This window comes from Trichosurus vulpecula, chromosome 9, assembly GCF_011100635.1.
Source record: "Trichosurus vulpecula isolate mTriVul1 chromosome 9, mTriVul1.pri, whole genome shotgun sequence".
Classification (NCBI taxonomy): domain Eukaryota; kingdom Metazoa; phylum Chordata; class Mammalia; order Diprotodontia; family Phalangeridae; genus Trichosurus; species Trichosurus vulpecula.
Genome location: NC_050581.1, coordinates 65,792,421 through 66,080,778, shown reverse-complemented (window position 1 = coordinate 66,080,778; position 288,358 = coordinate 65,792,421). Strand labels below are relative to the sequence as shown.

Genomic DNA, 288,358 nt, shown 5'->3' with positions numbered 1-288,358 from the left:
ACAAAGGTCAAAAATCATCTCCCACTTAATTAAGTAGCTTTGAGAGTCAATAAGGTCAAAGCATTCATTGTCCATCAGCCCATTTGGTGACAAGCCTCTCCAAAACTTAGCAAAGCTGAACCTCCAATACCAACCATGCAGCTCATCAATGGGCCCTGACTTGAAGCCTGTCTAACTTGATTGGAGCCATGAAGCATCATATTCTACCAGTCTAGCCTTCCAAAACACAGTATCAATCCCATGCCATGAAGAAACATTGGAATAGAACTATATGGCATGTCCACAAAAATAACCCTGATTCACTAAAGCTAAAACAATGAATGATAGCAGAGATAAGGGAAGAACCAAGCAATCACAGATAGACAGATATATACATGCGTGTGTGTGTGTGTGTGTGTGTGCTCTGCCTTGAGTATTTCTAATAAGGAAAATGGAAAACAATGGAATATCTTTCAGTCTGTGTCTAAACACATATACTCTTTTGATTGGATTCTGTTTGAAAACAAGAACAAAAAAAGTTAGGATGGCGGTCAACCATCCTTAGTTTGTGTTCTTGACTGTTAAGCAGAGGAAACAGGTTTGTTACTTTGCATTCTCCCTTCCTCCCCATTGAATAGTTTATCTCTACATTTGTTTGTGTTTGATCAAAGAACTATAGAATTTTAGAGCTAAAAAGGCCTTGTTGAAAAAAATCTAGTCCAACTAATCTCAACAATTTGTCTTATAGGTAAAAAAAAACCAGACCCAAAAAGCAGCAGTAACCATCCAAAATCCCATAGTTAGCCATACTCAGGATCTGTGGTGTGCTGGTAAATTTTAACAACCGGCTCTTTTAAAAAATGTACACATGACACTCTTTTAAGTTGAATCTGAGTTACTGACATTTTCCCATGACCTTATTAAGTTTACTTGATCAAAATAAATCATATCCTGATTTTTAGCATTTGATTTCTGTCACAATGAAAATTTATACTATCAGCTTGAACAAACAAGTTCAATCTGGCTCCAGCATACTCCTACCTGGGATCCAAGTTTCCCATGTTGTATCCAGGTCTGTGCCCTTATCAGTATATTATGTCTGTTCCTGGGAATCTCTAAGTGTCTACATGGATTTAGAACTGGCATAATTGATGCAATACATTCATCTCCTGAGATAAAATACAATTCAAACAATTTGTTGAAAAAAAATAAAGCTGTATAATGTTGAATTAGTAGCAATTGAACAAAAGTTGAATTACTTTTTTTTTTTAATTTTCCAACTTTTGGACATATATCTCCTCCCTTTCCATTATTAGTAATAGTAATAGCAATCATAGGAGATTCCCACTTTTATGGTACTTCAAGGTTTACAAAGAGCTCTGCAAATTTCCTCTTCTTTTATCGCTGCAACAATCCTGGGAGGCAGGTTTTATCATTATCCCCATTTTATAAGTAAGAAAGTTGAGGCAGAAAGTGATTAAGTGATTTGGCCAGGGTCACACAGCTACTTAGTGTCTGAGGCCAAATTTTAACCAAGGTCTTCCTGACTTCAGGTCAAGCGTTCTATGGGCTGTTCCACCTAGCATAGTAATTTAATAATAACTTCAAAAAGCTGTGGTAATTAAACCACTTTGAGGTTTCATCTACCACCATTCAAATTAGCAAAGAACATTTTTAAAATGGCAGGAATCAATGTTGGAGAGTTACGGAAAAATCGGTAGAAAGATGCACGTCCAATGTTGCGGATCCCAATTTGAAATTACCCATGAATCAACAAGCATTTATTAAGTGCCTACTGTGTGCTGGCATTATGCTAAACACTGAAATACAAATAATGAAAGAATTAGGAAAAAGTGGCCAAGTTGTACATAGCATTTGATCTAGGAATCTCATGCCCTCGCTCACCCGGTCCCCTTGATGAGGATTCTTATCTAAGATTTCTTTTCCCCACAGTCCAAATGTTCTAATAGCTGTGATCTTTCTTTACCCACTATTTTTCATTATCAAATGCTTTTCTTGCTTAAATTTTGAGAACACATGTGACCGTCCGGTAATTAAATTTGGAAAACAAATTGTATATAATCCCTATGACAATCACCCTTTAGTAAACCAATAAAAGAGTGAGCTCATTGAGGGGAAGAATAATTAATACTTATGATAGTAGTCATTACATTTTCCATTTGGTTATGTCATCAATTCACATGAACTCAGTCTCACTCATTCTTCATACTGTCCCTAAGACAACAGAGTAAGTTAGCTCACCAACAGACATGAACTAATTTTATTTTTTTCTTAATGATTTAATTTTCTAAAGCACTTTGAGTTTCTCAAACGTACAAATAATTTTTCTTCCTTAATAAAAACTTTTAGAATAATATAGTTTTAAATCAATCAGATGAGCCAGAAAAATGACTTTCCTAATATAATTTATACCCCGTAGGGTCTTAGACATAGAACTAGAAGGGAACTTGGAAATCAATAGTTACGGATAGAGTTAAGGGTCTGACAGAAAAAGGAGAAGAGAATGAGAGATTTTTATCTTTATTTTTTTTTACTTCTACTCTGATATTCACTTTGTTTTATGAATAAGGAAAGGGAGGCTCAGAGACAATCTGCTACAGCAGGTTCAGATTTACACAGGTTAGGGACAGCTAGGTGGTACAGGGGTTAGAACACCAGCCCTGGAGTCAGGGGGACCCAAGTTCAACTGCAGCCTCAGATACTTACTAGCTGTGTGACCCTGAGCAAGTCACTTAACCCCGATTACCTCAAGTGAAAAAAAATTTATACAGGTTGTATGTAGCAGAGTTGGGATTGGAGTCCAGTTCTCATTTCAAATCTACAGCTCTTTCCACTCCTATAGGGTATGGTTTATTTATGAAGCAAACTTTTAAAACAAAAATGATCTTTTAAATTTTCCTAACCTGGCAAGGGCATGTTGAATTGGTACACTAGGAAAAGATCATCAAATCAGAGAATGGTAGATTTGGAAAGTAATACAGGGTTAGGTGACTTGTCCAGGCTTACTAGTAAATGACTGAGGCCAGATTTGAACTTAGGAAGATGAGTCTTCCTCACTCCAGGTCCAGTACTCTATCCACTGTGCTACTTAGGTACCCCAGCTGGTTATTTAACTCATAACTAAAACAATTAGGTAAATATTCTCATACAGGCCTATGACCAGGGAGTGGAACATTTTCCTTCCTCTTCTCCCTTTTTCTTAATGCTCCATGACTCCATTCAATTTATCTAAACTAACTCTTCCCTAAGAAGTTGCATCACTCTGGTTCTCACTGATTGGCCATCAGGTCCCACTCCAAGCCTCACGTGCTCATTGTTTGTGTTTTGGTGGCTCAGAGTGAGTGTAAATAGCCATTGTTTCCATTCTGGCCAGAAACCCTGAGCATCTTCCCAGCCAGGATTGATTCTCTTAAGTAGGCAAACTAAGCCTTCTTTTGCCTCAATCCTTATCTAGCCTTAAATCACTGAAGTGGCGTTGTCTCTGACAAACTGAGACCTGGGAAAGACCTTAGCTTAAAAAGGCCGAGTTCTCCAATTACTTCTGGGGCCAACTCTACTTGTCCTGACCTATGTCTCACCACCGGGCTCAGATGACTCTGGAGGAAAGACTGAGGCTGATGACTTTGCTCAGCTCTGCCTCACTTAAATCTAATTCACTTGCAAGTCGAGACATTAACTTCCAGGTGTCATTGGTCCCCTTCGAGAATGAAGGACAGACAAAAACAATAAGGGTAAGGTCACACATACACAATTCTATATTTCTTCAGATTTCTTGCTCAGACGATAAAATTAAAACCATACTTTGAGATTTCCATAGACATTTACCCTCGGATGAACTTGACCTCTATTGGGAGAGCCTATGTTAGCAACTCTGGTACTCAGGGGCAAGCACCATAATATGCACTCGAGGGGAAAACAAGAAAAAGAATTCATGTGAAGCAAGGTGAGAGGAAAGATGTCAGATATTAGGACACAAGGCCCAAAGTGGGAGGGGAGAGGGCAGGGAGAGCAGCTGGATACTCCAAGATATTATAAAGTCATTGCTGGAGGGCAGGGAAAGGTGGGGCAGACTGGGAAGGAGTTCACTTGTGTCTACAGTTATCCCTTCCGAAATGAAATTTTCCCCAACACAGTTTCAATATATCACAGGTCCACATAAGAAATTAAATGGGAATTTGGGGGGAATTTTGTGGAAGCCACAGACTACATACAAAGCCCAGAAAATGACACAAGAAAATGTTTAGAAACTCATAAATGCATAAAATATGTGTATAGTATTGTGTGATATCGACATATTTTATCTTTTAATACCATATTAATTCAGACTTTTTCTCTGGTACGAAGGAGAGCCAAAGGTTTTTACAAGGACTTTCCAGATCATGGGGGCACCGTGCCCCTAATCCTGGCAATGTGGAGGGGGATAAATGTATTTATATTCTTATTAACTAGGTGTTAAGCTCAATTGATTCAATTTACTGAGAGAGTAGAAATGCTCTACATTTCAGCAGTCTGAGGAACTTGACCTCTTCATTGTCATAGTTAAGAGTGTATCTCTGGGCCTCAGTTTCCAACTCAGTGAAATGAGGAAATAAGACTAGATGCTTTTGAAGGTTTCTTTCAGCACAAAACTTTTATGATTCCATGTTGTTTGATGTCAATTAACTTGAAGCATAGAACAGTTCCAAGAGCCATACCAATGTTTTAAAATAGTTGGTTGGCCTAAAGGAAGGTCATATTTGAATTCATATCAGGAAAAGACACCTATAGTTATGAAAAATCACAGTAAAACCATCTCTTCTATTAATAGGCCAACAGCTTTCACTAGTTCCTGTCCATAATCTTTTCATTAAGATTCAATTAGTCAATGCCTGGGTTAACACATTATGTTTTCTAACTTCACAATTTATTTTTGAGTGTATAAAATCACATCTTATCTCACTACACAAGGAAAAGCAAAGAGTGAGAAATTGAGATAATTATCTGAATCAGGAGGTATTTTCAAATGATAAAAGAAGACATGTGGATTGTTTCATTTTTCAAAATATGAAGACAATGGTCTAAACTCTTCACTCCCTTTATACAAATATATGCAGCCTAATTCTTAGAAATTATTATTTCAAACACAAAGAAGATATCCTCATCCCTGCTTTGTTCCCTACTCCTTCTGGCTGTGTCAATGAGGAAACGGACTTCCAGAAATCAATATTTGTACCTGCCTCCTCTGGCAGAACCTCTTCTAATACAGGCAATTAGTGTGAATAATGAATCAACTGAAGTGGTCACATGTATACAAAGCCACACTATATGAAGTTATAACTACGTAAAATATGCTGTATGAGTTCAAATAATACAACCACTTCAAGGCTTCATTGTGCATACTGAATGTCATGCAGTTGTTCACCGTGTCTGACTCTTCATGACCCCATATGGTTTTGGTTTGGGTTTTTTTTTGGTAGAGATAACTATAGGATCTCCAACTCACTCTATAGTTGAGGAAACTGAAGCAAACAGGGTTAAGTGACTTGTCCAGGGTGACTCAGCTAGTAAGTGTCTGAGGCCAGATTTGAACTCACAAAGATGAGACTTCCTGACTCCAGGCCCTGAGTTCTATCCACGGACCTACTTAGCTGCCGCAAATACTAATTAGGACCCAGCTAAAATCTAAACCACCCTACTTGCCACCCTCCCCTCCCTAGCTACACATATACCTAAGAGATGTATCCCCTTTCTGTCTCATTATCTCCCTTCTGAAAACAACATATGACCCAAAAATACCAATACATTTATATAATTTAGGAACTCTGGGCCCATTTTTGCCTTATTTAGAGTCATAGAATATGAAAGCTGGGAGGAATGGGAGAGCCATCTATTCCAAACAGTAGCTCAAAAGAAACTCCTTCCCCAATGCCAAACCTATGCCTGACAAGTGGCCATCCAGCATTGCTTAAAGACTTCCAATTTTAGCAGAGAAAAAGGATGGACTTAGCCTTTTCTAAAGGAGCCAATTTCTCATTGGGGTAGCTATAGTGGTTAGAAGGTTATTTCTTAGACTTAGGCTGAATCTACTTCTCTGCTACTTCCAACCATTCTTCCTCATAAAAATTGCCCTAAGTCAGTAAAAACTTTGAAGCAATAGAAATAAGACAAAGATTAACTTGCTGTGGGCAGCTAGGTGGTAGAGTGGATAGAGTGCCAGGCCTGGAGTCAGGAAGACTCCCCTTCCTGAGTTTGAATCTAGCCTCACACACTTACTAGCTGTGTGACCCTGAGCCAGTCACTTCACTCTGTTTGCCTCAGTTTCCTCATCTGTAAAATGAGCTAGAGAAGGAAATGGTAAACCACTCCAGTTTCTTTGTCAAGAATACCCCAAATAGGGTCACAAAGTGTTGGGCATGACTGAAATGAATGAACAACAACCACTTGCTGTAAAGAAGCTGGGCCAGTCTGAGGAGAAGGTCATAGGAGTTGCTGACTCTATTTCTAGGAAAATTCATAGAACCTCTGGGATAGAACAATCTATAGCAAAGGAAAGAAAATGAGGAAAGATCTAGTAACTTTAAGTAGAAGGAATGAAGGATTGAAAGAGAATTCCATTGAAATAGTAATGGGGAATGAGGGATGCGAGGGAAGTCTCCTGCCATTGGCCATCAGAAGTGATCCATAACCCTTCCTTCTTGAAGGCCTTGAGGGTTTGCCTGCTTGGCAGACATAAAGTCACAAATGCTTTCATTCACACAGCTGCTTCCTTAGTGGATTTTTCCTTTTATTTATTTCCTTTCTTCCTTGCTTTCACAAACTACTCACAAGCTCCAAACCTGTACTTTTTCTAAAGTCTATAAGTAGCACTTTCTGGCGCCCTAGGTTTTTCTTTCTTAGCCTTACTCTTGACCATTTCTCCTTACTCCGGATAATATCCCCTGATCCTCACATTTTTGCCATCAGCAAAGGACTTTCGAATTTACTCTCTTAAATAAAAGCAGAGATTGCTTTCTTCTACAAACGAGGACTCATCCATTTAACACACCATAGGACATTTCTTTGGAAAAATCAGATGCCATGGGCCTTTTCATGGAAATACATGCTTTAGGCAACATGTATCACACAGTATGACAATCAATTTTTTAGTTATTCTATCTAGAAATCAAAGAAACCAAAACTATTCCCATCATTATCTTCTCATTTTTCACGGGCACAAATTTCTGTCTTCACTAACACCACATCTACCTTATTTTTCTGCATTCTTACTAAAAGGAGATCGCAAAGGTTGAAAAGTCAGAAGGGTAAATTTCTGCCTGAGAGTCTACGATTCTTACAAGAAATGGGGTATCAGGATACAACTGAAAGGTAGGAATGTCTTGTCATTTAAGCATAGAACTAAGGGGTCTTAGAATCTAATCCTAGCTTTTGACTTCCCATCTAATTGGTCCAAATACTTTAAACTTTCCAGTATTTCTGCTCAAGGAAATTTAAAGAGTATCTGAAACATGTAAAAATAAACTTTAAAAAATACTACCACCACAGCATCTAAAACAAATATTCTCCAAAAGGAGCAGCAAGGTAGGTGTGCAGCTTCTGGATCAGGAATCTACAGAAACCAGGGAGACACAGTGTTTACTTAGTGTCTCTTCCTTGCTTCTATTAGGAGTATAAATCCTAAAGTTTTCAGATCCTTTTTTCACATCATTCCCTCAAATTCCCATATAAGAGTCTCTGTCTTATGTTCAGTGCTCATATGATATGAGTGCACATTTCAAGGTCCATTTCATCTTTAAGGCCTTTCCTAACAATATTAGCCCATAGCTCTGTCTTTTCCATGAGTACAGCAAATACCTAACTGCAGAGTGGATTGTTCGGTCCTATACATTACCCATCCAGAGAGTCTTGTAAGGATCTAGGGCAGCCACTGAATGATGACACAGTCCAGCAGAAAATGGGCCCAGCTAGCCAAGACACTGCACCTTAGATTGGCTAAGCCAAACTGAGCCACCAGTTCTGTAGATAGCCCATGCCCTGTGAAGATCTAGCCCAGTTGAAGAGTGAAGGGACTGAAGGTAAACTTTGTGAAGACCCTCTGGAGAGAAGAATATTGACACCCTGAAATTCCAGAATTGTGTGGTTCCTTGGATGTGTGCTCCCTATACTACCTCACTAACATTGTTCTTGAATTTTGTGCCCACTGTTCTTTCATCCTGGATTCTGTATATATTTATGGGAAATTGTTGGGGGAAATAATTTTTAATGATTCTTCTTATTATACCATAAGTAAATGCCTTTGCTAAAGAACTTAGTCTACTAGCTGATTGTTAAGGGAAAACACACCAATGGGGGCTCATGAACTAATAAATGTTTTGTAGGATAGCCACCAATATGGTTACCTCTAAAACTCTGGGAATAGTAACTCTGTGGATCTCACTGGTGAAATAAACTGAATAATCCCCGAATGGAGGTTTACAGTACTATATTAGGGTCTATTATTTTTTGGTCTTGATCTGTGATTTTTTTCAGCATAAAGAGCTTTATGAGAAAAAATCTCTCCAGTAATATAAATTAGCATCTGTTCTGTTCTGCAGTTGTCTTGTGTAGTTGTCTGGGGTACTAAAAGGTTAAGTGACTCGGGGAGGATCACACAACCAGTATAAATTAGAGACTTGACCAAAGGCCACCCTGACTCTGAGGTCAGCTGTCTATCCATTAAGCCATAGTTGTCACTCCATGCTCACCATATGACTCTCAATTATCCTCTGGATGACCCGGACCATCAATTCTTGGAAGATCTTCGGATTTCATGACTCACATCCACACCATCACTTGGAGAATATTCATGACAAAAAGATGCTTTAAAAGAAAAACTTAAAATCATTAAAACATTAAAAACACTGTACATTTTCTCCAGTGAAATTCCCATTTGAATAGTTCAATTAAATAACTGCCTTTTTAAAAAAACCTAAATACTATACTTGACACTGGATATACAAAGACAAAAAAAAGAAATAATTTCTGCCTTCTAGGAGCTTATGTTCTACTGAGGGTAATAACACATATGCAGATATTTAAATACGAATAATTTTTGGGCAGGATCTATACAGTGATACAATTACAAATTCTTGACGTTCATATTGTATTACTGGTACACATAAGAAGCATTTGAGAGGGAGAGATCACTTTGGAAGGAAGTGAAGGCATGTTTCATGGAAGAGGAAACATCTAGCTTAGCCTTAACGGCTAGGTACCATTTTTAGAGGCAAGGATTAGGATAGGCATTCCAGACAGAGGGGGGAAAATTCATAAATGGGAAGCATAAAATGTTTGAGAGATGGTGAGTAGATCACTTTGACCAAAGTAACAGATATAATAATATAACTATAACTATGATTAAAAATAGCCAACATTTATACGGTATTTTAAAGTTTGCCAAGTGGTTTACAAATGTTTTCTCATTTGATTCTCACTTGCGAGGTAGATACTATTATTTCCCTCATTTTACAAATGAGGAAACCGAGGCTAAGAAAAGTTAAGTTACTTGTGCAGTCATATAGTCAGTAAGTATCTGAGGAAGGATTCAAACTCATGTCTTCCTAACCAGTCCAGTACTCTATCTACTGTTCCAACCAACTACCTTCATATAATGATGATAGTCATAATAATAGCTAACATATATACACATGCATACATGTAGATATAGATAGCGCTTACTCTGTGACAATGCTAAGCACTTTACAATTACTACCTCCTTCGATCATCACAACAACCCTGGGAGGCAGTTGCTATTACAATCCTCATTTCACAAAGGAGGACAAATAGAGGCTAAATGATTTGCCCAGGCTCATGTAGCTAATAAATATCTGAGGCTGGATTTGAACTCGGGTTTTCCTGACTCCAGGCACAGTGCTCTATCCACTTCACCACGTAGCTGCCTCACATAAGGAAATAATATGTCCAAAAAGTTAAAGTGGGGCCAGATTATAAAGGAACTTGAATGTAAGACTTGAGAGTTTGGGCCTCATTCTGTAGGCAGTGGGGGGGGTTCAATCTGGAGTAGGTGAGCTGCGTGATCATTAATTAGGTAGCCCTCTGAATCCACGATGTAGGCTGAGTCTGCAAGGATCTTGGATTTTCTCCCACAAAACAGGAATGTGCTACATGAATCTTCTGGCTAGTTTCCCTGCTCTTAGGGAGTGTAGAAGGAGCTGATCTTTTAAAACGAGAAGGAAAAACTATTATCTGGCACAAGGTGAAGAGCCCTGTGACACCACTTGAGGTGAATTGTAGTAGCATTCAGCAGGAACATGATCGAACTCTCTCCTGAGAAGAGCCCCATGCTCTAGGGAATAGAGACAACTGTACAGTTGTGTGGATGAACTTGTTCCTTTTATTTAGTGGCAAAACTTCAACTGCTCCTTCTCGGAAGATACAAGCAAAATCCTTAGCTCAGAATTACCCAGCTACTGGGGAGGCTAATGCCTTGTTTGGTACTTAGCCCTGGAAAGAGGAACAGGTGTCAGTTTTCCACAACTTTGGGCCAATGCCTTATTAACTTTGTACACATGCCTATGTTAGTCTCAGACAGAAGCCTCTTCCAGACAGGGTCTATAGAGTTCTATTTACATTATAGCAGCCATGGTAGCATATGAGATCAAATGGTAAAGTCTTAGTTACATCACCTGGGATCATGTAGAGAAAAAAATAATTAAAGCAAAACAAAACAGTATGGAATGTGAAACCTGCCTGGTTTCAAAAACTTAGGGGAAAAAAGAAGACAATAAAAGGCAGGGTTTTTTAAGAGAGAAAAAAAATGGTATACAAATAATCACTGGACAGAAAGCAAATGCAAGATTCTTAGCAAATAAATGGTCAATCTCAAACACTAAGCCAAAGTTTCCTCTATTGTGTATTGACTTCAATTTGATTAAAATATTTTAAATCTTTCTATTGATGCATTTCATTTTTACATGCTTATATCTAGATATATTCCCCTTCCTATACACACAGAGACCCACCCTTTGTAACAAAGGATATTAAAAAAGGAAGAGGGGAAAAAATTAACAAAAAGCAGTTCAGAAAAACTAATCAACATTATCTTCCAATTTTGATATCAATGTAATATTCTACCTATTGTCTCCTGGTACCCCCAAACTCAGCAAAGAAGGGAAGGAGGTATATCATCATATGTCTTCCTCAGAGCCAAGCTCGGTAATTATAATTTCGTAGCATTCAATTTCATTGGCTTTGTTGTTTTTAATTCTTTTCATTTACATTATTTTAGTCATTGTATATATCATTTTCATTTTTCTTTTTACATCATGCTGCATCAGTTTATAATGATCTCATACTTCTCTGTATTCAGCATATTCATTATTTCTCATAGCTCAGTAATATTCCTTTCATTCATGTTCCAAAACTTATTTAGTCATTCCCAAATGGTTGGTCATCCATTTTATTTCCAATTTTTCTCTACTACAAAAAAATGCTGTTAGAAATATTTCATAAACTATCTTTTTTATATTTTTGGCTATATCTTATTATCATTAACCTCCCTATCATCTGTGACTATCTGATGGCTCTCTGGATCACAGGATATGAATGTTTAGAATAGTTGGACAAGTTCCGAGTTCTACAATGCATTAGGTATATTTGTTTTTCCTCAACCCCTCCAACATGGACTACTCCGATCTTTTATCATCTTTGCCAATTTCTTGGGTTTGAAGGGAAATCTCAATGTTCTTTTTGTTTACATCTTTTACTATTAGTGCTTTGGAGTATTCTTTCATATAATTGAAAATAGTTTGATGTTCTTCTTTTGAGAACCATTTGTTCATATCCTTTGACCACTTATCTATTAGATAATAGCCTTTGATCTTCTATATTTATATTCACTTCCTCTTTATTCTTTATTTCAGATCATTGTGAGAGTTATTTGATAGGGAATATTTCTCAGTCAACCATTTCTCTTGTCAAATATGGCAAGCATGTTAATGTCACATGAAGAAAAGAAAACTTATTAGTTTAAAACAAATAGGAAATGACTTGGTACTGATATGACAATTATTCCTGAGTCAGCTATCTATGCCTTGTCAACCATCCACTTAGAGTAAAGATGAAAATGAATACAAAGCTAGAAGAATAAATATGATGAAAAGATATGGCATACAATGAAAGTAACTTCAATGTGACCCATTTAAACAAGTCAGTTATGCACCTCCCCCCCCAAAAATGGGAAATGGACAGACATAAGGGCATCAATACTGATGATAATAATTTTATAATAAAGTTTAATGAATGAAAATCAATTGTTATAGTGAGACCAAAAGAACCTAAAAATTACTTTATCTGACTAAAAAGGTGACTTAATTATAAAGCAAAGATGGTTTCCAAGGAGAACATTGGTTTAGAATGTAAATTCACTTTTAAATCTTTCAGTAAATGATGGTGAAAGATTATAAACAATATTGCCAAATAAAACAGTGAGAAGTGGAGGACAAAGATAGGTTCAAGAAAGTTTGGCCCAAGACCCAATTGAGCAAAGTCGTACCAAGGATATTTAAGGATGAAGCTGGAAAAGTGGCAAAAAAGACAAATAATGGGGGAAAAAATCTGCAAAAATGTTTATAATAAACCCCTTTAACCATGAAGGGCAGTGGAGTCATAGCACTCAGTCTCCAACATCTTGTCGAGGAGGTATAAATATACAGAGGTATAAACACTGAATGCAAGAAAGATGGGAAAAGAAACTGGACAAGATCGAGTGTATACAGACTAGGACCATCCTAGAGATGACTTGACTGGTGGCAGAATTGTCAAGCAATCTGAAGGAAGAAGAGAAAACATGGGGGTGGGGAGGAGAATCTCATACAGTACTGTTATAAAGAAAGTAGACTAAAATAATTTTAATTATGGAAATGTGTGTATTCTTATACCTTATTCCACTCTACATACTTTGAGATCAGCACTTCCCCTCCTAACTCAATGATCCGCCCTCCCCCAGCTGTCCCTCATGCTTGGAACTCTCTCCCTCTTCATCTCTACCCTTGCATTTCCTGGCTTCCCTCAAGTCTCAGCTAAAGTTCTACCCTCTGTAAAAAGCCATTCCTAGTTTCTCTTAATCCTAACACCTTCCCCCTAAGTTCATCTTCAATTTATCTTGTTTGTAAATAGTTGTTTGTATGTTATCTCTTCCATTAGACTATGAGACCCTTGAGAACCAGGAATTTTTTCACCTTTTCTTGTATCTCCAGAGTTTGGCATAGTACCTGGTACACAGTAGGTCCTTAATCTTAGTTGACTGACAGATGGGACTGAATATCCCCATCTATATAAAAAATTTATGTAAATAATTGGCCCATACATTGAGGGTATCCTTAATGAGCATATTAGAAGGAAACAAGTAGAATTTCATAAGCAGTGTTCTATAGTGGTGATATCTTTACCATAGAATGAATGCTACATCTCATTTTGATAAATTTTTGTTGACTATAAAATGAATTTGATTTGGAAGAGAAAAATGGTGTCAAAATATCTCCTCCAATATAAATGTCAGAATTACACAAGGTTCCATGAAAAACATAATAATAGAAATAACATTGTTCACTGACAAATTGATCATCCATGTCATATGAGAAATGAAATGGCATGTATATTTATCAAAGGTGCTTATCATGTTCATGGAGGAAACCTGGCATAAAGTTAAAGTTCATGAGGTTCTCCTTCTAGGTGGTAAGGTCTTCCAAATGCTCTTCTTTACAAATCTGCTTTATAGCAGACTGCATTAAGCACTGGAATATTATTGAATCTCCTCATAAGTGAGATCCATAAGTTCTGAGTTTGTATTAACTATACATTCAGAAAAAATAAGTGGATGAAAAATGCCTAATATCTGGAATACGATACACAGTTTGGATAAACAACTTCTACAGGTCATCCATCGATATCTATAAATTATATGATAGCCAAAATAGATAAGATCCAGTGAGTTGAGCCCAAAATAGAATAAGAGAAGGGAGATGAACTACATTGAATCAGAGAAATAGCAAAGCTTTTTTAATGATCTCAAACTTCTCTGAAATCAATAAATAACCATCTATTATTTGCCTTCTGTGTCAGACACAGTCCTAGGCCCTGAAGAAACAAAGGCAATTTTTAAAGTCTCTGTACATGCTTACATTTTATCAGATGAGATAAACTGGTCAAAATATCTACCAATTAAAGACTTCGGAAGGCAAGCACAAATGGAGAGATAAGGGAAATATCATGTAAAAGGTATCTGAGCAGAGTTGTGAAAGATAGGAAGATCTTAGGAAACAGGGGTAAGGTGGCAGAGGCTTCCAGGTAGGTAGCACAGAAACTACAAAGGCCCAGAGATGGGAGATAGAAAGTCCTGTGTGAGGAATGTCAAGATGACCAGGTTAGCCATAGCATAGAGTACTGGATGAAGAGCAAAGCACAAAGAGGTTGGAAAGGTAGGTTGAGGTTAAGTTGTGTGGGTTGTCAAAACTAGAGAGGAGCTTATATTTGGCCCTAAAGGCAAGAGGTAGCCATTGGAATGTATTTACCAAGGGGATAGAAACTTATAGGAAAATCACCTTGATAGCCGTGTCAAAAGTTGGGTTGGAATGGGGAGCTACTTGAGGCAGGGAGACCAATTAAGAGACTCTTGAACTAGTCTAAGAGAGAAATGGTGGCAGATGCCTATGTGAGTAGAGAGAAGGGAGAAGTACAGAACTGGGAGAACTCCCATCTTTTAATATCAATATTCTTCCGAGTGTTGGGTGGTTTCGACACATTGAACACTAAGGTTTCTGAAGAATTGAAAATGAGGATCACCAAGATGGCAATGAAAAGTTATATCATGAGCGTAAGCTGTGGAATGTTATAAAGAGAACAAGGAAACTAAAAGAAACAGCTAGGTGGTGCAGTGTACAGAGCACCAGACCTGGGGTTAAGAAGAGCAAGTTCAAATCTGACCTTTGACAATGACTAGTGGTATGTCCCTGGGCAAGGCACTTAGCCTATCTGCCTCAGTTTCCTCAACTGTAAAACAGGGCTCAATACTGCACTTACCACACAGGGTTGCTGTGAGTATCAAATGAGACATTGTATGTAAAATGTGTAGCCCTGTGCCTGACACATAAGAGATATTCAATCAATATTTCCTTCCTTCTAAGATGTCACCAAAGAAACATATGAGCAAAAATAAGATGGGCCCGTCACATGGTAAGAGCATGAGAGAACTGATGGAGAATCCATAGGCTCTATAAATATCTGAGATATCAAGAAGAAATGAGGAAGGCCCCAGTACATTGGGTGGATCCTTTACAGTGAATTTGTGGATGGACATGGAAAAGAGAAGGAAATGCTAGGCAAGCATGAACATATTTCAACATCATTTGAGGGCATTCCTACATGGATGAAATCACAGATACATCTGAATATCATTAAGTAGGGGTTTAGAGAGGCAGCACTGTATGTATCTTAGAGCCTGGAAGAGCTGCATTCAAGTCCCACATCTGACACACTGATTTCGGGACACTAGTCGAGTCACCTAACCCCTTCCTGCCACCGTTTCTTCATTTGTAACATAGAGACAATAATAACACCTACCTTCACGGGGTTCTTATGAGGTAACTTGTAAAGTGATTCATAACCCTAAATTTTATATGTATATATGTATACACATATATGTATACACATATATATATACATGTATATATATATGAATGCTAGTTATTGTTAATAATCACAATAATAAACAAAAGAATAGGAGAAAAGAGAAAGATGAAAATGAGTGTTACTTTTCTTCCAAAAGATTCAGCAACTGTCCATTACAGAAAAAGTTCAACCTTCTGCTTGGCATTCAAAGTCCTCCACAGTCTGTTACCTCCCTACCTTTTCAGCCTTATCTCATGCAATTCCCCTGTATGATCTCTGTTGTCCAGGCTAGCCCATCTACTCACTACTTCCATTTCCTATACCCCAAAAAGACCTGTACTTTCCCATTTCTGTGCCTTCGCTTTTGTTATTCTCTGTATCTGAAACTATAATAGTATAAATAATCATAAAAATCAATGTAGAATACTAAACAGAGAGCTGGCCTCTGAGGCAGGAAGATTTGGTTTCAAATTCGGCCTCTGACACATACTGGCTGTATGACTCTGGGCAAGTTATTTAACCTCTCAGTACACAGGGCAGCTAGAAGGCACAGCATACAGAGTGCCAAGTCTAGAGTCAGAAAGATTCATCTTCCCGAGTTCAGATCTGGCCTCAGACATTAAAACTAGCTGTATGTCCCTGGGCAAGGGACTTAACTCCGTTTGCCTCTGTTTCCTCATCTGTAAAATGAGCTGGAGAAGGAAATGGCAAGACACTCTAGTACCTTTGCCAAGAAAACCCCAAATGGAGTCACAAAGAGTCAGGCATAACTGAACTACAACACTCTAGGAAACTCTCTGAGACTATAAGTTGGAAGAGGGAGTTCCACATCTGAAAGTTTCCTGTACCAATGAAATCATAGGTCTAAGCCCTATGCCTTTCTCTAATAATAATAGTTATATACACTGCCCCACCCTATTTACCTGCTCAGTTCCAGATGCTACCTTCTCCATGAGGCCTCTACCCATCCCTACTCCCTAGGCTTCACATAGCACATTATTTTGTAACTTCCTAATACACTGACTTTGCCCTCTTGGGGGTATTACAGTTACATAGGTGTACTATAGTTATCTGTGCATTCATTCAACTCCCTTATTAGGGAAAAGATTGTGCCTTATATCAACCTTGTACCTTTCCCAGGACCTTACATCATATTCTCTCCATAGTACGTTCTTAATAAGTAGGGAAAGGATGAATTATAGTCCTCATTTTATAGACAAAAAAATAGACTGAGTCACCAGAGTGATGAAAGCCCATGTCCAATGCCTATGAGTACCGCAGTGATAGGGCTGAGATGAGGCTCTGGGTCTCCCTCCTCCTGGTCTTAGATACTGACTCAGAAACCACAGCAGCCCCCTCAGCCAGTTGTGGGGTATGTGAGGAGGTGCCAGCTTCTAAGGCCAAACCTCTATTATGCGCGCCTCATTACACAAGCACACAAAGGAGAAATCATGAGGAGAAGCCGTTCTCTAATGAAGTGAAAAGCTGTTGGGAGGAAGGGAGCCTCTAGAAGGGCAGCAGCAATAGCTCTGGGTTTCCCTAAAGAGATAGGCTTTATGTGCTCTTGGACTGCCTCAAGCCCTGCTGGAAAAAAGGACAAATCAACAGTCTCAAAGAGGTGCCTCCCATTTCCCAGTAAATCAAATTCCTCTTCCATCCTCTGCGCTCTGAAAAAAAGCTACACCAGGCCTGTTTATGTCTGTCTCCAGCATTTCCCAAATATTTGGCTAGATGCTGAGAGAAGTAAGTGCTGTGTATTGACCACTTAACTGCTTTAATTCCTACTCTGTTAAAATAACAGCGCTCTGGGGGACAGCCCACAAAGGCACTCCCTTCCTCCATTAGCCTCGGCAGCCAGACAAGGATGCTCCCAGGTAGCCAGATTTTAAACCTTTACCTCAGAATAATACAACGTGACTTTTCTGCACCGTGCACCTCCCAAACTCTTAATTTTCTTTCTCCCCCCCCCATTAAATCATATTATAAAAACATTGTTCGAGTTTAGTCAGATTTTTCCCTCTCTGCTTCATTAGGCAGCAGTTTTTTTTTTCCCTCCCCTCCCCCATTTCTGCAATGAGCACATACCGCCTCCCTTCCAGTCTCTCTCTGCTTTTAGCAATAATTTGCACATAATGGAACAGCCAGAGGGGGGTTTGATCAATGACCTCTGTCTCGGAGATGCTGTTCCAAGGGAAACACATCTGCCAACATAAAGTATTGAAGCAATCATAGCTCAGTGAGCGCCGTAATAAGCAACTGTTACACTGGAACCATCAGTCATGTTCAGTTACAGACCTGAAAGGATATGGCACCTCGGGGAGCAATGTCCTTCCATAAATTTGGGCAGCAATGAAGAATGATTTGCAATCAAGTAATAAAAGGCCTAAAAAAGGTCCACCATGCATACTAACACCCAGTACAGCTGACAAAGGAAATAAAAAACCTTGGCATTGTTTGCTCGTTATGTAAACTACACAGCTGTCCAAGCAATTAAGATATGATTTTGGGAATTCTCTCGTAAAAATTTGCTAACAGTGCTTCCACTTGTGAAAGTGACATTCTTCTTTATCAGTAAAGTGCATTTCATTAAGGTAATGCAATTTCATCTAGCTTAATAGTAGGAATTGCTTAACCTTATGGCAAGAGTACGTAAACAACATAAAATTAATGTCACTCCCTGCACTGTGGGAATAGATTTGCATTAGTGACAGGGTTGCTCAAGGAATAAAGAAAGCCCGACACCTTCAATCCTGGGTGCTGCTCTCGAAAGCAAATGTTATGGATTTTGTTCCAGAAATATAACAGTTAAATGTTAACATCCATGGAAAACATTGCAACCACCAAGTCCTGAGGAAATAACAAATCTAGCCAAAAGACAATAGCTATGGAAATGACAAGGTCTTATTCTTTGAGGGGGGGGGGTAGAAGTTGGCTTAATGGTCAGAAGAAAGGAAAATGACCCAATCCTATCATGGATAGACCTGACCCACAGAGAAAAATGGAATTTGGACAAAAGAGTCAACCCCCTCCCCTTCCTAACATGGCCAAGGAAGATGCTCCTTTCTGTAGGGAACAATGACGCATGTATGTAGTCTCTACAAGGAAAAACCTTGTAGCCATATTTCTCCCAGCAGCCTTTTCCCACATTAAGACAAGCTAGGTTATCCTTCAAAATTGAAACAATCTATCCCTAAACCTAAAAGCCACATAATTAGCATGTTTATCCTTTAATTATTTAAGCCATAGGAAAATTTGGACCTTTTGACTAAAGGAAATTTTTTCATGATTCACAGAATGTGTTATCAATGAAAGCTTCCCTTTATCCCCAACTTATATTTGCATCAACTTTTTCTTCCTCTAACCTTCATCTTTTGGGGAAGGGGCCAATCTGTAACATCGAACAAGCATTTTGTAAGCACCATTCATACATAAGTAAAGTACTAAATATTGTAGGGGTCTTACCCTTTCTGATCCAATTTTGAGAATAGGGAATGACTTGGTTGGTAGATGCAATCATAGACACAACTACTGCTGACCTTCTAGCCCAGACTCACCACCACCAAATGTTGTCTGTGTGTAATGGTAAAACCTGGTGCCTGACACTCCTTTGAACACATTGCATAGGGGACCATGCTCACAATGATATACACAGAAAGAATCCCACCCAAATCTCACATCTGCCCTGGAACCCAAGTCCTACTTGTCTCCTTCCTGGCTACTCCAACAATCTTAACTTTCTGCCCAAGCAGTATCATGAGGGATAGTCTCACAAACACCAGAAATGTTTAAAAGCCTGCTTCTCCCTAGTTTTATGTGCTGGCTACAAGGCAGCTCCAGAGGGAGACAAGTAGATGAACTCCTCAGGGCTATTGACTGCAACTGCTGCCTTGTTGCCCACACAGTTCAGCTGACCCATCTTGCTGGCTGTGCTTGTTGTGGAAGCAGATAAAATCAGCTCCCTCATCTCAAGATCAAGAAGTTGAAAAAAACAAAACAATTTAAACCCAACTAGCATTTTCCCCACAGTCAGGCTCTCTCCCTCCTCCCCTTCCTCTTCTCTCCCTCCCTTCCCCTTCTTTCTGCCTCTCTGTCCCTGTCTCTTTTCTCTCTCTCTCTCTTTCTTTCGAGAGAGAGAGAGAGAGAGAGAGAGAGGGAGGGAGGGAGGGAGGAGGGGAAAAGAGAAGAGGACAGAGTGTCCAGATGCATTTCATCAACATGGTGAACTCTGAGTCTGGATGAAGTTTAGATTACAGAATAGGGCATGAAGATTGATAGCTTGCATATAACTTATAGCCTTAGAGAGTTGCTGAAGACACTGTAAGATATTATGTGGCAAAAGCAGTACCTGTACAAATGTATTCTCAAGCACTATGGTTCCATGGTCTCTATTTAACTGTCTTCTCCATTTCATAAGGGAATTGACCCAGTAGGTTTCACTGAACCATTTTCCTCAAGTGGTACCCAGGCCAAATTGATTTTCTTTGTACTGAGCATGACCTAAAATGAGTACAGACTTCTCAGGTTCACTTCTTCAGATCAGACCTTCAATTCCACAAAGGGGAGATGTGTAGAACTTTTTATTTCACTGTTCTGATTCTCAACATTCAGCATTCAGTTGTCTTGTAGCAGTCATATATGATATACATTCTCTTGGAAAAAAGGTCTTCCTCCTAAAGAGAAATTAATAACTTCTAGTTGACTATTTCACAAGCTAACATCTATCCACACCAAATCTTCATGAATTTCAGAGGAAGAATAAAGCAATATAGCGACTTGAACTCAGGTCCCCTCTGTCAGGATGTTTATCAAGTGCTATGCTATATATTTTTTCTTCTCCTTAATTTGGGTGCAGATCTCAGATTTGCTAGACTTTGCTAAACTAGAACATGAAGTAACTGGACCAGCCACTTCCATTTGGTCAGAGGTATGTGTTGGATATCAGTAGATTATGAATGATTACAGACAAGGGATCACATAGGAGAAGTGTTGTAAGAATACTCTAAAATAAGGAAGGAGGAGGAAGAGGAAGAGAAGGAGGAGGAGGAAAAGGAAGGAAGAAAGGCAGGTGAGATGGTGGGAATGAGCATCCACCAACTGATTGCCCATGCATTCCACTGGTATCCTCACAATGACATAACCAAAGGAAGTCCCCTCTCCCATATATTACGTTACCCTTTCTCTGCCATTGTTAATTTATGAAAGGATATATGGACAAGGGTCACATAGGATAGGCAGCCATGGATGGAATGTAACCACATCATTGGTAGGAATGCCCACAACTATTAGAACACAGATGTACTTGATGCATCACAGATACCTCATTCTCCCCATCCAATTCCCATCTACTGCCAAGTATTGTCAATTTTACCATCATAACATATCTCACATATGCCCCCTTTTCTCCTCTAAAACTAAAATCACCCTGGTGCAGGCTCTCAATCTGGAGTATTGCAATAGCTTTATGGTTGGCCTCCCTGCCCCAAGTCTCTCCTTACTGAAAACCATCCTCCATTTAGTTGCCAAATTGATCTTCCTAAAGTGTAGGTCTGATCATGTCACACACAAACGCACTCAATAAACTTCAGTATCTCCCTTCTCCCTCCGAGATCAAATATGAAATCCTCTGTTTGGCTTTTAAAGTATTTCAAAATCTTCCTACCTTTCCAGCTTCTCATCTTGCTCCTCCCAATGTATTCGACCACCCAGTGAAACTGACCTCCTTGTTCCTCACAAAAGACACTCCATTTCCCTACTCAATACATATTCACTGGCTGCTCTCCATCCATATAGCCATCTCCTGGATTCCTTCAAGTTTCATCTAAAACCCTAATTTCTGCAGAAAGCCTTTACAGATCCTCCTCATGGAAGTGCCTTCCCTCTGAGATTATCTCCAATTTATCTAATATATCTTGTTTGTACATAACTGTTTACATGTGCTCTTGTCTATTAGACTATGTTGAAAGATGGACTACTTGTGTCTTTCTCTGTATCCTGAGTGTTTAACAAAGTTCCTGATACATAGTAGACACTTAACTGTTTGGTGACTTGCTTGTTGACTTCAACTTTCCAACCCGAGAATGTTGCTCAGGACTCTCAGAACATTCTGGAGACTCAGTAAATGATCAGTCATAATATAAGTGTTGAACAGGATGCTTTGCTAGCCTAACCTCAATTGCCAAGTTCTCTAGACTGTGGCCATCTGCAACAAGTCTCAAGGAGGAACCATATATTGCTATATATAAATCAAAATATTACTGAATCTAATGAACTTTCTTAACAGCACCTGGAATGTGCTGTGATTCAAAATTCAAATGTATTATATGTATGCATATATACACATATATACACACATACATATGCATATTTACATGTGTATGTATTCTCTGTCTATATGTGTATATGCATATATAAATACATGCATACATACATACATACATGCATGCATACACACACATATAAATCTTTGGTTTCCTAGGATTCATTAAGTTTTCTTACACCATCCTTGATAATTCATTCTTCCACTATTTCTGAAGGAGTGAAGGAGAACTAGGAGATGAAAATGTATTTCTTCCCAGATCCTTGGCTTAATCCACTGTTCTCAGGTTAGAAATCTTTAAATCTTCTCATGGCTTTTAAGAACAATTGTGAAAAACTCTTTCACTTAATCCATCAGAAGAAAGAGTCAGGGGACTGGATTAGAGTCCCAGCTGTGCTATTAACTAGTTTAGTTGGTTGTGCACAATTCACTTCACCTCCCTGCACTAGAAATTTTCACATGGAAAATTCAATAACACCCACTCCTCCCACTACAGACAGAAGTTGTGAGGATGAATGAGATCACAGAAACAGATCTTCCGGGTCTTGGGGCACAATGAATGATTTTGATTCTCTTTGTAGTAAATGGGGGAAATCTCTCACTGCTGCTACCAGATGAGGCAGGTTCATGCTGCGTAGCATCAAACTGCTCATACATTTCCTGAAGCCATGATTTTTGGGAAGGGAGAGAATCATATGATCACAAATTTAGACAACGAAGAGTACTTAGAAATCATCTAGCCCAACTTTTGCATTTTACAAAGGGGGAAACTGGAGCACAGAAAGGTTAAGTCGCTTACAAAAAACCACACAGGGAGTAAGGGATAGAGCTGTTGTCTGAACACAAGTATTCTGAATCCAAATCCAGCATTCTCTCCCCTACACCAGTGGTGTCAAACTCAAATAGAAGTGAGGGCCATTAAACCATACGTAAGAATCCCCGATATCTGTGTATTGACTTGGAAAACCATGGATGTGTGTGTATATAAAAATGTCACATATACGCACAATCTGTGTATGTATATATAAATATATGCCACATATACATACACATGTATACATACATGTGTATGTACATTTTATGTATATATACATATGTATATGTATTCATAATTTTATCAATACATCAGCACATTAAAATCAGATAGGAACTACATTTTATTCTGGTTCATGGGATACATGGTATACATGGGATGTATACTTGATACCTCTGCCCACAGAGTTTGTTTGAATGGAGCAAGGAGGTATAGCAAAGCATGAACCAAGGGAAATTTTAGAAGTTTTACAGTGAGGCTCTCTCCATTCATTCTCTCTCTCTCTCTCTCTCTCTCTCTCTCTCTCTCTCTCTCTCTCTCTCTCTCTCTCTCTCTCTTCAAAAGCTAAGCAATTTGGGCTCTTAGAACTAGATTTAAGTAGAACCTTCACCTGAGATATGCTTTCTATGAAGGAGGCAACATACATAGAAAACCATAACTGCACTGTTGATAAGAAACCTGGTAGCTAGAACTAGAAGGAGGCAAAGTAGACAGCTGTACATTGTAATACTTTGCCCAGGAGAAATATGTGATGATGGACACTTTTTAACAAATTTTCAAATAAATGCACATATCTTTAATACTAGAAAGTTGCTCTCACCATGGCACATATTTATTATGTGATAAATTGTTACATGTTTTACAGGGAAGACCTAGACTCTCTGATTGACAGTAAAGCATCAGGAGAGCAATTTTCAGACCTTATTTAGGGTATTAAAATGCCTTCTCTTGTCTCTCTAAACAGATAAAAACAAAATCCATCAGAATATGGGTAAACACAAGAGCCCAAGTTATTCTGTTCAGTCTGGAGGGTAGGAAACAAAAAGTGTCTTATCTAGCTCAGAAGAAAATTTCAGGTCCCACTGTCATCCCCGTCCTCGCTGCCACCCAGATATTTCCTAGGATCTTAGTTCACTAGCTCCCAAGCTGCATGTACAAACCTCTTTTGGAAAGTTTTTTTTTAAAGAGGTCCAAGAATTCATAAATAATCACATATACCTTCTCTAGACTGAATAAATGATATCTAATAATACGTATTTTTCCAAACATATCATGATGTTTTGTGATTAATAAAAGGCAAATTCATTTCAAAATCACACTGAATTTTTCACGTCAAATAACTTAAATCTAGCATGGTGTAAATGGATAGAATCCTGGATTTGGTGTTAGCAATACCTGAATTCAAATACTGACTCAGATATTTAATAACTGTGTCATCCTGAGCAAGCCACTTAACCTTCTCAGCTTCCAAGCTCGGGAAACACTCTCTGAAACCTCACATTTAAACTGGCAAGCTGAGTTCCCAGAGCAACAGCCTCTCCTGTCAGGGTTTCAATGGACCCAAAGAAGTTGGAGGATATCTTTCTAATGCTGTAGCTCATGAGCCCACCTCATGTGTTTCCCTCATGACTATCAGTTGATGTCAATTAGCCAATCAGAGTTAATTAGTTCTACCTATTAGCATCTACTGTTCTAACTAGGACAAAATTAGAAAAAGCAGTAATGTCATCAACAGAATTGTTTTAACTTGTGGCTCTATTTTGTTGGTTCATTTGGTATAACAATGCTCCCCTAATTAAAATCTAATTTTGAAAAGAAATCTCAAATTATTTAGATGAAAATTTTAAATCATATAATGGAATGTGATTGAGAAGAAAATCATAAAATTATAGGATTAGAAGTAGCCTTAGAGTTCATGTACTCCAATTCCCTCATTTTATCACTAAGGATACCGAGGCCATTGGAGAAATATAAAGTTAGGTTATGAACTACTAGAGATGTCCATTAAAACAATATTGGGAAATGCTGTTTAGTTTTTTTTCCCACCTTGGTTTATACTAGGAAGTCATATTGGGGATACCTATTTTCCCATAACATTTCTTAGGAAAGGAGAGAAGGATCACATGTCTAAGGGCATTTTTAAAGAGAAAGCTTCCTCCCTGGTCTCATCCATACTCTTAATCACCTGTATAGAGTAATCTAGATTTCTGTTTCTGTTGGCTATAAACTTGGATGAGAAAAAAATTACATCTTTATTTTTATTAAACACTGATATTAAGCATTTCTTTCCTTTCTAACTTTAAAAATGTTATTCTGAGAAGGGGTCCATAGGCTTCACCTGATTTCCAAAGGTGTCCATGCTACACACACAAAAGAAGAGCCCTTTAGCTATAGGAACATATAGATAATGCCCCCCAAAAGTAAGAAAGGGGCAAAGAAATCCAGCAAAGAAGGCAAAGGAAAGATGTAACTTTGCAGCTGGTTTTCTGTTAAGCAAATGTAGCCCAAAAGTTCTAGGAAAAAATGATAATGCCAAGCACAAGACTTTATATACTCTAATTAACTTAAAATTTGGGATTCATTTAAAAATTAATTAAAATTAAGCTCATTTTAAAGACAAATGAGTGAGATGTACATGGCACTTTAAAGTTTACAAAGCGATATATATATACATACGTATATGTTATATATATAATTTCATTAGAACCTCAAGACAACACTTTGAGGAAGATGTTACAGTTACTATCATTCCCTTTTTGTAGATAAGGGAACTGAGGATTAGAGAGGTTAAGTGATTGACCCAAGGTTGCATAACTAATTAAGATAGGGATCAAGTCTTCAAACCTAGGTATTCCAGACTCCAAGTCCAACCTTCTATTCAATGCAGCCTAAAGTCTCAGAATAACGATTTTTTTTAGAGGCAATGTAGAAATGAATGAGGAGTTTGTGTCACGACGAAGACCAGCATTCAATACTTGCCTTTGATAAATACTAGCTGTGCCACTCGAGGTCAGTCAGTTTCTCAAAAAGCATTTATTTATTAAGTACCTACTTTATATACATTAAGCTAATCACTAGAGATACAAAGAAAGGCAAAAACAGTCCCTGCTCTCACAAGGCCCACAGTCTTAAGGGGCCGACAAAACACATAAATAACGAGAGAGAGAGAGAGAGAGGGGGGGGGGGGGAAGTAATCTCAGAGTGGAAGACACTAGCAGTGACAAGTCACAGAAGAACCTCCTGCAGAAGAGGGGATTTGAGCTGAGGCTTAAAGAGAACCTAAGAGGGAAAAGGGAAACTAAGGCGAAAAAGAGCATTCCAGGAAGGGAGGATAGTTGAGGTAAAGTTGAAGACACAGTGGGTGGAGTATAGTGTGCAAGGAGCATCAGGGAAGCCATTGTAGCCAGATCATAGAGGGTCAAATGCTGCAGAGATTAAGAATGATGGTCTTCTCTGGTCCTCAGTTCTCTCATCTAAAAAGAAGAGGGTTGGACTCACTGATCTCTTAGGTTCCTTTTGTTGTTGTTGTTCAGACATGTCCAACTCTTCATGACGCCTTTTGGGGTTTCCTTGGAAAGACACTGGAGCGGTTTGCCATTTCCCTCTCCAGCTCATTTTAGAAATGAAGAAACCAAGGGAAACCGAGTTAAATGACTTGCCCAAGGTCACACAGCTAGTAAGTGTCTGAGGCCAGATTTGAACTCAGGAAGATGAGTCTTTCTCACTCCAGGCCTGGTGCTCTATACATTGCACCATCTAGCTGTCCTCTTATGTTCCTACTATCTCTAAATCTACAATCATAGAATCATTTAACTATTGACTACCGCCTCTTGGATAGTCTCTCCTCTCTAAGTTTCCATGACAATGCTCCCTCCTGGTTATCTTTTCTGTCTGACCCCACTTTTTCAGTCTCCCTTCCTGGTTCTGCATCCACGTCATGTCCACTAACTATGGGCTCTGTCCTGGGCTTTCTTCTCTTTTCACTATATACTCTCTTACTCGGTGATCTCATCAGCTCCCATGGGGTTGGTAATAATCTCTTTGCATATACATTATCAGAGCTACATATCCAACCCTAGTCTCCTATCACCATTTGCCTTCTGGACATCTTAAACTGTATAAGAGCAGCTAGGAAGAGTAATAGATAAAGTGCTGAGCCTGGAGTCAGGAAGACCTGCATTCAAATCTAGTCTCAGACACTTACTGGCTGCACAAATCACTTAACCCTGTTTGCCTCAGTTTCCTCATCTGTAAAATGAGCTGGAAAAGGAAATGGCAAAACACTCCAGTGTCTGCCAAGAAAACCCCAAGTGGGGTCACAAAGATTTGGACATGAATGAACAATAAAATGTCTTTTACGCATTTCAAACAAAGCATAACTTTTTTTTCAAAGTAATCTTACCCTTTTCTGGTTCTCCCTTTTACTGTTGAGAGCACTACCATCCTCCCAGTCACCCAGTCTTACAATTTTAGTGTCATCTTTGACTCTTACTCTCACCCCACAAATTCAATCCACTGTCAAATTTTGTTCTTTCTACTTTCACAGAATGTCTTGTATATAAACCTTCTCTCCAGTCACATAGCCAGGTACAGGTTTTTTAGGTTTATTACCTTATAAAAGTGATTTTTTGATCCAGATTTATCATTTCATTTGAGTAGGGAATTGAGTATGGAAACTACTTCCATCAACGGAGATTGGCAATTAGCAGGGGAGAGAAAAGTGACTTTTTCAGAAATCATCCTTCATCAGAAAGTTATATTTTGCTGGTTTTTAAAGTATTCAACCCTTCTGAAACTACCCAAAATACTTTATTATTATAATCTCATGTTTAGGATCCACCATCATCGTAAAGACTACACAACTTCTTAAAAGGCTAAGTAAATTCTGAATCATGGTACAATCTAACTTCTCAGCTCTTTTTCACACATGACACCAAAAGATAAAATGTGTGTGTGTGTGGGTGAAATCACACACATGAATACATGTTTAAGAAATTATGGCTAAATGTGTGTACGTACAAGTCATCATGAGTTCTACCAAGCGGTTAGATTTTTTCCCCAGTATTATAAACACTTTTTCATTCTCAAAACCTTTTACTACAGAATTAAGATAAGCTTCTAAGTCACCTGACCTGTTCATAATGTACATTTGGATCGTAAGTAATAATTCTCCAAAGGCCTTTCCTTTGTGCTTCTGCTTGTGGTCTTTCTAACTAATTTGGCAATAAAAGAAATTGTAGCAGGGTTCCAGGGCTATTTTATCTGAAGCAAAACAGCCACAGTTTAAATAGGAAAGCTCTTCGGTTGTGACCACACTGTTCATTTCAGGTTTGCTGGAGCTCTGAATATATCCTATGAGCTGCCATTAGTTGCTCTTCCTGAGTGCAGACGGACCTCCAAGGAAGCATAAACACTCTTGAAATTCGATTCTTTTAAACCATTCAGAGGCTGCTACAAAATATGACCACCACCTATGTCCATAAACAAGAGAATTTGACCTATCATGAAGGGAATCTAAAGAAAATGGAATGGGAAAGTTTGGAAGAATGGGCTTTGGGGGCCCTCAAATTGTGAGGTTAAGAAAAAAACCCCACAATTAATACATCAGAGATTTCTGCCTGGCTTTTATAGCATTACAGGATTTCTCAGCTATAAAGAAACATATTGAAGCTTTAGAGTACAGCCCATCCTTCACTGCTTCAGTTGTCTCCTTTTGTTTACAAGTCTCTGCCATCCTTCTTTGTGAATTGAATGCTAAACTATCTCTGGAGAGATGTTATATTGCTTACAGAATGCTTCGGCAGATGGTGTTTCCTGTTGCAACAGAAGGCTGTGATTATACCTGAATTCTTCAAGAACTCGAAAACACAGAAAACAAGATCAATGAAAGTCTTAAAAAGTTTTTCTCTCTTTTCTTTCCCAATCATTTTTTTCTCCCAACTACCTCTTGCTGCCTTCTCCCCACCCCCAACTCTAATCTTATCCCCTCCTTTCTTTTTTTTTCCACAACAGATAGAACAATAAAAACAAGCAGGGGGTGGAAATCATCCTCCACCAAACTAAAGAAACCCTTTTTGGAAATGACTGAGGTATCCCATCAGCAGAGTTTGCTTAGGAATTATTGAGAACTGTGCTGCTACTGATACCTGGTCACTGCACATTCTTCCTATCCCACTACCTACTGTAAACAATGAAGGAAAGAGAACAGATCTTCATCAGGACGTGTCTATAAAAACAAATTGAACCATGGAGAAGGCACCTGGTGCCCAAAGTTCAAAGCTATAAAGAACTTCGCTTCTAAACAACTTTCAGAGAAATTGTGCTTTTCAAAAGACTCTTATATGCAACCTCAGCAGGATTTGGTTCATCTTTAACACTGAATAGCCCTTATCCCTAAATCTAGAGGATCTCGACCTTATCTATGAAGCTCTTTTCTACTTTTATCTCCCTAAATGTCTGTCATGAATTTCTTGCCACAATTCCATTTAGTTTCCTGCCCTATTCACCCTCTCTATGGATAGAAATGAAGTATATACACACCCAAGCAGAATGTTACCACGGGGGATAAAGTTTTGAAATTGGCTTTTTTTGTTTTCTAGATTCTTCAACCCACACCCCTTTTCCCTTAACCTCTATTAAGTGTCCTGGAGGCCAAGGGTCCCAATGTAGGGTCAGGACCCCAAATTATCAACTTAAATATCTTCATTCAAAACTAACCCAATCTATGTTCTGTTCCCTCAGAAACCCAGGTGTCCTACTATACTAATTAGATAAATTATTTCCTATTATTCTGTTCATTTGCCTGTATTTTATAAGATTGTATTAGGAAATCTCTACTTTTATTTTCACTCCCTGCCTAAAGAATTGAAATCATTATTTTTGAGAATTTATAGCTTTTGTTTGTGAATCACCTTCATTTCCATACTCTTCTCCACCCTCCCAAACCAAGAATTATCTCATCTAACAAAGAAATAGACAGAGAGACATAGAGAGAGGGAAAGGGAGACAGAGAGAGAGAGGGGGGGGGAGAGGGAGAGAGAGAGAGAGAGGGAGAGAGAGAGAGAGAGAGAGAGAGAGAGAGAGAGAGAGAGAGAGAGAGAGAGAGAGAGAGAGAGAGAGGGAAAGGGGGAGAGAGAAGCTGTTGAGCAAAACTGATACATCAGCCAAGTCCAACATTATATGCAAAGTCTACCCCTGCAGTCTTGTTCTCCCCTCAAACACACACATGGAAGAAATACTACGAAAGGAGGGAAGTATATTTTCTCTCTTCTTCAGAGCCAGGCTCAATCATTACAACAGAAGTCTTCCTAAAAGGTATAAAAAACATTATAGGTCGACTTTTGTTTCATAAAGCCACAGTGTGTTTCTACATGGAAAAGAGCTCAGTGATCATTTTGCCCAACCCTCCCTCATCTTATAAATGAGCACTGCCTTATTAATTGCTTGACTGATCAATTTACTTGTTGATCCAAATTTGTGATTTCGTAAGTAGAGGGAACCAGTTTACAACACCGAGAGGCAAGCTGTTAAACATACTATTGTCTTCATTTTACAGAGGAGGAAAATTGACACTGGACATGGTCATTCAAATAGGAAAAGCTACCTGATCACCCCCATTTTACAGCTGAGGGAAATAAGGCAGAGAGAGGTCAAGTGATTTGACCATAGGAAACTAGTTAGCAAAGAAACAACAGAGGCAGAATCGAACCCAGGTTGTTCCGACACCAGTTCCAACGTACTATCCACTGTTCCATGCTGCCTCTCTTGCCTAAGGACCCAAAGTTAATTAGTGGAAGAGCTGGGTCACCTCCTTCTACTATACAATGAAGCTTTGATTTCATCTTATTTCAAGATTTCCCCAGCCCTTTTGGTACTGGGAAAGCATTAGTGGTTTGGACAAATGAGGCTAGAACAACATTTTCCAAATTGTGTTCCAAGAAACCATGATGTCATTCCAATTGGCAGGAAGAGATTTTTCATGAGAAAATGTCAGTGCTTATGATATTTCCACTTTAAAATATTAAATATGAAATAGAATATCAAAAATAGTTATTTCATGCAATTTTTTTTTCAATCTAAGAGACTCAATTTCCTCTATCTTTCTCTCAATTTTTCCCTACCTCCCCATATCTAGAAGTATCCCACATCCCCAGATCTCAGAGGCCTACTACCACCAAGAGAATATTTGAGTTCTTCCAAAATATTTCAAACTCAGGCATTCTCCATGGTCAACTTAATTCAAGAAAACACCGAGATAAACTATTTTAAAGCCCTACCAACAGCATAATTATAAGCAACACTATGTGAAAGCTAGTGAAAATAGTATTTATTGTTTAAGATTTCTTATCCTGATAGGACCACAGCTTTACATCTAAAATGAACCTCCAGTGGTCGCTAAGGCCAATTCTCTCATTTTATATATGAGGAAACTGAGCCCCAGAAGGGTTAGTATGCATGGCCACATAGCTAGTAAATAGTGCCACAGGTGTGATTTGAACTCAAGTCTTCTTGACCACAAGTGCAACAATTACACCATACTGCTTTTAAAAATATAAAGGAGTCTCTCTACCTATCAGCCAAAGACCCTCTGGGTTGAATACATCAATATCTTCACTTTGCAGTGTCAGAAACAGAGTCTCTTGCAGAGGTCTAGAAGTCTTTTCTAAAAAGATTCTTTCTTGGGACCTTTCATACCATCATAGTTCCAAGTGCAATGGGAGACAGGAAAAGCAGGAGCCACCCAGGGTGACGGCCAATAGAAGCCATTAAAACAGTGAAAGAGTCATCTTTCACAGTTGACGTAAAGAAAAGCAATGAGCGTCTCTTTGAAACCCCAGTTGGTCACCCGCCCCCACCCTTTTTGAGTCCACAATAGGCTGAGGGTAGTGCCATGCCCATTCCCACAAATAAAACTCTAAGTGAATTCAAATTAGGGACAAAAGGATTGTGGGTGGTGGTTGGTGGGGGAGGGAGGTATCTTGGACACTGACAGTCAGTCCTGCTCTACTTTACAGAGTGCCTACATGGAAAGAATGAGAGAAGGGGGGCAGGGAGGGTTGGAGGGAAGTAGAAAGAGGCAGAAAGATATGTGAGAAATAGAAGTGATTTGCAAGGAGATTTGTAAATGGAAAATGTTAAGATCACCTTAGGTGATAATAAATCACAGTTCCAGTGACACAAGCTAGATGATCTAAAGGATAGATTGGAATGAGGGAGGACAATTTCAAAGTATTCTTTGGTTAATCTACTCCATGAGCACAAAACCAAAGAAGGCTCCTCCTAAAATTCAATCCAACATCGGAGATATTAACTCACAGTAAAATTTGAGAGCCAATAATAACTCTTTTTAATGTACCTTTAATTAATAACAATTTTATTGTTCTTTATGATTCTACAGATTTTAGTTATCCGTTTTGGTTTTTTCAAGACTGGTATTATTATAGTGTGTATATAATAATGATAATTAATATAATTATAATATAGTATGCTATTAATATAACATAGGTAATATATATGATATACTATCCTGATTGTGTTCAGGAATTCAATCATTTATCAGTATTCAAAAAAATAGAATCATCACTTCTACTGTTTCCAAAGATTGGAAAGTCTTTTGACATTTTCACTGTTGTTCAGTCATTCAGTTGTGTCTGACTCTTCATGACCCTGGGGACCACAACACACTAGTCCCTTCTGTCCTCCATTATCTCTTGAAGTCTGTCCAAGTTCATGTTCATTGTTTCCATGATATTTATCTATCCATCTCTTCTTCTGCCATCCCTTTTGCCTTCAATCTTTCCCAACATCAGGGTCTTTTCCAATGAGTCCTCATCATATGGCCAAAGTATTCAAGCTTCAGTATTTGACCTTCTAGTGAATCGCCTAAAATAGTTTCTCTAAGTATTAACTAATTTGACCTCCTTGCTGTCCAAGGGACTCTCAAAAGCCTTCTCCAGCACCACAATTAGAAAGCATCAAATCTGTGGCTCTCAGCTTTCTTTAGAGGCCAACTTTCACAGCCATACATTGCTACTGGAAAAAACATAGCTTTGACTATATACACCTTTGTTGGCAAGGTGATGTCTCTGGTTTTTATAATGCTGTCCAGATTTGCCATCGCTTTCCTTCCAAGAAACAAATGTAAATGGATTATAACACAAATTAATTGACAGGATCAGAGACCTAGAACTGAAAGATGCTTTGAAGGACAAGTAATTCAACCTCCCCATTTTACAGATGAGGATAAATGATTTGTTCAAGGTCCAATAGGGAGTAAGTGGCATAGCTGAGATTCAGATCCTTTAGGTTCCTTTGATTCAAAATCCTACACATGCTCCACTGTGCCATATGAACTCTTAAAAGTCCTAAAATTTAGGCCTCTCCTCCTTGTAAACACATTCTGTGCCAATACAACAGAACACCAGGAGAAAGTGAATTTTATTCATAGCAAAAGGCCCTACCTAATATGGGTGTAACATGTAGAAAGCAGGGAGCATTTTTGCAGGTCAGTTGGAAGAATGCCTCCATGTGTCCACAAGTTTGTCATCTTTAGTTGACAAAGAAAGTTAACTATTTCTATCTGTTATTCACACATTAAAAACGAGGTAAAGAATCAAAAGCAAAACTATCTGGATTCACCAAATCTGTTGTACTCCAGCTGTTAATGTCGAGACGAGTGAGTGAGTAAGGTCAAAGGGCCGAGATTTTGAAAATGAAAGTCAGAGAGATGTAAAGAAACAGGAGGGACGGAAAAATCCATGACTCTGGGATGAAAAAAAAAAGCCTAAGGATAAGTTTAGAAGGAGCACCAGGCCTGTCTCACTTGATCTATTCAATCCAATCTGTCAGTGAGCAGCTGAAAACATAGTAGGTTGGTAGTTTTCAGTAGGGAATTTCTTCCTTATTCTCTGTCTCCATCTCTGGCTGTGTGTGTCTCTGTCTCTGTCTCTCTCTCTCTCTCTGTCTCTCTCTCTCTCTCTCTCTCTCTCTCTCTCTCTCTCTTCTTTCCCACTTACCATCATTTTTGTTCATATAAGACTTATGATAAATAGAAGTATATATAGAATCATTTTACATACACACACATATATACATATATGTATGTATACCTACCCATTTTCATCTACTGGTAGCCATCTCAAGGTGGAAGGGGAGAAGGGAAGAAAATAAAAAAGAAATTTACACAATAAATATTATATATTTAAAAGGAAATTGTGCATGGTGAATTTGTGGTTTCCTGTGCAATCATCTTTTTTGTTGTACTATCTTTTGAAAGTGCTTGTTCCATGAATTAGGAATAAAATACGTTTTTTTAAAAAAAGAAAAAATCTTACAATGCTTTAGGTTTATCACTATGAACCTCAATGATCATTAGGGAAGTGAGGAAGTGCCAGTTGAGATTTCCAGTTGATATAATGCAGGAAAAACTCCTTTGTGTTTTTTTTAACTGTATTTAAAAATAAAAAAGGAGAACATAAAGACCTATATTCCAGCATTAAAAGAACATGACATTTAGCAACTAACTGGGGTGGGGGGACACTTTTTTCTATTTTAACTTCACTGAACGACATAGGAGGTGGGTTATAGGAACTTAGATCTAGAAATAAAAGACTAGAGAAACTATCTTACAAATGAAGCCATTATACTGATGAAGAATGAGGCCCAAGGAAGTTAAGGGACTGTCTTAAGACCACACAGGTAGTGTATCAGATGTGGGAGTATAAACCCAACTCATCTGCTGCTGGAGCTAGTGAGGGTTCTTTCTGCTTTAACACAGTGGAGAATATCCTTCACTACTCTATGTCTGGACCAGACACCATCACTATAACTTCTGCAGAAAGGCCTAGGAAATCATATAAGCATTAGCTGTTGAGTGAGGTTGCATTTGTGAGCCTGAAATCAGAATAATCACAGAGCCAGACGTATACAGACGTATGCAATCACAGCCACCAACATAACTCCAAGGTTACATTCCAGATGAGAGTGGAGAGGAAGAAGGCCAGTTAGGAGTCTGGAAGGCACGCCTGTGGCAGCTACTTAAGAGACTCAGAAAGAATAAGCTACACAAATCACACCAGGGAACTTTTAAAGTACTTTCTTTTCTTGGTGTGTCATTTTGGACTTTGGGATACAGAGCTAATCAAAAAGAAACCAAGGAGATTTTGTGATTTGAGCACATCGAGTCCGAAGCCTTTTTCTTTCTTTCTTTTTTTTCACATTTTTGAAAAATTTATCCAAGCAATTGCTTTCTTGATGGAGACATGAATTATGCCCCTTGAATAGTGATGAGAATATGTGAAAGGGTTTTGGGTTGAATGGTTGAATACTTAGAAGTTCAGTTTCTTCTCCCTATCTATTCCACATAATTCTAACCTCCCAAACCATTAAAATCAGTCTGGGGAGCCTGCAGAAAAAAAGAGTCACATAAAATATATTCATTTCTCCGGCACAATTCTGGTTAGACTAGAGATGTTACAAAAGGAATATCCACTACTGGGTAATACAATCTCATTCATTCAAATACGAAAGGGTCAAAGAGCTAGAGATAAAGGGAAACGATTACAAATGAGCCAAATTTAGATAATCCGTATTTGTTCATTTTTAAAAATATATTTAGTCTGCTAAAAATAAGAAATATTTAGACTTCACTTCCATAATAACATTGAGAATAAACTAACAATATTTGCTTTGCTTGATACACCTTACAATATACTGTGTATGCACTTTGTTATTCAGATACAACCAAGAGACACAGAGAGCAAAGAAAATGAAAAAGGAAAATAAAATTTTGACATCAGTTGAATCATTTAGCCCAGTGGACATGCACTTCTAACCTTCCATGCCTATGACATACAAGGACTTGACTGTTGCCTACAGCCAGCCTCAGGAGGAAAAAAAAGCATACTTTGATCTCCTTTGACGTGTCTTTTGTTCTGCCAGTGTGCATCTATATCTATTTTGCATCTGTCCTATTCCCAATTAGACTGCAGTCTCCATAAAGGTAGGGGCCTAGTTTATTTGAGTAAGGATACTATACAAATTCAATTTCTTCTATTTATACCTATAAGCATTATTACATCCATTTATCCCATCCTCCCAGGATTCTAACATGGTTTAGGTTCCATCTAAATTAAAAGGCTGGTTCAGAGAATGTGGTCAAGTGAATGTTATTTTGTACATTACAGGCCTGACTCTAGTCATGAAAAAAGAGAAATACATGATTTAGAGAATAGGGACCAAATTAAATAGACATTACACACTTCATGGGGTTTATTTAGTTTCATTATGCAGTATCTACAGTTAGTCTCACAGAGAGAAAGAAATAAAAGGGAGAGGTCTGCAAGTGTGAGTTAGGTGTTCACATTTTAAGTATTGTAGTAATGAGTTCTACAATTGAAAAAAAGGACACTAAAATACTGTACTGATAGCCCTGCAAGCCCGATATTAGTCATTGTGGGAAAAGTAGAGGGCTTTAATTCCTTCCAGCCATCAAGAAAGCAAATAGGAAGGAAACTGCTGAGGAGCATATTGGTCAAAGATAAGATTTAATGACAAGATAATTCAATTAGTTAACATTTATTAAATGTTTCCTGTATACCTTGCTGTGTGAGAGACAAAATTTAGGGTATCCTCAGAGGGATACCTTCTAGTAGGAGGGAAAGTAGGGGTGGGGCAACATGACCTAGAGACGGGTAACGTTAATGCAATGTAATGCAATACACGCTAAGTACTTTAGGGGCCTGAGATGGAGGAAAACATCTTTACTCACAGGAAAGAACTGGGAAGGCTTTGTAGATGCAGAGGCACCTGATTTGGGCTGCCTAACAGATGGAGAAGAATTCAACAGGTGGAGAAGGGGAGGAAGGATATTACAGGCATTGTTAGACCAACAGTTGAAAATTCCATCCTTACGGGCAGCTAGGTGGTGCAGTGAGCAGAGCACCAGCCCTGGAGTCAGGAGGACCTGAGTTCAAATGTGGCCTCAGACACTTGACACGCTTACTAGCTGTGTGACCTTGGGCGAGTCACTTAACCCCGGTTGCCCTGCCTTCCCCCCTCCAAAAAAAAATTCCATCCTTCTCTAGCTATCAACTAGCTATCACTCTTTCCTTTCCCTACTCAGTTCCTTTAATAATTTGTCAGTGGACCTTGCTTTTACTTCTTTATCACCCACCCATCCCTAAATTCCCTGTAATTTGACAGGTTCACTCAACTATTGGAACACATTCCCTCAGGTGACTCACAACCCAAATCCAAGTCACCCAATCCAATGGTCTCTTCTTAGTCCTCATTCCCTAAATCTGGGTGACACCATTGACAAACTCTGTCTCTGAAAAGCTCTCACAGAGGCAGATGGAGGCGAAGTGGATGGAGCGTTGGGCCTAGAGTTAGGAAGAAGTGATTTCAAATATGGCCCCAGACACTTACCCCTGTTTGCCTCAGTTTCCTCAACTGTAAAATGAAATTATAATAGCAAAGACCGTTCAGGGTTGTTGTGAGGATCAAATAAAATTATATTAATATAAGCATAGCACGGTGCCTGGCACACAGTAGGTTCTATAGAAATGTTGATTCCCTTCCTCCTTCATACACTGGCCTCAATGACATTGTGCCTTTTTCACCATTCTTCCTGACTTCCCTTTTGCTGTCTCCTCTCTCTCTCCTATCATTCCCTAAGGATGGGTTCAGTCCTCTGTCCTTTCCTCTTCTCTTTGTACGCTTTCTTGTTCTGAGATGTCATCCTCTCCCGAAGCTTCAACGATTACTCCTACAACTATTCAACCTCCACTAAATTCCACCTCCCATGACTCATCACAGAATCACGCTGGGGTTTTTAAGCAGCGCCGCAAATGGTAAACTGCCAGGTTCCACTGAGCTGGAAAAGCTTTGAGTCTAGGCACAGTGACAGGATGTGTGTTTATTTCACCAAGGCCAACCAGTTACGTGGAGAGAGACTCATTACCAGAAAGCTGACCGCCGAGGGATAAAATTTGTTGGCCACAGGAACCTATGAAAAAGGAAAAAAGGTCTAAAATACCGTCAGATCCCTGAGTCAACTTTTGTCCTTCCAGTGATGGCAGCAAAGTGTCAGAAGAGATGACAGAGTGTTAGGAAGCACAGCCTTCTTAGCACATCTTTAAACACTCATTTAATAGCTGGCCCTTTCAATTGCATAGGCTTTGTTCGTCAAGCAGCTGAGTGATGCAGGGGACAGGGATCCTGAGGTGGAATCAGGAGTTTAGACCTGAGTTTAAATCCTGCCTCAGACACTTTGTGTGTGACTCTTGGAATGTTGTTTCATCATTCTCAGCCTCAATTTTTTCATCTGTAAAACGGGAGATAATAATAGTACCCAATTTCCAGGGTTGCTATGAGGATCGAATAACGTAACATACATAAAGCACTTCGCAAACCTTAAGGTGCTATGTAAATGTGATTGCTTTTATTATTATCATCAGCTAACAGATCACACGCTAAAAAATAATGAACCACACCCATATTACCACACGAAACCAGGAGACATAAAAAGTAGAGCTAAATCGAAAGATACAAATTATCTTCAGAGAAAAAATAAAGGAGTTGGCAGTTAGCTGCTTCATGCACCCAAAGGCAAGAAGAAAAAAAGTTCATGGGCCACCCGGTCATCTCATCTTGGAGTGCATACGGTGAGCAAAGGAAAGATATCACCAAAATGATGACCGCCATTTACTGACTAAAATCCACTGTAGAAGACAAAAAACAAGAGGAATTCTATGAAGAACTTGCCAAGATACCCCAAACCAAGTGGATATAAGCCTTAACATTCAGAGATCACAACATAAAACTGGGCACAGAGGAGGAAAGTGAAAAATATGTTAGAAAAATATGGCTTAAGGTTAAGAAATGAGAGAAGCCAAAACTTTAGAGGCTACTCGGAAGTCTCATGTGTACACAAGGCAGGTGCTGCAGATGGACAATAGAGGTGAAACCAGAATTGAGTAGGATCATAGACTTAGAGATGAAAAGGAACTTATAGGTTACCTCATCCAAGTTCCTCCTCTTTCAGAGGGAAAAATGAGAACGAGAGAGAATATAAGGGACTTACATTCCTTTATCTCAATACTTCTCACATGGAAGAGCACCTTCTAGATTTGACCTCCAAAAGTCATGCCCCTAGTGCCTGGGGATTTTAATTCACTCAATTTAAGGACTCCCACCCTGTCTTGATTGGTGAGTAATTGAATGCCAATTTGCCTAGCTCATTATATATGCCATTCCTAGACTACAACATGCTACACAATTCATCCAATCAACCCCAGGGGTTATCTAGCTATATTACTATCAGCCCTGGAATTACTATCAGCCCTCCCCTCCTCACTTCCCACCTTTTGTTCCAGACACAGTAATTAAATCAATAATACCATTGATTCTGAAAAGATCATGTCAATCAACTGTCCTATGGATCAACTTACCATCCCTGGAATTCCCCAGAACAAAAATCCCTTCCTTGGTTACCATTCTAACGTATGTGTTATCTTCCCCAATCAGAATATAAGCTCCTTGAGCATAGGGACTATCTCATTTTTGTGTTTGTACATGCATCCCAAGTACTGGAAATAGAATGCTTAAAAAGTCCTCATTGATTGACTATGTTAAAACAGAATTTATCAAGGTTTTACAATGGTAAATGGGCAAAAGTAAAGACATTGCCTCTCAATATTTATATAAGGTTAACAGATACAAGAGCCACAACATGAAGAGGCTCATAAAGTCCAGAAAACACCCCAGACAAAAAAGGTAATCTGCCTTCTCTTATTGGAGCAGCTAGGTGGGGCTGTGGATAGAGTGCTGGGCCTTCAATATGGAAGACTCATCTTCCTGAGTTCAAATCTGACCTCAGACACTTACCAGCTGTGTGACCCTGAGCAAGTCACTTAACCCTGCTTGCTTCAGTTTCCTCAGCTATAAAGCAACCTGGAGAAGGAAATGGCAAACCACTCCAGTATCTCTGCCAAGAAAACCTCAAATGGAGTCACAGAGTTGGACACTACTAAACAACAGTCTTCTTAATGATACTTTATGGTGACAAACCATTGAATAAAGGTACAAAGCCTAATTAATAATAATAGTAAAGTCTCTACCCCTAACCCTGACTTCTCTCACAGCATCATAAAACTTTTAAGAGCTAGAAGGGACCTGACATCTCACCAAACACCTTAATTTTATAATTGAGGAAATTGGCGAAAGTGACTTGAGTAAGGTCACATAACTATCAGCTGAATTAGGACTTACACATTGTGCTGCCTCTCTCTCATTCCACCTCTATTTTCCCCATTGCTTGTTGCATATTTCCATTTGAATATGGCCCCATCGTTTCGAATTAGGCTACAAAGCAACACCTCACCACCCTCCAGCTCCTGTCTATACACATATGTATGTCAACACATATAAATGTCAACTCCTACTTCCAATTTCTCTTTCTTCCAGTTGCACCATCATTTCCCAGTAACAGAGCCTAAAAAATCTTATAGTAATCTGTGGTGCCTTCTTGCTCTGCAGTTGCCTTCTGTAATTGGTCAAAGGTCGATTTTTTAAAAAATAATTCCTTATTCCCTTATAATTTCTTTCCTATATCTCTCTTCCTTTCTATACTCTCTACAGCCCTTAGTGCATGTCCCCAGTGTGCCTGGATTATCCCAAGAAAATACTATTATCCCTATCTCCCATCTCTTCCTTTTTGGAATCCGTCTAACATATTCATTGCTGTTAGGGTTAGTTTTTTGTTTCATTTTGTTTTAACTAGACCTGTGAGGCCATCTGTGTAAAAGCTCCCAGACAAGGATACTTCCTCTACCAATGCAATTTAGCACCTACTCTGAAATATATAATTTTAGAGTGTTGTCTGAGGGACTGAATGGTTAAAGATTACACAGTGTCACACAACCAGTGTTTCAAGAGAGACTTGAACTGAGTTCTTCCCAACTCTGAGGCAAGCTTCTCTATCTACTTCAAGATGCTTCTGATGCTAGAGTAATATTCCTACTCAAAAATCTTCAATACCCTCTCCCCCTTCTCTGTTTAAAATTTTAAAGAATCCTGACATTCAAGACTTTCTTTAAGATTTCTGCCCCAAATGAACCCTCTAGTCTAGAAATAATGAAAAAGTCACTGTGTCTTACAAATATTCTTTGCTCATTCACACTCATACTGGATTTCTCCCAAACAAAATAGCCTCTCCATACTCCCGACTATCCAAACCCTACCCACTCTGCAAATGCTGATTCAGTTTCTACCTCCTTTAGGTGGCAAATCAGTCATCAGGTTAATTCCTATAACACTTATTATCTGCATCTCTCATTTGGCACTTATAAATACTGCCTTGTGTTATTTTAAATTTTAATGTATGTATATCTTTTCTCCAACTAGATTGCATCTCCTCTAGAGTATAGAACATATGTTTTACAAAGTGCTTTCCTCACCACAATCCTCTGAGGTGGGTAGTGAAAATATGATTATCTCCATTTTATGGATGAGGAAACAGGCTTGGAGTGATTGACTCTCCTAAGATCACACCACTTGTATGTGACAGAGATATGACTCAAGCCCAGATCTCCTGATTCCAAATTGTTTGAATTTTAATTTCTACTAGTGAGATTCATTAAAAGTCTTTTGGTAGCCAGCCAAGGGTTCCAAAACAGGATCAAAAACTGATGCAATAGGTACTGTGGCTTTTCTTCTGGGCACTTCTAATATGATCCTGTGGAGCCTCTCCAGTCCCTAGCACAGTACTGTCCATAGGATAATGCTCAGTAGATGTCTTGATTAATTGAATCAATGAGAGAGTGATTACAAAGAGCCTATAAATTTCCTTCACTAAATATTTTAAGGCAACTAAAGTAGTTCCTTGTTCAAAGAAAGAGAAGCTGTTTAAGTTTTAGAGATACAAAGACTAGTATTTATAGTGTAATACATGACAAAGCACATAATTACACATGTGGATATATCTAGATATCTCTATACATATTTCTACATAGATAGAGTTGAGAAATTCAATCAAGTTACCCTACTCTACTTAAAATAAATGTTAACATGCCCTGATGCTGCAACAATTCTCCATCAACCAATCCCATAATTTAGATTGGGCAAAATGCCCTTTGCTGAAATAGAGTGACATTGGCAAGAATGTTCGGATTAAAAACCTTAGTCAAGCCCTGTGGGTCATCAATAAAACAGAAGATCATTTTAGAATGATTTAAACATCTGGCAGAAAGATTCTGGCAAAAAGAAAGCATCCCAACTCAAGCCCCAGAGAATTTGTTTGGATGGACGGGGGACTTCCAGCTTCAATCTTGGTCTCCTCCTCCTCACACTCAGGAGGTGAAGGACCTTGTATCTTCAGAGGGTCAAGAGGATTTTGGACTTCTAATCTTATCATCTGTCTCCAAGCATCTTCTCTGGGATGATAACAGCTGCTGCCAGTATCTACATCAAAAGCCAAGGTTAGACTAGATGCACACTCACAGTTCTACAAAGAACATGGCAAAGAACCGACATTATACCGAAGGAAGTCTGCCAGTAACCAGGAGCTTTGCTACTTGTGCTTTTTAAGCTTGAATCCGCTTTCCCCTGGATTGTAAATTTGTACTGGTTGGAAAATGTTTCACAGACTTTTGGGGAGACTTTTTCATATACCAACTGTTCTCACTGCACAACCTTTAGTAAATACCCCTTTCTAACAACTACTTAAGGCTGTGTGATTAAATTGATGATCTGACAGTTGTGGCAGGAAACAGACCACTGGAAGCTCATTGGGTTTGAAAAGACATCCCGAAGACCTCAGAGTTGTGACTTGATCCTAGGAGAAGTATGAAAATAATTCACCTGCCTTTTCAGTCTTCTCAGACTATCTGAACCCTTGCGATTTACATAAAGTAGGGAATATGATAGTGGTTGGTTAAAAGCAATTTCTTTTTCTTTAATTTAAATTTATTTATTTAACAAATTTAGTTTTCAGCATTGATTTTCACAAGAGTTTGAATTACAAATTTTCTCCCCATTTCTAACCTCCCCCCCACTCCAAGATGGCATATATTCTGGTTGCCCTGTTCCCCTGTCTGCCCTCCCTTCTATCACCCCACTCCCCTCCCATCCCCTTTTCCCTTCCTTTCTTGTAGGGCAAGATAAATTTCTACTCCCCCTTGCCTGTGTATCTTATTTTCTAGTTGCATGCAAAAACTTATTTTTGTTTTTGAACATCTGTTTTTAAAACTTTGAGTTCCAAATTCTCTCCCCTCTTCCCTTACCACCCACCCCACCCCAAGAAGTCAAGCAATTCAATATAGGCCACATGTGTATCATTATGTATAACCCTTCCACAACACTCATGTTGTGAAAGACTATATTTTGCTCCCTCCCAACCCATCCCCCTTTATTGAATTTTCTCCCTTGACCCTGTCCCCTTTCCAAAGTGTTTGTTTTTGATTACCTCCACCCCCATCTGCCCTCCCCTCCATCATCCCCCCCCTTTTTATGTTCTTCCCTCTTCTTTCCTGTGGGGTAAGATATCCAATTGAGTATGTATGGTATTCCCTCCTCAGGCGAAATTTGATGAGAGCAAGATTCACTCATTCCCCCTTCACCTGCCCTCTCCCCTCCTCCCACAGAACTGCTTCTTCTTCCCACCTTTATTCAAGATAATCCACCCCATTCTATCACTCCCTATCTCCCTCTCTCAATATATTCCCCTCTCATCACTTAATTTGATTTTATTTCTTTTAGAAATCTTCCCTTTATCTTCAAGTCACCATATGTCCCCTCTCTCTCTCTCTCTCTCTTTATATGTATGTGTATATATAATATATATATATATATATTATATATACACACACATACATATATACATACATACACATTCACTTACATATATATATATATACACACATATATATATATATATATATATATATGCATATTCCCTTCAACTACCCTAATACTGAGGTCTCATGAATCATACCCATCATCTTTCTGTGTAGGAATGTAAACAAAACAGTTCAACTTTAGTAAGTCCCTTGCAATTTCTTTTTCTTGTTCTTTTTCTTGATTGCCTTTTCGTGCTTCTCTTGATTCTTGTGTTTGAAAGTCAAATTTCTATTCAGCTCTGGTCCTTTCACTGAGAAAGCTTGAAAGTCCTCTATTTTATTGAAAGTCCATATTTTGCCTTGAAGCATGATACTCAGTTTTGCTGGGTAGGTGATTCTTGGTTTTAATCCTAGCTCCATTGACCTCCGGAATATCGTATTCCAAGCCCTTTGATCTCTTAATGTAGAAGCTGCCAGATCTTGGATTATTCTGATTATGTTTTCACAATACTCAAATTGTTTCTTTCTGGCTGCTTGCAGTATTTTCTCCTTGATCTGGGAGCTCTGGAATTTGGTGACAATATGCCTAGGAGATTTCTTTTTGGGATCTATTTGAGAAGGCAATCAATGGATTCTTTCAATTTCTATTTTGCCCTGTGGCTCTAGAATATCAGGGCAGTTCTCCTTGATAATTTCTTGAAAGATGCTATCTAGGCTCTTTTGTTGATCATGGCTTTCAGGTGGTCCAATAATTTTTAAATGATCTCTCCTGGATCTCTTTTCCAGGTCAGTGGTTTTTCCAATGAGATATTTCACATTGTCTTCCATTTTTTCATTCATTTGGTTCTGTTTTATAATATCTTGATTTCTCATAAAGTCACTAACTTCCACTTGCTCCAATCTAATTTTCAAGGTAGTATTTTCTTCAGTGGTCTGTTGGACCTCCTTTTCCACTTGACTAATTCTGCCTTTCAAGCCATTCTTCTCCTCATTGGCTTTTTGGAGCTCTTTTGCCATTTGAGTTAGTCTATTTTTTAAGGTGTTGTTTACGTCAGTGTATTTTTCAGTATTTTTTTGGGTCTCCTTTAGCAAGCCATTGACTTGTTTTTCATGGTTTTCTTGCATCCTTCTCATTTCTCTTCCCAATTTTTCCTGTACTTCTCTAACTTGCTTTTCCAAATCCTTTTTGAGCTCTTCCATGGCCTGGGACCAGTTCATGTTTTTCTGGGAGGCTTTTGGTGTAGGCTCTTGCACTTTGTTGACTTCTTTAGGCTGTATGTTTTGGTCTTCTTTGTCACCAAAGAAAGAATCCAAAGTCTGAGACTGAATCTGGGTGTGTTTTCGCTGCCTGGCCATATTCCCAGCCAACTAACTTGACCCTTGAGTTTTTCAGTGGAGTATGACTGCTTGTAGACTAAAGAGTTCTATGTTCCACGTTGGGGGGGGGGGGGTGTGCCAGCTCTGCCACACCAGCACTCCTCCTTCCCCAAGAACCCCCAACCCAGACTGGGCTTAGATCTTCAGCAGGCTCTTCACTCCTGCTCTGATCCTCCACTTAATTCCTCCCACCAGGTGGGCCTGGGGCCAGAAGCAACAGCAGCTGTAGCTGCCCCACATCCGCTACCCCGGGGGTGGTGGCTGAACCTCGAACTCCTTCCACTGCCGCAGCTTTTCCCACTAACCTTCTCTGCTGTCTTTGGTGTTTGTGGGTTGAGAAGTCTGGTAACTGCTGCAGCTCACTGCTTCAGGGCGCTAGGGCCCACTCTGCCTGGCTCCTAGTCTGGTTGGTCCACACTGCTCACGCTGGGCTCTGTTCTGCTCCGCTCCGCTCCCAGCTCCCAGCTCCCAGCTCCCAGCTCCATGTGGGATAGTCCTCACCCAGAGACCATCCAGGCTGTCCTGGGCTGGAGCCCTGCTTCCCTGTGCTGTTTTGTGGGTTCTGCAGTTCTAGAATTGGTTCAGAGCCATTTTTTATAGGTTTTTGGAGGGACTCAGCAGGGAGCTCAGGCTAGTCCCTGCTTTTCAGCTGCCATCTTGGCTCCCCCCACACTAGTCTAAAAGCAATTTCTTAACCAGTTTCACACAGATTTCCTGTTTGAGCAAGTAGAGTCTTAATATTACTTGCTCTAGTAAAAGGGTAAGGAAAAAAAACACCTAAAATTGTTTTATTTAAGTCTGAAAACTATAACCCTCCAAAAGACTGTTATAGAACACAAATAATAGGCATGATCATAGTCTGGCCATCTACTACTTTCTAAGGCCCGCATGTTGTGGTTGTTCAATCATGTCCAATTCTTTGTGACCTGATGTGGGGTTTTCTTGGCAAAGATTCTAGAATGGTTTGCCATTACCTTCTCCAGCTTATTTTACAGTTGAGGAAACTGAGGTTAACAGGATTAAGTGACTTGGCCAGGGTCACAGAGCTAGTAAGTGCTTGAGGCCAAATTTTAACTCAGGAAGAAAAGTATTCCTGACTCCAGGTCCAGCACTCTATCTACTACAACACCTAGCTGCCCATAACCAGCAGAGATGAGGGGAAAATAGTTATGTTTAAAACAATATTCACTGGATGAAGGACCTACAAAACCTCTCATACCCAGGAAAAAACAAAATAAACACAGTACTTTTCAATAGATTATAAAGAGAGTCTAAGTTATCCCTGAAATTATCAGCCAGAAGTCCATAACTAAGGTTCCGCAAGAGGACAAAAGGCTGACTGAAAATAACTGCAGACCTCCCCCCACAAGGGAGAGGCTTACTAATCTTAACATACCCCAGTGGATGGTAGACAGAATATTAAGTAGCCTTGAAGATAGCTGAATACCTCAAGAACAAATGAGAAAAAAATGAACAACCCAGTGACTAGCAACATATGATGACCAGGAGGAGATCAGGAGAGACTTAGTGCCTAGGGGAAAGCAGCAGAATGCAACATGACGATATAACCAGAAAATGTCAATAGTTCTATGTGGGAGGCAGGAGTTGCCCTTTCCACATAGGTATCCTGGCCAAATATTTCCTGGTGTGCATTCCTCCACCTGGGTGTCCTGAACACACATAGTCCTCGCATTCCATATGAGAGAATGTAACTTCATAACATAAGGGTTTTATCCATATTATACCAAATACTCAGATAAAACCAAAAAAAGATCCCTCAAAAAGCTAGGTGTTTGGCCTGTGTGAATGATATGGGAGATAACTGAGCTTAGAAGATAGATAAAAATTCTTTTAAAAAGCATAAAGATTACATAGGATACAGTGAGCAGAAAATAAAGTTATATTTCTTGCTTTGTCTGATAAAAGGATCCATTATGTATGAAATGGTATAGTATGTAGGAAGCACATAACTGTTATAAAATATTTACTGAGCACTACAGCATGCTGCAGGTATTATATAGAACCTAGAGGAACAATCTTTCCAGGTCCTAATTGATTAAGAAACATAATTTTTAGGAGAAGGTGCTTCAGTGTCATGTGGGACGAAATCTTCAGATGGGAAAATAACATTATAATTCAATTCTACAAAGAGTTTTTCTTTGGCATGGTCCTTGGTTTTTCCAGGGCACCTCTTTCAGTAGCTATGGTATTCCCATTAAGCCAGGGCTCTGCTTTTCAGAGTCTTTCTACCGAGGCAGGAGAGAACTGATTTAAATACATAGACGTAAGCATGTTTATAAGGTTATTACATAGCATAAGTAACTGTTTCTCCTGTTATAAGTCACACATGGAGATAATCAACTGCACTACAAGTTATGTATGCCAAGCTGTGACCAGGGGGATGGTGATAGTATAGGATCAAGGTTTATTGTCTTAGCATGGAATGTGGAAGTTAGGACTGTTTTAGGGGTAGAGGGGAGAAAGAATGCATTTGAAATTATAACACAATTGGAAATTAACTAGGCATTTTCGATATTTTAACAATATGAATCATTTCAAAATTGTATCTTTATTAACAGTGGTATGTGCAATATCTTCTCTAAAAGCCAGGAATATCCTCAGGAAAGAAATTTAACCAGGCAATGTAATGTTTCAGTACAGAAAGCCATTCAAGCTTTACATTTTTAAAAATACTATTCCATGTCATTTGATATCAAGTCCATATGCATAAGAGTGCAACTGTAAGCTCTTTTCTTTAAGCTGCATTGAAATAAAAATTCCAAACCCCTAAAACCAGAAGTAAACAAAAGGAAGGAACCTTAGGTCTGGATGTCCTATTTATTAGTCATTGAGCATATGAATATATTCAATGACAGTGCAATTGAATGAGGCCAAAGAGAGATAAATGGAAGAAAGTGGGGGGAGAGAAGACTGAATATGTAAACACAATATTGGAGGTTTGAAACACTCTTCTTTTCATCCCCTTGTTATAAAGGCTTTCATTCAGTAGAAATTCACACAGTGACACCTAGTGCAATTGACATGGTTATGACATCCTGGCAAACTAAGACAGCCCTTCCTTGAAAATGCCATTTTAATTTCAGCTAAAATAAGCTAATTCAATCGTGGTGAAAGGCTCCCATTTCATTTCAGACCCCAATCTGCATGCATATTCTAATTATCATTTGAATCTATTTAAAAATGTATCATGCTTGTGGATCATAATTTTAGTACAGTTCATCTCCTAACAGTGAGAATTGTTGGATCATTAATATCCATAATGAGGTAGAACTGCAGTTAAAGGTCTCAATGAAATATTCCTTTTCTTTTCAGCAACTTGCTAGGATGGGCCAACACAGTGTCATTTCCCGTCCTTCCTCTTGGCTCCCAAGTCCTAAAAGCTCCTATTTAAAATAAGTTCTAACTCAGCTTTAACAACTGCAAGCTGAATTTTTAAGTTCCTTTCACAAAATGTTCCCCGTCTCATTGATTTACCCTTCTCTTTATTTTCCACAGTGAACTCCTCCAACTAGATAACAACCTTATAGAATCCATGAGCTATATTCTATATGAAGTGATGGCTCTGGCTTCCCTCTTTCACAGAGCAAATCTAGCTATAGTACCCCCTCAGGGGAACCCTGGGAGATATGAAGTAGTTTTTTTTTTCCTACTGCTATTGGGTGGAAACTCCTTTCTGGTATGTTCCCCTCACTGTTAATGATCCCTATCATGATTAGCATCCCAGGTCTATTTAACCAATTAAAATCCATCAGCCTTGACAAAGGGATATTTACTATGAAATATTAGCAAGAACTTAAGTACAAATATTAATTTCCTAACACCTGGGAGTTGCACCCTTTCCCATACTATAGTGGTCCTTGGGAAGGGTCAGCTTTGGCTTAACATAGTTTGTACATAGAGTTTACCCCACCAAGTTCACTTCCAAATGTGATGACTGATAGATTGATGAGCCATCATCACTGCTACTGCTGGGGGTGGGGAGAAGGGGACTATATTGAACAAGGAACTGGGGAACACATTTTTCAACATCTAGCTTTTAAATCCTCCAGTTTCAGACACTAGTGCCTTGCTCTCCTGACCTTCAAAGCTTCTAAGGTTACATCAGACTCTGTCTCCTGCGCCTAAAACTAAAAAGAATAAATGCAAAGAAGCAAATTACAATGACCTCTATCACCAGTCCGTGTTAGTCTTAGATAAGGAGAACCTGATGCTTCTCCTTTTTCAATGTTATTTCTCACTATGAAAAATACCACTTCGCCCCTGCTTCATATAAAGAGGTAGCCTTTCTCCCTGTCTTCATGCAGGAGTGATACCAATGCATCCTTTCTCCAGCCAATCACCCTCTCTATCATCCCCAATCTGTTACTAATCTTCAGTCTCTCCCTATCTACTGGCCCGTTTCCACTGTCTCCAAATGTCCCCATGACTCCCCTGGCCTCAAAAGACCTTCACTTGCTCCATCCATCCCCATTATTGTCCTTTTGCGGCTAACCTCATTGAGAAGGTAAGTCTATGAGAGGTCTCTCTCTCCATTTCCTTTCCTCTCACTCTCTTTTTAACTCTTTGCGACCTGGCATGCAACCTAATCATTTAGCTGGAAATACCTTGTAGAGTTAAAAAAAACTATTTCTTAATGGCCAAGTATAATGGTTTTTACTCCAACCTCACCCTTCTTGGTCTCTTTGAAGTCTTAGCTACTGTAAATCACTCTCTCCTCCTTACTATTCTCTTCTTTCAAGGTTTTCATGAAACTACTCACTCTGAATTCTCCTCCTATCTATCTGACCACTCCTACTCTGTCTTCTTTTCTGGATCCATATGATGCCTAACAGAGCATATCATGGCGTACATATCTTTTTTTTTTAATATGCTCTGCTCCTCCCAATACCGACCCCCTCCTAGATGAACAAATGAAACTAAAATAAAAAAAATAACTAAATGGCTGGGTCTTTTCCTGAAATAGCATTCTGGAACAGGCAGCCATGAATTAGGGGAACAGTAATCAAGGGCAGATAAGGAATCAGGGGTGACTGGGTTTGATATCACTGTGAACATCTGCTTATAGTTACCACTAGCCCTTCAGTCAGGTTAAAAACAAAACATTTGAGAACCACCTTGCATTCTCACACCTTAGCTCTCCTTTCTGCTGAAGTCAACTGCAGAGTGTTACTTAGCAATGGCTAGGTAGCACCATAGTGGACACAGCACTGGGCCTGGAGTCAGGAAGACCTGAGTTCTAACGAGGACTCATTACACATACTAACTGTATGACCTTGGGTAAGTCACTTAACCTGTCTGCCTCCCTTTACACAACTGTAAAGTAAGGATAATAATGGCTCCTAATTCCCAGAGTTGTTGCAAGAATCAAACAAGATGTTTGCAAAGCAATTGGCACACTGCATGGCTCATAGTAGGGGATTAATAAATATCTATTTCCTTACTACAGTTTTATGAAACTTGTGAAGGGAAATAAGAATAAGTTATATGAATTGTGCTTCCTTGATTCTCCCCTTGAGTTAGATCTTTTCTGGAAACCTTTTTCTGTTCTGGCCAGAAACTTTGAGGGTCTTTCCCGTCCAGATTGCTATTTTGTGATGGTCAATTAGGCCCTCTGGTTGTCTCAATTCTTACTTAGTCTTCAGCTACTGAATGAGTGTTACCTCAGCCAAACTGAGGCCTAGGAAAGACCTTTTTAGAAATGACAAGGTCACCTGCTGCATCCTGGGCCATTCATTGTCAGGCACCTTGACTTTTTGTCTTGCCACTGAACTTCAGTGACTCTGGAGGAGACAGTGAGGCTGATGACTCTGTGCCTCACTTAAATCCAATTAATGCACAAATCAAAACATTACTCTCATGATGTTATTGGGCCTCTTTGAGAACACAGGACAAAAACCTATTTATGAAGTTTGAAACAAGCCATCTTGTTTCTTCTTTTTCCTCAGATATTTTCAAGGCTTGGTCTTTGTATAATATTTATAAGGAGAAATAAATTCACTTATGCCCAAGTTTATCTCAAACCATACACAAACTAGACTTTTACTGTATCTCATTTGGCCTCAAACTAGCCAGAACCAGGTCCCTTGGAAGTCACATTCACTGTTGAATAAAGCAGATGTTTTGATTTTAGGTATTCAAACTAAAGACTAGCCATGTAGACACAGAAATTTCCTCCACAGCCCTCTTGTAGGAAGAAAGTGCTCATATGTAATTCACACAGACATTTCCCTTCCCATTTAATAAGGATGTATGCTTACTGAATATGTTGACAATAGCTAGGCTAGAACGCAGTGTGGTATAGTGGATAAAGGATTAGACATGGAATCAGAAAAATTCAAATCTTTCTGGTTCAAACCCTGAAGCATATTTTCTTTTAATTTCACTTTCCACATGTCAATCAATAAACATGTGTTTTAAGCGCTGTACTAGGTTCAGAGAATGAAACAATCTCTACTTTTTCCATATATACATATATATATACAAACTTCTAATGGAGAAACAATATATACCTACATATATACACATGTATGTATATACTAACATATATGAATACAGTGTATGCTATATATTCATTTGGACATTTATATATTCACTCATATAGTATATATACTGCATATATTATACTTATAAATACAGCATACATACACACATGTATATCTATACACATACATACACATATGGTACATATATACATGTCATTTCTCCCATTAGAATGTAAATTAGTTGACAGTATGGGTTGTCTCATTTTTGTATTTGTAACCTCAGAATCTAATGCAGTATTTAAAATTAAGATTTGTTGATTGATATTTGGAATGTGAAATGAAAAAATAATAACATACTTCAGGATTAGAACCAAGTCTCTCTGGTTCCATATCTAATACTCTATCTACTGTACTATACTTCCTAGCTATCGTGAAAGTGTCCAGTGAGCATACATCCTTATTAAGAAGAAAAATAGCTATATAAATTACATATGAGTACTTTCTTCATGCTAGGGAGTCATGGGGAAGAAATTTCTGTATCTTTGTCTTCTCTCTCTCCACATATACATATATATTCATGTAAATGCACATATATATGTCTCTACGTATATATACAAGCATATGGGCATACATGCATACATATATCTGTGTATACCAACCTAAATCCAGTTTTTTCCCATTCTTTATAGTTCAAGATACATTTTATATTTTATTTTTCTATGTATGCATGTATGCATGCATGTATACATGTATGCATATATTTGTATATATGCGAGCACATGCATATATATGTGTGTATATAATCTGACAGATGGTACTGAAATATATATGTACACATATATACACAAATGTATATGTGTTCTATATATGCATGTATGCATTATACATACAGATATATCTACTCTACTAAAAATGCCTTTGGTGCAAGCACGTTATGAACAAATGTGATAATACATCATCACCATCATCATATTTTTGCTACCCTTTCAAAACTCATCCACAGAATTTGCACCTATCGTGGCATCATCCCTACCAGTCTGCTGATGTAGCCAGGGCAGCTTATTTCTAAAGTCACTCCTGCTGAGAATTAAAAGATAGCAGGAATGAAAGGAGAAAGGAGTCTTCCTAAGGCATAGCCCTCTTTTGGAAATGAACTCTTAATTCAAGCCATGACATCGATGCTTAATCTAAGTCTCCACTCTGAATTTGAATGTACCTCTCCACATCCGCTATCTCCCCTCCTTACACTTTCATGACATAGTCAAAATACTTTCTCTCTCATTTGTAATTAACTCCACTGTACTAGCAATGAGTTACAGTGCTGGCTGACAGAAATTCCACAGTAAGGTGCCAAGGGGGGAAAATCCCTTCCTTTTCAATCAAAAGGAATATCATAACATTCGCTTATCAGGCTTACTCAGGCCTAATTTTTTTTTGTTTATAATTAATGCCATTCCTGCCCTTTAACTTCCTGCTGTCTGCCACAAGTCATCTGACTCAAAAAGGTCAACGGTGTTGAGCATCACTCTGTCGCCAAGGGGGAGCTTGGACTCCAAAGCTTCCTTTCTGCCGGTTTCCATTCCTCCACCAACATCATACAGCAGTAAAAATCACTGTCAATGTCAGAGAATCTAGTATCAGCAATTAGAAAGAGACAAAGCTCAACAGTGACTTTGGTTTGGTATAGGAAAAGCTTCCAAATTCTTGAGGCCTTTATTTTTCAACAAAAGCCCACTAAATCCAGTATGTATCTTTACTGAGTAGTAATGATAACAGCCACAACAACAGCTATCATTTGCATAGAGCCTCAAGGTTTCCAACAGGTTTTTCATGTATTTGCATGTGACCTTGGAAGTATGTGCTATTATGATCCCTATTTTAGCAATGAATAAACAGGCAGGGGTTAAGTGACTTGCCCAGAGTCATACAGCTAGTAAGTGTCCAAGGTATATTTTGAACTTGGGTATTCCTGACTCCAAGTTTAGCACTCTATCCATTGTGCCACCTAGCTGCTCATATTTTAATTGTATTTATATGTAATACATAATATGCAATAATCTATTATGTAATGCATAATTACTATACAAGTATTATATAATTATATATTATATACAATATGTTATAATATATAATGTAATATAAATAATACAATATGTAACATGTAATAATATTACATAATAACATGTAATGATAATATGCAAACTACCAGTTTACAACTATAGGAAACTTCAACTTTGAATTTCTAAGTTAACAATTAATTTTTAATAATCAATGACCTGAAGTTTTCATTCTAAATACAATTATTTTTCTTGCCTTATTTATATATGTTTTTTACATCTCACTTATTCCTAGGTATAGTCATTCTACCCACCAACAAATGAGTCATCCCATGTAGACAAGGAAAAAAAAAAGGTAGGCAAAATCAACAGTAACAGTGTCTCTCAGCAGATCTAATAATGGTCAGTAATTCCCTACCTCTCTACCAAAGGGAGGGAAGGGCTTCCTCATCTTTTCTCTGGAACCAAGGTTGGCATTAAGATGATTGGACATTTGGCTTCATTTGCTGTTCTTTGTCATTCTGTATATTGTTCTCCTGGTTCTGTTTATTTTCGCTCAGCCAGTTCATATAATCCTTCTCATAATTTCTGAGACATTTCAAAGGATTCTCAAGGACTAATGGTTGTAGCCAATGCTGAACACAACAGTTTCTTTCCAAAAGGAAAACCATATCTAGTTCTCTTTATGTTCTTTCCTTCTGCTATTTTTGTCATCACTGTCAACAGTGTTGAAAATTAGGTGTGACAATTCTTCATGCCCAAATTTCCCTAGAGTATCTCAGTTATTTAATTTTTAGAGAGTGTGCTATCCATGACACACTCATTTCATCTCTGAAAAAAAAGTAGGGATGGGAATTGGACCTGTGACTTTCTTGCTGTAACAAATTCTTAGAAGAGGAAATTCCCTCTATGAATTTAGGTCACCATCTTTTCTGCATTGTATAGTCTTAGAGGACAGCTTTCAACATCTAAAGGTTAAGTGACATTTCCAGGGGCACACAACCACTATATATTTAGAGGCAGTAGTTGAACCCAAATCTTTCTCATTTTGAGGTCAGCTCTTTATCTACCATGCCATGCTGGCTCAATTTTCCAGATGGATGCTGGCATTAAAACAATGCTTACGTCTGTTGGGAAGCAGGCAGCAATAACAGAAAGCATTGTGTAAGTCTCCAAATATAATCTAACATGTTACCTTCATCCTATCCAATGCTAGGTCCAATTCATTCTTCAAATGAGATAATATACATAGATCACTTTGCAAACCTTAAACCACCATACAAATGTGGCCTGCTATGATCATCTACATGAGATAAATGCACCAGCTCTACAGGCTGTCCATCCAACTCAGTGTCAGAATTGGGATAATAGGAAATCTTCATCCATTTGTATTTTCTCAAACGCATAGTTAGGATGTTCTCTTTTAAGTCTTCCAGGATCTCATTGACAAGAATATACATCTTCTCCAAAGGGAAATCTAGAGACATATTGTGGATTTAAGTAGGTTGCTACATATTACCCATGAAGAATTACAAACAAATATCATAAAAAGACATCATCAAGAAAATAATGATTGAAAAAAAGAAATAGGGTGACCATATAATGATCAGGTCATGGCAGTCATACAAAGGGGGAACCAGAAGTTCTGTCATCCTGATTTGTTACTAGCTGACAGGTGCTTGGGCCAGCAACAGTCTCCTGGAATTCAAACAAACGATAAGATTATAGCTGCATCACAGAGACTTAAACTAGAATCAAGAGCTTTCAGATCTGAGACCAAGAGGACAACGACCTGGTTTCACCTGAGATCAAAATGCTTTGGATGCATGGAAAGGTTACAGGTTCCTGTCCTGAGTTGCCCTTGAGATCTTTGAAGAGTACAGCCCTCAGTACCCAATAAAAGCAGCTGCAGGACTCAGACAACACAAAGCTGGACTAAACAAGGGTCAGACATTCTCTCCAAAAGAAAATCTCCATTCAGGAAGAAAAGCTGGAAAGATGAGTAAATTTTAAAAGGGACTACCCTCATGAAGAGTTGTTATAGTGACACGTGCCCAAGACACAAACCCAGAAGAAGAGAATGCTCTAAAACATTCTAACAAGGAAATGCCTCATTGAAAAAACACAGTTTAGATGCAAAGTCAAGTAATATTCCTAAAAGAAATGAAGCAAGAGATTTTAAAGAACTTTTAAAGTGACTATATAAACAAAATGAGAGTTCTAGAGAAAAAAAAATAGAAAAATAAATGAGAGCTTTAGAAGAAAGATTTTCATAAGGTACAAAACTTTACCTAAGCAACAGACTCCTTGCAAATTAGAACAGGTCAAGTATAAGTTAATGACTCCACAAGATAACAATAAATACTAAAACAAAGTCAAAAGATTAATATAATAGCAGAAAATACAAGCTATCTCATTTTTTTTAAGAAAACTGACCTGAAAAACAGGTCAGATTGAGGAGAGATAATGTCAAGCATTTTGCTTTAAAGAGACAATTGATGGTACTGTAGATAAAATGCTAGGTCTAGCATCAGAAGACCTGAGTTCAAATCCAGCCTCAGTCACATACTGACTGTAGAACCCTTGGGAAATCACTTGTTTGCCTCAGTTTCCTTAACTGTAACATGGGGATAATAATAGCCCCTACCTCAAAGGATTGCTGTGAGGATCAAAACAGATAACATTTGCTAAACTGCTTAGCACAGCGCCTGGCACATAGTAAGTGCTATGTATAAATGCTTATCACTTTCCTCCCTTTTGCAAACCTTAAAGCACTAGATATTCGTTAGTGTTAATGTTTTTATTAAAATATTATCTAACTCTCAGAGTTGTTGGAATCCAATGAAACAATGGAGACTTATCTGTTTTCCAACAAGTGAAAAACTACATAAATGTAATTAAGATTTTCCCTTTTGTATCTTAACCATGCCTTCCCTTTGGTTCTTTCTTCTTCCTGAGAGACACCTTGCAGCTATTTTACTGATCTTTAATCTCCCCTGTAAAGATAAAGAACCCAAACTCAACTGGCCAAATCCCACTTGCCTTAACTACTCTGTTAGGAGACTTAAGGTTCTGGAGGAAGAGAGAAGAAAAAAGCTGAAGGAACTGGCAATACTCGGGATTTCAATTATCCATGCCCTTCATTAACTCAGATAATTGGGTATTTGTGGTATGGATAGCAGCACTAATTCTCCACTGACGCTATATTTAACATCCCATCAAAAGGCAGACTAGGGAACCCAAAGGTGATGCCACCATATTTACACTTCAGAAAGTGGCCTCTTGCCTTAGAAAACTTCAGCTATCACTTAGAAGTCAGTGTAGCCTCTCCTAACAGGCAGGTCTTCACCCCTTTGTCACAGCTACTGCAGAGCTCAGACTAAGCCTCCTTTCTTTTAAGCATCCTCCTTTCTCCCTTCCTGTTGAAGGAAGTGGGGGCAGGGGAAGGAGGGGAGAGGGAGGGTGTTATATTTAATTCTTGGTCTTTTCTGCAACTCAGCCCACATTCAAACAAAAAGATTCCTTCCCATTTTTTTCCCCTCCTCTGAGCTCCCTGTACCCATCATTTGACCTGCAGGCAAATGAAGCCATTCAAATATTTGCTTATCATGTCATCTGTTCTCATCAGACCTTGCAATTCCTGTCATGCCCCACATGTCAGTTTAAAACATAACGTCATTAATACCTCCAGTGCACTAATGGATGCTTCACACATGAACGCATTAATGAAATGTGTTATTGTTTTCCCTCACAGGACATTAACAATCTCGCTCACGCTGAGCCCCCGCAGCCCTGCGGTGCTGCTGAAAACCACTAGCTATCAAATGAACCCTCAGTTCCGCCTCAGTGACTTTTAAGTTCAAGTTTATCACTGAAGCGTCACTCATGTGAGAAGAAGATACAAGCCTCTAAGGTCTTTTGGGCCCAACTTCAATTACCATAAAGAGTAACAGGAAGCAAAAGCTGCAAGTTGGGGGGTGGGGGGGAATGGGGGGTGGTGAGAAAAGAAAGCACAGAAGCTGGAAACCAAGTCCTGTCAAGATGAAATAGGAAAGATCTGGGTGTCACCGGAGTGATCTGCTTCCTCCTTCTCCCCTTTGTCTATGGGCTGCTGGTTTGAATAATGAAGACAGGATTGGTTTTCTCCTCCAGTATACAAGCCCGGGTGGTCTAGTTTTCTGATAGAGCAGCTGACATATTAAGAGGGATTAAAGTTTCTGTACACAAGCAATGTTTAAATTAGCTTCCTTGAGCCTAAGAGAAATCTTTCCAGCTGATATGCAAAATGAACCACTGCTGAGTTTTGCAGCCATCCTGCCCAGGTTGCCTAAACAGAGCTGAATTGTCTTATTTGGGCAGCTGCTTTTTAATTTTTTGTTTTGTTTTTTAAAGACAAGGCTTTGGCAAAAGGGAAGGAAAGGTTATTCCCTTTCACCACAGACTCCGGCCAACATTTCTTCTGTAATTAAATCTGAAAGCTTTCCCCAACAGGTTCTCAGAGGGTCTCCTGGAGAAACATATTTATCTCTCCCTGCATAATTAAGCACAAATTGCAAGGTGTACAGCTTTACCATACAAGAGTGATGAATGGTGAAAAGGTGTTCTCTGTCCCAGGCTGGGGAGAGCTTTATTCTGTTTTCTTGTGTTCTTTTCACTGTTAGGAAACACTAATTGCTATTCTCTTTCCACCGGTCCCTAATCCCCACAGTGCTGGAAATTTGTAGGGATGGGGTCTGAAAGGTTAAAGGAGAAATACAAGAAAAAGAAGCATTCTCACCATCAGCTCCAGGGTGAAAAGGAGAAGGCCATTTCCACAGTGCAAGCAGAACATCACTTCAACAATGCTTATATTCTCATCTTTGAAATGTCAAATACCTTGAAAGTAATCAACAAATAAACATCTCATATGCAGAACAAAAATTTCCAGTCTCAATTAAGCATCTCATTTTTAAAACCCTTAGGAGCGTATATAATAGCTGGATTTTTTTTCTGAGCACTTCACAATGTGCATCGCCTTTTCTTCCCTAGCACCCTCAAACCTATATTCACATACAGAGACGTAACTAGGAATTTTTGTGCATGAATCAAGTACCAAACATTCACCTAGAATTGCTCTTAATTGTGGAAGCAAGCAGGATATTTCTCCATTAGAAAAGGGGAAACAGAAAAATCCTGGAACTAAGGCTGTAGAGAAAAGTGGAAGGGGAAGAAGAAAAATTCATGCCAGCTTCCCAGTTTTACTAATTATTCTTGTTAACTAGGTGCTAATCTTTGTTCTTCCTACTTTCCTAAAGAGAGGCAATGTAGTGTAGTATCAATAATACTTGATTTTGGGTTAAAGGACCCAAGTTCAAACCTCAGATCTACCACATACTGACCATGTGTCCTTAGGCAAGTCATTTAACTTTTCAATTTAATTATAGGTAAGAGGAGGGAATAAATGACCTCTAAAGTTCCTTATAATTCTAGATCTATGATCCTATGTTGACTTTAAGTACTGATAGGTCCTCTGCTCTCAGTGCTCTGGGCTGTACCCTAGTTATAGCTTTGTTTATGTGCCTCTAAAGCATCTCTGTGTTTGAAATGACGGGCTTTATGATGGCAGTATCTGATAACTATTAGACTTAACAATGAAAAAAATGACAAAAAATCTAGCAACAAATTCACTCATCTTTGCACCAAAACCTATGTAAAAGCCTTTTTTTAAGATTGCCATGAAAATACTATTCTATCAAAGAGCATTTTAACAGGGCTATTAGAGCAGGGATATGATGTTTTAGGGGAACTTTTAAAATGACCACATCCTATATAACACTTCTACCTTGGGTATTCTGGTTCCCAGCAGGGAATATCCTCTACTTTGGCTCTCTTCACCTTGAGACAGACAGAGCTGGGCTGAATTCCTAGCCACTGGTGAGAATTTTTCTTCTCCTTTATCCCATCACTAAGTATTAGATTCTTTTCTTCCCTCTGTTTCATCTCTCTCTCTCATCAGTAACATCTTTTTATTATTAGCTAATCAATATGCTCCATAAACCTATCACCCCCCTCTGCCTACAGTGCATATTATTGGATTCAACTGGCTAACATGTTCAGTCAATCATTTTCATTATCTCTTCAAATTCTCTTGTTTATCACAGGACCAGCATGCGTGACAAAGAGAGGCTGTGAAGGGGCTGGAGGCTGCATTTGACAACGCCTTATGCACATTGGATCCAGCACAAGTACCTCAGTGTTTTAAATCTATTCTACCTTATTCAGCAGAGCTTTCTATGGAATACAGTATGCTGCTGAAAAACACTTGCTCAAATAAAGGAATGAAAGAACATTTTATCCCAATTTGTGTTATGTTTCTTGCTCAGACAACTTCAAGCCCATAAACTTCTCAGACAGAGTGCTGAACAAATAGATTTTGCAGTTCATTTTTTCTTCTTTAGAAATAAGCTCCAAGGTGATAGAAAGAAGAAAAGTTCTTTGATTGAATGAGAAAAATAAGAGAAAGAAAAGAGACAGGAAAACGAAGACTTAAGATTTGGTATTTAGAAATTAGAACATGAGAACCTTGGATAGATAGGCTCATATTCCAGCCAATAGAATTGTCACACTAATACTGACCAATACCATTTTTTGACATTGATATCGTTAATATCTTTTGAAAGCTGCCTATTTTCAAAGTGTTTTCCAATCACCCATGCATCATTTTAAATTACCTTAGGAGTTAGATGAACAGCTTCCATCCTCCAAAGATGTTACATGATTTTGAGTCATAGAATATTAGTCTCGAAAGAATTAACATTTGAGGGATACCCAAAGAACAATAGAGCAGTAAATGGTGTGGAAGGGGAGAGGGAGGGGGGGGAGGGAGGGAGGGGGACAGAGAGGTGAGAGAGAGGGAGATGAGATGAGCAGACTGCAACACATCCCCAAGGAAGAAAATTGTAGAAGGGAAGCCATAATGGATGATGTCAGAAACATGAGTAGTCTTTTAGCAAGAGAAAGGGATGAATAATGACTGGTCCCTTTATTCTGTGGGTATACAAGTAATATCAAGGGATCTAGAGGAAAGTATGCAGTATATTGGGCAGGCAACATATATAGAATTTGGGGGAGGGCAGAGGCAAAAGGATAGGATGAGAAGGCATCGATGGCTGCAAGATGAATCACTATGGGGAATGCCCACTTTAATGGAACTTGGATCTCAAAGTATCAAACATAGTCCTATACACACAATAGGTACTTATTAAATGTTGAGATTTGGAAACTCAAGAATCTGTCTATTTGAGAAAAAAAAAATGACATTTGATATTTGACAAAAATTTTTAAGAAGATTATTTTAAAAAATTTATATGTAATTGGGAAATAGTTAACAAAATAAATAAAAATATGTTCTTTAAAAAATTGAAGAAAAAAATCCTATATGGCAAGAATTCTTAACCTTTTTACTGTGTGGTATTGGTCACTTTGGAAGTCCAATAAAATTTGTGGACCCCTTCCCAAAATAAAATTTTTAAATGCACAAATTAAGTTACATAGGAGTACAAATTAAGTAAATTATACTGAAATAGTTACCAAAATATTTTTGAAACAAGTTCAAGTACTCCAGGTTCCTGTATTGTTTGTATCTTATTCTCTTGTATTCTTTCATTTTAATACTTAAACTACTTAATATTAAACTACTCATACTGTAAACCTACTCCCTCTGAAGGATTAGAGGCTGTATACTGGGTATTTCATTACTTTAACCCTTGGTTTCCCCATCAAAGAAATGGAAAAACTACTAACCATATGTAAGTTACCCATCCATCTTACTGGAAGGTTAGTAGGTAGCTTTATTTAAGCAATGCCGGTAGTGTGCTTTGAAGTCCTCAGGGTAAAACACTATAAATGAAGGACATCCATATTCCAGGTAGAAGCATTATTATGAGGGACTTTTTAATATACCTAACTGTATATATAAAATGTTGATCAATAGCCTGAGACATGCCACTTGGAAAATGGCCATTTGCATTTGGATTGCCTTTTTTCTCTCAAGTTCATGTGAACTTGACACCTCCAACCTATATTCCTCTTTCCCAAGGACACACAGCTGGTCTAGCAGGGAAGCAATTGGAAAAGTGAATGGGAGTGGTTCATTTTATCCCGTACTGACTGATTGCAGTTAAACAGTTTCCAATATTATTTTCCAAGGAAGCATCCAGCCAACATTTTTATTGGACCCATGCCCAGATGTGCTCCATTAATTCAGGAAACTACCTTTGTTGGAGAGCTTCAGGCATTATTACCCATGAACCCTGCAGAGCACAAATCTATATCCAGAAACTGAGATTTTTTTTTACTAGATATGACTTTAAAGAACCATGATATGTAATTTCTTCAAAAGAAAGTAGACAACATGAGATCTCTTTAGCTGTTTTAGCCCTCTAAATTTGAATGAGGATATTATTTTTCTTCTATATAATATGTACATATAATATTCTTCTACATATAATATTCAAAAGTACCTGGTTCATTGGTCACATTAACACAGTAATAAAGAATTGAAAATGACATATGCTATTTAAATCTATAAAGAACATCTTTGTAATAATGCAGTTGACATTAGTTCATTTTTTCTTCCAATTTCATCTTACTCTGCTACAAGAGTTTATGCTCAAATTTATAAATGATTTTTGTCTTTGTGTGCATTGTGTGAAGTTACATAATAATAACAGTCTAGTTCAAAACTAACACATAATAACTGTCCATTATGATAAGCGTCAACATTGTAAATAAAGCTTTTGTCATAGTCAAATCCATTTGTCTTTTTCCAACAAACCATCAACAACTTGAAATGCTGGTTACGCACTATAGCACATTTTGTTTTTGGTATAGTTGCCATCAAACACCAAATCACTTACTTAGATGATATCTTTCATATTCAACTGATTATTTTGAGCTTACACCAACTTCCCTGAGAATCATTTAGAAATAATTTTCATTCTAGAGTAAGATGTACAGGTAGACATACTCCAAAGCACGAATGTCTTAAATACTATTTTGAACTGAGACACATGAACTCAACATACCTTCAATATATCCTCAAATTCTGCTTAAAAAACTATGACACATCAATCTATCCTTAGTTATTTATACTGGTTCGCCAAACCCAATGTTCTAATTTCATTGCCTTAATTGTAGGTAACGTGCCCATAACTACCTCCTTCTATACCCTCTTCCCTAAACTAATTAATCCTACTCCTCCCTCGATCCACTCCCAATGAAGTTCGCCTTATCTCCTAGTACATTTCACTGTACCCTTTATAATTAGCAGCTTATCATACTATAAAAATGATAAGAGTAGGAATCATGTCTTTTTAAAATTTTGTGTTTTTCCCAGAACTTATCACAGGGTTTTACACAGTGTAGGCATTTGATAACTGTTGAATATATGTAATATGAGATTAAATTAATAAAGTAAGATTGATGAAAGGGAAATAAGCCTTTTTTAAGAAGGAAAGGAGAACCCCAATGTATTATGAGACCTAGTAGAGAAACAAAGGCTCAGGATTCTGAAGGGTAGGAATCTGTAGGATTCTTGTGCAAGGGAAAATTCAGCTGAGTAGAATGTTGGATTAACACACTTAGACTGGAAGAGTGGTCTGGACTGCAAGACAAGGTGCAGGAAGGATGGTTATCATAAGGGGAAACTGCCATATCAGCTCTCTGGAGCAAAGCCTACATTGTCCTAATTGTCCTGGGTTAGAACTTTGTCTTATCTCTAGTTCTGCTTCTAAGTTTGAAATTTGAATAAGCCCCCGTTACCTCATATATGTGTATATGTGTGTGTGTATATATATATATATATATATATATATATATATATATATATATATATATATATATTCTCTCTCTCTCTGTCCCCCTCCTTCCCTCCCTCCCTCCCTCCACCCCCCCCCTTTCTCTTTCAGAAAGGTTTTACCCACATCACAGATATCCGGAAAGAATTAATCAGGTCAATCACCTGGTTTTTAAAGGAAATCAAACTAATAATAATCATATTATCTAATGTAGTACTTTAAGGTGGGCAAAGTTCTTTATACATCCATTCTCATTTGATCTTTACAATGATCTTCTAAAATGGGTACTATCATTATCCACATTTTACCAATGCTGAAACTTCGGTAGAGAAAGATGAAGTGATTTGCCCATGGTCAGACAGGTAGTAAGCATTGAGGCATAATTTGAACCCAGGTCTTCCTAACTCCAGGTGAGACCTTTAATGCATTTATTACCTAGCTGCAATATGAATACAAAAATCACCAGATTCATTGTCCTCTCTGCACAACAGTAACAGTTGGGCTTGAAGGCAGCTGAGCAAGAAGTCATTTAGAACTCTTGCAGAAAGATTTGTCCCAAGGTGGGATCAAGGCTGGTGTTTTTCTATAAATGGTTTACCTCTATGAACTGGCAAACACCTCCAACTAGTGGGGATGGATAATTTCACTCAAAAAGAAGTATTCATAAGGAGCAGAGAATTCTAGGTCTCAAGAGGGCATCTAGTCCATTTTCCTTCCTTCATGCCAGCTGTACTTATACCACCTTAGAGAGAGGAGAAAGTAGCATTCAGCAAAAAGGCATTTCAACCTCTTTAGGAAATGCATTCTGACATTTAACAACACTTCTTGTGTATGACTTTTTCCTTCTATCTTAAATCTCTCACACTGCAATTTAAACACATTTCCCACTCTTATAGCTTGAGCAATGATGGAGAGCTGCTCTGTATATATGGAAATGCCCCCTGCCTCTTCTTCACTGCATGGGAAGAGCAGTAGACAAGCTTTCTGCTGGCATGGGTTCTCATATGTGACTTTATTAATTTTTGTATAATGATCACACAGTCAGGTAGCAAATACACTAAAGGTCTCACCTGGTTAGGAGGACTTGAGGTCAAATCCTACCTTGATTCTTACTACCTGTGTGATCCTGAGCAAGGCACTTCATCTTTCTCTACCACAGTCTCCTCATTGGTAAAATGGGAATAAAAATGGGGATCACAAAGGGAAAAAATCCACCAAATGATTTTTTTATCCACCTTTTATGGCACAGTATCACAGATTTAGAACTTAAAGTTACCTTTAAGGCCATCTACACCGGCCTCATCATTTTACAGTAGAGGAAATTAAGACCCAGAGAGAGTCAATGACTTACTGACCCAATGTAGAAGGTGACAGAGGGAAGATTCAAACCCAGGTCCTCTGATGCCACATCCAATGCTCTTTCCATGACAACTAACTGCTGTGCCCTATTGACTGCATGGTGTTTTTGTTCACTCTTCCTTTACTGTATTTGGTTTTCATGGAGTGGACTATGGCTCCATGAGGACAGGGATAATATTTTATTTATTTCTATATTCTATATACAGTAGATTCTAGAACCATGCACTCATTCAATAAATGTGCATTCAAATTCAGCCTGATAAATGTTAAACATTTATTAAGTGCCTACTATGTGCTAGGCATTGTGCTAAGTCCTTGTTTGCTGTGCGTTGTTTGTCCTAGAAGACGACCCATGACATCAGGAGGGTGACATCTTGACTTGCAAATGTATTGGATTAAAGTGAGGCAGAGCTGTACAGTCATCATCCGAATGCTCTCTTCCAGAATCATTGGAGTCCAACGGCAAAACGTAGGTCAGGATGACTGGCAATGACCGTGGATGCAATGGGAGACCTTGGTCTTTTTAAGCCAAGGTAACACCCATTTAGTAATTAAAATCTAGGGAAGAATTGAGGCAAAAAATGGCCTAGTTTGCCTTCATCAAAGAATCAATCTGAGAGGAGAAGACCTTCAGAATTTCTGTCCAGAACAGAAACAATTGCTATTTACTGTTAAGTCCTGGGGAGACAAAAAGAGTCAAAAGACAATCTCTGTCCTCAAGGAGCTCACAATCTGATGGAAGATGATAGAATAACTGAATATAAAAAATGATAAAGGTTTAAGTACATAAAGTATACAGTGGGCAGGCTTTGTTTCTGATAAAACCATGTTAGAATATTGCTCAAATGAGATGATTTTTTTCTGAGTATAGCACAATCTTTGCTATTTTCACTAAAATGAAAAAGCTATAAGTTAACTTTGAAATTTTTGCATGGAAACTTGCATGTACAAATCCTGACTAGGTCTTCTTTTTTTGTGATTTTAAAATAAATTTTATGCTTTTTTACATCTCCAAAATTCAATATCTTCTAACAGTACAAAAACAAGCTTAGATAAGTGAATTCAAGATGTTTTGGGGTCATAATTACTGCCTTTGGTTTTTATATATTTAAAAGGAATAGCAAGTTGTACATAATAGATTTGCGGTTTTATGTGCAATCATTTTTTATTATACGTTATGGAAATGCTTGTTTTATTCCACAAATTAAATATAATTTTTAAAAGATGGTTTGAAAGAGAACATTGAACACAGTGGCAGCAATGTTGTGCAATGATCAACTGTAATAGACTTAGCTCTTCTCAGCAATACAATGATCCAAGACAGTTCCAAAAGACTCGTGATGGAAGATGCTATCCACATCCTGAGAAAGAACTGTGGAGTCTGAAAGCAGATCAAATCATACTATTTTCACTTTTTTGCTTTTTTTCCTTTCTTGTGGTTTTTCCCTTTTCTTCTGATTCTTCTTTCACAACATGATTGTACATGTATAACCTATATCCAATTGCTTGCTGTCTTTGGGAGGAGGGAGGGAAGGGAAGGAGGAAGAAAAACTTGGAACTCAAAATATTGTAAAAATGGATATTGAAAACTATCTTTACATATAACTGGGAAAAAATAAAACAGAATTAAGTGAAAAAAGATGCTGCCGTAAACAGACATTCCAGTGGCTAAAGATAGGTCATATATGTCTAAATGATACATATAAGTGTAGATGACTTGGTACATGTTTTTAACTAAATTCTTCCCTTAAATGGATATTGTTTTCGTATGTTGTAATGAATTATTACTGCTGGAATTATGTCTTCAAGAGCACATCAGGATTTACTTAGATGATAATGATACCATAATGATATATTTAAAACTTTGGAGGGAGGCCACTCTTTCTAGTAGCTAGCTAGCATAAAACAAACTCTTCTGTCTGGTTTTAAGTCCTTCATGACCTCCCTTCTCCTCCCCTTCCCTCACTCTACAATCCAACCAAACTATCTCTGTCTCTGTTCCTCACATAGAGGACTTAATTTCCCACCTCTTGCATTTGATGTCCCCTCATGCCTAGAACATGCTTTCTCCTCACTTCTGCCTCACAGAACTCCTGACTTCCTTCAATACTCTGCCCAAGCACCATCTTCCACCTGATTATGAAATCTACCATGACATGGCATATGGTTTTGAGGGTTTCTTATGATCAGAAAGTTCGTCACTTTGCAATCGACTTGCTGGCAAACTTTGTACAGTGACTTTAGATATTCCTAAGGGGTATTTATGAGGTTTGTGACTGACCAGAATATCATACAAAATTCCAAATTCTTATCATTGGTCCTTCATAGTTATGGAAAGAATATGGAACTGAGAGCAGGTCAACGATCCTGCAGGCTTCATTCAGACCTTTTGTTATTGTTCCTGGGTTTATTTTCTTGCTAATCAGAGAGCATTTGGGGAACTGAAAGACCACATGAGGCTCTGAAAGTGTGTTTTGAGGATATAGACTAACAAGTGATTTAACAAGAGTTAAAAGGATTTTTATAACCATAAGTCATAGAGTTGGTGAGGGCAAAGGAACTTGGATCTAGACCAGAAATGAAGAGATTTTAAAAAAAGACCATTTAGTCAAGATTATTCTGTTCACTTTTGTTGGTTACCTGACTGGTGTTGCTTCAAAACATTTGATTATAAATTAAAAGTGCTTCAGCCTCCTCTCACCAGGGAAAGGTTTGTAAGACAATGAAGGACCATGCTGGCAGATAGTAGCAAAGAGCTGTATGTGATCCTGAAGATTGGCTTGTGGCAACAGAAGAAATCCTAGTGAACAGAAACCAGTGGAGATATACTACACTCATCTGAGATTTCATGGCACCCATCAGAAAGCAGCAGAGTACTGGAATTAATGACATTACCAGAGGATGCTGGTGCATCTACAAAGTCAGAAGTACTCTATGAGTGGACCCAGTTACATATGTACACTGGCCCTAAGGGTACCTATGTGTGTGGTCTGGCCACGTATGTGACCTTCCCTTTGAAGTGTAAAAACCTATGGGAGAATGTACCCCAAGGGTACACATAGGATCAGTTTTGGTTTTGGAAGGTTTTTTTGGTCACAATTTGCTGTATTGTTGAATTAAATATATTTTACTTTGAATTAATGTGAGTTCTGGCCTTGTAAAAATAGACATGTCAGTGAGTATTCGAAAGTTATGGTTCCAGTGGGTGCTGTTCCTCAAAGTATCTTGCCCTTGGGGTAGTTTTCTAGGTCCCATGTGTGAGGAAGACCCCAGGTCTGCCTGCATATCTCTGTATACATGTAGGAAAAAAACACACAAAATATATAAAACGCTGATTTGACTGTCTGTGCTGTTTGAAAAGAACTAATTCTGTGATTAATAAACACTTCTAGAGGCTTATTTGGCTGTCTTTTCTGATGCCGAAATGATGCTTTGTGTGTCAGGAGGGGCAGATGGAGAATGCAGTTTGCTTTCTGAGTCTATGATCACACAAGAATATGGGGGGAGCAGAAAGGGGAGTGGGGAGAGAGATAAAAGAAGTAATTACAAATGTACTGGTAAGCAAAGATTTAAAAATACACCTTTTGATTACAACCTTCAAAATGATAAGAATCATAATACATTTTAAAGGAATTGTTCAATTTTTCTTCTACCTTTCTTATTTGACTTTTAAAATCCTTCTCGAGCTCTTCCAAGAAGGCTTTGTGGGCTTGAGTCCAGTTCACATTCCCCTTTGAGGTTTCAGATGTGGGTATATTGACAATGCTGTACTCTCCTGAATTTGTATTTTGATCTTCCCTCTCACCATAATAATTCTCTATGGTCATTGTTTTTCTTTGTTCCTTTTTGCTCATGGTGTTTGCCTTTTTCCTGGCTTTTAAAGTTGGTCTCTGCTTCTGGAGCATGAGGGGTACTGTCCCATGTTTCTTATGCTGGGGAGTAGGGGCCTGGTTACTGGTTTTGTGTGCTGGGGCCTCAGGTGCTGGCAGCTGGAGGCTGTAGGGGTCAGGTAGCTTACCTGGTGCTGAGCTGGAACTGATGGTGGTGATGGCTGGAGTGTGCCAAGACAAGATGAGTTTTTTCATTTCTCTGGGGCTACTGAAGCTCTCAGGGTGGGGGTGGGGGTGATCTGGCCAGTGTAGGTCACCTCCTCACTAGGGGCTGTGCTACAGCATGGGTAGGTTCAGCCACTGGTGGATACCCATCTACTGGTGCACATGGTGGTTCTCCACACTGGCATCCTCCAGTTTCCCTGGCTATGCCAAGACACGAGGAGGTCCTGGTGTTGGTGCTTGCCTGATGCATCGCCCTGAGGGTCAGGATCTCCAACTAGTTTGCTGAGGTGGGGTTTGCCAGGATGCCTCCTGTCCTATACTAGTCCCCTTCAGCCATAGCAAGAGAGAACTTTCCTGTTAATCCCACTAGCTTCCCAACCTAAAAGACTGATGTACCCCATCTTTCTGCTGGCTCCACCATTCCAGCATTTTTCCTGAGGCAATATTTTCTGGGTTTTTCAAGATCAATAAGGGAAAGTGAGAGCAACTTCCTGCTTACTCCGCCAACTATATAAAAAGTGCTGGCATGCTATCAAAAGGTCCATTCACTCCTGTCTATATCTGAACTATGGAACTACCCAGACATTGACTCAGAAAGATGATTTATGTGATTTAAAAAGGAAAACAACTAGTCAAGTGAAAAAGATGCCCAAGAAAATAAATTTAATATTAATTTATATTTTCACTACATAACTTTAAGACTACATATTTAACCAGCAGTTTTCTTAAAATATCCAAATGTTTTACTTCTAATAGTTACCACTTATATAGTGCTTTAAGATCTGCAAAGGACTTTACATACATTATTTCACTTGATCCTCACAACAACCCTAGCAGCTAGGTGCTGTTAGTTATTGTTCTCGTTTAACAAATGAGGAAACAGAGGCAGAGGTTAAGTTCCTTTCTCAGGGTCACACAGCTATAATAAGTTTCTCAAGTCATTTTTGAACTCAGGTCTTATTAATCTTAATCTCAGTTCTATATCCACTGTATCACCTAGCCTGTGAAAATGCAAACAATTTTAGGTATGTTTCATTAGGGAGAGGAAGGGAGAAGGAAAGAGGGGGATATGCATTTATACAGCATCGACTATATTTCAGGCACTGTCTTCCTTTACAAATATTGTCTCATTTGATTCTCATAGCAACCCTTCATGGAAGACTTATGATTATCCCCATTTTGCAGGTAAGGAAACTGAGGCAAACAAAAGTGACTTGCCCAGGGTCACACAGCTAGTATGTGTGAGAGACCAGTTTTGAACTTGGGTTTTCCTAACTCCAGACTTAGGGCTATATTCACTGCACCACTAGCTGCCTCATTAACTTTGAAGGGTTCCTTATGTCATAGAACTGGAGGACTAGATGAAATCTCAAAAAAAATCACATCTAACTTCTTGCTTCTAGGAAAGATTATGTTCAAATCATCACAGAAAACTAGCTCCCTATCCCAGGATTAATAATCTCCCTCAAAAGAGAATTGTCCAGCCTTCCTTAGAAATGTATTCTATCACCTAATAACTCACAATCAGGAAGGTCGTTCTGATATTTAACCTTATTCTTAGAAAAACACATACCTTTATGGTTCATAAAGGCAACCTTGTAATTATTATAAAGGTATGCATATATATATATATATATATGTATATAAAAGTCTCATTCATACACATACCATTAACCAGAATATCCCTACTCCCCAACCAAATTGGATAAATCAATTTTACTGGGCAATATTTTCCCAATTGCTTCCTATTCATCTTTGTGTCTCAATATAACCTAATTATGGGGGCAAATGTTGTGCTACTGCAGTGATTTCCATTTAGTTGTTCAGGAACCCCTTGGGGGTTCCCAAAGGTGCTCCAAGGGGTCTAAGCTAAAAATTCTTTACTAGCACCTTAAGTAGTAAATGATTGCAGAATATAATGAGTAGTATATTAAATTTCCCTAGGGGTCCACAATAACTTTTTGTTCTTGTTGAAAATGGTTCACAGAACAACAATTTTTTAAAAAGGTGGGAACCACCATGCTCCTGAGCCTCAGCACATTGCTATTATCATATTATCACCTTGTTATTATCATATAGACTGACATGTGTTGTCAGACTATATCTAGTATGGAATTATACCATTTTCCATTCTTTCAGATGGTACCTTTATGGCTTTATGAGGAATCATGATAGCAGAATTTAATCTTATTATGAAAACAATCAAGGAAACTACAAAAACTATGAGAAAAAAAATCAAAACACTCTCGACACTTCTACTATATCCATATTGATCAAGATGATGGTAATGGGGCAGAGCCAAGATGGCAGCTAGAAAGCAGTGAGCTCCCTGCCGAGTCCCTCCAAAAACCTATAAAAAATGGCTCTGAACCAATTCTAGAACTGCAGAACCCACAAAACAGCAGAGGGAAGCAGGGCTCCAGCCCTGGACAGGTTGGAAGGTCTCTGGGTGAGGTCTATCCCACACGGAGCTGGGAGCTGGGAGCTGGGAGCGGAGCAGAGCGGAGCGGAGCAGAGCAGAGCCCAGCATGAGCTGCTCGGACCAACCAGGCCAGGAGCCAGGCGGAGCGGGCCCTAGAACCCTGAATCAGTGAGCTGCAGCAGTTACCAGACTTCTCAACCCACAAACACCAAAGACAGCAGAGAAGGTTACTGGGAAAAGCTGCGGCAGTGGAAGGAGTTCACAGTTTGGCCACCGCCCCCAGGACAGCGGATGTGGGGCAGCTACAGCTGCTGTTGCTTCTGGCCCCTGGCCCACCTGGTGGGAGGAATTAAGTAGCAGATCAGAGCAGTTGTGCACAGCCTGCTGAAGATCTAAGCCCAGTCTGGGTTGGGGGTTCTTGGGGAAGGAGGAGTGCTGGTGTGGCAGAGCTGGCACATCCCCCCCAAATGTGGAACATAGAACTCTTTAGTCTACAAGCAGTCATACCCCGATGAAAAACTCAAGGGTCAAGTTAGCTGGTTGGGAATATGGCCAGGCAGCAAAAACACACCCAGATTCAGTCTCAGACTCTGCATTCTTTCTTTGCTGACAAAGAAGACCAAAACATACAGCCTAAAGAAGTCAACAAAGTGCAAGAGCCTATACCAAAAGCCTCCAAGAAAAACATGAACTGGTCCCAGGCCATGCAAGAGCTCAAAAAGGATTTGGAAAAGCAAGTTAGAGAAGTAGAGGAAAAATTGGGAAGAGAAATGAGAAGGATGTGAGAAAACCATGAAAAACAAGTCAATGACTTGATAAAGGAGACCCAAAAAAATACTGAAAATATATACTGAAGAAAACAACACCTTAAAAAATAGACTAACTCAAATGGCAAAAGAGCTCCAAAAAGCCAACGAGGAGAAGAATGCCTTGAAAGGCAGAATTAGCCAAATGAAAAAGGAGGTCCAACAGACCACTGAAGAAAATACTACCTTAAAAGTTAAATTGGAGCAAGTGGAAGCTAGTGACTTTATGAGAAATCAAGATATTATAAAACAGAACCAAAGGAATGAAAAAATGGAAGACAATGTGAAATATCTCATTGGAAAAACCACTGAATTGGAAAATAGATCCAGAAGAGATAATTTAAAAATTATTGGACTACCTGAAAGCCATGATCAAAAAAAGAGCCTAGATATCATCTTTCAAGAAATTATCAAGGAGAACAGCCCTGATATTCTAGAGCCACAGGGCAAAATAGAAATTGAAAGAATCCATCGATAGCCTCCTCAAATAGATCCCAAAAAGAAATCTCCTAGGAATATTGTCGCCAAATTCCAGAGTTTCCAGGTCAAGGAGAAAATACTGCAAGCAGCCAGAAAGAAACAATTTTAGTATTGTGGAAACCCAATCAGAATAACCCAAAATCTGGCAGTTTCTACATTAAGAGATTGAAGGGCTTGGAATACGATATTCCAGCAAAACTGAGTATCATGCTCCAAGGCAGAATATGGATTTTCAATAAAATAGAGGACTTTCAAGCTTTCTCAGTGAAAAGACCAGAACCGAATAGAAAATTTGACTTTCGAACACAAGAATCAAGAGAAGCATGAAAAGGTAAACAAGAAAGAGAAATCATAAGGGACCTACTAAAGTTGAACTGTTTTGTTTACATTCTTACATGGAAAGATGATGTGTATGATTCATGAGACCTCAGTATTAGGGTAGCTGAAGGGAATTTTCATATATATATATATATATATATATATATATATATATATAATATATATATGTATGTATGTATGTTTATGTATGTATATGTACATGTGTGTATGTATGTGTGTATGTATATATGTATGTGTATATATAGAGAGAGAGAGAGAGGACACAGGATGAGGTGAAGATGAAGGGAAGAAATCTAAAAGAAATAAAATCAAATTAAGGGATGAGAGAGGAATATATTGAGAGAGGGAGATAGGGAGAGATAGACTTGGGTGGATTATCTCCCATAAAGGTGGCAAGAGGAAGCATTTCTGTGGGAGGAGGGGAGAGGGCAGGTGAGGGGGGAATGAGTGAATTTTGCTATCATCAAATTTGGCCTGAGGAGGGAATACTATACATACTCAATTGGGTATCTTACCCCACAGGATAGAAGAGAGAAGAAGATAAAAAAGGGGGTTGAGGATGGAGGGGAGGGCAGATGGGGGTGGAGGTAATCAAAAACAAACACTTTGGAAAGGGGGCAGGGTCAAGGGAGAAAATTCAATAAAGGGGGATGGGTTGGGAAGGAGCAAAATATAGTCTTTCACAACATGAGTATTGTGGAAGGGTTATACATAATGATATACATATGGCCTATGTTGAATTGCTTGATTTCATAGGGAGGGTGGCTGGTAAGGGAAGAGGGGAGAGAATTTGGAACTCAAAGTTTTAAAAACAGATGTTCAAAAACAAAAAAAAAAGTTTTTGCATGCAACTAGAAAATAAGATACACAGGCAATGGGGCATAGAAATTTATCTTGCCCTACAAGAAAGGAAGGGAAAAGGGGATGGGAGGGGAGTGGGGTGACAGAAGGGAGGGTTGACTCGGAACAGGGCAACCAGAATATACTTCATCTTGGAGTAGGGGGGGAGGGTAGAAATGGGGAGAAAATTTGTAATTCAAACTCTTGTGAAAATCAATGCTTAAAACTAAACATGTTAAATAAATAAATTTTAAAAAATAAAAAAATAAAAATAGAATAAAAAATAAAAAAAAGATGATGGTAATCAGTTCAGTGATTTCAGATCCTCCGTGACTCCTACTTGGTCCTCAGCCCCATATTGGATAAGAAAATAAGTTGGAGAAAATTGATTGGTCATAGGCCATTTTGGTGTGGATGTTAATTCTATGAAATAATATTGATTGAACACAGTATATATGCATATCCCTTTGAAGACCTAGTATATTTATTGAGTACAGATACTCAAAAATATCTGTTGACTCATTGGCAAGAAGGAAAAGTAGCAAGTTGTCTAGAGGAGCAAAAGAAAATGAAATTGGAGCAAAAGGTAGCAAATTGTCCATTGATGGAGGCAGGAAGATCTTGGTTCAGGTCTTGCTTCTAACACAACAAACTAGCTGTGGGATCTCAAGGACGAGTCTTTTAACCCTAGTTCCTAGAACATATTATATAAGGAACTTAATAAATGTTTGCTAAATTATACTCCCTTCATATTCTGGGAATCTTTTCTACTGCTCTCTAAGGGAGACTTTGTTTTGTTTTGTTTTCCCAAGGGAGACTTGGATAATTGCCTAGAAGAGAGCAGAAGGGGCCACAAGGGTAGTCATTCTGTTCTCTTTAGAGATATTGCACTGGACTAGATTACACCAAGAGGAGAAACTTGGAATGTTGTGGATCAGTTCACTTAGCTTGGCAGTATACTTTCCAGGGATTCACACACAGATGATGAGACTGACGCATGCATCGCCAGAGCTAACTCAGTGTTTGGGAAGCTCCTTAAGAAAGCGTGGGAGAGACGAGGTATTAGACTCCGAAACCCGGACACTATACCAACGCTGTGCCAGGAAACCAAACCATTTCCATTTGAATTGTCTTAGAAAGATTCTGAAGATCCCCTGACAAGATAAGGTACCAGGCACTGAGGTCCTTTCTTGAACTAAACTGCCAAGCACTCAAACTCTACTCCAGAATCCACAATTCCACCAGGCTGTCCACATTGTTTGAATACCAAGTATATGTTTGCCTAAAAGACTATTTTATCAATATGACCAAGGCCTTTGACACTGTCCATTGGGAGGACTTATGGAAAAGTAAGTCAAAATTTGGCTGCCCAAAGAAGATCATCAGCACAGTACATCAATTTCATGACGGTATGCCTGCCCAGCTTCTGGATAATGGAAGATGCTCTCATGCTTTCCCAGTCACCAGTGGACTGAAGCAAGGCTATGTGCTTGCTCACATGCATTTGAGCATGATGTTTTCATCCATGTTGTCAGATGCCTTCAATGAGAACAAACAAGACATCAAGGTCAGCTACCACACCGATGGTACATTATTCAACTTGAAAAGGCTACAAGCCAAGACCAAAGTGAAAGAGTTAGTGCATGCTTTTTTGTTTGCAGGTGATTGTGCACTCAATTCAGGTTCTGAAGCTGAGACGCAACAAAGTATGGATTGATTCTCTGCTGCTCATGCTGATTTTGGCCTAACAATTAACACCAAGAAAACGCAGGTGCACCACACCATCCACATGTGGAACCATGAGTTACAGCAAATGGAGAAGTTTTGAATACTGTGGATAAGTTCACTTACCTTGGCAGTATACTTTCCAGGCATGCACGCGTTGATAATCAGTTTGACTCACACACTGCCAGAGCTAGCTCAGTGTTTGGGAGGCTCTGAAGGAAAGTGTAGGAGAGAAGAGGTGTAAGGCTGACTACCAAACTGAAGATTTCCAGAGCTGTTGTGCTATAAAACCCAGACAATCTACCAGCCAGGAAACTGAATCACTTCCATTTGAATTGTCTTAGGAAGATTCTGAAGATCACCTGGCAGGATAAGGTACCAGGCACTGAGGTCCTTTCTTGAACTAAAATGCCAAGCATTCAAACTGTGCTTCAGAGAGCACAACTCCAATGGGTTGGCCACATTGGCTGAATGTCAAACATAAGCTTGCCTAAAAGACTATTTTATGGAGAACTTACACAAGACAAGTACTCACATGGAGTTCACAAGAGTCGATCAAGGACGCTCCCAAGGTCTGTCTGAAGAATTTTGGAATCAATTATGAGACATGTGAGACACTGGCACAGAACCACCTAGCATCATGTGCCCATATCAAAGAAGGCATTGTGCCCCATGAGCGAAGCAAAATTGCAATATCTCAAAAGAAACATGAGATGTCTAAGCCTTGATCAAACCAATTGGGAAATTTCCTGGAGCCTCTAGAAGAGCCATCTAGAAGTTGGCCCCTACATCTCTGTCATCTGAAATATAGAGGAGGGGAAGGCAGAGGGATAGAGAGACAGGAGGAAAGAAAGATAGAGACAACAGAAAGACAGAAAGAAAAAAATAGAGAAAGAAAAACAGAGTATAAGAAAGACAGAGAGATCTCCTGAAACAGCAAGGAAAACGATTTCTCCTCTCCAAGGTCTGACACCAACAATCTCTTTTAGGCAGTCTCACAGAGTCTAATTATCATTTTATCCACCAATGAGGAAGCCAGAGAGATATGTGTGTGTGTGTGTGTGTGTGTGTGTGTGTGTAGGTAAAAATTAGGGATCCACAATAGTACATTTCTAGCACAAGGATCAATTTTTTTTCTCACAGTACATTCTTTCTAATCATGTTTTTTTAAGTACGGATTGATACAATCTCTTAGTACAGCCAGATTAATTTCCTATACCCACTAATTCTGATGGCAATATATAGTTCAACCTAACTAATCCACAATTTGGAAAAAAAAATCTAGTGTAATTATGGTCATTGGGTTACTGGGAATGATAGTATAAAGGGTCCCAATTATCTCCAATCAGGAGATAATGAGACCCCATGGTTATTATAGGCAGTAATCTGTATGTTCATCAGATAATATTCACACAGCCATTCATATTTTATTACTCAAACTATTGACCACAGAAATTAGAAAGTGAGAACCTTTTTCTACTGCCACTTCCTTTCCTTATTTCACTAAAATCTCACACACAAGCGAGTCAGAGAGTAAAGCCTCTTATCTGGCCTGTTTGACTCAAAGGGATGTTCTTGATTGAATGAAAGCAGACAGAAGCAAAGTAGTATGGAATCTGCATCTTTTATAAGTTTAGGGATACTAAGGAATCTTGATAGCCAGTTACTTCACTTTGAATTGGGCTTCCCTAAGGCTCCGGCTTTTTTTGCTGACTCATTGAATATCTGAGTTCGGAAGGTTTCTACTACTACCGGAGATGTGATACAACATTAAAGCCTTTTAGTTCTGTGAAATTTCTGTGCCAGTTGAAAAAAATATATACTTGTACCCAAACTAAAGGTTGGCAACCAGCACACAAAAGATGGACAGATTCTCAAAGGCAGATTTCCTGCAGATAGATGTCAAAGTCCACTTGTGATCCTTTCACCTTTTCTTTCCCAGGAGTGGGATTTTCAGATGGCCATTTTCAAAAGGAATTGAGACACTTGTCCTACTGAGAAAGAAAAATATTTCCCTATGATCCAAGACACCTGGTTGTGAGTTTGGTAGCTTTTACCATGAGCAGAGGGTTTCCCCAGTTTTCTGAAGGCTCCAGGAATGTGGGGAAAACCAAGCCAATTCTCTTCTCAATTGGTAATATATCTTTTCTAATTCTAGGCTCTGAGAGTTGCAAGGGTAGATTTAAACAAGTCATTTGGATTTACAATAAGATGATCATAGTTTCATAAATTTATAGATAGAAGGGCCTAAAGAGGTCCTAGAGACCGACCACTTCATTTTACAGACAAGAAATTGAGACCTAGATTTGTCCAAGAGCACACAGGTGGTGTCATAGCAAGGATTTTAATCCACTCCACACTATTTCTACTGCATTAGGTTGCCTAATCCTACTTTAAAGAGATGTAGCACGGTGCAGTAAATAGAGGACTTGCCTCGGAATAAGGGAGATATGGGTTCAAGTCTTGCCTTTGACATGTATTAATGGCATAACCTACAAGTAAGTTATTCACCCTTTCAGTGCTACAAGTTGTGTTGTTCATTTTCAGTTGTGTCCAATGCTTTGTGACCCCATATCGGCTTTTCTGGAATGGTTTCCCATTTCCTTTTCAGCTCATTTTACAGAGGAGGAAACTGAGGCAAATAGGATTAAATGACTTGCCCTCGGCCACACAGCAATTGAGTGTCTGAAGCCAGATTTGAACTCAGGAAGATGAGTCTTCCTGACTCCAGGCCCAGCACTCTATGCTCTGAGCCACCTAGCTGCCATACTACATGTAACTAAAATGATAAATTGCAGACAAGTCTGTGCTGCACTTGGTAGAGGGAGTTTCCATCTAAAGAATTCTCCATGACAATTAGATTACAGATTCAGATCAATGACTAATTTGATTGGTTGAGACAAAGAATACTCATGCAGTATAAATTCAGACTTTTTAAAATCTGTTGCTTCTTTTTTCTACCTTGTTAAAAAAAAGTTGGAGTTCTTTAAAAGTCGGATGGCTATTTGTTAGATATCACTTATATATACCGACATATATATGTATAAATATATATATATATATATGCATACACAGGGTACAGTTATAAGCTATTGGAGCTTAAAAGGCTAATTTAAGCTATTAAACATTTTTGTTTTGCTTATTTTAAGCCATTAACACTTACAATTGCACAAAGGTTCTTGGAACACCCTATATAGTGAAATGGAAAGATTGCCAGATCTGAAGTCAAAAGAATTCCTGGGTTCAAATGCCACCTCCACCACCCATGTGACCTTACAAAAGTCCTTTAACTTCTCTCTGTTTCAGTTCCCTGTCCTTTAAATTGAAGGGATTGCACTGGGTGACCTCAACAACTCCTTCCAGCTCTAAATCTCTCAGACTATATTATAGAGGCCCAGGTTGGACCAGATGGCCACTCAGATCCCTTCCACCTCTGAAATGCCATCAGTCATGGGCATCCTCCATGGACCTGCTGCCCCGAACTCTTCCTTCAAAGTTAAAGAATGATGATTATTCAGCCTGCCCCCAAACACCCACCAGAAAGCAAAGGATGGGACCATGGCCAAACCACTTTTAGAAAGTCTAGCATCTTGTCTTCTGAGCCAGCTCTCCACTCAAATCAATAGACCATACTTATTCTATCATAATTTTCTCAAATATGATAGAAACTACAAAAGCTCACCACAGAAATTTGTCAAAAGAGGAAGCATTATCTAAAAAGGATCCCTACTGATGTCAGAAGTATAGGTTCAATGAAGAGAAAACTGCTCCTGGAGTCAAGGAGATCTGAATTCAAATCCAGCCTCAGGCATTTACTAGCTATGTGAACTGGGCAAGTCATGTAAGCTCTGCCTCAGTTTCCCCACTCTTAAAATGAGGATAATAATAGAGCCTCTATTCCAGGGCTGTTATGAGGATAAAATAACATTTGTAAATAATTTGTAAAGTGCTTGGTGCAGTGCCTGGCACATCGTAAGCACTTAATAAATGCTTCTTTTCTTCCTTTGGTTCACCCACAATGTGACCTTGGGTGAGTCATTTGATCCCTCTAAGCTGGTCTTTTTTCTTTCTTAGAAAGGAATTCAAAAAGCCTTTGCTCTCTTGCTATTTCATGGGGCTTATTATAAGGATTAATGAGAGCATATCCACAAAGTACTTTGAGCCCTTCCCCAAAATGTGGCCTAGACACAGCAGGCAATATCACTAGTGTGCTTACATACTTTGGTTTTCTTCATATAAACTAATCCTGAAGGGTAGGCGGCTTCCAGCAAGTATTTAATTGGCTGATTATATTGTCACTCTAGAGTTGCTTGCCAAGTTTTAGGGAGGAGTTTTCTTGGAAAACCTATTTTCCAAACTTTCTCCAGCTATGCAGTTTAATTATATCTAGCAAAATGACAACAGAGCTCATAATTAACCTAGAGATTAATTACAGCTGCAGTAATCCAAACACCACAGCTACCAAATTCAACACAGATGTTCAGGCAAAGAGGGAAGAGCTTCCTTAAAGCCAACAGAAGGTGGGGGTGGGAAAGATATGCTTTAGAGACCTGAGTTCTAATCCCAGACCTGCTATTTACTGGGTGACTTTGATCAAGTCAACTGTCCACTCTAGACTTTTTTTTTCTGCCTTAAAATAAAGGAATTGGGCTACAACTCTAATGTTTTAAGATTGAGTTGTTGGAGTTTTCCCCCTCGCTTTAGCTTAAACAAAGCTGCTGAAGGGAATACTTTATGTTTCTACATTCAAGACATCCCTCAATATTTTTGAATGAACTAAATAGTAAAAAAATGTATCATTCTCCATTCACATTTTTTAAAAAACCATAATAATGAGAAGGAACTATTTACTAACACAAATTTAATAAAATGTCCACTTCTCCCCTTATTTCTAGCCTATTTTTCTCTCCACCCCACCTCACCCTACTCTTCCCCACCCTTCCCCTAGCCATCAAATATTATACCCAGACCAGATGCGATTCTGAAATCTCTTTTTTTTAAGCTATCCAGACAACTTGCCTGTGATTTCTCCTCAGGCACAGGGTTAAGGAAATTAGGAAGGCAGAACAACGATAAAGTACAGCAGTGTTTCTTTAACCTTTTAATCTCAAGAGTTACTGTGAACCTCTATGATAGGCCTCCACAAGTCAAAGAAACACTTACAAGGTATCTCCCAGATATTAAAAACCAAGAGATAGGATATAGCAGGCTCCTTCTCACCGTTCCCTGCTGCCCCACTAAGCAGTGATTTGGAGTTCTGCCCACTCCAGCCCCAGCCTACTGGCAAACCATCAGGTGCATCCAATCCAAAATTTGAGGAAACTCTAGACAGGGGAGGGGAATCTGCATCCTCAAGGCCACACTTGGCCCTCTAGATTCTCAAGGGCAGCCCTTGGACTGAATCCAAATTTCACAGAACAGAGAGTTGTTTAGATTCGGCCCAAGCGCCACATTGTAGGACCTAGAGGGCTACATACAGTATTGAGGCCAGAGGTTCCTCACCCCTGCTCTAGAACAAGAGGACAGATGTCAAGAAGAAAAAGGAAAGAGGAGATTCTTTGGGTATCATCCAAAGGGATAGCATCCACTCCTCATCTCTCATTCCCCTATTGGCTGAAGTAACTGAAAGGCTAATAGGTCTATGTAATTCAGCAAGTCCAGAGAGTTGGTTGAGGCAAATAATAATGGATGAAGGGGTGGAGAGAAAACAGGATGCAGAGGCTAAAACAGACAGGGAGGAAGGAAGGCTGGGAAGGAGAATGTGCAGCAGCTCTATTTTAATAAAGTTAAAAGACATTGATAGTGATCAGACCTTTTATTCATTAACCACTCAGGGAACAAAAGTCATATAAAATGTTCCGATTTAGAAGCTGAAAGAAAACAGAGAAGATCATACTACAAAAGATGGAACTTTGAGGGGAGTAGGGGAAGTTTTGAAAGAGAGATATGTGATTTTAAAGTTTGAACTTGAGTAAAAGGAATGAGCTGGGTCCTGGAATAAGTAACACATGGAAAAGGTGGATGGAATCCAAGCTAGGGAAGCCTTGGTGAAAAATTATTTAAATAATCAAAATGAATTCAAATCCATAGGCCTGGGTGCCTGCATCCTAGGGGCACTAGGAAAATTGAGTGAAAGTCATTGCAAGACCATTTGCTTGCACATGACTGGAGGGGAGAGTACAAGGCTGCCAGGAGAGGAATGTTGTTAGACCCACTTCAAAATGAGCTCAGTACTGCTCTTCCAGAGCTGCTGAGGCCAAACTACTGTGCAGACAGCCGTGCCACCATCTGCCCGCGGCTGCCATCTCTGTGCTGGGCCAAGCCTCTGTTTGGGGTCACATCCCTAAGGAAGCTCTCATACAGAGTGGCACCGGAGAGAGTCAATCACTCTATAACCCAGAGAGGGTACCCTTTTCTTGTCCCCCAAAACAGAAAGGCACTCTGGCCCAACTGTGGTCCCTTGCCTATAGTGGGAAGAGAATCAAGCTCAATGCAAGTATAATAGCTACCAGCCTAACAAAATTCAAATGAGGATCTGCATAAAATCACTCAGACTCATATTCTTCATAATGCCCAAAGGTAGTACAGAGAGCTATGGAATTCTAGTCATTGGATCAAGCCACAATCCTCCAAAAATGTCCTCACTGATCAAAATGGAAGTGCAGTAGCCGGTGAATTAGTGTATGCCCTACACATGCCTTTAAGTACTTGACAATGGAACTAACTGGAAATTATATGAGCCAACTGATTTCCTGGCTGTGAGTTGTCCACTTTGCATTTTATCTATGGAAGTCAGAAAAGAAAACATGCACACACAAACATGGGGGTGCGTGGGTGCGTGCACCACACACACACACACACACACACACACACACACACAAAACAAACAAAAGAAGCTTGGCTATGTTGTTGGTAGACAACAATAGGCAGTTCAGTGATTTAATTACCTCTGCTGGCCCAGGACTTCCCTTATCAGGTACCTTCTGCCAAATGCTGGCCCACACAAGCCAAGACCATACCAGTATAATGGATTGTCCCTCTATGTAATGACAACTGTATAACCCAAGGGATTTCCCTTTTTGCTGTAGCTGCTAGGATACTGAAATAAAGTCAGTGCTCAATTGCAGTTTCTAAGTTGTCCCAGGTGCCTGCTACTTCTATATCTCTGCTCCTTTTAACCAGTTATTTTTTTTTATTATCCGGTTTATTTGTGTCTTAATTTTGTGAACTACCTCAAATCCTGTTTAGTAATAATACCTAGCTTTCATATAGTGTTTTAAGGTTTCCAAGTTCTTCATATATATTATTATCTCAGTCGAAAGCCAGTAGGGTATAGATGATAAGTAGGAGGGAGAAAGAAGGAAGAAAGGCAGGAACAAAGGGGAGGAGGCAGGTAGAGAGAGAAAGAAAGAAAGAGGGAGGGAGGAAGAGAGTATTAGAGAGAGGGAAAGAGAGAAAGGAAGGAAAGAGAGAAAGAATGGAAGGAAGGAAGGAAGGAAGCTAGGTGACAGACTGAGATAATAATATATAATAAACATTGCAAACTTTACAATACTATATAAATCTTAAATATTATGATTATAGATTGTTATCTGGCCCACCTCCACTCTCCCTTCCCTTTCTTCCCCCTCAACCTGCAATTATGAATTGTTAACATGACCTGCAAACGATGGGCAGAACAGCCATGATCTCTAAGAAAACAGCTTTGAAAATAATCTATATTATAAAGCAAGATAAAGAACTTGATTAGAAAGAAGAAACCGAGAGAAATGGGTCTTTTCTTAGAAGCATGGAGATGCAATGAAATTGTCTAGGAGAGGGATTGAATGTTGACACAAGTAAAGTATGATTCCTATCAGTGGCACTAATCTAGAGTATAATTAAAATGACCCTTAAAATATTGCATATTTTTAAAGCCAGATGCAATGATAACTATATAAGCTGCAGAAAAGTTATCCTGCAATTCCTAAAAAAGGCATCCTGGCAATACCTGTTCATGTGGTGAGGCTGGCCCTACTGTGTGAAAATATCAAGTCAGAGTTTTTCTACATTATATTTTGAGGAAGAATTGCTTCTCTAAGTATCCCAAATTTGTATGGTCAATTTTTTCTAAAAGTATTTTAAAGTACTCCATTGAAGCTTTTCATATGAATAGTTCCTACATGTTTATTGAATTCCAGATAATTGTCCATTACTAATATTGGCACAATTGATCAGAATTAGAATTCCCATGCTAGAATCATAGGGTTTAGAGACAGAAGAGACCTTAAAACTTATTTAGTCCAGAGCCTTCATTTTACAGATGATGAAAATGAAACCCAAAGATATTAGGTGGCTTGCCCAACACAACTATCTTATCACTAAGTAATAGAACCAAGTTCAAATCTTCATCTTCAAAGGGGTTAACAATATATAAGGTGTCCCAAAAGTCTTAGTGCAGTTTTTAAGCTCTGATTCAGAAATATAAATGCTACAAACTTACAAAAAAGAATAATATGAAAAGTTTATTTATATTTCTTGTGTGTGTGCTTATTTAATTTGGGGAATTTTGCGTAATAAATTTTTCATTTTCATTCTGATGACACCCTGTCATTATGTATTACATTTGTGACTGTTTCTGTATGACACTTTCTCAGACTGGTGGATCAATCAACACCTCTTGGCCACCCCCTCCATCACCTGATCGATCTCCATTAGATTTTTTTCTTGAAGAGTCACATCAAAACCATCACGTATGCATCAAAAGCTCGTATTTTCAATAATCTTTAGGCTAGGATGACAAATGCAATCCTTTCATTCACTGAGAAGCAGCTAATGAAAGTTTTGACAAAGTTTGAAAATGACTCGGGTGATAAATAGCCCAAGAAAGATGGTTATATTAAATAAGTAACATGCCAATATTTTGAAAATTATAAGTAATTACCCTTTCAAATATTGTTTTTGTAAGTATATACCATATATACTTTTGAAGTTATTAAAGCTTCAAATGGCACTGAGACTTTTGGGATAATGCACATATCCTCAAGAAAATAGATTTCTGGAATCAAAGATGAGAAATGATATTTTAAATTCTGAAAATAAATTTCAATTCAACAAGCGTTTATGAAAATGACCATGTACAAAAACATGGCGCTAGGGCAATGGGAAGTACAAAGATAAATGTGAAACAAGCAGCTCCTGAAATACAGAATAATATCAGGAGAGACAGAAACTAAGCCAGAGTTAGGAAAAGAGGTGGTACCAAAGCTTAGATTTGAAGAAAATTAAGGCTCTTGTGAGAGGGCAGTAAAGAGAGGTAGCATGGGAAGACTGAGAGGTAAAAGAGGAAATTCCAAATTCAGGAATCAGTGAGTTGATCAGTTAGGGTGGAGTATCCTATTTGTGAGAGGGACTAACATAAAATGAATCTGGAATAGTCAGTGGAAATCCAATTGAGACGGGATCTAAATACAGTACTAGGCTGAATTTGAATATTATCCTAGGGAATCACTGATGATTTTTTGAGCATGGGAGTAATATGTTCTAAGCTGTGTTTTAAGAGTATTAATTTGGTTGGGAACTGATCCAGCCATTCTGGAGAGCAATTTGAAACTATGACCAAAGAGGTATAAAACTGTGCATACCCTTTGATCCAGCAATACCACTGCTATCCCAAAGACAGCCAAAAAAGGGAAAAGGACCTATTTGTACAAAAATATTTGTAGCAGCTCTTTTTGTGGTAGCTAAGAATTGGAAATTGAGGGAATGCCCATCAATTGGGGAATAACTAAACAAGTTGTGGTACATGATTGTAATGGAATATTATTGTGAAAACACAAGCAGGTTGATTTCAGGAAAACTGGAAAAACTTACATGAACTGAAATAAAGTGAAGCGAGCAGAATCAAGAGACTATTGCACACAGTAACAGCAATATTGTACTATGAAATATGAATGACTTAGCAATTATCCACAATACAGTGATCCAAGAAAATCCCAAAGGATTCAACATGAAAAATGCTATCAGCCTCCAGAGAAAGAACTGATGTCATCTGAATACAGACCAAAGCATACTATTTTTTCTCTCTTTTTTTCTTTCTTTCTTTTTTCTTTCTTTTTCCTTCTCTCTTCCTTCCTTCTTCCTTTCCTTCCTTCTTTCTTTTTTTTTTAGTGTTATTGCGCAAAATGACTAATATGGAAATATTTTACTTGATTACATGTATAACCTATATCAGATTGCTTACTTTCTCATGGAAGGGGAAAGGGAAGGAGAGATAGAATTTGGAACTCAAAACTTAAAGTTAAAAATTGTTCTTACATGTAATTGGAGAAAAAATAAAATGTTATTTTAAAATAAAATAAATAGGGGGCGGAGCCAAGATGGCAGCTGGAAAGCAGGGACCAGCCTGAGCTCCCTGCCGAGCCCCTCCAAAAACTTATAAAAAATGGCTCTGAATCAATTCTAGGGCAGGACCCACAGAACAGCAGAGGGAAGCAGGGCTCCAGCCCAGGACATGGATGGTCTCTGGGTGAGGTCTATCCCACACGGAGCTGGGAGCTGGAAGCTGGGAGCTGGGAACGGAGTGGAGCAGAGCTCAGCCTGAGCGACTTGGACCATCCAGACCAGAAGCCGGGCGGAGGGGGCCCTAGCGCCCTGATTCAGTGAGCTGCGGCAGTTACGAGACTTCTCAACCCACAAACACCAAAGACTGCTGAGAAGGTTAGTGGGAAAAGCTGCGGGAGTGGAAGAAGTTTGCGGTTCGGCTTCCAGCCCCAGGGGCAGCGGAGGTGGGGCAGCTACAGCTGCTGCTGCTTCCAGCTCCAGGCCCACCTGGTGGGAGGAATTAAGTGGCGGATCAGAGCAGGGGTGCACAGCCTGCTGAAGATCTGAGCCCAGTTCGGGTTGGGGGTCCTTGGGGAAGGAGCAGTACTGGTGCGGCAGAGCTGGCACCTCCCCCCCAAACGTGGAACATAGAACTCTGTAGTCTACAAGCAGTCATACCCCACTGAAAAACTCAAAGGTCAAGTTAGTTGGCTGGGATTATGGCCAGGCAGCGAAAACGCACCGAGATTCAGTCTCAGACTCTGCATTCTTTCTTTGCTGACAAAGAAGACCAAAACATACAGACAGAAGAAATTAATAAAGTCAAAGAGCCTACAACAGAAACCTCCAAGAAAAACATGAACTGGTCCCAGGCCATGGAAGAGCTCAAAAAGGATTTGGAAAAGCAAGTTAGAGAAGTAGAGGAAAAATTGGGAAGAGAAATGAGAAGGATGTGAGAAAACCATGAAAAACAAGTCAATGACTTGCTAAAGGAGACCCAAAAAAATACTGAAAAATACACTGAAGAAAACAACACCTTAAAAAACAGACTAACTCAAATGGCAAAAGAGCTCCAAAAAGCCAATGAGGAGAAGAGTATCTTGAAAGGCAGAATTAGCCAAATGGAAAAGGAGGTCCAAAAGACCACTGAAGAAAATACTACTTTAAAAATTAGATTGGAGCAAGTGGAAGCTAGTGACTTTATGAGAAACCAGGATATTATAAAACAGAACCAAAGGAATGAAAAAATGGAAGACAATGTGAAATATCTCCTTGGAAAAACCACTGACCTGGAAAATAGATCCAGGAGAGATAATTTAAAAATTTTTGGACTACCTGAAAGCCATGATCAAAAAAAGAGCCTAGATATCATCTTTCAAGAAATTATCAAGGAGAACTGCCCTGATATTCTAGAGCCACGGGGCAAAATAGAAATTGAAAGAATCCATCGATCGCCTCCTCAAATAGATCCCAAAAAGAAATCTCCTAGGAATATTGTCACCAAATTCCAGAGCTCCCAGATCAAGTAGAAAATACTGCAAGCAGCCAGAAAGAAACAATTGGAGTATTGTGGAAATCCAATCAGAATAACCCAGGATCTGGCAGCTTCTACATTAAGAGATCGAAGGGCTTAGAATGCGATATTCCGGAGGTCAATGGAGCTAGGATTAAAACCTAGAATCACCTACCCAGCAAAACTGAGTATCATGCTCCAAGGCAAAATATGGATTTTCAATAAAATAGAGGACTTTCAAGCTTTCTCAGTGAAAAGACCAGAACTGAATAGAAAATTTGACTTTCAAACATAAGAATCAAGAGAAGCATGAAAAGGTAATCAAGAAACAGAAATTGCAATGGACTTACTAAAGTTGAACTGTTTTGTTTACATTCCTACATGGAAAGAGGACATGGATGATTCATGAGACCTCAGTATTAGGGTAGCTGAAGGGAATATGCATATATATATATATATATGTTTATGTATATATTTAAGTGAATGTGTATGTATGTATATATCTATGTGTATATATATGTGTGACACAGGGTGAGTTGAAGATGAAGGGAAGATATCTAAAAGAAATAAAATGAAATTAAGGGATGAGAGAGCATCATACTGAGAGAGGGAGATAGGGAGAGATAGAATGGGGTAGATTATCTCACATAAAGGTGGCAAGAGGAAGCAGTTCTGTGGGAGGAGGGGAGAGGGCAGGTGAGGGGGGAATGAGTGAACCTTGCGCTCATCAGATTTGGCCTGAGGAGGGAATACCATACATACTCAGTTGTGTATCTTACCCCACAGGAAAGAAGAGGAAGGAAGAAAAAAAAAATAAAAGGGGGGGGATGATGGAGGGGAGGGCAGATGGGGGTGAAGGTAATCAAAAACAAACACTTTGGAAAGGGGACAGGGTCAAGGGAGAAAATTCAATAAAGCGGGATGGGTTGGGAAGGAGCAAAATGTAGTTAGTCTTTTGCAACATGAGTATTATGGAAGGGTTATACATAATGATACACATGTGGCCTAGGTTAAATTGCTCGACTTCTTAGGGAGGGTGGGTGGGAAGGGAAGAGGGGAGAGAATTTGGAACTCAAAGTTTTAAAATCAGATGTTCAAAAACAAAAAAAAAAGTTTTTGCATGCAATTAAAAAATAAGATACACAGGCAATGGGGCGTAGAAATTTATCTTGCCCTACAAGAAAGGAAGGGAAAAGGAGATGAGAGGGGAGGGGGGTGATAGAGGGGAGGGCTGACTGGGGAACAGGGCAACCAGAATATACGCCATCTTGGAGTGGGGGGGAGGGTAGAAATGGGGAGAAAATTTGTAATTCAAACTATTGTGAAAATCAATGCTGAAAACTAAATATGTCAAATAAATAAATTTAAATTAAATTAAAATACAAAAAAAATAAAATAAAATAAATAAAAACATTTTAAAAGAATACTAATTTGATAGCTATGTGGAAGATGGATTGGAGAAGGTGAGAAACTGGAAGCAGTGAGACAAATTAGGAAGTCATTGCAACACACCAGGAGAGAAGATGAAGAAGTTAGTGGCTATGTGTATAGAGAGAAGAAGACAGGATACGAAAAATGAATTTTCCTTTCCTCTTAAAGAAATCATTTAAACATCCTTCCCTTCCCACAAATGTCAAGCAATGATACGCTGTCCTTTGGACCTAAAGGTGAATTCATTTAATTCCCATCAGTAAGGCATGTACCTGGGTTTTTTTTCTAATCTGAATGATGGATTATCACTAAACCATACACACTCAACAAGAAGCATTTTTTGTTGAGATTAAGGGCACATATCAGAGACATTTCAGAACCCATGCATGGCTTTTCCTTGTTAATTCAACGTGCTAAACATCTGAGCTAACTCATCATAGACATAAAAACTCATTTAGAATAACTGATCATTCTTAAAATTTATTCAAGTCTCCTTTCTTTTGCCATCTACCCAAAGATACAGAAAGAGAAGCTATCCGACATATGTGAATGAGTAATACTGGAAAATAATTCAATGTAGGGAGGGCAATTGGATAGGATAGACAGAGTAACCACCCTACTCTTGCCCAAAGCACCTCAACACACATAGGAGAGATGCTCTGAAAAGGCCTATTCTCTCTCTCCATTGTTTTCTTCTTTTGTAATAGTTGGAGGTAGAATATGGGAAGACACAAAAGCAGTGTGGGTTGGGTTATACCCAAGAAAATTTTTTATGATGATAGTTCTCTATCAGAGTCAGATTTCCTGGCTTCCTTTCAAAAGCCACCTCCTCCAGGAAGCCTTTCCTGCCCCAACCCCCACGCCCCTCCCTACCTCCATGCCCAGGTATTAGTGCTTTCTTCTCTAAAAGCAAAGTCTACTTGAAAGGGGACACAAATTACTTGCAAAAGATGATTCCTTGCATCTTGGTATTTCTTCCATGTACTGATTTATGTATTTAAATCTCCCCTATAGGATATAAACTCCTTGCGGGAAAGAATTATTTGTTTTATTTTCCTCTTTATCTCCAATATTCATTACAATACGCAGCATATATTAAGCACCTAATAAATGCCTGGTTGTTTACTGAATGATTGATTTTACACACACTTGTATTGCTATTCCATAGCCTACCCAGGTTTTAGTAACAGGGGAATTTGACAATGATTTATGTTACCGGCCCTACCTTCCCTTTCATAAAACTACAGAACACCTTGCCATACTTACACTGACCTACCCTATTCCCCATTGCACCTCTCCTCCCCCCAAAAATTCCATAGCCACAGTTTCTAATCACTTTTTCTTCCATTACCCATTCACAACACGCTGTGATCTATAACAAGTCTCCCAGGAATGACTGTGAATCAAGAAATTCTACTGTACTTCTGTCCAGAGTGTTCAATGGCAGACAAAGTGTCAGCTAATTAAAAACTCAAAGGCCTTTTCAAATATCCCTGTTCTGAAAGCTTAGTACTTCCACATTCATGGTGGGCCAAATTCAACAGCAAGGTCAGCCCGCTGGACTGGCTGTTATTTGACTAGAGGGGAACAAGAATGGATTCAGAGCATTTCAGAAAGCATCTTGAAAACCTCTCATGTGTGAGAAAAGAAAACCCGTAAAACACCAATAATGTTATCTCACATTTATATATTAGGTTGAGGGCAGCTAGGTAGCACAATAAATAGAGAGCAAGACCTGGAGTGAGGAAAACCTGAGTTCAAATCCGGCCTCAGACACTTATTAGCTATGTGACCCTGGGCAAGTCATTTAACCTTGTTTGCCTCAGTTTCCTCATCTATAAAATGAGCTGGAAAAGGAAATCGCAATCCACTTTGCCAAGAAAACCCTAATGGGGTCATGAAGGACACGACTGGAAATGACTGAACAACAACATGCATTAGCTTAAGGTTTGTAAGGCCAACTTAGAACAGAATACTATTCAGGCTCCCAAGGTACAGCTGAGACTCTGCGAGTTGGAAGGATAATAATATCATAGATTTAGAGCTGGAAGGGCCTTTAGAGCTGATGAAGTCCAACTCATTTTACAGACGAGGAAACTGAGGCTCAGGTGATTTAGCTGACTTTTCCAGGATCACATAGCTAGCAAGGGTCTGAGGCAGAATTTAAACCCACATGTCCTTGATGCCAAGTCCAATGCCTTATCCACAAGGAGATCTCAGAAGCCATCTAATTCAAACTCAACTTGAACAAAAATCACCACCAAAGGACACCCCCCCCAAAATGGTCAACCCACTTTTTTCTTGGAAACTTCTAGCGAAGGTAGTTCCATATTACAGTTTTTCAGATACCTGAAGACAACCCTCATGTCCTTCCTCAGCTGTCTCTTTTCCAAACTAAACATCTCCAAATTCCTTCAACTAAGCTTGCCCTTCCTTAGGATGTTTTCCAAATAGTGCCCAGAATAGACATGTATCATAGCAGTCATTTTTTCATGAGATACAATCGGACAGAGCACAGCAGGGGCATCAGCTCCCTTGTACCAAGTACTATGCCCCTCTTTTAAAAGAAATTATTGTTCCATTGGTTATAATTCTTCTTTGCAACATGACTAATGTGAAAATATGTTTAATGTGAATGTATATGTAGAGCCTATATCAGATTGCATGCCCTCTTGGGGAGGGAGAGGGAGAAATTTTGGAACTCAAAAGCTTGTGGAACTGAATGTTGTAAACTAAAACTAAATAAATTTTTTTAAAAATTTAAAAAAATTATTTAATTTTATCTTCTTTGATATTTTGGGGGATTATAAACTTGACAAAATCACACATGATCATTCCCATACCCCCCAAAAAGAACAGAAAAACATAATTCCATGTAAGATCTTCATTATGTGAATTAGTCTGTGCTTTTAAAGTATGTGGCAAATTCAATACTGTAGTTTCAAAATTATTCTGCCTCTCTGTCTCCCACTGAACTTCCTTCTGATGGCTTCTGTGCTCTTTAATTAACGGTCTTGTCTTTTTTTTAAATCATTTTCATTATCTTTCCTACGTTCATTCCCCAAGGGAAAAAAGCCCTCACTTGCACCAAGTAAGCAAAACAGATCCACACATCGTCCATTTCTGAAAATGTATATCTCATTCTGCACCTCTAGGCAACCACCTTTCTGTGGAGACATGGGAAGCATGGCCCACCATTAGTCTTCTAAGGGTGTGGTTAGCCAGTGTATGATTAGTGTTCCGAAGTCTTTCAAAGTTGTTTTCCAATATACTGCTAGAGTTAGTGTATAAATTAATCCTCTGGCTCTGTTCAATACACTATACACCAGTCCATATAAGTCTTCCCAGGTTCCTCTTAATCCATGCCTTTGGACATCCTCATGGGGCAGTAATGTTCCATTATCTTCATAAAATTATGATGATAATAAGAACAAAAACATTTATATAGTGCTTGAAGTTTATAAGCATTTTCCATGTATTATCTATTTGATTCACACAACCACCCTGTGAGGCAGAGAGATAGACAGCTGTCATATATATGCATACATACATATAATGTGTTACGCTATGTTTTGTGTTATTATATATCATATGTTATAATCTGTTCAGGAATTCCCCAATGGATAGGCACTCCCCTAGTTCCCATTTCTTTGCTAAAACAAAAAGCACTGCTACGAATTAACTCAGTACATATAGTTCCTTTCATCCTTTCTTTGTTCTCTTTAGGATTATACTCCCAATCATACTTTCATTGGATTAAAGAGAAGGGAGAGTTTCATGACTTTCTGTTTATAGTTACAAATTGCTTTCCAGAATAGCAGAATGAACTGACTACTCCATTAATATGCATCAGTGTGTCTGTCCTCCCAAATGTCCTACAAGAATTGCCATCTTCCTCTTTGAACATTTTTATCAGCCTTATTGATGTGAGGAGGAACCAAAGCATGAACGTGAATTACATGAGTATAATTACAAAATGGTCATGTTTTAATTTGCATGTATCTTATTACTAATGATTTGAAGTATTTTATAAGGTTATTGACAACTTGAATTTCTTCTTTTGAGAAATGTCTTTTCACATTCTTTGACAATTTTTCTCTTGAGGAATTGCTATAACTATCAATTTTGTGTGTCTGTGTGTGTGTGTGTGTGTGTGTGTGTTTAATGGATAACATCTTTTTCAAAAAAGTTTGACAGAAAGATTTTTTCCACCTCCATTTCTTTTTCAACCAAGACCTCTTTTCCCTATCTGCATTTGTAAAAAGACACTTATTTTCCTGATCCCCTAATTTGTTTACGATATGATTGCTTATATCTAGTTCATGTGTCTATTTGGACTTTATTGTGTTAAATGATGAGATCGTAGTCTCAACTTAATTCATACTACACTGCTTTCCAGTTTTCCCAGAAGTTTTGTCATGTAGTGAGTCATTACTACAATAATTGAGATCCTTGGGGTTGATTAAATATGATGCTACTATATTCATTTGCTTCTGGATCTTTTATCTTCAACCCCTTCCACTGAACAACTTTTCTATTTTAACCAGTACCAAATAGTTTGACGATTATTGCTTTTTAATATAGTTTCAAGATCTGCTACCACAAGGCTCCCTCCTTTCATTTTTTTTAACATTTTCTTTGTGGTTCTTGACCTTTTGTTCCTAATGATTGTTAATATTTTTTCTAGTTCTGTAAAGTTATCCTTTGGTAATGTGATTGGCATGGCATTGAATCAGAAAATAAATTTGGGGTAGTATTGTCATGTATATTATATTGTCACACATATTACATTACATACATATTATTGCATAATATTACATATAAGACATATTGTTATATGTATTAACCTGTCCCTATAGCAGTAATTAATATACTATTAATTATTGGTGTGTATTTCTTAGTAGAGTATTTTGTTATTTTAGTAAAATAATTGATGTCCACACCTTAGTAAATAGATTCCCAAATATTTTATAAATTGTAGAATAATTTTAGACAGAATTGTTTCTATCTTTTTTGCTTGTCCTTATTGGTTATATGTAGAAAGGCTGATAATTTTATGTTTTTATTGTATGCACTGACACTTTACTAAAATTATTGTTTTAATTTTAGTTAATTCTCTAGGCTTATTTAAGTGAACCATCATATCATAGAAAAGAGAGATGATTTAGTTTCCTTTATCCCTATGCTTTTTTCATCAATTTATTTTTCTTGGCATTGTATAGCTAGCAATTTTAGGACTACATCAAATAACAGTGATTATAGTGGACGTCTTTGTTTTAACCCTGATCTTATTAGACAGGCCTTTAGTGCTTCTCCATTTCAGATAATGCTAACTCTTAGTTTCAGATAAATAGTATTTACCATATTAAGGAAAGATCCATTTATTCCTATGAGGTTTTTTATTTTTTTAACATGTAAAGCTTTTTCTGCATCTATTGATATGATCATATTTTGTTTTGTTATTAATATAGCCCTTTCATGGTTATAATTTTCTTAATGTTAAATGGACTTGCAATCCTGATGTAAATCCAATGTTGACATAATATACGGGTAGCTAGGTGGCACAGTGGATACAGTGCCAGGCCTGGAGTCAGGGCGACTCATCTTCCAGAGTTCAAATCTGGCCTCAGACTCTTACCAGCTGTGTGACCCTGGGCAAGTCACTTAACACTGTTTGCCTCAGTTTCCTCATCTGTAAAGTGGGCTAGAGAAGGAAATGGCAAATCGCTCCGGTCTCTTTGCCAAGAAAACCACAAAAAGGGGTCAAGAAGAGTTGGAGATGACCAAAAAAATGACTGGAGAAGACATACTATATAATATGTATATATATATATATGTATATATATATATACACACACATACATATATATACACACACATATATACACACACATATACATGTATATATATAGATATATATAATAGTATTTAATGCTACTTTAGCCTAATATTTTACTCTGTATTTTACATTAATACTCATTATGGATATTGCCATATAATTTTACTATCTACAGTCAATTTGTGTATATTTTTTATTGTCTCATATGCATTACAATTATGCCTACTCTGGGCCCCAGAAAACTTGAGCTCCTGAAGGGCAGGGATGATTTCATGGTTCTGCATCCCCATCACCGACCTCCGTGACTTGTACATACTATTATGTTCTTTAAAAATGTTTTTTGAATTGAATCAGATTAAAACTTAAAGTGACAGGGCCAGTCCTTTGGCTTCTCCTCTGGCACTCTAACCACTACATCGTGACACTTCTATCTTCTCTATCAGAATGCCCATAACACGTATTTTCTGTTACACTAATATGGCACACCATCATACACTGACTTGCAACAACTCCAATGTTGCTGTTTTTCAGTCATTTCAGTGATGTCCAACTCTTCATGAGCCCATTTGGGGTTTTTGGCAAAGATACTGGAGTGGTTTACCATTTCTTTCTCTAGCTCATTTCAAGGATAAGGAAACTGAGGCAAATAGGGTTAAGTGATTTGTCCAGGGTATGCAAGGCCAGATTTGACTGACTCCAAGCCCAGCATTCTATCTACTACACCACCTAGCTATCCTCAACAACTCCTATAGTTGTTATTATTATGTCATTACTTAAATTTTTGGCATATCCTAACTAGAAAAAAAGCCTTGAAGGCAGGGACCTTGTATTATGTTCCTTTGTATTCCCTGATGGGACCTAATAAAGTGCCTAAAACAAACCTAACGCAGTCTGTTCTCAATCCATTTTCCTTGACTACATGGATGGATTCTTCTGATAACTTTTCATAAGTCTTAGTCCTCTCTGCTACAGATATCTTGAGATTTGTAGACAGATCAACCTTCGTAGAATCCTATAGACACACTACAAGTTAGTATATTGCAGTATAATACCATGCAATAAAATTAACCACCTACTATGGGATAGGAAATATGCTAAGCATTGGGAATAAAAATAAGAAAAATAAAAATAGTCCCTGCCCTGAAGGAGCTTACAGTATAATGAGGAAAGACAATACACAAATGAAGTTGAAGGGGCGTGATGATGATGATGAAGGTAATAGAGTGGAAATCAAGAAGAGTTGCTGGTGGCAAATGAAGAGAATATTCAGTAGCAAGTCCTAAACATCTGTGTGTTATACTGTAAACATTCTGGGAGTTAGTATGGTATGGTGCAGTGAGATAATGGTTCACATTTTATGGGTCATGAATCCATTGGGGGTTCATTACAATGGTCCATGTATTTCATACTAAAATTGTTTAATGTAGCCTTAAGTAATACATAATTACCAAATATTATGAGTAATTTACTAAATTGCCCTGAATTCATAATACATTTGTTGCCGTTGTTGTTGCTTTTGTGGTTGTTATTAATGTTGTTATTGTTGAAAGGGGTTCATGGAACAGAAAACACTGGGTAACCCCCGTATAGTGGGAACAAACACTGACGTGAATTCTAATCTGGTGGCCATTATTAATTTACTGCATGATCCTTCACCCATCATTTAACTTCTGTGTTCCTTGGTTTTCTCACCTGTAATAAGAGGAGCTTTTGACTAAGTGATGCCTAAGGTGCCTTTCACTCTGTGATTTATCTAACATGATTTCATGATTAATCTATAAACAAAGAGAATTTTAAGTGCAAAAGTTGTCTTCTGAGACCATATCATTTAAGATAGAATACTAGGATGCAACTAGATAATTCTCTCTCATAGGACTGTGACAGGTTGGAAGAGAACTTAGAAGTCAAACCTCTCATTTTACAGCTGAGGAAACTGAGGTGCAGAAGAGTGAAGGAAGATGGCTAGTTAACGGCAGAGTCAGAACTCATACCTATGACTCTTGATAACCTCTCTAGTATTCTTACCACTGCACAATGTGCTTAAATACTTCAAATAAGTATATTAGTTGAAAATAATTAGTTCAAATCAACAAATATTTATCAAGTGCCTACTATGTTCAAGGCTCTGTACTAGGCAGTCAATACTTTGCTGTATTTTCTAAGGTCATTGTTTGAGTTAAGCTTGCAAATCACAGTGAAGGTCTCCACCCATCACAATTTTCTACTACCAGACCATGCAAGAGCCATAAAAGTTGTGTATAATAGATTTGCAATTTCATGTGCAGTCATCTCTTATTCTATTCTAATATGTTATGGAAATGCTTGTTTTATTTCTTAAGTTCAGAATAAAATAAATTTTTCAAAGTCTAATAGCAAAGGCATTTGATTAAGTCATCAAACAAATCTAAATAGCAAGGAAGAAATAAAGTATTAGTATCACTTTTCCCTGTGCACAAATGGATATGGTTTCCCATACCTCTCCAAATGAGGAGATGAGATCGAATTCTTCCAGGGATCACTTACAAAAGGATTTTGAAGTGGTCCCTCATCCTATGGGTAGAAAAGGTGAGGAAACTCTCACTTGACCCATGTCCCCTCAGCAAACTAGTATGTTGTCAGTGGCCAGCCTTGAGCTCAAATATCCTTTTGTGGCAGTTTAGAATTAAATTAAATATGTTTCAGGATTCTACCCAAACTTATCTATTCATCTCTCTGTCTACCTGTCTGTGTACCTGTCTCTTTCTCTCTTTCTCTGTGTGTCTCTGTCCTCTCCTCCTTCTCTCTCTTCCTTCTCTCTCCCTCTCTCTCTCTCCCTCCCTCCCTCCTCTCTCTCTCTCTCTCTCTCCTCCCCTTCCCCTGTCCCTATTCTGCCTCTCTCCTACTGGCGTGGGGAACCTGCAGCCTCAAGGCCACTAGTGGCCCTCTAGGTCCTCAAGTGCAGCCCTTTGACTGAATCCAAACTTCACAGAACAAATCCCCTTTACAAAAGGATTTGTTCCATAAAACTTAGACTCAATCAAAAGACCACACCCAAGGACCTAGAAGGCTACATGTGGCCTCGAGGCTGTGGGTTCCTCACCCCTATACCTGCCCCATGGCCCTGCTTTATATAATCTCCTTCCTTATAGGAAGTCATTACCTGCTGACATCACCTCTCTGTGGCCAGATATACTTCCTCTGGAACATGTAGGTTAAGGGACTTCTCATAATAAAGGGATCCTCTCTAGAACCTAAGCACTAAAAGACATAAGGTTCAATATAGGAAGATTAGGCTTATATAGCCCATGGAGGTGAAATCAGGGTTAAGATTTCTTACGTTATGCAACTGTGCACATTCTAGCGGCCATTAGTCTATACCACTCTACTACCAACAAATAAAAACTAAAAATCCTTAGGTCAAAGAGATTTTTATTAAACTATTCATTTTTCATCTGTGTTGATTTTTTTGGCACCAGCCATAGGCAGGTTGGTAACGGATGTGCTGTCATTATAATGAGTTCTCCTTCTTACTTTCTAAATTACACGGAGCATTCTTCTCAGGCCCCTCCACTAGAATACAGGCACTCTAAATTGAATGCTTTTTTATCTAGAGGCAAAATACAGGTCTAGAGGCACATTTGAATTTTTAATGAAAAAAAACATCTGGCTACCTCGACTCATCAAGCCTTGATGCTCTCATGAGTCTTAGCTTGAACCAAAGAACATTGTGCTGCACTCACTTTCTGATGGAGTCCATCAACTGCTTATTAAGCAAAGGAGACATAAAGAATGACGTGCCATTTTCTCCCCATATAGTTATTCTTGAAATCTAGGTTATGCATTGACACAGATGTTATAAGACTTTCTACCAGCCAGAGGGACTAGTTCACAAGCTACAAGAGGGCAATGAACAATGAAGCAGGCAGTCAGGGAGAGGCTTTTTTCTATGCTAAGCAGCATGACTCAATACAATCATGTCAGTTGGGTACAGCCCCAAAAAATAGGTCGAGAGTAATGAGGGTCTCCAGTTTAGTAAACAACTAGGATTGCCCAATCACAGAAAGTTAATCTGGTGAGATTCAGCTGAGCTTTCTGAGCAATCCAGAGACACAAAGTGGGGAAAGATGCACAATAACTCAAGACTTTAAAAGGGGGGTATTATGTATTATAGTTTGCTTTGACCATTCAGGAAGAAATAGGTCATCATAAAAATGCTCTCTTTGCCTTCAAAAGGGAAAAAGGAGGGAGAAAAGTTTCCCTCCTTCCTTTCAGATGGATTCTGAAATTACTATGTGGACATATAAGCATTCAAGGTATGAATTGTCTTATAAACGATGATCTGTTTCTTTCTTTTTGGTGTGTGCCTCTGATTTTATCCATTCAAGGAACTCCTGTTGTGGAAAAGCCCTGCACCATGCATACCTGTAGCTTATAGCCTTAGATCATTGCCTCGGGCATTGAAAAGTCAAGTGACTTACCCATTATCACACAGCTAGTATGTGTCAGGGACAGAATTTGAATCTGCTCTTCTTGACTATGAGACAAAGCTTCTATCCACTAAATTCACTGTTTTACCTTAAGTTAAAGATTTACATTAAGGGGAAATACACTCTTTCTCTTCCTACATTGACCTGGCAGAAGATGCTTACTCACCCTGAATGAATGGGAGAATACTGGGTGGAAGAGGTAGCTGAAAGCCTTTTCCCCTCCACACAAAGGAAAGGACTTAGTGAATGTTGTTCTCTAACTCAAGAAAGGAACAGAATTCTTGAAGGGCATATAATCTTCTTAAGGAAGAAATAAGCCTTAGTACAGAAAACCCATATATTTGTCAAGTTCACAGATATCATCAAATCAACTGACAAATATTTCTTAAAGGACTACCATGTACTCAACATGGGTTAGGTACAAGACAGGGTACCTGCGCTCACAATGACTTATGAACTTGTCAGTCTACCTTGATAATCTAGAAGCAAGGTCTTTTTAATTAAGTCATATTAGCCAATCACTAGCTAGTGGTACACCTGGGGAATGGAGCAGAAATTGGCGATACAATTTTCAAAGAAATAGCTTCTGCTTATTTCAGTATTCTGCCAGTAAATTTCCATTACCAGCTCATCATGAGATTACATGATCACAACACAGCAGTTCTTAAAAGGGGGCAATTTCGATTATTATGGAAGGCTCAAAACATTATCATTAAGATAAAAACATAGTAGGTGGCAAAATCATAGGCTAGATGTTCATATGAAGCAACTAATTATTATCTGCAAAGTCCATATTTTCACAATTATAACATCATGTTCAGTAAAGTTAAGGTTTTGTCAGCTGTCTTTTAAGAACTCTTAGCTTGAAAAGCTTATGTAGCTATAAAAGTGAACCAGCATCAATCATAATGGATGTGCCTTATGAGGAAAGGTTACTACAAAAACTGAATAAAACAGCACGTGGCATTTCTCCTTTTTTAATATATGCTCATTGAGAAGTAGTCGATTTTAGAGCCGACGTAAAAAAAAACATATTAAAAAGAAAATTAAAATGCAGATCATTAAGTCAATAGAGAAATCCAAATCTTATCTTATTATGACATCAAAAACATTGGGAAAAAGCCTGGTGCAGTGGATAGGTCAGCAGATAGGATATCAGAGGAACGGCATTCAGATCCTGACCCTGTTACTTATTATCTGTGTGGCCTTAGGCAAGTCATTTAACACATCCAGACCTTAGTTTCCTTGTCTGTGAAATAAGGGGGCTGGACTGAATGGCTTCTAAAGTTCTTTATGACTTTAAATCTACGCTTCAAGAGCTATTCTCCTAACCCCTACTCACACTGTTAGACTGGGACCCCAGAGCACAGAGGCTACCCACATCTCCCCTCAAGATTCTAGAGTTAGTACTAAGGGTTTAAGGGGTATCTTCTGAGCCCCCACCAGTGTTTTCCCTCAATGATTATTAATTGATATTAATTAGTCAACAGACAATTTTCTGGTTTTGTTTTTTAAAGAAAGCGTTATTTACTATGGTAGTATAGTTGGTGTAAACTATTTGCCTCCAAAATATATGACACTTTCTCACCAGCATGTACAGAAGAGTTCAGGGGAAAATGTAATAAAGCTTAAAGAGGACATATTACAAAGGGGAAACCCACAGTTCCTAGAAGTTGTTTTGTTGGACTCTTCAAAATGTTACCTTTAGTTACAGTGTAATCTTTCTTCTGAGCTCCTTGAAGAGCTGTGAATCTGACTTTCTTTAATACATCCAATTTGTCCATGGCTCTTTATGCAGATAATGCCATTGGCTATTGCTAATCCCTTGACACTCTTAGGATGCTGACAAAATATCCGAATCCTTGAGTCCTCATAAGTTCTTGAAATCCTCTTCTGCCCAAGGTAGGGTAGGGAGACTGGGAAAAAGGCACTGACCATGTCCATGACCAAGGTAATTCTCCTCCCTTTTTCCAATAATATTTTTTTCTCATGACTTGACTCAAAGCCTTTCACTCTATGCTACCATATGCTTGAATTTATGGGTTCTTAAATAACTTGCTCCTTTATAAATAATGTACAGAACATGGCCAAGTTTCCTTTACAAATCTAAACACACTTCCTATTCAACATCACTTCAGTTCATTCAGTGGCTTTCAAGGACATAGAAATTGATCAAGGACGTTTTCACACTTAGTCTAAAGTCTATTATTGATTCATTCAAACAAGAAGTGTTCTTACCTGGCTAAGATATCAGGGCATAGCATCTTGACACATTAAGATAGGCTGAGTGATTTGACTGATTGACTCTATGATCTGCTCCCCAAACTACTTTCAAACATAAATGAAGTAGGTCACTCACTCATGTGTTAATTATAAGATTATACCAAATAAAATCAGATGAAATAAAAGCTTGAGGGAAAGAAATGTTTATTTTGGGGGGGGGTGTGATCAGACATATTAAGTGGCATGGAATCATGCCTCTTAAACTAGTATAAACTATAACATAAACCAGGGGTCCTTAACTTGAATTCTGTGAATTAAAAAAAATTGATAACTGTATTTCAATAATTAGTTTCCATTTGATTATCCTATTGATTTTATTTTATGCATTTAAAAACATTATTCGTGGAAAGGTTCACCAAAAAGCCAAAAGGATGCATAACAAAAAAAGTTTACAAATCTCTTATATAAACAAAAGTTACTTGCATTTTCAAACTTTTATTGCCTAAAGCATGTGAAGGAAATTTGGTGAAATACTAATGATAACTTGCATTTTGATAGTTTTTTGAAGTTTGCAAAGTACTCTCCACATAACAACCTCATGAGGTTAAAACGTATGAGTATTATTCATTATTTTACAAATGAGGATTCTACAATAAAGGAGGTTAAAATGACTTGCCTACCATAACATAGCTAGTAAGGGTTAGAGGCAGAATTTGGAAATCTCTCTCCTGATTCTGTCCAGTATGGTTTCTTCTATAACACGCTGCAATCATCCTATTGTAATGAGCCAAAATTAACTGTGCAGATTGCAGAGTAGCAACCAATAAGAATGACCAACTCTAGAGAATGTTCCATAATGAATGAATGAGGACAGGAGAAACATCTCCCTTCCTACTTCTTCTTGGTGACCTAGTCTTCTAAAACTCCCTGTATGCTTCTATTCTCTGTTTATGAAATGAAGGGGAAAACACTAGTAAAAAAATATCTAGCCAAAGTTTAATTAAGGAGCCAGTTTTTCATAATAGAGCAAAGACTAGCCTGAAAGTCAGCAGACCTGGCTTCTAGTCTCACCTCTTCCTCTCAATTGCAAGATCCCATTTTATAGAATATGAATTATAGCACCTGCTCTTCCTACCTGCCTAGAATTTCTTGAAGGTCATATTTGTTAACAGATATGAAAATACTTTGAACAATATAAAAGGTTATGCAAATATTATTATGGCTAATAGTCAGAAAGGAGGTGAATTGATCTCTATGCTTATATTCATTTACAACTTTTTCTTTTGATTATAACTTATACTATTCACACTGTGGGCAGTAAAAGGCAGAAAGAGATGGAAGATAAAGTCACAATTCACTCGTGTTAGATTCCCTTTGAGACCAAGAGACAAAATTGATCTAATGAGAAGTGAATCCATGAGGATGTCCCTCCCTTTCTCTCCTCTTCCCTTTGTATGGCCACAGACTGACTGTTGGTCTCCTTTATGAGACCGTACTCCATCAATTTTAACAAAGTCTTAGGTTCTGCCAGTTTACAGACAGCTTTAGTGTTTAGAAGGCGTCTCTAAATTTTCAAACCACATGCCCGTGGCAGCTACTGGTAACTCCCCTTACAGCATGGGTGACATTAGAACTGGCAAAGTGCACAAGAGGGCAAATTAGTATGGGCTTTTATTTTTAATGAGCAAAAGAAAAGAGCACAAGTTTGCTGACTGGAAAATATTATTCTGTGCTCAACATAACATTAAAGCTTCATATTTTCACATTACATTTTGCTAAGTTCTGTATTTCAGAATTAAGTGTCCTTCCACCGTCTCCACCCCTAGACTTTGTAACCCAAGCCTTGTAACATAAAAGGATACCTTCCTTTTTCTATTTTTAAAGTATTAAGTTCTGCCATTCCTAAAAGGATTTAGCTGGCTTTCTTCCTTGATTATCAGGGCCTTCCTTCAAATATGCAGAGATGACTAAAAAAGTTATCTCTTAAAAATCACATGCATAAGTCATACAGTCATAAAATCGGAATGTACCATAGAGATCAATTAGTCCAACCCCATTTTGTAGATGAGGTAGCGAAGTCCCAGAGAAATGAAGGGACAGAAGCTGGTGGGATAAGTACCCAGATCCACCGACTCCCAGTCCAATGCTAATGATTAGGATAGTGAGAAATGTTAATGGAATAGAAAAGGTGACCAGACATACTAAATTAGGTTGAGTAATCTCATATTTTTACTTCTTAATATTTTTGGTAACCTATTCCTGAAATTTTTCAGCATTGATACTTTATGTATTCACTGGAGTTCTTCCTTGCCCTTCCTTGCCTTCTTTCTTTCTCCTTTTCCTTTTCTTTTCCCCCTTCTTCTCCTCACCTTTCCATGGCTCTGTAGTTACCAACCCTTGAGTTTCCATCAGGCAACATTTAATTTGCTTCACCCTTTATGAAGCTCCAACTTTTTTCAAGGTTCTGCTCCAGTCACAGATTAAATAGTGATGTGTACAATACAGACCCTGCTCTCGGTGACTTTAACATTTAATGTTGCACTGTAGCAGGAAACATTGGGTTTCACAAAACGAGATGCTGCAAATGACATTAAAATGTTTTATTCCTGTTTTAATACCCTCCAGCCCTAGCCCCCTCCTGGAGCATATACATGCAATGTTTACCCCTCCCCTATACCACTCTCACAAAAATGAGTGAAACATGGAACTAATACAAAATGATTATTATTTAAAAATAGAGAATAATGTGAATGGAAAATGTGACTGTACTAGGGAAACAAAAAAAAATCAGTAAAATATATAAAAAACTAACTGTGAATAATATGGTTATAAATTCAAAATCAAACCATGTGTCTAGCTATTTCTAGGTTCTATGAGAAGTTCTAAGGCCCAATGGTCCATTAGAAAGAAAATAGATTTGGAATCAGAAGACCTAGGTTTGAATCTCATATTTGCTACTTAGTAGATGGGCCTCAGTATACTTATCTATAAAATAAGGGAGTTAAATTCTATACCCATAAATTCCCTTTTTCTCTAGACATGTATCTTTCTGTAGTATATCTGTCTCAAAAATGCAAAGCAGTCTACAGTAAACGATTTCAACATTTGGCTTCATTGGCTTAAATGATACAATATTCTAACAAAAATATTTTGTTTGCAAATAAATAGGTTTCCACAGCATATGTACCTTTTATTAAACTATCCTTTGTATGTACATGGAACCTGGAGATTGAAGCATTCCTATCTACCCATCAACAAAAGATATTCTTATAAAAGAAAACAGTATTACTAATGACTATCTCAGGCAAATTGTCACTCAAAAACAAAGTCTGATGGTGAATTGTTGGTGGTGAATTTCATTATCAATTTCCTCAACTGTTTTTCAATATTATATTTGGGGGAAAAGGCACTAGGAATTTCAAAAGAGGAACTGTGCAGTAGGACATTGTCATCTCCTCCTTTATTTTTCATGACCTTGATCATTTTGGATGGCCATTATGCAATATTTTTCATTAGGTCTAGAAACGGCTGGAAGCCTTGAGGAGCAAAACTCTCCTAGGATCTAGAGCTCCCCCGAACTTGCAGAGAGGCTGAAAGTGAGAGCTGCGATGGTAAGGATTTCTGTAACTTCTTGCCAAGTTATTTACTGTTTTGGTTTTCTTTTGCTTTCATAAGCTGCCAATTTTGCTTAACTTTAGCATTTTAAACCAAGACTTCTTTGACATTTCACTAAAGATTGTAGAGTTCACTTTTTCCTCCTTTGCATGCCTCTTGTAACTGAGTTTGCCTCAATCCCCCCGTTAAAAAGGATAGAATTTTGGTTTTGGTCAAGTTCACATTTTCACAATACTTATGTGTTTTGTTTTACCAAAAGGTTTCTCTGTTCAAAGAAATGAGGTACACCGTTCATACTAACCTACTGGCCGCCGCATACGTGGAGTATGAACGGTTCTAAAATTTGACCCTTTTCTCATCTCAAAAAATAGAGTGGAAAAGTGAGTTCTATTGTGAGGTTTGATGTTTTTCAACGTGTGTATCTCTTGGTCCCTTTCCAATTCGGTTAACCCAGCATATCACCTATTACATTAAAGATTTTTTTTTAATTGCCCTGTAGAGACATACACAAAAACAAAATCCTGTCTCTTCTGTGGTACCCAGTGTAAAAATCTTCCTGGACATAGGCATATATTTTACTGAAAGAATGAAGGTCAAATATTCTTTCCAGGGACTAATTTATGAACATTCTCAGATGCTTTTACATTTCACTGCAATATTAAGAATCTCATTAGGTTAATCTAAAGTCTTAAAATGACCAGTAAAATCAGTTTAGATTTCAAATGTTATTGTCATGAAATGCTGTTGTACAGAATAATGAAACAAAAAATCATTTATTTTTATTTCATATTGTTGTCTGAGGGACATGATGGCATGGTAGACTGATGACCAGCTGGGAAGCTGGGAAGACCTGGGTTCAAATACTACCTGTGACAGTTACTGGCTCTGTGACCCTACACAGGTCACTTGACTTCTCAGTGTTCTAAATTAGAGATGTCAAACTTCCATGAAGGGGGTGGGGGAAAGAAATCAGATTAATATTTAATTGGGAAAAATTAATAATAAGAAATATACTGTGTATAATCTTAATTTGTGATTTTCTAAGTCAATATACAGACCATAGAAATCCATTTCTATTAGAGTTTGATACCACTGCTCTAAACAAATTCCTAAGACTAAAATTTGCAGAGAAAGGGCTGCTCTGCAATGGTGAAGGGAGTAGCCTCAGATGGGAGTTCTCTACACTCATGAAATAGGTCCAATCTCTATACTCTTGTACTATTATTTAGCATAATACACTTAAAAAGCCTTCTCGCGAGCTTATGTTTCACATAAGAAAAACAGTAACAGGAATAGAAATGATAAAACTCTTTGACCTTCTCAGTGTAAGAGAGCCGAAAGAATTATTCTATATGCCTTCTCTAAGTGGGATATTCTTCGTGAGCCTATAATTGTAGGTGTTATAGACAGAGAAGGGCCTTTCCTTTTATATGTTTGTCTTTCAGATTTTTAATTTGGGGGGTTTATCAAAAGACCATTTTTTAACCTGTTTAAGCACATTCTTTGGCACTTCTCTGTGCAGGGAGCTGATATTTTTCAACATGCCCTGCTCTCAGTATTTGTTCTCGATACTGAGAGATGGAATGCAATCTTGTGGTAAGACTCTAGGACTGAGAGTCTGTCTGTATTATTAACAATTCTACCACCAATCCAGTGTGTGACCCTGGAGAAGCCACTTAACCTCTCAGTGCCCCTGTTTCCCCATCTGGAAAATGGAGATGTGATAATAAGGGAGACCTCTGTCACAGAGTAGCAACGAAGTTTCATTATCTAGTGCTTTTCCCATCCTCACAACCAGAGTTTGAATAATAGGACCGTAGACTTGGAAAGGATCTTCGAGAGCATCCCATCCAAGCCTTGCACTGAACAGGTGAGGAAACAAGGCTAGGGGAGTAAAGGAATTTGCCCACATGTCCCTGCTGCTTTGTAGCAAAGCCAGGAATCAGAAGGCAGATTCCTGACTCCTACTGTGTGCTCTTTCCATTACGCTGAATTTTACAGATCTGTGATCACCAGCTAGGTAGTACCATGGTGCATACAGCGCAGGGCCTAGAGTGAGGAAGACCCCTCTTCCTAAGTTCAAATCTGGCCTCAGACACTTACTAGCTATGTGACCTTGGGCAAGTCACTTAACCCTGTGTGCCTCGGTTTCCTCATCTGTAAAATGAGCAGGAGAAGGAAATGGCAAATCACTCTGATATCTCTGCCAAGAAAAACCCAAATGGGGTCACAAATAGTTGGACGCAACTGCAAAATGACAAATAATCAGTGACTAAGATGGGGATATTTTAGGATTTTTAGCTCAAAGAATCAGTTTGAGTAGATATCTGACTTACCAAAAAATTCAACAATATAGAAGGAGATATAATTCAGTATTTTCAATCTATACTAAAGTCAATTTTCTTTTCTCTTTTTGAAGTTCAAAGTAGAGAGAATGTGGGTCTTCCAAGCCTTCTCTCCATCAATAGAAATAGAAAATACTTTGTTTTATCTTACAACACAATTGACAGAACCCCTTTTCCCCACCCTAAATGCATCATGCAAACCTAAATGTCTCCTCTTTACACTGAGGTAAGATCTTTAAAATGTAATTTATTAGTAAGATGTCTTTAGGTGCAAGAATAAGCCCATGTGTCTGTACATATAACCTGGAAGGCCCCAATCACATTTCAAACAGTGCAACAATTGCCTTGTGTTGCAAAAGGAGGAGGTTTTCAGTCATACAATGCATTTATTCTACATTTGTTAAAGCTTAATTAGCCCTTTGTCTCAACCCGATCTCTTTTTTAAAAAAAAAATGTTTGCTATCTTTGCTTGCTATAAATATTCATTTCAATACATAAAATATACTAAGCAGCTTTTTGTCTGAATTCTATCAAACATAACCACTGAAGCGTGAGGACTATATAAGCAGTGGAGCAGAAGACCATGCTATTACATGGATAAATGCTTTAGAGTTACTGAGGCAACACAAAAACAATCATAGGAACACGGCAACTGTGTTTGAGGGAGGAGGGGAGGAGGGGGAAGCTCATAAATAGAATGAAGTAAATCCCTATAATATTCTATAAAACTGATATAGTATATCCAGCCTGATTGAAATGATTTAAATGAATTATTCTGCTCTGTGTATGAGATCCTTTTAAAAACGTACAAGGAAATCGAGGGAATCTAGCAATTGCCTGGCTCTGAAAGTTGTTGTGGAATGACTCTCCTTGGCTTCAAACTAAAATCCGACAATGGCCGTTGACTTGCTTCAATAATAATATAAATCACTTTTTTTTGGCCCCAGGGAAAGTAAAGCCACATATTCTATAGTCTGTTCATTCAAACGTGCACAGTATTGCCCAGCCCAAAATGTCTATTTATGGTAAGGGCCTTTCTCAGTTGAAAAAAATGCTTAGGATAACAGATTCAGAGCTGGAAGAGATCTTGGAAGCCATATACTCCAACCACTCCCTCCCAATTCTAGACATGAAGAGTCGTTTTCAGGCGAGTCTGACTCTTCACGACCCCATTTGGGATTTTCTTGGCAAACATACTGGAACAATTTGCCATTTCCTTCTCTAGCTCATTTTATAAACAGGGTTAGGTGACTCATCCAGGGTCACACAGGAAGTAAGTGTCTGAGGCCAGTTTGAACTAAGGAAGGTGAGTCTTCCTGATACCAGGCCCAGCCTTCTATCCACTGGGCCACCTAGCTGCCCTTAGACATGAAGAAACCAAGACATAAAAAGGTTAAGTGGCTTGTCCAAGAAAGCAGAAGTCAAGATATAAGCCCATGCCTTCTGGATTTAGAATAAGTACACTTTCCACTTTTCTAAAACACCTTCTTTCTTACACCTCTCTCCTCAACAAAGCACCCAATGGTCTTTTTAATTGGATCCATCCTTTCTACCAGCTTCTGTCTTATCAAAATTTGTTAAGACTAGCAAGGATGAGGTGCACACAGTTAATCAAATAGTTGCCAGTTGGTCACGAAACAAACCCATCTGATTATCTAGTAGGCAAGTGCAGCAGATGCCTTAACAAACCAAACCTGAGTTGTTAAAAGGCAGCTTTGGCCAATGGGGTAAACACTGGACTGGCAATATGGAGCTCTGTGTCCTCTGCCATGATTACCATGTGATCTTGGGCAAGTCATCTCAACAATTTCTTCACCTATTAAATGAAGATAATGGCCTAAAGGACTTTTCCTATCCTTAATTTTTTTCATTTTACATTAGTTTGTTTTTTGATCTGCTATTTAGGGCTTGACTATTTAAAACAGTAAGGGTCAAAACATTAATTTAACCCCAAAGCCAGTGAATCATGAACACACTATTTGGGCTCTTTTGAACTTCATTGCTAAGCTGATGGGGTCTTTCTTCATAATGATCATTAACTCAGTGAAGCCCATTCTGTCGAAAACATTCAAATTTTTAAAAGGCTTTACAAAGAAGATTTTCACAATTACTCAAAATGGAACCACAGAAGTGCAGAATGTAAAGCTAGAAGGGACAATGAATATCCTCTAATACTCTTGTTGACAGATAAGGAAATTGAAGCCACAGAAGGAAGAAAACAAATCTGAAATTGTCTAAATTATTTACTCTATATTGAACATCACTTTCACATGAGTTAACACATATTTAATAAAGCAGTATTTTTATTAAATATGGGTTAACTCATGTGAAACTGATGTTCAATACAGATGGCACAGTGAATAGAGTGCCAGGCCTGGAGTCAGGAAGACCACAGTTCAAACCCAGCCTCAGACACTTACCAGCTGTGTGACCCTGGGCAAGTCACTTTACCCTGTTTGACTCAGTTTCCTCATCTGTTAAATGAGCTGGAGAAGGAAATGACAAATCACTCCAGTATCTTTGCCAAGAAAATCCCAAATGGAGTCATGAAGAGTCAGACATCACTGAAATGACTAAACAACAACAGATTTGTTAAGTGCTTACTAGGTACCACACCCTTTGCTGGGCTTGAGAAATATAAAGGAAGAAAGGAAGGAAGGAAGGAAGGTAGGAAGGAAGGAAGGAAGGAAGGAAGGAAGGAAGGAAGGAAGGAAGGAAGGAAGGAAGGAAGGAAGGAAGGAAGGAAGGAAAGAAGGAAAGAAGGAAGAAAAGAAGAAACAATTATAGAATCTAGAGCTAAATGGACCTGAGAGGTCATCTAGTCCCACTCCCTTATTTTACAGCGAAGGAAACTGAGGTCCAACAAAGTTAAATAACTTTCCAATGTCACACAGGCAGTAAATATTAGAAATGGGATTTAAATCCAGGGCCTCTGATACATAAGCAGCACTCAATAAATGTTGGTTGATTGACTGGTCCTGAGCCAGTGCTCTTTTCAGTACCACACTGACTCAGGGACCTCTTGTTTTCCTAAAGAGAACAACAGGTTCCTAGATATGTAAGAAATGTTCATAGATAGGGACTGACCCTGTTCTTTCATTGGCATGGGGTACTCTGTAGATGAAGACATTTCCTCTATAATGCAGGTTGGCGCTCTTTCTGTATTTAAGCAAGTATAAAATATGCAAAAAGATGGTGGCAGAACTAACAACTGGAAGAATGGAGAGAGGACTAGGAAAGACCTCTTAGATATTCAGGACTCAAAAAAAAATGCAATCGTGAGGCAGGCAAGGAGGCTGCAGTGTTCCATTAGGTCATACATAACCCATTTTATCAGGTCAAGACAGTTTTGAAGTGTCTCTAGCTACAAAAACCTATATTTGCTTCTTTGTACTATACTTTCTAATAGCCCTAACCTACTGAAACCAAATAAAGGAGAAATCAATTGGCTTCAAGGTAGAGACCCTAATGTGTCAGTTTTCACCTAAAGGACATTTTCACAGCTGAGTGATAAAGTCTTCTAAAAAGAAAAAAAAGAAGAGGAAAAAAGACAAAAATCCTAATGGAATGCTGACAGGCCTTTAACTGAAACCATGTGAATGGGGCCCTAGAATAACCTCCTTCTTGTGATTACACTTATTTTTTTAATGATTATTTTCCCTTCCTGCCAACCCAACCTGTTCTCCCAAAGCCAGAGGGGGAGGGGACAGGGTGCTAAGTTCACCAAACTATTCTCTTGGCCTCGGCTGCCATCTGGAGGTGCGAAGGCAGTATTTTCTCATGATAAGCCAAAACAGGCTGACCAACATCTGTTGGCTTGCTTGGAAACGTTACCCCATCAAGAACTCTTTGAAGGTAAAATTGCTGTAAAAAGAAAATAAAAAGCTTCCTTTAGTCGAATATCTAAATGAGAAACCCTAAAAACATGATTTAATGGAGATTTTTAAGCATAAAAGGGGTGTATGTTCAAGGTAAATTATTACTGCCCCCTTACTTCACAAAACTAACCTTAAATAAAGATGAACCATAAGGCTTTGTTGAGATTTTTTTCAAACAGGGCCTATGGAGGCTCCTTGGAGAGACATAAGTATTCTATTCTCTCCACATAGTTCTTTTCATTACAAAGGTTAGATTTGATTTGTAGCCTGAATTGCAATGACAGAAAATCATTTAGAATTGATCGTTATAAAAGACTGAACAGCTCCATATGGTATGATCTCTGATTTGATTGTAAAAATAAAGCGTGTTCCAAAATGAGTCTGGCTCGGCTTAGAAGACGGTCGAGGTAGGAAGTCCTGATGGGGGAGGGCGGGTAGGAGAAAACAGAAGACAAAGTGTCCCACAAGGCTGCTTGCTTGCTGAGTTCTGTAAAAGGAGAAATGTGACAGAATCCGCGGGTAACTATTGTCACTGTTTTGAGGGAAGCCACTTACAAAAGTGTCTTTCTTGACAAGGTCTTTCTTTGTCTGATTTGTAGTCAAGGCCAACTGATTCACGAAAAGAAAAGAAACCAATTTAAATTAACATGAGGGATCGTGGAAGGGGCCCATCACTTCAGGGGGCTGGAGATTTCAAAACTTCACATAAATGGGAGACACTCCGTATAGTTGTGAAAGATAATTTCAATTTTTGAGAGGGTAATGACCTATTCAACATGTATAATGATTATTCAGGTTAAAGATAGAGAGACCAGCTGAGAAAAAAATGGACTCCAGTTCTCAGGAAGGAAATAAGCATTTATTAAGCACCTACTATGTGCCAGGTGCTTTACAAATATCATCCCATTTGATCCTCAAAACAATCCTGGGAGATAGATGCTATTATTATCTCCAATATACAGTTAAAGAAATTGAGGCAGACAAAGGTGAAGTGACTTGCCCAGGGTCACACAACTAACAAGTATCGGAGGCTATATTTGAATTCAGGTCTTCCTGAATCCAGCCCAAGGGCTCTATTCACTGTGCAACCAGCTGCCTCAACAAAACTCATCTACCATTTTTGCATGAAGAAATTAAAATGTTTTCAAGTAAGAACAGGGCATTCTTCCATATTTTAGATGGTATTCTAGTGCCATGGACCTGGAGTACCAAATTCAAACGATAACTCCCATTGACTTTTCTATGTGGGTGAGACCTTCCCCAATATTGGATTCTTTTGTCCTCAGAATAAGAGGAATAATCACAGTCAGCCCACTTGCCTCACAGGGTTATTGTGAGGAAACCTTAAAACATCAGATAAATGTGAGCTGTCTTTATTGTATTTGGTTCAGCAAACTCTGCCCGCTGACTACGTGCAAGGCACTGTTTATTCCCCCTGATGGTAAGAGCTCACATTTATGTAGCACTATACGGTTCACAAAAGGGCTTTGCATAAAAAATCTGCCATAGTCTCTGGGGATTTCTAATAATGTTGTAATGACTTCTGGGATTGATACCCTAGACTTGCAATAAAGGACAAAGGATCAAAAAGGGGGGAAATGTTTTTAGAGCCAAAATTCTATCTCACCTAGAAGGAAGAAATGAATAAACATTTATTAAGCGCCTACTGGGGGCAGTTAGGTTGCTCTGTGGATAAAGCACTGATCCTGGAGTCGGGAAGACCTGAATTCAAATCCAGCCTCAGACACTTACTAGCTGTGTGACCCTAGACAATCACTTAACCTCTGTTTGCCTTAATACACTGAAGAAGGAAATGGCAAGCCACTCCAGTATCTTTGACAAGAAAACCCCATGCCCAGTATTGGCGTGCTATGGTTCATGGGATCACAAAGAGTCGGACACAACTAAACAATGGTAACAAAGCACCTACTATGTGCCAGGCACCGTGCTAAGCCTGCTGCGGTTCATGGGATCACAAAGAGTCAGACACAACTAAACAACAATAGCAAAGCACCTACTATGTGCCAGGCATCATGCTAATTGCTTTATGAATATTATCTCATTTGACCTTCACAACAACCCTGGGAGGTAGGTACTATCTTTATCCCTATTTTATAGTTTAGGAAACTGAGGCAAACAGAGATTAAGTGACTTGCCTACAGTCACATAGCTTGTAAGTGTCTGAGACTGAATTTGAACTCAGGTCTTCCTGACTTAAGACCCAGTTCTCTAGAAGTTAAAAGTCAAATCAAGGCAGAATCTAATATTCCTTGTTAAATAAATTTGTCCTTTCTGGGAGGATAATATCTTTCATGAATGACTTTGATATGCCAGGAAAAATGTGGCCATTATTTACTAAAATTATAGTAATAGATACCATAACAGATAACTTTTTTTAAATGTCTTTCTTGTAAGGACGTAAAATGTCCTATTGCTCTCCTGCCAGGCCTTACTGCTTCTACACTTTAGATTCCTTTCCCTGAATCCGTTCACAAAAAATAAAATGGGGCGGTGTAGGGCAGTAAAAAGACTGGTGAGCTGGGAAAGACCCAGATCTGAATCCTGCCTCTGATACCAGCTGTGGGAATGACAAAACAATTAACGTCTTTGAGCCTCCATTTCCTCATCTGTAAAATGGGAAAAAGAAATCCTGTCATAAGGCAGCATAGTATAGTGGAGACGGAAATAAGAAGATTTAAGTCTGGCCTGACCCTGAGGCAGGTCACAACTTAGTGGCCCAGGCAACTTTCTAAGACTAAGTCATAGAGTAGGGGCAGTTGGGTAAGAAAGTTTCCACACTAGGATTTCTCTTCACAGATCAAATCACAGGTCTGGACAAAGAAACCCAAAAAACAAAGTAATCAAAGTTTTTGTACCTACCTTACCCAGTTATTTGTGAGGATCAAATGAGATATCTAGGTGCTTTGTAAACTTCAGAGCATTATTTAGATGTTATGTAAATTACTAGTTTTTGCCTTGATGATCCTGTGGTTCCTAAAACCCTTTTGTGGTGTGTATCTAACCTCTTTACCTCTTGTCAAAGTAGTGTTAATGGACTGTAGACTCAGAGCATATTAGAGCTGGAAGGGAACAGGCTTTGTCAACATGAGAGCTACCAACCCACTACACCTGTGTGTACAAGCCTAAATTAAATGCAGGGGGAGATGATGGGAATCTTGGGAGGAAAGCATGACTCCATATGGAAGTTAATACTAGATGAGGAAGGTTTATAGTTAAACATGGCTTGATGCACAAGCAAAACTTTGAGAGAATGAAGTTCAAAGAGGCCAGATTGAAGACAGGAGAGATCTCATGGCTTAAAATTATTTTATAATTACTAATATCTTTTGTTCTTATATCAGTTTCATTACTGAAAATATTCTGTCCTTTGAGTGGTCCCAGGGAAAGAAGAAGAAGGAAGGAAGGAAGGAAGGAAGGAAGGAAGGAAGGAAGGAAAGAAGGAAGGAAAGAATTATTTAAGTGCTCACTATATGCCAGGCACTGTGCTAAGTGCAAGCATATAAAGAAGGACAAAACACAGTCCCTGCTCAAGGAACTCAATCTAATAAGGAAGATAATTTGAAAACAATTATAATTTGCATTTATATAGGCTTTAAGGTTTGCAATTTAGCAAAACTAACCAGTACATCAACCAATTCTGACAATGTCTGCAATATTCCACATCCATAGTCTCCCATATTTCAGCAAAGAAGGAATAGAAATACATTTTTTCATCTCTTCTTGGGGTCAAGTTTGGTCATTATACTGGTCACTATACACATATATATCATGCTTAGTTTGAGTTTTGTCGTTCTTTCTGTTTATGTTGTTGTAGTTATCATAGGTAATGTTTCCCTGGTTCTGTTCACTTCAGTGTGCATCAGATCATATCAACCTTCTCATGATTGTCTTAATTCCTCACATTAGTTGTTTCTTACGATGCCAGAATATTCCATTGCGTTCTTATAACACAATCTGTTTTTCCATTACCTCAATTAATAAGCATCTACTTTGTTTCCAGTTCTTTGCTCCCATAAAAATTGATGACATGGATATATTAGTACATATAGGACCTCTTTTTCTCTCTTTGACCTTCTTGGGTGAATCTCTGGATCCAACAGTACGGGCATTCCAAATCACTTTCCAGAACACTTGGACCAATCCAAACTTCCACCAATAGTATATTAGTTTACCTGTCTTCCCATAGGCCCTTGTAACAACAATGCTACTTGCCCCTACTGTGGCTGTGTAAGGCCAATAACACCAGCACACAGGAGGGCTGCTAGCACAGGTTCTTTGATCTGCTTTTGCAAGGAAAGCAGCTTTAAGGGGTTAACAATCTCACTTGAATCAAACATACACATATCATTCACTTAGTTCAGGAGAAACAGTCAGAACTATGAACTTCAGAGCAAATACAAACAGAAATTACAAACAGAGAAAATATAAACAGAGCAAATAACACAAATCAACAGACAGGCTTCCAGCTGTCTGACCAAAGCTATACACACATAGTTACCAAAGAGAGAAGCTCCAACATCTGATTTTTCAAAGCTGAGGTGCTCCTTAATGTCTCCTTAACAGTCTCCCCACCAACGTCCTTCCAATGAGTGAAATCCCAAAGCAAAACCTCTCTTCCACAGTTCTGAGAGTCTTGATTCTCAATTCTCAATTCTGAGTTCAATGGCTATCCTTTGGGTATATATACCATTTTTTAATGCCCAAGTGCTTCACATCTCTCATGACCTAACTAGCAAAAGGGTATGGGCCTTCCTACAAACGAAAGCAAGACTCAATCAAAGGCACTTGATTGCACTCCAAAACAAAAGGCAACAAAAAGTCCCACTTTGCTTGCCCTTATAGCCCTTCAATACTGATTCTTCCTACCTCATCATCATTGACAGTTTGCTGAGTGTGAGATGAGTTAAAATGATTTTCATTTCTCTCATCAGTATTTTAGATCAATCTTTCATATGGTTGTTTTCATTCTTCTTTTGGGAATTGTAATCTCCTTCGACCATTCATTTGCCACTAGGAAATGACTCTTTGTTTACTATATTTGTGGTAGCTGCTCTCTCTGTCAGTAAGTCAATAAATCAATAAACATTAAATACCAAGAAAACAAATTTTTTTAAAAGATATAGTCCATACTCTCAAGGAGTCCACAATCAAACTGGGGAAGACAATACACAAAAGAAAACTGAAAAGATGGTGGGGTGGTATGAAACTCAAAGGCATGGTTGAAAAATTAGAGAAGTCTCAAAGTACTACAGCCAGGTGAGAAATATTTGTGTATGTATAGATGGATGGATGGATGGATGGATGGATAGATATACAAGATATATATCAACATTTTGATATATCTATATAGGTGAGCTAGAGAGATGTAGGTATAGGTATGCAGATATCTTGGCTATCAAACCCTTATCAGACATAATAGAGTTGTTATAGGATCATAAATTTAGAGTTTAGAAGTCCCTGAGTCCATCCCCCTCATTTTATAGATGAGGAAACTGAGACACAGAGAGGTTAAGCAGTCTATCTGGTCATAAAGCTAGCTAGCTAGGCATGATTCAAATCCAGGTCTTCCTAGCTATAAATCTAGCTCCATCTCTATTACACCACACTGCAAAGATTTTCTCCCTCAATTCCCTCTTCTTGTCTGATTTACATTCATCAAATGATCTGTTTTGTCATTTGTGATCCCCTTTGTCCTTTGTTTTATTAAGAACTCTACCCTTAGATCCATGGGAAATTTTTGCAACAACTATCAGCCTAAGAAAGAGTCGATTCTCTCAAGAATGAAATTCTGATAATATAAATACAAGTAATCCCAATGAAGAAGAAGAGTTAGAGCTATCTAAAGAAACCAACATCTACATAGATACAATAAACTCACAAAACAACTTACATTATAAAAATGCACATACAGAAGGTAGAAGGCCGAAGAGGCAAAAATGACTTGTTCAGGGTCGCACAAGCTACTTAGTGTCTAAAGCTGGATTTGAACTCAGATCCTCCAGATTCCAAGTCTGATGCTCTGACAACTGGGATGAGAAAGAGCCAGTGCTGGAGGCATTGCTTTTTAGAAAGGAAATCGACAGGTTAAAACACTTCCAGAGAAGAGGAAAGGAAAAGAAACCACCATCTACTAAGTGCCTACTGTGTGCCAGATACTCTGCTAAGTGCTGTATCCTCACAACAACCCTGGAAAATAGTTGCTATTTTACACCTAAGAAAATTGAGGCAGATAAAGGTTAAGTGACTTGTCCAAGGTCACACAGCTAGTAAATGTCTGGAGCCAAATTTGAACTCAGGTCTTCCTAACTCCAAGCCCAATATTCTATTCACTTTGCAACCTAGTTGCATCAATAATAATAATTAGTAATTCTATAGCGCTTTAAGGTTTGTAAAGCACTTTATGTGTTACCACATTTAATCCTCACCACAACCTTGTAGGGGCAGGTTCTATTATTTTCCACATTTTACATATGAGGAAACTAAGGCAAACAAGGATCAAATGACTTTCCCAAGGTCACGGAGCTAGTAATCATCTGAGGTAGGGTTCAAACTTGTATCTTTCTCACTCCAAGACCAATACCTAGCTGCAATGAATTGCAACAAGGAGAGCGAGAGAATGGGAAACTGTTGTCTGAGCACTGTTCAGAGGAAATAGGAACATTTAGCCCAGAGAGAAAAAGGTTTGAGTGAGCATCATAGCAATTGTCAAACATTTAACTCTGGTCATGCCAAAGTAGGATTAGACTTGTCTTATCTGGACGTAGAGGCCAGAACAAGGAGTGAGAAGTCGAAATTTAGGAAGGCAGATTTTGGCCCAACATAGAGGGAAAACTTCTCCGTGATTAAAGTCATCCAAAAGTGATACAGGCTGCCTCTAGAAGTAAAAAGGATCCCTTCATTGGAGGTCCTCAAATGGATGTTGGATGACTACTTAGTGAGAAGCTTTACGGGGATTTCTGTTCATGTGAGGGTCAGATAAAATGATCTCAGAGATCCCTTAGGACTCTAAGATTAAATGAGATGCAAAATGTAGATAAAACACAATCCCTCCCCTTATAGATTAAGGCAGAGGTTCTTAAACTGGAGTCCACAAACTTCAAAGGGGTAGGTAGATAAGATTTCAGGGAGTCCATGAACTTGGATGGGGGGGAAATTATATTTTTTTTAATTTTCACTAACTTTTAGTTTCCTATGTAAAACTATATTTATGCATTGAAAAACAGTATTCAGAAGTAGCCCAAAAGTTTCACCAAACTTCCAAAGGGATTCATAACAAAAAAGGGGGGGCGAGAACCTTTGGATTAAAGGATCTCTTTTCTTCTACCTTTGACGATGCCTATGCTCCCAACTATGATGTTGCTTAAGACAGGGCAAAATGAAAGTACAAAGTAATTTTACTATAAATATTTCAAATTTATTGATCCAAGTAGAAGCCCTGTAGTATCAGAAGTTTAAAAAAAAGAATGGAAAAAGAGAGGAAAAAATATTTCCAGCAAGATAGTTAACGGGCTAACCTGGTCACAGAACTCGATTTCATGGTGAGGTCTTTGACCACATTTTTCAGCCCTACAAATTCTGAGAGAGGCTAGTCACAGGTAAACAGTGGTAGATACCCCTCAGAATGGTGAAAATAGCTTTGGCAAATACTTCCAAGGGAGAAATGAACAAACCAAAATAATGATTACAGTTATTTTATTTTTTCTAGTTACAAAAAAATATACTTCTGAAATGGTTCTTTTCTGAAAATGCTAATTAACCTATGACTCTTGGTTGTCCCTTTATGGCCTTCTTTAGGCATGTAGGTTTGGATAGGATTGTGCGAAACAGCATTTAATTATATCCATTATCCCTTTTTGTCTAAGAGAAACAGAAATAGACTTTCTATCTTTCCTCTTACTTCTTCTGTCTTATTCTGTTGTTCTTCTTTCCTCTCAGTTTTTTTTGCTTTTGTCTTTTAAGCTTTTAAAATATTAATCTTATTTTTACTGATAGCTTTTGTTTTTTATATCACATTTATTTATGAATATATCCATCCACCCCTTTCCCTAACCAGTGAACCATTCCTTGTAATAAAGTTGTTATTTTTAAAAGGAGGGAAAGATAGCAGTGCTGCAAAACTAACAAACATGTGAACTGGTTCTTATGGTATATGTGTAAGCAGGATTTAGAGATTCAGAGTGTAGAGTAAAAATGAAAAGAAGAGATACTTGATGGTCTCCATCATTGAAACAGGGACAGGTCCACTTTTCCCAATCCATACCTTTCTCCTCCCACTGGGCAGACTAGCCAAAGCCCTTGATCAACTGAATTTGGATAGAGAGGAAAAAAGGGGAAGATTTCAAGGCTTAACTGATCTACCAAACTACCAATGGCTACTGGCTCTCTAGCCTGAGAACAGAAAAATTCTAGATTTAGTTTAATTCTGCTCTTTTGGGGGATTTCACCAAAATAAATTGATAACTCAAAAGTCTTAAGATTACTTCTCAAATTATTAGCTCAGAGGTGGAGGGGGAAAAAAGAGAATTTTTTTTCTTCCCTGAGATGTAAACAAAGAAGGTTCATCCTTTCTGAGTCTTTATTTCTATGTACCACAAACCATTCACTGTATCTTTACCATGCAGTCCTCCCCATTAATAATTAAGGATAGCCGCATGTCACAAAACAGTTATGATTGGTCATCATTTTATATGAAAGGTAAGATCTCTTTCAAAATACTATGCAAATCAGAAATTATGAACGACATAAATAAAAGAAAAATCTTAAAGCTAATGTCTGCTGGTTATAGGTAAACAGGAGAAGAGTTAAAACACTTCACCAATTTTTGCAGATCTCCTAGAATTACAAAAGTCAGCCACTTCAGCCCATTTTAGCCATACCCCTTTCTAGGAATTTGAATAAAAGGAGACAGCTGCCTACAAACCCAGTCACAACTTTCTGTCACTCACATCCCAAGATACCTGCTGGAACCTTTCTCTCCAACTGCCAGTCCAAAGTCGGCCATTATGCTGGTTCCACTGTGCTGTCTTCCACTCCCAACACTGCTCATTCTCACAACAGAATTCCATAAGTATCCATTCCAGCTTCTGCCATGCATTTATTTCTGTGTGTCCCAGAAGGCAAGTTATATATTCAAGATTTCATATCCACAATCCTCTACTTCAGTGAAAAGAGGGAGGTATATTTCCTCGACTCTTCTCTAAGGCTAAGCTTAGCCACTATAATTACATAGTAGTCAGTTTCATTCTTTTGTTCCCTTTATTTCAAATGTTGTGGTCTTGTGCATATTGATTTCCTGCTTCTACTTAACTACACTCTGCATCAGTTTATCTATAACTTTCCATGTGACACTGAATTCTACATAATTACATATTTTTTTTCTTATTTTATTCTGAACTTAAGAAATAAAATAAGCATTTCTATAACATAATAGGAGAGAAAAAAAGATGATTGCAGATGAAATTGCAAATCTATTATGCACAGGTTTGTTTAGTTTTTTAAACAAAGCATTGAAAGTCTGACAGTTGACCAAATGTCCATTTTTTTTTCCTTCAGGATTATGCTTAACTTTGCTGGGTATGATATTTTTGGCCAGAGCCCCAGTTCTTTTGCTCTTAGATATATAGTTTTCCAAGACCTGCGGTCCTTTAATATCTCCGCTGCTAAGTCTTGTTTGATTTCTAGTTGTGGCACCATCATATTTAAATCATTTTACTCTTGTTGTTTATAATATTTTATCCTTGAGCTGGGGGTATTAGAATTGGACCATAATATTCCTGTGAGTTTTCCTCATAGGATCTCTTTCAAGTGGTGATCGATGGATTTAATTCTATTTCTACTTTATCCCCTTTGTTCTAATGCTTCAGGACAATTTTATCTAACTATTTCTTGTATTATTGTATCAAGATTCTTTTTTTGTCATAGCTTTCAGTTAGTCCAATCATTTTTATGTTTTCTCTTCTTGACCCATTCTCCAGATCTGTTGTTGTTCTTATGTTTCACCTTCTCTATTTTTTCATTATTCACATTTTGTTTAATTTTTTCTTGATCTCTTATAATTTCACTTGTTTTGCCTTGCCTAATATTAATTTTCAAAATGTCATTTTCTTCCTTAAAATTCTGAATCTCCTTTTCTAATTGGTTGACTTTTCTTTCATATCTTCTTGTTTTTCTTGGATTATTCTTTTTTTAGGTTTTCCTCCATCTCTGTAATTTGATTTTTAAAGTCTTTTTTAAGATCTTCTATGAATTCTTTTTGGGCAGGTGACCATTTGATGTTACTCTTTGGTGCAAAAGAAGTTTCTTTCCTTCAATATCCTCCTCTGAAGATGAACCTGGGTCTTCTCTATTCCCAAAATAGATTTCTGGGGTTGGATTCTTTCTCCTTTGCCTGTGCATTTTTTGTGGTATAGCTTAATTTTTGTAATCACCTCTAGCCCTAGGGTATGGGGGATGGTGCCTCTTGCCCCAGATGTTCAGTTCTCCCCTCTAGCCTGGAATCAAAGGCAACCCTCCAACCTCCTGTAAGTGCCCCACAGCCAGAGGCATTCTGCCACACTGCTTCTGCACTCACCTGACCTGTGCTCTTTCCCCCCAACCCCCCAGCTCTTTGCAGCACAGCTGGGCTCTGGAGTTCCTTGTCAGCAGAGGTTCCCCTTGATCTTCCCAACTCAGGCACCCAAGCACCCAACTCCCCTCACTATCCTGGGGGCAAAACTTCCTGTGGCTGGTGGCAAGGCAGCTGCTCAAACCAACTAACCCCAGGGCTTGCCACTTGTTGTTAAAGCGGGACCCTAACCTGGAGGTGTTTACTCTTCACAAGAACCAAACCTGTCCCAGGAATTTTCTTCTAATCTTCGCGAATTGTCCCAGGAAGGCCCCAGTTGTGCCCCCATTCTTATTTATTTTTACTTGAACTTTGTTCATTAAGGTGCTGTTTTATCTCTTTTGTGGGGGAATATCTTGAGAGCTTGGAATTTTCTGACCTATTCCACTATCTTCCTCTCTCTTCAGAATCCTATTTCTTTCTTTTTATTTTTCTAAGAGAAAAGTGATATACAGAGAATGCCACAGAGCATGGCCAATGATGCCATGGCTCCCTCTTGGTGACTGCATGCACATGACTCAGCACTGCTGAAGTTGGTGCTTCAAGATGACAAGGCAGTCTCCTTGTTGGCAGCTGAGCAAGAAGAGACCGTAACTCAGTGGATACATAAAGAGTATGACCCTACCCTTCAGGTCCTTTTCCCTTTAGCTGAACATCATATAGAGAATATTTTGAGCCACTTCCTGTGATGGATAAGGAAGGAGGTACTTTCCTTACCCATCCCCCCACCTTTGACTGCCCGGGAAGATAAAGTACATGTCCTGCCTTGGTGAGCTTCCACCTACTTTCTGGGCTGTTCATTTGAGTTTTTCTTGCCAGAAACAAGACACTCAGTAACATGGCCCTATGTATTTTATATCATGTAAAATTATCTACTTTCTATACACTAAGGTAAGCTTCTTACAAGCAAAGACCATATTGTTTTCATCTTTGTATCCCGGACACTTAGCATAACGCCTGGTTCTTAGTAGGGGGGGAAAGAGAACAAGGAGAAAGAGAACAAGCATTTGTTAAGTGCCTACTATGTGCCTAACACTGTGCTAATTGCTTTACAAATATCTCATTTGATCATAGTAGGCACTTAATTCAACAATTATTAATTTCAAGGTCACAGTTTACAAGAACATGGAAGAAGTAATAAGAGCATTGAAATTAATCAATCAATCAATATTTATTAAGCACCTACTATTTCCAGGCACTGTGCTAACCACTAGGGATTAAAAAAGAGCAATAAGAAGAGACTTCTGCTCTAGTTCGAGAGCCACTAATTAACTAATGCCACTAACTAATTGTGGAACCATGAGCAAATCATTTTACTGTGCACCTCAGTTTCATTATCTATGAAATTTGGGGATTAGACCAAATGATCCCAAAGGTGCCAAATTTTATGATTCTAGAGGAGATAGACAAAAAAGAGGCTCTAGAAGAAATCATTGTAAAGGAGAAGAAATCACTGTGGATAAGCTAGGTTTAAAATAATCCTTCAAATACCTGAGTCATCAAATCAATAAAAATTCACAAGAGACTCAGTTAATTCCCTCTCATGATTTTCACATCTCCTAAAAAGAAACCTTTCCTTTTTCATAAGTCCCCTTATAATCTCTCTTCACTGGTTACTCTCTGTTTCCTTTTCTTTCTCCCTCTTTCCCCATCCTGTGGTAACTAAGAAATTTGTCCTCAATTCCATGACCTTTTACACATTACATCAATTACTTTGGCATTCTGCTGATACCTATACTGTACCCCACTTTTCTGATCCCAACACCTGATAGCCTAGAACCCAGGTCATTGAGTCAGCATATATAAAAGTAGAAAGACAAAAATGATAAAAATAACCAGAGTGGCATAATTCCTTCTAAGACGGCCATTAATTTGTAAATTGCTCGTTTGATATCTTTTTATTTCTGAGGCTGTGAAGGATTTATGCTTTTCCATCTTTTTACAGCATTCCATTTATATTTTTGAATCCCCTGAAGTAGCAATGACAGACCTAGTGCAATCTGTCCTGACAGACCTGCTTTGGCCTCAGTGTGCTGTATAAAGCCATTTATGATCATTCCCTTCAAGACAGGAGAGACCTGGATAGGTGGACCCCAAAGGCACATTTTTCAAAATAAAAGATACTAGTGGGCTGAAGCATTCCATTGTGAAATGAAATATGGATGCAGCAAAATGAACAAGGAAAATGACTGGCTCTAAAGCCAGAGAACCTGAATTCAAATCCTAGCTCAGATACTTAATCAGCTGTACAATCTTGGTCAAATTGCTTCGTCTCCTGGGCCTCAGTTTCCTGATCTGTAAAATTAGGGGGGTGAACAAAACTACTTCTGAGGACCCTTACAGCTCATGATTTATAATCCTACCATCTCATACTCCTGTTCTTTGTCAGGAGCAGTTTTGGGGCACAGGAAATTCCTGCGCGCTTCACCTGCTGTCGCCATCAAGCTGTTTTCTTGAATTGTCACATTCCAGTTTTTAAAAGATAAGTTGAGTTGGGATATAAGCACAATCATAACTCAGGATATAAGGGATGGGGGAGAGCTACATTCCAACATTCCTATATCCCAGGTCTTTTTTTCCCACAGATTAAGTGTGCTCCCTACTTCCAAGGTATTTCAAGTAATGAAAAAAATGATCATTTAATTGCTATATTTTGGTTTTGCATCTCCTTACATTTCTGAATATATCTCTCCTTGGCCACTCAGGAGTAACAAATAACAAAAGTAAAAATAAAGAGCTTTTAAAAAGCAGTTCAGCAAAATTAATAAATATATTAACCAAACCTGATAGTTTGTGCAATGTTCTGCACCCATAGCCCCCTGCCCATGCAGGGAGAAAAGGAAAGGGGAAAACAAAAGGAAAGGAAGGAAGAAGGAAAACAGCAGGTGCATTTTTCCATTTCCAGGTTTGGTCATTATAAATACATAGCATTCAGTTTTATTAGTTATTGCATCTCCATTTACGTTATTGCAGTCGTTATATATATATATATATCGTTTTCATGGTTCTGCTTACTTCACTTTACATTAATTCATGTCTTCCAGTTACTTTGAATTCTTTATGTTTATCATTTCTTACAATGCAATATAATTCCACTACATTCATATAGGAAAATTTGTTTAGCCATTTCTCGGTTGCTGGGCACCTACTTCATTTCCAATTCTTTCCTATTATAAAAGGTACAAGTGTGAATATTTTGATATATGGGACCTTTCTTTCTGTCTTTTACCTCTTTTGGATATATACCAAGGAGGTACATCTCTAAGCATGTAGACATTTTCATCACTTTTCTAAAAATATAATTAGAAATTAGCAAGTAATTTTCACTTCTTCCTGTTCTTGTATTTTCCCCCCTCTCTCCATTTTCTCCCTTCCTCTCTACCTCTTCCTCTCCTCTTTCTAGGTTTTTGTGACATTACTCTCTCCTAGTTCTCCTCCTCACCACTCCTCTGGCTCCTTTGCTAGATCCTCATCATGATCATACCCACTTACTATGGGGTCCCTCAGGGCTCTGTCCTGTACCCTCTTTTCTCTTTATAATATTTCACTTGATCTCCTCAGTACCCATCATTTCAACTATTTTCTCTATGCAGATGATGGTCAGATCTATTTATCCAACCCTAACCTTTCCCCTGATCTCAGGTCTTGCATCTCCAACCACCTCTTAGATATCACAAATTGGATGTTTCATAGACATCTTAAACTCAAGAAATCCAAAACTGAACTGATTGTCTTTCCCTTCACAAATCTTCTCTTCCTAACTTCCCTATTACTGTCAAGAATACCACTGACCAGAACAATTAATTAATATAAACTATTTGGAAAAATATATGAAGAAGGAATCTTGACAAATTCTTTTTATGATACAAATATGGTGCTGATACCTAAATCAAGAGGAGCCAAAACAGAGAAAGAAAATTGTAAACCAATTTCCCTAATGAACATAGATGCAAAAAAATTAAATAAAATATTAGCGAGGAGATTACAGAAATTTATCATGAGCATAATACATTATGACCAGGTGGGATTTATACTGGGAATGCAGGTTCAATATTAGGAAAACTATTGGCATAATTGACCATATCAATAAATAACAAAATTAACAGAAATCATATGATTATTTCAATAGATGCAGAAAAAATTTGACAAAATGCAACACCCATTCCACCTAAAAACACTAGAGAGCACAGGAATAAGTGAACTTTTCCTCAAAATGATAAGTAGCATCTATGTAAAACCATCAGCAAGCATTATATGTAACGGAGATAAGCCAGAAGCATTTCCAATAAAATCAAGAGTGAAACAAGGATGTTCATTATCACCACTGTTATTCAATATTATACTAGAAATATTAGTTTTAGCAATAAGAGAAGAAAAAGAAATTGAAGGAATTAGAATATGCAATGAAGAAGCAAAGCTATCACTCTTTGCAAATATATGATGGTGCACTACAGAATCCTAGATATCAGCTAAAAAACAAGAACAGTTGCAAGATATAAAACAGAGCCATATAAATCATGGGCATTTCCATATGCTACTAACAAAGTCCAACAGCAAGAGATAGAAAGAGAAATTCCCTTTAAAGTAACTGTAGATAATATACAATATTTAGGAATCTACCTGCCAAGACAAACCCAGGAACTATAGGAACACAATTACAAAACACTTTCCATACAAATAAAATTACATCTAAATAATTGGAAAAATATCAGTTGCTCACAGGTAGGCTGAGCTAATATAACAAAAATGACAATTCTACCTAAATTAATTTATTTATTCAGTGCCACACCAATCAACCTACCAAAAAATTATTTGATAGAGCTAGAAAAAATAATAACAAAATTCATCTGGAAGAACAAAAGGTCCAGAATATCAAGAGAATTAATGAAAAGAAATGCAAGGGAAGGTGGCCTAATCATACCAGAATCAAATCTGTATTATAAAGTAGCATTCATCAAAATTACTTGGTACTGGCTAAGAAACAGAGTGGTGGGTCAGTGGAATAGGTTAGGTACACAAGACATAGTAGTCAATGACTATAGTAATCTACTTTGATAAACCCAAAGACCCCAGTTTCTGGGATAAGAACTCACTATTTGACAAAAAAAAACTGCTGGGAAAACTGGAAAATAGTATGGCAGAAACTAGGCATAGACCAACATCTTACACTATATATCAAGATAAGGTCAAAATGAGTACATGATTTAGACATAAAGGGTGAGACTATAAGCAAATTAGGAGAGCAAGGAGTAGTTTATCTGACAAATCTATGGAGAATGGAAGAATTTATGACCAAACAAGAGATACAGAACATTATGAAATGCAAAATGGATAATTTTGATTACGTTAAATTAAAAAGGTTTTGCACAAAGTCAACACAACCAAAATTAGAAGAAAAAGCTGGGAAACAATTCTTACAGGCAGTGTCTCTGATAAAGGCCTCATTTCTAAAATTCATAGAGAACTAAGTCAAATTTATAAGGATACAAGTCATTCCCCAATTGATAAATGGTCAAAGGATATGAACAGGCAGTTTTCAAATGAAGAAATCAAAGCTATCTATAGACATATGAAAAAATGTTCTAAATCACTATTGATTAGAGAAATGCAAGTTAAAACAATTGCTGATTGTTATCACTTATCAGATTGGCTTACATGACAAAACAGGGAAGTGATAAACTTTGGATAAGATGTGGGAAAATTGAAACACTAACGCATTGTTGATGGAGTTGTGAACTGATCCAACCATTCTGGAGACCATTTGGAACTATGCCCAAAGGGCTATAAAACTGCATAGCCTTTGATCCAGCAATACTACTACTAAGTCTATATCCCAAAGAGATTATAAAAAAGAGAAAAGGACCCCCATGTACCAAAATATTTATAGCAGTTGTTTTTGGGGTGGCAAAGAATTGGAAATTGAGGGGATGCCCATTAATTGGGGAATGGCTGAACAAGTTGTGGTATATGAATGTAAAGGAACACTATTGTTCCATAAGAAATGATGAGCAGGTGGATTTCAGGAAAACCTGGAAAGACTTACACGAACTGATGCTGAGGGAAGTGAGCAGAACCAGGAGAACATTGTGCACAGTAATAGCAACGTTGTGTGATGACCAACTTTCACAGACTTAGCTATTCTCAGCAATACAATGATCTAAAATAATTCCAAAACACTCATGATAGAAAATGCTAACCATATCCAGAAAAAGAACTGTGGAATCTGAATGCAGATTGAAGCATTCTATTTTCTTTTTTGTTTGTTTTTTCTTTCTCGTGGTTTTTCCCTTTTGTTCTGTTTCTTCTTTCACAACATAACTGATGTGGAAACGTATTTAGTATGATTGTGCATGTATAGCCTATATCAGATTGCATGCTATCTTGGGGAGGGGGACAGGGATGGAGGGGGAAAACTCAAAATCTTATAAAAGTGATTGTTGAAATCTAAAAATAAATATTGAAAAAAGAATACCACTGTCCTCCCAGGCACTCAACCTAGGTGTCACCCTCAACTGCTCTCTCTCACACATCCTATATTTCCAATCAGTTGTCAAGTATTATAATTTCTGTCTTTGTAATATCTCTGATATATCCCCCTTCTCTTTTCTGACATTGCAACAACCCTAGGGCAGGAAATCATCACCTCACTCCTAGACTATTACAATAGTTTGCTGGTTGGTCTCTTGCCTCAAGTCTCTCCCTACTTCCGTTCATCTTCCACTCTGCTATCAAATAGATCTTCATAAAGTGGAGATCTAACCATGACACCCGACCTCCCACCCCCCAACCCCACTCAATAAACTCTAACGGCTGCCTATCACTTCCAAGGATCATATATAAAACCTTATGCTTGTCTTTAAAATCCCTTCATAACCTAGCCTCTTCCCATCTTTCCAGTCTTCTTACACCTTACTCTCCTCCATGTATTCTCTGATCCAGTGGCACTGGAGTTCTTGCTGTTCCTTGCAAACAATACTATGCTAACAATACAATGCTCTCCCTTCTCATCTCTATCTCTTGGCTTCTTTCAAGTCTCAGCTAAAACTACCCCTTCTGTAAGAATCCCCGTTCCCATTCCTCCTTAATCTTAGTGACTTCCCTCTGAGACTATCCCCAATGTATCTTGTATATATCTTGTTTGTACATAATTGTTTGCACATTATCTCCCCCATTAAACCATTAGATCCTTAAGATCGAGGACTTTTTTAACTTTTCTTTGTATCTCCAGAGTTGAGCACAGTGCCTGGCACATAGCACACCTGGCCCAGGTACTTAATAAATCATTGACTGATTCCAAAGTCCAAATCAGGGATAGTCTGGTCAAATTTTCTAGACTGAGAAGTGGTGCCATCCCATATTTCTTTCTCCTGATTTCTGTTTGTAGATTTAATAATAATTTGACAAACTAATTCATAACAATTCAATTCAAGTAAGGAGAGATTTGTTGTTTTGGGGGTTGCTTTTCTGCAGGGGTGGGGTAAGGGGAGTAGGGATTGGTCCATTGGTGCATAGTCTCACAATTTTGGAGATATTGTTTCTATAGGGAAAGCTAGCCCTGAGACATTTTCCACTTGGCAATTATATTGCAAGTTGTAACATCCCTAATTACATGTTGCAGGAGTCCCAAATGCCAGGTCTGATTACGCTTTGCACACCATCCCATGTCTTTCATTGTGTCCTCAGTGAAACCAATCCTGGCTGTGCTAGCACCAGGCTAAATGGAACAGTTACTATGGCTGGGAGTCCCTATGGAAATATTCTTGCTGAAATCCCCAGGCTGTGCCCCCACGAACACATTACACACATTGGCATAGCACTGGACATTACTAGGAGGGAATGGTACCAAAGTGGAAAATGTGGTCAAATAGTAGAAGTTCATTAGTCCCAGAGGGGCAGAGCTGGCAGGGGTCAACACCACGAGCCCAGACATAATCTTGCTTCCCCAGGGGAAGTGCCAGACATCAGCTCAAACAACAAACAGCTGAGACCATTGCTGAAGAGCAACAGTGCTGGAGAACACCCATAGGGAGTGAGAAGTCAGGGAGCCAGACCCCTCCCCCACACCTCAGGAAACTGAAGGCTATAATTCTAGACTCACAATCCCCAGAATAAGAAAGCTGGGACAGAGAGCCCTGAGCCCTAAAGGCAGAAATTTGTTGTAAAGCCAGGAAAAGGCAAACAAACATGAAGAAGAACACAAAAAAACTGAGAAAAATAGATTCTTTTTATGGAGACAGGCATGATCAAAATACCAATTTGGAAGAGAACAGCAATGATACATCTGATACCTCAAAAGATAATAAGAACTGGTCTCCAGCCCAAAAAGCATTGCTGGAAGAGCAAAAGGGGGGTTTTAAAAACCAAATTAGGGAGGTAAAAGAAAACATGGCAAAAATGGAAAAGTCCCTAAAGAATAAGATTGTGAAATGGCCACGGAGATTCGGAATCTAAATAGAGAAAATGACACCCTGAGAGGTAAAATCAACCAATTGGAAAAGGAGACTCAAAAGCAAAATGAAAACACTAACTCGTTAAAAATTAGAGTTGAGCAAGTGGAAGCTAATGAATCTATGAGGCACCAAGAAGTAGTAAAACAAAATGTAAAGAATGAAAAAATAGAAAAAAAATGTGAAATATCTGACTGGGAAAACAACTGACCTGGAAAATAGATCCAAGAGAGACAATTTAAGAGTTATTGGTCTACCGGAAATCCATGATGGAAAAAAGAGCCTTGACAGTATCTTCGAAGAAATTATCAAAGACAACTGCCCAGAGGTCCTAGAACCAGAGGGCAAAATAGTCATTGAAAGAATTAACCGATCACCCTATGAAGAGATTCCAAACTGAAAACACCAAGAAATATTATAGCTAAATTTCAGAACTACAAACTCAAGGAGAAAATACTGCAAGCAGCCAAAAAGAAGCAATTTAAATATCGTGGAACTACAGTCAGGATCACACAGGATCTCTCAGCTTCCACATTAAAAGACAGGAGAAATTGGAATATGATATTCTGAAAGGCAAAGAAGCTGGGACTACAGGAGATGAACATTCAATGAAATAAGGGAATTCCAGACCTTCCTGATGAAAAGGCCACAACTCAATGGAAAATTTGATCTCCAAATACAAAACTCAAGAGAGACATAAAAAGGTAACCATGGGGAAAAACCCCCACAAACCTTATTAACCAATAAGGGCAGGTTGTTTGCATTTTTATGTGGGATTATATCATCTTATGTATGTTTATATATATATATATATATATATATAGTATATATATATATAGTATATAGTGTATGTATATATATATGTATGTATGTATATATATTATATATACATATATATATAATATATATACATACATATATATATGTCAGTCTTCAGAATGGTACAGCTATTATGACAATTGGAAGGGATACACATAGATTGTGAATGCCTGTATAAATTAACTGATGTAAGGATAAAAAACATAAGTAAGAGATGTAAAGGGAGGGCTATGAGAGAAGAGGTAAGGAGGTAGTAGATAATGTTAAATTACACCAAATGAAGAGGCACAAAAACATATTATAGTAGAGGGAAAGAAGGGAGGGAGAAGAGCAGTATATGAGCTTTACTGTCATCTGATCTGGTTCAAGAAGGGAATAACATACCCTGATAAGTTTAGAAATCTAACTTGTCCTACGGGAAGTAGGAGGGAAAGGGGGGGAAAAGGGAGGGGGTGGTCAGAAGGGAGGGGAGAAGTAGCAAGTGGGAAACAATTAGATAAAGGAGGGGAATAAAGAGGGAGGGTAAACTGAGGAAGGCGGCGTCAAAAGCAAAACTTTGTTGAGGAGGAGAAGGGGAAAGGGAGAAATAAAAGCATAAACAGGGGGAAATAGGATGGAGAAAAAGACACAGATAAAAATCATAACTGTGAACGTGAATGGGATGAACTCTCCCATAAAACAGAAGCGGATAGCAGAATGGATTAAAAACTATAATCCTACAATATGCTGTTTACAAGAAACACATTTGAAACAGGGGGATACACACAGGGTAAAGGTAAAAGGCTGGAGTAAAATATATTGCACCTCAGCTAAAGTAAAAAAAAGCAGGGGTAGCAATCCTAATCTCAGACAAAGCAAAAGTAAAGATAGATTTAATTAAGAGAGATAAGGAAGGACATTATATCCTGCTAAAAGGCACCATAAACAATGAAGCAATATCATTGTTTAACATATATGCACCAAATGGTAAGGCATACAAATTCTTAGAGGAGAGGTTAAGAGAGTTACAGGAAGAAATACACAGCAAAATTATAATATTGGGAGACCTCAACCTCCCCATTTCTGAACTTAATAAATCTAACCTCAAAATAAATAAGAAAGAAGTTAAGGAGGTAAACAGAATTTTAGAAAAGGCAGATATGGTACACCTCTGGAGAAAACTGAATGGGGATAAAAAGAAATATACTTTCTTTTCAGTGGTACATGGCATATACTCAAAAATTGACCATGTACTAGGGCATAAAAACCTCAAATCCAGTGCAGAAAGGCAGAAGTAGTCAAAGCACACTTTTCGAGGGACTTCCAGGGGTGGAGCCAAGATGGCAGATGGAAAGCAGTGAACTCCCCACTGAGTCCCTCCAAAAACCTATAAAAAATGGCTCTGAACCAATTCTAGAACTGCAGAACCCACAAAACAGCAGAGGGAAGCAGGGCTCCAGCCCAGGACAGCCTGGATGGTCTCTGGGTGAGGTCTATCCCACACGGAGCTGGGAGCTGGGAGCGGAGCAGAGCAGAGCCCAGCGTGAGCTGCTCAGACCAACCAGACCAGTAGCTGGGCGGAGTGGGCCCTAGCGCCCTGAATCAGTGAGCTGCAGCAGTAACCAGACTTCTCAACCCACAAACACCAAAGACAGCGGAGAAGGTTAGTGGGAAAAGCTGTGGGAGTGGAAGGAGTTCGAGGTTCGGCCACCACCCCAGGCAGCTGAGGTGGGGCAGCTACAGCTGCTGTTGCTTCTGGCCCCAGGCCCACCTGGTGGGAGGAATTAAATGATGGATCAGAGCAGGAGTGCACAGCCTGCTGAAGATCTAAGCCCAGTCTGGGTTGGGGGTTCTTGGGGAAGGAGGAGTGCTGGTGTGGCAGAGCTGGCGCATCCCCCCCAAATGTGGAACATAGAACTCTTTAGTCTACAAGTAGTCATACCCCACTGAAAAACTCAAGGGTCAAGTTAGCTGGTTCGGAATATGGCCAGGCAGTGAAGACACACCCAGATTCAGTCTCAGACTTTGGATTCTTTCTTTGCTGACAAAGAAGACCAAAACATATAGCCTAAAGAAGTCAACAAAGTGCAAGAGCCTACACCAAAAGCCTCCCAGAAAAACATGAACTGGTCCCAGGCCATGGAAGAGCTCAAAAAGGAGTTGGAAAAGCAAGTTAGAGAAGTAGAGGAAAAATTGGGAAGAGAAATGAGAAGGATGCGAGAAAACCATGAAAAACAAGTCAATGACTTGCTAAAGGAGATCCAAAAAAATTCTGAAAAATACACTGAAGAAAACAACAACCTTAAAAAATAGACTAACTCAAATGGCAAAAGAGCTCCAAAAAGCCAATGAGGAGAAGAATGCCTTGAAATGTAGAATTAGCCAAATGGAAAAGGAGGTCCAACGGACCCCTGAAGAAAATACTACCTTAAAAATTAGATTGGAGCAAGTGGAAGCTAGTAACTTGATGAGAAATCAAGATATTATAAAACAGAACCAAAAGAATTAAAAAATGAAAGACAATGTAAAATATCTCATTGGAAAAATGACTGACCTGGAAAATAGATCCAGGAGAGATAATTTAAAAATTATTGGACTACCTGAAAGCCATGATCAAAAAAAGAGCCTAGATATCATCTTTCAAGAAATTATCAAGGAGAACTGCCCTGATATTCTAGAGCCACAGGGCAAAATAGAAATTGAAAGAATTCACTGATCGCCTCCTCAAATAGATCCCAAAAAGAAATCTCCTAGGAATATTGTCGCCAAATTCCAGAGCTCCCAGATCAAGGAGAAAATAATGCAAGCAGCCAGAAAGAAACAATTTGAGTATTGTGGAAACACAATCAGAATAATCCAAGATCTGGCAGCTTCTACATTAAGAGATAGAAGGGCTTGGAGTATGATATTCCAGAGGTCAATGGAGCTAGGATTAAAACCTAGAATCACCTACCCAGCAAAACTGAGTATCATGCTCCAAGGCAAAATATGGATTTTCAATAAAATAGAGGACTTTCAAGCTTTCTCAGTGAAAAGACCAGAGCTGAATAGAAAATTTGACTTTCGAACACAAGAATGAAGAGAAGCATGAAAAGAGAACTAATCAAACCCTGAAGATGGACGTGTCCAGGCTTGGAGGTAACCTTGTGAGTATAGGAAGTCCTGGGTCCATCATCTTACTGGTGGCAAGACTAAGTGAGTTTTGTCTTCAGAGAAAATGACTACTGTCAGAATGATGAGCCCATACCCTTGCCTGGATTAGCAGAAGATAAAGACACAGAGTTGTTTGTGTGAGGTGTGTGTGTTGTTCTCGCAAGCTATGTGTATGTCCATGTGTCTTGTCTGAATGTGGCTTGAAGTGAAGCATATCCCTGGAATCTTGAATTTCTCTCAAAGGGAGACCTTGATTCCTGCCTGGAGAGGAGCAGTAGTCCGGGGCCATGAGGTTGGCTCCTCTATTGTGGTTCCAGAGTAGAATTATATCCACTTGACCTGTTAAGTATTGTTATTGTAGAGGAAAAGAATTTTGGAGTCAAATCAACCTTTAAAGGGGAAAGAGTGCTCCAAGTTATATCTGAAGGCTTGACTCTTTTTCCACCAAATGCTAGTTCTACAAAAGACCATTGTGAATAGGGAATAAATCTATTTTTCTAAGCTGATAGCAAACAGAAATCATAAAAGTTATACATTTAGAGTACACCAAACTATACACAGAGTAAATGAATTCTCCCACCGATAGAGCTATATCTCAGCTCAGCTGAGTCTCTCATCTAACCCAAGGGGAGATTTCCCTCACTCTAGGGAGACAAGCTGGAAATCAGGGAAATGTTGAAGCATTGGTTCCTCTATATGTGTATTTCTTCCCAAAGTCTTTTCTATCCCTCTAGGGGTTTTTTCTCTGAAGATAGACCCCCTCCAGGGATCTCTCTCAAAACAGGTATCAAGAAAAATGTTCCTCCTATCCTGCCTCTGCCCATCATGCAGGTAGGAAGTGCCAAGTGATCATTCTTTCCACCAATGAAGAGAGTCTTATGCAAATGGAACAAACTTTATCTTTACATTTATACAACTAGAATCAAGATGAAATGCAGCAATTCCTGTCAAGCTGCTCTGGAAACTGCTGTATAGTTAACCACATTTTCTGGCAGATTATAACAGTAGTTGTAAGTGATATTACCAATTGCTTAAATCTTGCCATTGTGCACTGCGAAAAAAAAGCACACTTTTCAGATCATGATGCAATACGAATTATTTGTAACAAAGAACCATGGGAAAATAAGCTAAAATTAATTGGAAACTAAATAATCTAATTCTAAAGAATGAGTGGGCCAAAGAACAAATCAGAGAAACAATTAATAAATTCATTCAAGAGAATGACAATAATGAAACAACATACCAAAACTTATGGGATGCAGCAAAAGCAGTTCTTAGGGGAAGTTTTATATCCCTAAATGCTTACATCAATAAAATAGGGAAAAAAGAGATCAATGATCTGGGCATACAGCTGAAAAAGCTAGAAAAAGAGCAAATTGAAAACCCTCAATTAAATACCAAATTAGAAATTCTGAAAATCAAAGGAGAGATTAATAAAATTGAAAACAAGAAAACTATTGAATTAATAAATAAAACAAAGAGCTGGTTTTATGAAAAAACCAACAAAATTGATAAACTTTTGGTCAATTTGATTAAAAAAAAAGAAGAAAATCAAATTACCAGTATCAAAAATGAAAAGGGTGAGGTCACCTCTAATGAAGAGGAAATCAAAACAATAATTAGGAATTATTTTGCCCAATTGTATGCCCATAAATTTGACAACCTTAGAGATATGGATGAATATCTACAAAAACATAAACTGCCCAGGTTAACAGAAAAGGAAGTAAAATTTCTAAATAACCCCATCTCAGAAAAAGAAATTGAGCATGCCATCAATGAACTCACTAGGAAAAAATCTCCAGGGCCAGATGGTTTTACATGTGAATTCTATCAAACATTTAAAGAACAACTAATTCCAATACTTTGTAGACTATTTGGGAAAATAGGTGAAGAAGGAGTCCTACCAAATTCTTTTTATGACACAAATATGGTACTAATATCCAAACCAGGTTGAGTCAAAACAGAGAAAGAAAATTATACACCAATTTCTCTAATGAATATTGATTCAAAAATTTTAAATAAAATATTAGCAAAAAGATTGCAGCAACTTATCACGAGAATAATACACTATGACCAGGTAGGATTTATTCCAGGAATGCAAGGCTGGTTCAATATTAGGAAAACTATTAGCATAATTGACCATATCAACAACAAAACTAGCAGAAGCCATATGATCATCTCAATAGATGCAGAAAAAGCCTTCAACAAAATACAACACCCATTCCTATTAAAAACACTAGAAAGCATAGAAATAAATGGAACCTTCCTTAAAATTATAAATAGCTTCTACCTAAAACCATCAACAAGCATTATTTGTAATAGAGATAAGCTAGATGCATTCCCAATAAGATCAGGGGTGAAACAAGGATGTCCATTATCACCCCTATTATTCAATTTGGCACTAGAAACGTTAGTTGTAACAATAGGAGAAGAAAAAGAAATTGAAGGAATTAGAATAGGAAAAGAAGAAACTAAATTATCACTTTTTGCAGATGATATGATGATTTATTTAGAAAATCCTAGAGAATCAAGTAAAAAACTACTTGAAATAATAAACAACTTTAGCAAAGTTGCAGGATATAAAATCAACCCACATAAATCCTCAGCATTCCTATACATTACTGACAAAGCCCAACAGCAAGAGATAGAAAGAGAAATTCCATTCAAAGTTACTGTAGACACAATAAAATATTTGGGAGTCTATTTGCCAAGACAAACCCAGGGCCTATATGAACATAACTATGAAACACTTTTCACGTGAATAAAGTCAGATCTAAATAAATGGAAAAATATCAGTTGCTCATGGTTAGGCTGAGCTAATATAATAAAAATGACAATTTTACCTAAATTAATCTATCTATTCAGTGCCATACCAATCGAACTACCAAAAAATTATTTTACTGAGCTGGACCAAATAATAACAAAATTCATCTGGAAAAACAAGGGGTCTAGAATATCTAGGGTATTAATGAAAAGAAATGCTGGAGAAGGTGGCCTAGCCATACCAGATATTAAACTGTACTACAGAGCAGCAGTCATCAAAACTACCTGGTACTGGCTAAGAAACAGAGGTATGGATCAGTGGAATAGGATAGGAATACAAGAGGGAGAAGTCAACAACTATAGCAATCTACTCTTTGATAAACCCAAAGAGGTCAGCTTCTGGGCTAATAATTCACTATTTCACAAAAACTGTTGGGAAAATTGGAAAATGGTAGGGCAAAAACTGGGCATAGACCAATATCTTACACCGTATACCAAAATAAAGTCAAAATGGGTTCATGATTTAGGAGTAAAGGCTAATGCTATAAGTAATTTGGGAGAGCAAGGAATAGTTTACATATCAGATTTATGGAAAAGAAAAGAATTCATGAACCAACAAGAGATAGAGAGTATTACAAAATGCAAAATGGATAATTTTGATTATGTTAAATTGAAATATTTTTGTACAAAAAAGCCAATGCAACAAAAATTAGGAGGGAAGCAGAAAATTGGGAGAAAATCTTTACAACTAGTATCTCTGATAAAGGCCTCATTTCTAAAATATACAGGGAACTGAGCCAAATATATAGGAATACAAGCCATTCCCCAATTGAGAAATGGTCAAAGGATATGAACAGGCAGTTTTCAGAGGAAGAAATTAAAGCTATCTATAGGCATATGAAAAAATGCTCTGGATCACTACTGATTAGAGAAATGCAAATCAAAACAACTCTTAGATACCACATCTCTCCTGTCAGATTGGCTAAAATAACAAAACAGGAAAATGATAAATGCTGGAGAGGATGTGGGAAAATTGGAACATTGTTACATTGCTGGTGGAGTTGTGAGATGATACAGCCATTTTGGAGAGTAATTTGGAACTATGCCCAAAGGGCCATAAATATGTTCATACCCTTTGACCCAGCAATACCACTTCTAGGGTTGTATCCCAAAGAAATCACACAGGCAGGAAAAGGACCCATATGTACAAAAATATTTATAGTGGCTCTTTTTGTGGTAGCCAAGAATTGGAAATCAAAGGCATGCCCATCAATTGGCGAATGGCTGAACAAGCTGTGGTATATGAAGGTAATGGAATACTATTGTGCCATAAGAAATGGGGATGATACGGACTTCATAACAACCTGGAAAAACCTACACGACATAATGCTGAGTGAGCGGAGCAGAGCCAGGAGAACATTATACACAACCACAGATATATGGATTCCATGAGGACCAACTCCGACAGACTTCGCTCTTCTCAGCAACACAAGGTACAAAGACAACTCCAAAGCACTCATGATGGAGAATGCTATCTACATCCAGAGAAAGAACTATGAAGTATGAATGCAGATTGAGGCACACTTCATGCTCACCTTTCTCTCCCCCTTTTTTCCTTCTCTTTTGTTTTTGTTTTTGAGGGTTTTTTTGGGTTTTTTTTTGGTTCTGTTTCTTCTTTCTCATAATTCATTCCATTGGTCATAATTCTTCTCCACAACTTGACTAGTGTATAAATTAATTCAATGCGAAGTTATACGTGGTAGCTATATGAGATTCCATGCCATCTTGGGGAGGGAGGGGGGAGGAAGGGGAGAAAATCTGGAACTCAAAATTATGTAGAACCGTGTGTCATAAACTAAAAATTAAAAAAGACCAAAAAAAAGTAAGAACATGTTTTCATCACACAACTTAAGTCCAATTTTCACAGACTCAACAGCCAATCAAATCAGTCAATATCAAAGAGTGTGCCCTCAATTTTCATACACACCATTTTGTTGGTCTATCTTTTCCCAGTATTCAGGGTATGACATACACACCAAATGGCTCATGTGTTAATGCAGTTTTGTAGGTGTTGCTGTAGTGGAGTCATTACAATACACCATCATTTTCAAACCTATAACAAGAATCTACTACCATTTAGATAGGAGTTGGCAGGATGTGAGCAGGGAAAGCTCAGGCTGGAGCTTTTGAGATCCCTGTTCTAGACCTGTAGAGAAATGCTAATTTCCTCCTTCTCCCCTATGATAATAAAATAGAGAAACAGCTCGTGGAGATGGTTGGTAGCCCTCCCCCTGGATATACGGGAAAGAATTTCTGGACCTGAAGGACTTTTTCGCTACTTAGAGTGCCAGGCCTTCCAGGGCACCATCTAAATGTGAGCACAGAATTGATCACAACCTGAAGCCACATCAACACCTCCCTGTCACTGCACTTCAATGAATATAGGACAATAGAAGGTACAAATATTTCATATAGTTTGTAGATGTGCATCATATACATGAAATCTTAGACCATTTTTCCTCCATTGTCTTAAGACTGAATACATCAAGAGATCCTTAACACACACACACACACACACACACACACACACATACAGAGTAGTCTGCATATTTCATAAACGTGTGCTTTCAGTACTGCAAAATACAGGAAACAGCTACCTAACTTTCTCATTTCCTGAAAATAGTGGTACTCTGGGGAGAAATGAGATCCTCACCCATATGTAAACAAAACGTACCTTTCATTTACTTACTCAAGTTTTTGCATCATGTTCGCCTACTTTTATGTGTAACATCTAAACATATCAGTGTAACCTGTCATAGGATGTAAACTCCCTGAGAGACTGGGTCTATTTAATGTAATCAAAGTAGCCTTCAGTATAATCACATATAGAAAGCCTTGTAGACTCCAATGGTCACACTTAGCACATTAAAGGCCATCCAGAGAGTGCCCTGATTAGGTGACATAAATTCACACATGGGCATGTACCTTTCACCCTGCCATGTTCACTGACATTTGGAATTCTTTTCAATTTCACAAATAGGAGAGGTCCCATATCTTTTCTCTTCCTGTCCAAGATCTAGTACCAGGTTGTCCTCAACAGGATAATTATGTATAATTATGTAACTGATTATATCAAGTCAAATCCTGTTATCAAGGGTTTGGGTATTTAGATATACATGTTGTTCGAAATAATAAATGACTCAAGAAATACTTCAAGTACAGAGCATGCATACATACATACACACACACACACACACACACACACACACACACACACATAGACATGCACACACACTCCTCAAATGAATAAGTCTGACAAGCTTTGGTGCCTACTCATCCTATCCTTTATAAATGACATAAAAATAAAAATATTAGTGAGCAAAGTTTGATTTATCTTTTAAATATTTTATGGACTTTCTCTAATGATCTCAGTATTGCAATAATTAAGCACCACTACCACCAGACTCCCAAAGAATGGAAAAAAATATCTGGCTTACGAAAAAGAAAATAAGAGATGACATACATAACATGTTCAATTTGCCTCTTGGTCTTTTGACACTGACATTAAGAGACTTCACATGAAAATAACTCAGGAAAATAATTGTCTTTAAGGACAGGAAATTAGTTGAATACTTAAATTATAAGAAAACTAAGTTACACCCAGGATTCTTTACAAATACCACAAACTAAGCCAAGGCTAAAGGTATGAAATGCCCTAGGATGAATAAAAATAGAGGAGAAAGGAGAGTAAATAATGTTGGTAAAGAGCTCACCATCACAACCTGGTACCTCTCCTTTTGTGGGTAGGTGAAGTTTCAGACTTGCGATTTCATTAGTTTCAAGAAGTCCCAATAAGGAAATTCTTCAAGGACTCTGGAAAGATGTTGGAATAGGTCCGAAAATTCCAAGCTCTCAAGATTTTCCCCCATCAAAGCACCTTATCGAACAAAGTGCAGGTAAAAATAAATAAGAAAAGGGGCACAACAAGGCTCTCCCTGGGACAATTTAAGAAAATCAGGAGAAAAAATCCCAGGATGAAGTTTGGTCCCTGTGAGGAGTAAACACCTCCAGGCTAGGGTCCTGCTTTAATAACAAGCGGCAGGCCCCGGGGTTGGTTGGTTTGAGAGGCTGCCTTGGCCCCAGCCACAGGAACTTTTATCCCCAGGATAATGAGGGGAGTTGGGTATCTTAGCCCACGAAGATCAAGAGAACCTCTGCTGACAAGGAACACCAGAACCAGCTGTGCTGCTAAGAGGAGCCTCTGGGTCGAGAAGGAAAGAGCACAGGCCAGGTGAGTGCACAAGCAGTGGGGCACAATGCCCCTGGCTGTGGGCACTTACATGAGGTTGGATGGTTGCCTTCGGTTCCAGGCTATAGGGGAGAACTAAAGATCTGGGGCAGGAAGAACCATCCCCCACACCCTAGAGCTAGAGGTGATTACAAAAATTAAGCTATTAGCACAAAAAAATGCACAGGCAACAGAGAGAGAATACAACCCTAGAAAGCTATTATGGGAATAGAGAAGTATATATATATATATATATATATATATATATATATATATATATATATATATATATATATACAGAGAGAGAGAGAGAGAGAGAGAAATACACTTGCACTTTTGCACTTAATAGTAGCCTTCTGGGGGGAGGGGAAGAAGAGGTAGGGGAGAGGGAAAAAAAGAACAAAGTGAAAAAGTGCACAGCAAAGAACAAAAGAAAACTTACAAGGAAGCAAAAATGGATAGCTCTCAATACATGCAGTATTTATCATACAGGCTTTCTTGAAATGAAAAATTATTGTTACATATTTTGAATCCTCTCTTATGTTCTGTTATGCACATGACATGCTTTTTTTCTTTCTTACTTTGTATTTAAGTTCCAATATTTAAGTTTATGATATGTTTTTCTTTTCTCTATTCTGTATTTGTGTTCTGGTGTTTGAGTCTAAAATAAATTTTTTAAAAAAGAAAAACAAGGAAATTCTCTCTGTGACAGTAGACCAGCGTCTTCTCTGCTTTTTGTAGTCTTAGAGATGTTACCTAGGATTCTGAGTCATTAAGTGACTTCTCCAGAGTCACCCAGCCAGTATATATCAGAGGTGAGATTTGAACCCAGGTGTTCCTGACTTTGAGCACAGTGTACTATTCTACACTATACCAGGTTGCTTCTCAGTCTATAAGAAGGTAGTTTTCCTATTTTAACTAACTCTTCTTGGTAATAATGTGTCCATGGGTTCTAGGCTATTAAAGGATTACAAATGATGTCAGTGCCCTCTAAATTCAGCATCCTGGGGCAAAGTACTAGTGATACCACCCTAGAGTTACAGCTCTTCTGGAAAACTCTCCATTGTAGCTAAACCATGATAGGGAGGGGAAGACTTCAATTATAAGTTTAGAAACAAAGTGTGGCTCAAGTCCTCCTTAGTCCTGAACATCAAAGAATTTTTCAAATGATGCTAGCTTTAGAGTCCCAAATTTAAACTAAAGGATACAGTATAAGCTACAAGGGTCACAGTAAATAGAGCTCTGTCCATTTTAAGCCATTTCTATCCTCCAGGACTTCCAATGAAAGTCAGCTCCTAAGTGAAACTCGAGGTTTATGTATCCTTTCTTGAAGCGATACATAGGTTAGCACTTAACCTTCAACCTGGCTGAGCAGTGAAGTGTCAATGAGAACTGTAGCCTGTGCTCACCGCTCATATTCCATTCTCCTACCAGATTTATCTTTCAGCTGCACAAAACAACAGCTATTGTGTTACCCCCACAGCGTTTGGCAGGAAGAGGAATGTCACAGAACGTGGTGTCACATCATATAGCACTGGCAATAGCGTCCCATAAATGAGACAGAATGAATGCCACATGACAACAGAGGTAAGAGGCATAACTACACATTTGCATCGTTTCAACTCCTCCCAGCCCTAATCTGTGCCAACTCTTCTGCACACAATACCTCTCACCACCACCCCATGCCCTCCTGCTAGAATTCTATATGTCACTTTGGTTTGTCCCATACACAGAAGGTAAATGATAAACCAGGCTGGCATTAACTAAAATTGTAATGTAATTAATGTTCGTGTCCTGATCTTTCAACCTCCCTGCTTTTCATGGCAGAGTGAAGAGTGTGGGCAAGTAGCTTAACTTCTCCAAAACTCAGTTTCCTTATCTGTAAAAAGGGGATAATAATAACACCTACTTCACAGGAGTGTTGTAAGGAACAGATGAAGGAATATATGTGATGTACCTTACATACCTTAAAATGAGATATATGTTGCGTATTATTATTATTATTGCTTGCTCTGGGCCCTTTTCCCCCATTATTTTCTCCTCTCCCCACCACAATCAGTATCCTTGTTGTTTAATGGTTGTGTTTGTGTGTGGATGTATAATCAGCATTAGAATTTTCTGGCATTAGAATTTAAACAGTATTAGGAGAAACTGTTAGGTTACACCTATAATACCGAGTTCACTTTTAGATGTCACATTTTGAGAGATAAAAGGTATATCTATAAAAGGACAACAAAATAGTGAAGGGATTTTCATCACATCACAGTAAAGAAACTTGATATGTTTTACCTGGAAGATGAAATTACTAAGAAAAGGATTGTCATATAAAAGAGCGACCAGAGCATTGCCCTACTCTACAAGGCAAGCGTGAGAACCACTGATGGAAAGAAGAAATGAACAACTCAATGTAAGGAAGAATTTTCTCGAACTAAAAATGGGCCAACCATGAAACAGTGTGGGATCTGGAATGTGCAAGTTCATCTAATCCATCCCCTTCACTTTACAAATGAGAAAACAGAGATCGAGAGAAATGAATTAACAAACCCAATGTAACACGTGATTACAAGTAGCAAGACCAGGATTCAAACTTGGGTCCTCTGATTTCAAATTCAGGTTCTTTTGAAGACATCAAGCTGACTCTTTCTACATAGGGTGGGAAATTGAATTAAATCATATCAAATATCATTTCCAACTCTAAACTCTATAATTCTTAGAGAAAAAAATGGTCTGGAAACATAAAACAAAATGTAGTCAGATCCACAAGCAGCCTGCTACCTTCTAATTATCTGGCAAAATGCTTATGCACATAACTAAATGGGCATCAGATTTTGTTTTATTTTGCAATAGCGCTTTATTGTATGCATGCTGCAGAGACTTTATTGTTGACTATGTAAAGTATATGTACATACATATATATCTATATATATCTATATCTATATCTATATCTATATCTATATATATATATATATATATATATATAGTGTTTCAGCAGTTACAGCAGGCATCTCTTCAACAACCATGTCATGCGTGTAGTATATTTACTATCATTCCCATTTTACAGAAGGGAAAATAGAAAGGAATTTGACTTTCCATGGCAACGAAGCTGGTAAATATCAAAGCCAAGATTCAAACCCAGCTTTCATGTTTCCAAGTCCACTGCTGCGTCCCCTCTAACACCCTGGTGACAAATTATACTGAGGGAACAATGGGCACTATCCCAACCAATGGAAATGAAAAGGAGGAGAAAAGCACCAAGTACAGTGAATACAGTGTTGGGGGAGAATATTTACCTACTATAGCATAATTTGTTTACATCTGACTCCCTCCTCTCAAAGAAATTATAACCTAGTATGTTTTAGGGAGATGCTTAACTGACTTCTAATTTTTTAATTGAGAAATGTAATTGGAGTCAACTAACAACTGTCCTTTCTTTCAATTTGGTCTCAGGGGAAATGTGAAAAAAAAAACAATTATCTGAAAACGTAAGTAATAATTACCAAAATATTTTATATAGAAATAGTTTTTTTATTCCTATCCTGGGATATCCTTTACAAGTATTCTTGTTTCTAGATTTTTGATGGAAAAAGGTGGGGGAATGGTACCCCAATTTTGTATAATCTCATTCTCAGCAGGGACCTAGTGATATATTACTATTCTAGAAAGGGACCACAGCATGTTTGGTGGTCCACACTTACAGGTAAAGACATTCTTACCTTGTGGAGTTTTTTGGTATTGTTGTTTAAACCTCTTTTCATACCATAGAATGTTGGTAACTGTAAGCCTAACTGGCTTAGCCTCAGTTAACCATTAAATTTAAACCTGCTGTCCTGTGCCCTGTTTAGGGTAGTTAACCAGCTTTATTCTATATAGATTTCCTTGTCTTTTTAAGGATAATGCCCGGTGGTGGTGATGATTATCCGTGTAATTCTAATTATCTGTGTGTTATCAGATTTACAGTAGGATGCAAAGTTGGAAGGGATAGTTACTAAACAGGATGCCAAAAGTTGAATCCAAACAGATGCCACAGGCTGAGCTTAAACTTAGATTTAGGAGGAATAAATGTAAAGTTCTACTCTGTGAGTGAAACAAACAAAAAAGCAGACCGAATAGGTGTGCAATAGTTCATAGGGAAAGCACATAGGCTAAGCACATAGTTAACTCCCAATCCAACGCAAGTCAACAACAGTGTGACAGCAGCTGAATGAAATAACACAATCCTAGACTGCACCAACAGTAGTGTAACATCCAAAAGGAGAGGTAAGGATGCACTGTGGATAAAGACGTGGCCTCAGAGGAGCCAGGAAGACTTGTGAAAGTCACACCATTGACAAACACTATTTGAGAGACCCTGGGCAAGTATTTTAACTTCTCTGTGTCCCAGTTGTTGTTCAGTTGTTTCGGTTGTGTCCAATTCTTCATGACTCCATTTGGGGTTTTCTTGGCAAAGATAATGGAGTGGTTTGCCATTTCCTTCTCCAGTTCATTTTACAGATGGGGAAACTGAGGTAAACATGTTTAAGTTACTTGCCCAGGGTCACACAGCTAGCAAGTACGTAAGGCTGGATTTGAACTCAGGTAGATGAGTCTTTCTGACCCAAGCCCAAGAAATCTGTCTACAAACTCTGTCTAGCAATGAAATCACTGGTCCAAACACACACCAAGAATAAGGTAAATTAAAATACTGCTGTACACTTTTCTAATTAAATTTTATGTAGAGTGCTGTGTTTAACAATGGATTCCATTTTAAAATAAATCTAACAATTTAGAGGGAATACACTGTACAGAGGAGAGAACTTGAAAACATAAAAAAATGGACATTGGCTGAAGAACTAGAAAAGTTTAGGCTACATAAGAGATAACTAACTTATGAAAGTCAATGATTCTTCACTAAATTGATGGGTCTGTAATTTCACCAATGTGTTCAGCAGAACACCATCCATGCCCTTGCATCCTTTGTGATGGTTATCCACATCCTGCATTAAAAAAGGATAACCAATATACATCCCAATGGGTTCCATCTCAACTTGCTGGGATCTTCCTCTAGTTCTCTTGATGTTTCATAGATACCAATGGTACAGAGAGGCTATCTATTAATTATCCTTTGTTCTCAAAACATAGTCAGTCTATCTCTTCTGGTCCTTACAGATCCTTTCCATAAAGCCCACACTCAAGTATATTCTTCAGTTGGTGACTGCCAACTCCCAGCAGTCTGTTATTATTTATGACCATGCCTCCAGAGAGAACTATCTCTACAGAGTGGATGGTTGGATTAAATCACACCTAAAAGTTAAGGCACAAGGGCCTTGATCTAAGTAATCAGGTCTTCAAAGGGATAATCACCCACCAAATCGATGTGTACGTTGTTCTTGTTGACCGACAGTCTGTTCAAGCAGGTTCAAGCAGCGACCGATATTGTCAAGGGATCTCTAGTCTGGGACTCCCACAGTTTGGCTAAAAGCAATGAACACTGCTTTCAAAATGCACTTATGAGATGTTTTCATATAGCGCGCATCCAAGAATTAAAAGAGCATTAGTACAGTCAGGGGCCAGGCAGGAGGGAACATTCAAAAGACCAATTAAAGCACACTTTATTGAATTTGCAATACATACAGCATATCTGTGGCTCCACAGAGCTAAGAAATAATATAAAAAGTTTTATTTTATGGCATAATTATTAATGGTTTGAAGAAAAGTAAAAATGAATGAAATTCAATCCAGGATCTGAAAATATAAACCACAGAAATCAAAAGCATAAAACAATTACTCCATACTCTGAGGCCTACTTCATATAGACATGTGAAATTTCTTACATACATATGTACACTCACATATAAAATAAATTCATTACTAAAGCTGACTGCTATACAAATATGAAAATAAATCTTTTATTTTAAACTTTATTTTTAGTAGTAAGGCTGTGGAATGTGGGTTTATACAAATCATATTAAGTATTAAATTGTCAAGTGAGTAGAAAAATGCATTTTAGGGGGAAAAATGGGACTAAAAGCTAAGACTGAGAAAGGTCTCCTTATATAAGGCATTTTCCAAAATGAAATTAAAATACCATTCAAACGGCCAGAATTCATAATTTTTTTTTTTAAAAAAAGGATATAATACAACATTGATGTGAAATAAATAGGACCAGGCATGTGCTTGCACAGAGAACTTTGGAAATGAGAATGAGATGATTAAGTGAAATCTTGTGTCTGATTTTTAAAGCAATAAACAAAGATGTCTTTAGATGTAAAAACAATTTCGTTAAGTTCATCTACTTCTGGTCAAATGTACATCCTGATACTGATTTTCACCTTGGTATAGATAGGGTTGGCTTTGTCTTATTTCAACAAAATCAACTTCTAGTTGTTAAATTTCACATTCTGATTATATCATTAGAAATTTTCACCTAACTCCACATTGAATCAAGTAGTTCATTTAGCCCTCCAGCCATATTTTACTTTTGCTAATAATGAATGAGTAAGCTAGACTTTACAAACAAGAGAGCAAAATAATATTTCCTGCTAATATACATAATCTTATTTACAGACCACTAGACAAGTATAAAGAGTATTCCCTTGGATACAAATAGGCTCCATAAAATGAGGTTTACTACATTACATAGCTTTCAGGTATGATGAACATCCTGATAGGTGTGCTAAAGTCCTAAAACATGCTATATACATTAGCTGCATTCCATCAGTAGTTCAACATTGTCAGAGACAAGTAGGTCATACCATTAGGGGGCCAAAGGATAGCAGCAACATCTTTGCTTCACTAGGCTATTGAAAATTAAAATCAAAAAGAACTAAGACATTTATACATAAATTTAAAACAGTATGGCACAGATAAGACATCTTATTCGACAAAAAATTCGCTCTTACGCTGGTGTACCATTTTCAAAAGGAGACTCATCTTTTAAGAACTAAATCCTTAAGAGTACACTAAAATTAAAAATAAAAAAACACAATCTTGTGCTACACCTCAGAGCGAAATCAGAGCTTATTCTGAACTTTTCTTTTAGTTAGCATACTAAATTTCTTGGTACTGATAACAGTTTTCCTTTTAATATCATCAACAAACCTTGAACTTGAACTTACTTAAGTCAAGGTGAGTAAGACTCCCTCTGGCGAATCAATGATTCAGCTCTATGTAGCAGGTAACTGAAATGGAGACCTGGTTTCCCTTTTTCTGTCCAAGCTGAAACATGTAGATAGCCAAGTCCCATACACATAAAGATTTTTCAGATTAATTGTAAACAAATTCCTGAAACTATCTTACTCAACCTCATTCACCATAAGATGAGATGCGCTTTGTCCAACGCACAAATACCTTGGCTCTCATATTGAGAGTTGTCCTCTTTCCTATTTCCTCTCATAGACATCAAAGAAGCCAGAAGGCCACACTCATTTCTAAAGAGAGCACATGTGCTCTTATGGTTTTCTGGAGTGGGGATGAGAATGACCATTTATAATTTATTTATATTTACAATGTCAAAAAGATTTTTTAAAACTTCCTCTCTATATTTTAAAAAATGACACGTCATTATGAACCAATTTTAAAATGCTGAAAAAATATAGATAGTATCTTTAAATATCTGTTGTATTTAATATGGTTAATACAAATAATACTAAACTTAATATATTTAAGTTTTCATGAGATTCTTATAAAACTATTGAAAGTTTCCAATAAACATAGTACAAGTTCAATCTACCAACACAAAGTTTTTTTTTTCTAAAATATTCTTATTTTATTATCTTTTAAAAGTGCAGAGTGCTATGTCCAGCAAATCATACTTTTGAGAAGTTTGTAGTTTGGAAATATTTTCCATTAAAATCTAAGATTTTTAACTTACTACACATAATATATTCTGGTATAGCAAGATAATTTTTTCTTCCTCTACAGAAACCATTCCCATGAATCAAAATGCTTTCTCTTTTTAAAAAAAATCCATTACATTTTTTAAAAGATTGATTTTTCAATTAATAGCATAGCCTGAGACATACTATATCAATCACTTTTAACTTTTAATAAATACTTCTCTTTATTTTTAACAGTGAGAGAAATAATACTCTTGCTATATCAAAATAATGAGTCGCTGGAACCTTTGTAGCTAGAAGCTATATTCTTCCTAAAGGATATGGGAATGATAAATCATTCTGTATTTCAAACCATGAAGTCACAGGCACGTAGAGCTGACTGGGACTTCAAAGATTATTTAGGCCAACATTCTTGGTTTTTTTTAATAGATGGGGAAACTGAGGTACCAACACATTAAGTAACAGCTAGGTGGCTTAAGGGTTATGGCAGGATCTCAACCCTGATCCCAGACCAGGGTTATTTCCACTACACCAACTATTTAAATATGTCAAATAAATATTGTTAGCAGTAATGTAAAAATAACTTATCATATAAATCTATTCAAATAAGAGCTTCTTTACTAGTTCTGATATGAGAGTAAGGTTCCTTAGTGTTTTTGAAAATCAGTTTATCTGTAAAATTTTATTGGAACTTAAATGAAATTTCTCTGATGGCCAAAAAACAAAAACAAAACCCTATTTATGAACTCCCATAGTCACATGGAAGACAAGGGAAAATTGGGCAAAGGTTCCACAATGAGATGAAATAAACCACGGTATAGATGACCCACGTTATATAACTATCCACATTCTAGCAGTCACTGGTATATGCCATGCCATTACTCATGATAATAATGATGTTGAAAAATAAAGATTTCTTAGGTCCAAAAATTTCTGATTTAACCATTACAGCAATTCTTCATCTGTGCTGACTTTTTTGCGCCTGTCCCAGTCAAGTTGGTAATTGATTTGCTGTCGTCATCATCAGCTCTTTTTCTCACTTCCCTTAAAAAAAATAAAATAAAATTACAGAAATCCCGAGTTAACAGAATTCACTTTTATTTACATAGCGGTATAAATAAATAACAACAATGAAAATCTATTATCCACAGCTATAGGTGGATAAGGTAAGTTTATCTGTAATTTTGTGTTTTTTTTATATTTTTTCATAAGCAATGCGTGACTTGTAGACTCCATGACATGCTAAGATTCACTTTCCAAAATCTCTAAGAGAAATAGACCCTATATGTCAATCATATATACACAGATGTTGTATGGGTATATGTATACATATACACTTAAATGTACATGCATGAAATATGTGTATATATGCATGATTTACCTCATACAAATATGATGTAAGACAAATACTTTTATATACTTTAAAAATTGTTTTACTTAAAGAGAACTATCATAATACAAAATACAAAACTATCATAATACAAAATACAAATCATTATACAAAACGGGTTTGAATTTTTTATGTGCATGCACACATAAAGGATATAAAGGTATGTGTCCATATGGCTCATAGACATACTTATATGTGCATGTAGATGCTGATAGTATATTTCTATGTATTTGTAGATACATATGTAAAGAACAAAATTTGTTTTGTGGAAGATATCTATGTGTATGTACAATGTAAAGAAAAAATAGAAAGATGTACTTACACATATCTTTATTTACATATGTACAATGTTCCCCTGGTATCTATATAGAAAGGGGTCTCTCCACATGGAGAGGTTAAGAAGTCTTCTTCCAGGAAGACTATGATGATGTGTAAGGCAAGTGTCATGGAGAGACTATGAAGCATGGGAAAAATTCTGTAACTGCTTCTGGATCATTTTAACCCTGTGCTGCAATAGATGGTTCTTTGATTGACTTCAGAGGTATTCAATGTGATTAGTTGGTCCAGCCACATCCTCTCTTGCCTGATTTGCTCTTGGGGGAAACCTCATTGATTTTTTGATCACTATGTCCAGTGAGAGACCATACTACAAGGAGAAAGGTCTTGGAGGCTTCTTCCCCTGAGGCCAGACGGCTATGAAAGAACCTTAGTCCTTGGCCCTTGAATTTGTTCTTTTCCGTTCTACATTAAGGGAGTAAAGTCTCTGAGAGTATGTGGGTTCAAAAGCTCCAGAGGGTACCTCAGCATACCAGTGTTTACATTAGCTCACAACACATACCAGTACTGTGTTGCATTAATGCCCCAAGGAGCAAAGAGTGACCAATGGGACGACATGCCAGTGGAAGGCGAGAGAAAGAATCATCTTGCATTCATGCTACACCAGGATTCGAAATTGGTGGGTCTAATGATATGTAGAAACTAAACTAAACTTTGAGCCAGCTCCCTCCCCCAAAGAGCAAGATGGTACAAAGGAAAGCATGTCCTAAAGGTATTAAGGAGGGAAACGGCTGTACTTTGTTCTCATTATATATTTAAAGTAAATCCCCCTTTGTAAAAATTACCAGATATTAGATGTGAAATTGAAGTAGGGTGATAGTAACTAAACTAAACAATGGGGGAGGGGCAGCAAGGTGGTGCAGTGAGTAGAGCACTGGCCCTGGAGTCAGGAGGACCTGAGTTCAAATCAAGCCTCAGACACTTGACACACTTACTAGCTGTGTGACCTTGGGCAAGTCACTTAACTCCAATTGCCCTGCCTTCCCACTGCAAAATAAATAAAACATTAAAAAAAAACAATGGGGGAGGAGAAAGGAGGACAGCTTGCCAGTGAGGACTTGAGCTGATGGTGGCAGAAAAAAGGGACATCCCAACCACTCAGCGGACCCTAGAAAGCTGAGGAGAAGATGTAGCCTGCCTGGCTCTGAGGTAAGAAAGCCAGAGCAGATATACTACATGTGTGCATACACACACACACAAACACACACACACGTATGTGTACTTATGTGCATTGTGTCAATACCCACAAGTATATGTGTGTATACATGTATACACATGTGTATACACATGTACATTGTATCTATACCCATAAGTATATACATGTGTATACACATATGTAATACATGCATTGTGTACTTCCACAATTCCACCTTGTTATGAAAAGTTTAGCTGTAGCCCCAATTAATGGTTATAAAGCATTAGCCCTAACCACAGATATGTTGATTAGTGATAGTAATGGAGGTAGGAAAATATAGAGAAGTTAAATTCGTGGATAATCCACAAATTTCTCTTTAGCTACTGATTTCAGTGTGTTCCTTTTATTAGAATTATTGACAAGCAAAAGAATTCATATGCATCTTTTTTTTTTGGAGGGGGGAAGGCAGGGCAACTGGGGGTTAAGTGACTTGCCCAAGGTCACACAGCTGGTAAATGTGTCACGTGTCTGAGGTGGATTTGAACTCAGGTCCTCCTGACTCCAGGGCCAGTGCTCTACTCACTGCACCACCTAGCTGCCCCATATGCATCTTTCTAACTCTCAAAGGGCTATGTATGAAGAATTAGCAAATAATAAAATGGCCAATAAGAAGGAAAAAGAAAATAAGGGAGGTGGTATGTAATACCCAAGCAAAAACATCACAGAATCATACAATACTTAAGCGAAAAAGACCTTAAAGGACAATCTAGTCTGGTGTCTTTATTTTACAGATGAGAAAAATAAAGTATAAAAGAAGGAAATGGCTTCTCATAGGTCACACAGATAATGAAGGTAGTAACTGAAGAAATATTATAGCTTTCTAGCATTCCTAACCCCCCTTGCCACTCCTCTTATTTACTCCTTTCAATATTCGTTAAATTTGCTCTAAATGTCCCCTCTATCTAAAAATAATAGTTTATATTTCAATAATATATTTAGAGTTCATAGAGGGCGGATTCTGGGGAGATGGTAGAGTAAGTCAGAAAATTCCAAGCTCTCCAGATATCCTCCACAAACAAGATAAAATAGCACCTCAGGGCAAACATAGAGTTGTAACAGTGGTCCTCTTGGGACAAGATACCAAGGAAAATCCCAGGACTGAGGTTTGGTCCCAGCAAAGAGTAAACACCCTCAGGCTAATTCCCTAGAAACAGCAAGTGGCAAGCCCTGGGGCTAGCTGGGTTGGGAGGTAGCCTCCACCTCAGCCACAGGAACTTTCACTTCCCAGAATGGTGTCTGAAGTCTGAGACAGGAAATATTAAGGGAGTCTCTGATGATAAGAGATGCCAGGCTGCCCAGACATGATCCCAGGGGGAGAAGGAACCACCACACAACCTAGGGAGAGCAAAAGCAATGGAGTGGAGACAGACTGGTTGTAGGCACTTACATGAGGGCAGAGTTCTTGGTTTTGGTTTCAGGCCAGAAAGGAGAACTGAGGGGGGATCTGAGGCCAAAGGTACCATTCCCCATACCCCAGAACTAGAGGTGATTACAAAAAATAAGCTGCTACAAGTTAAAAAAAAATGAGCAGGCAAAGGAGAAAGAATCCAACAATAGAAAGTTACTATGGGAATAGAGAAGATCAGAGTTTTTCTTCAGAGGAGGATATTGAAGCAAGAAAAGCTTCTCCTACCCCCAAAGAGTAATGTCAAATGGTCACCTGCGCAAAAAGAATTCAGAGAAGAATTTTTAAAATGAGAGAAATTGAGGAAATTTTTAAAAAAATAATAACAATCCAAGAAAAACAAGATTATGAAAAGAAAGTGAACCAACTAGAAAAGGAGATCCAGAATCTTAAAGAAGAAAATGACTCCTTGAAAATTAGAATTGGGCAAGGGAAAGCCAGTGAAGTTATATGAGACCAAGAAGTAATAAAACAAAATATAAAGAATGGGAAAATAGAAGAGAAAATGAAACATAAGAAAAAAAACTGATTAGGGGAACTTATTAAGGAGAGAAAACATAAGACTATTAAGACTACCTGAAAGATACAATCAAAAAAAGAATCTTGATATGATAATATGGAAATAATTAAAGAAAATTGTCCTGAAGTGTTAGAACAAGAATGGAAAGTAGAAATAGAAAAAATTCACTGATCACCACTTGAAAGAGATTCTACAAGGAAAGCCTATATGAAAATCATAGTCAAATTCTGAAACCCCCAGCTTAAGGATGAAATATTGTGAGCAACAGGAAAAAAAAAAACAATTTAAATGTGGTGGCATAACAATTAGAATTACACAAGACCTAGTAGCAGTGACACTAAAAGACCACAGGTCTTGGAACACTGTATATTGAAGAGCAAAAGAACTAGAATTGTGGCCCAAAATATCATACCCCCTCGAAGTTGAGCATAATTCTGGATAGAAAAAAATGGACATTTAATGCATTGTCAGACTCTCAGGATTTTGTTGAAAAGAGGAAAACAACTTGAACTTAATTGAAGATTTGACATATAAGATCCAAGAGCAATATAAGCTACATATCAAAGACTAATTACAAGGGACTCAATAAGGACAGATCTTTTACATGAGTAAGTGTAAAATGTATGTCTAAGATTGTTATTAGTAATTGGGTAGTTTGTAAGAAAAATTGGGATAGACCTCAGTACAATATAATTTTAAAAAGTAAAACCATCTAGGAAAGAAAGATTGGGGTAGAGTTGAGTATGATGCAATATTAAAAAGTAAACCTTCTCAGAAAGGGTAAAAAGAGTAATTATTCTATATAAATAAGGTTCAAGAGGAAGACTTGACCAAGAAGAATTAGCTGGGTGAGGAAAGCTGGTAGTTCTGGAACCCTACTTTCATTGGGAATGGATTTAAGAGGGAACAATACATACATATATACATATATGTGTGTAAGTATATGTATATGTATGTATATATGTATGTGTATGTATATATATATATGTATGTATATATACCTATGTATATATAAGAGAGAGAAGGGTATAAAAGTCTTCTAAGTTCAGAAAAAATAAAAGGCTAGGGGAATATGGAAAGGGGAGAGAATAAGGGAGGGATTTTTAAAGGGGAGGGTGAGAGAATAAGACAGAGGCATAATAGAAGGGTGTTTAGATTAATGAGAAATGGAAGGATAAGGGAGGGATTCTCAGACAGGGATAGGTTAAATAATACAAGGAAAAGGTCACGGGTAGAAGTAAAGTAGACGAATCAGGAGGGATAGGAAATAAGAGATACACACAAATATGAAATAAAGATCAACAGTAGAATTTATTAGGGAAAAAAAGCAGGGATAGTAATCATGATCTCAGACAAAGTTAAAGCTAAAATAGATTTAATCATAAGAGAAAAATGGAAACTACACTATATTAGCCATACTAATCAATATTGTTCTAAACTATTTAAAATAACTAGACAGAATAAAGTTGGAATATTGCTGCAGTGTAGGAAATGACAAGTCGGTGGACTTAGAAATATGGAAAGACCTGGAGTTATGAAGAAAGAGGTTATCCAGCCTCAGAGAGACAGAGGACAAAGAAGTATAGTACGGTCTTACATGGACGCGTATGAATGTATATATCTATAAACGAGTATGATTATGGATATCTGTATGTGTATGTAAGTGTACATATGTACGTGTACATGCATATATCTGTATGTATGTATATATGCATACACATGTTTGTGCATACGTGTGTATATGCATGGGCACATAAACTCATATATGCATGTATATATATACACAAGTATGTACTTGCATACATATACACATACAAATATATTTGCACTTAATTGTACCTTCTTGGGGGAGGGGGGAGGAAGAAGGAGAGAACAAAACAAAAAGTACACAACAGAGAACAAAAGAAAACTTAGGAGGAAGAAAAGAAAAATATGGACAGCTCTGAACGCAATACACAGTATTTATTATATAGACTTTCTTGAAATGGAAATTTATTGCTATATATTTTGAATCCTCTCACATTCTGCCATGCACATGGCAATGCTATTTTTTCTTATTTTGTATTTAATGTTAAAGTTTACAATATGTTTCTTTTTCTTTTCTTATCATATATTTAAGTTTAAAATAAATTAATTCAAAACCCAAAAAGATAGAGTTTATAAAGTACTTCCCCTTGCAACAACCCTATGAATGTTTAGTGCAAATAATGTTATCCTCATTTGACAGACATAGTAACTGAGTCTCAGAGTTTAATTGATTTGCTTATGGTTACACACCTCATGTTACAATTGGAATTCAAATCCATGCCTTTTGATGTTAGTTGCCGAGTCCTTTGGAGGTTCACAAAACTAAGTCTCCACTGCAGACAGTTACCAAATACTACTGCTTCATCCTTAGGAATGACTATTGCATCTATCTTTTCCTTTCTACTCCTATTGTACCCCATAGTCTGTGAAAAATATGACATGCACTACATCGCTTCCCTGATCAAAAAGCTACCATAGTTTCTTCCATTTGAATCTTTGAGATCTAGCAACTACTTCAAATCCTGAGCCCTCCCATCACCCTCCCATCAATTTGGACCGACTTTGTTTATACAACTTTACATTCTACAACTCAAAGAAACCTTCTGATTTAATCAGACCAGCCTCTTCCCAGTCCTACAAATACATTATATTCATTGCTCAACTCCTTTATTCATTCTATTTATTCCCATCCCTATCCCTTCTCTCTGGGTACCCAAAACCTTCCCACCCTCTACAACATAACTTATCCCATACATCTTCTATAAGCCTTTGCCAACTATTCTGACTCACATTAAATTCTATATTCTGACCGCCTGTGACCGCCTATTGTCTATAATTTTAACATGTAATCATGTGTTATAAGAGATTATTTTCGAACTGTCTTACCTTCCTCATTAAGATTTTAAATGAATTATATGTTGATCAATGAAAAAGTGCTTTTAAGTGCTTACTATGAGTCAAGCACTGTGCCAGACACTGGGGATACAAAGAAAAATTCACATAGTCCCTGCCCTCAAGAAGCTTACATTCTATTAGGAGGATGTACAGTTAGACCTTCCATATCACAATTTTCCCCATTGTGGTTCTGAAATATTTGGGGTCAGCATAAAAAATCAAATGGGAATTTTGGAGGAGTTTTGCAGAAGCCACAGATGACACACAAAGGCCAGAAGATAACACAGAGCCTATGACCAGATACTTAACCTAGATTTTGCAATAAGGTACTGTCGACATCCCATAGAAGAAAAATAAAGAAATTCAAACTTCTCTGTAATGAAGGGAGGGCCAAAAAATTTACACAGATTTTCAAGATCTCTAGGGTGCCATACCCCTAACTCTCATGCCATGGGAGGGACAACTGAAAAATGTTCACAGGTGAGTAAACAGGATGTGTATCCAAAATAAATACACAGAGATGAGGAGGGCAAGAGACTAACAACTGAGAAGGATTATGAAATATCTCATGTTGGAGATGACAGTTGGATTGAACCTCAAAGGGAGGTAGCAATTCCACGTCCCAGAGATAATGAAAGTATATTCAAGGAATGGGTGACAGCCAATGCAAAAGCATGGAGGCAGAAGATGGAATGAGATAGGAGACACCAAATGGGCCAGTTTGACTAAAGCATAAAGTGTGTGAGGAACAGTGATGTGTAATTAGCCTAGAAAAGAAGACTGGAGCCAGATTATCAAAACCCTCTTGCAAAAAGGATTGGGAAGAAATGGTCAGACAGTAAAGGAACAGAAATATAACAGGGAAGTAGCGTCTGGGGCATCTAGATGGTGCCATAGTGCAGAGAGCACTGCGCCCGGACCTGGGAATACTCATCTTCTGGAGTTCAAATCATGTCTCCGACACTTACTAGCTGTGTGACTCTGGGGAAGTCATTTAACCCTGTTTGCCTCAGTTTCCCCATATGTAAAATGAGCTGGAGAAAGAATGGCAAACCACTCCAGTATCTCTGCCAAGAAAACCTCAAATGGAGTCACAAAGAGTCAGACACCATGGAAAAAACGACTCAACAACAAAAGACAGTATCCCCCAGAGACCGTGGTTAACAATGTCAAATACTTCAGAAACATCATCAAGGGTTAAAACTGAGAAAAAGCCACTGGATTTAGTAATAAAGAGATTATTAATGACCTTAGAGAGAGCAATTTCAGTCCAGCACAGAAATAAAAACCAGACTGGCAAGATGTTACAAAGTCAGGGAAAAAGTGGAAACAACAAATATATACTTGTTCTTGGAACTTGGCTGAGGGAAAAAAAAACCAACTATAGGACAACTTTAGGAGAGTATAATCCAGTGACTCTTCCTTAAAGATAGAGATCTGAGCATGTCAGAGATCATTGCACTTCTCTTTGGCATCCAACACAGAACTCAGCATGTAATAAATACTATAAAAATTGAAGCTAGCTGGTTCAAATTTTAAAAAAGAAAACATATACAGATATTTGATCTTGGCTTTATTTTCCTCAATCCAATTAAATAAAGGCATGCTTCATTTTAAAGACACATGCTATTTTAAAAATTCAAACTTATAAAATAGCTAGATCAGATGATAAGAATATACCTTATAGAAGAATTCTCCATAAGCTGTTAACTATATTTAAAATGGTTCAATCTTCAAAAATTTTATTTGCACAGATTCCTCCAAAGAACATATCTATTATAAAAAGCAAAGCCAACATTTTGGAATTTTTGCCTATACAAGTATATAAATGTGTAGGATTTGAAGACTAGAATTGTCCTAGAATATCCTAGAATTCCCCACATTCAAATTTCAACAGTATTTTGGTAATAACAAATTTGCCTGTAAATGGGTTAATGGTTAAGGAAAATGTCATACTAGCCAACTAAGGAAACACCATTTCTTAGAGATTCTAGTTCTTAGAATATGATGTTTCCAAGAACAAACAGAGCAGAATAAATTACAGCTTCAATGAGTCATTCCTGGAATTTCTTGCAAAACAAATTCAAAATCTCAAATGCTCCAAGCCCTCAATGTTAAAGACATTCTAAAGTAAATTTAATGAAATATCTTCGGAGAATTAGACTAGTACATTCCATGACTGTGGAGTTGAAAGTTATCTAGAAGATTCACTTGGTGGGCTATAAAACAAGAGCTTATTTGTCATAAATTATGAATAGTAACCATCTGAAAGACTATCATTCATTTTAAAACCCACATTTCATCTCTACTTTATAGCGCCTGACTCTTTAGGTCTAATTATTTTGACAAGCACATATTTTGGGTACAGATTATCTAATGGAATCATGCCCAATGTTAATGGTTACTGTTGCCGAAGGCCTTTTTGCTCTTCCACTCCATCCCAAGAAAAGAATCCCCATAAATATGTTTTTGCATACAACCTGAACAACTCAGACATAGGAACCTTAAATCAACAGAAAATGAAGGAAGCAAAAAAATTACAAGTAAATTTTTTAACTCTTTGAGTTGCCTAAGAATTTTAGTTTCCAATGTCATCTGGCCATAAAATGATGGAAATAAAAGATGTCTTGGGATATACTAGTTATCAACATATCTTTGCACACCAGGTGTTTTAAAGCAAATAAATATAAACTAGTTTCCAAGCTGTAAAAACTCCTTGCTGAAACTGATCAGACTTGCTTTATCTACTAGTAGATAGCCAAGAAGGAATCAGGTTCTCCTATCTTTATGGTATAATAAAAGAAATAAATTCTCTCTGGGTGTGACTAGGGCACTTTGGAAGGCACTGACCTTTAGTGGGATCCCAACGTAAAATTTTGAAAATTACTGCAATTAATTATTCAATGATCTCTACTGTTTTCCTCCATTAAAATCCTACTCTGATATGTCATTTTGGCTTGGAAGTGACTTTGGAAGAGACACTTTGTTCTCAAAGACTATGCCAAGGAATTACAAACTCTGGTGGGTCCTACACCAAACTTGTGAAAGACTGCAACTCAAGGAATAGTCTAAGTTTAAATAATATGATTGGCAGAGAGCTGGTCACAACTCCAATAGAATAATAATTAAAAAAAAAACAATGCTTGGGGCAGCTAGGTGGTGCAGTGAGTAGGAGTCAGGAGGACCTGAGTTCAAATCCAGTCTCAGACACTTGACACACTTATTAGCTGTGTGACCTTGGGCAAGTCACTTGACCCTAATTGTCCTGCCCCGCCCTGCCCCCCCACCTCCCCACCTCCCCCAACAAAACAAAACAAAACAAAACAATGACTTGGGGGTTTTTTGTCATCGGTTTTTGTCTGGGGTAACTAACTCATGGAACTGTCTACTAAAGCACAGAAAAATGCAATCGACTTAGCAGTACCCACATCAAGAAAATCACTGATATTCTTAACTATTGAGTATCTGAAGTATTACATAAAGGCACCAACAAAAGTCGACACATAAATCATTTAAATACTGCCTCTGACAGACACTGGCTGTGTGGTCCTGGGAAAGTTATTTCATCTCTCAGTGTTCTAGGCAATTCTCTAAGACAGCTTCCTCATCTGAGAGTTCTTTAGACCCAATGAAATCCTAAATCCAGTCCTTATCTCCTCTTTAATTCTGCCACACAATAAAGCACTCTGGGAACAGTAGTCTACTAATTACGCACAGCTCTAAGGTAAAGTTACTTTCTTTCAGACCCTTAGAACACAATGGGATCAAAATGACTAGAAAGGGCAAGCTATTCTCCTAAAAAGTAGCTCCAGGACAAACTAGAATCATAGATTTTTTTGCTGGCCTAGGGTAAGGATTTAATTGCTGATAATTGACATGATCTTAGAGGTCATTCAGTCCAATCCACTGATGTTACAGATGAGGAAACAAAGTTCCACAGAGACCAAGTGCCCAAGGTCATTCAATTAGTGACAATGATGGAACTGAACTGGGATCTACAGACCTACAGAGGGCCACAGTCTAATAATTCTTTCACTACATCATACACTTGGGCTCCAATGTACATAACACATCACACATGAGCAATCCATTTTCCATTCAGTCATTGAAGTGATTTTCCTAAAACGCAGGTCTCATTATGTCCTTGCCTCTATTCAACAAACTCCAGGGGCTTCCTATTGCCACCAGGAGTATCGATGAATGTTCTGACATTTGAAGCCCTTCATAACCTAGCCCCCTCCTACCTTTCCAGGCTTCTTAACCTACTACTTGACAGGTACTCTTTGATTCAGTAACTCTGGCATCCTGGTTGTTCTACAATAAGACATTCCAGATAATAAGTGTTCTACAGTAGAATCAAGATGGCAGAGTAAAGGCTCCCCCAAACCTCTCCAAATACATTTTAAAAATGACTCTAAACAAATTCCAGAGCAGTAGAACCCACAAAAAATGGAGTGAAACAAATTTCCAGCCCAAGACAACTTGGAAGGTCAGCAGTAAAGGTGTGTGGCACCAGGGTCCAACACAGACTGAGCCAGCGCAGACCAGACGGTGCAGACCAGGAGCAGGCCTCAGGGTGACAATCACTGGTAGCAGTGGCTGTTTCTAGACTTCTCAATCCACAGATGCCAAAGACAACTTATAAGATCAGCAGGAAAGGTCTGATACATCAGGATAAGAAGGGAGCTCAGTCCAGCATAGGCTGTACCAGCACAGCCACAGCAAACCAGGAGAAGGCCTTGGGGGTGACTGAATCAAAAGCAGCAGCAGCTGATTCCAGAGCTCTCAGGTCACACAGGGTAAGGGGGTGGAACAACTGGTCAGAGTGATGACAGAGGTCTCTTTGCTAGCACTAAGGCTGGACTCTACTGCTTTGCCCATACTTGGATCTGGGGCAAGGAGGAGCACTAGCATAGCAGAGCTTATGGCAGCAAGTGGAGGGGGGACACTCCTCACAGTTCCAGGGCAGAAAAGAGTGCTTGTGGTCGCTCACAGACCACAGCACAGGCCAGGAGGGTAGTAAACACCTCTCCTTAGATCATACCACCTCAGAAGAACTGAAAACTTGCAGGTCCCTAGAAGTATCTCTGTAAAGAGCTGCACAAAACCCCTGATGCTTGGGACAGTGTGCCCTCCACCCTGGAAGCAGAGTCTTACTTTAACAAAGCCTTAAAAGTTAAGCAAAAGGCTGGGAATATGAGCAAACAACAGAAAATAAAAAAAAATCTCTGACCTTAGAAAATTACTATGGTGACAAGGAAGATCAAAACACACTCAAAAGAGGATAACAAAGTCAAAGCTCCTACACCCAAAGCCTCCATGAACAGTACGAATTGATCTCACAATGTGGAAAAGCTGAAAAAGGATTTTGAAAATCAGGTAAGAGAGGCAGAGGAAAAATTCAGAAGAGAAATGAGAGTGATGCAAGAAAATCATGAAAAACAAATCAAAAGCTTAGTAAAGCAGACAGAAAAAAATACTGAAGAAAACACCTTAAAATAAGACCATAAAAAACAGAATAAAAAATAGTTTAAAAAGGTCCAAAAAGCCAATGAGTGCCTTAAAAAACAAAGTTGGCCAAATGGAAAAGGAGGTTCAAAACACCACTGAAGAAAATGATTCTTTAAAAATTAGAATGGAGCAAAGGGAAGGTAGTGACTTTATGATAAATCGAGAAACAATAAAACAAAACCAAAAGAATGAAAAATAGAAGACAATGAGAAATATCTCACTGGAAAAACAAATGATCTGGAAAATTGACCCAGGAGAGATAATTTAAAAATTATTAGACTACCTGAAAGCCATGATCAAAAAAAGAGCCTAGATATCATCTTTCAAGAAATTATCAACCTATCACCTCCTACAAAAGATCCCAAAAAGAAAACTCCTAGGAATATTGTCACCAAATTCCAGAACTCTCAGATGAAGAAGAAAATGCTGCAAGCAGCCAGAAAGAAACAATTTGAGTATTGTGGAAACACAATCAGGATAACACAAGGTCTAGCAGCTTCTACATTGAGGGATCGAAGGGCTTGGAATATGATATTCTGGAAGTCAATGGAGCTAGGATTAAAACCAAGAATCACCTACCCAGCAAAACTGAGTATAATGCTCCAAGGCAAAATATGGATTTTCAATAAAACAGAGGACTTTCAAGCTTTCTGAGTGAAAAGACCAGAGGATAAGAGAAAATTTGACTTTCAAACATAACAATCAAGAGAAACATGAAAAGGTAAACAAGAAAGAGAAATCACAAAGGAGAGATAAAATGGGGTAAATTATCTCACATAAAAGTGGCAAGAAAAAGCAGTTCTGTTGGGAGGGAAGAGGGGGCAGGTGAGGAGGAATGAGTGAATCTTGCTCTCATCAAATTTGACCTGAGGAGGGAATAATATACACCCTCAATTGGGTATCTTACCCCACAGGAAAGAAGGAGGAAGGACATAAAAAAGGGGGGAAGATAGAAAAGGGAGGGCAGATGGGGGAGGAAGTAATCAAAAACAAACACTTTAGAAAAGAGACAGGGTCAAGGGAGAAAATTGAATAAAGGGGGATAGGATAGGAAGGAGCAAAATATAGTTAGTCTTTCACAACATGAGTATTGTGGAAGGGTTTTACATAATGATACAACATGTGGCCTATGTTGAATTGCTTGCCTTCTTAGGGAGTGTGAGTGGGGAGGGAAGAGGGGAGAGAATTTGGAACTCAAAGTTTTAAAAAACAGATGTTCAAAAAAAAAAGGTTTTGCATGCAACTAGGAAATAAAATATACAGGCAATGGGGCATAGAAATCTATCTTGCCCTACAAGAAAGTAAGGGAAGAGGGGATGGGGGGAGTGTGGTGACAGAAGGGAGGGCAGATGGGGGAATGGGGCAATCAGAATATATGCCATCTTGTAGTGGGGGGAGGGTAGAAATGGGGAGAAAATCTGTAATTCAATGACTTGGGAAAATCAATGCTGAAAACTAAAAATATTAAATAAATAAATGATTGAAAAAAATAGTAACTGTGAAAAAAGATGTGAACCAAGTTTCTCTGATAAAGGCCTCATTTCTCAAACATATGGGGAGCTGAGTCAAATTTATGAAAGTAAGAGCCATTCCACAAATGATAAATGATCAAAAGATAGGATCAGTTTTCTGATGAAGTAATCAAAGATATCTATAGCCATGTGAAATATTACTCTAAAATCACTATTGGTTGGAGAAATGCAAATTAAAACAATTCTGAGGTACTATCTCATACCTATTAGATTGGCTAATAGGAAAGAAAAGGTAAATGACAAATGTTGGAGGGGATGTGGGAAAAATGAGACAATGCACTGTTGGTAGAGTAGGGAACTGATTCAAAAATTCTGTAGAGCAATTTGGAACTATACCCAAAAGGCTATAAAACCATGCATACTCTTTGACCTAGCAATTACCACTACTAGGTCTGTATTCCAAAAGAGATTTTTTAAAAACCATAAAGGAAAGGGACTATATGTACAAAAATATTGATAGCAGCTCTTTTCTGCGGGCAAAGAATTAGAAATTGAGGGGATGCCCATCAATTGGGGAATGGCTGAACAAGTTGTGGTATGTGATTATTATGGAATACTATTGAACCATAAGAAATGATGAGCAGGATACTCTCAGAAAACAACCTGGAAAGACTTTCATGGGCTGATACAAAGTGATATGTACTGTGTACAAAGTAACCGTAATATTGAAAGAGGATCAGCTGTAAATGACTTCGCTATCCTCAGCAATACAGTGATCCAAGACAACTCTGAAGGACTTATGATGATAAATGCTATCCATTCCCAGAGAAAGAACTGATGCTGTATGAATAGAGACTGATGCATACTTTTTTAACTTTATTTTTCTTGAGTTTTTTGTCTATGTTTTCTTTCACAACATAACTGATATGGAAATATGTTTTACATGACTACACATGTATAACCTATATTGAATTGTTTGCCTTCTCAGTGAAGGGGTGGGGGAGGAAGGGAGAAACTTTGTAACTCAAAGTTTTAAAATGAATGTGAAAAATTGTTTTTACATGTAACTAGGGAAAATAAAATACTAAATTAAAAACAAAATAAAAAAAAATAAGCTTTCATAAAAAAGACACTCCATCATTTCTTGGCTCTGGGCATTTTCTCTGACCTTCTCCACTCCAACTACTAACCTCGTTGGCTTCATTTAAGTCCAAACTAAAATCCTACCTTCTACAGGAAGCCTTCCCTAATCCTTGTTAATTCCAAAGCTTTCACTCCTTTAATTATTTCCTATGTATCTGAAAACCTATTTCCTATGTATCCTGTCATCCAGAACCATCTCCAGTCATCCTGATCTGTATCTTGCCACTAGAACCAATGGATCTGGAGGAGAAAGTAAGGCTGGTGTACAGTCCTCCCTCACTTAAATCCAATTCATTTGCAAGTCATGACATTACTTTCCTGAAGTCATAGTCCTCTTTGAGAACAAAGGACAAACAACAGGTATCCTGCTTTGTACATGTCTGTCTCTTATCTATTTTTTTTTATCCCCAACACTTACTTAGAACAGTACCTGGCACATCACAGCCATATAATAAATGTTTATTCAATTGAATTGAAAATGTACTGCCTTTGGGGACCAAGGAATAATTTATCCATCAGATCTATGGATAAGCAAAGAATTTATGACCAAACAAAAGATAGGATATAAAAGGGATAATTGTGATTACTTTGAATTTAAAAGGATTTGCACAAACAAACCAATACAGCCTAGATTAGAAGGAAAGCAGAAAACTGGGCAGGGGGGACTTCTATAGCAAGTTTCTCTGATAAATGCCTCATTTCTCAAATATATAAAGAACTGATTCAAATTGAAAAGAATACAAGTTATATAAATAATCAAGAGATATGAACAGGCAGTTTTCAGGTGAAAAACATCAAATCTATCCATAGTTATATTTTTTAAATGCTCTAAATAAATAGGGAAATGCAAATTAAAACAACTGAGATACCACCTCACATCTATCAAACTGGCTAATATGACAGAAAAGGGAAATGACAAATGGTGGTGGAAATATGGGAAAATGGAGACACTGATGCACTGTTGGTGGAGTTGTAAGCTGATCCAACCATTCTGGAGAGCAATTTGGCCCTATGTCCAAAAGGCTATAAAATTGTGCATATCCTTTAATCCAGAAATACCACTACTAGTCCTGTATCCCCAAGAGACAAAAAAAGGAAAAGGACCTATATGTACAAAAATATTTATAGCAGCTCTTTTTGTGAACCAAAGAATTGGAAACAGACAAGATTTTTTTCACAACATGATTAATGTAGAAATGTTTTGCATGATTGCAGATGTATTATCTATATCAAACTGCTTGCCTTCTCAATAGGGGGATAGAGAAGGAGAGACTTTGGAACTAAAATTTTTTTAAATGAATATTAAAAATTTTTACATGTAATTGGAAAAAATATTTTTTTTTTAAAAAAGAGAAAACATACTGGCTTCATGCCATTGCACCTCTCAGTCATTATAAGACTTTAAAGACTGGTGATGCCAAGCAACTCAATCCAAGGCCGTCTGCAGAAGTGAAAACCCTTTTTGCCTGTTACCTCTCCCTACACTCTAATCCCTTCTAGCTCAGCAACACTACTCCTTAGTTACTACCTTCCCATTCTCTGGGTGAACCCTTTCCTACTGATGACAAAATGTACCATTCATCTTACTCTTTCACTCTCTTTACATTTATGGAAGCCTGACTCTGGAAAATATCAAATGGCTAGGATACTCTCTCCAGCCAATGCTGGTTGTGACTTCTTTCAAGTCCTCCTTTCTTTTTCAGCCCTCCCTTTATCATCCAATGACTTAGGAGGAAGAATCTACATAAGCTCCATTCCCCATTTTCACTTTCAGACTCTCTCTCTCTTCACTCCTATCCTGGTCTCCTCACTGTTGTTCCTCAAACAAGACATTCCATCTTCTGACCCCAAGCATTTTCACTGACTATCCCTCACGCCTGGAATGCTTTAGCAACACTTCCCTTTCATTTTTAAATTTCTAGAGGTAATCACTGTACATTCTGCTTCCACATCTACTTCTCAAGTCCTTGCAAACAGGCTTCTGACGCCATCCCTTGCCTAAAACTGTTTTCTCAAACATGACCAACAATCTCAACTGCTACAAACCAATGACTTTTTTTCTTTTTTCTTCATATTCTTTGGCTTTTCCAAATTTTTTGTTGTTTGTTGCCAACCTCATCTGTTTATGTACTTCTCTCTACCTTTGCCTTCTGTGACACTTCTCCCTTCCAGCTCTCCTCTCTGTCAAATTTTAGTTTTTTCCAGTCCTATTGGTTAATTGTCCACCTCCTGTTTGATAATCAGAGGTATTCTCCAAAGGTTTTTGCTTCTCTCTCTACATTTCCCTTGGTTATCTCATTCTACCAAAATGGATTCAATTATCTCTGAGCAAGGACTCTGCACTTACCTAATGGGCCCGAATGTCTCTCCTGAATTTTAATTCTACATCAAAAACTGTCAGCTAGACATCTCCAGTAGGCCGTCCCATCAATACTTCAAAGTAATAGAATTATATAATAGAATTCAACTTTTCCCTAAAACTCACTACAGCACCCACCTTCCCAAATTACTTTGTATTTATTTTGCATACATTCTACTTACACATATACATGTAGTCTCTTTCATTAGAATGTAAACTCCTACAAGGTAGGAACTGTTTTGCATTGTCTTTGTATTTCCAGAACTTAACATGCCCTTTCCCAAGGAAACTGGGACAGTGTCCCTGGTACCCTGGTCTCTGATGGGGGAGCTTTTCATCATAACTAGACCAGAAACAAGCCTCCATTTCACTTCCCAGCCATTTCTAAATCATGCTACCTCACACATACTCCATCCCCTTCAAGTATTCTCTTCCTCCATTACAATGTGAGCTCCTTAAGGACACAGACTGTCTAGCTTACTTCCCTAGATTTGTATCCCAAGTGCTTAAGCCAGTATCTGGCACATAACATGTAATTTTCCATACATATGTAGACCTGGCACATGTTTTTGTTATCGTTGCTCAGGTCAGTCATGTCTGATTTTATGACCCTGATTGAGATTTTCTTGGCAAGGATAATGGAGTGGTTTGCCATTTCCATCTACAGCAAATTTTACAGGTGAGGAAACTAAGGTAAACAGGGTTAAGTGACTTACTTAGAGTTACATAGCTAATAAGTGTCTGAGGCTTCGTTTGAACTCAGATCTTCCCGGCTACAGCCTAGCTACCCTAGACCTGGCACATCATAGACACTTAATAGATATTTGATGATTAATTGATCTTAAATATCTCCATTTCTGTTGAGGCCACTCCCATCCTTCTAATCACCAAGGTTCACAACCTAGGATTCATCCTTGACTCTTGTAAGAAATGGTGGAAGCAGTTTTGTTTCCACAGAGTTGAAAGTATCCTTCTCCTCCCCCTCTCCCCCCGCCCCCAGCTTTAGCAGAACATAAGTCAGGTGATTGAGTAGAACTTGTTCTAATCAGAGCTGTAATCTAGCAGAAACCAGGCATCTGGTCAGGTGAAAGGTTAGAAGCTTGTAAGCATGCTTAAATGAGCCATTTGAGGAGGGCATGCCGTAGGCAGTCAGGGGGTTGCATCTGGCCAATGAAGAGCCTGGCAGGAGATTCAAAGCGGGAGTCAATAAAAGGACTGGCATCCATCTGAGTCCTTGTACTCCCCTGACTCTGTTCAGGGGACGTACCCATTTATTCAGATCGAATAAATGTAAAATATGATTAAAACGTTCCTGGCTTCCCAGAGAGTATTGTTTATTCCTAGACAATGTGAGTACATTTATAACACTCTTCACACTTGCCCTACATATATGTATATACATATATATATATATATATGTATTTGTGTGTGTATATACATATATATGATGAGTTCTCAAGTCCCATCATTTCTATATACAGAATAGCAACAAATTCCATCTCTGCCTTCACAGCTACGGTGACGGCTCTCATTACCACCTCCCCAGACTACTAAAATAGCCTAATAATTTATCTCTCTGATTCAAGATTCTCCTTTCTCCAATCTATCCCCCATACAGGTGCTAATGTAATTTACCTAAGACACAGATTTAACCATGTTGCATTGCTGCTCAAGCTGTTTAAGCTGGTGCTCACAGATAAACTCCTCTGTTCGGCATTTAGTACCCTTCCCAACCCAGTTCTCTGACCTACCTTAGAGCCTTGTTAAATATTAGTCCCCTTAACATAGGCTATAGTCCAATCAAATAGGCCTTCTAATAATTCCTCATACTCAGTATTCCATTTCCAATGGCTGTTCTTTGGTATACTTTGTCCCCCAGGCCCAGAACACAGTGCTTCCTCACTGCTATCTCTCAGAAGCCCTAGTCTCCTTCAAAGCCCAGCCTAGGGGGCAGAGCCAAGATGGCTGCATGAAAACAGGGACTTACTTGAGGTCTCCCCCAAATCCCTCCAAACACCTGTAAAAATGACTCTAAACAAATTCTAGAGCTACAGAACCCACAAAATGACATAGTGAAACAAGTCTCCAGCCCAAGATGGCCTGGATGGTCATTGGTAAGGGTCTATTGCATTGTGCTGGGAGCAGAGACCAACCCAGCATGTGCTGCGCCAAGACAGACCAGGCTGGAGTAGAACCATTGGAGCAGGACTCAGGGCACTGAACCACTGGCAGCTGAAACAATTTCCAGACTTCTCAACCCACAAATGTCAAATAGACCTAAAAAATAGACTACCGCAAATGGCAAAAGAGCTCCAAAAAGCCAATGAGGAGAAGAATGCCTTGAAAGACAAAATTAGCCAAATGGAAAAGGAGGTCCAAAAGACCACTGAAGAAAATGCTGCCTTAAAAATTAGAAGGGAGCAAATGGAAGCTAGTGACTTCATAAGAAATCAAGAAATTATAAAACAGAACCAAAAGAATGAAAAAAATGGAAGACAATGTGAAATATCTTATCGGAAAAAACCATTGACCTGGAGAATAGATCCAGGACAGATAATTTAAAAATTATTGGACTACCTGAAAGTCATGATCAAAAAAAGAGCCTAAGACATTATCTTTCAAGAAATTATCAAGGAGAACTGCCCTGATATTCTAGAACCAGAGGGTAAAATAGAAATGGAAAGAATCCACCAATCACCTCTTGAAAAAGATCCCAAAAAGAAAACTCCTAGAAATATTGTAGCCAAATTCCAGAGCTCCCAGGTAAAGGAGAAAATATTGCAAGCAGCCAGAAAGAAACAATTTGAGTATTGTGGAAACACAATCAGGATGACACAAGATCTAGCAGCTTCTACATTAAAGGATCAAAGGGCTTGGAATATGATATTCTGAGGTCAAAGCAGCTAGGATTAAAACCAAGAATCACCTACACAACAAAATTGAATATAATACTTCAGGGCAGAATATGGACTTTCAAAGAAATAGAGGACTTTCAAGAATTCTTCATGAAAAGACCAAAGCTGAATAGAAAATTTGACTTTCAAATACAAGAATCAAGAGAAGCATGAAAAGGTAAACAGAAAAGAGAAATCAAAAGGGACTTAACTGAAGTTGAACCGTTTACATTCCTACATGGAAAGATGATATTTGTAACTCATGAGACCTTTCTCAGTATTAGGGGAGTGGAAGGGAATATACACATATACAGACAAAGGGCTCAGGGTGAGTCGAATATGAAGTGATGATATCTAAAAAAAAATAAAATTAAGGGATGAGAGAGGAATATATTGGGAGGAGAAAGGAATAGATAGAATGGGGTAAATTATCTCACATAAAAGTAGCAAGAAAAAGCTGAAATAATGGAAGGAAAGAGGGGGGTAGGTGAAAGTGAATGAGTGAACCTTGCTCTCATTGGATTTGGCTTAAGGAGGGAATGACATACACACTCAATTGGGTATCTTACCCTACAGGAAAGTAGAGGGGAATGGGATGGGGGGGGGGGTGAAAGGGAGGGCAGATTGGGGGAGGAGCTAGTTATAAGCAAACACTTTTGAAAAGGGACAGAGTCAAAGGAGAAAACTGAATAAAGAGGGACAGAATAGGATGGAGGGAAATATAGTTAGTCTTTCACAACATGAATATTACAGAAGTGTTTTGCATCATGATACATGTATAACCTACATTAAATTGCATGCTTTCTCAAGGAGGGTAGGTGGGGAGGGAAGAAGGGAGAGAATTTGGAACTCAAAGTTCTAAAAACAAATGTTAAAAAAATTATTTTTACATGCAACTGGGAAATAAGATATACAGGCAATGGGGTATAGAAATCTATCTTGCCCTACAAGAAAGCAAGACGAAAGAGGATAAGTGAGGGGGGGGAGTAGGGTGATAGAAGGGAGAGCAGACTGAGGAAAGGGGCAATCTTGGGATGGGGGGAGGGGTAGAGATGGCGAGAAAGTTTTTAACTCAAAATCTTGTGGAAATGAATGTTGAAAACTAAAAATAAATTTAAAAAAATAAAATACAAAAAAGAGACATTATTAAAAAATATGTGATAAGAAGATGAATTTTTCTATTCATTAGATCTTTTAAAAATCAACAATATCAAAGACAACCATGTGTTGTAGTGGAAAGGACATTTACTATTAGGATTGAAGAGACTTGATTTCTCATTAACAAGCAGAAGTCACTAATCCCTTTAAGGTCTCAGTTTTCTCATTTTTAAAATACAGGGACTGGACTAAGTGATATAAAAGGTCCCTTCCATGTATCTTTAGAGGACTGTGACCAGCATTTTAAATAGTTAATAGCTAGGATTAAGTGGCTACTTACAGTTAAGCACCAGTTTAAAATATGTTAACTTGTTCAAATTGTGAATATATTATAAGCAGAAGAGGTTTTTCACCAAAGAAAAGATAATGTCTCCGAAAACCTACAAAGCATCTTCATTACCGAAATTATGTCCTGGTAAGTCTACCATTTAAAAACAATAGGCCTGATTTCATTTTTGCCATCTACATTTTAATTTTAAAATATATAAATTCTTGAGGGTTGCTCATAGTTCAGACTTCTCTTCCATCTCTGCATTAAGTGACACCTCCTCCAAACTAAGTGGAATCTGATATTGGTAAAACTATTAAGACTAACAGATAATCTTATCATCTCCTCAGATATTTTAGAAGAATTAATGCTCAAATACATTAAAGTTAACACTGCCACTCTTATCATAACAAAGATCAAAATTAATATCATTTCCACAGATTAATAATTACTCATAAATAGTTTTGACAAAGTATTTTGAAATTGGCATATCAGTAGGACAAAGTGTGGTGTAACGAAAGGAACACTAGTCTGGGATCTAGGACACATACATTCTAGTCCCAACTGGCTGAATAATGATCAGTGTGACCTTAGGGAAACCATTTCTCTGGATTTTAGTTTCCTCATTGGTAAAAAGTTGGAAAAGACAACTTCTAAGGGCTTCTCTCCCTCCTTCCCCCCCGCCACAGTTAGAATGTTCTCTGAAAATTGCTCTAAATTATTTTATTTTGAACACTGGAAAATGTCATAATGGCTGGTTGTATTCATAATGGACTGTTGTATTCCAAATGAGGTTCCTGGAAATGAGTCACAGAAGTCAACAATTAGCTCTACAGTGACATTTTAAAGAAATGTCAACTGCACCTCTGATGCACCTGTTTTGTTTGGCACTGAAGGCATTTTCTAATGCAACCTATTCTCATGAAGTACATGTTTATTTACTCCTTTCCTGCAATCAAAAGAGGAAAATGTTTTCTAACTGATGTTAAAATGGATGGTTTAGGTCAGGAAGTTTGACCTAAAAAACAACTAAAAACAAAATCAACTGAACACGTGCTTTTCAAAAACAAGGGAGACATCTTTTACCGAGCCAGATGAAGCACAGCTTCCACGATGTTGGAGCCATCTTTAGCACTTGTTTCACAGAATAAAGCACCGTAGGTCTGGGGAGGAGAAATATTCAACAGTTACATGGAAGGCCATGCTTTTCTAGGAATTTTAGCATTTCAACCAAACAAATACTTAGAGTAACTAACTTTATCTGAATACAGGTCCATAAATTTCTTGTTTCAGTTTTTAAGGGATGACTCATAATTTGCTAAAGATTTTCTAGGGGTCTGAATGTGTGAGGGAGGAATATCAGGGTTATATGGATTACAGACATAGGTATGTGGACTAAGTGCTGGAATTTAGTGCCACAAGAAGAAGACCTGAGTTCAAATCCAGTCTTAAAAACTTACTAGTAGGGGCAGCTAGGTGGCACAGTTAGTAGAGCACTGGCCCTATAGTCAGGAGGACTGAGTTCAAGTCTGGTCTCAGACACTTGGCACACTTACTAGCTGTGTGACCTTGGGTAAGTCACTTAATCCCAATTGCCCTGCCCTCCCCGCTTCCAAAAAAAATTTACCCAAAAATCTTAGCGCAGTTTTAGGCACTCTTTGCTTTGGACTGTTTCTATCTGCTGGGCAAACATGTCCTTCTTTTGGTTCATGATGTTGCCTCTTCCTGAAATGGTTCATTCTCTACTTGAGTCATGGATATACTAGACACAGAATCATGAAGATCCACGTTCACCTTCTTACTCAAATATTACTAGTTGTGTGACCTTGGGAAACTCATTAAATTTCTCTCAGTCTCCATCTTATCATCTGTAAAATGGGGATAAGAATAGCTGGCTCATGGAGTTGCTGGGAGGCTCAAATCAAAGGAGATAACGTGCATAAAAGTGCTTTCCAGATCGTTGGCTATTATTACTGATGGTTTGTTGATATTAATATTGTTCTATTATCATTGCTGAATTCCTAGGTATTCTTTAAAGCCCAAGTCAGATGTTTTCTCTTCGCACGAAACCTTCGTATTTCTACCTCCCGTTAGGCAATACCCTTATCCCCAATTAGACTTCTCGTACACAGCATTTGGTTACTTTTTAGCAGAATGCAAGCTTCTTAAGGGCAGAGACTTTTTTGTCGTTGTTCTGATTTTCTATCTCCAGCACCTAGCAAAGGGTCTTGAACATAGCTGGTGTTTAAAACAGGGTAGGTATCCCAAAAGTTTGGTGCCGTTTTAAGCTATAAATGCCTAAAACTGCACTAAGATTTTTGGGACACACTCAACAGTTTTAATTCACTGGCAAACCACAAACTTATCATGTAAACTTGGGCAGAGGAAGGTGACCTTTGTTTGTGTTCCCTGCTTCTCTTTTCCACCAAACGCAGATGGTGGAAAACTCACCATTTACAAAGAACATTTCTCTTGCCACAACCCCTCTGGGATAGTTATCAGAAGGATCATTTTATAGGAGAGGTACTAATGAATGAAACTCATAAAAAGTGAGTTGTCTTGCCCAAAGTCACATGGCTAGTAAGTAGCATTTCTGGAATCCACGTTGGACTTTTCCACTGTGGCACTCTGCCCTGAGCAACAAAGCCTCATAGTAGGTAGACAAGTAATCAATGGGAAATCGCTGCTAGCAAGTAATTGACTGTCACAGGATTGCTTCATTCTTTGTATTTGTATCCCCAGTGCATGGTACACAGTAGGTTCTTTATTAATAAATGCTTGTAGATTACTATTCAGTGATACTCAGGAGGGTTAAAGAAAGAAGAGGCTAGGAATCCACATTTTTGCTCCCTTGAATTATTCCCTTTGATTGTTGTGTCTGTCCTTCGTTTTCAAAGAGAACCGTGGCATCAGGGAAATGATGACATGACTTGTAGTTGACTTTGATTTGAGTGAGGGAGAGCTGTGCAAGGTCGCTAGCCTCACTTTCTCCTCCAGAGCCATCTGGATCCAGTGCCCAGATATTCATCAGGATGACTAGAGATGGCCCAGGATACAGTGGGAGACCTGGCCCTTTTAGGCTAAGGCCTTTTCAGGTACAGGCTACTACACTCTCTCCCTCTATACAATCGCTCTCCTTTACTTTCTGTTTATGTTCTTCAAGGGCAGCTAGGTGGCACAGTGGATAGTTTGCCCTGGCACACTATCCTGGAGTCAGGAGGATCTGAGTTCCAATGTGGCTTCAGACACTGGGCTAAGCGACTTAACCATATTTCCCTCAGTTTTTTCATCTGTAAAATGAGCCAGAGAAGGAAATGGCAAACTACTTCAGGATCTTCAGCAACAAAATCCCAAAAGGGATCAGGAAAGAATGGAACGCAACTAATTGACAAAACAACAACAAACATTGCTGAACTACTGTTTGTTTCTTGGTTCTCACGCAATCTGAATTACTAAAGTTCTTTCTCCCACACTGAACGTCTAGGGCGGGTGCTGTGTGTCTACTATGCTTATTGGTCAGGAACTAACCGGACCACTCAGTCTCCATAGCCTCATTTGTAAAAATGAATTAAGTAACATCCTAAGGTCACTTCCTGCTTATGGCCCCATGATTAAGTAGCCTAAAGGATAGCAAATAGATTAGTCAATAAACAAGCCCTTACTAAGCAAGTACCATGTGCCAGACACTGTGTACAAAAAAAAAAAAGAATCCCTACTCACAATGAATTTACATTCTAATGAGTCAGTCTAGAGAACGGATTTAAAAATGTTTTATGTACAAGAGACCAGAGTTCTGCCCTCAGTGAGCAAAACAGAAATAAGTTTACCGAGAAAGACTGGAAATCTGACTCCGATCCATGTGGATCCATAACAGGTTGAAATGACATCTAGGATATACATATTGAATTCTACATTTTGTTGACACTCCAAGCAGTCTCGGTTGCATTCAGTGTGCTTAGGTCATCGTGTGCCTAACCGTGACCCAAATGGGTAAGATAATCTGTGCTTTTGCATCTAGATTTAAGATCTCTCCTGAATGGTATTCATTGTTGATCTTACCATGGCCAGTTTTTCTCCAAAATGTTTTGGCACACATGGCTGCCCCTGAGCCAAAGCTGTTTCACAAAGATCTGCCTTATTTCCCACCATCATAATTGGAATTGTCTCAAGTGCTGCATCCTACAAAAGAGAGAGGGAGAGGGAGATGGGGTGGGGGTGGGGGGGAGAGAGAGAGAGGAGTCAGGGGGATCTTTTATATAAAAAACTTCCACTCTTTAGGTATTAATAAGTTAATAATAAAGGTGACAGGCATCAGCATAATTGCATGTTTACAGCTAAGTCTAACTTCTTATTTTAAACACAAAGGAAACAGCAAGCAAGGACTAACTCAAGAAACATTCCTGCTTTTAAATATTAAATTGGGCTGTGATTCACACAGTAACTACCTGGAACCTGCTGGAAACAATGGTAATTAGAAGGCAACTCCCATTAAACTCCCATTAAAGCCAATACATAATATACAGTCAATCTTGTAATTACCTTGGGACATCAAGAGAAGTGGAATTTCATACTTACGACCCTCCGGTTTATGGGGGGGAGGGGGAAAGAAAGAAACAAAGGAACACAATGGAAAAGAGGGCTTAATGGTCATAACTGGTTCTTACACAGAAACCACTATTCAGGGTAATGGGTTGAAATAATGTACAAAAAGCTTTTTGCAAATCTTAAAGCACTTTATATAACATTCTCCATTATCATATAATCCTCCATCATAAGATCTGTGAACTAGGTATACTTACCACGAGCTCCACTTGGATTACAAGCTAAGGTTATATACAGGATGTCAACATTATATACAGGGTGTCACAAAAGTTCTGGAATAGTTTTAAGCTTTTATAGGTTAGAACTACACTAAGACTTTTGGGACACTTTGTTCTATGTAGGTGCGCACACATACACATGGACATATATTCATATTCTCTCTGTCACACACACACACACACACACACACACACACTTGCATATTTTCCTATGGTTCCTATTTCATATACTTTCCTAAACTACCCAAAGGCAGAAATTATTTGGGATCCTATATATCTAGGCAACCACAGAGTTAGAAGGGGACAGGGAGAAGAGGGTAGTACTACTGTTATCACTCAAACATGACAACCATCTATATTTGAAGTCTCTTGACATTTGCCTAGAAATCCATTTGGATAAGGATATGTCAAAAACCTTCAATGGTTTTTCCCATTGCCAGTGGAGCAGCTAAACCAAGTGCTTCAAAGACTTGGTAATACACAAGCCATTTTTTGCACCAGTACATCCTTATTCTGTGGGATCCCACAAACCTGGATGAGTTTTATGTAGTCAACTTCTATCATGTTAAGGACAATCTAAGAGTCCTGAACTTGGGCAGGTAAGAAAGGAAGGTGCCATAATGAGATCAACCCAGCTGGACTGCAGGCTGCATTGAACTGGGATTCACATTTGGTCTTCAGAGTGGGCTGAAGTTCAGGGTAGGGGAATTCGAAAAGCCACACGGTTCAGTACAAGTTTAAATACAGTGGCTGGAGGCCACCAAGCATTTGATGCCATTTCCAAATGCTGCAGTAAAAGGAGCCCCAGGGAGAAACAGAAGGCAGCAGGTACCAGGCAAGTCAAACCACCCTTGCATTTAATCACTATCTCCCTACAGCCTCTGATAGAAACAGACCCAAACCCTAAATCCAAGAGCACTGGGAATAGCAGTATCTCCCAACCACAAGGACTGCTCCCAGCTCAGACCCCCACAACCATCACTAAGAGAAGGGATCACTTTGGAGAAAGGGCCCACCTTCCTTATCAACCCCAGAAATTGTTGACTGAATGACACCAATAGGCTGATAATCAGAGAAGCCCTGAAAATGGCAGCACCCCATCCCCCATCAGACCACCAGCCCTGCTTCCAGCCCTCATAGGCATCATCTGAGGAACCAACTACTGCCAAGAAGGGGCCAGCTATCCCCACCAACTACCAACCAAGGGCAGGCAAGCCAGCCTAGCTGAAGCAGTGGGGTGCCTGGAGGGAGAGGGAGAAGTCAGCAGGTGCCAAGAAAATCAAACCACCACCACCCTGACCATCATCTCCCTTCAGATTCTGATAGAGACAGCTCAGGACTCTGAACCCAAGAGCCTTGGAATGGCAATGCTTCCTGTGTCTGCAGATATCATTCTTCAACCCAGCAACTGTCCCTACAAGGTCTTAGTTATAACTATTAAAGATCCAGAAAAGAAAGTTCTTGCCACCAAAGTCCTTGGCACTATCAAATGGTTCAACATCAGAAACCAATTAACCTAATCAGTGGAATGACATTATCAACAGAAATGACATTAGAGAAGAGGCATCATTACCATCACTTTGCTGCTGTATCCTAAGGACCATGGGACCTTTCACTCTGACTTATAGTTGCAATTTCCCCTATGTGTTTTCTGCCCCATTAGAATGTGAGTATGTTGAGAGCAGGGACATTCTCACTCTTCTATCTATTTCCCCAGAGCTTAGCACAGAGCTATGCACATTGTAAGCCCTTAAAAAAGGCATCATTCATTCTTTCATAGTTCCCTGTTACTGATATAGGCCCACTATCAAATATGGCCCCAATCAACTTTTATGTATTTTATTTTCCATGATCCCCTGAATAAAACTTTTTGCTTTAGCCATAATGGTTTACTCATTTCCTTGAACAGGTGGTTTTCCCTTTTCTATGGCTTTGCTCAGTGTACCTTCTATCTGTAATGTTCTTTCAACCAGCTCTCTAAATCCCATGCACCCTCCAAGGCCCAGACCAAATGCTAGCTCCTCTATTGAGACTTTTGTCACCAACCTGGTCCATCAGGAACCTTTTTTCTTCTATGGTACCTGAAAGACAGATTACTGTACTGGAAAGAACACTAAATTTGGAATGACTTGTCACCCCCAAAATGAGTAGGAAGACACGGGTCCCAATCATAGTACTATCATTTAATGCTTAAAATCTCTGAACCTTTGCTCTCTCATCTGTACAGTAAGGATAATAAGGATGCCTAGACTTCATATCTAAAAGGATTTATTTCAAACATCGACTAAGAATGTATGGAAATCCCTATATAAATATTAGCTATTAAGGCTATTTGCTATACTACTCCTTGAGCATTTATTGCATTTTCTTATATTATTAGTTATTACACATAAAAGACTTGTCTTTCCAAATGAAAGATTGCACCGGGGTGGAGAACCTGTGGCCTTCTAGGTCCTTAGGTGCAGCCTTTTGACTGAGTCCAAGTTTTACAGAACAAATGCTTTTATTAAATGGATTCATTCTCTGAAGTTTAGATTCAGTCAAAGGGCTGTGCTTGAGGGCCTAGAGGGCCACATGTGACCTCAAGGGCACAGGTTCCCACTCTTGCTCATCATACACACCTTTTACATCTTTGGATCCCATATGACTCCCTACCCCAGCTTAATACTCCATAAATATTTAACTTACTGAAAACTCATCAGATGAATGAATGGTTTCAAAAGCAGATTGGGATCTGAAACTTGATTTAAGGTTTTGCAATACAAGGCTACTTCCTTTCAAAACCTCATGAGGTTCTTATTCATTTCTACGGACTAATCAACAGTAACACATGGATTTCATTGTATTCTTTACGCCTTTCCAGTAAATCGAGATACCAAATTCTACATGTCTTCACCTAAGTCTTTCGGGTTCTATATTAAGTAAGAGAGAATGCTTTCCAGTCGGGAATCACAAGAGAGAGGTGTGGCTCAGCAGGTCAGTCATTTTTCTGATGCATAAATCAGATGTCAAATTGTATCTCATTTCATCCCCAGCTACAAATTCAGGCAGTGATATTTGATCAAAAGGTATTCCCCTTTCAGATTCTGGTCACAGTCTGTGGAAACTGTGGTGCCGCTAACGTGGTAACCTACTTAAAATGTGTAAATATTTAACAAAGATGGCAGCTAAGATTCAGGAAAAATCTTCATCCATTTAATGTCTGGACTGTTTTAAAAACTCCGGTTGACCTCAACCACTTTTCATGTATTTAATCACAGTCTAAGCAGCTATTGGGTAGGAAATTTCTTTCTCAGTTTCATTAACCTTGTGTGGCCCCTCAAATTCTGGCACTTTACTGTTTACTACATATTCAAAACCTGATGGGCACACATTGTCAGTACTCCATTGACTGTTCTACCCTAATTTATCCAGGCCTTCCCATTCTATATGACTTTTATCCATGTCTTTCTATGAACTTTTGATTCAGAATCTTCCTACTATATGCTTAAGCTTGCCTCTGGTTCTCTCATTACTTCATAGATAACCTCACTGAACTCAGGCTATCTATATGCTGGTCCTCATTCTCACTACATGACCAGTCTATCTCTTCTCTGAACATAAATGTGCCTGATGTCATCTATTATACCACGCCTTGCATGTGAATTACTCTTAGTAATACGCTGAAGCCTGCTTACTAGGATAATAAATGTACACTCCATTGTTTTTTGGGTCACTTGTAAATTCTATTCTTCTGAGAACATACTGTTCCATGAATTATGGAAGAGTTATAATGGGAGATACTGGAGATGAGAGAAAGATTGACATTAAAAAGATGACTTTTTGCAGGGGTGGACAGTTTGGGGCCCCTTAGTGACAACAATCTCCCAAATACGATCCAGCCTGGTATATTCCTCATATTCAACTCAGACCATAGCTCATTGGTCCTCTGCAGTAGCTTCCCATGACACATTAACTGATGAACTTTTTACCACAGACCAAAAATTGGTACCAGGGACCAAAACTCTGAATAATTTCTAGTCTACCTTTTTTCTTTATGTCTTTTCACAGGCTGCATCCTCATGCCTAGAATATACTCTCCTCCATCTTTGAGGTTCCCTGGTTTCCTTCAAAACTCCCTTCAAGAAGTAAATTCTACATGAAGACTTTTCCTGGCCCACCTTCACTCTCAGCTGTCAATAGCACCACTGGGTAATTGTATTTACTTTGCATGCATTCTGTATTTACTTAGACACACACTTGTCATTTCCCCCAGTAACATGTGAGCTCCTTGATGACAGGGAATATTTTTTCTTTTTCTCTCCAGAGCTTATTTCAGTTCCCAGCACATAGTAGCTGTATAATAAAGAGCTTATTAGTACTCTGAAATCATGGATGGTCACTGTATTGATCATAGTACTTACAGCTTTTAAATTTGTTTGTCTTTACGGTGTTTTAATTGTATACGTTGTTCTCTTGGTTCTGTTTATTTTATTTTTCATCAGTTTATAAAAAGTCTTCAGAATTGCTAATTTTTATAATTTTGATGCTCTTCTGTTTCTGTTTATTTCACTCTGCATCGGTTTATATGTCTTTCAATGTCTCTTTAAAATCATCTATTTCCTTGTTTCTTATAGCATATTCATATATCACAATTTACTTAGCCATTCCTCAACTGCTGGGCAACTCCTTAGTTTCTGAGTTTTTTTTGCTACCACAAAGAGGCGCTATAAACATTTTTTGTGCATAAAGGACTTTCTCCTCTTTCTTTGATAGGTTTTGGATGTATGCCTAGTAGTGATATAGCTATGTCAAAGGATACACTGTCTTCCTCCTTTTAGCAAATTGTTTCACCCATTCACAAGTCCATCAATAGTGTCTTAATGTATCTTTTTCCCATAGGCCCTCCAACATTTGTAATTTTCCTTTTTTTTGTCATCTTTGCCAATCTGATGGATATGAGATGGAATCTCAGAACTGCTTTAATTTGCATTTCTCTAGAAGTGCTTTGATAGATCCCCTATCTACCTTTTTATTTACATGTTGTCCTCAAAAGCAGAGATTGTTGTTTGTCTTTCTTTGCATCCCTAGTATTTTGCACAGTGTCTGGCACATATTTAATACTTCATAAATGTTTATTGACTGCCATTTGTGTAACATCCACTCACATACTCAATTTCTTTGACATTTATTAAAAAATTATAGAGGGCCTATCATTCAAAAATTAATGACTATCATTTTGCTTAAATATATCATGCTGAACCACAAATGGGACTCAAGGTGTATCTTTTGATGGAATTTTTGGTGTATCTAAACTGGAAAGAAAAAGTCACCTCCTTCAAATGTTTTTTTTTTAATTTTAGAATAAAAAAGACATAAGGAAAAAAATGCCAAGTTCACAAGCTGAAATAGAGATTCTAGTTCACTCAAAAAGATGAAACTACTGAAGACAACTGTGATCCACAAGGACGAATACAGCTGGAAAGACCAGTGTGTGGACTAAATATTCTTTCCATACTGCTGAAAAAATAAATGCTATCTTTTGGTTTGTGGCTTCTATTACACTTCAACTGTAATAGACTGTTCTCCAAGGGTCTTTTTAAGTATTCATCCACTAGTCTGAAGGGTAACCAGTACATCTAGCCTTCCTCTGACATGGAGGCAACAAGAAATAATATTGAATTCTAACTTTAACCTCACCACCTTGAGATATCATAAAGGGTGTGTATCTTCAAAATTCAGAATTGTTCCCAGAAGCTCTCAACATCCTAGCTTTGATGAAAATCTGCTCAGCATTCTGTGTAGAAGAGACCAAGCCCATTAAATGCAAATTGAAACTCTTGACTAACAGACTCATCCTCTATCTGATAAGATGATTTGGTAGCTTCTCATCCATTACATGATATTTCAGTGGAGAAGATTGAAACTGAAATTTCTCAAGGTTTTATCACCGATGTTACCCTTTTGTAACTGGGTTTCCGCAATGATATGCTTATATATGTGATAGATAGATGAGACAGAGAGAGACAGAGAGAGACAGAGAGAGAGAGAGAGAGAGAGAGAGAGAGAGAAGGAGGGAGAGAGATTTGTCTACTTCTCTCTACTCACATGGTTCCCCCCCAGTTTAGGACCTCATCAGTTGGTTAACTGGTTCCACTCCAAATGTTCCTATGAACTACTTGTGCCTGACTTGTGGTAGAGTATTCCAACCTCATATTAGTCTGATTAGCCACAGTCAAACACATTGCACCTTGACTCCATCATTTTGATCCCCTTTGAGAATGAAGGACAACAACCATGACTTCATCCCACTTCACCTGAATGCCTACTTAGGTGTCCCTGCCCCAAGTCTCTCCTTTCTCCAATCTAACCCCCACTCAGCTACCAAAGTGATTTTCCTTAAGCTTGAGTCTGACTCTACACTTCACACACACACACACACACACACACGCATAAACACATATACACACATATGTATGCACACATAAATATATATTTGCACATATGCCTGTATAGTCACATACATATGTGTATATGTATGTATACACACATGTATATGTGCATTATATATGTGCACATATACATGTGTGCATATATACATATATACACATATGGAAAACAAGATTTCCCCTCAGGCACTCTAAAGTCAAGCCAAACTGGTCTCCTTGATGTTCCTGACCCATGACACTTCACCTCCCATCTATGTCTTTTAGCAGACTGCCCACATACCCATAAAGTACTCCCTCCCTTCTTCTGCCTCATCAAAGGAACCTTAACTTCCTTCAAAGCTCAGCATTAACTCCTAAATGATTCTTTTCCTAATCCCTCTTAGTGGCTAGTGCTTCCCCTCCAAAAATTACCTTTTGTTTATTTTGTGCATGCTTACACAGGCTATCCTAATTCAAGCCATTAAATCCGAAAACTGCACCAAGACTTTTGGGATAGCCTGAATGTATATGTCATCTCTCTGACTAGGATATAGGAATATGAGTTCCCTGAGGGCAGACTGGCATTTTTTTCACTCTGTATCCACCATGCCTAGCATGGGGCCTGGCTCACAATAGGTATTGGAAAAACATTTGTTGACTGAACAAATCTTACCTGAATCGTATCTACCCATTCTCGTACATTTAGGAAGCTTTTCTCACAGGTCACATCATATAACAGCAGCACACCATCTGCTTTTCTAAAGTAGGATTTAGCTATACTTCGGAATCTTAAGAGAAAAAAAAAGTATGTAAGCAATGGTCCTGATCAGTTACTCTGATGCTCTCACTTCTCACTGACCTTTCAGTGTACTTCTTTTATATGAAAGAAAGGACTTCGTTGTAGAAACATTTTTTTTCTTTTTTTAAAAAAAACTTAAGTACTAAAACTTAAATACACAATAAGAAAAAGAAACATTGTAAACTTAAATACAAAATAAGAAAAGGAAAAAATCATTTCCATGTACACAACAGAACATAAGAGGATTCAAAACATACAGTAATCAATTTCCATTTTAAGATAGCATATATAATGAATACTACACATTGTATTCTGAGCTATCCATCTTTTCTTTGCTTCCTTGTAAGGTTTCTATTGTTCCCTGCAGTGCACTTCTTACTTTACTCTTTTGTCTCCCTTCCTTCCCTTCATGAAGATTACAATTAAGCACATTTATATTTCTGTGTGTGTGTGTGTGTATACACATACCTATGCACCATACATACATGTGCATATACATATATACACTTACACATACATATACTTAGATATCTATAATCATACTCATATATAGATGTATACATTCATAGGCATCTGTGTAAGATCACACTATACTTGTTTGTCTGTTCCTCTGAGGGTAGATAACATCTTCCTTCAGAGGTCCAAGTCCTTCCCTATTTTTTTAAGTCCACCAACAGCATTTCCTATACCACAGCAATATTCCAACCTTATACTGCCTGGTTATTTTAAATAGTCTAAAACCACATTGATTAATATGGCTGACTCACAGTGCAGTTTCCCCATTTTTCTCTTCTGATTAAATCTATTTTAGCCTTAACTTTGTCTGATTATTATCTCTACTTTTCTCCCTAATAAATTCTACTCTTGATCTTTACATAATGTTTGTGTGTATCACCTATTTAATATCCCTCCTGACTACTCTACTTTACTTTTATCTTCTATCTTACCCTCCTATTACTTAACCTACCCTCCATCTTATGCTCTCCCTCCATCCTAAAATTCCTCCCTTATCCTCTCCTCCATCCCTATCCCCTTAACCTTTTATTTCTTTCTGAATTTAGAAGACTGTTACGCTCTTCTATACATATATATATATATATATATACATATATATATATATATATACTGTTCCATCTTTAACCCACTCCCAATGAGAGTAAGATTACTACCTGCCCTCTTCCCCCATCTAATTCCTGTGTCAGTTCTTCCTCTAACACCTCATTTGTATAAGGTAATTACTCTTTTTACCTTTTCCTAAAAGGTTTATTTTTTTGGTATCACATCATACTCAACTCTACCCCAATCTTTCTTTTGAACTAACCAATTACTAATAATAATACCATTTACATTTCCTCATAGAAAAAGTAGTCTCAATTCTTATTGGGTCCCTCGTAACTAGTCTTTGATATTTACCTCATATTTCACTTTGATCTTGTATGTCAAATTTTCTATTGATTTCAGGTCTTTTTGTAACAAAATCCTGAAAGTCTGGCAACTCATTGAATATCCAGCTGTTTTTTTTTTCTTTTTTTGTTCCAGATTATGCTTAACTTTGATGGGTATGATATTTTTGGCCACCACCCTAGGTCTTTCCTCTTCAATATCTAGTGTTCCAAGACCTGTGGTCTTTTAGTGTCACCACTGCTAGGTCTTGTGTGATTCTAATTATGGCTCTGCCATATTTGAATTGATTTTTCTTGTTGCTTGTAATATTTTATAATATTTTAATATTTTATCCTTGAGCTGGTGGTTTCAGAATTTGACTATGATATTCCTATAGATTTTCCTCACAGGATCTCTTTCAGGTGGTGATTGGTGGATTTTTTTCTATTTCTACTTTTCCCTCTTGTTCTAACACTTCACAACAATTTTCCTTATTTCTTGCGTTATTGTATCGATTCTTTTTTTGATGATAACTTTCGGATAGTCAATTACTCTTATGTTTTCCTTTCTTAATCTGTTCTCCAGATCAGTTGTTTTTCTTATGAGATGTTTCACTCTCTTCTATTTTTTCATTCTTTATATTTTGTTTTATTATTTCTTGGTCTCTTATAACTCCATCAGCTTCCCCTTGCACAATTCTAATTTTCAAGGAGTTGTTTTCTTCCTTAAGATTCTGATCTCCTTTTCTAATTAGTTGACTTTCTTTGCATAATCCAGGTTGTCCTGGATTGTTCTTATTTTTCATTTTTTCCTCAATCTTTCTCATTTGATTTTAAAGTGTTTTAAGCTCTTCTATGAAATCTTTTGGGGCAGGTGACCATTTGAAGCACTCTTTGGGGTACAAGAGGCTTTTTTTTGCTTCAGTAACTTCCTCTGAAGAGGAAGATGAATTCCCCTAGTAACTTTCTATGGTTGGGTCCTTTCCCCTTGACCTGCTCATTTTTTTTTTATTTATAGTAGTTTGTTATTGTAATCACTTCTACTCCTGGGATATTGGGGGGGTGGGGAAGGGCTCTGGCCACAGATCTTCCTTCTCCCCTCTGGCCTACAACTGAAACCAAGAACTCTGCCCTCTTATAAGTGCCCACAGACAGCACACCCCCACCCCATTGTTTTTGCACTCACTGGTTGTGTGTGGGTTCTTGCTCCTTCTGGCCCAGGGCCATGTCTGCAGCACAGCTGAGCCTAGCATCTCTTATCAGCAAAGGCTCACTAACTCTTCCCCCACTTAGCTGTCAGACTCCCAACACTGCCTGGGGAGTGACAGTTCCTGTAGCTAAGGCCAAGGCTACCTCCCAACGCAGCTACCCACCCCCCAGGGCTCCCTGCTGGCTGTTTCACTGGAACTAGCCTTGAGGTGTTTACACTTCACAGGGACCAAACCTAGGTCCTGGGATTTTTCTCCCAGGTGTACCAGGAGGACTACTATTCTGCCCCAACTCCTGTTTGTTTTTACTGCTCTATGTTCCCCCTGTGGCGCTGTTTTGTCTTGTTTGTGGGGAAAATCTGGAGAGCTTAGACTCTTCTGACCTACTCCATTATCTTCCAAGAAACAATTTTTTAAAAACATATAGCCTGCAAAATAGCCTCTAGCACCGGTGCTTCTCCATGTCCAAATTAAAGACAGGATAAGAGTATGGTCTTTCTAGTGGAAGTCATAAGCAGAGCTGGTTCTGGTCAGAGTTTCAGCACCAGGTACCGCCATGCACTGAACCTGACACCACAGGAGCAAGGCAAGTGGGCTTGAGACAGAGGAAGTTAGAGGGCATTGAGTATTAAAAGGAAGAAGAGGGTTAGCAGGGAATAGTAGGGAGAGATAGCTCCTAAGTGGCATGCCTCAGCTTTGCTTCCATATGTGATGTCAGGATTTCATGCAGATTTGACATAGCTGATATCAGAAAGACTACCTTAGTTATACATCTTTTAGCTTGAATTCTGAAAGGCCCAATCTGCTTCAGATTAGACTGATGAATTCTGTTCCCAGAGAGGCTAGACAGGATAAGAAGCTCTAGCTTAATACTTTTGAGTCAACGGCAATGAGCATGCATTACAATTCCTACAGAAATAGGTCTGTTCTGATGAGTGTCTCTGCCCTTGTACAGAGAAGAGCTGGAAGGTTCCCTTTCTTCAATGAAGTGAAGCCAAAATCCTCACTGTGTCATGGAAAATACATCATTTTTAATCTTTCACAGCTAAGCAGCTGCCCACATTAGCATTTCATAAGGAAAAGGCACCTTGCTTGAATCTTTCTTTAAAAAAAAAAAGGAGACTCTGGAGCCTTCTTAACCAAACAAACTTGGGGGTTGCTAAAAGTCACTTCATCTACCACATATAAAAATGAAGAGGCAGAAGAGCAGGGAAGAGGGAGAAAGGATGGAATATGGAGGAAACAGTAGCCAGACTTTCAATGGAACTGGAGGACATAAAAAAATGAGCAAACAATCGAGTAAGCATTTGTCATGTTTTCCTCAGAAATTCTCTACATAACTGTGAAATCTGTGAATGGCACTTGCCTCTCTTGACCAGCTGTATCCCAGAGCTGTAAGACTGTAGGCTCTCCATCCACGATAAGAGTCTTCATTTGAAAATCAACTCCTTTAAAAGAAGCATAAGGGCCCAGAATAAGAAGTCAATATTTCCATTTATTTTGATTTTAAAGACCACTTCAAGACGTGACAGGCACCTGTATCACCCCAACACTGTGCGAAAGTAAAATGCAAAGTCAATCATAAAGATGACTCCATTGACCTAATCAGTGTGGAACACTTTCAAGGTGTATTTCCAACGGTGATAAGCAGTGAGCTGTACGCTCTTGCCTCCTTTCCCATTCTGATCTAAGACTGGCTTGGGCATGGGTATGCTCCAGGGCTATGGGACAAAAAGGTTTTTATTGCAATATAATTGGTTAATTTGGAGCTAGTTTCTTCAGGCTTGTTTCCACCAATAAAACACAAACACTCCAATGACCTGAATTAAATATTAAAATACCATCATAAATTACATTGAAATGAAATTTTAGCCTTATGCACGAGAAGAAACAATTTACCTTATCCTATGAAATGAAATATAAATAGGTTGACAGGTAAAGTCAGAAAGAAGAACAAATTTAGGAAAAAGATAAGCTCAATTTTGGACATACAGAGTTTGAGGAGATGGTGAAACTATTTTAGAGGCACTCAAAGATGAAATTAGGGGTGAAGGGCTAGAAACCCAGGTTTGGGAGTCATCTGTACAGAAATTATAGTTGAAGTCATGGGAATGTATGAGATGGCTAAGAATGTCAACAGAGACAGAGACAAAAGAAAGAATCTTAATAACTGCTAACCTTAAGCAGTCAAGAAAATGACAAAGCCAGTGAACCAGGCAGAAGTAGAGACATAAAAGGAAAATAAGAAGATGGTGGGTCAGATGTCAAGGGAGAAGAAAAGTATTTAGTGGATGGGACAGGGTAAAAGTATGAAATGCTACAGAGAAGTTATGATGAAGACCTTTGGATGCAGTGGTTAGGACACCATTGAGTCTGGTGACACTGGAAAGAGCAATTTTAAAATTTAATACCGATGTTGTGGAAGCCCAGTTATAAAAGGTTAGGGAAAGAGTGAGTAGTCAGGGGAAGCATAAAACATAGAGAACTTTTTGAAGAAGTTTAATAAAGGAGACAGGAAAAAGAGACTGAATAATAGTGAGATGGGTTAGGATTAGGAAACCCAAGTGTATCTGCAGGCATTGACTATAGAAGCCTAAAAAGAATCATGGGATCATAGATTTTTAGCTGGAAAAGACCTTTGAGACCAAAAATCTCACACACATACACGCACACACGCATGCGTGCACACACACACCTCATTTTACTTACAGATGAAGAAAGTAAGGCCTAGAGAGGTTAACTACTTTGCCCGGGATCACACAGTGGGGAAGTGTCCAAGGTAGGATTCAAACTCAAATCTTTGTGACTCTTCCACTGTTCCAGTCAATATTGGAGCAAGGACCCAGAGAAGGGAATGTGGAATAGTGTTCAAGGTTCAAGTAGAGGAATTAAGTTTATAGAATAAGGGACAATTCTTTTATGACCAGACCAAAAAAGACAGTGGGCTACGATGCTGAGAAATTTTGAGAAATATGGAAGGACTTGAAGGAAGGTATCTACCTCCATGAAGAAGAAGAAAGCAGCTAAGTTATCTACTTGAATGTGCAGAAATGTGGGGTTTTGGCTGAGGCCATAGGACTGAGAGACAGGCTTGGAAAAGTCAACGGTAAATTGGACAGTGAGATTGTAAGAGTAGCATATGATGACTACTGAATAGCGGGAAAGGCCTTACCAATGGCATGAAAATTAGTAACAGGTATAATCTATAGCAACACAGAAGTTCAGACATAAAAAGATGGTCAGAGTTACCCAGAAAGGATTTCAGCAAATGTGGCAAGAAAGACAGTAAGAAACAAAAGAAATGTTCACCATGCAGTCAGTGTTTGGTATGTGGAGGTAAGTAAAAACAGAGTAATGGAAGCAAACTGGGAGAAGGGGGAAGAATCAAGAAAACAGAGGTCAGCATTGGGGAAAATATAGGCTAAATGTAAGAATCCAAAGAATAGGAAGCTGTGGTCAGGGAGTCGAATTTCAAAGTTCAGGATGTTGAAGACGACACACTTCTGAGAGGTGGCGAGGACCAATACGTGATAGTGATCGCGTATAGCTGAAGTGCAATATGCAAGGTTGTTGGATTAGAGGAGGCTGAATAATTTTGCATTTGGGTTGTTAGAAGAGCTTCAGTATGGATTCTAACCCTTAAATCTAATGCCAAGGAGTGGAATACAGAGAAAGACCATGGGGCAGGGACTAAATTCACTGAGAAAGATGGGAGAAAAACCAAGAAGTCTTTAAAGATAGGAACATAGATGGAACAAGGGTTATAGAAATAAATGTCATGTGCTTTAATAGAGGATAAATGGTTGCAGCTATGATGGGGGAAAAGGTGTTCTGGAAGTGATAGTGAAGAATAGAAAGTATGCTAACCCCTCCTCTCTTCTGGCCATATGAATCTGGGAGAGATCTCTTGAGCTTTGGAACTATGAGATTCAATGAGCTAAGCCTAGAGGACATCTGCATTAAGTTTGGAATTAATAAGGTCAATCCCAAGGAGTGGGGGGTGACTGGGTTGCTGAAGAAGATTGATCAAGCCCAGGTGAGAATCAGAGCAGGTCAAAGCCCCCATGCCACTTAGAAATGGACTGGGTATATGAGTCATCTGTGTATGTTCAGCCTGGGTGAAGTAGAGACCCAGTCTTAAAAATAAAAGAGAAGCATTCTGCAAAATAGAGAAATTTTTAGAGAACAGGAAGAGGTTCCAAGGATTTTCTACTGTATTTTTTGCATGTGTGATCTCCATGAGAAGTTAAACAACAAGTGGAGGAAAGCATTCTTTTTCTTCAACAGGTAAACTAGGAAATATACCTAGAGTGGCACCGGTGTTTCCTCGAAATTCATTCTTACAAAGCCTCATGAGAAAACTGGACTTCCCCACAGCAGCATCTCCAGCAAGAACAATTTTATATGCCTTGTCTGAGCTAGGATATTTACGGTCGTTATCAGCCAAGCTTGCCTAAAAGAAAATTCAGGATGAGAAAATTTTAATTACTTTTTGCCCCTTATCTTTCTAGCTCGTATCAGGAAACAGAAAATTACCAGAGGGCATGAAAAAAGACATCGCCCAAAAATAATACCTACCTGTGGTGAGAGGGCTGATATAGGCTTTCTTGCAGAAGTACCAAGGTTCCCTTCGGCAACAGATTCTGAGGGTTTCCAGTCTAATATCGTACTGATGCTGTCAGAACCATAGGCCTCTTCATCTCGTATCTCTGGAACCTGACACAAAAAAATATTATTTTTAAAAATGAAAGAGCTGCATTTAAACAAAAGGATATACCATACAAACTGCACTGAATGTCATTAATTAGCATGTGCCAATCTAGTATGGAAGTCGAGGATGCTGAACTGTGTCAATTCAGTAAGGAAGTCCTTCTTAAGCCAGGGTAGAGAAACTCTACTGTTTTATTGATCCTGTTTAACATTTATAACTTCATTAAAAACCCCTTTGGTTCCTGTGAACTCTTGAGGCTAGTTAATTTCAAACAGGGGGTTAATTTTTCTTTTCATCAAAGGTCTTAGCAGATCAATTATTTCCAGGGCTTACATCTGTATCAGACGCATCACCCCCAAAGCTCTCCTGCGTGCACTGTGACCTTTGAAAACTCCTTTGATGCTTGTCTTCCACCTCAAAATCATATTCATTAGAATCTCTCAAAGTCGACAGGCCACTGTCAAAGCAGCTCTCAGGCAGGCTGTCGACCTCACAGCTTATCCTCTGCATTGGATCGCAAAGGGCTAATGAATCACAATCCTCATCCACGTAGGAAGAACGTGATGACCTGATGATAAATGGGAAAGAGGATAAGCGTTTTAATGAAGAATTCACAATGCTCAAAACAGGTTAAGCAGTACCAAGAAAGTAATTTCAATTTTGGAAACTAGAAGACCTCTATTTTCCTTGTGCAAGATAAATCTGTCTTTAATTTCTTCATCTGTAAAAAGGGGATAGCAGTATCACACAACTCCCTGAATTGTTGTGAACATCACACGAGATAATGACTGTGGGACACTTAGCACAGTCCTTGGCACAAAGTGCTATTTAAATTTAACTATTTATTGTTGTTATTTTTATTAAATTAGTTCAAAATCCTTTCTCATATGTGTTGTTCCAGATGGCCATAGAGATCCCTTCACAAATATCGGATATTATTCTGGTAAAATCTTTATTTGCAACTCTGATCTAAAGATCTTACAACTCCAATGCAATGCCCCACTGACTCCTCAAATTTAACAGGTCTTAAAATAAGTTCATTACACCTTTCCCTCTATATCTGCTTTGTGCTTCTACCATTTCTGCCTTTGGTATTTATCCAGATTCCCATGTTTGTAAAAGTTAGTGTTATCAGTGATTCTCCCTTATCTTTCAATTCTCATATCTATTCAAGTCCTAAGTCTAATCAATTCCATATCTTCAGTTATCTGTGGAATCTATCTTCTAATTGCTAGTCTTATAACTACCACCCTAGTACAGGCCCTCACATTAGTACCTCTAAGATTCTTATTATGTCTTCTTTGCAGATAATTCTTTTCCTACTTTCTCTCCCCTCTCATCTATCCTCCCTATTAGTGGCAGAATAATTACTTACATATAGATTTGGTCATGTTACTTCTTTGCTCAAATATTTTCAGCATCTCCCTACGGCCAATCTACCTGACATTCAAGTAAGTAAATAACCAAATAACACCACCCCACAATTTCAGCCTTACCTCGAATTATTCCTTTCAACACACTCCAATTATTCCCACTGACAAATAGAGCAGTCAAACTGAACAACTCTCTGCCCCCTACCAAACTAAGTTCTGTGTCTTATCACCATCTTGACCGTACTCATACTGTTCCATAGACCTAAAATGCCCTCCTTTCCTCTGCTAAATTTCTACTCTTCCTTTAAAGACTAAATTAAATGCTATATCTTCCGGGAAGACATTCCTGATCTCCGCATACTCTTCTCTATCCATTAGTAACAACTCACTCCCTCAGACCTCTCACAGACTTTTTTCTTTGTCATTATAGTCATTTGCCTAATATATCCCATTATTTTCTAGGTTCACTAGAAGTGGGAGCCCTGTCATAGCTGAACTTTATTTCTTCCTAGCACCTAGTACAATGTTCTCTAAACAGTAGGTACTTAATAAATCTTCACCATGTTACACTGTTAAGTTGTTGTGTTATGTTGTACACTCTCACTTTCTCTCGCAAACACACACACACACACACACACACACACACACACACATACATGTATGGTATTCAGCCCTAAAACAATTTAGAAGAGAAAAAGATGTCTCCCAGTTGAAGAGTATACACAGAAGGGTGATTAAGATGGTAAAGGAACTCAAAGCCCCTTATATGACACTAAGGGACATACGAAGTTAAGACAGGACAATGCTCTCATATAGCTCACTCTAGAAGTGGGATGGAGGTACCTTCTTCTCTATGAAAAGGGGTTAAAATTTGGGTCAAAAATGGAGATCATAATTTTCTCTCTTCAAACTCCAGTAGGAACCCAAAGGAACATTTCATCCTCAAAATATCAGAGATACAATGTCAATTATTCAATTTTTTAAACTATTTTGCTTATTTGATTAGAAACAAAAGAAGCTCAAGATCTTCTGGAAAGTTGAGTGACTGAAATGAAAAATAGGCTCAAAGTCTCTAGGAACACTGCTGCCAGAAACTATCTCTCTTGGCTTAAACTACGTGATCTCTAAAATTTTGAAAACTGGAAATAGTGAAAAATAGCTTCAATATCATATACCAAGTATGAGAAGAGCAGAAGGCTATCATCCTCTGTTAGTCATCTGGAGGAACATTCAATCTATTCTTTCTGTGGCTAGGTTATGATACCACTGGCTTCCATAAACCATTTTTTTGCTACATTCTACGTAATCATTTAATCATCACATTAAACAATAATGATATCTCAAAGAACAGTAAAAGACTAATTTTCTCTTCACTTATCACTTTTAAAAACACAAGATTCTCTGGAAGGCTCAAACTCTCAAACCACTAATAAATGAAGTTGAATTTATTTTCTTTTTATGCCAATGACCCTTAAGTTGGATGACTCATTACTGAGACCAATGAAAGAAAAGAAAGGAAGAAAAAGAGAGACAAGGAGGGAAAGAAGGAAAGAAAAAAGGAAGGAGGGGAAGGAAGGAAGGAAGGAAGGAAGGAAGGAAGGAAGGAAGGAAGGAAGGAAGGAAGGAAGGAAGGAAGGAAGAAGGAAGGAAGGAAGGAGAAAGAAGAAGACAGAAAGAAAGAAAGTTTGGAGTCCCTAGAATCCTATTGTGTCTCTGACACTTAGGAGCCTTGTGACAATGGGCAAGTCTTGCTAAACTATAGTTTTCTGCAAAATGGGAGATAGTACCATTCATGGTTGGTTTTTTGTCCTTCAAGCTCAAAGAGGACCAAATGACATCACTACGTCAGGGTCAAGGTACACATTCCAAATGTGTCTAATCAGACCAATAAAAGTTCAGAAGGCTCTACCACAGGTCAGGCATAAATAGCCCAAATGAACATTTGGAGTGGAAATGTCTCTAAATTTGCACACATCACATTTCTTTTGAGCTACTGCAGGTCTGCTTTGCTCTTATTTTGGAAGGTTTTTGAGAGAATTAGATAACAGAGATGAAGTACTTTAAACATCTCAAAGTGCTATATAAAGGCTAACTGGTATTATTAGCAAGGGATGGTATCCTGTAATAAGGAGGTGTCAAACTCACAGCCCTAGTCAAAACCAGATTGAAAAGTAATTGGAACATGTTTAACAAAATAAACAGAAATAGGATACAACACAGGTAATGTTAATTTGTGCTTTTCTAAGTCAGTATGTGCCCCACAGGGATCCATTTCTAGTTTAGTTTAATATTACTACTGTAGTGGGCTGAAGGCCAGTCTTAGAATTAGGGAGAACTGGGTTCAAGTCCTGTCCCTGACACATGCTAACTATATGACCATGTCCCCTTAATCTCAGTGCCTTGAAAACTCTCTAAGATGTAAAGTTAGGTCTGCACCAGGGAGCTATTCCCACATGGGGAGTCCCCAAAACTAAGGAAATCACAGGTTTAGATCCTCACCCCTAAATTTAATGAGGTCAATAAATCAATAAATATTAAGGTAACATCAATAAATATATCCGTCATAAATATTTCAAAGAACAAAAATATCCAGAATGCTTCAGTTACTGTGCTTAAAACAAATTTTTAAATGGTCAGTTTAAGGAAACAGGCCAGATAAAATCTGAAGTTCCATTCAAAATTCTATCTATTATCCTATTTTCAAGGGATACGATGAAGAAAGAAAAGACTAATAAAAATATTGTCATTCTATTTATTAAGAAATATTTTATTTCTTTGTCAAATTAGGTGCAGAATTAAAATGAAAAGACAGCAGATGTTAACCTACCTGTCATACCGCAAATTCTGAGGAGAATGGCCACCATTAAACTTGGGACTGCTTCTAGAGAGTGTGCTCCCTGGTGATATATTATTTATACGCTGTATAAAAAAAAGACATTCATTAATCAAATAAGCTTTTTTGAAATAGGGAAGAAAAACTTATGTGTTGGTTCACTATTCTCCTGCTTACTTCTTATTATTGAGTCGTTTCAATTGTGTCTGACTCTTTCTGACCCCTTTTGGGGCTTTCTAGGCAAAGTACTGGAGTGGTTTGCAGCCCTCCTGTGTGCTGGTGTTATTAGTCTTACACCCCCACAGCAGCTGCAAGCAACGCTGTTGTTACAGTTTGCCATTTCCTTCTCCAGCTCATTTTACAGATGAGGACACTGAGGCAAACAGGGTCAAGTGACTTGCCCAGGGTCACATGGCCAGTAAGTGTCTGAGGCCATGTATGAACTCAAATACTCCTGACACCAGACCCAGCACTCTAACCACTGCACTACCTAGCCGCCCTCTCCTGTTTACTAGTTCTGCATCTTTGGGCAAATCACCTAATTTCTCAGGACTTCATTGGAGCAGGATAATAATAGCCTTGTCTCCCACACAGGGTGGGTCAAATGGGTTAACATGAAAATTCTTTATAAACATACATCACCACATACATATAAGTTAATAGTAATACTTTGTGTATAATACTGTTTCTTTAAGAGCCATTACAAATGCAGCTACTGGGGCAGCTAGTTGGCACAGTGGGTAGAGAAGCGGCCCTGGAGTCAGGAGGAACCGATTTCAAATCCGGCCTCAGACACTTGACACACTTACTAGTTGTGTGACCTTGGGCAAGTCACTTAACCCCAATTGCCCTGCCTTCCCTCCTCCAAAATAAATAAGTTTCAAAAAAATTAAATTAAAAAAGAAATGCGACTACCATAAATACTGGGGTGGGGCGGGGTGGAAAGTACAGTGATTCAAAATTCCAAAAAGGAAGATCTTCTTGGCATTGTCTTTTTTTGTATAAATGAATTTTAAATTCCATAGCTCTAAGTCTAGTCACGTTCTGGTTTGAAATTTGACAAGACCTTTTATCCCAGCTTTCTAACTCCTTCCTCACAGACCTTTTTTCCAAACCCAACTCCAACTTCCAAACTCTGCTATGCAGCAGAGATAAGCCATTATGGAGAAGAGATGGACCCAAAATGCTTTTCTATTGAAATTAGTGCATTTAGCTACAATAATTAACTTACAGAAAAATCGATGCCTGGCCGAGTAGCAGTAAAAGTTTTTCAATCATAAAATACTAAAGCCCAAGGAAGACTTAGAGACCATTAAGTTTCACGCCATCATTTTACCAAGAAAGAACCTAAAGCCTAGAGATGGCTAAGTGACTTGCTCCCAGTTACATAGCTAGTTGGTTATACAATTGAGATCAGAAAATAATCTGGGAATGTTTCTCAAATATCAAATGTTTATTTAACACAGCTCAAAAAAATAATTTCTCCCTGTGATGACTATTAATTTGTAGAGAATAATTATTAAAATCTGAAATATCAAATACGCAGTACGTAAAAAGACAATGGACAGCTAGGAGATGCAGTAGATAGAATGCCAGGACCGGAATCAAGAAGACCCGAGTTCGAATCCAGTCTTAGTCGTTTACTAGCTGTGTAACCCTTGGCAAATCAATTAACTGTCTGCCTCAGTTTCCTTATCTATAAAATGAGCTGGAGAAGGAAATGGTAAACTACTCCAGCATCTTTGCCTAGAAAAGTCTAAATGGGGTCATGAGGAGTTGGACACGATTAAAAACAACAACAGAAGACAACATCTAATGGTGTTTGGGGAAAAAAAACACAAAAGTCCCCTTTTTAATTGCTAGCATCTTTCTTCCTTTTGGTAAAAGTATGTTATTGTTATATTTTGTCAATAATCAGAGGCTTCTGCTAAGAAGATAGGCCTCCAGGATACCGTATACTATAGACAATTACAAAGCAGATTATAAAAATATGACACATACCAAGGATCTGTTGTATTTACTATATGTGTTTTCCAGTGCACTTCTTAATCCATCATTACTGTCATGTAGTTTTCTGTTGGCTGTTCTACAATAAAAAAAAAAAAATTAGAGCGGAATTAAAAAGGCCTAAAAGCGAAAACTTGCTTTTTCAAACGATGAGGTTCAAAATATGGCATAGTATTCCACAAAGTTCTCTTTTTTCCTCTTTACTGAATCACTGAATATCAGAGATGGATGGCACCTGGTTTAACCCCCTTATTTTAAAGAGAGAGAAATTGGAAGTGAGAAGCTAAATGATTTAACCAAAGTCACAAAGTTTATGAGAGGCAGAGGGGGAATTCCTACTCATGCCCTCCAACTTTAAATCCAGTGCCATTTCTACTAGACCAAGACTTTAGGTAGGGTTCAAATTATTTCAGGAAGGGCCGGTATTACCACTGTTACGGCTGACGTAACTAGAACACTTGGAGATGTTAAAACTGGCATGGTCAGGGGCACATCTAGTCTAAATTACCTCTGCTTATCAGGACTTAACTAGTTACCTTCATAATAGCAAAACTACTAAATATCCATTGAAGCCAAAAACTGTGGCCAGATGAGCTTACTCAACTCTTTCTCCTCTTTTCTATACTTAAAATTCACCATTTAAATGAGATGAATACCAATGCATGCTTCCAAAAGTAGATGGTCTTTATAGTCTTTAGATAAAATTATTAAAATCATTTGAAAAACAAAGATGCAACCAGAAGGAATTCAGAGAAAACTCCCTACAACACGCCTCACTTAAGAAAGACTTACATATGCTTCAGCACATAGATAATCTAAATAATTGGCTGCAGGTTCGTCATAAACTATCCTTTGTAGTCAATAGTTTATTGTTAACATGGGGAGTTGTCACTGTTCTTTAGAGAAAATGGATCAGTAGAGAATTCTTTAATAATCTTAAAGGTGCCTTAAGACTTTGGGGACACTCTGTGTGTGCCAAGAGGAAACACTCAGCCATATCCCAATATCGCTTTTGGAGACCCATCCCCTATTTATTGAAAAACCAATGCTTAATTTGCAATTCAGTTATCTCAAAGAGCTAAGTGATTGTGCTGAATAAAATGTAATGACAAGAAACACATATTTACCTGCATTTCCATCCTCAGGATTCAGTCCATTATTCTACTGTACACACAACATAACATTTATGAAAAAGGAACAGTGAAAATAGCATATAATGAAGATAATTTATAGGAACTTACTGAAGCATTTCAATTTGCCTCTCAAGGCAATCTCTATCTTCTGTATATTCTCTGATTATTTCCAGGTCCCTGTAAAATTACATTTTGCATTTAAATGAGAATTTTTGGATAAGCTCTCTATTTTCAGTGATTTCCATTACCACCCGGTAGGACCTTCTCCACCTTCCTGCATGATTTCACTTCCTGGGCCCATATTTCTCCTCCACTTTGTCTGCTGCCTTCATCCTCATTGACTTCAAAAGTCAATTTCATCATCCATCTGCCACCCTGACCTCAAGGTGCCTTTAGTACTTTAGATGTGAAAGACCTTCATCTCCATTCCACACCTGGTATCCAAGTACAGCCACCCTTTGTAACTATCTATCATATACTCTATCCTTGGATATAGGGATTTATAGGATCATACATATGAAACTGTAAAACATCTTAGAGGTCATTAAAATCAAACCCTTCATCTTACAGATGACAGAATCTAATAAGACTACGAAGGTCACACAGTATGTGTCTGAGGTAGAATTTGAATTCAGGTCCTCCTGACTCCAACAAAACCTACCACTTTATCCACCAGGCTATCAAGTTGCCTCTGTGCTAAGTAGCTACAATTTTCTTACCTGATATATTCTTCATTCTCACAAACTGATTCAATCTGCTTTTCATACTCTTACTAGCAGGGCGGAAAGGGAAAATCTCTTTACCAGTCCCCATGAGCATTAGTGACCTCACAGCCACATTTGATGCAATAATTAGTCTGTAATTCATGGCAACTCAACAGAGCTCTAACTCATACCTCTCTCTTCACCCTCTTCATTGTCTTCCTAACCGTACCAATCCCAATTCCTATGTTATACACTTCCTCCAAATCCACATGCTTTACCCCTGCTCCGAGGTCACAAAGTGTTGATAGAAGAAGCCATATTGAATAGGCTCATTACAGATCCATGCTAATAAATTTGCTCACATTTATTAAATTGCTTCTTAATTTCTTTTTATATCCCTCCAAGAAATCTGGCTATTCCCAATTTTCTCCAAACCTCACATTCCACTTTACCCTCTGATTTTGTTAATATAACCGAATTCTCTTCTTACCTGACCGAGATATAAGGGATCAACATAAGATCCCCACTCTTCCCCTCTCTCCTGCCTGCTCTCTCCTTCCCTCTCTCTCCTTTCCTACCCTCCCTTTTCTTTCTCTGGCCCTCAGTTATGACTTTATTTTCTCCACTAGCAGAAGAGTTTTGTCGCCTTCCCTAGACTAATCCTTCCTCCAAGGTTCTCAGTCCCACCTCATCTTCCATTCCTCTAGTCTTGCTTCTTCCATGAGTTCCCCTTCTCTCTCTAGTATTATCTGTTCTTTCCCCTATAAATTGAAACAGAGATGAGTCTCCCTTACACAAGAAGGAAAAACAAATTCCACATGACCTCACCGATCTTTCCTGACATTTCTCCCCACCCCCACCCCATTCTAATGCAAATACATAGTTCTAGAGTGTTACTCAACACAAACACTTTAAGAACAACCTTGCCATTAGGACTAGGAACTTGATTTCATGAGGCAACCATTGCATTGTGGTAACATTGATAGAGATCTGGCTTGAGTCAGGAAGACCTGTGTTCAAGTCCCAACTCTGACACATAGTACCCCGGCTAAGTCATTTAAGCTTTAAATGCCCCAGGAGACTCTCAAAGACCAAATTAAAGAGCGGTTGTTGATCTGTACTGGTAATAGAATTTCCTTAACAGGAGTCTCAAAGTAATCACGGTTTCAGTTTTTTAAAAAAAAAATTCTGTTTCATAACAGTATAGAAAATTATACTTTGGAGGTAGATGTCACTGCTCAAATCTTTTAATCTCCCTACAATTTAGTTTCCTTTTTTGTACTAAGTTAATACATTCTGTGTCTGACTTAATAGGTACTGGGGGAAAAAACAGAAATACAAAACCCTGAGTTTTTCAGAGAAAGTGCTTTTGAAACATTGTCGCTTTGTGGTATGGAATTATCAATGTGAACACAATCCAATTTGTTTTTCTAAATTCAACTCTTCACAGTAATTCTATCGAGAGCCTTTTAAATAAAATTTATGCCACTGTTAAGCCTCAGAATAGAAAAAAAAATATTAGCAACTATTTCCTGAACTTCTCAACTTATTAACACCCATCCAGACAGGACACCATGCTACCACATCTGGCACGGTTATGAGGAACTAAGCACAAAGACAGTCAGTACTTGGATGAGAAGAAGAACACTTGGATCTTTTAGGAAATGGTGTTAGTAACTCAGAGGGTGGCACTGTTCCTCTTAAAGCAGTTTCCATGAATCATAGGGAAAAAGCCAAGTTATATACCATTTGGATATTTGCAGCTAAAAGCAACTAATCATAGGAAGTAAGGAGAGAAATCACCACGACTTAAAATTGGGATGTAGAACATTGTGGCAAAATTAACTACTGATGTACCTCATTAAATTCATGTAATATATATGATTTCCAAAAGTTCTGTACAAATCCAATTTAGTAAGTTAAATTGTACTTTCCTATTGAACTATATTATAATTTCAGAAAAAAAATTTATCTTCAATTAAACAAAATATTTTTAGTAGATGCTAGGGATCTCGTAAAGTATTGTACTAGCTCCTGGTAGAAGAAATACAAAGATGACGTCCCTGCTTTCAAAGGAGCCGCAGTTCTTAAGTGGCTAATATTTTATTCTGTTTCTCGGCTCCTAGTTTATTATCAATCTGTTAAAAAAAATTCAAGCAAACACGTTGCTGCACGCATATGTATAATTTCTGCTCCTGGGAAGGCTGAGGCTGGTGGAGTGCTTAAGCTTGGGAGTTGTAAACTGCAGTGAAAATAAAGAAAATGGAGGTCCCCACCAAGTTTAGCACTAACATACTCTAATGGTAAGCAAGGTGGGATGTTTTGTTGTTTTTTTGGAGTGCTTCTCATCACTAAGGCAACCAAGTGCCTTTGATTGAGTCTTGCTTTTGTTTGAAGAGTCTTTGTTTGAATCAAGAGCCTTTGATTTGAGCTAAAGTCACAAGAAAGCCTAAGTTACATGAGTTTGAGTCACATGGTTGTGATGCCCTCTGTGTGCTGACCATGAAGAAGTGTATATATACACTCTGAGGTTAGCATTTTGCTTTGGGGGCTCACTCACTGGAAGAGTGTTCCTATGATTTGATCAGACAAGATTCTGGGTAGCTGTTAAGGAGCCCTCCAGCTTGAAAACTCAGATGTTGGTGCTTCTCTCTCTCTCTGGTAACTATGTATGTATTGCTATGGTCAGACAATTAGAAGCCCTGTCTGCTGATTTGTGTTATTTGCTCTGTTTATATAATTTATGCTTGTAATTTCTGTTTGTGTTTTCTCTGAAGTTCAGGGTGCTGACTTTTTCACCTAAACTAAGTGAGTGATATATGTATTTTTAATTAAAGTGAGATTGTAAACCCCTTAAAGTAGCTTTCCTTAGAAAATCAGATCAAAGTACCTGTGCTAGCAGCCCTCCTGTGTGCTGGTGTTGTTGGTATTATTGTATATCTTACGCCTCCACAGCAGCTGCTAGCAGCACTGCTGTTACACATACTGAGCACTAGTTAGGGGGCAGGATTTGCACCAAGCTACCCAAGGAAGTTCAAAACTAGCCCTGTTCAGAAACAGAACAGAACAAGCCTTCTGCACTAACCTGTAAGGGGGATCAAGCCTACGAGAGAGGAGAGAGAGCCAGTAGTACTTCCAGCTTGGGTAAGATAGAGAGACATAGTCTCAAAAACAGAAAAATAAATAAAAAACCTCATAAATGCTAAGGGGATACCTATTTAAAGAGCCTTTTTTGGAAAGTGAAGACTATTTTTGATAAAAATCAAAGGTGACTAAATTCCTCCCCAATTTGTTTTTAGTCATATTTTTATATCTTATTTCCTTAAAGAAAGGACTGTTACAAATGTAACTTAATAGCCATTTATTGAGACAGAAAACAAAATATTTGCAAATATATTTAAACACACATACACATATACCCTTACCAACACCAAAGTACATACTTAATTTTCCCAATTAAGAAAATAACATGCAAAATTCCATACCTTTCTGTATTCAGACTTTGATCAGCATAGTCACTTTTCAAGGCATCTAATTCACTCTGAAGAAAGGCTATGTTTGTTTGTGCTTCTAAAAGATCTTTTTTAACTTTCTGATTTTCCTAAAGGAAAAGAAAAGTTAAATTTATTTGTTACTATGCTTTTTAACCAAGTTAAAATGGGAAAAAAAGACTTCTCGGAAGACTCATGCAACACATCAAAGGAATATGGATGAAGTTCCTTTTTTTAAAAAAATGCCAGTGTAAAAAAATACACATCAAAATCTGAATTGAGTAATCACATAAATTTCAAACTCTACAAACTCAAAATCCCTGAAGTTGTATTCCCCGTTTCCATTCCCTCTATTGTCCCAGAGTTACACCCGTATAAATACACCACACACACACATTCGTACTTGTAAAAAGGAACAAAAGATATACTTTTTCCAAAATACTCCTTGGTGAAAATGAAAATCTATATCAGAAATAACAAATTTATTTAACAAGAAATAAAGCACTACCACTAAATATTCACTTGCACATTTTAAAAAGCGATCTTCTACATAGACTATCCATCCTTGGAGACTCTTCATTACTTAGGTTGGATATTAACAAGTGACTAGTGGTAACATTTTTCTGAAAAAATAAAGCTAGTGTAGAGCAGATAGGCATAGTGGCCAGTGAGCAAAGACCTCTCCTTGAAGCCAAGATGACCTGGGTTCGAGACTCACCTCTGACACGTATGGGTTGGGCGACCCTGGCACTTATTAAGCTTTTTAATGCTCTAGGCAACTCTTCACGATTGTAAGTCACAGAGAAGGTGTCTGCCTAGATCAGTAGGAGGTATTTCCTCAAGTAAGGATCCCTTATAGCAAGGAAATCACAAATCTCGGCCCCTTTTCCTATGAAGAATTTACTACTTCTTCCTAAAACATACTGTGACAAGAGAACCCTGTAAGGAAAATTTTGTTATCCTTTTTAGAGTTCAGTTTCTCAGGATCCATGGTCACGGCAATGTCTATTTTCCAGGTGTTAGATAATAACTCCCAGAATAGCTCCAGGGATCATAGATAGTAATTCCTAGAACCATAGTAATAGACAGTCCTAATGTGACTGTGCCATGAGATATGGGGTTTACATAATTGATATTTACTATGCTTGCCCACAATGATGATATTGCTAAAGTTAACCTGTGAGCTTAATATTGGCAAGATGTCTTTGTCTGTTGCCCTATAAGGCAAGTGGGCACCGGTTAGTGAATGGGGGAACCCATAGGGGAATCTGTGTGTCCCTTGACCGGCCCCCATCAAGGCTTGAGGAGATTTAGGGGAGTGCGCAAGCTGTGCCTGTCTCAACTGATCCCATCAAGACATAGGGGTAGTTGCCCCCCCTTCTTACCCACCTCTGCAAGAAGGGTTATTAGGGAATGCTTTGGGAACTGGTGCTCCCATTATCAGCAACTCTCTCTTGAAAAGAGCAGACTAAAATAAGATTATTGACCCTTCCAAAGCTGTCTCCCCATCCTTCCTATCTGACCAGATCAAAAGTGAACCTGTTAAGAGTCCAAAAACTCCAGTGCCTCCTATGTGTTATCTGTAAAACAAACCCCATGACAAAAAGCACCTTTGTCCACAGGCACCTTGGAGCAATTTTTAAACGAGTATTGTTTGTATTTTCTTTTAAGCTTCCATTCTTGTAGCCATGAAATAACAGCACTGTTATGTTTTGAAAAGGGTCATCCCACATGAAAAGTATTTCCTTAAATAGGAAATGTAATTCTTACTGTTGACAAATCATAAATTCTTTTCTTTAATGCAACCACATCTTCTTTTTGACTTAAGGTCTTTGACTGTTCTTCCAGCTGAAAGAGAAAATAAAATACATCTGTTTATCAACAAACTTCAGGTTGAGCTAATTAAGGTTCACATCTCTGCATACAATGTCAGTTCATCATAAGGGGGAAATTTTTTTAAATTAAGAATTCATGGCTAAAACTTGTTGAAATTTTTATTTTAATTCATATCCGTGTCTACTACAACCAGGTGTTTATGCTGTTTAACTCAGTGATATGAGAAGCTACAGAATTTCCTGGGAAAAGTAGGGAGGAAGGAAGGGAGGGAAAAAAAGAGGAAAAGGAGAGAAGAAAGAAGTAACAAATGTTAAAGCTTATGGCAACATTCAGACTTTTAGGGCATCCGGTTTATGCATTTGGTGGTTGGTATTGTTCAGTAATTTCAGTTATGTCCAACTCTTTGTGACCCCATTTGGGGGTTTTCCTGGTAAAGATAATGGAATGGTTTGCCATTTCCTTTTCTAGTTCATTTTACAGATGAGGAACTGAGGCAAACAGGGTTATGCGACTTGCCCAGGGTCACACAATTAATAAGTGTGTGAGGCTGAATTTGAACTCATGAAGATAGGTCTTTCTGATTCCAAGCCCATGCCACCTAGCAGCCTGCATTTCATTATACAGATATAGAAAATGTTTATGGAGGATACAGATGATGTGCAGTACATACATTCAACATAAGTATATATCTATAGATGCTGATAAGAGATAACTTCTCCTACACATTTTGTATCTCAAGATGCACCTAGCCCATTTTACGCTCCTGAGGCAACAGGCATAGTGACAGCTCCAGTCTTGGAGTTAAGACCTGGGATCAAGTCCCATCTCTGACCCACATTAATAGTCTATCTTAGACAAATAGCTAAACCTCTCAGCAGTTCAGACAATTCTTTAGTCTTAAAGTTATAGCTGGGATGTCCCTGTGCATCCACTGAAAGGTTTTCTGCACCAGGAATTCCCAAATCTGATGAACTCAAATGTTTAGAACAAAATAATCTCCTCCTCTTCGAGGACTGAGCTCTTCTAGAACAGAGATGGTGTCATTTATATGAAGTCTCCAAGGCAAACCACTCTGATATCTTTTCCAAGGAAGCCCCAAATGGAGTCACAAAGAGTCAGACATGACTGAAATGACTGAACAACAACATGAAGTCTTTGAGCTCTATAAACCTCTAGATCACTTCAGCAAAGGACCCCAAATGAGCCACAAAATTAATCATCTTCCTATAGGTACAGGTCCCCAAAGAAGTCAGTGAGTACATATATACTTATATCAAATTGCTTACCATCAAAAGGAGGGAGGGAGGGAGGAAGAAAACATGCAGCTCAAAATCTTATGTTTAAAATGAACATTAAAAAATTTTACATGAAATTTAAAAATACCATTAAAAATTTTTAAAGTGAAAAAAATCAGTGAATGGGCTTAATAGCACACTTTGCCTTTGCCTCATATTTAAAATGTTTTCATGCTTGGTTCCAAAAAGGGAAGTCCATATTCTCTACAGGCAGACATTTAAATTCCCCATGGCTGATAGGGAGGGTCAGAGGAGCTGAAGAGGGAAAGCTACGAAGCCATGGCAGCTCACCTTTTTTAGCTTTTTGATGGTCACTTGAAGATCCCCTACTTCTGCTTCATACTGACGTTTGAGATCATTTAGCGCCTCTTCAGCTTTTCGTTTCTCCTAGCAAAAAAAGACATCACATTATAAGATCAAATGCCCATTCATCCAACAAAGAGGTTTGCGTTAGGTTCTGGGCACCACAAAAAGCTCAGATGATAAGAGCTAGAATTTACAGAATCTTAAGGTTTGCAGAACACACTACATGCACTATCTCATTTGGTGCTCACAACAATCCTATGAGATAGAGCTGATTATGACCCTAATTTTACAGATGAGGAAACTGAGGCAGAGAAAGGATAAGTGACTGTCCTGGTAGTTGTCTTAGAAGAAAATTGGGTCTTCCTGATTCCAGATCCAGTGTTCTTGACTACTGCTTCCAATTGGCTGTTTCAAAAAGACAAGGTTACTGCCCTCATGAAATGTATAATCTAATAGAAGACAGAAATACCTAACTACTAAAATATGGCAATATTTTGATTAAATAGGTGTAAAGTAAACCACTACTTGAGGTCTGAAGGGATAGTGTGTAGCGGATAGAGTGCTAGGCCTAGAGTCAGGAAGACTCATCTTCCCAAGTTCAAATCTGGCTTCAGATGCTTACTAGCTGTATAACCTTGGGCAAGTCACTTAACCCTGGTTGCCTCAGTTTCCTTATCTATAAAATGAGCTGGAGAAGGAAATGGCAAACTGCTCCAGGATCTCTGTCAAGAAAACTCCCAATGGGGTCTGGAAGAGTCAGACATGACTGAAAAAAAGACTGAGGTCTGAAGAGGACAATTAATGACTAGGGAGGCTTCTAGGAGGAAAGGGGCTTTAGGGGTAGAAGTTCAAAAGTAAGAAGAATACGTGACAACAATCCAGGGAGAGAGAAAGCCTGAACGAAGACACCAAGGCAATCTACCTCAGGCTGTGTTTGAGGGCTGAGTTAATGATCTTAAAATAAACAAGCCCTATGTGAAGCATTTGGCTTTTATACAAAAGCAGAATCTCTGAATTTCCATGTTAAAACGGACTATAGAAGACTCCAAGTGTAAACTATACTTGCAAAGGAATTCTTTCTACAACATCTCAAGTGACCATCCATCTTTTGCCCAAAGAACACTAAACAAGAAGGAATGTATGACCTTCTAAAGTTTAAAAAAAAGGACCCACAGTCCCATCCTTTAGGTAGCATGCAACCAAAGAGCCAATGAGAAAATGAATGGCTAATATTTATATATTGCATTTTAAGGTTTACAAAGTATTCAGCATGTATTTTCTCAATGGATCGTTCAAACACTGTAATGGAGATAGTATCACCATCATCCCCATTTAACAGATGAGGAAACTGAGACTGAGAAAAGTGCCTGGCCCTGGGTTATACAGTCAGTATGTGTCAGAGGAATGACTTGAATTATTGGCTTTGAGGCAAGTTCTCTAGCCATTAGAAGAGGAAGGGAGGGAGGAAGGGAGGGAGAGGGAAAGAGAGGGAAAAAGAGGGAGGGAGAGGGAGAGAGAAAGGGAAAGGGAGAGAGAGAGAGGAAGGAAGGAAGGAAGGAAGGAAAACTAGAAAAGAGAAAGTAATAAACAAGAATTAGAGTGTGGAAAGTAAACAAAGAAATGACTTTTTAGGAGTTTGGCCCTGGAAGAAAGAGGAAGAGGAAGGGAAAATGAAGAGGAAGTGAAGGGAAAGAAGTGAGGAAGCAAAAGGGAAAAGGAGAGGAAGAAGGTGGAAGAGAAGAAATAGTATTTATATAGCACTTTAAGGTTTTCAAAATTTAGTTACCTGAATGCCTCTCACAACAATCCTGTGAGACACCTGTTACCATTATCTCCATTTTGCAGATGGAGACAGTGAAGCAGAGAAGGCTGAAGTGACTTGTTACACGTCTGTGGCAAGAATCCAACTCAGGTCTTTCTGACTCCCAGTTTAGTGGCCTATGCACTACTCAGAGCGTGGCAGGGTCAAGTGAAACATTCTCAAGGATGGGAGATATTTGTTGGCGGGAAAAAGTAAGAGGTGATCAAGGTTTTGGAATAGATAGATGAGAAGCAAGAGTTGGCCTTGGCAACTCCTCATGTGCATGCTGCCAAATTTACTGTTTTATCTATTTCTTGTACTGTGTTTACACTATACCTTCACTAGATCTCGTGCTGTAGTAAATGTGTTAAGTATCTGGGGAGATTGAGTGCTGGTGAGGGAGTGGGGGAAGAGGGGAGATAAAAAAGGAAGACAAAAAAGAGCCATCCATCTCAGCGTCAAAAAACAAGCAAAGGTGGGGAGGGGAGATGGAGGGAATACAGAGGGGCTTCTGAGGTATAGAATAGGGAAGAGGGAACTCATGACAGATTTCTCAATTCTCTCAAGAAAGTAGGAGAGGAATTCTGTTGAGAAACAAGAAGTACAGGACTGAAGAGAAAACATTTGAAAGTCACTGTTTAGACATGAAGTGAAGAAAAGAGATTGAGCTGTATGGAGTATGGAGTAGAGGGAGGGGAATGAGGATAACAAGGGTGAGTGTTTTAAAAAGTTGTGAAAGAAAATTGAGTATGTCTGTAGTCAGAGGAAAAGGACTAACTTTTGTAGAATACAGAAACAGTCCCAATGATAGAATAACTGAATTGATTCTAGAGTCATGGGACATGGGTTCAAATCATGCCTTTGATAATTCCTACTTGTATGACTTTGGATGGCCTTCATTTTCCTCATGTGTGAAATGAGGGGGTGGTATTAGATGGCTTCTGAAGTCCCCATCTGTAAAATGAGCTAGAGAAGGAAATGGCAAACCACTCCAGCATCTTTGCCAAGAATACCCCAAATGGGACCATGAAGAGTTGGACTCAGTTGAAAAACTGAATGAACAACAGCTCCAGATCTATAACACAACAGCACCTGTGATATTCATATTCTTATCTTCTCTGATGGTTAAAATGGTTTTCCTCCCTAGGACACTCGTTAAATTGGACAAGAACAAAAGGGTCATTATGGCCCGAGCTATCAATTGTCTACATGACATTCCAGTTTCAGGAAGCAAAGATAGCCCCTTAAAGAAAAAAAAAAAAATCCCAATATTCAGCTTCTCCTGGTTCCAATTAATTCAGCAACGTTTATTAAAAGCCAAACATCTTGCAGATGAAGGGTCACATAGTCCTTAGCTGGGCTCCAAATAATGAACCACAGTGGAATCCCAAAGTAAGCTATATAATCACATTCTTTGCAGGGCTGACATATTTACACTCAAACAAAATTATGTATCCCAATAGCCAGCACCTATCACTGTGATAGCAAATCACTCTGACGCCAAGCTGCTATGACAAAGGCACTGTGTCACCACGAGCAATACAGCGGGGGAAGACATTTTTAAGAAATGTTAAACCCCAGTTGTTCTCAGATCAGAAGTGTGGAATATGTCATTTCAAAGCAGGAGGGGCTGAATGTGAAGGTCAGCTTTGACAGACAGGAAGTGTGAGCAAGTGAACCTAAATTACAGCAAAGGAAAAAAAAAAGGTTGATAATATGCTAGGTTTTAAAGGGCTCTCAAAATGAAAAGAAGTGAAATGTCAAGCAGGAGGGCAGCAAAGGAGGTGAGGGAGATTTGTGCACATCTAAGTAAAGTTGTTAAATTATATTTCAAAATCTATTAAGGCGGCCCATTAAATAATAAGCTGTGACTTTGGAGAGCAATGAGCCATAACTTCAGGTCATGTGACTGTAGAGTTCTCAGCGCCCAGAAACCATCCCCTCTGACAAATCTCGCAAGAAGTCTCCATGTAATATTTTCATTGAGAGCGCCTTAATTCTAGGGTTTTCCTGATTCCTAATACTGTACTTATGGCTAGGAATAGAGGAGAAGCTCGTGCCTTTCACTGAAATTTACTCCTTTTCTGTTTTCAAATTGTTTGCCAGGGTAGAGCCAGGTGGCACAGAGGATAGAGCTGGCCCCGGCATCAAGAAGACTGGAGTTCAAACCTGGCCTCAGACACTTACTATCTGGGTGACTCTGAACCAGCGGTTTAACTCCTCTGCTTCAGTTTCCTCAACTGTCAAATGAGGATAATAAGAATACCACTGTCCTCTAAGGGTTGTTGTTGAGTATCAAATGAGATAGTATTTGTAAAGTGCTTATCACAATGCACATAGTAGGTGCTTAATAAATGCTTCTTTCCTTCACTCTTTTGTGACCCTGGGCAAGTCACCTAACCTTTACCTGCCTCAGTTTCCTAATCTATAAAATGAAGATAATTACAGCACTTACCTTTCTGGGTTGTTGTGAGTATAAAATGAGATATTATTTGGGAAGTACTTTAGAAGTCTTAAAGCACTGCTGTTGTTATGGTTACTACTAATACTACTACTACTGCTACTACTACTACTCCAAAGTGATTCTGTCCAAAGATCCTCTGGTTCTCCTCGCTTCTCTCCTTTCTGTTTTTGCGTCCTAACAATCACAGGTACTTGCATCACTAGTTAGTAAACACTTTTTCCCCAGCCTCCCCCAAATCACAGGAGTCACAGGGATTCTAGATCTAAAACAAAAAGGGACCTCCAAGACCATCCAGTCCAATGCCCTCAATTTTACAGATGGAAGAACTGAGTCCCAGGTATACTAAGTGACTTCCTCATTATCAAACAGCTAATAACTCCCAGGGGCAAGTTTTGAAGCTGCATCTTCTGACACCACAGTCCATGCCATACTGCTTCCTTCCAAACAATATAATCAGAAGGTTTTAAAAAAAATAGAATAAGGAAAATTTTGAAAATTCAGCAGATTCTCTCTGCTTTTCACTTTCTACTCGACTGAGGAAAAGCAGGTCTTAATAAAAATGTAGAGTCACTCAGAATTTTTTCACTTGTGCCCAGGTCCTTCTGCACGGATTCTGCTCCTGAGAAAGAACACTGTCTCTTTGGTCACAGGACCCAGGTTCATATTTTGTGCAGCTTTGGCAAAGTCACAACACATCCTCTGTCAGCCTCAGTTTCTCTTATCATCTCTCTCTCTCCCTGTCTGTCTGTCTCCCTGTATCTCTCTGCCTCTCTCCACGTGTGTGTTAGACCAGAGCAGGAATTATTAACTTTTTTGTGTCGTGGATCTCTTTGGGAGTCATTCCCTTCTCACAATTTTTTTAAAACTTAAAATTACATTCCTAATTTAAATCTCTGCCCCCAAAAGCAACGCGAGAAGGTAAGAATGTGTAAAAACTCCCATAAGGTGAATTATTCCACCTCTCGGAGTAACCTTTCATAGAGAATGCTTAGCGTTGTTCTTCAGTTGTGTCCAATTCTTTGTGACCCCATTTGGGGCAAAGTTACTGGAGGGGTTTGCCATTGTCTTCTCCAGCTCATTTGATAGAAGAGGAAACTGAGGCAAACAGGGTTAAGTAACTCGCCCAGGTTTTCTATCCACTGTGTTGCCGAGCAGCCAGAACCCTTAGTACTAGGATACAAATGACCATTATTATCATGATCTCTTTTTTCTGAATAATGACCACAATAACTAACATCTATAAAGCCATTTAATATTTGCAAAAATTTTCACAGACATCCTCCCATCTGATTCTCAAAACAGACTTGTGAGGCAAGGAGTACACTCATCCCATCTTTACAAATGGAGAAATGGAGGCTAAGAGCATTGAATGATCTGCTCACCTAGGTTCTCACCTGGGCCATGTTTGTGCTGGGGTTCAAATTCAGATCTCATAGTCAACACTAAGGACAAGAAGAAACTTCATCATTCTAAACTTTCAAATATCATACTAAAAAAAAATGCATCATTCCCACTGGGATGGTTTCCTATAGCCTATACCAGTATTTGTTTTTCCCTACTCCATCATCGCCGTTAACTTAAAACATTTGAGCTACAGTGGCTGCACAGAGCAAGTAGAAAGAAGGCTGGACTTGGAATCATCTGTAAAATGGGAATGACGGTGTCTACCTCCAGGATAGCTCCTGCAAGGATCAAATGCAATAATATGCCCAAAGTACCCGATCAATTTTAAAGGGCCAGAGAAACAGCAAGTATTTTTATCACGGCCTCCCATTTATCCTGGTTTGTTTTTAACCCATCAAGACAAATTGAAATGTAAAGGAAAGTCTAAACTTCTACTTTTAAAAGAACATCCTCTTCCCAACTTTGTGTTTTGCAAGCATCTGTAACATAAGCATGTTAGGAAACAGAAGCATGTCCTAAGAAAAATGAAATGACCTTTCACCTGAAGACCAAAAATAGAATATCGGACTGATAATCAGACAGAACCAAGTTCATACCCTGCTTCAACCACTTACCCTGGCTAAGTCACCTAACATCTATGGGCCTTAGTTTCCTCATCTGAAAAATTAAGGAGATGGACTCAGTGACCTCTTGCCCTAAATCTATGATCCTTTATTTTCTATTTATAGCTCTCTTTCCATTTAATGAAGGACAGCCACACCAGGCATCTGCTATGCATTCTACAGCCAACTGAAACTGAGGTACAGTTAAATAAAGACTTCACCAGGTCACCTCAATAAACCAGTGTCAGAAATAGGCCTCCTTATTTCAAATGCACAGGGTTTGGATCAGTCAGCCATAGCTACTTAATATAGCACGCATTTCATTGGGCATAAAAAAATGAAAATATCAAGTAATTCATGAGGAGCAAATGATTTTGATCTATCAAATGGATTTCCTTTTAGCTAGTTAGAGGCAAACTAAGGTTCTAAATGAGATGGGGATAACTATCAGCATGACAGAACCTAAATCTCTTAAGTGCTACGTTCACCAAGGTTAAGTATTTTAGAGGGAATCACAGAATGCTCTTCTAAAACATCAGCGCAATGGTCCCAAAGTAGATAATCTCCATAAAACTAAGACAATAAAAACCAATTATACTATTTCCCTCCAGAAACATTTTATTTTCTTTGTCCCCAGGGCAAAATCAGGAAGGGGTTTCATCTTGCTTGCTGCTTACCCAGAGAAGACAGCAATACTAAGAGCCCAAAACTCTAGGACTGAATGTATTGTGAAGCAACATGCAGCAGGGCTACTGGGCAAAACCATAATTTCAATACTGAATTCTGAAGGCCTGTGATGCATGGTTATCCATTATCAGAAATCTATGTACAAGACAAAAAAAAAAAGAATTATCTTTCCCCATACTTAACTGAAATACGGGCTAATGTGGGCAAGAGTGCCACTTAACGGACAAGCAAGCAACCAGTATCTGAGCGTCTACTGTCTGCCCAATATTATGCCAAGCTCTGTGGATGATATAAAAGGATCCTTAGCTATTTGGCAACTTCACTTAGCTAGAGCCCAGCTAAGAATCAGGGGGTAAACAAACAAGTCATCTGAGAAGCCAAGATAGAAGTCACAAAGTACATGCAAGGAAGCTAATGGCTCTAATGACAGAGTTCCAGCTTGCCCTTGCTAAGCCTACTTAGTCTCATTTAGACACAATTCTAACAAATGTGATTAACTTGTTTTTTGGGTCCTCCATAGAAGAGAAGCCACAAATTAGAAAAAGAGAGAGTGGCTACTAGAGGAAGGCACACTGACAGAAGGAAAAATAACACAGGGAAGGAAGAAGACAGAACATTTATAAAAAGCAGACATGAGCACTCAGAAAGCAAAGCAACATACGGCCTCTTAGCAAAGGAGCCAATAGATGGGTCCTGAAGGCAACACCCTATTATAGAATAGTATAATAACTAATAGTAATATCTAGTAAATAATAAATAATAGCATCTTATTCATAGCTGTATAGGTTCATAGTGGGTACAGATAGTAAATTATAGTGGAATAACCGATGTTTATAAACATGGCCCTGAGCTGAAGTTCAGTGACATTCAGAATATTCTGCTCAACAAAAAAGAGAAGTAATAGATTTTAGATTCTCAGCCAAAATGGATAGAATATAGTTTTAATGTTTAAAAGGATAAATCTTCCATTACCTAGTTTCTGAGTTTTTTTTACTCTTTAAGACAGGAGTCCTGCCCTCAGGAAGCTTATAATCTACAAGGGAATTCTGAATTAACATAAATGAAGCAATCAGAGAACAAATGGGGAAACCATATAGTACTGACTTAAAATGACAAGTAGGAAGATGTCAGTCTTGCATGAAGTTATGAAGTAATGTCTCCTGGAGGAGAGGAGGGTCTAGAGTTAGGCACTGAAGAAGCTTGATAAGATAACCAAAGAGGAGTTTTTATGATACATAGCAATGAGAAATAAAGCTGGATAATCAGAGTATTGAGAGTGAGGTCATATAATGAAACCACTGAATGTCAAGCAGAGGAATTTGACCTTGATAATAAAGCAGCATTTTACATTTTTAATAGAACATGATGGAAATGGTAATTGGTGAAGATTATCTAGGCAATATGTGTGAGATGGAGTTGGGGAGTCTGGGTAGGAAAATGTCACCGTAATCCAGGCATAAAGAGGATCTTAATCAAAGAAGCACAGATTTAGAACTAGAAGTGATCTCAGAGCCCACCTAGTTCCTCCTACATACTACAAACAAGGAAAGTGAAGCACAGATAGGCTAACTGCCCAAGGTTACAAAGATGATCATGGTCAGACCGGAGAGTGGTTGAACTCAGATCCAACATCAAATTCGTCAAAGGAAAGGAGGGGAGAGGGAAGAGGGGGAAGGAGGGAAAGGGGGGAGGGAAGAGAAGAGAATGCTACTACTTTTATTCTCCACAGGCAAACCTGAATTGTGAACTCCAACCACCCCCAGAGATATATCAAAGAATGTTCTGAACCCTGGGATTGAATGGCACCGGGAAATCAAGGGAGGTTGCAAGTCCATAAATAGGAAGACTTTTGAATCTGAGGGATTAGAAAGGAGCCAAATTTGCACAATGAGGAGAAGCAAAGTGCTGTAGTAGAGAAAGCACTGGACCTGGAGTGAGAAAGATGTGAGTTCAAAACTGACCTCAGACACTTACTAGTTGTATGACCCTAGGCAGGTCACTTAGACCCCACCTGCATTAATCTGGATAAGGAAATAGAAGACCACTCTATTACTTTTGCCAAGAAAAAACTCCACGGACAGTTGGTCCACAGGATCACGAAAAGTTGGAAATGACTGAGTGAATGAACCCCAACACCACCTACACAATGAGACAATGGAAAACTCAACAACGCCATGCGAGTGAAACAACATAAGTGGCAATGAGTGGGGTTATCACTAAAAGCCTGGGAGAAATTTACTAAGGTTATCTAGAGACCTTGCTTTCCACTTTTTACTTAATGAAAAAGGTCTGGATGGAAATAATTTCCTTCAATTCACGCTGCAGCAGCCGCAAACTATGATGAAAAAAAAAATGGCCAAGTTCCGGTGCCTAACAATGAAATTTAGAGACCCAGTTTGAGTTCTATTGAAGTCACAATTTGAAACTGTCTGCATGTATCCCCCAAATAACCAGAAGTCGGAACCGTCTGCTTTGACAGATTCTGGGTTGATGCTGATAGGTCGAGACGTAGCAGGAGGCAGTGGAGTGGGCTTGTCTTCCGCACTGACGTCTGGAGGTGATGGCCATAGCAGACACTTACATCTTTCCTTGTTTTGTGTTCTGTGGCTTGGATCCTCTGGTCCATCTCCTCCTCCAGCTCGCTCAGCTGCATGGCTGCTTGGTCCTGGGCTCTGAAAATTTTAAAGGGCACACACTCTGATTCACCTTTGTTATTTGAAAACAAAATAATGAGAGAGACTCTCTTCATCTCCTTCACATGCACACACGCATTCTGAACTCTCACCAATCCCAGAGATATGTCGTTGAACAGATAAACACCAAACTGCTGAGGCTGCCAGTTAGGTTTTTACAATATCTGCTTCTTTAATTCAAGTAATCACCATAACCACCAAGCATGAAAAGTTCACATTTCTATGGCACATTAAGATTTTAAGGCATTTTCCTTCATAATAAGGTTAAAAAAAAGTATTGTGATCCCCCGTTAACAAATGGGTAAACTGTGGCTGAGAGAGGTGGCTTGATATGCCCAGTGTCACAAAGCTCATAAGCATCTCATCTGAGACTCACACTCCAAGTCTAGCATGTTTTGCTATGAGGATATTGAATGATAAAGTTAAGTACATAGCACCAACTATGTACAAGTCACCATGCTAAGGGTGTTATGAATATTATCCTATTTGATCCTCACAGAGGTTGCTCGCTGCTGTTTGTCCTTCATTCTCAAAGAGGACCATGACATCAGGAAGGTGATGCCATGACATGCAAATGAATTGGATTTAAGTGAGGCAGGGCCAGGCAAAATCACCAGCCTCACTTTCTTCTCCGGAGCCATTTGAGTCCAGCGGCAAGATATAGATCAGGATGACTGGAGATGGCCCAGGATATAGTGTGGGGCCCTTGGCCTTTTCAAGCTAAGGTCTTTAACAAGTCTCAGTTTGACTGAGGCAATGCCCATTCCGTGTTTAAGGCTTAATCACGGCAATCCTAAAAGTTAGATGCTGTTAATATTCTGGTTTTATAGTTGAAAAAAAAACTGGAGAAGAGTAACTGACTTGCTGGATTTGAACCCAGGTCTTACTGACTCCCAGCCCAGAGCTCTAAATGCACCACCTAGCTCCAAAGCTAACAAAGATATATCTGTTAAACATATTTTATAACTTAATTATAGCAACCATATCACAGGTTAAAACAGGAACAAAAACTGGGCGAGGGGACAGAATGACAAATTCCTCGAATGACAAAACTGAATTCTAGTAAAAGTCCCTAAAATCCCAGTTCATGGAAGATGAGTTTACACTTTAACCAGACTTTGGTTCTTAACTTAATTCTAAAAATAAATCATCTTTTAAAAATCTGAAATCAGGGACTGGGGTTGTGACAAGAAAACACACTGAAAGTGGTTTGGGTTTTATGCTCAATGCTTGGCTAATTGGAAAATCATTTCATGTATCATTCAGTTCCCAGTATTTCAATACTACAGGGAAAGGTAAGTAAATGAAGTACATGAACTCTAAAAAAGTCATCTTTCGTCCAAAAATGATATGGCTCTAGGTCTGTATTTAAACCTATCTCACATATAGGCTGCTCAGGCCACGGTGCTTTGATTCTATCCGTCTCTTTTTTCTTCATATAGTCAGTTGCCAGTTGAGTACAAGCATTAAATGTGCCTGTCTATATATATGTATGTGTATATAATTATGTATGTATGTTATATATTTATATAATTTTATAAATTATGATTACATATTATATCTATAGATATTTATATTATTTATATAATTGTATATTTATATTTTATGTATTTAATATACATTTGAGAGAGAGAGTGCTATTTACTCTAAGCATTAAACATAAAACAGACTAAATTCCACAGAAACATATCAGTTAGAAAGCACCACAGGATCATCTATGTCAACTTACACCTGAACTGGAATCCAATCTGTTGTCAAATCTTCTTGTTTTCACTTTTACACAATTTCTCATCCACGTCCCCTTCTAACTTCCTGACAGTCACAGTCCTACCCTAGGCCCTCATCACATTTCACCTAGATTATTGCAGTAGGCTTCTGTTGGTCCTTCTACCTCAAATCTCTCCGCATGCCAGTCCTTCCTCTAGTCAGTTACCAAAGTACTTTTCCTAAAGCACAGGTAGGTCTGACAACATCACACCCCTCCAGCCTCATCTCAGTAAACACCAATAGCTCCCTCTTACCTCCAAGATCAAATATAAAATTCTCTGTTTCATATTTAAAGCCTTTTCTAATCTGGCCCAGTCCTACCTTTCCAGTCTTCTTACTATTTAATCTCCTCCATGTAGTTGGTGATTCAGCTACACTGGTCTTATTTACACAGCAAGATCTATAAGCCTTTGTACCTGCTGTCCCATCCCTACAATGTTCCTCCTCCCTCCCCTAATCTCCTGCCTCACCTTAAGTCTCAGCTCAAACAGGACCTTGTTTTTGCAGGAGGCCTTTCCAGGTCCCTTCTCCACCCTAGTCCTCTTGTAGGTACCTATTCTTAGAGAATAGCTTCGATTTACATCGTATAGATGTTATATACACCCATAGTAATCTGTATGTCTGGTACACGTTGTAGTATTATGGTTGCTTAGTGATGTCTGACTGTCCCTGAGCCCATGGACCATAGCACGCCAATACTGTCTGTGGGGTTTTCTTGGCAAGGATACTGGAGTGGCTTGCCAGTTCCTTTTCCAGTGGATTAAAGCAAACATAAGTTAAGTAACTAGCCCAGGGTCACAAAGCTAGCTTGTCTGAGGTTAGATTTGAACTCAGGTCTTCCTGACTCCAGGCCCAGTGCTCCATCCACTGAGCCACCTAGCTACTCACATCCAGTACGTAGTAAGCATTTAATAAACATTTGTTGACAGACTACGGCATTTCTGACAAGTGGTCATCCAGCCTCTGCTTGAAGACCTCCAGGGAAGGGCTACCTCCCAAGGTAGCACAAATTCTTCCTAACTTCTCCCAGTACAAACCATCTGTCCAGACATCTGGTTTTAAATTTTAGCATCATCCATCGCCAAAGAAAGAATTAACAGAGTCTTAATGCAGATTGAAGCATACAATTTCTCAAATTTTTTTTCATGGTGGTGTGGCTTTTTTTTGGCCTGTATTTTCTTTCACAACATGACTAATATGGAAATAACTTATATCAAATTCCTTCCTGTCTCAGGGAGGGGAGAGGGGAAGGAGGGAGAAAATTTGGAACTCAAAATTTTTTTTAAAACCCATGTTAAAATTTGTTTTTATATGTAATTAGAAAAAAAATTAATTTTTTTAAAAAAATAAATTTTAGCATCTATTCTTAGCTATCTTAATAGTGATTCAAAACTACTTTTTGAAAGAACTATGACTGTCAGTCCCATCTACTTCTACTTTCTCCATTCAGAACCACTCTCCTCAAAGCTTTTAAAGAGGCCAGAACCTTATTCTTTCCCCACAATTTTAAAAAAGACAATGGTTTTAGGAGTAAATATTTCTTCCTAAGACCATTATGCTTCTTTCAAAATCATTATCGATCCTCCCAACAATTGCATGGATTATGTAGGACAGATATTAATCAGCTATTCAATAAGCATTTATTAAGCATCTACTATGTTCCTAGCATGGAGCTAGGCTCCATTTCACAGATGAGAGAACAGGAAGTGAACCAATTTGCCTGATCTTATAGTTAATAAGCGATAAAACAGAGATGATGGAACTGCAAAGGGAAATCCCTTCCACTAATATTTCACTAACAATACTGCTTGTTTTAATTAATCCAGAGGTTTAAATTTTTTAAATAAATTTTTTAAATAAAATCAAGCAGTACATATTACAATGTTAACATTATTTCAGGGAGGCAGCAGTTATCAATATGTGGTCCAGGGACCCCAGTGAAAGGAAAAGTGAACCTCAAGACATTTTTCAAGTGACCCACAAAGTGAAAATTATTTTCACAAAAATACTAAGATATTTCAAACATTTCTAACATGGTAAATACTGACAGATATCAGCCACATAAACAAAAACTCTTTGGGATTCTCAATAATTTAAGATTGTAAAGGGGAGTCCTGAAGTCAAAAAGTTTGAAAACTGCTGGCATAGAGAACGGAAAACCAGCCTAGGGGGTCAGGAAGACGTAAGTTCAACCCCACATGGGGCATACATATACAGGCTACATATGTGACCCTGGGCAAGTCACAGAGATCCCCCTGTGCCCCATGCCAAGAAATTCTCTGACTGTAAGTGACAGAGCAGATGAATTGGCTGAAGGGGTTTCCTCACTGAGTGTACCTTAAATCAATGATATCAGAGGACATTTTAAATATACATATATAGATATAAATATGTAATTTAAAAAACTACCTTTTCACTGCGATGGCCAGGTGTTCTATCTCAGTGCTTTGAAGTCTGATCTCTCTGATAAAGTTCTTGATGACATGTTCATAAGGCTGGATTAATCTTGGCTCCAAAACATTGATGTTCTGATACAGAACGCTAACTTGATCTTTTCTGCCAAAAGAAAAGAAAAATAAATCAAGTGCCCATTTGCAGAAAGAACAGTTTACAGACAAAGGGAACAAAGCAAGTCCAAAGCATTAAAGTAGGAATCAAAGTAACATATGGCATAGCAAGGCTGCCTAGAACAGAGAGCATGTTGGGAGAATAATGGGAAATAAGTTCTCAGGGGCAGGGGCAGGGGCAGAACCTAATTCTGGAAAGTTTTCCTATTTGGATAGAGGAATTTACAGGAAAGGGATAAGATAGAGCCAATGAGCATTTTGTTAACGAGCATTTCAGTGAATATACACAGAAGACCTTGAGCAGACGTAATACTTTTCACCTTTTCCAAATCTTTTTCTTAATTAGCACATTGCTCCATTTTTCTGTTCCGTACATATATCCCTCGGATTGCTTACTCACTCATCGAATAACAAATTCATTTTTCTTTTTTTGATCCCTTGTGGGAAGTGAGCTTTGATGTTGTCTAATAACGTCATCTTAAGCTATGATTCTACCGTAATCATAGCAGTGCTTCCTAAAATGAAAGTTAGAGATTTTGTCATTTGGAGGGAAAAAATTACAGTTTCCCAGAAGAAATGGACAACTTTGGGGCCTAAAATAACAATAAAGTCACATCCAAATAGCAGATGCCTATCATAGGATTTAGAACTGGATTTGGGAGGGGGCGGAGCCAAGATGGCAGCTGGAAAGCAGGGACTAGCATGAGCTCCCCACCGAGCCCCTCCAAAAACCTATAAAAAATGGCTCTGAACCAATTCTAGAACTGCAGAACCCACAAAATAGCAGAGGGAAGCAGGGCTCCAGCCCAGGACAGCCTGGATGGTCTCTGGGTGAGGTCTATCCCACACGGAGCGGGGAGCGGAGCAGTGCGGAGCGGAGCAGAGCGGAGCAGAGCAAAGCAGAGCAGAGCAGCAGTTACCAGACTTCTCAACCCACAAACACCAAAGACAACAGAGAAGGTTAGTGGGAAAAGCTGATGGGGATAGAGTTTAAAAAGGAGTTGGAGGTTCAGCCACCACCCCAGGGGCAGTGGACGTGGGGCAGCTACAGAACTACAGCTGCAGTTGCTTCCTGCCCCAGGCCCACCTGGTGGGAGGAATTAAGTGGCGGATAAGAGCAGGAGTGAAGAGCCTGCTGAAGATCTAAGTGCAGTCCAGGTTGGGGGTTCTTGGGGCAGGAGGAATGCTAGTGTGGCAGAGCTGGCGCATCCACCCAGGCTTGGAACATAGTTCTCTTAACTCTACAGGCAGTCATACCCCACCAAAAAACTCAAGGGCCAAGTTAGTTGGCTGGGAACATGGCCAGGCAGCGAAAACGCACCCAGACTCAGTCTCAGACACTGGAATCTTTCTTTGGTGACAAAGAAGACCAAAACATACCGCCAGAAGAAGACAACAAAGTCAAAGAGCCTACAACAAAAGCCTCCAAGAGAAACATGAACTGGTCTCAGGCTATGGAAGAGCTCAAAAAAGATTTGGAAAAGCAAGTTAGAGAAGTACAGGAAAAATTGGGAAGAGAAATGAGAAGGATGAGAGGAAAACCATGAAAAACAAGTCAATGACTTGCTAAAGGAGACCCAAACAAAACTGAAAAATGTACTGAAGAAAACAACACCTTAAAAAATAGACTAACTCAAATAGCAAAAGAGCTCCAAAAAGCCAATGAGGAGAAGAATGCCTTGAAAGGCAGAATTAGCCAAATGGAAAAGGAGGTCCAAAAGACCACTGAAGAAAATACTACCTTAAAAATTAGAATGGAGCAAGTGGAAGCTAGTGACTTTATGAGAAATCAAGATATTATAAAACAGTACCAAAGGAATGAAAAAGTGGAAGACAATGTGAAATATCTCATTAGAAAAACCACTGACATGGAAAATAGATCCAGGAGAGAAAATTTAAAAATTATTGGACTACCTGAAAGCCATGATCAAAAAAAGAGCCTAGATATCATCTTTCAAGAAATTATCAAGGAGAACTGCCCTGATATTCTAGAGACACAGGGCAAAATAGAAAGGGAAAGAATCCACTGATCACCTCCTCAAATAGATCCCAAAAAGAAATCTCCTAGGAATATTGTCATCAAATTCTAGAGCTCCCAGGTAGAGGAGAAAATATTGCAAGCAGCCAGAAAGAAACAATTTGAGTATTGTGGAAACACAATCAGAATAACCCAAGATCTGGCAGCTTCTACATTAAGAGATCGAAGGTCTTGGAATACGACATTCCAGAGGTCAATGGAGCTAGGATTAAAACCAAGAATCCCAAGACACCCAGCAAAACTGAGTGTCATGCTCCAAGGCAAAATATGGATTTTTAATAAAATAGAGGACTCTCAAGCTTTCTCAGTGAAAAGACCAGAGCTGAATAGAAAATTTGACTTTCAAACACAAGAATCAAGAGAAGCATGAAAAGGTGATCAAGAAAAAGAACAAGAAAGAGAAATTTCAAGGGACTTACTAAAGTTGAACTGTTTTGTTTACATTTCTGCATGGAAAGATGATGTGTATGATTCATGAGACCTCAGTATTAGGGTAGCTGAAGGGAATATGTGTATGTGTATATATATATATATATATATATATACACACACACACACACACACACACACACACACACATATATACATACATATACATATACATACATATATGTATGTATGTATATGTATATGTATGTGTGTATATATGTATATGGAGAGAGAGAGAGAGAGAGAGAAGGCACAGGGTGAGTTGAAGGGAAGATATCTAAAAGAAATAAAATCAAATTAAGGGATGAGAGAGGAATATAGGGAGAGATAGAATGGGGTAGATTATCTCGCATAAAAGTGGCAAGAAAAAGCACTTCTGTAGGAAGAGAAGAGAAGGCAGGTGAGGAGGAACAAGTGAATCTTGCTCTCATCAAATTTGACCTGAGGAGGGAATACCATACATACTCATTTGGGTATCTTACCCTACAGGAAAAAAGGAGGAAGAAGATAAAAAAGGGGGATGATAGAAGGGAGAGCAGATGGGGGTGGAGGTAATCAAAAACAAACACTTTCGAAAGGGGACAGGGCCAAAGGAGAAAATTCAATAAAGGGGGGTAGGTTAGGAAGGAGCAAAATGTAGTTAGTCTTTCACAACATGAGTATTGTGGAAGGGTTATACATAATGATACACATGTGGCCTATGTTGAATTGCTTAACTTCTTAGGGAGAGTGGGTGGGAAGGGAAGAGGGGAGAGAATTTGGAACTCAAAATTTGAAAAACAGATGTTCAAAAACAAAAATTTTTTGCATGCAACTAGAAAATAAGATGCACAGGCAATGGGGCGTAGAAATTCAACTTGCCCTACAATAAAGGAAGGGAAAAGGGGATGGGAGGGGAGTGGGGTGACAGAGGGGAGGGCTGACTGGGGAACGGGGCAACCAGAATATACACCATCTTGGAGTGGGGGGAGGGTAGAAATGGGGAGAAAATTTGTAATTCAAACTCTTGTGAAAATCAATGCTGAAAAATAAATAAATAAATAAATAAACAGACAGACAAACAAACAAACAAAAAAAAAGAACTGGATTTGGGGGAGCACAACCACCTCATTTTGAAGAGGTAAAAAATGAAAGTAACAAAAAGAAGTAATTTCTAATAAAGCAATGAAGAAGAGGGAGGGGAGGGAAGAAGAGGAGGAGTGAGAAGAAGGAAAAAGTGGAAGGAGAGATAGGGAAGAGATAGGCAAAGGGAGAAGGAAAGAAAGGAAGAAGGAAACTGAGTAGGAGAGGGAAGGAGAAAAGATGAGGAGGGGAAGAGGAAAAAGGAGGGGTGAAAGGGAAAAGAGGAGGGCAGCTCGTTGTAAAGATAAATTAAGGAAATACTTGAAAAGCACTTCAAAAACCTTAAAGTGGTATAAAATGCCAACTGTGATTTTTTAAATAAAAATTTGTCATACCTCATCAGGTTCTTTTCATGACACAGATGGTGCGCCCAGCCTCAGCATCCTAGAAGGCCTTTCCCTTCCATGACCTACACAGGGGAACTTCTTGTCCTATGTCATAATCTCACTGTATGTAAATTTTCAAGCTCTCCACTCCCAACACTTATGAATTCTTAGTAATATTTCAAAACACTAGATGCTGTCCACTAGCATCAAAATGGCATCCAAACTTCTTTCTGCATTCACATGGTTCCACAATACTGCCAAGTCTGTGATATGCTAGCTAGCCAACTACACAGAATGCAATAATTTATGAGATGTGGTTAATTGCTCCAGTCTTACGATGGTTTCTACCTGGTTAACTTTCCAACCCCTGTAACATTTTCTCCTGCATGAATTGCTCCAGTTTATTGAGGCTACATTTCACAGGTTGTGAGCAAACAGTAAATCAGAAATCAAATCAACAAAGTTAAGGTTCTGTTACATTCCAAGCACTTTAAGACATCCGAAATATCAGCCATTGTATTTCCCCACATCCTTTGTTTATATTTAGTAAAAAGTTAGAGAATTCTAAAATAGGAGAAAGATAGGACCCATCAAAAACTATCACTCCATTCATGAAATGGAATGCTCCTCTCTTGATACACAAGGTAGTCTAGAAGGCTTAATACTGCACTAAGACTTTTAGGACACCCTGTACCTGTGAACTGGGTTAAGTCCAGGGGTATTTGCACATACTTGTTCGCTTGTTGGTTCCTCCATTAGACTGTGAGCTCCTTGAGGACAGGACTTTCTTTTGCCTCTTTTTGTAGCTCAAGCACTGAGCACAGTGCCTGGCACATTGTTGTTAAGTCATTCAGTCCTGTCTCTGCCTCTTCTTGACCCTGTGGACTAGAGTGTGCCAATACTGTCCATGGAGTTTTCTCGGCAAAGATACTGAATAATTTCCCATTAACTTCTTCTGTGTATTGAGGCAAACAGAGGTTAAGTGACTTGACCAGGGTCACACAGCTAGTAAGTATCTGAGGCCACATTTGAACTCAGGTCTTCCTGACTCCACACTCAGCACTCTATCCACTGGGCCACCTAACTGCCTCTGCCTAGCACATAGCAGATGGGGTGTGTAGGTGTGTAGATGGTCTATACACACACAGACAGACACACACACGCACGTATCCACATATATTGACTGACAACTAATTAGAACCATCTGTCAAATTTTCAGCCCAAGCCTTTATACCTCAGAAATCAGCAAACACTAGAAACCAGGACTTGATTTATTGTTATATTGATTGTCCTGGCTTAGGAAAGTAATAGAGAAAATGTTAAATAATGTAGATTAAACTTAAAAGTGCATTGTGCATACATTTTTTGTGGTTGTTAAACATTTACCAGCATGCCCCTGGTAAAGTATTACATGAAGTGAGCCACATAAACCTATATCTTCCATAAAACTCCATTCCAACATCTCCCTATTTCATAGAGTGACTTCGAATTCTTCCTCTGGCAGGGCCCAGGGATAAGGATTAGGGTAGACCTGTGATTTTCTTGGTCTAGAGAGCCCTTGAGTAAGAAAAACCCATCTTGCAATGAGGCTTGGTACAATCTCTTCAACTTAAGAGACTGTGAGAGCAGAAGTTTCAAACTTGTAGCCAGTGGACTTCAAAATTCCATTTGGAGCTAGGTTAAAATTTAATTGGAAAATATTTAATAAAATGAATTAAAATGCAATGCAACATAGATAATGCTAACTTGTAGTTTTTTAAGTCAATATTCAGTCCACAAGGATTTGTTTCTGTTTGCCTTTGGCACTACTGGTCTAGAGCCCTAAGGGGTTAGATAATTTGCCCAAGGTTATAGAGCCAGTATATGTCATGGGCAGAACTTGAACCTAGGTCTTCCTGGTTTCAAGGCCAGTTCCCTATTCACTAGGCCAACCTGCCTCTCTGATATATAAGGTTCTTCCTTATGACATTATCCTGACAGATCCTACCAAGTTGAAAAGGCTTACAGTATCGTTGTGTCTTCCATCAAAATCTAAGCCTAGCGAAATTCAAAGCTTGGCTATCAAATGATGAATGTTTTGTGGCCACAGTTCCTACTGAACCCACCTTCTGAAGCCTAGAATGGTCTCAATCAGAGTCATAACCCACACTACTGAAATTATCTTCCAAATTATTGAATTGCAAGCCAACAAACAGTGAAAAAAGGAAAAGTTCTGAGTTACAAATACAGCCTGAGGGGCAGAGCAAAAGCAGGGACTTGCTTGAGCTCTCCCCCAAATCCTTCCAAACACCTATAAAAAATGACTTTAAACAAATTCTAGAGCTACAAAACCCACAAAATGACAGAGTGAAACAAGTTTCCAGCCCAAGTCAGCCAGGAAGGTCAAAGGGAAGGGTCTATCACACAGGGCTGGGAGTAGAGAAAAATCCACCATGGTCAGTGCTGGCACAGACAAGGCCTGAGAGAATCTGGTGGAGCAGGCCTCAGGGCACTGAATCACTGCCAGCTGTGGCAGTTTCTAGACCTCTCAACCCACAAATGCCAAAGACAATTTAGCAGGTCAGTGGGAAAACTCTGTTGGACCTGGTTGAGAGCCCCAGTCCCGGGGCGGCAGAAGTGGCAGCAGCAGCAGCGGCAGGCGCAGCAGTGGTAGTGGCGGTGGCAGCAGTGGCTGCTTCCAGAGCTCCAGGCCCATGGATGGGGAGAGAAGGGGCAGGCATCAAGCAGCTGATCAGAGCGGGAGTGCAGGGATCTCTTTGCTGGCACTGAGGCACGATTCCCTTACTAAGCCCTGGATCTGGGTTGCAGTCCTGGGTGGTGGTCCTGGGGTGAGGAGGAGCACTTGTGTGGCAGAGCTTGTGGTAGCTTTGGAGAGGGAGTCCTCCTGGCAGTTCCAAGGCAGAAAAAAGTGCTCGTACTCACCCACAGACCAGAGCACAGGCCAGGAGAGGAATAAACACCTCTCCTTGGATCATACTACCTCAGAAGAATTGAAAATTAACAGGTGCCAATAAGCAGCTCAGGAAAACAGCCGTGCAAAAGACCTGAATCTTGGAACACAGCACTCTCCACTCTGGAAGCAGAGTCATACATTGACAAAGAGTTCAAAAGGCAAGTAATTGGCTGGGAAAATGAGCAGACAGTGTTAAGAAAAAAAAAAAAAAACTCAGACTATAGAATCTTACTTTGGTGACAAAGAAGATGAAAACATACAGCCAAAAGAAGACAACAAAGTCAAAGAGCCTACATCAAAAGCCTCCAAGAAAAACATGAATTGGTCTCAGGCCATGGAAGAGCTCAAAAAGGATTTGGAAAAGCAAGTTAGAGAAATACAGGAAAAATTGGGAAGAGAAATGAGAGTGATGCAAGAAAATCATGAAAAATGAGTCAACAGCTTGCTAAAGGAGACCCAAAAAAATACAGAACAAAATAACATCGTAAAAACTAGACTAATTCAAATGGCAAAAGAGCTCCAAAAAGCCAATGAGGAGAAGAATGCCTTGAAAGGCAGAATTAGCCAAATGGAAAAGGAGGTCCAAAAGACCACTGAAGAAAATACTACCTTAAAAATTAGAATGGAGCAAGTGGAAGCTAGTGACTTTATGAAAAACCAAGAAATCACAAAACAGAACCAAAAGAATGCAAAAATAGAAGACAATGTAAAATATCTCATTAGAAAAACCACTGACCTGGAAAATAGATCCAGGAGAGATAATTTAAAAATTATTGGACTACCTGAAAGCCATGATCAAAAAAAGAGCCTAGATATCATCTTTCAAGAAATTATCAAGGAGAACTGCCCTGATATTCTAGAACCAGGGGGTAAAATAGAAATTGAAAGAATTCACAGATTGCCTCCTCAAATAGATCCCAAAAAGAAAACTCCTAGGAATATTGTCACCAAATTCCAGAGCTCCCAGGTCAAGGAGAAAATACTGCAAACAGCCAGAAAAAAACAATTTGAGTACTGTGGAAAAATAATCAGGATAACACAGGATCTAGCAACTTCTACATTAAGGGATCAAAGGGCTTGGAATACAATATTCTGGAGGTCAACGGAGCTAGGATAAAAACCAAGAATCACCTACCCAGCAAAACTGAGTATCATGCTCCAAGGCAAAATATGGATTTTCAATAAAACAGAGGACTTTCAAGCTTTCTGAGTGAAAAGACCAGAGCTGAATAGAAAATTTGACTTTCAAACACAAGAATCAAGAGAAGCATGAAAAGGTAAACAAGAAAGAGAAATCATAAGGGATGTACTAAAGTTGAACTGTTTTGTTTACATTCCTACATGGAAATATGATGTGTATGATTCATGAGACCTCATTATTAGAGTAGCTGAAAGAAATACGCATATATATATATATATATGTGTGTGTGTGTGTACGTATATATATGCATATGTGTGTATGTATGTATATGTGTAGATGTATGTGTATATATATGTGTGTGTGTATATATATATATATATATATATGTAGACAGAGGGCACAGGGTGAGTTGAATATGAAGGGATGATATCTTAAAAAAATAAAAGTAAGGGGTGGGAGTGAAATATATTGGGAGAAGGAGAAAGGGAGAGATAGAATGGGGTAAATTATCTCACAAAAAGAGGCAAGGAAAGGGTGTTATAATGGAAGAGAAGAGAGGGAAGGTGAAAGGGAATGACTAAGCCTTACTCTCATGAGATTTGGTTTAAAGAGGGAATAACATACACACTCAGTTGGGTCTCTTACCCTACAGGAAAGTAGGGGGGAACAGATGGAGGGGATGATAGAAGGGAGGGCAGACTGGGGAAGGAGGTAGTCAGAAACTAAACACTTTTGAAAAAGGACAGGGTCAAAGGAAAAAATAGAATAAATGGGGTGGTGGGATAGGATTGGTGGAAATATATTTAGTATTTCACAACATGACTATTATGAAAGTGTTTTGCATAACAACCCATGTATAACCTATACTGAATTGCTTGCCCTCTTTTTTTCTATTTTTAAATGTCTTTTTTTTTTTTCATTTTTGGTTTACAACACTCGGTTCCACAAGTTTTTGAGTTCCAAATTTTCTCCCCCCCCCCCCAGCCCCGCCCAAGGAAGCATATAATCCAATATAGGTTCTGCATATACCTTCACATTAAACTTATTTACACAAGTCAAATTGTAAAGAATTATAACCAGTGGAATGAATCATGAGAAAGAAGAAACAAAGCCAAAAAAGAAGGAAAAAAAAAAGCGAGAGAGCAAATACTTTGCCTCAATCCGCCCGCATTCAAACTCTATAATTCTTTCTCTGGACGTGCACAGCTTTTTCCATCGAGAGTCTTTTGGAGCTGTCTTTGAACCTTATATTGCTGAGAAGAGCCAAATCTATCAAAGTTAGTTAGCACAGGTACTGTGCGTCTGTAATCCTGTATAATGTTGTTCTAGTTCTGCTCCCCTCACTCAGCATCAGATCCCATGCTTGCCTTCTTAATAAGGGTGGGTGGGGAGGGAAGAAGGGAGAGAATTTGGAACTCAAAGTTCTAAAAACAAATGTTAAAACCAGCTATGGGGTATAGAAATCTATCTTGCCTTCTAAGAACATAAGGGGCAAGGGGATGGGGTGGGGGGAGTGGGGTAACAGAAAGGAGAGCAGACTGGGAATAGGGGTAATCAGAATGCATGCCATCTTGGGGTAGGGGAGAGATGGGAAGAAAATTTGCAATTCAAAATCTTGTGGAAATGAATGTTGAAAACTAAAAATAAATAAATTAATCTTAAAAAAAAACCCACAGCCTGAACATCCCTTAAACCCACACATACAAACACACACGGAATTCTATATTAAAAGAAAATCCCAAAGGGATTACATATTTGGGGGTCATAGAATAACAGATTTAAAGCTAGGAGGTAATCAGATCACATCCTCTTCTCATCCAGCAGTAGACCAAGACCTCCCCATATCCCCAATCTTCGCTTCCCTTCTCACAGTTCAAATATCAACTTCAAACTCTATTTTTTCCTTAAAATCAAGCAGAACATGATAACACAGGGTTCCCTTGATAACCAAAATTTTGAGGATTGATAGGTAGAAAAAGCCAAGATTTTATATGGATCCATGAACTTGTGCTAAATCACAAGTCAAATGCACAATCCAATTAGGAAGGTTAGTTAAGGATGGCCCCAGGGTGTCCACGTGGCTACTAGCTTTGGCCAGTTTCCTAGTCTACAGAACCAGCTTAATCTTGCCTGCAGCCAATCCCCACGTCAGCTGAACTGCACGAATAAAGTATAAACAAAAGGTTAGCTGAGGCAACTTATGCCACTTATGCTTATGCTACTTAACATAGGGAGCCCTGGCCTCTCCTACGAGGTCTAATACTCTTAGGAACATGCTAAGAGCTATTGTCATTATCACAAACAATACTTATGAAGAACAATAGGAACCCATGCTCCTAGACATCACAGAACTGAAACACACCGTCCTTGCTTTATTATTTATCCCTTTCTGAACACCAACAACACACCAGGCATTAGAAAGCCTTCTGCCAATGCTGTCCTCGAAGATAACACAACAAAAAATCCTGTCTCCAACTATTTGCAGGGCTGTCATTTGGAAGGAGCAGACTTGCTCTATTTGGCCCCAGAGGGCAGATTCAGAAGGCAAGGGGTAAAAGCTACAGAAGGGAAAAAACGTTAGAAAACATTTCCTAACAGCTGTGGCTACCTCAAAGTGGAATGGGCTATTTGTAGAGGTGGTAGATTCCCTCTTATTAGAGACCTTTGTCAGTCTGTAGTATTAATCTGATCAAAGGATCTTCCCCACCTATTCAGTAGGGCTCAGGTGGGCCTAGGTGGGGAGGCCTGATTCTATCTTTGTTTGTAAGTAGCCTCAAGCCCCTACTTACTAGGTGAAGCCCTCAGGGCCCTAAGGAGAGTCGCTAAAACCAAAGCCAATGATATGTGCAACTGAGTTCTAGTCAATCAGATGAGGGCTAGGACTGTATAAAATGAGAGCCCAGAACTGGGAGCAGCAGAACTGAGAACTGGGAGCATTGGAGTGGAGAGTGGCAGGATTCAGAAGCAGAGAACCGGCATCGAGAGTGCAGGGTGGAGAGTGCTGACCAAGAGAGAGTTGCAGAGATCAAGGAACTCAGTCAGCAGAGCTGCAGGAGAGAGTGCTGAAGTGGAGAGTTAGGATTCGTGAGTGACCTTTTATAGGAAGGCCCTAGAAGGGGAAGTTACGAGTATGGCTTGGTTCCTTGCTATAGTATTTTGTTATAATTTCCTTGTTACTACAGTGAGGTGAGCTTATCAGTTTTGGAATGTTATTGCTACAACATCAAATTGGGGGCATTGGTCCTTGTATCTGATCCTCTGGAGTCTAAATAAATGTTATACTTCCTCTGCCTTCTACCTAGAGAATTCCTTATACTTCTTGATTCTGAACTACTCAGGGATGTCCGTGGCCCTCTCTGAGGTCATGAATTTTGCCTTACTACTATATAGTCATGTTATAATGGAGATTCCTTTTCTGCCTGGGTTGGTCACAGAGCCCCCTTTCCAAAACTCAAACTCTGTTAAAAAAAAAAAAAGAACAAATCTCTTATTATTTAACTGACTGAAGGAATGACAGCTAATAGTCAACTCAAGGGCAATAAAATAGACAAAGGATATCACAAATTTAAGGGAAAAGGGAAAATCCATTTGCCTTTCATTCCTTTCTTATGGAATTTAGAACTTATATTTTATTGTTTGTTCCACAGCAACTTAAGGAACACAAATAGTATAATTCTGAACTTATGGTATATTCTTCAGCTCCCTTTACTCAAAGCAAAAGAGAAAGACCATAAACACAAGATCTGGAAACATAAATAAGGAGCCTGTTCTTGTTCTTACTTTCTCTCGGTGATCAAACATATGGGTTCCAAGGGTTCAATCGTTATCTCTTTGCAAATGCATCCTCAAATGACACACCCATCTTTAATCTCTCTCTGGCACTCCAGGCCTACACTGTTCTAGTTGTTCAGTTGCGTTGACTCTTCATGACCTCATTTAAGGTTTTCTTGGCAAGGATACCAGAGGGGTTTGCCATTTCCTTCTCCAGCTCATTTTACAGATGAGGAAACTGAGGCAAACAGGGTGAAGTGACTTGCCCAGGGTCACACAGCTGTCTGAAGCCAGATTTTAACTCAGGAAGAAGAGTCTTCCTGACTTCAGGCCTGGCACTCTATCCACTGTGCCACCTAACTGCCACTACACCTAGCTGTCCTACATTGCCAATGGCCTTTTGGCCATCTCTACCTGATTGACCCATAGGCATCTCAAATTCATTATATCCAAAACAAAACTCAGTTATCTTTCTCCCCTAAAACCACTTCCTACAAATAGCCCTGTTTTTTTATTGAGGGCATCATCATCTTTCACCAAAATTGGGAACACCACTGTTATCCTTGCCTCTCTTTTCTCCCTAATCAATTCTCTTCCATCCAATCCTTTACAAGATCATGTCGACTCTACCTCCACAGTATCTATCACATGCATTCTATTCCCTCATCACCTCCTAATTGGTCCCCCTGTTTCTAGTCTCTTTCCTCCCTGATCCTTCTTCTACACTGCTAAAATAATTTTCTAAAATCACAAGTTCCTTGCCCTGCGCAAGAACTGTCAGTGGCTTCCTCTTGCCTTCTAGAATAAAATATAAACTCAATTTAAAATGTAAAGAACTTTAAGATCCAACTCCACCCCTACCTTTCCAGGCTTATTACATTACTCCCTCTGATACCACACCCTTCAGTTTCAGCCAAACTATCTCAGAAATTCTAAATTCCATTTCCAAGCCTTTGTACCCAAAGGCGTCCTAGAAGGATGTACTCCTTCCACGCCACTGTCTCTTAGAATCCTTTACTTTTTTCAGGTTTCACTTACAGTGTTAACTGCTTCAGAAAGTTTTCCCTGATCCCCTGCTTGTTTCAAATAGCCCCCTCTTCAAACTATATTGACTTTACTTATCTCTAGAACTATTGGAAACCTCCAGTAGAATATAAAATTCTTGAGGGCAGGGACTGTTCATTTTGTCTTTGCATGCCCAGCATCTAATTCCATGCCTTGTATACAGTAGGGTCTTAATGAATGCCTGTCAAATTGAATTGAAAAAAAATCTGACATAGAAAATTACCCACCCCACCCCCAACAAAGAAAATGTTATGATCACAACTCTAGAGACAAAAGGAGCCTTTGACACATCTAATCCAATATCCTAACTTTACAAAGACCCAGAGAGAAGTGACTATCCCAAGGTCACATGGTCCCAAGTGGCAAAATTAGAATTTGAACCCAGGTCCTCTGATTATCTGTCCATCACTCTTTCCACTACACATGTTGCTTCATCTACTGACTTGCCCAATTACAGAAGAAATAAATATGGGAGCTAAGATTTAAATTAAGGCCCTCTGATTCTAAATCCTGACTCTATCCAATACAACCTGCTGTGCTAGGAGGATTATTCCTCTCATTACTAAAGGATTTCCCACTTTAGAAAATATTCACTGCAAGGTTTCCTGAAAAGGATTTATTACCCTGGTGCAATCAAATCAGATTTGCATTACAAAAATTGGGGGTTAAAAAACTCTTGTGCAAAATGAGGCACCCCAATACTGGTTTTTCTTACTTATTTTATACTTCACTCCATTGCTTCATCCATGAAATAAAGAGTGGGATAACCATCTGGGTGAACCTGGAGTCTGGACTCCGGTGAGCACTTTAGCAATTTATGTTAACAAAGCACTTGGAGAACCTGAGAAGTATCACCCTTCATGCATAAGATTCACATGTTCCGCCCTGCAAAAGTAGCTGACCGTCCCCTCCACCTCCCCACAAAAGCAGCGACTTAACAGCCATGGAAAGAGGAGTGGGTCAGGAGACCAGATTTACAGTCTTAGCTGTACTACGTCAAACCTATGTTACTTTCAACACTCAACTTCTCTGAGACAATTAGGCAGACAAGTACAGAATTGGAGTTATGAAAGCCTGAGTTCAAATCCTGCCTCAGACATTTATTTACTGGTTGTATAACCCTTGGCAAGTCACTTTACCTGCCTCAGCCTCAATTTCTTCTTCTATAAAGTGGCGAAAACACCAGCATCCACAACCCATGACATTGTTAGGACTAAGTGAGAGAAACGATCATAAAGTATTTTGTAAACCTTAAAAGCGCAATAGATAGGTTAGCTATTAGTAGTAACAATATTTTCTGCACCAGTTTCCTAATTGGAAGGGCCTTTAGAGTATAGGATCTCTTCCTCTTCTAACACTATGTCATTTATTTGATGACTTAATGTGGGGGGGGCAGGGAGGAAGAGAGAGAAGGAAAATGGAAGAATTCTTTTGTTCTGTTTGCAAGAATGTTATAGTTACTGATCTCTCTTCTAGCCATTTGTTTGGTTTTGTTTTGTTTTTTTTCTGACATCAAAGGTTAAACAAATAGACGCCAACATGACTACATGCGCTATTCTCTTTCTATCTGTGCCCAGTCTAGTTAAGTTAGCATCAGAGTTAGAGCCAAACTGATGAACCAAATAAGGCATTCCATTATTTCCCAGTCACCCTGCCCTTACTTCTTAATGACTAGACAACCAAATACCTTCTAGTCTTTGGAAGGCCTACTTCAGCATCCCTGGTCTGATGTAAGATCTAGTCTCATAACGTCAGACAGACAAGTCACCAAGACTATTTTTCCTCTGTTAAGTAAGCCACTGCTCAGTTGTAGAGCGATCTAAAGTTAGACCTAGAACACAGTTTTTCCTTGATTTTACACATTAATCTCCTAACTTTTGAAATATCTGTCTACCCTAGACGACGCTCCAATTTTGGCAAAATATATTAAGTATCCTATGGATTTCATATATGTGTGTGTGTACACACACGTGAGCAGTAAATTGCTGATTTCTATCACTTGAGTTTCCTACACCATGTGTTCTCCACACTAATGAAATCACAAACCAAAGACATCATCCCCACCTCTAAAAAAAGAAAAAGAAAAATCAACTCCAAGTTCATATAAATTCAAACAAATAGTATGAGATTTCCATATCAATTATCAGTTGACATTATTAGCTTCCATTTCATCTCTAGGGTTTTAAGAAGTTAAAATGTAAATTAGGCAGCTAAGTGGCACAGTGGATGGAGTGCCAGGCCTGGAGTCATGAAGACCTGAGTTCAAATCCAGCCTCAGATACTTACTAGCTTACTAGTGCCTCACTAGTCTTACTAGTAGTCACTAGTAGTCTTACTAGTGCCTTATTAATAGTCACTAGTAGTCTTAATAGTAAGTGACTAGTAAATGACTTACTAGGCATGTCACTTAACCCTGTTGGCCTCAGTTTCCTCATCTGTAAAATGAGCTGGAGAAAGAAATGGCAAACCATTCCAGTATCTTTGCCAAGAAAACCCCAAATGGAGTTATGAAGAGTCAGACACAACTGAAATGACTCAATAATGTGATGCTTAACTGATTTGAATAACTCTATTGTTATTAACTCACTGTGTAGTCTGACCTACATAACCCATGTTAATACTGTGTCCCAAAAAGTATATTCCTAATTAAAATATTTTAAAGGGATAAAATCAACTTAAAACATCTTTCACAGCAGCCTTTCCTAAATTGCACTATTAAGAACCTTGAGGTTTCATCCATGTGAATAAGAATGAAAGACTTTTTGATGCTGAGAAAAGCTATGTGAGTAGGAAGATTTTATTCTGTGCTGTGGAGCATGCTAAACTACCCTAGGTATAAAACATAGGCTCCTTTAATAACCCAATACCCCTTCCATCAAAACTAGTTGGTGATAGCTAGTTGGATTCTGGGAGATCTGAGTTCAAATCCAGCCCCTAACCCATTTATTATCTGAGTGACCTTAGGCAAGTCACATAACCTTGTCTGCTTCAGTTTCCTCATCTATTAAAGGAGCTGAAAATGATGAACCATTCCAGTATCTTTGCCAAGAAAACTCCAAATAGGGTCACAAAGAATCAGATATGACTGAAGGACAACAACAAGTTGATGCTTTTGCATGAGCATGTATTTCAGAGGAGGAAGTAGTTAAATTCTATCCAAAAAAACCCCACTTGATAACAGTCTCTAAGTTAATTCTACATGCGCTTAAATACTAGGTGACTTTAAGGCAGGGATAGAAGGAAGAAGGAAAGATGATGAAAAGTGCTGGAAAAATGGATGAGAACACATGAGAGAAGACAAAGGTTTGCAGACTTATCTCACTACATGGGTATGAAGACATGAAGCTTCTGTATATACTTTCTTCAAGAAGAGTAGTGAGGCACTAGACACAGTAATCACTAAATAACATCCAAAAAAAAAAAAGAAACTTATTTGATTCTAAAAGAATTCTAAAATGATTTGTGAATCATTTCCAAAACAACAGTTTCTCCATCCTTTGATCTTCAAAGTATTTGAGCAAGGATCAAGAACCTTATTAAAAGAACCAAAATGAGATGACCTCATGAAAGTCAGGCAACTCAAACTTGACCTACTTTAGCAAGCTGTTAACGTGCCAAAACGAGAACTGTGTAAATGAATAAACATTGACAAAGACTAGCACAGTTTCTTAAGAACATTCTACCACAGCAAATCAATTGCCAATTAGACAAAAGCCTAGCAATTTCCTTAGTCAGCAAACACTTGATCTCCTTGAAAAGCAGAGGGATATGTTGGCCAAAGGCAACAATGGTTTAGAATTTAAACGTATTTATACAACATTAGGAAGGTATGTGGTAAACTATAAGCAGCAACACTTCAAAAACAGCAAGAAGCAGGACAGGGGAAATCAAGTTTCCAGTAAGCTTTATTAAAGAGTAAGTTAAGTCAGACCATCCTGAAATCATTTAAGGATAAAACTGAAAAGACAAACAGAAAAAAAATGGAAAAGATCTGCCAAAATTTCTTTAAGAACCCCTTTTCTTTATCAATGGCAACAGAATTTGTACTCTAACATCATGTTCCCAATTTTCATAATGAAGTAAAAATTAAACTTAAAACACAGGTAAGAAGAACAGATAGGCTAAATCAAATATACACAGAGGAGGTCCATGCTGGAAGTGACAAAATTCTGAAGGCATTGAGAGATCAATTCTCAAGATATCCAAAAGAGGAGAAGATGCTAAATGCTTGAGGGGGTTGGAAATCATGGGCTAATATCGTCAATAAAAGGTATATGAAAAAAATATATAATCATCACACATACTTTCCCCCTAAAAATCCTTTAAGAACAATTTATATAGCAGGTGGTACAGTGGCTAGAGCACAGGCCCGGGAGTCAGAAGGACCTGAGTTCAAATGTGACCTCAGACACTTATGGAGCAAGCCAGTTAACCCTGATTGCCTCAATAAAAGAAAGAAGGAAGAAGAGAAAGAAAGATGAAGAAGAAAAAAGGCAGAAGACCAAATAACACCAAAGAACATATGTTCTAGAGGTTCTACCATGCTAAAAAGTGTCTTCAGGTATGGCCCTCTAATATGGCAAGTCTATTTTCTAAGGACCAATCTAACTAAGCACTAAGAGGGAGACCACTTAATGGTTATTTCCTTGACCATGTCAACCCATCAGAAAAACACAAAATGTCCCCCATTTCTGTGTGACCTTCCCCTTTTGATTCTTTGGTGATAGTGGCAGAGTGAGGGGAAGGACATAGAGGATGGTAAGAACCACAGCTTTTTAGACTATAAGTAAAATTGAATTCAATTATTGGTACTCTAAATGTGAAATCCTACTCCACTGACCAATGACCCATATTGCTGGCAGAAGTGAATCATATCAATCTTGATGTTACTATAACCAAAACTCAAGAAAACAAGAAGTTGCAACTTGGAGATGGAAAGATAATTGCAGTGTATCAACACCAGTTGCTAAAGATGAAGAGGTAGAGAAATTCTGTGAAGCACTTGAGAGATTAAGGAAATGAAATCAGTTTATACTCTGATGACTTGGTGACATCAGTGCAAAGATGAGGAAAAGTGAGAATGGGGAGAAATATAGGAAATCATCATTCAGGAAGAAAGAATGAGAGTCTAGACAACATTGAAAACTTGTATATTAATATTGTGAACATTTTCTTCAAGAAAAGAATTAGGAGACAGAGGATGTGGTAAGCACCAAATAACACTGCAATAAGCAGACGATATTGTGTTTTAACACAAGGGAAAAGATTTGTTATTAATGTGAGTTATCCTTGAATCAACTATCTGTATAGTCAGACCATCAACATTTGAGAGCTGAGAATCAATAGAAAACAAAAAGAGTGGTGTTGAAAAGATATGGTATATAATTGAAAAAGCTTAATTCTGAAGTATTTAAACAAATAGTTGGCAATTAAAATGATCAGAAATAACATCAAAACCAGTTATGATGATTTCACAGCGTTTCACAATGTAGAAATTAATCGCTACAACAAGGAGATGAAATGAACCCAGAAAGTGACAGCATCAGCAAATATTGAACTACTTGCCTAATGCCACATCAATTTAAAATTGTCATTTTCAAAATATTACAAAACTGGATGACAGACAATTACGAGCAGTCTTGTCTCACAAAGCAGAGAGCAGAAGAGTAAAATCAGTTAAATGAAGACCTGGTGAGATAGCCAACTAAGCAAAGTCATCCCAAGGGTATTTAAGGACAAAACTGGAAAGAGAATATGTACAGAAGAAAAATGGAAAATATCTGTAAAGATTATTATAACAAACTGATTCCTCCATCAAGAAAAACGGAATTTATCACACTTAGATGATAACTTCACAGTCCAGGAAAATGCTGAGAAGAGAAACAGAAATGACACTAAAGACAGGCAAAGCAGACAAACTGGGCCAAGTGTACATACAAGAAGTCTATATAGGAGGTTACAATTGCACAGGCATTCAGGGATCAATATTCAAGGTATCTGAAGGAGGGAAAGATGACAACATGTTACAGAAAGGAAAAAAAAAACCTTCAGATTTTATTGATACAAAAAATAAAGCTCATCAATAACTACTGGCCTATAATATAATAGAAAGGGAAAATAATAAATGTTGGAGGGGATGTTGAAAAATTGGGACACTAATATACTATTGGTGAAGTTGTGAACTGATCCAACCATTCTGGAGAACAATTTAGAACTATGCTCAAAAGGCTATAAAACTGCAATACTACTACTAGGTCTATGTTCCAAAGAGATTTTTTAAAAGGTTATATTAGGAAGGCAGAATTTATGATTTCAAAGACAATCTCATATGTGCCTAAAAGGTCCGGAACCGCAGGATATAAGGAATTCTCTAGGCAGAAGGCAGGAGAACTAAAGCATTTATTTACACTCCACAGTAACAGGCCCATAAACCAGCATCCCCATTTTGATATTTTCATCAAAAGCTTCCAGGCCCAATAAGTCCGCCTCACAAGAGTAACCAGGAGGCCACAGAGAAGCGAGATGGTATAAGGCAAAATAGTATACATGCTTCCCCTCTACAGTAAGAAGATTACCCACTGGCCTCCAGTCCTTGGTCAGCACTCCTGGCTCCACGTGTGTCAGCTCTGCTACCAGCAGCTCAGCTTCGACTGTAGGCATCTCTGGCTCCAACCGGAAAAGGAAAAAAGGGGTCTTCAAGCTGTCCTCTCCCCTCTTATAGAGTTTTCGATATCCTCAAGCACCGCCTGAATGACCAGGGCCGATTGGTTCTTGAGTTGGCCCCTTCCCCTAGCGTAGACCAGGTTAGCACCCAATAGGGCGTGGCTCTGAAGTTAACACCTCCCCTCAGCCAGCCCCATGACTCCTCACACAGGAAGTTCTCCGCTTCCCAGAAGAGAAGCAGCAGCAACCAGCAAGGCTCAATGAGGTAAGCTGAGTCACTCAAGGAAAACAAAGGCCACTCTGGCCACAAAGGTGGGGGGGGGAGGGAAAGGGGGAGAGAAGGACCTATTTGTGCAAAAATATTTATAGCAGCTCTTTTGTAGTGTCTCAGAATTAAAAATTGAGGGGATGCCCCTCAATTGGGGAATGGCTGAACATGTTGTGGTATATGCTTGTAATGGAATGTTACTGTGCTAGAAGAAATGATGAGCAAGTGGATTTCAGAAAAACCTGAAAAGACTTATATGAACTGATGCAAATTGACATGAGCAGAACCAGAATACTGTATACGGCAACAACCATACTGTACTTTGATCAACTGTGAATGACTTGGCTATTCTCAGCAATACAATGATCCAAGAAAATTCCAAAGAACTCATGACGAAAAATGCTATCCACTTCCAGAGAATTTTTCCTCTACCTCTCTTTACTTGATTTTCGAAATCCTTTTTGACCTCTTCCATGGCCTGCAACCAACTGATATTTTTCTTGGAGGCTTTGGATGTAGGAGCTTTGATTTTGTTGTCTTCTTCTGAGTGTGTTTTGATCTTCCTTGTCTTCATAGTAACTTTTTATGGTCAGAATCTTTCCTGTTGTTTGCTCATTTCCCCAGCCTATTTCTTGACTTTTAAGTCTTTGTTAAAGTAGGCCTCTGCTTCCAGGGTGGAGGGCTCACTGTCCCAAGCTTCAGGGGTTTTGTGCAACTAATTTCAGAGATGTTTCCAGGGACCTGCAAGTTTTCAGTTCTTCTAAGTAGTATGATCTAAGGAGAGGTGTGTTTACTATTTTGCTGGCCTGTCCTCTGCTCTATGAGTGACCACAAGCACTCTTTTCTGCCCTGGAAAAAATTATGAGGATCCCTGCTTCCCTGCTGCCACAAGGTCTTGTGTTCCTCCTCACCCTGGGACTGTTCCCCAGGACTGTGACCCAGATCTAAATATGGGCAACGCAACAAAATCCTGCTTCAGTGCTAGCAAAGAGACCCCTATAATCTCCTTCTGACCAGTTTTTTTGACCCTCTTACCATCTGTGGGCTGAAAGCTCCAGCTGAAGAGTCATTTTTTAAAAAATATAAACATTCCTTTTGCATTGCTTTGTAGAAAAAAAAACATAGACTACAACAGTTTTCAAAAAATTAAACATGAATATCATATAGAACAGAAAGAAAAATGGTGGACATGAGCAGGTTGCAACTAATAACCTATTCTCTTCTAATAGTCATCAAGGAACTATATCATGGCAGGCAAACATGGGTTGGTCACATGGTAGAAATGGCTGATGGCCAGAGCACTTCACTGACACTAAATGATGTCAAAAGAAAGGGAGAGCGTATCTAAGACTTTGGGTGGGCTCCCCACACAGAAGTTACAGGCACACATAGAGTTGCATAGTATGGGCAGGCATGGATAAATTATTATCTCCACCACTGGAAGGAACCTCTGAATTGATGAAATCACAGACCCATTTGAGAATGTGATTATCAAGGGCATGCTTGAATGTATGAGGAAGGCATTTGCAGATAGTTTAAAATGATATTCTAGAGCAGATCAGATTTTTGTAGTCTCACAACCGAATGAATGGTACAGAGAATATAAGATCCTTCTTATGTTTGCTGATGGTAAAAATTATTTCATCCAGTAGAATAAAATAAATCCTTAAAAAGTAGCCCCTCCAGGGGGGTATGTCCCACGCATATCATAGTCATATGAAATACCTTGAGAAATGTCTGCTTAATGACCTTCTGATTATTAATATCAAATGAGTCTTAAAACAGGAAGGTGTACACTTGCCCAAGGAGCTTGCCACTGCCAGAGCAAAGTTCAAAAGAAGGGATTTCCTACAGATGGTGAGGTTCTCCATATATCTGGGGTCAGCAAAGTATGGCCCACCACAGCTATAATTTGTTGTGCCCTGCCATGTCAGTGATATAATCACTCAAAAGATTGTAGCCTAACTATTCACCCAGGAAATGCCTATTATTTACAGACTGTGATGTGCAGCTGGATGAGGAGTTTATAGAAATGGCCCATTAATTTGTACATTCTTGGACAGGCACTGTGCAAAGACTAAGCTAGGCCAAGAATCAAAGAGGAAGAAGAGAAGTTAAGTTACATTTGAAGAAATTGTTCGGGGTTTTTAATGACCCCTAAAGGCCCATCTTTTAATTGTGAGTATTCTTCCTGTGCTGAGTAGCATGTCTCAAGCATAAAATGAGTGCTTTGAATAAGATGGCTCTTAAGGTCCCTTCCAGCTCTAGATCCTTAAATAATGTAGGTTAACTCAAGGGTAGTTGGCTCCCTTTTTATTTGAGGTCCTCAAGCAGATAAAGGACAACTGCTTTTCGATGACGTAGTAAATGGGAGTCTTGGTCATATATTGATTAGCTTATATAAATGTTTATAGACATATGCAGTATATAAATAAATAAGTAGTATCTTTTTTGTATATAAACTACATATGTATGTACACATATACATCTGTATATAGATATGTATATATATACACGTGTGTAGATCTGTATATGCATATATACATGTATAGATATATACACAACTATGTGCATATATGTATTATATGTGTGTACACATACACACACACACACACACACACACACACACACGCACAAGTATATAGTGTCTTCCTTTCAATATAAAGGTCTTTTGTCTTCTAATATCTTTCATCTTCATTCCCACCCATTGTAGGAAAAGATCTCCATCTTAACTCTAACAGTGAAACCCTCTCATTCATTTTCACAGGCTAGTGAAACTTTATTCAGTTCTGCTAGCTAGATTTTTTTAAAAAAGGAAAAGCACAGTAAAGTACACTCATTAATCCAGCCCAATCAGCCAGTAAAACTTGAATTAAGAATAGACAAGATGATCAACAGAACAAAACAAAACAGTTTTTCTGTCTTGTTTTTCCAATACCAAGACAGACGGTGTTGACTAACACTCCAGCCTCTTTTTAGCGCACCCTTTAGGGAGCAGCCTTCTTGATTTAAGAGGTTTCCAAAAGCCTTGTGCCACCAGAAACTGTCCATTTCAGTTTGTCACTGGTCCTGATTCTTTTACTTAGGCACATTTGGGTTAGTGGTCTTCTGTTAAGACAATATACCTTGAGCTGGGAAAGCAAAAGAGCCATTACTTGATCATGCCTTAATAATAATTGCTCTAATCAGGACAGACAGCTTTATTCTAACACCTCACTCAGAAATGACAATGAAGAAATGCAAATTTTGGTGGGGTTGGGAAAATATCAGAAAATTTTTCATGCAATCCAAATAATTATTTTTATGGCAAAGTGGCAAAACATTGTAAACAATATGGTAAAATATGGTAAACAAATCGAGTGATATTCTTCTATATGAAGACTGTAGTGATCCTACACCAAGTATGCAGAGATGATGATTTAATTCTCTAATCATGGCCACCATAGAAGGACCCACCTTCTTTCCTTCTATGACAATGTCAGCCATACAGGAGCCATAAGGCATAGCTGGCATCAGCTCCACCTGGTGATACTGCTATATCTCCTCCAGCAGAGGAGCCTTGCCAAGCTCAGCCACGTCTACTATTGTCTTTTCAGTGACCAGGGCATACAACAGGGTGACCACATACAAAGCCTCCTTGCCTTTCTTCTGGATCAACCTCCTAAGGACCAACAAACTGAAACCTCTAGGTTTTAGGAACTACTCCTGGGTATGTATATGTATATGTATATATGTGTATATAAATTAATGATATTAAATAATATATAAGATTCCAGGGCAAAACAAGCAGTTAACTTCTCTTGCAGGGTGATGATGGAGCTGTTGAACTGGAGGATCAATTTAAGCATAATCCACAGATCACTCATCGACAACATTCAAAATTTTAAAGTCCTTCAGTTCTTCTATCCAGTGAGCCCAACCTGCTTATCAGCCTGGTCTTAACTTCTTTCAATACCCTTCCCCTCTCCCAATTTTGCTAGTCTTGACATGATTTGTACTCACCAATCCATCAATAAACATCCACTAAATGCCAACCCTGTGCACACACTTTGAGCCTTCTCCCAATAGTTTAACCACAGATAATGGCAAGTGGGGGGAAAAATCATTTTATTATCAGCAGCAAGAATGGTTGAGAAAATAAAAATATTTACCTTGGACATTTATATTTCACAGCTTAAAGCAATCAGAATTTTCTATTTGAGTCCTTACTAATATAGGCCAATCCCTGAGGTTTTCCCCTTTAGCAGGTCCCACTCATCTAAATTACATCAGCAGCTAGCTTATAGTCTTTTTTCCCTATCTTTATGTACCATCATCCACTATTTCAATTTAATGTTGATGAGCCTTCATAGTCTCATGATAACTTGACCTCAATTTCTACTTTAGTATTATGCCAGGGTTGTCATCTTAGACTCTCCAACATTCAAACTACTCCACCTTCCCAGAATCTGATCTCTTATTTCCTTCTCCCACCATCTCTTGTTCATCCAATAAAACCACTCCATAACCTCTCCTGGACCTGTGTCTGATGCAGAGGAAAGAGTGATGAACATGGTGTTACCAGTCCTAAGCTCAAATCCCAGGGGGCCTTGGGCCTAGAATGCAGTTTTGTCATCTGTAAAATAAAGTGATGGAACTAGATGACTTCTAAGGTCCATTCCTATTCTAGCTCTGTGATGCCATGAGCCCCTCTTTTGCCCTGTTCTATTTGTCTAGTCCAGGTGTGGGGAACCAAGTGTGGCCCTTTGATTGAGTCCAAATCCAATTCACCTGAGGACCTAGAGGGCCACATGTGACCTCGAGGCCCCAGGTTCCCTACCCCTGGTCTAGTCCTTGCCTAGTCTTGACACAACCACTTCATGGCCTCTCTTCCCCAAGAACCCTTTTCTGCTTATCCATCTATCATTCCTTCCTGGATAAGCCTGGATATCTCCACCATATGCCTTTTCCACTATTATTTTCAAGCCAACAAATGCTGTTCACACACCCACACACCCACACATTCTGACTATATCTACTTTTCATCTTTGAAATCTAATTTCAACTGAGTTCTTAAAAGCTACATAGCAATTCTTTTAATCCTCTTTAATTATTCCTTATCACCTCAGCAGTCAATATTCCGAAACTTCTCTATTTCAAATATATAGTTCTATCATTCCCAACTCATTAAGCAGCCAGGTGACAGATAGACTTCTGGGCCTGGAATTAGGAAGACCTGAGTTTAAATATGGCCTCAGACACTAACTTCGTCCTAGGCAAGTCACTTCACGTTCATCTGCCTCAGTTAGCACCTACCTCCCCCAGCTGTGGTAAGAGTCAAATGAGAGTCTATAAAATGCTTGGCACAGTGCCAGGCCCGCAGTGAGCATTTAGTAAATGCTTGATCCCTACCTTCCTTTCCTCTTAGTAAATGACCTCTCCTTAGCTTACAAAGTGATCAAAGACATAGACTGCTCCCCCTACCTTTCTACATCTTAAAAACTGAATTTCACTTATCTTATCCTCCTTTCTTCTGTCTTGAAAGCTTATGGTATCCTATTACCTACTTGCCAAAGCTAAACCTATATCCTTGATCTCATACCATCTTGATTCTAGATCTTATTCCAACAACTAACACTTTTATTCACTCTTCTCGGTCGATAAACACATTTGAGCCTCCTTCATCCTTAATGAACAAATCACAACTTCTTAATGATCCTGTTAGACTCTCAGACTAGAAGACAGTATGGTACTGGGATCTGAAGTCAAAGAATCTGGGTTCAAATTCTGCTTCTGACAACAACCTCAGTCAAATCATTCAACCTCTCTAGGCTTCAGTTTCATCAACTGTCAAAAAATAAGGTTGGAATAGATGTCCTTTGAGGCCCTTCTAGTTCTAAATCTATGCTCCTATGATATATTTTCCTTCAATTTATTGCAAATTTCTAAATAGATAATGCCCAGAATAGGAAAAGATTTTTGAGTTCCATCAACTATCAAAAAGTAAGGTTGGAATAGATGTCCTCTGAGGCCCTTCTAGTTCTAAATCTATGATCCTATGATATACTTTCCTTCAATTTATTGCATATTAATGCCCAGAGTAGGAAAAGAACTTTGCTTGAGATTACACAGGCAACTACTAGAACCAGAAATTGAACCCTGTTAGTCCCACTGTAAATTTAGTTTCCTTCCCACTACAGTACATGTTCTCCATCATTAACTGCTATAGCTGGCTTCCACACTTAACAAAAGCCAATTGTCTTTTTCCAGTTTTATATCCCCTAAGACCTCTGCAGAATGTGATAGTGATGATGGTCCCCCTCCTCCCATATATTCCACAACACCACGCACTCCTATTTTTCTTCAAACCATTCGGAAACTAGAAGAGGGTTAAGAAAAGAGTTTCAGAAAAATGCCCACATTTAGGCAAGAGGAGAAGCAATATTACCCACTTCAAAGTCTTCAATTATCATCATGAATTGGAGGAGGCTAGTCTCCCTATCTCCACTTCGTGAAATTCTTCTCTTCTATTTTTTTTGTTTTTCATTCTTCTTTCTCAAGATCCAGCTACCTTATTATGAAGACCTCCCTGATTTTGCAAATATTTTTTCTATCATTCTCTTTGAGCCTCTTCTATGCACTTACTCAATTTAATTGTATATATTTAATCTTTGCTGCTTAGTAGGATTATAAACTTCATAAAAGTTAAGCACCATGGATTACTTTGTCATTCTATGCCTGGTATCTGGTCGAATACATCACATGTAATGATAACTTAAAAACTGGATTGGCTTAAGGTCCAGCCTGGGTCTTCTGGCTATCATAGTTTTGCTACTGGACAAAGATTTCTGTTGTATCTAAACAGAATTAATTCTTGCATTTTCTTCTGCTTTCAAACTTCTCCCTTGGGGCAGTTAAGTGGCACAGTGAAAAGAACACCAACCCTGAAATCGAAAGGACCTGAGTTCAAATCAGGCCTCAGACACTTACTAGCTGTGTGACTGTGGGCAAGTCACTTAACCCCAATTGTAGTTTAAAAAAAATTATCTCTCTGATATATTCTATGGCCATCTGTGCTGTCTGCTTCAACTCTGACATCTGAAATTCTCCATCAAGGATAATTATGTTTCATTCCCAGGACTTCTCAATTCCTTGGTTTAGCTCTAACCTTCTCTGCCTTGTCATTAAATTAGATAACTTGGAGACACAAAATGAATATCAATAGAAACTGGGGAAGTTTAGCCTGGAGAATGTAACTCTAAAAGAGGCCATGATTGTTATCAAAAAGATTAGAAATTTAAGTTTGGAAACAGACAAGTAGGTGGCACAGTAAATAGAGAGCTAGACTTGGAATCAGAAAGATCTGTGTTCAAATCCTGCTTCACACTAGCTGTGTGACCCTGGGAAAGTCCTTTCATCTCTGTCTCAGTTTCCTCATCTGTAAAGTGGAGATAATAATAGCAACCACCTTACAGGTGGTAACATACAATGGGCTTTGCAAACCTTAAAGCTTTTATAAATGCTACTAGCTGTCAATATTTGGAAAGTTAGCTAATAGGGAGGTTTTCATTTTGATTGCTAGTGGGTTACAGCCATATAGCTGTAAGTGGTTTTCCCCTGTGTAGCCAGCCTGCGGCTCAAGACCTTATCTCTGGGTTTGATGTTTGTAGTCTCTCAATAATGACTAAGCCCTGGCCAGGCTCTTGGGAACATCTGAAATTTTGGTTCATGTTTCTAAGAGATTCTACAGCCTACAAAGCTCACAAACATTTCACAAGGAAAAATGTTTATTAACAGACAAGAATTTAAAAAAAAAAAAGGAAAACAACAGAAATCGTTTGCCCTTAGCTGCTCTCCCTCCTAAGTTTCAAAGCACTCCCTCTGAAATCACAGCCCTACCTACCTTCATCTCCTCCCACTCAAGGGCTTCAGGAAGGGGCAGCGTCCTCCATCTCTGGAAATCAGTCACTCCCACTGAAGCCACCTCAATACTTTCTGCATGAGGCCCACAGCACATGCCCCAGTTTCTCTGCCCTCTTAGTCATTTTTTGTGGATCATTTCTTGTTGAAAAACATCATTCATAGTAACAATATGTAACTGGATGGTATGTACCTTTCCCCAGGTCCCAAGGCTCAGGCATTAGGTCCAAAGGAAAAAAAAAACAAACTCTAGGCTATGAGGTCCAAGTAAAGGCCCTCCCAGAGGCTTAGACTCTTTGGCTTCCCAAGTTACCACAGGCCACAAAGAACAAAAGGAGAACATCCTAACGTCTGGTTTCATCCCTCACACTGACTTCCATCTTGGCAAATGTCATACCTTTATCCTGACCTTTATGGCTCCAAGGTCACAATCCCAGTACACCTAGAAAAAGTACATTCTGTTTGATTGACCTTTATAGAAAGCCTTCATAGCTCAGAGGTAGATACAGGCTCATAGGACACATCAAGACTGGGAGACACACACACACACACACACACACACACACACACCACTTGAAAGCAAGGATTACTTTAATTCTTTTCTCATGCCATAGCTCCCTCAGAAACATGAATCACTATTCAATCATTTTATCTGCCAAAGTTAATAGAAACAGATACTGGTTGTGAGAAATGTGGTTTTGGGGATCACTGGACTTCCCCAAATTGTGAGAACACGTGGCTTTGGGGATCATTGGACTTCCTAGGCAGGGCCAAAGTCCGGAGAAAGAACTCTGTGATAATCCCTATGGAAGGCTGTACAGACCACAGGACTCCCAGAGGAAGACCAAGTGGTAGCCACCCCTTAATTCATGGGGATCACAGGGCCTCCTAGGGGTCAGACCCTATGAGGACCCAAGTGATGGCCCCTTAGGACGGCAGTAAGATCACAAGGCTCCTGAGACAGGGCCGGAAATCCCAAGTGATGTCCCCTTAAGAAGGCCGTGCAGACCACAGGGTTTCCCAAGGGAATCCAGAGTGGTAGCCCTCTTAACACCGCAGTGGCCTCACAGGACACCCCAAGACAAGATCCAGGAGTAAGCTTGGTGAGCTTCCGCTGCCTGTTGCTTCCCTTCACTTGACCTTAGGAAAATCCATGTGATTTGCCCATTCTCACCCAAAGAACTCAAGACCAGAGTGGGCAAAGGAAGGCATTTTATTATGCTCTTCAGGTGTAGTGCTCACGGGAACACTCACACTGATACAGCTGCAGGAGCAGGGGTAACCATTCCCTCCACTCCTGCTTGAGTCATGGTTAGTTTACAATCTTTGCTTTTTACATAGTCTTCCTAAGTTATACAGTTTATATAAATAGGATAATAAGGATACAGAAGCAAAAGTGAAGTTCATTAGATTTTCCTTGTCTTAGTTTAGGATTAAATTATATTCTTTTACTTCTCCTACTTTCCCTCTTTAACATATGCAAATTATGCAAATCAGTAGGCCTGGATTCTTGAACAAGACCAGACCCTAGATAAGTTTGAACTGGTTCAAGTGGGTTTGGTCTCTCTAATTCCCTAGACTGCCTTCTCAAAAAGTATGCACATGCGTACAAGCGTCTGACCTCACCTGACCGACCTTGAGGCCTGGTCTCTGCTAAAGCTGGGATGGGGGAGGGCAGGGAAGCACACCTTTAGTTCTGTGGAAACAAAACTCCTCCTCCCATTTCTTACACTGGTGAAGTCACCCGGAGGTTAAACATAGATATTTGGGGAATATTTTTGTCTGCACTTTTATAATGACAACCACAACCAACAAAAATAGATTTTTAAATGAATATATAAGAATGATTTTTTAAATCCAGTGTCTTTGAGGAAAAGTCTCATTTTTTTTTAACAAGTCAGATCAACAAGCATCTATTAAGCACCTACTGTATATCAAGCACCATGTCAAACACTGGATCACTAATTTAACTATAAAATTAAATTCACCTTGTTAAAAAAATTGATTTTTAGGTAAAAAATGAAATTAAAATGTAATATATGATTCCTTGCCTTCTTATGCAGCAGAGAGTGAAGATAATTTAACCTTTTCTGAGCAACTTAGGGTTTTCTCCATATTATGCTCTTATAGAACACAGTTATACATCTATTAAAATTTTCCTTTGTCTTCCTCACAATCTGACTTTTAATGCTCATCTCTCTCTAGCAGTTCCCTCAATCCATGTGCAGTCTGCTAGGGAATGAGAAATGAGATAACCAAGATTTTGAAGAATGATGGGCTAAAAAAGATTTAGTAATGCTCCAAGGAGAGACTTAAAGGCCCCAGTATCATTATGGAGGATTTTTAAGAGGGATATTTTCATTCCAAGTTCAAGGTTATTTTCAAGAGGGCCATAGTTGTCAAGAAACCCCTTGATCTGGAAGAAAAACTTTCAACTTAAGGGAAAAGCAATTCTTGGGTACTTTTAATCACCATATTATATAATTCACTTAATGGAATTTTTTGGTTGACTTTTAGTCGTGTTTTTTTTTTCTTTTCCAAACAAAAATTAAATATTTTTACCAGGTCACCATAAGACATCTCTGTCTTTACATCCAATTTACAGTATGAAAAAGAACTTCCCTGTGTTTTTTTTTCTAATTCCCAAAGGATTTCTTAAACTATACAGTATTTCTTAAACTAAATAGTAGAATTTATGAATTCAAAGGAAAAAACATATTTTCTCCATAGGCAGAGGCAGCTAAGTCTTGTGATTAAGTGATTTTTTTTTCACCAATTTATAGATAGATTTTGAATTTATGATAGACTTTAAAACTTTAATCATGTATTAAAAGGCTAATATGTGCTAGGTAATAAATAATCCATGCTAAAATGACATTTTTTAGAGTTGGCATTGTTTAGGGATGGCACCTAGATATTTATGTCAGACTAGTTTTTTTTTTCAATTGCCTAAATAGTAAACTTCACATTGAATACTAGAGAAATTAGCAAGAAAATCATCTGGAAATAGTGACAACCTACTGTAACCTATGTAACTCTTCCAAAAACATGGAGAGTACATCATCTCAAATGCCATGTTGTTACAAGCTGAAAGTCCTAGTCCTAGAATTTTGACATCTGAATTTTTCCATGTCTGAAATTAAGGCCCTTTAGATAGGTCATAAGATCATAGAATTAGGTGTAGAAGGGTTCTCAGATACCATCTGGTCCAAATTCCTCATGGAAACTGAGGCCACTCAGGCTAAATGGACTGCCCAAAATCACAAAAGTTTCAAAGTCAAGATCAGAACCTTTTTCATTGAACAAAAAAATGATTTTCTCTCCCTCTCATCTACTCCCTCCCCCACAGAAAAATAAAAGTGAAAACAAATCCCTTGTAACAAATATACATAGTTGAGAAAATACATTCCTGCATCGGTCATATCCAAAAATAGATCTCCTGCATCTTGAGTTCATCACCTCTTCTAAAGGTTTTCCCTTTAATCATTCTCATCTTGAAGGAAAACACTGATTTTAGAATTGTCCCCCCCCAAACGGCACATAGGTGAGACCATTCAGTATGCTCTGCATCTCCTATAGATAATAAGGAGTACTCTGAATAAAACTGAAATATTCTTAAGGCTCCACTTGCTTCAGATTGAAACATTGAGTATCTTACCTATTTTTACAGTATCCAATGACCTGAAGTGAATTCCCTTTTTTATTTGGCTATAGCATCAAAGGGTGATTGGCTTTGATTAAAATGAGGTAAGAAGGCAAAAAAAATCCCATTAAAATCTGATTTTGCACATTATTCAAGGATCACTAGATCTGCAGGTTCACTATACAATAGCACATTGAGAAGAGTAAAAGCAAAACCAGCAAACAATCCCCTGACTGGCAAACAATGTCTCCCAAAGCAACCTGAACCAGACCCCTGGGAGAAGGGTTAAAAGAAAAATCCTTCCTTTTTGAAAAGAGCCATCAATTCCATTCACAGGGCTCCCCTTCATCCCAAGTAAAAGCAATTTCAGTGAAACCCTTTATTTGCATTTATCTCAATTTACATTTTCCCACAATTGCTGCCCTTTTCCCATATCTTTTATATTTCCTACCTAGTTGGTGCCCTGGTTCCTGCAATTTGCATTTCCCTAAATGTACACTCATTTCTCACAAAGGCTTGTTAAATAGCACCATTGTTTGCTATGAAATTGGTCCTGAAAAGCACTCTTCGAGGCATAAATAAGGGCTTAAGACCTTCACAGATGCCTCTTGGGCTTATACCCAAGCTAACGTGGAGGAGAAAGCTTTAATATCTGTGCCTTAGAGGGGGGAAATTGTTCTTCTGGTAGGAGAATCTTTCAAGGCCATCTTACTCAGGATTTACAAAACAACTTTATTAAAATGCTATCCAAAGTGCTATCAACAATAAAGCAAAAAGGCAGTATACAAAATGTGTTAATTTGTCTCCACCGATATTTCCCCCAAGTCCTATATGTTGGAACGCTTTCCATAAGCAGTTAGAAAACAGCATGCAAAATAATTCTCAGGATACTTAGGGCATATCCTGCATAAGAATGTATATAGAACATAGAGATTAAAATTTTGTTTTAAGGTTACATTTGCTGGATGCAAAGAATAATTCAGGTAAATACGAAATGTTTATTTTTATAAGATAAAATCAATACATCGAAATTCAGAATAGACAGTCAGGAACCAACTGGAGGCAAAATTGTGAAAAGACTGAACCCTTCTGAACTCTGCTCCATACATGGAGGGACCCTAATTCCCCTCAGGCTCCAAAACTCCTTTCCCTTAGAGAGCACTCACAATTTAGCCTATACAGGTGCAAATAACATCAAGCATTATCCTTCACAGAGGGAACTAGATGAAGTAGTGAATGGGAGGGATGAACTCCCCCCTCCCTTTTGAATGTCAGAAGACCAAATTCAAATCCCGCCTAGGACACAAACTAGCTATCTGAACCCAATCAGGTTATTGACTTCTTTCTCTGTTTCCACATCTATAAAATGGGCATACTGTCACCTACTTCCCAGCATTCCAAGGATCAAACGAGCTAATTTATGTAAACTGCTTTGCAATGTATTATTTTAAATGGGGCCCATAAGGAGATTTTGGAAAGCCTTAAATCAACTGAACATACAAATCCTTAATGGTTGAAACTAACGGCACTCTGGGTTAGCTAAGTGACACTGTTGAGGTGTAGGGGTGCTGGGACCCCAAAATAGGGACATGGGGGTCCTGCCCAAATGAATTCGACCCAAGCCTTCTTTCAGCCAGAGAAAAACACAGAGCTTATTAAAGATCCGCCATATTGGGTAGAATCTTAAAGAATCTGAGTATTTGTGATGCTTGTACTGACAAGTCAGACAGATTGAATCTGAGCACCTTCATGGAGGCAAGATGGATCATTTATACAGAAAGACTCTGGGAGGGATCTAGTTTGGCCAATTAGTCTAGGGGCCCAGGGAGGATCTTCATAGGACTGGGTGGGAAGTAGCTGAAGGCTACCTGGAGATAACAGACAATGGAGACCTGGGTTAGGTTAAGGGTAACAGCAATAGTGGAAGGCTTATGGCCTCAGGCAAATGTCAGATCAAGTGGGAAGATTCAAGCAGAGTTCAAGGGAGTCTACACCCTATCAGCACAGGAAATAGAGTGCCTGAAAAGAGTGCCCAGCCAAGAGTCAGGAAAACCCCTCTTCCTGAGTTCAAATCTGGCCTCAGACATTTACTAGTTGTGTGACACTAGGCTAGTCAGTTAATCTTGTTTGCCTCAGTTTCCTTATCTGTAAAAATGAGCTAGAGAATGAAATGGCAAACCATTGCAGTATCTCTGCCAAGAAAACCCCAAATGGGGTCACAAAGTGTCAGAACACCACTGGAAACAACTAAACAACAACCAGGAGGCTCTCCCTAGGGGATGATACTTCTGAATGGAGGCCTTTCATATCTTTTAAATCAAAACTCAAAGGCAACATTCTACTCCAAAAGCCAGACTTGAGGTAACAATTAGAAGTTAGGGGAAGAGCTCTGATAACCAGATAAAAAAGTATCTGTCCATATTCTGACTTCCCATTGTTACTAAAACAAGCTTTAACCTTTTTTACACTGGTTAGTTACTTTACTAAGCAAAAAAGTAGGGACCTGGAAAAGTTGCTTCCATATTACCCATTTCTGTTGTTAAATTATGTGGGATTTATTCCCTATTAGTAATACATTTGAATATCTGCCTTCTGACAAATATTTGGCCCACTTTCCACAAGTATTCCAAGTACAACTTTATCTAACCTACTGCAAACACTATTCAACATTTTCTAGTCTTCAGACACCATATATGTTTTCTCTATTTGGAAAATCTCTGAAAGGAAAAAATGAGCATATATGAGTTCTAAATCATGGTACTTTATTTAGAGCAAAACCACGTTCCTCCTTTCTAGGGCAGAACTATGTCGACATAACAGAAGAAAAATGGCAGCTAATGAAAAAAAATGTATTAAGAATGTCACTCACACCAGCCAGCATAATATTTTTTAAGCTGTTAGATTATTGCTATTGGTTCCACTTAGTATGATACTTCAAGAATCTGTGATTTCAGTTCTGCCTCTCATATAGTCCCTGTACCTCAGAAGAAAGTCTTGATGAGTTACTAGACTCTGGTCCATTTGTCATCTGATAAGCAACCCCATGGTAATGAATCTATCTAATTTAGCTAGGTGGTCCTAGGATGTTGGACATTCAGTCCCATCATCAAGCGTGTATATACTTGAAGCTTTTCCAGTTTGGTAGGCTCCCAAAGCTTATGCCTTTTGGGAATAGCTGCCAATAATCTAAGGTTATCCAAATACCCTGGGCAGCTGGGTGGTGCTGTGGATAGAATGTAAGGCCTGGAGTCAGGAAAACTCATCTTCTTGAGTTCAAATCTGATCTGATACTTACTCACTGTGCAACCTTGGGCAAATCACTTAAGCCTGTTTGCCTCAGTTTTCTCATCTGTAAAATGAGCTGGAAAAGGCAAAGGCAAACCACTCCAGTATCTTTGCCAAGAAAACCCCAAATGGGGTCACAAAGAGTTGGACATGACTGAAATGACTGAACATCTCTATACCACAATCAGGAACTGGAGGATGTCACAGTACTATGACTTCATAATTTTAGACAAGGGTCATTAAAAGTCAATTGTAGGATATAAATATTTACAGACTAATAAACAGCTTTTAGAAAACTATACGGTGCATCCAATTCACTCTACTGGAAAAGGGTAAAGGTACAGAAAATCAATCAATAAGCCTGTTGTGTGCCAGTTACCTTGTTGGGTGCTGTAATACCTAACAATATTAATAACTAATATTTATATAGTACTTTAAGGTTTGCAAAGTGCCTTCCCAATATTATCTCATCTTACGCTCACCACAGTTCTGGGACACAAATGCCACTGTTATCTCAAATTTAAAGATAAAGAAACTGAAGCAGAAAATGGTTAAGTGACTTGCTCTGGGTCACATACCTAACACGTATCTGAGACAGGATTTGAACTCAGGTCTTCCAAGTCCCACACTCTATTCACTGTACTACCTGTACAAAGAATGAAACAATTCCTTCTTATAATGAACTCACATAGTAATCCAAAAAGTAAGCCTTCCAGAAATATGCATGTCATTTTAGAATGATCAACAAGTAAGCCTTCCAGAAATAAGTATGTAATTTTAGAATGATTAGACTGCCATTCAATTATTTATTCAGTGTTTGATTCTGATCCTACTTTGACTCTGAGGTGGAGGAACAGTGAAGGCAGATAATAGAATAGATCTATGGGCAATCCAGACCTGATTGTGCCTCCAGGCTGCTAAACTAGGTGCTACTTTTAAAACAGCAAGGAAAGAAAAAGAGGAGGAGGAGAGACTACAGCACAATTCTTATCTCTTTCCATAAATCTTCCACAAAGGATAAGTTAAAAATCAAATATATAAATAATTAGCACTTTACCATTTGCAATTTTTTTTCCTGTCAACACTTTCTGTGAGTCAAGAAATTGTTATTACCCCATTTCACAGATACAATAGCAGAGAGGTGAGGCAACGAACCAGTAATCACATCTTCAGGGTTCATAGTTTTCTTTAGATTTGAAGCAAACATTTAAATCCACATCTTCTGACTCAAACTGCAGTGTTCTGTCCTTTTTACCTTCACCCAAAAATGAGTTTCTCACTGACCTTTGGTGTGCATGTACCTCACTCAAAGCAAGCTAGGGGCAGTTGGGTGGTATAGCGGATATAGCACTGGGGCTGAAGTCAGGAAAATCAGAAGTCAGATCTGGCCCCAGACACTTATTAGCTGTGTGACCCTGAGAAAGTCACATAACTCTATTTGCCTCAGTTTTCCCATCTGTAAAATGAGCTGGAGAAGGAAATGGCAAACTACACCAGTCTATCTTTGCCAAGAAAACTCCAAACGGGGTCATGAAGAATGAGACATGACTGAAAAAATAACTGAAGACCCCCCACACACACCTCCACCCAGCAATATAATCCTCCCAAGAGCACTGGATCTGTAAACAGAGACTCTGGGTTCAAGTGTCAGGTCTTGTCTACCTGAAGGACCTTGAATAAATCACTTACTCTCTGTGGGCCTTCATCTCTCTCTATCTATAAAATTATGCAGTCAGACAAAATGCTCTCTACTGTCCCTTCCTGATCTATAGCTATGAAACCACCCTTAGCAGTACAGTCAGTCAGACACAGTGATCCAATATTATAGCCTGGTTGTAAATCGCCTTATCTTAGATATAGGTCATTCCATTCCACTTAGTGTTTGTAGAGAATTTTATTCCCCTGGCACCCACCTACTTGTCACATCAAAATTACTGGAGGGTGTTGTAGGAAGAAGAAAACAAGGATGTATGAGAGAGAAATTCACAATAGTTCATTGATCCTTTTCATTGAAAACAATATTACTGCTACTAGAGAAGGCATTTCTTTGAAAGTCACACATCTTGGAGAAACAAAGTGACAAAGATTTATCCAAGGATGTCCGGTGTCTACAAAGCAGATGATCTACAATAGAGTAAAGCCCAAAAGCAAGATTCATTGCCTGGGGCAGCTAGGTGGGCAGTGGACAGAGCACCCATCCTGGAGTCCAGAGGCTCTGAGTTCAAATTAGGCCACAGACACTTGCTAGCCATGTGACCCTGAGCAAGTCACTTAACCCCATTGCCTCCAAAAACAAAGATTCACTGCCCTAGGTCAAGGTATTATACAAACAAGCCTCTGTTTCCATTGTAAGAGGGAAAGGAAGTGATCAGCAGGGTAAAAAGTTATTTTCATGCTGTACCTTGCCTTGTAAGAGATGGTGATGACAGAAATAATGACCCCCTCCCCCAACCCCACCCTGTGTCTACATCCAGCTTTAGCAGACCTCAACACTCCCAGAGATGCCAGCACCGGATTCAAACGTAATCGGAAGAGATTTAACAAAAGTAAACAAAAATGTAATGGAACATAGATAATATTAATATGTGATTTTCCAAGTCAATGTGTGATATGCAGGGGCTAATTAGGCACAATTTATTGGCCCTGTTTCTGCTGAGTTGGACACCACTGGTTTAAGAGATACAGAGGTTTTTTTCCACTATGTAAGTAGGTACTACATAGGGGTGGAGAACCTGCGGCCTTGAGGCCACATGTGACCCTCTAGCTTGGACTGAATCTAAACTCACAGAACAAAGTCTGGATTCAGCTGAAGGGCCACACTTGAGAACCTAGAGGTCGTAGGTTCCCCAGCTTGTACATAACCCAATTAAGCCCATCCTACAATGGAGGAAATTGAAGCCAACAGATTTGTGATTAAGCGATTTGCCCAGAGTTACATAATCCATGTCAGGGTGGGAATTTGAACCCATATCTCCAGACTCCAAGTAGAGTTCTCTCTCCACTGCATTGGGTTCTTTCTATCATGCTCTGGTCAGCCTTCTCTGCCTCAATTTTAAGTTATCATTCTGTATTTTCAATACCTAAAATGCTAGATATAAGGTTGCACAGTGGATAGGGCACTGGGCCTGGAGTCAGGAACTCGTGAGCTGAGTGGACCTGGGCAAGTCACTTAAGCCTGTTTGCTTCAGTTTCCTCACCTATAGAATGAGCTGGCAAAGGAAACGGCAAACCACTCTAATACCTCTGCTAAGAAAACCCTAAATGGGGTCCCAGAGCGTTGGACAGGATTTAAATGAGTGAATGATAACAATAATTCTAAACAACAATTAACTCCAATGATAGCATTACTTGGGAAGAAGGGCTAAGAAGAACATTAAAATGCGTAAGGAAGATAAACCCATGATGGTCCACATGGATACTCCTTCCACTGGTGCAGGTTGTCAGCTATCCATACACACTCGCTCTTTACAATTCTTATCCACATCATTCCACAAATTCTCTAGCGAGCACTGAACTTGGAATCATGGAAAATGAGTTCAAATCCCAGCTGTGCAATTTACTTACTATCTGTATAGCTCTGGACAAGTCAATTAGTCTTCCCAGGTCTCACTTTCCTCATTTATAAAATGAGAGGGCTGGACAAAATGATCCCGTTGGCATCTTGGAGCTCTAAAACCACGGCCCCATCATCCATATGGGAGCTAACATGCCCAAGGTCTTCCCCTGCTCACTGAATATTCTGTGAACATCAGGAACCACACTATGTAGGAGAAATTTCTCTTCTCTTTAGACTTTTCAGAAGATGAAGTTCTGGCTAAATTTCAAAATGCCACGACCTTATATTTAAACCCGACTTCATAAATTCAGCATATTCATACATTGTTAATATTACTTATACTTTAGTATTTTTAAAGCACTTTCTCATCCCTTATTGCATCTGATCCTGATGGTAAGCCACCAGAGCAATTTTCTCATCCCATTTTACAGGTGAAACCACTAAAGCCCGGAGAGAGCTTATCTGTTGTTGCCAAGTCCTTTCAGGGTCCAACTCCTCATGACCCCATTTGGGGTTTTCTTGGCAAACATGCTGCAGCAATTTGCCATTTCCTTCTCCAGCTCATTTTACTGATGAGTAAACTGAGGCAAAGAGGTTAAGTGACTTGCCAGGTCACACAGCTAGTAAGTGTTTGAAGCTGGATTTGAACTCAGCTTCTCCTGACTCCAGGCCTGGCGCTCTACCCACTGCACCACCTCGGTGCCCAGAGAGAGCTTAAGACACTTGTATAAACTAATAGAGTGAGGAAAGGAGAACTGGGAGAATAATATACACATTGAGAGTGAAAATCAAGGGTATTTAACCTGGGGTCAGTTGGGACCCCAGGGTCTGTGGACAGATGTCGAGAGTGTCAGTGAAACTCAATTTAAAAAAAAGTCTTTATTTTCACAGACTTTTGGTTTCTTTTGTATTGTGATGTAATATATTTTATGTATTTAAAAACATTACTCTGAGATGAGGTACATAAGCTTTACCAGATTGTCAAAGGGGTCCATCACACACACATATACAACACACACACACGTATAATAAATATGTGTGTGTGTATATATATTATATATATATATAAATATATATATATATGCACACATACATATGCACACTATATAGGCATAAATGAAAATTGAGTTAAGCCCAGAATTTAAAAAGAATAAAATCATGCCCTGGATATTACACACATCTTTTAATGACTCTCCAAATTCTCCCTGAAACAAAGGCCCACTTTTTTTAATAACCAATATTCTTCTGGTGATTACATTTGTCTATAAGTCATGGGTGTCTACTTAGCTGAGGTTGAGGATCGTGTAAGTCAGAAAAACTTGACAAACAAGTTGCAGGAAAAAAATGGTACAAAGGATGTTATAAAAATGTATGACTGGAGAGGGAAAAAAAGATTGTCCAATCACACAGCAGGATCAGAGGGCAGCCTACAAAATCCACTGGTATTTGAACAACATCAGAAGATCTGAAGGAGGGTCCCTAGCGTGGTCACTAGTTCCATGTAGCAGATTTGCGGGAGACCATGGAGAAGTGTTGCACAGGATTAAGTTAAAAAGCGGAGATTCTGAAAAATCAAAGAGATTAAGAAAATCGAAAGGAATAACATTTACTTGGTAAATAAAGCTAATAGCTAGGCTTAAAAAAAAGAATTAGTGAATTAGATAAACATGTAGCTAGTCTGATTTTTAAAAGAAGAAAATTAAGTTGCTATTATCAAAAGATTGAAAAAGGAGAATTGACAATACTTGAAGATGAAATAATAAGAATAATAAATAACACGTTCAGTACTTACTACGTGCAGGCATATTTGATCCCCTCAACAACTCTGCAAGGTAGGTGCTATTATAATCTCCATTTTACAAATGAGGAAACTGGGGCAAACAGAAGTTAAGTGACTTGCCCAAGGTCAGACAACCAGTAAGTGTCTGAGGCTGGATTTGAACTCAGGCCATCCTAGATGGCACAGTGGATAGAGCTCTGGGCCTGGAGTCGGGAAGACCCAAGTTCAAATCAGGCTTTCGATACTTCCTAGCTGTGTGACACCGGGCAAGTCACTTAACTCTGTTTGTCTCAGTTTCCTCATCTGTAAAATGTGCTGGAGAAGGAAACATGAAACCACTCCAGTATCTTTGCCAAGAAAACCCCAAATGGAATCAGAAAAAGGTGGACACACCTGAAACAACTTCCTGACTCTAGTGTCAATGTGGTATCTGTTGTACTACACCTAGCTAATTATTAGGAAACTAATACAAGCCACTTTACCCAATTTATTGTAAAACTGACAATTTAAATGAAGTTAATGAATGTCTACAAATATATAAAATATTACAATTAAAGAACAAGAAATGGAGAATTTAAATAACTCAATCTGAGAAAAAGAAATCAACAAACCAAATCAACATCTCCCAAAAGAAAGAAAAAGCATTAGGATCCAGATGGAGTTATAAGTTAATGTTACTACAAGTTAATGGAGTTATAAGTGAATTCTATAAAATATTCAAAGAGCAATTAATTCAAATTAACTGTTTACAAACATAGGAAAACTAGGAAAAAGAATCCTAACAAACTTCTTCTATGATACAAATATGATGCCAACACCTAAACCAAGAAGAGACAAAGCAGAGAAAGAAAATATAAATCGATATGCCTAATGGTATTGACACAAAAATATTAAATAAAAAGTGGAAAAGAAGCTATCTCATTTTAAAAAGATTATGCATAATGACAAGGCTGGATTTATAGCAGGAATGCAGGATAGGTTCAATATAAGGAAATTTATATACATAATAACCATATTCAATAACAAAAATAAAAACCACATTGCTATCAGATGCTGAAAAAGCTTTTGACAAAATTTGATACCCATTTCTAATTAACATTGAAAAGCACAAGACCTTTTATAAATATGAAAAGTAATAATATCTATCTAAAACCAGAAACCAACATTGTATGTATGCAATAAAATTTAAAAGCCTTTATAAGAAGATGGGGGTAAAGCAAGGATGTCCATTATTACCACCACTATTTAAGAAAATGCTAAATATGTTAGCTATAGCAAGGAAGGAAGGAAGGAAGGAAGGAAGATATGGCAAAGTAAGCACAGGAACAAAACTATCATTTTTTACAGATGATGACAAAAGAAACACAAAAGTCAACTAAAATTGAAACAACCAATAAATTCAGCAAAATTGAAGGACATAAAATGAACCCTAATAAATTGCCAGCATTTCTAATGCACATTACCAACAAAACCAAGAAGACATAGAGACATATCGTTCAAAATGACTACACAACACATAAAACTTTTATTTGGGAATCTAATTATCCAGTGTCAATAGGCAATCATGTCACAAGACTTCTGTGAAAACCAGGTTTATTACAAAAGAGATGAACATGCATGTGGAACCCAAAGAGTTCACAGTCATTACAGAAATTCGTATATTTATGACAATACAACAAAAGGAGGAGAAAACAGGAAAGGGTGTGGCATGGGAGGGGACAGGTTCAGTAAAGACAGGAAAAGTTCAAAACCCCTCCTGAAGGGCAGGAGCAAGGCAACGGCACAAGCCAATTTTTTTTCCCTTGGGAACTGCTGGACTACGAAGATAGGAAGGTCCATTTATCTGCAAAGGACCCCAGCTGCACAAGCATTTTGTCAGCTTGGCACAGACTGTCCTGCCTCCCAAGGACACACAGGGGATCCAGCTTGGGGTGCAAACAACAAATTATGTCAGTTGGGGGGTGGGGGGGCTTTATCCTTGACACATTCAGTGCCTCCTGCATGCTCTGGATCCAATGGTTTTAGAAAATATAGCAACTCAAAAAAGACAAGTTCAGAGGACCCCTTAACAGACCTAAACATCAGACACCCACAAGAGCAAATTAATACAATTGTAAAATACTCCTTACAGAGTATACCTAAACAATTGGAGAAATGGTTATACAAATAGAATCAAAATGACAACACTGTTTAAATTAATTTACTCATTCAACACCAAAACCAAACTGACAAAAGACTACATTAAAAAATTAGGGGAAAAACTAATTAAAACCACGTAGAATCGCTAGTAATTATAATAACTATCCAAATCACTAATTATTAGAGAAATCAATGCTCACAGGAAAGGAAATATTCCCTGACAATGAGAAGACTACCTAAGGCAAAGAGAGGAAGGGCAAGGCAAGGACATTTTGAGGCATGGAGACAGGGAGATGAGAGGTCTTAGGACAGCCAGCCACATTCCTGACTTATCGAATACCTGACCTCACAGTGGTTTGACTTCCTCAATTCCAAAGATTTTCACATCTCCATTTATAAAGTCTCACTTTAAAGAAGAAATAATAAATTCTTTATAGCGAATAGGACGTGGACCTGTGATTTCATCATTGTAAGAAGCTCCTAGATGAAGAAATTTCCTCCATCAATGCAGGTTTTCTCTTTCATTCATAGTCTTAGAGAGTTGCCTAGAGCAGAGGAGTTAAAAACTTTCAAGTGCAGCCAGAATTAGTTTAAAATGTAATTGGGAAATATTTAGCAAAATAAATTAAAATGCAATATAACATAGGTGATATTAACATGTGGTTTTCTAAGTGGATATGTGTGTCACAGGTATCTTTATGTACCATTCAGTGCCCTTCTCTCCGGGCACCCCACCCCTTTCTATTTGAGTTTGTTACCACTGACCTAGAGCAATGAAAAGTCCAGTGACTTGCACAAGGCCACATATTTAATATCTGTCAAGAACAGGACTGGAGGCTGGGTCTTCCTGGCTCTTAGGCCAGCCTTGTGCAGTGCCACTCTACTCATTTCAAACTAAATGAATCAAAAATTTATCTGATCTCCCTTTTCCTACCTATCCCCAAACCAGCTCTTCCTCCCAAATTTCCCTATTTCTGCTCATGACAACACCATTCTCTCAGTCAATCTTAGAGTCAGTTTTAATGACTCTTTTCATCCACCATATCTACTCAATTACCAGTAACACAGTGTTTTAGCATTTCTAAAGCACATTGTAATTCTAAAATAAATTCTGATAAATAGTGCAAAAGCTTTACTGCTCCCATTTTACAGATGCAAATATAATGACAGCTCACATTTATATCATACTTTAAGGCTTACAAAGCACTTTCACTAGGAACTAAGGCTCAGAGTAGAAGTGATTTATCCAAAGTTGCATAGCTAAGTGGCAGCTCTGGAACTCAAACCCAGGTCTTCTTCCTTCACATTCACGTTCCCCTTCCCCCCCCCACCCCCCCCCCAACATTGTACCAAATTCCAAGTCCTACTGATTCTACCTCCAAAAGTTCTTCCAATTCCACTCCTCCCATTTCCCTCTATCATCATTTTTCAGGTCCCCATTATCCCTTTTCCCAGACAAAGGTCTAATTGGTCTTCCCACTTCAGACCAGCTGAAACCCCATTATCAAATGAATGTTCAAGATATTCAGCCGTGGGGATGCTTCTCTCCACATGATGACCTTCAATAGCTCCCTACTGCTAACTAGATCAAATTAATTAAGGTTAAGGGATGTGGACTTTAAAGCCCTCCTGATCTTAAACTACCTTGTCTTATTCTGCTTCCTCTCCTGCAGTCCCCATGTTCCAAACTTGACTATTCATTGGGCCCTGAACATGTTCTATGGTTCTCTATGTCTTCCCATGGCTTTTACCGCTACTGGAAAAAGCCCTTCCCTCACCCCCAATCTCTGCCTAATAAAATTTTACAAGTCCTCCAAGGTCCACCCAAAAATGATTGCTTCCTCCTCTGAGAGGCCATAACACCCTATAGACTTTGTACCTCTTATGTAATTATCACATTCTACCTTATATGTGCTTATTTCTGGTATGTGTCATTTTTTTATAGTACTGAAAGGTCCTTGGGGGCAGACCACATACCATGTTTGTCTGACAGCATTTGTATTTAAGCGCTTTAAGGTTTGCAAAATGCTTTATAAAAATTATCTCATTTTATCTTTGAAACACCCCTGGAAGGCAGATGCTCTTTATTATCCCCACTTAACTAAGGCACAGAGGAGTTAAGTGGCTTGCTCAGGATTACACAGCTAGTAAGTATCTGAGGCTGGATTTGAACTCAGATCTTCCTTACTCCAGGTTTAGCACTCCAATCACTTTACTGCCTAAATGAACATAAAAATGATACTGAATGAATCCATTTCGATAGGATATAATTTTAAAATCACTGGATGGAAGAAGAGGCTATTGAATGAAGATTCAAGGCTGAAGTGACACATATGTCTTGCTTAAGCCCTCAAGGCATAAACAACCTCTTCTGTTAAGGATTATGACTCTTAAAATTCCCTTTTTATAATGTCTCTCACAAAGCCATTGCTATATGGAAAATCTAAGACATTGACATGAAAGAAGAAAAGAACTGGTTTGCTTCAGGAAATCATTCAAAACTCTCTGCCATAGACACCCAAACCACCTTTCTGACTTCCCTTTAGCAAAGTATTTCTTTTTCACTTGGCAATTTGTAAAAATAGGTATTATAGGAAGAAAGAAGACATATACATACAGCAGTTGAAGTGAGAAGACCTAGGTCCAAGTAATGGGTGTGTCTCTTACTTAACCCCTCCTATCCTCAGTTTCCTTATGTGTCAAAAAAGGGGGGAGGGTGTCAGGCATTCAACAGCTCTGTAGTAAGTGTCTATTGTGTGCTTAACTGTGTGATAAATTTAGATGACACACAGTCTTTGACTATATGTAGTTTACAATTCAATACACTTCCTATGTGGAGATAATCAAATGAGACACTGTGTTAAAATATTTTATAGTCATAAAATGTAAAGTGTTACTATATTACATGAAAGGCAACGTGGCGTAGTGGAAGAAGTCCTAGGCTTACAATCATGGCACTGACACTTAGCTGTCAGACTCAGGGCAAACAATTTAAACCTTGAGGCCTCAGTTTTCATATTAGAAAATGGAGAAAATAAAGCTCATGTTAATCTACTGCATTGAATTGAGGAAAGTCCTTTTAAGTTATAAAAAGCTATAGAAATATGAATTATCAAGATCCCTGAAGTCAGGAACCAAATCTCAAATATCAATCTTTGTGCCCAGTATAGTATTCAGTATGTTATATTGAGTAGTGCAGGAAGATTTATAATATTTGCATATTATTTTACTATATTAATATTATCATAATGTACCATCTTTCTATCACATATTATTCAGGTGCTACCTTAAATTTCAGGCACCTTATGTGGGGAAAATTGATACTCAAAAAATATCCATGAACCATCACAATTACTTTGTCAACTCTGGAATAACTATATTTTTCTCTAATATGCATCTTCACAAGGCAAAACATTATACATTAAATTTTTCTCTGTCAATGGTTAATATTATATTACTATTCTCATTTTAGATATAAAAAAGGAAATCTGACAAAATTAAGTACAGAAAGATGTACAAAGTCATATTTTGGTATTGGTAGGTAGATTAAAACTTATTCTAACATAAGAGCTCTATTAATCTATTTTTATCCTTCTGAAATTTTGTAATATAAATTTATATCAAAATATGGTGAACAGAATTAAGCTCATTTAATTAAAATGAATCAAATTTTGTGCCTCAGTACACAGTACAGTAGGAACAGAAATCTCCATTTCTTAATTCATTAGGACACTTCTGCCAGCACTTAGGACAGTACTTGGCACATAATAGGCACTTAAGTGTTTATTGGCTGACTACTACAGAAACCAATTCCTCTTGCACCTAATTTAGTTCATTACCAAGAACTAAAAAGAGTTTTATCAGGAAGTACTGCCTCATCTTCAGGTTTGGTAAGAAGACAGAAAGCACCAGGAAGTGAATTAGGTTTCCAATTTACCAAATACTGGTAAATACTGGTGGCTGCCATGGTTACAATCAGCTGAAACAACTCAATTCAGTTCTTTTCCACTTGAACAAGTATAGGAAGGCAAATATTGTACTTGTTAATCTCAGATCTGAAAGGGGTGGTGCTTAGAAGACAAACTCAAGCAGGTGACATTGGAGCCCATTAAAGTTAATAAAGTTCCAAGTTTGTGGAAAGGCACAATTTCTGTGGTACAATAATCACTGATATTAAGGATTACTAGCCTCTACTTTGAAGCCAAATAGTTACATATTTTTCTTACATAGACACTTAGGTGTTAATCATTTATTAATTTAAAAAAAAAGACTTGACAAAATTTGAATAAAGACACTCATTTAGAAACTTGTAACCTTTTTAATAATTTTCATACATTGATTTTCTTAAATGATTTACAACTGTGATAAAAGTTCACCCAGTCAATGTTAGAGTCTTTTCCTTTTTGGTTTTTTTTTGTTTTTTTAACTATTGCTTTTCTCATCTAGCCAGGGTCAAACTAAGGAAGAGATTAAACAATCCAAAGGAAAGAGAGGTAAACCCTCATATTATTTTAAGAGCAAGATAAAGCACCTTGGGATACATCACCTATCAACCCAGGCAAGCTAGAGTGTTTCAGGGCTCAGGATTTTAAAGTCAATCCCAATAGTATCTCTTTGTTTTGCAAGTTCACCAGGACTTTAAGCTGGAAAAGACCTCAGAGGTCATCTAGTTTTAGTCCACCTGCCTGCTTTTCAGAGAAGGATTCAATTTTTAAAAGTAACAGAGCAGTTTCTTCCCCTACATTCTCTCTGCCTAATTCCTCTGATACTGCAGTAAATCATTCCTTAAAAGGTTACCGTGACAGCCACACTGGATCTAGCAGGGGAAGGAAGAGGAAGAAGGCTTTGACCTAAAGGCAAATCTGAGCCCCGGAACTTGACACACCAGAGAAAGCCCACTCATTCATTCTTTGCCTTGTTTCCTCCTACGTGTAGTTTCTTTTCATTGTTCTTTCAGACCACATATTGTGTCATGTGATACATACTTAGGGAGGCAGATGAGCATTTAGCCAACCAAAATGCAGGCTTTTCCATTCCACTATAAAGGAGAGAAAGGGCTTAACTTCATCTCACCAAACATCTAAACAAGAGAGCAGAAAAGTTTGCATTTCAGAAATTAAGGATTAATGGAGACATCTCGAAAACCTTGGAGGAGAAATTAAATTCTGAAAATGGAAGCCAAAGGGGCAACATTGTGTGGTTAGAGAACACTTAAATTTCCTAAGGAAGGGGTTTGGCAAAATAAATAAATAAATAAATAAATAAAAGTGAAGAGTAAAGAGACTAGATAGCTATAACTATCCCATGTCACACTCAACAGAAAGTGCTTTAAAATGAGGGGAAAACACCTCAGAGGGCAAGGGAAAGGCGCGCGGGGCAGGGGTTACTGATTTAATTGAGTTTAAAGGAGTGGTAAAATCATGGATCTTGAAATTAGAACACCTGACTTCCAGGCTCAGCTTTCAAACTCAGTTGTGTGACTAGGTAAATTGACAACCTCCCCGAACCGAATTGGAGGTAATCCTTCCACTAACTACCTCGCAAAGTGGGAATGTGCTGTGTAACCTTAAAGGGCAACGTAGAGATGAGTTATTAAAGTTCATTTCTTCCATCAGTGTAATTAACGATGCATCCTGATCAAAAAGTAAGACATTCTCATACACAACTCTTACTCTCTGAACTTGCTTTCTCAGCTCGGTTTTACCGAATGACTTTGCAAGACTAAAAAGGAAAGGGACGGGGGAAAGTGATGAAACTTTTAGAAGAAAAAGATAGAGTTCCACCTGAGACCTCTGGGGAGAAGAAAAGATTGCAAGAAGGAAACCCAGAAGAAAAAAAATAAAAGGAAGTTTAAGCTTTCCCTGCCCCTGTTCCTTACCTAGGGATGAAATTGGCTTCCTCTCCGAGCCGGACTTGGAAGTCTTGCCACGCTTGGCCCAAGTTCTCCATGCCCCACGGAACAGCCAAAGTCGCTGCCTCTCCCTCCTCTTCTTCCTTATCCGTCTCCACCGCAACCGCAACCTGTGCCAGCTCCAGAAGCGGCGGCTGTTCGCCCCAGCTCCGCCGCCGCCGCCGACGCCGGCTGGCCCCTTGGAAGCCCCGGGCGAACTCCTGGAAGGTGATCGACCCGTCGCAGTCCGCGTCCAACCGCTGGAAAATCGCTTCCGCCTCTTCGGGCCGGACCTTCAGCTCGGCACACAAGGCACTGAACTCTTCACGTTCGATGCGCCCTGAGCGATTCGCATCGCAAGCCAAGAAGAGGGAGCGGAGCCGGGCGATCTCCTCTGGTTGGCTATCTGGCTCCATCCCGCCTTAGTTCGGTACTGCTCCGTCCCAAACGGCTCAGCAGCCCCCGCAGGTGGCCGCCACCCAGTGGGGCTCGATGCCAATCCCGCCCCCTCCCCCCGCCCCTGCGTAGAGAGTCTGGGGGGAAAATCTGGGGACACCTGCTGAGACTTCTGAGAGTTGGGCTGGCCTGACTAGTTCTGTCACTTGAGAAAATGTCCCGTCAGGACAAAAGAGCTTCTGTAGCTGAGCTTCTAATCAGAAACACCTGTTAGCCGGTTACCCCTTTGGAGTGGTATTCCGCAGACCAGAGGGGAACTATTCTTCTCAAACTCAGCAGATCCCAAGCTGATTGGAAGGGATCCGACCAGGTCCGGGCCCCAGTAGAAGCACCAGCCCAACTGAGTGAGAGCGCAGCTGCTTCCAGGCCAACTTTCCCAGGAGCTCTGCAGCTCCTCCCCCGCTCAGGACTTCCCGATGACTAGGGCGGAGTGTGGAGTCCCGGATCCCCTGGCCTCCTGGAACTCTCTTTGGGGGAGGGTGGGAAAGAAGGGAGAAGGGAATTCTCTCTTCATGCCTACTGCTAAGAACTGGGAGTGGGGAGGAGCGAGGAGAAAGGAGGAAATGGTAGCGGGGAGGCGGCAGCTTCTCCCTGGGAGAGCCTCAGTTTCCTCTCGCCCCACCCCTCACCCAGATGTTGGTCTTCAGGTCAGTGCGCACATTGTTACCCAACCCAGCCAAGTGCTCCGCGTGCCAAGGCGCTCTATTGGCAAGGGCGAGGAGAGGTGCTGAGCCAGAAAGGAAAAGGAAGGGGGACAAAAATTACATTCTTATCAGCAATTTCGTCTGCCTGGTGACACTCAACTTTCTCCCAAATACCGTGATGCTACCTACTATGCCAGTCTTGCTGCTACAGATTCTGGATTGCTCCACCTCCCAGAAAAATCGAAGCAATATCTTGCCTGTATCAGGCAACTTGCAAATGCATGAGATGCTACCAAATTATGCTAACAAAAATAATTGCAGTTCTGTAGTATCAGCCTTGGAGGTCCAATAGCTTAATTTGACAAGTATTTATTATAGGGAAGGAAGGAGGGAAGGCGGGAGGAAGGGAGGGAGGGAAGGAAGGGAGGAAGGACGGATTACTGTCCTCATGAGGTCTACATCATGATGTTGATAAAATAAGAGATACTATACGGTATAAAATTCACTTCCGAGTCTAAAAGGCAGAAGAGCAGAGGAGACTCTTGCTGCTTCCGGAATTTTAGTGGATACTCTCTGATGCTTCCTTGTGGCCCAAAGGTGCTTGAAGAGAATGCCAGCAGAGTGAAAGTTCTAACAGGGTCTATCATTGGGGAAAGATGTCTTGTGTGGTTGCTGGACAGTGTTTGCTATCCAAAGGCCATCCTTGCTAAGGACAGAGATATTCATGGCAAGTCTTGAAATGAGAAATACAAAATTACTTTCATTCTTGAGCAGCCTCCTTCCACTTCCACAAAAATAGTGGGAAAGTTAAAATAAAGGGGGTAGGAGGTTTTAGATGAAGACAGTTTTAAGGCCATGAGGAAACCGTGACTTAAATTTTGATACTCCAAATGTGAGATCATTGTCACAGGATCATAGACTTTGAGCTAGAACAACTTTAGAGATTCTCGAGTCCAACTGCCCCATTTCACAGCTAAGGAAAATTGGGACTGAGGAAAGCTAAATGATTTGCCCAGGGTCATCTATCTAATAAATATCTGAAGAAAGATTTGAACTTAGGTCTTTCTGACTCAAGGCTCAGAATTCTTTGGTCAAGCTGCCTTTTCTAATTGAAATACTACAGCAGACATGAGATTTATGGTTTCATTATATGGTTACTCTTTGAACTACCCAAAAACCCAGAGGAGATAAGAAAGGCACAGATAAACAGAAGGCTAGTTCGCAGTTTCTCTTTGGAGAGACAAATAAAGGGACATACTTGGTCATCTTATATGTGCAGTGAACATAAGTAAAATGATCACCATGAAGATAAGTATAATTTTTGCACCAATATTTGTTGAAAAGAATAGAATAAAGAGGTGGAGAAATTCTGCAAAGAACTTGATAAAAGTCTTCCAAATGAAAGTATTATCTATTTGTTGACTTCAATCCAGAAGTGGGCAAAAAGGCAGAAAAAAATGTTGAAAAATATGGCTTGGGATCAAGAAATAATAGCCAAAGAATAATAGACTATACAAAGTATAGCTTCACATTTTTTATTATATGAAGAATACTTCCTTCAAGAAGAGAGTCAGACGATGGTAAACATCAAACAGCATCAAAAACAAAGACATAAAAAGGGAACCAACTCAACAGGGAGGACACAACCAATGTAGGCAAACCCAGCTATATGGATACAATCAGACTAATACAACTTGTTAAACCAAAGATCAAAATCAAATTAGAAAACAAGATAAACATGAGAATAATTGTACATAATCTGACCTATTAATCCAGCAATACTGAATTAGAATGAATAAAGGAACTTAGGACATCAAGGACTATTACAAAACTTTCTTACTAAAGTTTAACTGGTATGAAGCAATCAATGTAACAATGCCAAAGGAGCCTTGAGACCTTCTCAGCCAATAAACTGTTGATCTCATTGCCAAACAAAGAGATGCGGAAGCCAAGGGCAACACCAGTTAAGAATATAAACTAATTTATGAAACCTCAACTAGTATGATGGCTGAAAATTATGAGCAGTTTGGCCTCATAAAACATTGAGAAGCAGTGGAGGGAAAAATATATTTAGAGACACCTTGTCATGCACTTAAGGCAGAAATCCATTTAAGGCAGATCAAACCAAGATTATCTAAGGGTGAACCTAAAAGTAAGGGGGGGGGGGTGAGAGAGAGAAAATGGGAAAGATCTATCAATATCACTGTAACAAAGGGTTTTCTTTATCAGTTCTATTGGAGCTGCCACATTTATACTGTATCATTTCAGATCCCTGTGTGCTACATGAGACAGCAGTAATGGCTTTATAGAAGATGAAGACAGGAAGGACAGCTGAGGTTCTATCTACCTCTCAAATGCTGTGATTCTGTGAAATATACCCAAGGGAGTTCTCTGCTGGAAGTGTCACATTTTGAGAGTATAGAGGAATCAGTTCAATTCACAATATCTCAAAGAGACAAAGGTGTCAAACACTTGGAAAAACATCACAGGTGGTATTATCACCTAATAAATTGATGAAAAGGATATCAATAACTATCATCCTATATACCTAGTTTCTCACCTCTGTGAAAGAAGAAAGTTACGAAAATGATCAACATACATGGAGAAAATTCTCACTAAAATTTGAAAAGAGAATAGATTTGAGCTCAGGTTCGTTTGACTTCAAGGCCAGTGCTCTAGCCACCAGTGGGGATGTGCAGCCTATTGAATGGATTTGCCAATATAAATATCTTGGACAAACATTAAAGGCTGGGTGACATTTGGCAAATCATGCAGTGCAGCTATTTCAATGATCCAATGTTTCTCTGTGACCATCTTTTTTTAAAAGATTATATTTAATGCTAACATTCATTTAAAAAAATTTCGAGTTCCTGTAGCATTTCTTTTCTTGTTGTTGGTTTTTGACTTGCCCAAGGTCACACAGCTAGTACACATATTAAGTGTCTGAGGTCAGATTTGAACTCAGGTCCTCCTGACTCCAGGGCCAGTGCTCTACTCACTGCACCAGATGTTGAATAATAGTGGTTATAATGGACTTCCTTGTTTCACCTCTAATTTCATTGAGAAGGCTTCTAGCTTAACCTCATTATAGTTAAAGCTTGCCCTTGGTTTTAGGTAGATTCTATTTATCATTTTAAGAAGGACTCCATTTATTCTTATGCTTTCTAGTGTTTTTTTAAATGGAAATTTTAACAAAAGCTTTTTCTGCATCTATTGATATAATAATATGATTTTTCTTTTTTTACTAATGTGGTTAATTATGGTTTTCCCAATATTGAACCAGCCTGCGTCCCTCCTATAAATCCCACCTGGTCCTTGTGTATGATCTTTGTGACATACTGCTGTAATCTCCTTGCTAATATTTTATCTAAAATTTGTGCAAAAATATTCATTTAAGGAAATTGGTCTAAAGTTTTCTTTCCCTGTTTTTTTTGTTAGTTTTTTTTTCCTTTCCATGGTTTAACTTTAGGTATCAAAACCGTATTTGTGTCATAGAAGGAATTTGGTAGGTCTTTACCTGGCTTTTCAAATAGCTTACATATTGGAATTAATTGTTCTTTAAATATTGGTAGAATTCACTTGTAAATCTATGTGGTCCTTGGGATTTTCTCCTTAGAGAGCTCAATTATGACTTGTTCTTCTTTTTCTGACATAGGATTATTTAAGTGTTCTAGTTTCTCTTCTATTAATCTGGGCAATTTATATTTTTGTAAATATCCATCTTTTTCACTTAAATTATCAGTTTTATTGGCATTTAATTGGGCAAAATAACTCCTAATAATCACTTAAATTTCATTTTCATTCTTTTCATTTTTGATGCTGGTAATTTGGTTTTCTTTTTTTTTGTAATCAAATTAACCAGTGGTTTATTTGTTTTATTGGGTTGTTTTGCTTTTTATTTTCATAAAACTAGGTCCTACTTTTGTTTATGAGTTCTAAATTGTTGTTTTTTTAACTTTCAATTTTATTAATCTCTCCTTTGACTTTCAGGATTTCTATTTTGGTGTTTAATTGGAGATTTTTAACTTGTTCTTTTCTTGTTTTTGTTTTTTTAGTTTTTAGAGGTAGAAATTTTTCTCTAGGTAATGTGTTGGCTGCATCCCACAAATTGTGGTATACTGTATCATTGTCATTTTCTTCAATGAAACTATTGATTGTTTCTATGATTTATTCCTGGCCCCACTCATTCCTTAGGAATAGATTATTTAGTTTCCAATTAATTTTTAATCTATGCTTCCAAGGCCCTTTATTGAATGTAATTTTTTTTGGCACTGGAAAGGATGCATTGAATATTTCTGTTTTTCTGCATTTGGTTCTGAAGTTTTTATATCCCTAATACATAGTCAATTGTTGTGAAGGTGCCATGTACCACTGAGAAAAAGGCATACTCCTTTCTATTTCCATTCAATTTTCTACAGAGGCCTATCATAGCTAACTTTTAAAAGTCTATTCATCTCCTTGATGTCTTATTTATTTTATGGTTAGATTTATCTAATTTTGTTAGAAGAAAGTTGAGGTCCCCTACTAGTATATTTTACTATCTATTTCCTTTTGTAACTCATTTAACTTTTCCTTTAAGAATTTGGATGCTATGCCATTTGGTACATGTATACTTACTACATCATTGTCTTTGGTGCCTTTTAGCAAAATGTAGTTTCCCTGCTTATCCTCTTTGAACCAGGTCATAGGAGACTGAGATTCAAGCATTGCCCACCCCCCACTCCCATCATTTTTCCTTCCACTCTGAAAGTTGTTCCTTACACACCTCTTTTGTGTGAGATAATTTTTCCTATTCTTCCTTTCCTTTCCCCCTTCTCCTATTGCATCCCTCTTTTTCAGCCCTCCAATTTTTTAGATCATTCTAATATAATTGATTCATACCCATGCCCTCTGTCTGTGTATACTCCTTCTAACTGCCCTAATAATGGTAAAGTTCTTAGGAGTTACATGTATCATCCTATATAGAAATGTAAACTGTTTAACTTAGGATTTCTCTTTGATGTTTACCTTTTTATCCTGCTCTTGAGTCTTGTCTTTAAATATCAAATTTTCTATTTAGTTCTGATCTTTGCATCAAGCATGATTGAAAGTCCTTTATTTCTTTTTTTTAATTACAGGAGTAGTATTTTGGGTTTTTTTTAATTTTATATTTTTTATTTAATATTTTAGTTTTCAACACTGATTTCCACAAGATTTTGAGTTACAAATTTTCTCCCCATTTCTACCCTTCCCCCCATTCCGAGAAGGCATATATTCCAATTGCCTTGTTCCCCAGTCAGCCCTCCCTTCTGTCACCCTACTTCTCCCCCCAACCCCTTTCCTCTTACTTTCTTGTAGGGCAGGATAGATTTATATGCCCCATTTCCTATTTATCTTGTTTCCCAGGTGCATGCAAAACAACTTTTTTTTGGAGCATCTGCTTTTAAAACTTTGAGTTCCGGCCAAGATGGCGGCTGAAAATCAATGCTGAAAACTAAATATGTTAAATAAATAAATTTAAATTAAAAAAAAAAAACAACTTTGAGTTTCAAATTCTCTCCCCTCTTCCCTTCCCACCCACCCTCCCTAGGAAGGCAAGCAATTCAACATAGGTCACACATGTATCACTATGTAAAACACTTCCACAATACTCATGTTGTGAAAGGCTATTTTTCCTTCCATCCTATCCAGTCTCCCTTTATGCAGTTTTCTCCCTTGACCCTGTCCCCTTTTGATTACCTCCTCCCCCATCTGCCCTCACTTCTATCATCCACCATTTTTTATCCCCTTCCCCTTACTTTCCTGTGGAATAAGATACCCAATAGAGTGTGTATGTTATTCCCTCCTCAAGTCAAATCTGATGAGAGCAAGATTCACTCATTCCCCCTCATGTGCCCCCTCTTCCCTTCCAACAGAACTGCTTTTTCTTGCCCCTTTTATGTGAGGTACTTTGCCCCATTCTATCTCTCCCCTTCTCCCTCTCTCAATATTTTCCTCTCTCAACTCTAATTTTATTTTTTAGACATCATCCCCTCATATTCAACTCACCCTGTGCCCTCTGTCTATATATATGTATATTCCCTTCAACTAACCTAATACTGAGAAAGGTCTCATGAATTACACACATCATCTTTCCATGTAGTAATGTAAGCAAAACAGTTCAACTTTCGTAAGTCTCTTATGATTTCTCCTTCTTGTTTACCTTTTCATGCTTCTCTTGATTCTTGTGTTTGAAAGGCAAAATTTCTATTCAGCTCTGGTCTTTTCATTGAGAAAGCTTGAAAGTCCCCTATTTTATTGAAAATCCATATTTGGAGCATTATACTCAGTTTTGCTAGGTAGGTGATTCTTGGTTTTAATCCTAGTTCCTTTGACCTCTGGAATATCATCTTCCAAGCCCTTTGATCCCTTAATGTAGATGCTGCTGGATCTTGTGTTATCCTGATTGTGCTTCCACAATACTTGAATTGTTTCTTTCTGGCTGCTTGCAGTATTTTATCCTTGACCTGGAAACTCTGGAATTTGGTGACAATATTCCCAGGAGTTTTCTTTATGGGATCTATTTCAAGAGGCAATCGTTGGATTCTTTCAATTTTTATTTTACCATCTGGTTTTAGCATATCAGGGCAGTTTTCCTTGATAATTTCTTAGAAGATGATGTCTAGGCTATTTTTTTTTTTGATTATGGCTTTCAGGTAGTCCACTAGTTTTTAAATTATCTCTCCTGGATCTATTCTCCAGGTCAGTGGTTTTTCCAATGAGATATTTAACATTGTCTTCCATTTTTTCATTCATTTGGTTCTGTTTTATAATGTCTTGATTGTTCGTAAAGTCACTACCTTCTACTTGCTCCAGTCTAATTTTTAAGGTAGTATTTTCTTCAGTGGTCATTTGGACCTCCTTTTCCATTTGGCTATTTCTGCCTTTCAAGGCATTCTTCTCATTGGCTTTTTGGAGCTCTTCTGACATTTGGGTTAATCTATTCTTTAGGGTGTTATTTTTTTCAGTATTTTTGGGGGTCTCATTTAGCAAGTCGTTGACTTGTTTGTCATAGTTTGCTTGCATCACTCTCATTTCTCTTCCTATTTTTTCCTCTACTTCTCTTACTTGCTTTTCCAAATCCTTTTTGAGCTCTTCCATGATCTGAGACCAATTCATATTTTTCTTGGACACTTTTGATATAGACTCTTTGATTTTGCTGACTTCTTCTGGCTGTATGTTTTGACCTTCTTTGTCACCAAAAAAGGAATCTAGAGTTTGAGTTTGAGTCTGAGTTCACTTTCGCTGCCTGTTTATGTTCTCAGCCAGTTACTTGACCCTTGAGCCTTTTGTCAGAGTATGACTGCTTGTAGAGTAGAGAGTACTTTGTCACAAGCTTTAGGGTCCAAACACTGCTGTTTTCAGAGCTACTTCTACTCCCCAGTCACCACAGGCTCTGTTACAGCAGCACTCCTCCTCCCCCAAGAACTGCCAACCAGGACTGCAATCCAGATCCAAGCAGGGCACAGCAAGAGAACCTGCCTCTGTACCCAGAAAGTGCTCCTTGCACTCCCACTCTCATCTGCTGCTAGATTCCTCCCACTGTGTAAGCCAGGGACTCAGGAAGCAGTCTGAGGAGCTTCTTGCTGCTGCCCCACCACCGCTGCACCACCCCTGCCACCCCCAGGGATGGGGGCCAACTGCTCTCATCTTGATCCCGCAGTTTCCCACTAACCTGCTCTTTGGTGTTTGTGGGTTGAGAAGTCTGGTAACTGCCAAACTCAATGATTCATGGCCCTAAGGCCTATACCAGCTGGCTGACTCCTGGTCTGGTCACTCCTGGCGCGGCCCAGGTTGGGCTGCGCTCCGCTCCCAGCACTGTGCAATAACCCTTCCCAGCCACTATCCAGGCTCTCCTGGGCTGGAGACCTATTTCCCTCTGCTATTTTGTGGGTTCCACAGCTCTAGAATTTGTTCAGAGCCATTTTTACGGGTTTTTGGAGGGATTTGGGGGAGAGCTTAAGCAAGTCCCTGCTTTCTATCTGCTGTCTTGGCTCTGCCCCCGAAAGTCCTCTATTTCATTAAATATTCATTTCCACCCAAAGATCATATTCGGTCTTGCTGGATAGGTTATTCTTGGTTATAATCCTAGCTCCATTTGACTTCCAGAATATCATATTACAAGCATTCCACTCTTTTAATATATCAGCTGCTAAATCTTGTGTGATACTGACTGTAGATCCATGGTATTTGCATGGTATCTTTCTGGCAACTTGCAGTATTCTCTCCTTGTCCGGGGAGCTCTGAAATTTGGCTATAATATTCCTGGGAGTTTTCATTTTGGGAATATCTTTGAGCAGGTGATTGGTATATTCTTTCAATTTTTATTTTGCCCTCTGGTCCTAAGTCAATTTTCCTTTATAATTTATTGAAATATGATGTCTAGGCTCTTTTTTTTAAATTGTGGCTTTCATGTATTCTAATGATTCTTATCGCTCCTCAATCTATTTTCAAAGTCAATTATTTTTCTAATGAAATATTTAACATTTTTTTCTATTTTGTCCCATTCTTTTTACTTTGTCTTGTCGTTTTTGCTGATGCATGGAATCATTAGCTTCTACTTGCCCAATTCTAATTTTTAAGGAATTATTTTCTTCAGCAAACTTTTGTACCTCCTTTTAAAATTTTACTAATTCTGGTTTTTAAGGGGTTTTTTTGCCTCTTTTTTAATTGTGTTAAATCCCCATTTGGGGCTTTCTTGGCAAAGATTTTACAGTGATTGGCCATTTGCTTCTCCAGTTCATGTTACAGATGAGAAGACTGAGGCAAACAGGGTCACATGACTTGTCCAGGGTCACACAACTAGTAAGTGTCTGAGACTCAGTTTGAACTCAGGAAGATGAATCTTCTTGATTCTAGGCCTTGTACTCTTTACACTGTACCACCTAGCCACCCCCATCTTTTACCAAGCTGCTAATTCTCTTTTTTATAATTTTCTTGCATCACTCACATTTCTTTTCCCAATTTTCCTCTACTATTCATTTTATTTTTCAAATCAATTTTCTGTTCTTTATTAATTTCTTCTATTTATGTATTTGTTTTTTGGCTTGCATCCAATTTGCCTTTTTCTTTGAAGCTTTGCTTGTAGCTATTTTAAACATCACTATCTTCTTCTGAGTCTATATCTTAATCTTCCCTGTCACAATAGTAGCTGTTTATGGTCAGCTTCTTTTTCTTTGTTTTCTTATTTTCCCAGCATATTTCCTGACTTTGAACTTTATGTTAAAGCTGGATTCTATTGACCTAGGGTTGGGGGTGGAAGACCACTGTCCCAAGTTTCAGGCTTTTTGGTGGTATTGTTTTCATAGCTAGTTCTGGGGGTCTGTAAAATTTCAGTGCTTCCAAGGTGTTGTGATCTAAGGAGAGGTATGGTCAGTGCTCTCTGGGTCTATACTCCATTCCATACCTAGGAAGGACCCCTGTTCCCTTGTAGCTGCAAATGCTATTATTCCTCAGGCCATCTAATACCTTGCATCTACAAGCATTCTGGTTCCTTAGGGTTCCTGCTCCTTTACCAGTGCAAATGCTAGCACACCTCTCTGCTAAACAGCTCAAGTTCCTCACCCAGGGCTAGCATAGTGGGGCCCTGTAATCTCTTTCTGACAGTTGTCCAATCCCCTTACTGTCTCTAGGCTGAGAGTTTCAGAAGCTGCTGCACCTGGTGTTACTACTGTGTCCAAGGCCCACTGCTGGTGTTGCTTCCATGTACACTCTGGATCAGCCCACCACAGTGTCACAAACTTCTCCTTCTGACCTAAATTGTTTTCTGCTGAAAAAAATGTCTCACCCCAACCTTTTGTTGGCTGTGCCACTCCAGAATTCAGTTTGAGGCATTATTTTAAAACTGTTTGGAGGAAAATGTAGGGACAGGTAGGCGTCTTCTACTCTGTCATCTTCCTCCACCTCAAGACCCATCTTTTAAACACCAATTCGGGTAATACAATGTGGCTTCAAATTATGAAATACAATCATCTTCAAAGAATCAAAAGCATTTCTTATCCAAAAGGCAATGGAGATGTATGGTGAACATGCATCTAATAGTCTACATAGACAATAGCATATTCCCAATAAAGACCTTCATGAAAAAAGCAGCACAAAAGATGTAATGCAAAAGATATTGGACCAGCTCCCGGTCACATAGCAAGAATGATTGTTTGTTGATAGTCACCCTGCCTGCTGCACTCGAATAATGTTAAGAGACAAAGAGGAAGCCTTAGGCTGAAACTCTTATGGAGGATTTACAGGAAGAGTTAGAGCAGAGTCACAAGATGTGAGGGACTATGAATGGGTTGCAATTTGGACCACTGGAGGGAGATGTGCCACATCAATGAGATACCAGATTTATTTAAATGTCAGACTATATTTCATGAACTTCCACTTCTATTTACAGTGATGAAAACTGGCTGGAAACTGTGTCTTCTAACTCCTTGGAGACTATTTGGTATAGAATAAAAGGAACAAAAATATTTTCTAATTATAGTTAATCTGGATCAAGGATTCCTTGAGTACATCAAGCTTCTTGCAAAAGAAATCTGAAAGAAGCATCCTATTGTTCCCTTGATAGCCTTAAAAGTTGGTGGTTGAGTGTACTGTTCATAGTAAATGTAAGAGCAATGGATTTGGAGAGCATTAGTGATGTAGTCTGGGGTACTATTATTAAACCTGGTTAGCCACACTAGGTCTACATGATAGAAAATGAAGTTTTATGTGTGCATTCAGAAACCTATTAAATTTGGGGTGTTTTAGAAATCAAATATATAAATGTTGTGCAAATTTGATGGCCCCTATAGGATAGTGTTGGACACACTTAACCTGCTTCTATTTGGCACATGCCTATCAATAGAAGTGATCCAAAAATGCCATCTGAACAAATTGGCATGGATTTGGTATGTCAACATTAGAAGGACCAGACATATCAATTGACACAAAAATCATTTTGTTTTGAAATAAAAATGTTCATCCTATCTATTTTCTTTGCCCTATGGATAAAAAATGCACTGCATCAATTGATGCACCTTGGTCTTCCAAGGTATTCTTAAATTCCAGCTTTTCTAATGTTAAGCGAAATAATTAACTGCATGAATATCAGATGTGGGCAACAGGGCATGAGGCAGTCTCACAGAATGGAAAACCTTTCATTTTGGTATTCTGTCACAAACCCATAGTTTATTATAGTTGGAAGGGAACTTAGCAACCACATAGTCAAACTACCTCATTCTATAGATGAGGATACCAAGGCTGAGAAAGGTTAACTGACTTATGCAAGCAAATATCAGAGCCTGGAATTCAAAGCCTGATATTGTGATTCGAAATTCACTGCTATTTTCCGTTGCACAACAGTGTTTGTTCTATCAAAAGGAAAATAACATTTCTTAATCTAATATGCACCAACTTTCAAAAAGATCAAATACTTTAAAAGTTAGTCAGTCACTGGTCATTTGCAGCTGTTTGTTGGGGGTTCACAAAAAGCTGAAATGGGATAGGCAAAGTTTATAGCCAAGGGCATTGTAGACGAGTGATTTAACATCAACGGAGATAGAAGACATGATGGGAGAATTGGTAGGCTTGGTCAAGAACACTGAATTTGATATTATGACATATGGTAGAAGGATGAGTAACCTGTACAAGTTCTGAGGATCCTTATCCCAACTCCCAATCTCACTGACAAATCAAGTCCCTAGAGCAAGGACCTACATCTACCTCTCAGGATGGTAGGGATATCACTGAGGAGTCAAAGGTGATTCTTTAATGCCATCGGCCTGAGTCCTCATCAGCGTGCTTCTTCACACCTGAGAATTGTTTTAGTCATTCTGTCTTAAATAGCTTCTAGAAAGGGGTATTTGCTAAAGCACTACAATAAGATAGAATAAAACATCCTCCCAAATTTCTGTGACAAACTCTCCCTCAAGGGCACAGAGTCCAGAGGAAAGAGGGCTGAAGCTTAGAAAGCAGATGTAGCCACAGAGTGCTCAAAAAGTTCCCTTCACACAGTATAGTTTCTTTGCTGGACTCTTTGTTGAGCCTTGAGTCCTTGACCAATGATGCAGACAATGTCATGGACTTTTAAGGTTCTCCTCTTATCTGGGATGGAGCACTAGAGAAAGGAGATGTGGACAAGGGAGAAGCTGAGACCTCTCCTTCCCCAAAGGCAGTTCCTTCTCAGGGATGTGCTAGAAATCCATACTTTCTCCAACTCCTGGAAATCAATACCTTCTGAACTTGCTTGATAATTTACAGATCGTCTTTAAGAGTGTGGCCATTGCCTCGAATTATCCAAACACCATTCCTGTACGTTATTCTACTTCAAAGTCTTTTAGTACTCAGTCTTAGGTCTATAGATGATTAATTGATTGAGACCCATTCTTACCTAGTTAGGTACCAATGGTAATTGTTTGATGCCACTTTGCAGAGATGCCTACCTACATCAGTAGAGGATGTTTTGTTCTAGGCCCAATAAATGGGATTTAGTAACTCTCTTCTTGGAAAACTAATTGTTATTAATACTTCCAAAAGGATGACTTAACGTTTGTACATCCCATTCTGAATTAAGTGGAAGACTAAGGAGTAGCTGCTGCTCCTGTTCAAGCTGCAAATCCTGCAACCAAATATTGGCAGATGTTAATAACACTGACCACTTCCAGAAAATGGTGGTAATTTAGACAATAACCCCAACATATTTGGAATGTCATTTACCTGGTGCACAGCAAACCTCAAGTTGGAACATTTCCATCTTTGCTTCATTTAATTGGTTTCAGTGGTTTCAATCCTGCCCTTACATCTGGCAGAAGGTAAAAAGTCAAGTCAAGCAGAAACTGCCAAGATAGCCAACGAAAACCAGGTCAAACTAGAATAAGCCTACTACCTATTCAGTTCGATTCAATAAATATTTGTTTGCTGTGCTCATACTTACGTGCTTTGAAACACCTTCCCTTAAAGGAACCATGCCAGATCTTAGAATCAGTACACTTTTGGTATACACATGCAGAATAGGAAAACATAATAAACCAAGAGGGCTTAGTAGTAAGTGTGATGGATTTAGTGTTATAAAGGCAGGAATTCAAATCCTGCCCTTCTTCAGTTTTCTCATCTGCAAAATGGGGCTAATAATAGCATCTACCTCCTCGAATTATTCCAAGGATCAAATGGAATAATGCCTGTAAAACACTTTACAAATCTTAAAATGAAATTTAAATCTTAGCTATTATTATTATTAAAGAAAACTTCATTTCCATTAAGAACTTTTTGAGAGTCTGTAGTTATTCCCTTGAGAGTAGGGCTTGCTTTTTTTTTTTTGAATTTCTTTATTTATTTTTAGTTTACCACATACGGTTCTACATAGTTTTGAGTTCCAGTTTTTCTCCCCTCCCTCCCCCCCCCCCCCCCAAGACGTCATGGAATCTCATATAACTGTCATGTATAACTTCGCATTGAATTAATTTATGCACTAGTCAAGTCGTGGAGAATAATTTTGACCAATGGAATGAATCATGAGAAAGAAGAAACAGAACCAAAAAAAAAAAACCCAAAAATGAAAACAAAAAAGAAGCAAAAAAAGGCGAGCACGTAGTGTGCCTCGATCTGTATTCAAACTTCGCAGTTCTTTCTCTGGATGAAGATAGCATTCTCCATCGTGAGTCCCCTGGAGTTGTCCTTGCCCCTTAGGTTGCTGAGAAAAGTGCAGTATGTCAGGGTTGGTCCTCACGGAATCCATATATCTGTGGCTGTGCACAACGTTCTCCTGGCTCTGCTCCGCTCACTCAGCATTATGTCGTGTAGGTTTTTCCAGGTTATTATGAAGTCTGCATCATCCCCATTTCTTATGGCACAATAGTATTCCATCACCTTCATATACCACAGCTTGTTCAGCCATTCCCCAATTGATGGGCATCCCTTTGATTTCCAATTCTTAGCTACCACAAAAAGAGCTGCTATAAATATTTTTGTACATATGGGTCCTTTTCCCGCTTGTGTGACTTCTTTGGGATACAACCCTCGAAGTGGTATTGCTGGGTCAAAGGGTATGAACATTTCTATAGCCCTTTGGGCATAGTTCCAAACTGCTCTCCAAAATGGCTGGATCAGCTCACAACTCCACCAGCAATGCAACAATGTTCCAATTTAAACATTTTTAAAAATATAGTTTAAATATAGTTTTAAAATATAGACAAGCTTTTACATGCAAATGGATGTAGTCCTTTGAAGTACTCAGCTTAGGTGTCTATACAAATGAATGAATTATTAATTAAAAAGCATTTATTAAGCAGTTACTGCACGCAAAGTTCTATGCTGAGCTGGGAACACCAATGGAAAAGCAAAATAGCTGCTGTCTTTGAGAGGTTTACATTTAATAGGATATGAGTACTCATATAGGAGGAAATGTTTAGCTTGAAGATGGAGAGGCCCAACAGTTCTTTAGTGGCAGCAGCAAAGCCCATGGTAATGTACCACTTTTAGTGTCCATTAGGTTGTGAGCTTCTTGAAGAAAAGGGCTATCTTGGTCTTTTTTTCTATCCAGTGCTTAGCCCTGTGTCTGGCACATAGTACATATTTAGTAAATTTGTATTGACTTGACTTGGTCTCCATTGACAAAACCATATCTGTTTGTGACATTACAGTGCCAAGATTTTGGTAATTTGAGCTTTCTCTTGTTGGTATTCAAGTAGCTATGTATGCTGCAAAGACAGTTGCCAGTCTGCATCACCACAAAGAATGTTTCCCTGGATGAAGGCTCCAGGAGCCAGATTGGAAGCAAAGCCTGCAGTCCTGGAAAGAGGAACAGGGGGTGAGAGGTGGGAGCTACCACTCTATCTAGGCATCCTAGGTTTACAGGCCTGTCAGTAACATTCAGTTGGCACATGGAACTGGTAGGAGTAGTGATAATGGGCCCCTTCCCCACAAGGACTGCTTTCCTTAGTGATATATGCAGGGATAAGGCTAGAAACAGGGAGGTGGGTCTTGGGGATGCAGCTATTATTAGAGGTCTTGGGCTCCCCATCCTAGGCTGGTCCACTGGGATAATGACTTGTTTTTTAACTTTTCTCATACAGAGCAGAATCACAAAATGAAATCACCTTCAGTGAACTGAGGAACTAACCTTCAACAAGCTTGTCCTTTTTAACAATGTATTATTGTAATAAATGTTTTAGTGCAAATAATGCTAGACATAAAGGCAAGAAAAACCTGAGTCTCAATCCTGTCACTAAAACTTGCTAGTTATTTGATTATGGGCAAGCGCTTGATCTTTCTGAAGTCTTATTTTCCTTATAATAATAATTATGATTATAATAACCATCATGGGTATATATGGTATTTTAAAGTTTGGGAAGCACTATGCATATATGTAATGTATATGTGCCTGTATACATATATATGTATGTATATGTTGTTTGTCCTTTGTTTTTGAAGAGGACCAGTGACATCACATGCATCATGCATGAATTGGATCTAAGTGAGACAGAGTTGCACAAAGTTCCTCACTCTTACCTCAAAAGAAAAGTCAGGATTACTTATGATGGCCTGGGATGCAGCAGATGCCCTTGCCGTCTTCAATGTCCGACCAAGCTCTAAGTGCATCACAACATCTGCTTCAGCCATCTTCATGAGAACAACTTCTTCTCATCCACCCATTCCACCAGGAGAAGTCTTCATATGCTTGAGGTAGACATCGCCATAACTCACCAATGGGTGTGAGGCCAGGCTGTTATCCTCAACCTAGCATAGGGTATCTGCTGATACAGTTCACGGGGATGTGGACACTGCCTATACTACGGCTTCAAGTAGCCAGATGTGAGAAAGGAGTGGCAGGTGGACACCAAAGGTGGATGAGCATACATGCCTACAACATACATAGGTGCTACAGGTAAGCTTAACCCCACTTATTGTTGAGGAAACTGAGGCTGATGGGGGTTAAGTGAATCACTCAGAATCACATAATTAGTATGAGTCAGAGGCAGGATTTAGACCCAGCTCTTCCTGACTCCAAGTCTAGCAATCTATCTCCTATGCCCATCATCATCTCTGTACAATGATGACAGCACCAGCATGAGGATCAAATAGGGAAACGTGTATAAGGTCTAGATCGATGTCAGCAATTATTAGAGAGGCAGAAGAAGTTGATTGTAAAGAGCACTGAACTTGATTCAGGTCCCACCTCAGACTCTTACTAGTTGTATGACCATGGGCAAGTTACTTAACCTTTCTGTGCCTCACTTCACTTATCTGCAAAATGAGAATAATTACCTACCGCACAAGGCGGTTGGTAGAAAGCACATCTCCAATTTTAAAGTGCTATATCAAGTTCATTAGACCTCTGATTTCATTGGTAGAGGCAAGTCCTGGGACGAGAAAACACCTTAAACCAGGCCTGCACAACCTGTGGCCCACAGGCCGCTTACAGCCGGCCAAAGGATTTCCTTTACATTTCCTCTACATTTTTCAAGGGCCACCCAGAATCCTTTGGCAGGTCACTTACAGCCCGTGGGCTGCAGGTTGTGGAGGCCTGCCTTAACCTAATGAAGGTTGGCATCTTCTCTGCAACTTATACTCTTAGGGAGTTTCTCACTGAAAGGTTAAGTGAGTTACTTGGGTTCATATAACCAGGATATGCCAGAGGCATGATTTGAACCAATGTCTTCCTGTTTTGGGGGCCATCAGTCTAACTATAGGGCCATGCTGATAAAGTTCTGTAAATGCCTCTTGTTGCATTTGCAGAAACTTTTCTTGAACTATAGTTCCTCTGTGACAATGGATGGCCTTTTCTGACCCCTCAGCCTGGAGAATCCTAACTCTTGTGGAATCTCTTTGGGCAATAACTTACCCTTACTAATTGGCTTTGTGTCCAGTTACTGCTAAAAACCAAAAAGATCTCATTGGAGTAATAGGACAAATCTGGACATTTTCAAATATTAAACAGGGCTTATTTTAAACAGGATTACAGGTGTAATCACTTTTTGGTGAGCATGGAAAGGACAGGCTGGTTGAAAAGTATTTCTCTATGTGAAAGAGAATATTAGTCACATAGATCGTGGTTCATATATGCTGCTCAGTAAATATGTCAAATTTTTCTTTCTGGAATGAATTTAAGGTGGTGATTTGTTCCCCTCAGTGAGTGAAAGAGCTGAGTCAGTCATATGGCTCACCCTTATCTTTCCCTATGTGATATTATTTTTTGAAAAATGCATTTAGGCTATTTTGACTTACACTTCATCCACATTATCTATTCCCTATTCTTATTTACCATTTCTCGTTCTATCTTTTTTCCCACAACATTTCTATTAGTTATTCCTAGGCTCTTCTCTTTTATCTCACTCCCAGGATGGTTTGATTTCTTTTACGATAAAAATTAAGTACAACATTTAAATGGTAAATTCTCCTTGCATTAGTCTTTCCAAACATAAAAGGCTTCTTCAAAATATCTGTAAAAACTTGAATATATTTTCTCAAAAGATACAGTAAATATGATAGCCCACACCACGGATATTGTACAAGAGACAACTTCTTGACAACTTCTATTCATAAATCAAATTGAGAATAGATCTTCAAATAGATCTTCAAAATTATTTCATTAGATGACCAGACTTAGCATCCTGACCCATTGTTTCTTAATTACTATGAACAAATAATAGTATAAAACTGGATAAATAATACATTGAAAATTAATTTCTCCATTAACGCAGTTTTAAAATCTCTGATTCAGCCCTGGTTAAATATTATTTTGAATATTTGTCTAGTCATTTCATAAAGCTGTTTGATTTTTCCACATAGTTTATGTTGTGGTTTGACTTGAGGTAACTCCTTTTAATCTTTATGAATATATTTATGAAGCTGAAGCTTTGGAATTCAATCTGAGAATTCCACAAACATTCAGTATGTGCCCTACTATGTGCAACAAAGCCTGAAACTGCTAACCCAATCCATAGGTGGTTCCCCCAACAATATAACAGGCTAGCACATAAAGTGATAAGAGAATATTCCCACCATGAGCACATGGGCTATATACCACCACTGAGGACAGGTATATACCCAAAGGCATAAACATGATCAGGAAACAAGCACTAAAAGGCACCTGCCAGCAACCAGTACAACTAGGTTCTACAGGAAGCCTTTCTCAGTCCCTCTTAATTCTAGTGCCTTCCCTCCACTGATTACTTCCAATTTGTCCTATCAATAGCTTGTTTGTACACGGTCATTTGTATATTGTCTCTCCTATTAGATTGTAAATTCCTCAAAGGCAGGACTTATCTTGTGGCTTTCTTTGTATCTCCAGCACTTATGACAGTGCCTGGAACACAGTAAGTGTTTATTAAATGTTTACTGACTGGCCAGGGCACACATACTTGGTTCCTAATAAATACTTGTTGACTGATACATTAATTGATTGACTGGACAAAGAAAAACAAGTGGCAGTGGCTAAAGTTCATAATACCAAATACTAGCTTTTTCTAAAAAAAAAAAGACAGATGTTGGGATGTTATACTATATACTTTATTGTTGTGTTTAATTTTATCTATTACAGAAAAACACATTAGTATATAATTGAATATATATAAATATTCTTCAATGTATTTTCTTCTTATGTATATGTAAATCTTCATTCAAAAGTTTAATTCAGCAAACACTGATTATGTACATCCTATATGTAAGGTATCATGATAAGTTTTTGGTATAAAAACTGAAATAAAAAACCCAAACCCTGCCCTCAAGGAGCTTACACACTACCAGTTAGATAAGAGATACATAAACAGGCAAAGAAATTACATGTAACAAGCGCAAAAGTTAAGTTCAGGCAAAATGCTATCAGAGATTGCAAGTAGGAAAGATCACTTCTCGCTGAAGGAATCAGCTCTAAGATCTTATAATTGGGTCTCTCCAACTGCATAAAGCTAAAGAAAATTTAGATCTCTACCTTAAATGGAAATTTCCTTATGACTGTGATCCTAGACCTTTCATCTTGACCGAAGCCTGATGAAAAATAAAACCCATCATTGCTGGAATTCCACTTTCTCATGAAATATTAGCAGGGAGAGGCAGAACCATCATGAAATATTTCCACTGTTTTATAAATGTCTTTTATCGGGCTCAGGTCTGGAGTGATATGGCAGCCATAGAGATGCAGCATCTTCAATCTAAAGGAAAACCATGGCTTATGTGAAATGGGAGAATTAAGCCTAGATATAAAACACAAGGATGTTCTTGAAGCATGAAAAGTACTTAAAGCAAACTGGATTATTGGCTTATGTTTCTCAAAGGAGAGAGATAATACCAAACTTGAACAGGACAGGCGCAGAACTGACCCCTTTGGTATATGCTGAGCAGGGAAGAGTAGGGAATTACTTAGCTGCGGAAGCTAGCATTACTCTCCCTGGAAGCAAGGAGAAAAGAAAGGTAGTATGATCCTTAAGCATACATGGAACATAAAGATGCATGTGAAAGGAGGGGAAAGAGGATTCTTTTAATGGTGGGATCACAGAGTGACATTATGCAATATTATGGAAACACTCCAT

The 288,358-nt window shown here is 38.5% G+C and overlaps 1 protein-coding gene across 1 annotated transcript; it reads right to left on the bottom strand.

Annotated features, from left to right (window-relative positions):
• Positions 1 to 149,762: 149,762 nt before the first annotated feature.
• RASEF (RAS and EF-hand domain containing) lies at positions 149,763 to 268,154 on the bottom strand. Its single transcript, XM_036739199.1, has 17 exons — positions 267,727 to 268,154; positions 219,613 to 219,759; positions 215,325 to 215,415; positions 205,771 to 205,866; positions 204,119 to 204,196; positions 202,343 to 202,458; positions 198,262 to 198,330; positions 197,015 to 197,099; positions 195,008 to 195,099; positions 191,141 to 191,375; positions 190,675 to 190,812; positions 190,402 to 190,549; positions 187,463 to 187,544; positions 183,381 to 183,495; positions 175,540 to 175,659; positions 172,567 to 172,643; positions 149,763 to 149,951 (listed from the first exon to the last, which is right to left on the bottom strand). Exons 1-17 carry the CDS (start codon positions 268,152 to 268,154, stop codon positions 149,846 to 149,848), a joined length of 2,223 nt encoding a protein of 740 aa, XP_036595094.1. The 3' UTR covers positions 149,763 to 149,845.
• Between the last annotated feature and the right edge of the window lie 20,204 nt (positions 268,155 to 288,358).

Coding starts and splice junctions, on each gene's coding strand:
- RASEF (XM_036739199.1), bottom strand. CDS start 268,154: ATGGAGCCAGATAGCCAACCAGAGGAGATCGCCCGGCTCCGCTCCCTC. Junction 187,545..190,401: donor AAACACCGGTGCCACTCTAG/GTATATTTCCTA, acceptor CTTCTTTTAAAG/GAGTTGATTTTCAAATGAAG. Junction 172,644..175,539: donor TTGGAGAAAAACTGGCCATG/GTAAGATCAACA, acceptor TCTCCTCCCCAG/ACCTACGGTGCTTTATTCTG.